Source organism: Chlorocebus sabaeus, chromosome 7 (genome assembly GCF_047675955.1).
Source record: "Chlorocebus sabaeus isolate Y175 chromosome 7, mChlSab1.0.hap1, whole genome shotgun sequence".
NCBI lineage: Eukaryota > Metazoa > Chordata > Mammalia > Primates > Cercopithecidae > Chlorocebus > Chlorocebus sabaeus.
In genome coordinates this window covers 63,743,772-63,952,207 of record NC_132910.1, presented here as the reverse complement: position 1 = coordinate 63,952,207, position 208,436 = coordinate 63,743,772, and the positions used below count along the sequence as shown (strand labels likewise).

Below are 208,436 nucleotides of genomic sequence, written 5' to 3'. Positions count from 1 at the left end.
GCAGGAGAATCACTTGAACCCTGGAGGCAGAAGTTGCAGTGAGATGAGATCCCACTACTGGACTCCAGCCTGGGCGACAGAATGAGACCCTGTTTCAAAATAAATAAATAAATAAATAAGGGCCCGGCGTGGTGGCTCAAGCCTATAATCTCAGCACTTTGGGAGGCAAGCAGATCATCTGAGGTCAGGAGTTCGAGACCAGCCTGGCCAACATGGTGAAACCCAGTCTCTACTAAAAAAGTACAAAAATTAGCCAGGCGTGGTGGCACACACCTGTAATCTCAGCTACTCGGGAGGCTGAGGCAGGAGAATCGCTTGAACCCGGGAGGCAGAGGTTGCAGTGAGCTGAAATCTTACCACTGCACTCCAGCCTGGACAACAAGAGTGAAAACTCCATCTCAAAAATAATAATAATAATAATAAATAATAAGAAAGTTAAAAAAAATCCTACCTAAGTTAATAATGTTTCCCCTAACCCTCAAAATTACCATGGCAACCGCTTGGAAGCAGACAAGAAAAAAACATAATTTTGCTGGAAAAACAGTAAAGAACTCAGAAGTTCTGAGTTCACATCCAATGTTTCTCTTGAATTAGGAGATGATTTTGGACTGTATCTCTGTGTGACATCGGGCATGTGCACGCGCAAACACATCCTGTAGAGTTTTTCATGGTATCTGCAATAGAAACTCCTTCCTATAATTTTCAGTAGATGTAGGAGACTCCATCTGACATTTTCAGTTATTATTCTGTAAGCAAACAATTTTTAAAGTGGTTCAGTTCTCCTTGAGTAGAACTGTTCTGGCATCTTAGGCTTCTCTGTTCTACATTGGGGCGAGTTTTCTAAACGTCTGAGAGTTTTCAGAACCATTTTGTTTTGAACTATAGGAGGTGAAGCTGAACTGATGAAGGCACTGACCAGTGGTACCCTCCTCACTTCCACATTACTCTGTATCTTACCTATACTTTCATAACACATGCATGGTGTGGTAATTACAATAATACCTTACAAAGCAGATTGGAGAACATATCTGTGGTGTCAATGACTGGATATAGTTTTCCAGGTAATCGGGTAATTGCTGCCTCTGCTTATTTCTTTTTTCATTTTTTTTCTTTTTTTTTGAGACAGGGTCTCACTCTATCACCCAGGTTAGAGGGTAATGGCACGATCCTGGGTCACTGTAGCCTCTGGCTCCTGGGGTTGAGCATTTCTTCCATGTTAGCCTCCTGAGTCGCGGGGACTTCAGGCATACACTACCACACCTAGCTAAATTTTTAAATTTTTCATAGAGATGAGGCCTCCCCTATGTTTCCCAGTAGGCTCAAGCGACCCTCCCACTTCAGCTTCCTAAAATGCTGGGATTATAGGCGTGGTTATTGGTCCAACCCGCTTCTTTTTTTCCTTTGAGATGGAGTCGCCAAGGCTGGAGTGCGGTGTCACGATCTTGGTTCACTGCAGTCTCCACCTCCCAGGTTCAAGGGATTCTTATGTCTCATCTTTCCAAGGATCTGGGATTACAGGCACATGCCAGCACACCTGGCTATTTTCAGTAGATGGGGTTTCACCATGTTGGCCAAGGCTGGTCTCAAACTCCCGGCCTCAAGTGATTCGCCCGCCTCAGCCTCCCAGAGTGCTGGGATTACCAGCATGAGCTGTGGTGCCTGGCCTGCTTCTTTAACTTTCTAAGGAAGAAAGTCAAAGGGTCAATTTTCTTCAATACCTTTTTTTTTTTTTTTCCTCCCTACCCCAGCAAAGTGAGTGAAACTCCCCAAGGCATTTTGATTCTAATGTTACCATATTTTTGGTAAGGGACTAGAAACACAGTATTCATAAACATTGAGCTTCTTCACCCTTTTGTATTCATGACACACTTTCAAATTCTAGAAATTTTTCTTAGCAAATTGGAAAGGATTACAAGTCTCAAGACAACATTAAACAAGGCAACAATGATTACACCATGCACTGTCTCATTGGCATCTCACAGAATCTATTAACATTCATAATCATCGGATTGTTCACTTCGTTGTCCTTTTGCACTATATTACTGTGTAAATAGGACTATTTCTTGTCCTACAGTGATCTGCTCTACATGGTAGGCAATATTTTTACAAGTTCTAGGAAACAATTTCTTTTGCACTATATTTAGACTCTTATTTAAAGCTTGAAGCGGTCTGGTGTGGTGCCTCACACCTGTAATTCCGGCATTTTGGGAGGCTGAGGTGGGAGGATTGCTTGAGGAGTTCGAGACCAACCTGGGCTATTTAGGGAGACCTTGTCTCTCTAAAAAAAATTAAAAACTAGCCAGCATGGTAGTGTATGCCTGTAGTCCCAACTCTTCAGGAGGCTGAGGTGGGAGGATTGCTTGAGCTCAGGAGGTCAAGGCTGCAGTGAACTGTAATTGCACCACTGCACTCCAGTCTGGGTGACAGAGTGAGAACATTTCTCAAAATAAAAATAAATAAATAAATAAACAAAAGAAAGCTTGCTATTTCCTTTCACTCCATGATGTTCAGTTAATTGCGTTTCACATGACAAAACACTACTGCTGGATATTGTGGAGGATGTTCCTTGTCTTTGCCATATCTGACTCTCTAATCCTTTTGGGCATGCTCAGACCATTTATAACTGAGCTTGTCTCTATCTCCCTCTTGCCTTAAGATAGTAAGGCCAAAATATCAAATCTAGTTGGGCTCCTGAGTGACCACATAAAAAGCAGTGGTCATCATGAGTCATTGACACTCACAGTGGATGTTGCATGAGAGAGAAAAACCTGTGAGTGAAGCCACTTAGATTCAGTGGTTGGTTGTTATTGCATCATAATTTAGCCTACCCTGATTAATATGGTTGTATATTTATTCACGGAGTATATAACTTATTTGTAGCAACAAAATTAAAAAAGAGTCTTATACATTGACTAAAACTTGGTAGCCCACTTTTGAAGAATTTGAAGATTCTGTTATTTTAAAAGTCATTTTTATTTTTATTTTGGGCCATGTAAGAATGTTTTAATGCCTTAGAATCTTCAGCTGTTCCAAAAGTGATTTTAAAAAACCATCTTAACCATTTTAAGTGTGCAGTTTAGTAGTGTTAAGTATATTCATATTGCTGTGCAACAAATCTTCAGAACTTTTTCATCTTGCAAAACTGAAATTCTATACTCATTAAACAATAGCTCTCATTTCTTCTTCCCTCCAGCTCCTGGAAATACTATTCATATTTATTTTCAAAGCATGTAGGACCCCTGCCCTCATTTTTCTCTATCTCATTTTAATTAACTTTAATTTGAATTGCCCACACTATTATTATAGAAGTAAGCATGTATAAAGTTCTATCATTCACAACTAGTTCTTCTGCTACCTTTCAGGAAATAAATAACAAAATGGAGCTGTACTCTCCTTTCCATAGTGTTATTGACTGATGCAAAATTGCGGTCAGTTTTGCAAGAGAGCACCCATTATCTTGGTACCTACTCCTCCTGAATGAAGAGTAGATGGCTTGACAGAGTCCTGCAGGTAATTATGTTTTTTGCCCCATTTTTTTCCAGAATGGGCCAGAGGTAGTTCAATGGGTCTAGAGGCTAGTTTGAAGAGTAGATTGATTCCTGAGCTCATGAATAAAATTCACTGTGATGTACAATTTGATCCTGTTGGTACCCAAGCTTAAAAAGACAATGTGATTAAACCACACATTAAATTGAAGTACTATAATTAGCTTACTAACTTAGAGTATGTGATGGTTTTTTTTCATTTTGGAGAAGCCAGAACATTGGACTAAGTGGTTAGGGTCCTTTCTGTTACTGAGTGGCTATATAACTGTGAGTAGGTCTCTTAGCCTGGTATAGTAGGCCTAAGGTTAGAACAACTATTTATGGTTATACCAGGTATTTCCAAACTCTATTCTAGCTTCACTTTTCAATGTCTTTTAAAAAATAAAGTCCAATAGGTTTGCTTTTAGAAACACTTTTAGACAAAATCTAACAGATTCATCTTGATATATTTTTGGAAAGATTTTACTTTTCAAAGAGTCCATATTAACTTTGAAAAATACTTGGAAAAACCACATTTTAACTTGTTTTTTTTAATAACTATGCCTTTAAAAATGAAAACTGGAAGCTTGAAGAAGGCAACTGAAAAGTCCCTCAAGCTAGGCTAATATTTAGCACTAACATCTAAGACCGGCCATGTGCTTTGGATTCGATTTTGTTTTACATTCAGCACTTGTACTGAACAGAGGTCAATCATTTTAGGTGGCGAGGAGAAGTAAATTTTTGATAAAGGTTTCTCTCTTTTAAGCTGCTTCCAAGCAGGGGATGACAATTTCTTTTGTTCAGAGAGTTGTAATCTTTCATCTGCCTCATTTCTCCCTGATCTTTAAAGGTGTCTCTTGATTTGGACATCATGGATCTATAAACACATCACACAATAATTTAAAATTGTTCCTCTTGGGGGGAAAACAGATTAAGTCTCAGCTCCCCATGAATAGCTCTGCTCTCTTTTTTAATAAAGAAGAGTTAGACTGGACCAGTGCCGCTGGCATATTTACCTTCATGAGCTAAAAAAAAAAAAAAAAGTTAATTACTGCTCGGAGCAAGAGCAAGTTAGTCTGGCTGTCCTGAGCTGTCTTTTATTAGTTGTCCCCTTCATTAATTTCCCTCACTGCATTTGCTGCTAATAGCTGCTTGGTCCCCCTTAGCTCAAAGCCGCATCTGTGCCACTGAGCAGAAAAGTAGGAGCCTGGCCAAAGGGGGGTAGTGATGGAGTGAGGGAGACGCTATTTACAAATCAGCTCTTATTAACATGATGGTCTGGTGCGCTGAAGAGGGAAGATGGTGGCCTCAGAGCAGAGAGCTGTAGAGCAGAGTTAGTGAAATCTGAAGGAACCAGCACCAAGCATGGTGGTTTGGATTTGTATTTCTCTCCTATGAACTAGTGTTCCCTTAGAGCCAACTCAGAATAACACCTTTTTTTCCCCCAAGGCCTGGATGTGTACTACTCTGTCACTGAACTTCATGAAAAGTTCCAAAAGTATCGCTCTTTAGCAAGGAGGTTTAATTTTCCCCATATGATACAAAGACTCTGAGAGATCCAAGTCAATAAATGATCTTTTTTCTTTTACAAGCCTAGAATTTATTTTTAGATATTAATTCAGTTAGAGACCATGTTGTGAATGCATATATAATTTTTAAATCCTTGTTCCATTTATGATGTACATTAATGCGATGATGCTCAGCTATCTTTATTTTTCTCACACCACAAAGCAGCATACTATCTTACTAATTTATTTTATTTACATTATCTTCCCTCATTAGAATGTAAACTCCAGGAGGACAGGTGTGTGTGTCATGTGTGCGCCTGCTCACCCTTTGCTCAGTGTTGCTATCTCCAGCATCTGTAACATGCCTCTGATCCAGGCTGAAAGGGCAGGTAACTCTCTCTTCCTTGGTAGCAACATTAAACAATAAGGTCATGTAAGTTTTCTTTCTCGAATCCCCTTTTCAGGAAAAACCCAAGTAAGTTCTGAACAAAGATTACCCAAAGGAATTTTGAAAGCATTATGTTCCATTTGTTGCTATGTTCTGATTTTTTCTTTTTCTTTCTAAGAAAGATCAACAGCAATCATTTACTTGAGATTTACTTGAGAATTGCTACAATGTATCATTTAATCTTTTTGTGAATAGAGGGAAAAGTTATTAATATATTTTGAGTATTAAGGGGACTTTAAGCTTATGAAGAGTAATTTGACTAAGATAATAAGACTAAGATAATAAGATAATAATAAGTATACATAATAAGTATAAAAATAAGTATAAGATAATAAGGTAATAACAAATGTAATAACAAGATAAGGCTAAGAGTCTCCCAGGATAATGTCACCACTTATTCAAAACATCTGGTGTGCATAGAACTCCTGACAAGATGACGGTTTCAGAGTAAAAGAGGTGCATCTGTTGGAACGAAGGGACTTTTACTGGGACAACTGATAGAGGGGAGAGCAAGAATTCCTTCCAAGTGAACAAAGTTCTGTCTCCCAAAAAAGTCAATGTCTAACCTCTTGCCTAAACGATACTGATCTAAACGATACTAAACATCTACAATAAAAGGGACAGGTTTGAGTTTTGGCTCCCTCTGTGTAATTCTGAATAAGTTCCTTAGTCTGTCTGAGCTCTTGGTTCTGCACTTGTAAACTCTATCTTCGATCACAGAATATTTACACAGTTTCTAGTTTTTCTCTAACAATAACAGCATTGTAGCTAAATTTTGCATTCACATTTATTTTCTTGCAATGAAAGAGTGCCCAGAAATAACAAATCATGTGTCTTTTTATGGACATGAAATTATGTTCCCAATACATTGTTAGGTTGAAAACAGCAGATTAGGTCAGGCGTGGTGGCTCATGCCCGTAATCTCAACGCTTTGGGAGGCCAAGGCAGGAGGATTTCTTGAGCTCAGGAATTCATGACCAGCCTGGACAACATAGTGAGACCTTGTCTTTGCAAGACTTTTTTTTTTAATTAGCCAGGTGCGGTCACATGTACCTGTATTCCCAGCTACTCCAGAAGCTGAGGCACGAGGATCACTTGAGCCCAGGAGTTTGAGGCTGCAGTGAACTGTGATCACACCACTGTACTCCAGCCTGGGTAACAGAGTGAGACTCTATCTCAAAAAAAAAAAAAAAAAAAAAAAGCAGATTATAGGAATGTGTGTAAAATTATCAAATGATTATCAAATAATAGCTGTAATAACAGCTAACATTCATTGTGCTTACATGTTAGGACCATTGCTAAGTCATTTACATAGATTATTTTGTTAAAACTTCATAATAACCCTCTGATGTAGCTACTATTATTATTTCTAATTTACAGAAGAAGACATTCAGACTTTAAATATTAATAGCAGTCATCCTGGTGGTTGAATCATGACTATTTAAAAATTTATAATTATTGTTTATTTGATACTTTCTATTTTTCAACTTTGAACACATATCGCTTGTGATAGTGTGGTGAAATATACGTAACATTTACCATTTTAGCCACCTTTAAGTACAATTCAGTGGCATTAAGTCAGTTCACAATCTTATGCAGTTATCAGCTTGCCTACTTACAGAACTTGTTCACCATCCTAAACAGAAAGTTTGTTCCCACTAAACAATTCCCCATTGTCCCCAGTCCCCAGCTCCTGGAAACTTCTCTTCTACTTTCTGTCTCTGTGAATTTGCCTTTTCTAGGTGGCTCATATCAGTGGAATCATGCAATATTTTCCTTTTGTGTCTGGCCTTTTTCACTTAGCATATTTTAGAGATTCATTCAACTTGTAGCATGTGTCAGAATTTCATTCCTTTTAAAGGCTGAATAATATTCCATTGAAAGTCTATACCACATTTTGCTCATCCATTCACCTGTTCATGTGAATATATACATATTGGTTTTCAAATAGGAAAACAATATTTTTGTTTTTATTTTTTTAAAGATGGAGTCTCGCTTTGTCGCCCAGGCTGGAGTGCAGTGACGCAAACTCGGCTCACTGCAACCTCCACCTCCCAGGTTCAAGTGATTCTCCTAACTCAGCCTCCCGAATAGCTGGGACTACAGGTGCGTGCCACCACACCTGGCTAATTTTTTTGTACTTTTAGTAGAGACAGAGTTTTACCACATTAGCCAGGATGGTCTCGATCTCCTGACCTCGTAATCCGCCCACCTCGGCCTCCCAAAGTGCTGGGATTACAGGTATGAGCCAATCGCTCCTGGCCAGGAAAACAGTATTTTTAATTAAATTCAGTAACATTTCTTTCCCCCAGGTAAGATTGCTATAAGGTTTAAATGATACAATGTATGTATCATTGGAAAAGTATAAAATGCTTTTTGAATAGTGGTAATTATTTTCAACAATGGTTTCTCTTAAACCTCTCACTCTTTCAAGTCTTGGGAAACATCAGAAAGACACATTTTCTAGTTCTTTGAGGGTGGTGGAGTTACTCTGTGGCAGATGGACCACATCGGATAATGGCTTCTTGCCTCATTGTTTCTAGGCCCTTCATTTGCATAAATAGTTCAAGTTTTCTCAACAATAATTTTTGAACTATCCTCTCATAGAACAGCTGGTTGGACTGGCAAACCGAATCCAGCAGCACATTAAAAAGTTTTTCCACCATGATCAATTTGACTTCATCCCTGGGATGCAAGGCTGGTTCAACATATGCAAATCAATAAATGTAATCCATCACATAAACAGAACCGATGACAAAAACCACATGATTATCTCAAAAGATGCAGAAAAGGCCTCTGATAAAATTCGACACACCTTCATGCTAAAAAGACTCAAGGCCAGGTGCGGTGGCTCATGCTTGTAATCCCAGCACTTTAGGAGGCCATGGGGAGTGGATCAGCCTGAGGTCAGGAGTTCAAGACCAGCCTGACCAACATGGAGAAACCCCCTCTCTACTAAAAATACAAAATTAGCTGGGCGTGGTGGCACATGCGTAATCCCAGCTACTCAGAATGCTGAAGCAGGAGAATCGCTTAAACCCAGGAGGTGGAGGTTGTGGTGAGCTGAGAACATACCATTGCACTCCAGCCTGGATATCAAGAGTGAAACTAAAAAAAACAAAAAAACAAAAAACCCACACTCAATAAACTAGGTATTCATGGAACAAATCTCAAAGTAATATGAGCTATTTATGACAAATCCACAGCCAATATCACATTGAATGGGCAAAAGCTGGAAGCATTCCATTTGAAAACTGGCACAAGACAAGAATGCTCTCTCTCACCACTCCCATTCAACATAGTATTGCAAGTTCTGGCCAGGGCAATCAGGCAACAGAAAGAAATAAAGGGTATTCAGACAGGAAGAGAGGAAGTCAAATTGTCTCTGCTTGCAGATGACATGATTGTATATTTAGAAAACCCCATCATCTCAGCCCCAAAACTCTTTAAGCTGATGAGCGACTTCAGCAAAGCCTCAGGATACAAAATCAATGTGCAAAAATCACAAGCATTCTTATACACCAATAACAGACAAACAGCCAAATCATGAGTGAACTCCCATTCACAATTGCTACAAAGAGAATAAAATACCTAGGAATACAACTTACAAGGGATGTGAAGGACCTCTTCAAGGAGAACTACAAACCACTGGGCAAGGAAATGAAAGGACACAAACAAATGGGAAACATTCCATGTTCATGGTTAGGAAGAATCAATATCATGAAAATGGCCATACTGCGCAAGGTAATTTATAGATTCAATGCCATCTTCATCAAGCTACCATTGACTTTCTTCACAGAATTAGAAAAAACTATTTTAAATTTCAAGTGCAACCAAAAAGGAGCCTGTATAGCCAAGATAATCCTAAGTAAAAAGAACAAAGCTGGAGGCATCACGCTACCTGACTTCAAACTATACTACCAGACTACAGTAACCAAAACAGCATTGGTACTGGTACCAAAACAGAGATACAGACCAATGGAACAGAACAGAGTCCTCAGAAATAATACCACACATCTACAACCATCTGATCTTTGACAAACCTAACAAAAACAAGCAATGGGGAAAGGATCCCCTATTTAATAAATGGTGTTGGGAAAACTGGCTAGCCATAGGCAGAAAACTGAAACTGGACCCCTTCCTTATACCTCATACAAAAATTAACTCAAGATAGATTAAAGACTTAAACGTAAGGCCTAAAACCATAAATACCCTAGGGGAAACCTAGGCAATACCATTCAGGACATAGGCATGGGCAAAGACTTCGTGACTAAAACACCAAAAGCAATGACAACAAAAGCCAAAATTGACAAATGGGATCTAATTAAAGAGCTTCTGCACAGCAAAAGAAACTATTATCAGAGTGAACAGGCAACCTACAGAATGAGAGAAAATTTTTGCAATCTATCCATCTGACAATAGGGTAATATCCAGAATCTATAAGCAACTTAAACAAATTTACAAGAAAAGACAAACAACCCTATCAAAAAGTGGGTGAAGGATATGAACTAACACTTCTCAAAAGAAGACATTTATGCGGCCGACAAACTTATGAAAAAGAACTCATCATCACTGGTCATTAGAGAAATGCAAATCAAAACCACGATAAGATACCACTCCATGACAGTTAGAATGGAGATCATTAAAAAGTCAGGAAACATGCGGGACACGGTGGCTTATGCTTGTAATCCGCCTGGGAGGCCCAGGAGGGCAGATTGCCTGATGTCAAGAGTTTGAGACTAGCCTGATCAACATGGTGAAACCCCATGTCTACTAAAAATACAAAAATTAGTCGGGCATGGTGGTGGGCACCTGTAATCCCAGCTACTTGGGAGGCTGAGGCGGAAGAAGTCACTTGAACCTGGGAAGTGGAGGTGGCAGTGAGCCGAGACCAGGCCATTGCACTTCAGCCTGGGCAACAAGAGAGAAACTCTGTCTCAAAAAAAAAAAAAAAAAAAAAAGGTCAGGAAAAACCAAATGCGAGAGAGGATATACAGAAATAGGCACGCTTTTACACTGTTGGTGGGAGTGTAAATTAGTTCAACCATTGTGGAAGACAGTGTGATGATTCCTTAAGGATCTAGAACCAGAAATATCATCTAACCCAGCAATCCCATTACTGGATATATACCCAAAGTATTACAAATCATTCTACTATAAAGACACATGCACATGTATGTTTATTGCAGCACTGTTCACAATAGCAAAGGCTTGGAACCAACCCAAATGCCCATCAATGATAGACTGGATAAAGAAAATGTGGCACATATACACCACGGAATACTGTGCAGCCATAAAAAAGGGTAAGTTCATGTCCTTTCCAGGGACATGGATGAAGCTGGAAACCATCGTTCTGAGCAAACTAACATAGGAACAGAAAACCGAACACTGCATGTTCTCACTCATAAGTGGGAGTTGAACAATAAAACGTATGGACACAATGAAGTAAACATTGCACGCTGGGGCCTGTTGTGGGGTGGGGAGCAAGGGGAGGGATAGCATTAGGAGAAATACCTAATGTAGATGACAGGTTGATGAGTGCAGCAAACCACCATGGCACATGTATACCTATGTAACAAACCTGCACGTTCTGCACATGTATCCCAGAACTTAAAGTATAATAATAATTTTTTTAAAAAAGGAGAGCTGCTTGGGGCATGGGGCTATGTTATTCTACACTAGTATTACAAATTTATTTTCTTTAGGGATGCCGCGGTGAAAGGATTGCTTGGAGCCAGGAGTTCGAGACCAACCTCAGCAACAAAGTGAGACCCTGCCTCTACAAAAAAGTAAAAAAATTTAGTCAGATGTGATGGCATGTGTCTGTACTCCCAGCAACTTGGGAGGCTGAGGTGGGAGGATAGGTTTAGCCCAAAAGTTCGAGGCTACAGTGAGGTGTGATTACACCACTGCACTCCAGCCTGGGCAAAAGAGCAAGACCCTGTCTCCAAACTAAGTAAATAGGCTGGGTGCAGTGGCTCATGCCTGTAATCCCAGCACTCTGAGAGGCTGAGGTGAGCAGATCACTTGAGGTGAGGAGTTTGAGACCAGCCTGGCCAACATGGCGAAACCCTGTCTCTACTGAAAAAAAAAACAAAAACAAAAAAAAACAAAAGTTAGCCAGGTGTGGTGGTGTGTGCCTGCAGTCCCAGCCACTTAGGAGGGTGATGCAGGAGAATTGCTTGAACCTGACAGGAGGTTGCAGTGAGCCGAGATCATTCCACTGCACTCCAGCCTGGGTGGTAGAGTGAGACTCTGTCCCCAAAAACAAACAAAAAAACAAACAAAAAACAGTAAATAAACATTTGAAAAAGTTTTTCTTTTGTAGAAAGAAATGTTTCCTATAGTATGTTTCTTAAGACTTAGTAACCACTGACTTTTCTCAAAATTGATAAATCAGTAGCAAACACTATATTAATAGCAATGTTATTGGAATGCTGTAGAGCTATTAGATCCCTAGGAGTTTTAGAAATCATGAAGGATGGAATTTGAATTGAGAAGCAGTTGAAACAATTGGCCAGGCCTATGGGTAGGGAGAACCCCCGCAGCTGACCTGGGTTTTGACTAGATTAAGCAGATGATCATGAGGTCATAAGATGTAAGATAGGTGAGCTGCAACAATATTTGGTTGGAACAATGAGGATATGGTAGAGAGAAGCCTGGCAATGGCACTGGACTAAAGCCAGGGAGCTTAGGGCACTAGAGTGTCCAAGATGGCTGCAGGGAAGGCAGGGGGAGGGTACTAATTGGTGAAAGACACTGAAGACAGACATTACATTTCCTCTGCTTTGCAATTTGTCCACGGACGGATGGCTCAGGTAACCTCGTGGCTTGTACGCTGCTGCAGTGAGGCATGCCGTTGAGGCAAGGAGAGGATCATATTGAATTTGGAGTCCACAGATAGAAATTTGATTCCAAATTTAATTATAGATTTGGGCAGTCATTCTAGCCCCAGTCTTATTTCAAGCTCCAGAAAGTGATTTTGGTAACCTCTGACTCATTTTCTGTCTCATCAGATTACTTGCCTTTTTTGGGAGGATACTATCTTGCGTCAGGTATTATGCAAGACAAGGGAGCTATAACAATAGTCGAACATGATTTTTGCCCTCCTATGGGAGAGACTGATCAAGCAACCTAATGATTACAGAAATGTGAAGTATTATTTTAGAAAAACAACATGCAGGAATACAGAGGAAAAGCACTTAGCACCTTCTTAACTGAGAGCAGGGTATGTTTGGTTAGAGATTATTGTCAAATGAGCAGATGCTTGAGTTTATTCTGAATGTTAGGAAGGATGTGAGTTGAGGGTCCAAGATAATTACATAAAGTTTGGATTTATCACTGAAGAGGTGGCATTTAAGCTACAGGTATGGATCATATTACCCAAGGAAAGTGTAACAACCTATAAAATGCCAATAGTTAAGAAAAAAGGAGAGTAAGAGAAGCTTGAAAAGAAGAAGCCAGAAGAGTAAAAGAAAAACCAGAAGAGAGTTGTCAGAAAGAGAAGGTAAGCCGAGCATGGTCCACAACATCGAATGCTACAAAAGTCAAGTCAAATAAGCATTGAAAATGTTAATTTTGTTTTTCAACCTGGGGCTCACTGAAGAGCCAAGCAAAGGGGGTTTCTGGGATGCTGGAGGTGAAGGCATATTGCAGTGAGTGGAGGAGTGAGTAGAAGGGGAGAGCAAAGACAAGGAGGATAAATAATTCTTACAGAGTATTAAATGAAGCAAAGAAGAGCATGGTGATGGAAATTGAGTGAAAAGCTAACTTTTTCTCTTTTTCATTTATTTCTAAGATAGTAGTAGTTGGAGTAAATTGACAGAAAAACGGAAGACAGTGGTAGAGAGGAAGGAGTTGAAGCTAGAGAAGGAAAAAGTTATACATATTTTTCTTACCAAAATGAAATGCTACTGTACCTACTGTTTTGCAATATTTTTTCAATCACCTTGCATTTTAGTACATTTTAAATTTTATCTATATTTCAAAACATCCCTGAACATTTGTGGCAGAATTTTAAAGAAAATATTTTTGTTTATCACATGTTTACACTCATTAAATAAAAAGGGAACATAGAGAAAACCTGAAAGATGACAATTATCCACAGTATCACCACTCCAAAAGATTATCTTAGCAATTTTGCATGTCATTTTTTTCTAGTTTTCACATACATAAAGACTAGGCTTGTTGCGTGTAAATGTTTTATATAGTTCAAATTATGCTCTGTACACAATTTTGTATTTGACTTTTAATAGTTAACATTATTTATAAATATTTTTCATGGTATTGCTGGTTTTTTTTTTTTTTTTTTTTTTTTTTTTTTTTTTGAGATAGTCTTCCTATGTTGGCCAGGCTGGTCTTGCACTCTTGGGCTCAGGTGATCCTCCTGCCTCAGCCTCCCAAATAGCTGGGATTACAGGCATGTACCACCATGGCCAACCATGTATATATATGTATTTATGTCAACTTGTATTTTAGAATCAGGTCTTACATGTGCAGGTTTGTTACAAAGTTACATTACATAATGCTGAGGTTTGAAGTACAAATGAATCTGCCACCCAGGTAGTGAGCATAGTACATAGTAGGTAGTTTTTCCAACCCTTAACATCCTCTCTCTTCCTAACCTCTTGTATTCCCCAGTGTCTATTGTTTCCACTTTTATGTCCATGAGTACCCAATATTTAGCTCCCACTTATAAGTGAGAACATGTGGTATTCAACTTTCTGTTCCTGCATTCATTCACTTAGGATAATTTTAGTTTCCAGCTACATCCATGTTGCTGTGAAGGAAAGGATTTCATTCTTTTTTACGGCTAGGTAGTATTCCATGGTGTATATGTTCCCCATTTTCTCTATCCAGTCCACCATTGACTGGCACCTGGGTTGATTCCATATCTTTGCTATGCTGAATAGCACTGCGATGAATATAAAGGTACTTGTATCTTTTTGGTAGAATGATTTATTTTCCTTGTGTATTAGTACATTTTCATGCTGCTATAAAGACATACCCAAGACTGGGCAATTTACAAAAGTAAGAGGTTTAATGGACTCACAGTTCTGTGTGGCTAGGGAGGCCTCACAATCATGGCAGAAGACAAAAGGCACATCTTACATGGCAGCAGACAAGAGAAGAGTGAGAGCCAAGTGGACGGGGTTTCCCCTTATAAAACCATCAGATCTCCTGAGACTTATTCACTACCATGAAAACAGTATGGGGGAAACTGCCCCCATGATTCAATTATCTTCCACTGGGTCCTTCCCATAACATGAAGGACTTATGCGAGCTGTAATTCGAGATGAGATTTGGGTGGGGACACAGCCAAACCATATCATCTTGGTTATATACCCAGCAGTGGGACTGCTGGGTTGGATGGTATTTCAACTTGCAGTTCTTTGAGAAATCTCCAAACTGCTCTCCACAGTGGCTGAACTAATGTACGTTCCCACCAACAATGTATGTGTTCCCTTTTCTCTGCAGCCTTGCCAACATCAGTTGTTTTTTGACTTTCTAACAAAAGCCATTCTGACTGGTGTGAGATGGTATCTCATTGTGGTTTTGATTTGCATTTTTCTGATGATTCATGATGATGAACATTTTTTCATATGCTTGTTGGCCACTTGTATGTTTTCTTTTGAGAAGTGTCTGTTCATGTCCTTTCCCCACTTTTTAATGGAGTTGCTTGTTTTTTGCTTATTGATTTGTTTAAGTTCCTTAAAGATTCTGGATATTAGACCTTTGTTGGATGCGTAGTTTGCAAATATCTTCTCCCATTCTGTAGGTGGTCTGTTTACTCCCTTACTGTGAAGAAGCTCTTCAGCTTAATTAGGTCCCATTTGTCAGTTTTTGTTGCTTTTGAGGTCTTAGCCGTAAATGCTTTGCCAGGGCTGATATCAAGAAGGATAGTTCCTAAGTTTTCTTATACATTTTTTATAGTTTGAGGGATCACACTTCAGTTAATCCATCTTGAGTTAATTTTTGTAGATGGTGATATGTAGGGGTCCAATAAATGGTGATCCGTAGGGATCTGATATGGTTTGGCTGTGTCCCCACCCAAATCTCATCTTGAATTCCCACATATTGTGGGAAGGACCTGATAGGAGGTAATTGAATCATGGGAGCAGGTCTTTCTCATGCTGTTCTCATAATAGTGAATAAGTCTCATGAGATCTGCTGGTTTTATAAGGGGGAGTTTCCATACGCAAGCTTTCTTCTCTTGTGTGCTGCCATGTGAGATATGCCTTTCACCTTCCACCATGATTTTGAGGCCTCCCCAGCCAGGCAGAACTGTAAGTCCATTAAACCTCTTTTTCTTCTCAGTTTTGGGTATGTCTTTATCAGCAGTGTCAAAATGGACTAATACAGTAAATTGGTGCCAGTAGAGTGAGGCACTGCTGAAAAGATACCTGAAAATGTGGAAGCAACTTTGAAACTGGGTAACAGGCAGAGATTGGAAGAGGTTGGAGGGCTCAGAAGAAGATAGGAAAATGTGGGAAAGTCTCGAACTTCCTAGAGACTTTTTGAATGGCTTTGACCAAAAGGCTGATAGTGATACGGACAATGAAATCCAGGCCGAGGTAGTCTCGGATGGAGATGAGAAACTTGTTGGGAACTGGAGTAAGCATGACTCTTGTTATGTTTTAGCAAAGAGATTGGCAGTATTTTGTCCCTGCCATAGACATTTGTGGAACTTTGACCTTGAAAGAGATGATTTAGGATATCTGACAGAAGAAACGTCTAAGCAGCAAAGCATGCAAGAGGTGACTTGGGTGCTGTTAAAGGCATTTAGTTTTATAAGGAAAACAGAGCATAAAAATTTGGAAAATTTGCATCCTGACAATGTGATAGAAAAGAAAATCCCATTTTCTGAGGAGAAATTCAAGCTGGCTGCAGAAATTTGCATAAGTAATGAGGAGATGAATGTTAATCCCCAAAACAATGGGGAAGATGTCTCCAGGGCATGTCAGAGGTCTTCATGGCAGTCCTTCCCATTACAGGCCTTGAGACGGAGGAGGAAAAAAATGGTTCTGTGGGCTGGGCCCAGGACCCCTCTGTTGTGTGCAGTCTAGGGACTTGCTGCCCTGCATCCCAGCTGCTCTAGCCGTGACTAAAAGGGGCAAAGGTGCAGCTTGGGCTGTGGCTTCAGAGGGTGCAAGCCACAAGCCTTGGCAGCTTCCACATAGTTGAACCTGTTAGTACACAGCAGTCAAGAATTGAGGTTGTGGAACCTCCACCTAGGTTTCAGAGGATGTATTGAAATGCCTAGATGTTCAGGCAGAAGTTTGCTGCAGGGGTGGGGCAGTCATGAAGAACCTCTGCTAAGGGAGTGTAGAAAGGAAATGTGGGGTGGGAACCCCCACAAAGACAGAGTCCCCACTGCGGTGCTGCCTAGAGGAGATGTGAGAAAAGGGCTACCATCCTCCAGACTCCAGAATAGTAGATCCACCAACAACTTGCATTGTGTGCCTGGAAAAGCCACAGACACTGAATACCAGCATGTGAAAGCAGTTGGGAGGGAGACTGTGCCCTGCAAAGCCTCAGGGACAGAACTTCCCTAGTCTATGGGAACTCACCTCTTGCAGTAGCATGACCTGGATGTGAGACAAGGAGTCAAAAGAGATCATTTTGGAACTTTAAGATTTGACTGCCCCATTAGATTCTGGACTTCCATGGGGCCTGTAGCACCTTTCTTTTGGCCAATTTCTCCCATTTGAAATTACTGTATTTACCCAATACCTGTACCCCTATTGTATCCAGGAAGTAACTAATTGGCTTTTGATTTTACAGGCTCACAGGCAGAAGGGACTTGCCCTGTCACAGATGAGACTTTGAACTGTGGACTTTTGAGTTAATGCTGAAATGAGTTAAGATTTTGGGAGACTGTTGGGAAGGCATGATTGGTTTTGAGATATGAGGACATGAGATTTGGGAGAGGCCAAGGGTGGAAGGATATGGTTTAGCTGTGCCCCCACTCAAATCTTATCTTGAATTTTTTTTTTTTTTTGAGACAGAATCTCACTCTGTTGCCCAGGCTGGAGTGCAGTGGTGTGATCTCGACTCACTGCAAGCTCTGCCTCCCAGGTTCACGCCATTCTCTTGCCTCAGCCTCCCAAGTAGCTGGGACTACAGGCGCCCGCCATCACGCCTGGCTAATTTTTTGTATTTTTAGTAGAGATGGGGTTTCACCATGTTAGTCAGGATGGTCTTGATATCCTGACCTTGTGATCCACCCACCTCGGCCTCCCAAAGTTCTGGGATTACAGGTGTGAGCCACCATGCCCGGCCCACATCTTGAATTTTTACATGTTGTGACAGGGATGTGGTGGGAGGTAATTGAATCATGGAGGCAGGTCTTTCCCATGCTGTTCTCATTTTAGTGAACAATCTCACTAGATCTGATGGTATTATTAAGAGGAGTTTCCCTGCGCAAGCTTTCTTCTTTTGTCTGCCACCATGTGAGACATGACTTTCAACTTCTGCCATGATTGTGAGGCCTCCCCAGCCATGCGAATCTGTAAGTCCACTAAACCTCTTTTTCTTCCCAGTCTTGGGTGTGTCTTTATCAGAAGTTTGAAAAAGGATTAATACAGGGTCCAATTTCATTCTCTGTATGTTGCTAGCCAGCTATCCCAGCACCATTTATTGAACAAAGAGTTCTTTCCCCCTGGCTTATTTTTGTCACCTTTGCTCAAGATCAGATAGCTGTGGGTATGTGGTTTTATTTCTGGGTTCTCTATTCTTTTCCATTGGTCTATGTGTCTGTTTTTGCACCAGTACCATGCTGCATTGGTTACTATAGCTTTGTTGTATAGTTTGAAGTTGGGTAATGTGATGCTTCTGGCTTTGTTTTTTTTGCTTAGGATTATTTTGCCAGCCATTATTTTAAATGGTAGACTACCAGCAAGTTGCCATACTATAGCTTTTACTTTTCTCCTGGGGTTTGACATTTAGGCTTCAAAATTTTCACTGTCCTAAATTCTGCAGGTATGTCCTTGTACTTAAAATTATTTCATTTTTAAATTTTTTTTTTTTTTTTTTTTTTGAGATAGAGTCTTGTTCTGTTGCCTAAGCTGGATTGTAGTAGCGCGATCATGGGTCACTGCAGCCTTGACCTCTTGGACTTAAGTGATCCTCTCACCTTAGCCTCCCAAGCAGATGGGACTACAGGTTCATGCACCACCATGCCTGACTAATTTTTTATTTTTTGTAGAGATGGGGTCTTGCTATGTTGCCTAGACTGACCTCTAACTCCTGTCCTCAAGTGGCCTCCCAAATTAAATATTCTTTATGTTTAGAATTATTCCACTTGACAAGATTCTGAGAAGTTAAATCAGTGGATCAGATAATGAACACTTAAGCCTTTTGATACATATTTTCAAGTTATTATCCAAAAGGATTGTATAAATTTCTATTTTCATCTTTTATAATTAGATAATTCATTACCATATTAGGAAATCATCACTAACCTGAAAAGTAGAAAATATAAAAATATTTTAACATCCTGCATTAATATTTGCAACATTATTTAAGTTAAATATTTTGCCATGTTGTTTATTAATTAATTATATTGTCTCTTACATGAATTGTTTTCTTACCTATTAATTACTAGGGTCTTATTTAGCATTTCTTTTTGACTTGAATAAATTTTTTCTACCAAAAAGGAAGGAATGTTTTGCCTGTTGTGTTCTCTAGTGTTTTACTTGCCTTTTAATTTTGTTGGATGCTTTGGTGTACATACTTGGAACTATTGATTTAATGACATTTGATCTCTACTATTGTTTTAGGCTTAGAAATTCCTCTCCCCCTACTCCATCTGGAATAGTTTTCATTTCTGTATTTTTTTCTGTTTTGTTGTTATTTCTTTAATCTGTAATGAATTAATGTAATATATACTTTAAGATCAAGTCTTAAGTAGAATTTTCCTAAATAGCTTACCAATTGGCCAATGACATCTTTACTGTATTATCAATTCAATTTTTTATTGTCTTTATCATGTGTTAAATTGTTATTCTAACTTCGGTGCTATTTGTTCTACTTATCTCTTTGTTTATTATTGAACAGCAGCAAGTTGTGTTAATAAAGCTTTTAGAGATATTTTAATTTCTGATAGGTTTTGTTTTTCTCTCTTACACTTTAAAAAACATTTAATCTACTGTTCTTGTTTACTTTTTCAGGTGGAATTTAATAATTTGTCAAGTTTCAAAAGCAAAAGTCTTGCTGTTTTAGTACGAAATATTCCATCCTATACATAAATTTGGGAAATGAATCAAATATAAAGGACTGAAAGGCTGATCTAAACTGGCTAAAGTTAAAGAGGGAACATTCTGGCTCCTTCCAGGGATAAAATTTAGTTTCATATGCAGCTTGACTGGGGCTCACATAGTTTTCTCTCCCATCTCTCAAGAACACATCTTCATGCATGGCCGCTTTCTTGTCATACTTTACCTTTGTGGCTTCAAGATAGCTGCCAGGATACATAACGCCAGGTGCTAATTCATGGAAGTGAGTATCTCCCTTTCTAATTGCTCCAGTAGAAGTCCAGAAATTGATTCTTGTGGTTCTGGCTGCCCTCAAACTGGGCATGAGCCTAATCCTGAAATGGATGCTGTGTTCAGAGAGATAGGAAACATTGATTGACTTAAACCAGTTAGGGTCACCCCTGTAGCTGGGGATGGATGTGGAATAGATACTGTGGTCCCCTTCAGGGCTGATTTACCCCTCTCCCAGATGTTGGGAATGTTAGCTGCTGATGGTTTATTGCTGGGCTGGCTCTGAGAATTCCCTGCAGCTGTAGAGAATTCTAACCCAAAGTCACACCCTTCCCAGGGGGTAGCCTGAAGCCAACAACTGGCTGAAGTGGGTACACAAAATCTTGCTTCCTTGCCTCATTATTGAGTTAACTCTGAGGGCTCATGCCATTTTCATAGTTCCCCAAAGAATCAGTCAAGACCTCAATTGCAGCGACATTGCTACTGCCTCAGCGTGTTCCTCCATGATTCTGCCCTCCTTAGGTTCTGAATGGTGTATTTGCTGAGGTCACTCTCCAATAAGCCTTCTGCATGCAACTTGTCTCAGAATCTGTCCTTAAGGAACCCAAGGTAAGAGGATGATCAATCATACCTAAAATACTTGGCCAAGAATAGAGGAGGAGATATCTCAAAGGAATTCTAGGTACTGTTGGTATAGTTAGAATGGGGAGAAATAAATTCAAAGGATGCCACCAACTAATGTTCACTACAAGAAGGATACACTTTACCACACACAATATTCTCATTTAGTACTATATTATGGCTTTTCTGTTGCTCAATTATCTTAATGCAATTCACAATATTAACAAATATTTTTATTAAGGTGTTTTCTGTCTCTCTATGTAATATATTCTGTAAATTATTAATTAATTGATTTTTTTTTGAGATGGAGTCTCACTCTGTTGTCCAGGCTGCTGGAGTGCAGCGGTGCAATCTCTGCTCACTGCAACCTCTGCCTCCTGGGTTCAAGCGAGTCTCCTGCCTCAGTCTCCCTAATGGCTGGGATTACAGGCACCCAACACCACACCTAGCTTGTTTTGTATTTTTAGTAGAGATGGGGTTTTACCATGTTGCCCAGGCTGGGCTCGAACCCCTGATCTCAAGTGATCCACCCACCTCGGCCTCCCAAAGTGCTGGGATTTAGGTGAGAGCCACTACACTCAGCCTCCAAAATATTAATTTTTCCTAAAACATTTTAGGGACACATCTATTTAATGTAGCAGCCTATGCCTTTGTGACATTTTTTTTTCAGGGGGCGGGGGGAAATTCTAAAACTCCATTTATGATTTTTCAAATGGTAATATGAGTTAAGAATGAGACTAAAATTTCTCTTAGATGGGCTCATTTGATATAGATAGATATTCTGAGTTGCCAAGAAACCAAGAAATGCCTTCAGGGATTTGTTCACTCACCGTATACTAGAAGTATTTTGATTCCCTCTCTTTAAAAAACATCCAACTAGAAAAATGCAAGCTAGCAACACAGGAGCTGATACTGTCAACAATGGAGAGAATAATTCCATGTGTCCAGGAGGCTGTGTACTGTGTGTTATTCGTTGAAAGTGTCTGGAAAAGGCTATTCCTCCCCCATGAACTTCCCAACGGGGCTCAGTTGTGTCACTAGGCACTGCAAAATTAATTCTGTTGAGGCAAAGTTTGGGCCAGAGGAGTCAATTCCACCCACTGGTGCCCCAATCCCCTCCTCTCTCATTCTGTTTAACAAATCATCAACCCGTAGTTGATTGAAACGGTCACCAGGAACTCCCATTCCTAGAATGGCAGGGGAGTTTTAATGCCAACAAATGTGAGCGTATGCTAGTGAGCCTGGCTGAGTTGCACGGGAGACTTAAAAAGCACTTTGCCAGTTTCAGGGCTTCTTAAGTTTTTTTCAAGAGCAACAGAAGTCCCACCACATTTTCACCTGTTCTTGCAGGTGATGGCAATGCATTTGGTAAAGTACAGGAGGTAAAATCATGAACAGTGCTCTGTGTGAGAGGCTTTTCCTGCATTGGTTACCTAACCTTTGGAAAAGCCTTATGACTAGGTATTCTTATTCTTATTTTCATTTTACATGGGAAGAAACTGAAGCTAAGGAAGGTTACACAAGTTATCCAAGGTTACACAGACAGGTAGTGGTGTCCCTGGGGAGTTGGGTGTATGTGGAAATTTCAAGTTGAACAGTGTGGCAGATGAACTCCGTGTTAAATTGTGTATTTCTCAAAACCTGGCATTAATTCTTTTCTGTCAATTGTTGTCACGTCTGGGTAGGAGGGACCTTACCAATTTATATCGCTAATTAGTAGGTATCTAAATGCCTAAAAGAATACCAAACTAATCCCCTCTTTCCTTTGCTACATGTAAAGAAACATATAACATGAGAACTTTAACTGCGGGGATAAGGCACATGCGGGCCTACTGACACATTGAATTTGGACTTTATATTCAGAGACAAGTAAACAGCTTTATTTATTTATTTATTTATTTATTTATTTATTTATTTTTAGAGACAGGATCTTGCTCCATCACTCAAGCTGGAGTTCAGTGGCAACCTCTGCTACCTGAGTTCAATCGATCCTCCCTCCTCAACCTCCCAAGTAGCTGGAGCTACAGGCACATGGCATCACACCCAGATAATTTTTGTGTGTTTTGTAGAGACACAGTTTCACCATGTTGCCCAGACTGATGTGGAACTCCTGAGCTCAAGCAATCCACCTGCCTCAGACTTCCAAAGTGCTGGGATTACCGGCATGAGCCAGCCAGCCTGGCCAACTTTTTCTAATAGCAAGTATGAGCTCTTCGAGTCTTACTGTGTTCCAACCATCTTGACCTAAATCAAAGTCCTGTCTAGTGATAGGAAGCAGCCGAAAACATGCTATCAGGATAGCTGTGACCATTATGCCATCTGCCTAGCATTTTACAGCACATAGTCAATAATCATAATAGCAATAATGAAATGCTATTTATTGAGCACTTACCTTGTACAAGATTTTAGACTAAGGGCTTTATCAGCATTGTTTATTTAATCCTTGGAAAAACCTTACGAGTAGGTATTATTACTTTTTTATTTCATATGGGAAGAAAATGAAACTAAGGAAGTTTAACTAATTTGGCCAATGTCACACAGACAGGTACCAGCAGAAGAGAATTTGCACCCTAGCCTGAATTACTTTGGAGCCTTAGCTGTAATCACTATGCTAAATAGAAGTATGAGTTCGAAGAGAAATATTGCAATAATAATCTTATGGTGCATGTGACTAAGTTTCATGGGACTAGCCTAGATGTTTTCTTTACAGTAAATCTTACACTGGATGGTCTAAGGCAAGTGGAAGTCATTAGTTCCATTCACAAATATCTCAGTTTTTCTCTTAAGCATATAGTAGAATTTACTTTCTTTTACCTTTACCTTTAGAATTGTTGGCCAAATGGCATACTTTGATTATAAATTGTGAGTGAAAGTGACACTTGTCACATTAATAGCGAGCTATAAGACAATATCAGTGACCCTTGTCACTTTCAGGGAGAAGCTTTTAAAAACCAGTGCATGAACATTCCACTTCTAACCATGATGGAATAATAGGTACCACATTTACCCTCTGGCCATAAGCAAATAGAAAGCTGTATAAAATATATGAAACAGTTGTTTTCAACCTTTGGAAAATAGGCAGCACAGGACAAGAATCCCTAAAAGGAAAGAAACCAATGAGAGGTACCCAATGACTGTCCTAGCTTGAAAGGACACAGCAGAGAAGGGAGGAGCATGAACAGAGCCTGGTGGTCTAGCTAAAATGAAGAGACAGAATTTGGAGCTTGGGGAAGCCTCTGCAGCTGGAATATGTGAGGCAGAGGAGGGAGCTGCTCAAGGAGAGAGGTCAGAAGACCTGCAGGGGGGTTCTCATGAGTTTTTAGCTGAGTACTAATTTGCACATGCACCTGTGGAAACTACCAAAGGAGGAGAAGATATCACGAGTAATGAGTGGGCAGAAAACCCCCCAGCACTTACACAGAGTTAGGAACAGTTTGTGTTCACATATGCCAAAGGAAAAAAAAAATCCTAAAAATAGAATGTTGAGTAAAGTTCCACAAAAGTGGGAGAAAATTAACTCTAGACTAAAAGCTGTTTTGGATTTGACCTAACAAAGCTTATAAGCAAGCCTCAAGCATATTAAACAGATTCCAAGGAACTTTTACTTCATCCACAAACCTAGTTCCCAAATATTTAAAATAATACAAAAAAAAATCCAACACCAAACAACATAAAATACTCAATATTTGGCATCTGGTAAAAAATGACCAGGAATTCAAAGAAGCAGGAAAATGTTACTCACAAAGGAGAGAAAAATCTGTCAGAAGGAACAAATGTAGGAATGGCATTTGATAATAAAATTGGTAGACAAGGCATGAAAACAACTGTTATAACAATTCAAGATGGTAGAAGAAAGGATGAACATGAGGAGAAGAAAAATGAAATGTATTAAAAATTCAAAATAAAAGTCAAAGTGGTAAAACACAAAGTATCTGGAAAAATGCCTAGGGAAGATAAAAGCAGATGATACGGCATAGAAGAAAACAGTTAATAAACTTGAAGACACTTTCCAAACTAATACAGAGAAAAGCAGCAGTAATAGTGAGCTATAAGGCAATATCAGGAAACCAAACATATGTATGATTTGGAGTCCATATAAAAGATGGAGAGAAAGAAAAAATATTATAGCACTAATGACCATAACTTTGATGAAATCTATAAAACAAACCATTCCAGTAGTTCAATAAATCTGAAGCAAAAAATATATAATTTATATATAAAAATATATAAATTATATATAAAAAATATAATTTATATATAATTTATATATAATATATATTTTATATATAATATATAATTTATATATAATATATATATTTTATATATAATATATAATTATATATAAAATATATATATTATATAATATATAATTTATATATAATATATATTTTATATATAATATATAATTTATATATAATATATATTATATAATATATAATTTATATATAATATATATTTTATATAATATATAATTTATATATAATATATAATTTATATATAAGATATAATTTATATATAATATATAATTTATATATAATATATAATTTATGTATAAAATATATATAATTTATATATAATATATAATGTATATATAAAATATATAATTTATATATAATATATAATATATAAAATATATAATTTATATATAATATATAATGTATATATAAAATATATAATTTATATATAATATATAATGTATATATAAAATATACAATTTATATGTATAAAATATATATAATTTGTATATAACATATACATACTTTTATATAAACTATATAATATATAATATATAATAGATATAAACTTTTATATATACTTTTTATATATAACTTTATATATATAAAAATATATAAATAAAAAATATAAATATATAAACAAAATATATATAAACTTTTATGTATATATAAAAAAGTATGCTGAAGTATACAAAATGATCAAATTTCTAAAAATCAGTGACAAAAGATAAGGTTTTCAAAGTAGTGAGAGAAAAAAAGTAGTCAGAGAAACAAAAGTGAGAAAGACAACAGACTTCTCATCAGAAATAATGCATCCAGACATCTTTAATATGGAATGACATATTTTAAAAAAACTCCACCTAGAATTCGATATCCTGCAAAAATATCTTTTAGAAATGAAATTCAAATAAGGACTTATATAAACACGTAAAAGCCAAGGTAATTCATTGGCAGCAGATCACTTCTTCCTTGAAAGGAAGCTCTTCAAGGCAGAATGAAAACGATACAAGATGGACGTATGAATCTACAGAAACAAATGAAGAGTGCCAGAAATGATAAACATTTGGGAAAATATAAAATATGTTTATTTAAAAAATATTTTTGAAGCATAATTGACTAAGGCAAAATAATAAGAATATATTATGAATTTATACATAGAAGTAAAATATATGGCAATGATAGCACAAAGGCCAGGTGTAGGAGGAAGAAAACAAAGTATACTCTTGTAAGGTTTTTATACAATAGGTGAAATAGTATATTACTTGAAGGTAGGCCACGTATAATATCAACCTTAAAGCAATTGCTTGAAAAAACAAAGAATAGTTAACAGGCCAACAAAGAAGATAAAGTGGAATTAATAAAAACATGATTAACAGAAAAGATGCTAGGGAAAGAAAAAAAAAGAAACAAAGAACTCTGCAACAACAACAACAACAACAACAAAACCCCAAACCCCACATAAAGCAGTGGTAGATTTAAATACAACTTTATTGACAATTCAAGTGAATGTAAATGGTCTAAATAGTTCAGTTAAAAGGCAGAAATTGTCATATTGGATAAAAAAGCAAAATCCAACTGCATGCTGCCTACTTTCAATATAAAGATAAAAGTAATAAAAGTAAAAATCTAGACAGACATGTATTCTGTGGACACAATCAAAAGAAAGTTGAAATGGCTATATTAACATAGTTATACATTGTTTTAAGGTATAGGTTTTATTATTATCCTGGTGTGCTGAGGCTAACAAGTTAGGAGATGATTGCCATTGAAAAGATAGTTTGCTATTCATAGTTCCCAAGAGGAAGGGCATGCCAAACAACAAGGGCATGTGAAGGAGCACCAAGCTGGTCAGGAGACAGAGGGAGTGAGGGGGACACATGGGCAAGAGCCTTTTTGTGGTTCTTACTGGAGAGGCAAAGCAAGGCAGTATAAGCAGGTTTAGGATTTTGGCTGGTTTGGATAGTTTCAGTGGGCTCTAGGATAAAAGGGCTGTCTCTTGTCTAGTGTCTGACCCTGGGGTGATTAGGTGAAAGAAATAGTGACTGTGCATGTGAAGACCAAAAAAGGAGATGGTTGATGTTAGGGGATCTGGATTTGTTGATTTGTATTTGAATTGTTCACACAATTCCTCTAGGAATTGGCTATCCCTGGGAGGGACAGTCTTTCCAGTGTCAGCAAGGCCCACATGTCAGAGCATCAGAAATACAGAAAATTGGCCAGGCACGGTGACTCACGCCTGTAATCCTACCACTTTGAGAGGCCAAGGTGGGCAGATTGCCTGAGATCAGGAGTTTGAAATCACCCTGGGCAACATGGTAAAACCTCGTCTTTATGAAAATACAAAAAAGTAGCCAGGCATGGTGGCGGGTGCCTATAGTCCCAGCTATTCAGGAGGCTGAGGCACGAGAATCACTTGATCCTGAGAGGTGGAGGTTGCAGTGAGCTGAGAACTTGCCACTGCACTCCAGCCTGGGCAACAGGGCAAGACTCTGTCTCCAAAAGAAAAAAAAAAAAAAAAAGAAACGAAAAAAGCAAAAAGAATGATCAATACATATTAATAAGTATATTTCAGAGCAAAGAATATTAAAGAGAGATAATGAAGGCCATTCGTATTGATAAATGGATGAATTCATCAAGAGGATATAACGTTCTAAATATATACTCTTAACCAAGTTTCAAAGCAATAACTGATAGAAGTAGACATAGCCACAATGGAGATTTCAATACCTCTATTTTAATATTTCATAGAAAAAGATTGGAAGTCACTAAGGATATAGAATACTTGGAAATCACTACCAATTAAATTTAGTTAACATTTCTAGAACACTCCAACCAACAACAGCAGAATATATATTCTTTTCCAGTGCTCAAGACACATTTACCACAATAGATCATATTTGGGTTCCTAAAACAAGTCTCAATAAATTTAAAAAATTGAAATAATTTAATGTATATTCTCTTACCACAACAAAATTTTATTAGAAATCAGTCACAGAAAGATATTTGGAAAATCCCTATTTGAGAATTAATAACAGACATAAAAAGTCAATGGTCCAAGAGGAAAATGGGTTGAGCTGAATTATAACATATCAAAATGTGTGAGATATGACTAAAAATTGATTAGAAGAAAATTCATAGCATTACAAACTACCTTAAAGAAGAAAAACATTTAAAATCAATTACCTAATCATTTTATGATTATACCCCAACTAAGCAGAAAGAAGGAAAAAAATGAGTATAATCACTTTATGATTACACCCCAACTAAGCAGAAAGAAGGAAGTAATGAGAGACAAAATCAATGAAATAGAAAACAGAAAATAAAACAGAAGTAATTAATATAACAAAAGAGCCCAAAATTACTTTTTTGAGACACTTAATTGCTAAACTTCACATCACACTGATGAGCAAAACTGAGAAGACAGAGATTGCCAATATCAAGAATGTGAGAATGGACATTCTTAAAATCCTGTAGACATGAAAAAGTAGGGGACAATTATGAGCAACTTCATACCAATAAATTTGACAAATTAGACAAAATTTACATATTCAGTAAATTATCTAAGTTAACTACAAAAGATATGGATAATCTAAGTAGTCATATATCTTCTTAAAGATATTAAATGTGTATTTAAACGCCTTCCCATGACAAATATACAAAACAATAAACAAACAAACAGCACAACAACAAAAAAGCTTCAGGCAGTTGGTTTTACTCATGAGTTCTTACAAACATTTAAGAAAATAAAATATTATTAAATCTACACAAACATACCCCCCCCAAAAAAAGAGAATAAAATTTATCTCAACTCATTTTGTGAGGCTAGGATTATTTGTTTTTCACACATTTGTTGTTGTTGTTTGTTGGTTGGTTTTTTTGAGATACAGTCTCACTCTGTTGCCCATGTTGGAGTGCAGTGGCACGATCTCGGCTCACTGCAGCTTTCACCTCCCAGGTTCAAAAGATTCTCCTGCCTCAGCTTCCTGAGTAGCTGGGATTACAGGTGCCCACCACCATACCTAGGTAATTTTTGTATTTTTAGTAGAGTCAGGGTTTCACCATGTTGGCCAGGCTGGTCTTGAACTCCTGACCTTAGGTGATCTACCCTCCTCGGCCTCCCAAAGTGCTGGGATTACAGGCATGAGCCACCGTGCCTGGTAATTTTTTTTTTTTTTTTTTTTGCTTTAATAGATTTTGGGATGCAAGCAGATTTTTGTTACATGGATAAATTATACAGTAGTAAATTCTGAGATTTTAGAGCACATCACCTGAGTAGTGTACATAGTACCTAGAGTGTAGTTTTTTATCCCTAGCTGCCCCCCTGCACCTTCTGCCTTCTGAGTCTCTGAAGTCTATTATATCACTCTGTATGCCTTTGCATACTCAAAGCGTAACTCCCACTTATAAGTGAGAAATGCTGTTTTTGGTTTTTCACTCCTGTGTTACTTCATTTAGATTAATGGCCTCCAGCACCATCTAAGTTGTAGCAAGAGACATTATTTCATTTCTTTTAATGGCTGAGTAGTATTTCATGGTGTATATATATACTACATTTTAGTTGATGGGCATTTAGGTTGGTTCCACATCTTTGCAATTGTGAATTGTGTTGCTATAAACATATGTGTGCAAGTATCTTTTTCATATAATTACTTCTTTTCCTTTGGCTAGATACCCAGTAGTGGGATTACTGGATCAAATGGTAGTTCTACTTCTTAGTTCTTTAGGGAATCTCCATACTGTTCTCTATAGAGGTTGTACTGATTTACATTCTCACCAGAACTGTATAAGCTTTCCCTTTTTCCCATATCCATGCCAACATCTATTGCTTTTTTTGCTTTTCAGTAATGGCCTTTCTTGCAGGAGTAAGGTGGTATCTCATTGTGAATTTAATTTGAATTTCCCTGATGATTAGTGATATTAAGCATTTTTCCTATGTTTGTTGGCCATTTGTATATTTTCTTTTGAGAAATGCCTAATCATGTGCTTTGTCCACTTTTTAATGGGATTATTTGTTTTTTCTTGCTGATTTGTTTGAGTTCCTTATAGATTCTGGATATAAGTCCTTTGTAAGATGCATAGTTTACAAATATTTTCTCCCATTCTGTGGATTGTCTGTTTACTCTGCTGATTATTTCTTTTGCAGTGCAGAAGCTTTTTAGTTTCATTAGGTCCCATTTATTTATTTTGATTTTTGTCACATTTGCTTTTGGGGTCTTAGTCATGAAGTCTTTCCCTAGGCTGATGTCTAGAAGAATTTTCTCAATGTTGTCTTCTAGAATTTTAAGTTTCAGGTCTTATATTTAAGTCTTTGATCCATCTTGAGTTGATTTTTAGATAAGGTGAGAGGTAGGGATCCCATTTCATTCTTCTTCGTGTGACTTGCCAGTTTTCCCAGCAACATTTGTTAAATAGCATGTCCATTCCCTAATTTATGTTTTTGTATGCTTTGTTGGAGATTAGTTGACTGTACACATTTGACTTTATTTCTGGGAAACAAATCTAACTAAATTTCAGGGATCTTCTACCTCAGTAAAAGGGGGTCCAGTGGTGTGGGGTCCAGTGGTGTCGGCTTGTCAAAATATTCTTTCTAAGAGGATAAGTTGCTGCATTTGGCCCTCGTACAACCAAGAAAGAGGCACAATGCCTAGAGGGCCCATTTGGATTTTGGAGGCAGCACATTTTTCATCTGGATGTGTTTCTCCAACCCATTTATCAAGCAACCCAAAAGGTTGCCAGTTTTGAGTGGGATCCAGAACAAGAGAAGGTTCTGCAACAGGTCCAGGCTGCTGTGCAAGCTGCTCTGCCACTTGGGCCATATGACCCAGCAGATCCAATGGTGCTTGAGGTGGCAGTGGCAGATAGGGATGCTGTTTGGAGCCTTTGGTAGGACCCCATAGGGGAATCACAGTGGAGGCCTCTAGGATTTTGGAGCAAGGCCCTGCCATCTTCTGTAGATAAATACTCTCCTTTTGAGAGACAGCTCTTGGCCTGTTACTGGGCTTTGGTGAAAACTGAACATTTGACTATGGGTCATCAAGTCACCATGTGACCTGAACTGCCTATCATGAACCGGATGCTTTCTGACCCATCTAGCCATAAAGTGGGTTGTGCCGAGCATCATTCCATCATCAAATGGAAGTGGTATATACATGATCGGGCTCGAGCAGGTCCTGAAGGCACAAGTAAGTTACATGAGGAAGTGATTCAAATGACTGTGGTCTCCACTCCCGCCTTCTCTTCCCCACCCTGGACCAATAGCCTCATGGGGAGTTCCCTATGATCAGTTGACAGAGGAAGAGAAGACTAGGGCCTGCTTCACAGATGGTTCTGCACAATATGCAGGCACCACCCGAAAGTGGATAGCTGGAGCATTACAGCCCCATTCTAGGACATCCCTGAAGGACAGCAGTGAAGGGAAATCTTCCCAGTGGGCAGAACTTTGAGCAGTGCACCAAATGGCCAGATGTGCAATAATATACTGAATCATGGGCTGTAGCCAATGGTTTGGCTGGATGGTCAGGGTTGGAAGAAGCATGATTAAAAAATTAGTGACAAAGAAATTTGGGGAAGAGGTACATGGATGGACCTTTCTGAGTGGTCAAAAACTGTGAAGATATTTGTATCCCACATGAGTGCTCACCAACAGGTGACCTCAGCAGAGGAGGATTTTAATAATCAAGTAGATAGGATGACCCGTTCTGTGGACACCACTCTGCCTCTTTCCCCAGTCACCCCTGTTGTTGCCCAATGGGCCCACGAACAAAGCGGCCATGGTGGCAGGGATGGATGGTTATGCATGGGCTCAGCAACATGGGCTTCCACTCACCAAGGCTGACCTGGCTGTTGCTATTGCTGAGTGCTCAATTTGTCAGCAGCAGAGACTAACACTGAGACCTCGATATGGCACCATTCCTCAGAGTGATCATCCATCTACCTGGTGGCAGATCAAGTATATTGGACCTCTTCCATCATGGAAAGGGCATAGGTTTGTTTATCCGTCACTGGGATAGATGCTTACCCTGGATATGGGTTTGCCTATCCTGAACACAATGCTTCTGCCAAGACTACCATCCATGGACTCACAGAATGCCTTATCCACCACCATGGTATTCCACACAGCATTGCCTCTGACCAAGACACTCACTTTACAGCTAAAGAAGTGTGGCAGTGGGGTCATGCTCATGGAATTCACTGATCTTATCACATTCCCCATCATCCTGAAGCAGCTGGATTGATAGAACGGTGGAGTGGCCTTTTGAAGTCACAACTACAGTGCCAACTAGGTGACAATACTTTACAGGGCTGGGGCAAAGTTCTCCGGAAGGCCATGTATGCTCTGAATCAGCATCCAATATATGGTACTTTTTCTACCATAGCCAGAATTCATGGGTCCAGGAATCAAGGGGTGGAAGTGAAAGTGGCACCACTTACCATAACCCCTAGTGATCCACTAGCAAAATTTTTGCTTCCTGTTCCCATGACATTACATTCCGCTAGCCTAGAGGTCTTACTTCCAGAGGGAGGAATCCTGCCACCAGGAGACACAAGGATTCCATTAAACTGGAAGTTAAGATCGCCACCTGGACACTTTGCGCTCCTCCTACCTTTAAGTCAACAGGCTAAGAAGAGAGTTACAGTGTTGGCTGGAGTAATTGATGAGGACTATCAAGATGAAATCAGTCTGCTGCCCCACAATGGAGGTAAGAAAGAGTATGCATACAATGCAGGAGATCCACTAGGGCATCTGTTACTATGCCCTGTGATTAAGGTCAATGGGAAACTACAATAGCCCAATCCAGGCAGGACTACAAATGGCCCAGACCACTCAGGAATGAAGGTTTGGGTCATTCCACCAGGAAAAAAACTACTACCTGTTGAGGTGCTTGCTGAAGGCAAAGGGAACACAGAAAGGGCAGTAGAAGAAGGTTGTCATCAATACCAGCTATGACCACATGACCAGCTGCAGAAATGGGGACTGTAATTGTCATGAGTACTCCTTCTTTTGCTAAAAACATGTTTGTGCATGTATATGTGTGTACTAGGAAAATATCCTTATTTTGTTTCTTTTTCGTTTATCATGTGACATAAGATTTATTGATTTCATATTAGCATTTAAGTATTGTTAACCTTATGTAATAGTATTTAGGTTGGAGATTGGTATGTTTCCAGTTGTACGACGGCATAATTATGACCTTATTATTGTCTTTATTTGAAGATTATATATGATCTCAGGAGATGTGTATGGGTTCAAATTGACAAGGGGTGGACTTGCGATGGTTAATACTGAGTGTCAACTTGTTTGGATTGAAGGATACAAAGTACTGATCCTGAGTGTATCTGTGAGGATGTTACCAAAAGAGATTAACATTAAAGTCAGTGGGCTGGGGAAGGCAGATCCACCCTTAATCTGGTGGGCACAATCTAATCAGCTGCCAGTGACTATAAAGCAGGCAGAAAAATGTGAAAAGGAGGGACTGGCCTAGCCTCCCTGCCTACATCTTTCTCCCATGTTGGATGCTTCCTGCCCTCAAACATTGGACCCCAAGTTCTTCAGTTTTGAGACTGGTTCCCCTTGCTCCTCAGCTTGCAGACGGCCTATTGTGGGACCTTGTAATCATGTAAGTTAATACTTAAGAAACTCTCTTTTATGTGTGTGTTTGGAGACACATATATGTAAAACCATATATATATATGTGGTTTTCCACACAGCATTGCATATATATACAATTTAGTTCTGTCCCTGTAGGGAACCCTAATACATTAAGTTAACTCTCCCTCCCTTCCATGCACCTAGTGCTTTAAATCATGCCATTGTCTCCTAATTTATAGTTGCTGACAAGAGGTCTTTTGTAGTTTTTGTCTTTTTTCCTCTGTAAGTTATATCTCCTCCACCCTACCCTGTTTCCATGTGTGGCTACGGTGAAGATTTTGTCTCAGTATTTGGTTTCAGCAGTTTGACTATGATATGTCTAGGCATGGCTTCTTTTGATATTTATATTTTGGGGAGTTTTTCTATGTTTGTTAGATCTGTGAATTTTTGTCTTTTGTTAATTTTGGAAAATCCTCAGAATTTATCTCTTTAAATATTTCCTCTGTTCCATTCTCTATCTTTTCTTCTTCTGGTAATCCAATTACATATGTTTAGTTATTTTAATATTGCTATGCAGATTTTGGAAGCTCTTATTCTTTTTTAAAACTCTTTTGGCTCTTTACATTCCAGTTTAAATAATATTTGCTGATCTATTTTTTATTTGACAAATATTTAGTGAGCACCTATCATATACCAAGAACTATAACTTTCGTCCTCTGTATAAGGATTAAAACCTTGCACAGAACAGATAAAATTTCATTTCTGTGGTAGTTACTTTTCAGTTGAGAAATGGAAAGCAATACAATAAATTAAAAAATACATAGACTGGTGAATGAAATAAAAGAAAGAAACAAAAGATTCTAATGCTAAGAAGAATTAATAAAAAATGAACAAAATAAAAATGTTCAACATGTCATTAAAATACTACCATGTTTGGACGAAATGAGTATATTCTTTTGTGCTGTAAAAGCCATCTTAAGATATGTACCCTAGAATTTAAAGTGTAATAGGAAAAGCCATTCTAAGATCATATTTATTTTAAAAAAATTTATTTTAGGTTCAGAGGTATGTGTGCAGGTTTGTTATATAAGTAAGTTGCATGTCACAGGGGTTTGGTGTATAGATTATTTCATCAGCCAGGTAATAGGCATAGTATCCAACAGGTAATCCCTCTTCCCACCTTCCACTCTCAAGTAGGCGCTATGTCTGTTGTTGCCTTCTGTGTGTCCATGTGTACTCAATGTTTAGCTCTCACTTAGAAGTGAGAATATGAGGTATTTGGTTTTCTGTTCCTGCATTAGTTTACTTGGGTTATGGCCTCCAGCTCCATCCATGTTGCTGCAAAGAACATGATCTCATTCTTTTTTATGGCTGCATAGTATTCCATGGTACATATGTATTTTCTTTATCTCATCCACCACTGATGGGCACCTAAGTTGGCTTCATGTCTTTGCTATTGTGAACAGTACTGCGATGAGCATGTATGTACATGTGAACATATATATATAGGTGAACACACATATATATGTATTGTGAACACACATGGGATGAGCATATGTGTACATGTGTCTTTATGGTAAAACAATTTATATTTTTGGGGAGTATATACCCAATAATGGAATTGCTGGTTCAAATGGTACTTCTTTTTAAGATCTTTGAGAAATTACCACACTGCTTTTCACAACTACTGAACTAACTTACGTTCCCACTAGCAGTGTATAAGCATTCCCTTTTCTCTGGAAGCTTTCCAGCATCTGTTTTTTCTTTACTTTTTTATCATAGCTATTGCGACTGGTATCTTACACCATCTTACAGTATCTCATTGTGGTTTTGATTTGCATTTCTCTAACGATTAGTGATGTTGAGCATTTTTTTTATATGTTTGTCGACCACATGTATGTCTTATTTTGAAAAGTGTCTGTTCATGTCCCTTGCCCACTTTTTAATGTGGTTGTTTGTTTTTTAATGACTGGTAAATTTGTTTAAGTTCCTTAGAGATTCTGGGTATTAGATCTTTATCAGAAGCATAGTTGGAAATACGTTCTTCCACTTTGTAGGTTGTTTACTCTGTTGATGGTTTCTTTTCCTGTACCAAAGCTCTTTAGTTTTATTTGATCCCATTTGTAATTTTTTGTTTTTGTTGCAATTACTTTTGGAGCCTTTGTCATGAAATCTTTGCCAAGGCTGATGTCCAGAATGGTATTTTCTAGGTTATCTAGCAGGGTTTTAAAAATATATATAGTTTTAGGTTTTACATTTAAGTCTTTAATCCATCTTGAGTTGAATTTTGTATGGTGTAAGAAAGGGGTCCAGCTTCAACCTTCTGCGTATGGCTAATAAGTTGTATCACCATCGTTTATCAAATTGGGAGTTGTATTAATTTTTTTCCCATGCTGCTAATAAAGACATACTTGAAACTAGGTAATTTATAAAGAAAAGAGGTTTAATTGACTCATAGTTCAGCATGGATGGGGAGGTCTCAGGAAACTTACAATCATGGCAGAAGGCACCTCTTCACAGGGCAGCCAGAGAGAGAATGAGTGCAGAACAAAGGGTGAAGCCCCTTATAAAACCATCAGATCTTGTGAGAACTCAGTCACTATCAGGAGAATAGCATGAGAGAAACCACCCCATGATTCAGTTATCTCCACCTGTCCTGCCCTTGACACGTAGGGATTATTAAAATTCAAGGTGAGATTTGGGTAGGGATACAGAGCCAAACCATATCAGGAGTTTTCTTCACTGCTTGCTTTTGTAAACTTTGTTCAAGATCAAATGGTTGTAGGGGTGCAGCTTTATTTCTAGATTTTCTTTTCTATTCCATTGGTCTATGTATCTGTTTTTATATCAGTACCATGCTGTTTTGGTTACTGTAGCCTTGTAGTATAGTTTGAAGGCAGGTAATGTGATGCCTCCAGCCTTTTTCTTTTTGTTTAGAATTGCCTTGGCTATTTGAGCTCTCTTTTGGTTCCATATGAATTTAAAAATAGTTTTTTCAAGTTATGTGAAAAATGTCACTAGTAGTTTGATAGGAATGGCATTGAATCTGTAAATTGCTTTGGGCAATGTTGCCATTTTAACAATATTGATTCTTCCTATCCATGACTATGGAATGTTTTTCCATTTGTTTGTGTCTTCTCTGACTTTTTTGAGCAGTGTTTTGTAATTCTCGTTGTAGAGAACTTTGACTGGTTAGCTGTATTCCTAGGTATTTCATTCTTTTTGTGGCTATTGTGGATGGGATTGTGTTATTGATTTGTCTATCATCTTGGACACTGGTGGTGTATAAAATGCTATGGATTTTTATACATTGACTTTGTATCCTGAAACTTTGCTGAAGTTGTTTATTAGATCTAGGAGCCTTTGGGCACAGACTATGGGATTTTCTATATATAGAAGCATATTGTCTCCAAACACAGATTTTTCGACTTCCTCTCTTTCTATTTGGATGCCTTCTTTTTCTTTCTCTTGCCAGATTACATTGGCTAGTACTTCTAGTACTATATTGAATAGGAGTGGTGAGAGTGGGCATCCTTGTCTCATTCCAGTTCTCAAGAGGAATGCTTTCAGCTTTTGCCCATTTGGTATGATATTGGCTGTGGGTTTGTCATAGATGACTTTTACTACTTTTACTATTTACTACCTTCAATGCTTAGTTTGTTGAGGGTTTTTAACTTGAAGGGATGTTGAATTTTATTGAAAGTCTTTTCTGCATCGATTGAGATAATTATGTGATTTTTGTTTTTAGTTCTGTTTATGAAAAGAATCATATTTATTGATTTACATACATTAAACCAAGCTTGCATCCCAGGTATAAAACCCCCTTGATTGTGGTGGCTTAGGTTTTGATATGGCACTGCATTCAGTTTGCTGATATTTTGTTGAAGACTTTTGCATGTATATTCATCAAGGGTAGTGGCCTGAGGTTTTCTTTTTCACTGTTGTGTCTCTGCAAGTTTTCGGTATCAGGATGATGCTGGTTTCAGAGAATGAGTTAGGAAGGAATCCCTCATCCTTAATTTTTTGAAATAGTTTCAGTAGGAATGGTATCTGCTCTTCTTTATACATCTGGAAAAATGTGGGTATGAATTCATGTGGTCCTGAGCTTTTTCTGGTTGGTAGGCCTTTTATTACTGATTCAATTTTGGAACTTATTATTGGTCTGTCCAGGGATTCAATTTTTTCCTGGTTTAATCTTGGGAGGTTGTATGTTTCCAGGAATTTATCCATTTCTTCTAGGTTTTTCTAGTTTGTGTGCATAGAGGTGTTTATAGTAGTTTCTGAACTTTTTTTTTGTTTTTTTTTTTGTATTTCTCTGGGGTCAGTGGTAATGTCCCCTTTTTCATTTCTGATTGTGTTTATTTGGATCTCGTCTCTTTTTTCTTTATTAGTCTAGCTAGTGGTCTGTGAATCTTATTTATCCTTTCAAATATGAAACCCCCAGATTTATTGGTCTTTTGTATGATTTTTCACATCTCAATTTCCTTCAGTTCAACTCTCATTTTGGTTACTTCTTGCCTTCTGCTAGTTTTGGAGTTGGTTTGCTCTTGTTTCTCTAGTTTCTCTAGGTATGACGTTAGGTTGTTAATTTCATATCTTCCTAACTTTTTGATGTGAGTGTTTAGTGCTATTAACTTCCTCTTAACACGCTTTGGCTGTGTCCCAGAGATTCTGGTATGTTGTATCTTTGTTCTAATCAGTTTCAAAGAATTTAATTATTTCTGCCTTAATTTCATTGTTCACCCAAAGGTCATTCAGTAGAAGATCAGTTAATTTCCATGAAATTGTATAGTTTTGAGTTATTTTCTTAGAATTAATTTCTATTTTTTATTGTACCATGTTCTAAGAGTGCGTTTGGCATGATTTTGGTTTGTTGTTTTAGTTTTCTGAGGGTTGTTTTATGGCGATTATGTGGTCAATTTTAGATCATGTGCCATGTGCATATGAGAAGAATGTATATTCTGTTGTTTTTAGTTGGAGAGTTCTATAGATGTCTGTTAGGCTCATTAGGACAAATGTAGAGTTCAGGCCCCGAATATCTTTGTTAGTTTTCTGCCTTGTACTGATCTATTTTCAAATTCACCAAATCTTTTCTGAGCTGTGTTCAGCCTACTGGAAAGCACATATAGTGAAATCTTCACTGTTGGTATTATGTGTGTATGTATGTTCATTTATTTCAAGCATTCCCATTTGACTCTTTTAAAAATAGTTTCTGTCTTTACTGAACTCCCTGTCTGTTCATGCATGCTGTCCACATTTTCTATTAAATTTCAAAATTAATCAGTGTGATTTTAAAATCTCTGTATAATACTCTCAACATCTGGGTCATCTCTGAGTCTGGTTCTGTCAATTGCTTTATCTCTTGACAATGGGCTGTTTTTGCATGCTCTTAAAGTCTCCTATTACTTGAGTGAATGCTGAACATCCTTTGTGGAAGAATGATAGAAGCTGAGATAAATAATATTTACACTTGGAAATGGACATGTATTTTCTTTTGCTTGGCTCTTATGTTGGGCATTGAGTTAGTCTAGGCAGACATACACTGGGTTTGGGTTTTATTGTTGCTCTCATTGTCTTCATTGCAGTGCTAGCTCTGAATTTCTTCAGTGGTGGGCTTATGCTTCTTTGTGCTTAGAGTGGGGCAGGTCTTGGATAGTGGAGGTTTTCATCTTTGTTTTGTTTTTTCTCATTGTTCCTGCTCTATCCTCAGCTTTCTGTGCTCCTTCCATATCTGTACCATGGTGGTGGTGGTTGGGGGGGGGAGTGGAATCTGTTTCCTTGTTCTTTATCCTTCTTCAGTGGTAACATACTATTGCTTGTTATTGTGGACTAGGTTTATCATGGGAAGAGGGAATTTTTATTTTCCTAACATAGTTTCAATTTTAGGCAGACTTGCATGCCTGGGTCTCAGAAATGAAGCCTCATCAGTGTTTCTTGCCTACCCTTTCTCCCAGTGCCTGTTGAACTCTGATCTGTGGGTCATTGGGCCATGGATAGAAAACAGTTTCCTGCCTGTTCCCAGAAGTAGCACACTTCTCCTTATACCAGTGCAGGATCCTGAGTCCAAGAGTTTTCCCTGCTTTTTCCCAGGGCCAGAGGACCTTTGCTTCTAGTCATCAACTAGAAGCAACAGAATTCTTGCCTTACCTCCAGTCATTTCAGGTTTTTTCTTTCTATGACAGAAGGATCCACGTAGCTGGGTGGAGTTCATATCTCTTCCGCAGGGGCAACTGAAAATTTTCTCTGTGCCTGTACCACTGATGACCTCCTGCATGTCTATTCATTTCTAGATTTTCTCATGAGCCTCCCGTGGAGGGCAGTGAAAACGAGCTAGTAAATTAGGGCAAAATCATCTTGTGTCTTGGACTCTCAGTTATTTCAAACTGATACTTTAGTCCACCACTGGCTTTTAAGAATCTACTAAACTTTCAGCTGATTTCTTCTAACTGGCTTATATGGTGGTCATCTCTTTTCTATGCTCTGCCAATGGCAAAAGAGTTTGCATGTCCTTTCTCTCATTGAAGGGGCTTGTAATTTTTTGGAATTTAATTTATTTGGTTGGCCAGTAACCTTAGCTCTTCAGCGGGCTCACGAAAAGTTTGTGGATTTCCTGTCTTTTTCCAATTGCTAGGGTAAGAGTCATTTCTCTTATGATGTTTTACATTCTAAATGAAAGCAGAACTCTAGAAATTTAAAACTTGAAATATAGAAAGAATACAATCAAGAAGACTTCATAAATTTTGTTAATGGCAAATCACCAGGGCAAGGATTCACTAGCTCCTGCTGTGAAGTTCCATTTGTTTCTGGTCTTGGATTTTCATGTGAGACCATTTCTTTTTCTTTTTTTTCCCTAGGCTCAAAGCTGAGTACACTCCCGTCATTTTAATAATATTTTAGGCAAGTCCTATGACAATTATACTAACAAGTTTCTTCAACCCCACCACCACCCCTATCATCTCTATGCTTTGCTTGCCCATACTCCCTTCACCCTTTCATCTGCTATTATTACTGTTATTTCTACTTGTGGTTGAAAGTAAAAAGCATCTCCAGATTACAGCAAGTTCAGTGGCCCTGCTCCATAACCTGGCCTCTGCTGAAGGGAGAAAATGGGGGGAAACATGAACAACCATCGTGGGTTATGATCAGGCACTACCAGAAGCCCAGCTTGTGTTTCAAAAACAGGCTCTTGGACATGTTCCCAGCAGATAACTCTTCACTGGCTTGGAGAACAGGAAGGACTATTTCACAAACACCACTGTGTTTGAATTTCTAGAGGCTACCCAGACCAAGAATACATTCCTGCAGTGCTTCGTCACACACTCATTGCTGCAGTATTCATTGTTCCAGTCCTTACTCACAATGGAAGTGTTCTCACAACCAGAACTCAAACATCAAAGCTGGGGTGAGAGTGCCACAGGAGACCCACTCACCAATTCAACATCTATCTGAGAAGGGGACTAAACCTCAGGAACTACATCTGTGATCATCTCACAGATAGTCTCAGGAGAAGTTGCCTCCACCGTATGGGCCTCAGGGCTATTGTTCATAGGCTGCTCAGGACTACTTTCCACAGTTGGTGGGACTAAAGTAGTCTGCACTTTCAAAGTGGGTAGAGACACACTCTTGATCTGCAGAGGAGATAGCTGTTGCTGTAAATTGATTCAAACTTTCTGAGGTGGAGGCTGTTTTATGGCCTGGAGTGGAGGAGGCTGCTGTGAAATAGTAACTTGCTGCTGAGTCGGACGCTGTGGCATCTGTTGTAATGGAGGGGGCTGTAGTCGGGGTGGAGGCAGTTGCATAGAAGCAGCAGCAGCTGCTGCTGCCTGCGACACTGACCAAGTGACAATCTGGGCTTGTTGACTGGGCTGGATAGTAGCTGTACTGGTTTGGCCTAGTTGGAGCCCCTGGGAGGTCACCACTGTGGCTGGGATAACAGTAACCATCCCTCCTTGAGACATAGTAATGGAAGAGGGCAACGTTTGTTTGGTAATAATCAACTTGGTGACATTGGGCTGACCCCCAACTCCTGAAGATGCCTGGTTTGCCACATAGGATGAAAGGGTGGAGTTAACAGTGGTTGGGAACAGGGCAGGGGGCTCTATTGAAGCTGGTGCTGGAGATGCTGGGTCAACAGTAGCCATAGGAGATGGAGAAGGAATTTGTGATGGTGGTCGTGGATCCAATTCCACTGCTTCCACAGTGGCCTGACACTCTTGGTTGTCTATGTAAGCAGTCAATGCCTTCAGATACTCTTTCTTGGCAGCCTCAGTTTTCCTCTTATATACCTGTTTTTGCTTCTTTCCAAGACTATCCCACATGGAGGCCACAATTTTTGAAACCTCACCAAAAGTGGCATTAGGATTCTGTCCCTTGATGGCAGCCTGTGTATCACGAAAGAATAAAGCATATGCTGAAACTGGTTTCTGAGGTTTATTAGGATCTTTCTTTTTTCTCTTCTTTGGGAGCTTCTGCTTTTTCCCTGCTTCCACCACCACTGTCTTCTGGCTGTGAAGTTGCCTCCGGAAATCCTCAACACCATCCTTGTGAAGTGAACTAGTAGGTGAAGGGGTGGTTGAAAGACGATCTTCAGGTGACTGGGCAGGTGGCAGGATGGTGCCACCCCCTGAGCTCAAACCCAGTTGGAAACTCAGTTCTGACTGATCAATGGTGGTCAACTGGCTATGCCCTATCAAGTCAGATGTCATGTCTGTCATTGGTACATCAATTGTAACAGGTGAGTTGGCACTATACTGAGTTCTTATAGAGTAGTCCAAGTCCATGATAAAGCCTTCACCGAGGATCCCCGCCCTGCTCCATCAAGCCATGGGTCATACCCACAGGTATGTTCAATGTCTGGACCCAATACTGGGCTGAAAAACTGCCATTCTGTGAAGAGGAAGGGTCTGCCAAGTCATCAAAGTGGTCAACCACATCGGAAACAGACAACGAGGGATCAGAATCCAAGGAGATAGGTGGGATTTCAAATTCCTCATCACCCAAGCTTGGTGTATGGAATATCTCAGCCCCTGACAGGAAGGGGTGTGAAGGCCCTGTGATCATCAGATAAATGTCATTTCCTCTGGGAAACTCCCATCTTCACACAACCGCTCCTACCGTCTCAGACCGTCATCGCTCCCACCGTCCCCACTGGACTCGGAACTGTGAGACCACTTCTTGTATCATGTGTGTCCTATTTAACTTTCCTTAAACAAGACTGTGTTCCTTGCATCTAAAAACCTTAAAACGTGTTTGAAATCCAGCATCTCAGAATCAGGAGCACATCGAACTCACATTATGTGGTAGGCAACACTCTAAAGATGCCCTCCTCCCAGATTCTTATCTCTTGGTTGTTCAAACAGTGGTTGTTCAAACACATTATTATTAGTTAATAAGTATTAATTAATTAAGACAGAGTGTCTCTTTGTTGCCCAGGCTGAAGTGTAGTAGTATGATCTCAGCTCACTGCAACCTCTGCGTACTGGGTTCAAGTGATTCTCATGCCTCAGCCTCTCGAGTAGCTGGGATTACAGGTGCGAGCCACCACTCCTGGCTAATTTTTGTATTTCTAGTAGAGCCAAGGTTTCACCATGTTGCCAAGGCTGGGCTTGAACTCCTGACCTCAAGTGATCTGCCTGTCTCAGTCTCCCAAAGTGCTAGGATTGCATGTGTGAGCCAACACACCTGGTCGAAAGTCAGTTAACTTTAAAATGTGGGGATTGTCTAGGTGGGCCTGACTCAATTAGTTGACCCCTTTTAAAGCAGAAAGTTTTCTATGACTGGAAGCCAGAGAAGTCAGAGAAATCTGAAGCATGAGAAGGATTTAGTGTGCTGTTGTTGGCCTTGATGCTGGACAGGTTCCGTACAAGGACCACAGAGTGGCTACAAGTAGCTGAGAGCAAACCCAGCTAATAGCCAACAAGGAAACAGCCACCTCTGTTCTACAACCACAAGGAACTGAATTTTACCAACAACAGGAATGAGATTGGAAGATGATCCCAAGCTCCAGAAGAGAACACAACCAGCTGACAGATTGGTTTTAGCCCTGTGATACCCTGAGCTGAGGTCCCAGTCATACCATCCGGGATTTCTGACCTATAGAACTGTGAGATAATGAACAGGTATTGTTTTAAGCTGCTAAATGTCTGGTAATTTGTTAAGCAGCAATAGATGACTAATGCATGTTGATTTCAAGTGAATGGGACTCTCTGGAGCTGTGTGAGGCTGCAACCCTTAATGTAAATAATTTTGTGACCATGTGTTATCAGAACAAATACTTTTGGAAAACCACATTTTCATAATCAGGATGAAAGATTAGTGATGTTGAGTGGACTTAGAGCAGAGACCAATCACAGAAAGCATGGAGGCAACACTATGAAACAAAACTTGAATACTTAAGTGTAGAGGTTAATGATACAGAAAGCAGATTCTATCAGTAAGTGAGAATTAAAGCAACTGGCATTCATCTAAGAACTAATCTTAGCTCAAGTGGAAAACACAACTAATATTGCTAACTCTAACTCTGCTTTGGTTTAAAGGATGATAGTATGGTGGATAAATAATGATAAAAAACAATAGCAACAACAACCATTGATGAAACATTTACTCTGTGCCAGGTACCATCCTAGCAATGTTACATGTGCTCTTTCTAACTCTCACAAAACTTTTGAAGTTGATACTGTTAATCATCTTTTAACCTTTGGGTAGTAGTAATGAAGAATGGTCCTGAGATTAATCAGGAAAGAAACGGGAAACAAAGGCAGCATTTTGGCACAGGAAGTTTAAATGCCTGTTTTAGTTTCATGATGTGCCTTTAATCTTGGAGTCTCAATAATCGTTAGCTGCTCTGGATAAAGGAGGAACCACACTCTTTAATTCATGAAACTTGAAGAACACCCTTCTCAATGCACTTAAAACACCTGGTTTCTGAGCCAGAATCACTAAATTAGGCCCTCTTTATCACTTGTTTTAAAAGTAATTCATGCTTTATCTGAAGCATATCATGTAATAATACATATAATATAGGTTAAAAACATTTACTGATCTTAAAAAATTGGATTATCAGTACATTTGGGTCACATGGTAGTAGAGTACTCCTGGAGATAATGATGCCCTATTCCTTCAGTCTAAGAACAGATGGCAATTAATTTCTCCAGCATTATCTGGTTTACAGATATATAATAGTGATAAAAATCAACAATAATAAAATACTGGTAACCATTATTTTTCACCAGTTTTATTCATGTACCACAAATGGTTTAATTTTCTTAATTAAATCAGCACTAAAATAAAAATCATAGAAAAGAAGACGGGCTGAATCTCCCTAAGTGATAGAGCACCCAAGCATTTTTACTTTTTCACTGAGACAAAAAACAAAAGCAAATAAACAAACAACAACAAAAAAACCCCTGTCTGCCCAGGAGCTAATCCATTTTCCACACTCATTATCATTCAGATGAGTCTTTTGTAAGACAAAGATGTCAGCATAGCTTCTTTTAGTGTCTGAGAACGCCTTTCTTATTTGGATTGTACAAATAAAGAGGACCCTCTGGATCTAATTAAGAGATTTTTCACCTGCCATCATTCATTCATTCAGTTCACAAACATTTATGGAACACGTGCTATATTCAAGGCACAATGTTAAATACTGTATTACACTAAGAGTTATGCCACAATGGGTCAATCATAAAACCACACTCTTAATTAATCTTGCGATTTTTAATGATTTAATTCTTTCATTCAGCAAGGCCTTATTAACAACCAAGTGCCAGGCTAGGCACTGGGGCTGCCAAAATGAACTCACAATCTCTGCTTTCACGTGCTCATAATCTAATGGGGGGAGGCAGAGACATAAACAAGTAATTACTGTGCAATTGAGGTCCTACTGTAAAGGTCTGCGATGGTGTAATGGAGCCTGTGTGTGTGTGTGTGTGTGTGTTAGTGTTACTAGAGGGGAGTAGTGGAAGAGTCAGAGAAGGTCTTCCTGGAGAGATGACACTTGAAGGACAAGTAATAGTTTCCCAGGGGAGGGAGGATAGAATGTTCTGGGGAATGTAGGAGTGAATATACCAGGTACAGGGAAAGGCTTTGGAAGACATTTGTGGGAAGTCACATCCTATCTGGGGAATTGCAGTCACATATGGCTGGGAGGATATGGAACTACCTGGAGATGAGATTGGAGAGATATGGAATGAGAGAATTACGTTTGAGTATTATTTAGGTCAAGCCAGATGAATTTACCAATATTAGACTATTTCGACTTACAAAAACAGCAATTTAGAGAATATTTCAGGATGATATAATAATGATGTACAAGCACCAGTAAATAACCACACAAACATAATTTATTATAATTGTTATTGTTGCTATTACTATTTGCACTTCTCACTCCCTACCCTGATCAGAAATGGCTTCTCCCTAGGTCCAAGGTTGTTCCCTCTGTCTGGGGGAGATTCTGGGTTCACATGCAGTTAACTAATCTTGGTTACCACAGTTGGTGAGAGTGGGACTGGGTAAATGAATTTATCGGACTACACTGGAAAAACAGTTGGAGTAATAATGACAATAAAACCCTATATTTATTTTGTTTTGTTTGAGGTGGAGTCTCGCTCTGTTGTCCAGGCTGGAGTGCAGTGGTGTGATCTTGGCTCACTGTAACCTCCGTCTCCCGGGTTCAAGCAATTCTCCTGCCTCAGCCCCCCAAGTAGCTGGGATTACAGGCATGTGCCACCATACCCAGCTAATTTTTGCATTTTTAGTAGAGACAAAAACCCTATAGTTGAACACCAAAGAGTGCCAGCCACTGTGCTAAGTCCCTCATAGGCATTACCTCTATTCCTCACAGCAAAACCCAGGTAGGGATTTTTATACCCGTTTTACATATGGACACTCCAAGGCTCTAAAGAGGCCAGGCAACTTGCTCAGTGCCACTCTGCTAGTGAGCAGCAGAGCTGGGACTATTCCTGTCTAATTTCACCAGACACTTCCCTTCAAGGAGGCCTGGTGAGAGTGACTACAGTGGAACTAGAGAGGACCTAATCACCAGCTGAGTTTAAAGACGATTGCCCTGAAAAGGAAAGACCTGAAAGTGAGTGAAGCCCTGTGAATTACTTCAGAGTGTCAGAAATCTTTGTTTCTAAATTTCAGTTTTTTCTCCTTAGAAAGCAAGAAAGATGAGAGTATAGAAGATAGGGATGGGGCACAAAAGAGGCATTTGGGTAATATGGGGAGAAAAGTGAGCACCCACTCTTATCCTCTATATCCGTGCTGGCAGGGGATCAGCTGGGTCTAGAATTTAACTCTCTCTTTGCTGTGGCAAGAACAAAGCTCATTCTGCTTAGCAAAGTCCTCACCAACAGCTACATAACAGGGAGGAATACTGTGTGGCCATTATAGGACAAAAATATTTCACTTGATTTATTCCCCTAAAAGATTGCATGGGAAAGAATGTGTGATCAAGAAAATAAAACGTTAAAACTGGAAACATGTTACTAAGGAAGTATTCTTAACGTTTGAAGTTAGACAACATTTTCATCACTTTGGGATGGCGGGCCGGTTGAGACTCTGAAGTTCCCGTAGTTTTGTCATCGCGAAGCCACCCAGCACACCATAATACACAGTGGGAACAAAGCCTCTGGAGGCCCCTGTGATCCACGAGCACAGTGTCTCATCTATTATCCAAGTGGCCTGTTCTAGAAACCATCTTTTGGGTGTGTCTTTTCATTTGTTTCTTCTGTCTCCCATGCTGAGAGTGATGACAAGGGTCATTTCTCGTTAATGTTGTGGACACTGCACTCAGAGTGACCTTTCTCACTGAGAAGCAGCCTTTCACAGTCTGGATTTTTAAACAGTTTTCTCAAAAAAAAAAAAAAGGGAGTGTATTTCTTTAAAGATCACACTTTGAGTTTAGAGTTAGATGCCTGTAGCTCTCTCAGTCTTTTTGTAAGAAATATAATTTTGTCAGGGTCTGAAAGAGAAAATAACTCTAGGATTATTTTGCAGGAGCAAAAGAGAAGTAATTTTCAGCAAAGTGGAATATATCATTAATCTTTCCAATGGAAAACATTATAGTAAATCAATAAATCACTTAGAAAGGTTTCTACTCCCTCCTGGCCATTCCATGGGTCAGTTGTGCCAACTTATAAAATGCTTCCTGAAAACAATATTTTATTGATAACTGGAATGATTGTTATAAAACATTAACTTTCCTAAAGTATATTTTTTAGTCATCTTTTTAGCATTTGAGCTGCACTGTTGTTGGTGGATGTTCTGCGCATGGCATTTTTAGCACAAGGAGGTAAAGCAGTTGACAAATGCCAAAGGACCAATGCGCTTAATGCATCTGGAGCTGTACCTCAATCTAATTTTTAAGTTATTGATGACAAAGTTTGGCCTTCTCTCGGCATCTGGAACAATTTGGAGCTGTCTGTTTCCCAATCATCAGCTACTACATAGCCACTAGCTAGCAACAAAAATTTGTTATTGGCCTAAGTAGGATGCATCTTAAACAATAGTCTTACTTGTGATTCTTTGCATTTCCCCGCTCCCCTCTCATAATCAAGAGTTGAGTGTAATAAAAGCTGATACTTGGCAATGCAGAGTTCTAGAGATGCCAAGTTTAATTCCCTGTTATAGGTTGTCTAAAGATGCTTAGGGATAGCTTTTTGTTGAGTGTGTGTTCCAGGTCAGCTTAGACAGTGCAGACTGTGCCACAGGGATGGAGGGAGGAAACAAGGCAGGAGGGGATGACGTCAGGTCGATTCTGTGGCAGGTTATCAAGATCATGCTGAATGGTGGAGCCCTCTCTAATATCCAGCTCCATCTCAGATCATCTTCCTTAATACTTGGCTCAACGTCCTAGGACTTAGACATTTTCAGGTGCCTCTGGCAGAACAATTTATAGTTTTGAGTCTTGGCACATGGCATATTTCAAAGACTTCTGGGGTCCATTGCTCTTAATCTTTATCTTTACCCATGGAAGGATCCTGCCAACTTGTGTATAGTGGGGCAAAGAGGCCAGCCACTCAGAGAATGCTTGTGTGCTGGCCTGGCCTGGCCTGGTCTGGCTCCTCTGCATGAGCGTGCCCCAGAGGCTGGAGAAGGATACAGCTGGCCAGAGGCTCCTGTCCCTCATCTCCTGTCCTCTCTGATGCAGGTGGCTTAGTGACTGCTGTCCTGCGCGAGGGAACATTGCCCATGATCCAGGTGCTCGGTCCAGAGAGAATGTTCCCTATTGAAATCATGTTGGGAACATAGCGCTTCAAAGCCAGTCGCTGTGGGTCCTTCTGTTATTGGGAGAGACCATGTCAAATGTTCAACAAAAGTGTTTCAGCAGTCTCTCTCCTTTTTGTGATTTGTGTAGAAAAAGAAGGTTAAATCTGGTGTCTGTCCTTAGCAGAGAAAACAGATACTCCAGTGCTGTCTCTTATTTTTACAGCATACTTGGAGAATGTACAGCTGATTAAGATATGTAATGTTTGAAAATTTAGTTAAAAGTAAAGATATAGGGCATTCTTTGATTTGAAATCCTTTTGGCTAGAAAAATGATTTGTATTTAAGAAAGAACTTGGTGTGGCAAAGTATAAGTGAAAAATAAATAGTGAAGAATTTTCTAACAACAATGTTGCCTGAAATGCATGGGAACCTAAAAAACAAACAAACAAACAACAACAAAAAAACCAACTCAAAAACAATTCTTTCTCTTTAACCTGTGCCATTTCCAGTGTAAGGTCTGAATGGCAAAACTTTATGCATTTATTTAATCTAAAATTAAATACTTTGATATTTATACTTATCTTTTTCTTTTTGAACATTACTTTTGAAAATGAATATAACACAGTTACAGATTCAATTATATAAAAAATATTTTCTGTAATATGATAAATATGTGCCTCAGCGTCGTAAATTAAAGGCTGTATCCTAGCCTTTCGTTGTGAGCTCATTTCTATATGAGATTCATTTAAAACTTTATTACTATGTAGATCACACAATGGAATAACAGTGTTAATAACTTGATACTGTAGCTGCAGGATTTGTAACCTACTCTTCTGAAGCTAATAGCCCTAGGGCCAATGGCTGCTCATTTATTTCACCATATTTAAATCAATTGTAGAGGCAGTCAGACAATAAATTGTGTGTCCATCTCTAGTAATAAAATTGGCATCTCAAACAGCAGAGACTTGTACAAAGATTTTACAGCTCCCCTTTTGGGATGGATTCTTCTTTGTACTATCTCCTGCAGGGGAAAAAAATGTGCTTAGATGTAAAATAACATTTTTTCTTTTTCTGTTCTCTTGTTAAATTCTCTGTCTTACCACTGTATAGTTGAGCCCAATGATTTTAGCTTCTGTAAAGCTCCCACTTACTGCTTGAGGGGAATTCTTTTGTCTGGGCAATGGAACAAGATAACCGACTTAATCCTCCTAGTAACACGTGAGTCGCCATGTATCATTTTAATCTGCAAAACACTAGGGCTGAGTACTGTCACATGCTGATTTTACTTTTCTATGAGAAAGTGACTCCCTGGCTCAATGATGGATTGCTTGTTCTCTTTAAACAACAGTCAAGATGGTGAATGCCCTGGGGTGATAGACAGAGTGTGCAATGGGAATGGGGGCAAATCTGATGGCCCGGTTCAAGTTCACCTGACAAAGCTGGAGCAGTTTGCAAGCAGCATTCGAGAAAGGATTATTCACACTTGCATTATATTTTTGAATGCATTTTTCTCCTTGTGCAGCTGCAAAGCTCCCTCACACTGAAGGTTTATGCACCATAATAAAGAGATTTATTTTTTTTTCTCTCACTCTCTCTTGCTTGCTTCTTGTACTTTACACCTAGTTTCTACTGAACTGTTCAGGCAGAGGATATCTGTATATTCAAACTACACAGAACAAATATCATCTTCAAAATAATAGCACTGCTAAAAGACAGTAACAAAAGCCTGACATTTCTGATATCTGAAGAAACAAAGATTGTCTCTCCTTAAGTTGAAATCAACTCCTCAAACTTTGCTTTTTAAATGTTGTTATTTCGAAACTCAACTCACTCCACAAGCAAAAGATTAAAATAAAAGTCAATTTCTTTGTTCAACTTAGAAAAATACTGAAGTTTTCCTAAGAATTACTTGAAAATTTTTCAATATCTTGTTTGCTATGAGACAAATAGTAAAGAATGGAGGGAGAAAAATCAGAAAAGTTTAAACACAAGGAAGCAAAATAAGTTTCTTGATAAGTTAGAGGAAGGACTGAGAAAATGCTATTTCTTTTTCTTTCCAACTTTTCATCCTTCCATCCATCCACTCATCTGCCCACACCCTGCATTGTTGTAGAATGGTTTTCTGAAGTCTGGAGAGCTCAGACATTCTTTTCTTATTGCCTCTCATCCTATGTAGCAGGAGTTAGTAAGCGAATCAGCACTTACTGATCATCTAAGATGCAAATAATTCTTATTGGTATTTCATATTATTATGCAAAACTATAATAAGCCAGGGCTAGGGAGTACCAAGAGGCACAAGGCCTAGTTCATTCAGGCTGGTGAGATAGAGCCACCTCCAAGGTGCCCTCGGTGATCCCCACCTGCTGGTATCCATGCCCTTTTGGTCCCCTCCCACACTGTACAAGGGTTGGTCTGTGTGACCAGTGACCAAAAGAGTACAAATGTGATGATATGTTACTTCGGAGGCAAGATTAGGTTATAAAAGACACTGCGGCTTCCGCCTCTCTCTCCCTTCAATTTTTCCCGCTGCCATGTTGTTCTATGGACAGGCCCACATGGTGAGCCTCTGACCCACAGCCAGCAAGGAAGAGGTCTCCTTGCCAAAAGCTATATGAGAGAGCTTGGGAGCAGATTTCCCAGTCCTGGGGAAGCCTTCAGAGGACTGGAGCTGCAGCTGACATTCTGATTGCCAGCTTAAGAGAGACCGAGTCAGAACTACCCAGTGAAGCCACTCCTCCCCACCCTTTCTGATCTATAGAAACTGTAAGAATTAATACATGTTGTTTTAATCCTCTATGTTTTGGGGTTAATTTGTCATGCAGCAATAGATAAATAATACACAAGATAATTATAATTGAACTACAGTAGATAATGTGGTATAATTGTGTATTAGCTTCTATAATCATTGTGAAATGAGAGTTGCAGTTATTTTAAGACATCAGAAGAGGGGTACCTTACCTGGGTTGTGGTGGGGAGGGAAAGGGAATAAAGGATGTCAGAGAAGATTTCTTGAAGGAGGTGTTGGATGAGGTGAGTCTTCAAGGATGAGAAGACGTGGGGTGTGATTGTTCTGGTAGGTATAAAAACAGCATGAAAACAGTTAATAAGTGACAAAGCATCGTATTGTGGTGTGGGAGGTGGCAGGATGAACTATAAACTGAAACCATAAGTAGTTCAGTGTTTCTAGAGTGTAAATTGCAAGACTAGGAGTATTGATGGTCTAAGGAAGAAAGCTGTACATGCTCATCTAATAATGTGGACTTCTATTGGAAAAGAGAATCATTTGAATTTCTTGTTAAGTATTATTTTTTGAGATAAATAATACAAGCTTACTGCAGAAAATTTTGGAAACAAATGATAAAGAAGAAAATGAAATCCACTGTAATAAGTTTACTAGGGAAAAACACTATCAGTATTTCAATATACTCTCTCTCTATATATTTTTTCTATTTAGATGAACTCTCCAACAACCTGATGAACTTGAAAGTTTAGTCTTCTCTTGTCAAGCCTCCAGATGAGAACATAGTTTAACCAACACCTTGATTGCAGCCTGTGAGACTCTGAGCTGAGGATCAGCTAAGCTGCGCCTGGACTCCTGATGCACAGAAACTGTGAGATAATAAAATGTATGTTGGTTGAAGCTGCTAAGTTTGAGATATGCAGCAATAGAAAACTAATACTCTTTTCTATTCAGGCTTTCAGCTGCAGCACTCAACTGTATCTGCTAATATTAAGGTCACCAGTGAACTCCACATTGCTAAATTCAAAAATTTAGTTCACAGTTTTCATCTGACTTACCTGTCAGCGGCATCTGACATAGTTGATCATTCCCTCCTTGATTCATATTCTTTGCTTGACTCAGAGGATTCCATCTTCTTTGTACTCTTTCTCCCTCTAAAACCCCCACTAGATGACGTTGGACCTTCTTTTCTCTTCATCTCTTAATCACTCATTTGTATTTTCTGTCCTTTTATCTTTCTGCTGCATTTTAGCTAATTCCTTCATCTCTCTTTCCATTTTAATAGTTCTTTCTTGAACTATGTCTAATCTGCTGTTTAACCTTTCTAGTAAGTTATATAGTCAATTACTGTATTTTTCATTTTCTAGAAAATCAATTTGACTTTTTAAAAACTAATCTGGCCTTTAAAAATGTTTATACAAAGCTTTGAACATTTTAAAAGAATACTGGATATTTATTGTTACTTTTATGCAATATATGAATGTATAACAACATTAAATAAAAGTGAATGTGCAACAATAGTAAGGGGAATGATAACTAACAATTTCTGGACAGTAATTTTCTCTTGGATAGAGGAGGAAGTAGAGATCAGAGATGGAGGCTTCAAAAACAGTATTACATTTAATTTCTTCAATCGGGTGTTGGGTATATGGGTGATGACATAAATAAAAATTTAAAGATATTTAAAAAATGTAATTTCTTGCAAATTCCTCTCAATAGTACTATTTCTGCTTTTTATAACTCAGAGATATGCATTGCTACAAAATCTTTCTCTAAAATTCCTAGTTATGCCAATGCCATCTCACTTAGCAGATATTCTAGCTTTTTGACTTAACAAAGAAAAGTGGGCTCTGAGGTGCTTTCCATCAATTTACTTCTTTATCACCTCCAATTTCCAGTTTTTTCACCCATTGTTGCTCTTCCTTTTCTTCTGTGTCAGTAGAAATAACCATATTTCTTTCTAAATGTAAATATCCTGAACTTTATTCCCAATTTCGTCTTCCACAAACAGGGATTCACAAACTTTTTCTGTAAAGGTCCATATAGTAAATATTTTTAACTTTGCAAAATCCTGTCTATGTCACAATGTTACTCAGTTCTGCTATTGTAACACAAAAGCAGCTGTAGATAGAACATAATTGAATAAGTGACTATGTTCCAATAAAATTTTATTTACAAAAACAGATGTCAGCAGCTTTGACCTCATGGATCATAGTTTGTTGACCCCCTTCTACAACATCTCAAAGGTCACTCTGTCAATTAACAGCCTCTTTTTGCTGTCAGCAATCTTTTTTCACTGTTCTGTCTTTCACCCCCAATATTGTTTTTTTTTCTTGATTTTTTTCTGCTGGATTTCACACTGCTGAATGCTCCTCCTTATATTCTTTCCTGATTAGTTTGTTTGATACCAATCTTGGTTTTCATCTTCTTTATCTATTGATTCTTCAAACTTTTCTTGGTATTTCTTCCTTTCTATGACATTACATTTAAGAATTTTTTTTTTGGAGATTTAAAAATATATAGAAAAGTAGAAAGACTGGTACAATGAATTGCTATGTAACCATCTCCCTTCAACATTAACCCCAAAGAGTCAAGCTGCTTTCATATCTTTTTCCAAATTTTTCTTTTGGTTGAATGTTCTTAAGATATCACTTCATCGTTTTGTCTAACACTCAGTCCATATTCAAAATCCCCAATTGACTCAAAAATGTCATTTTATCACTGATTTGTTATCCCACTTTTAGTGATCAGATTGATTGAAGTGTGAGTAGCATCAGCCTGATTCTTCCGTTATAAAGTTCCCCATCTAATTTTCCCCTAATAGTTTTAGCAGCCATCAATGCTTTCTGCCTAGATCCATTATTTCATTAATGGATGCAAAATCATGATTTTCTAGTTTTAGTCTTTCTATGTTTATTAGTTGGACTTCTATGATATTGAATAGAATTGGGATAGTAGGCAAATTTGTCTTGTTCCTTTTCTCAACTTAAAAGGTTTAATTGCTTCACTATTAATTATGGTATTGCTGATTTAAGTTTAAAAGAAAAAACCTTTGTCAGATTTAGAAAACTTTTCTTTATTTCTAGTTTTCAAAGAGCTTGTTTTTTTCTTTTACCATGAGTTGATTTTGAATTTTATGAAATAATTTTCTGCATCTTGTGAAATTACATGATTTTCTCCCTTTACTTTGTTAGTAGGATAGATTACATTTTTTTTCATTTCCTTAATAAACATGTGTTAACTTTGGTTTTCCAAGAAGCAGATACCAGGAAAGGATTAAACATGAAAGACCTCTATTGGGAGAAATGACTGTAAAGGATCAATTGGAGGGAACAAGAGTAGGCAGGGGACCATGCTGTGGTCCTGACACCTATAAAAGGAGAGAGCAAAGGGTTTTTTGTTTGTTTGTTTTTGTTTTTTGAGATGGAGTCTTGCTCTGTCACCCAGGCTGGAGTGTAGTGATGCGATCTCAGCTCACTGCAAACTGCCTCCTGGAAAATTAGCCATGACCAGCCTTTTTTTTTTTTTTTTTGGATTTTTAGTAGAGGTGGGGTTTCACCATGTTGGCCAAGCTGGTCTTGAACTCTTGACCTCACATGATCCACCTGCCTCGGCCTCCCAAAGTGCTGGGATTACAGGCCTGAGCCACCATGCCCGGCCTTAAGAAAGTTTTGGTTAGGCCAGTGGCAAGACTTTGTTCCACAGTCACAGTCAGCAGTTAGAAATATTCTGAGACTAGTGTCCTTGTCATGCTTAGTCACTGGTTGACAGCACATTGAGGGCAACATGGTTTCAGCATAAACACAGTAATGGCTTCAAAGGAGTGGAAGCTGGGAGTGTCAATCAACTGTGATCCCCACAGCAGGAGACTGGAATGGGTCTTCCTTGCCTCAGTTGCAACTGTGAAGAGACATGTGCAGCAACCTCAAATTGAGAAGAGTATAAACTATCAAGTGTTCAGACTTGATACATGAAGATCATGTATGCAAGTTTGAGTCTCACCAACCAGGTAAGCCGCCCAGACCTCCTGAGCTAATAGTTAAGGCTGAGGGAAACTTAGAATGAACAGTGGAGGACAGGGAGAGTGAGCATCAGTTGCAGCCCCCAAGAGTAACTGCAGAAAAGAATTGTTTTATCTCACTGGTCGCCCTTTTGTTTCTTTCAGTAAGATCACGGAGGAGCTCTTTCCTAAACCTGTGTGAAGAAGTAGATCTGTGTCGGGAAAGGGATGGACTGTGGTAGCCAGGAAAATGTATCTTTTTTTTTTTTTTTAAGAATATTCTTTTTTTAAAAAAAAGCTTTATTGAGATATAACTTACCTACCATAAAATTTACCCTTTGAGTGTCTAGTCCAATGGTTTTGGTATATTCATAAAGTTCACAACATTCAATGATATTGTTGTTTTCTTTTTTACTTTTATTTTAAGTTCAGCGGTACATGTGCAGGTTTGTGTCATGGGGGTTTGTTGTGCGAATTACTTCATCACCCAGGTATTAAGCCTAGTACGCATTAGTTATTTTTCCTGATCCTCTCCCTCCTTTCACCCTTCACCCTCTGATAAGCCCTGGTGTGTGTTGTTCCCTCTATGTGTCCACCTGCTCTCATCACTTAGCTCCCACCTGTAAGTGAGAACAAGTGATATTTAGTTTTCTGTTCTTGCATTAGTTTGCTAAAAATAATGGCCTTCAGCTCTATCCATGTCCCTGCAAGTGACATGATCTCATTCTTTTTTATGGTTACATGGTGATATGGTTTGGCTTTGTGTCCCCACCCAGATGTCATCTTGAATTGTAATCACATAATTCCCATGTGTCATGGGAGGGACCTGGTGGGAGGTAACTGAGGCAGTTTTTCCCATGCTGTTCTCATGATTGTGAATGAATTCTCACAAGATCTGATGGTTTTATAAGTATCTGGCATTTCCACTGCTGGCACTCATTCTCTATCCTGCTACCCTATGAAGAGGTGCCTTCTGCCATGATTATAAGTTTCCTGAGGTCTCCCCAGTCATGTGGAACTGTGAGTTACTTTAACCTCTTTCCTTTCTAAATTACCCAGTCTCAGGTATTTCTTCAGAGCAGTATGAGAGTGGACTAATACACATAGTGTTCCATGGTGTATATGTACCACATTTTCTTTATCCAGTCTACCTAAATGCCCATCAAGGACAGACTGGATAAGGAAAATTGTACCACTCTTCCATCTTACTTTTTACAGATTTAATTATACTAGAAGGAAATATGGGAGAATTAAAAAGAAAGAAACTCAGAGTATAAGGAAGATCTAAATATTATACATAACCAAAAAGCCATATAAAATAAAAGATTGATGAATTCAACTATATAAAAAATTATGCACAGATAAACATTTTATGCAAGTCAAATGTCAAAAGACAGAAAAACAAATTGAATTTGTATCACAAAGGCTCACATTTTTTTAATATGTGAAGAACTTCCAAATCAATAGGAAAAGCCCCAGTAGCATCAGTCTTGATAGATAGTGACAAAAAGCTCTAACATCTCAATGGCTTAAACAACACATGTCTTTCTCAGCAGTGCTTTGCATCCCTTATGGGTGAGTTGGGGCTGTTTTCCATGTTGCTTTCCTTGCAGGACTTATGCCCAGAAGCAGCGGTCTCCTGACACATTCTTGGTAATGGTGGCAGAGGGAAAGAGGCTCTGCAGGATCTCGTGCTGCTGATTAAATGCAGGACTTAAAGTGATACTGATCAATTCCTCTCACAAATCATTGGCCAGAACCTGTGTCACGGCCCTGCCCAAGCCCCAAAGGACCAGACTGTGCCATATTCTATGTGCCTGGAAGGAGAGAACCAGATATTTAAGAGCGTCACTAAGGTCTGTCACATTACCAATCCATACAGCCTATGACTTATATGGTTCCTCCATTGAAGGTCTAGTCAAAGACAGACGATGGCAGATTTCATTACATTCCACATGCTGGTTATTAAAGAAGTAAAAAATTCCTCTTTTTCCAAAATTGGTAGTGACATCTTTCTGATCAACAGAATGAATCTGGGGATCTGTGAGGTAGATGAGTCCTTTTCCATTACCGGTTACCCAACCTGAAAGAGAAATGAGCACACCTGAGTATTAAATTCCTTGTAAATGTCCATCAAATGTTTACAAAAATACACACACACACACACACACACACACACACACACTCTTAAAGAGATACTTCAAACACTTGGCCATCCTGTGGTTTATAGTTAGTAAATTCCCGGTAAAGAATTTGGATTGCATATTCCAGTTATTGGTTTAAGAATAATTAAATATTGGGTAATTATATTTGTCAAATATGACATCCCCAGATCACCAATTTTCAAGGTATTAGAAAGCAATAAAATACACTTTGAATAATTATCAATATCGTAATATGGAATATTTCTTTCATGATTCAGAAATTTCTTTAGTGACTTATTAATTCATATATTCATCTGTTCATTCAACAAATATTTATTGAGTGCAGACACTCTCTAAAACACTATTTTAGGCACTGGTGGTACCGATTGAACAAGGTAGTCAAAAATCTTTGTACTCATTGAGCTAACATTCTTGTGAAGGGGAACAGATCAAAAGTTAAATATATAACAGAGTGATAAATGCTCTGAGAGTGGAATAGGGAAGGTCCTGGGATGTCCATGGAACCATAACTATAAATAATTATAATAAATCTTACTTATAATTTACATGAAATATAGGGTATTTTCTAATAAAAATTCTAATGAATAAAATACCAGACAAACTAAAACAAAATTAAAATATTAAGGTAGAATTGAAAAGTAGTCTTATTTAAGTACATAGCTTAAGGATACAGATTTCTGTTCTATAATGACCCCCATTATGAAACCCAGCATCACACTTTTAATAAGGGTAAGGGGACTGGAGAAAAGGAAAAGTGGAAAGAAGATTTCGACATGTGAAGAAAATGCAATGATAAGAAATATACATCACTCAAATCTACTTGAGTGAAACAAAAAAAGCTGTTATAGATATGCTCTGGAACGAAGCCCAATAGAACATAAACCAGACCCTCTCACTGATTATGTGATACTGTAGACATTTGTAGAAGTTTTGGGCATTTTTTTCTTTCAGGAATTATTTGCTATATATAGTAAGATCAATTAAGTTAACTCCAAATAGTAGCCTATACAGAGAACAATCTATTAAATTAAAATTAGGGAAGCTAGTTACAAAACTTTACTTTACATATAGTATCAAAAATAAAAATAATTCCCAGTTTCACATACCTTGTAAATCGACTACAACATCTCTATGATTAGAAAACTCATAAGAAAAATGGCCATAGGCCAAGCCATATTCTGTGGCTTTGTATTCTGTTTTCACCACTTTCGTATTATTTGACAATTTTACGAATTCTCCCAGTATGTAAGGTTCCACACTGATACATCCCTTTATTGTCTTGTCCTCTAAAATCTGAAAAATAGCAATGGGAAACATTACAGCATAATGGTAAAGGCCATTGTCTTTGGACTTGGGTAAATCTTGGTTTGAACCTAGGCTCTGCCACTTTGCTCCTCTGAGCTTCAATTTCATCATGGGTAAAGTGGTATAATTATAACTACCTTTTAGGCTTGTTGAAGGGATTATGCAAGGAAACGCATGTAAAATGCTTAACATGGCATGTGGTATGTCATAGAACTTAAATTTATTATTATTCACATATTAAACTGCTCACTTAAGATTTAGGCCATGAGGTGACCTGTCCTGGAGGCTAGGTTACCAGGACATGAAGTTAGATCATGCTCTGGGACTCTAGGTTGAAATATCAGTTTAAGTGTTTCTATGCTACTTTGTGGAGTTGTTTCAAAGGTTAGAGTTAAGGTTTGTAAACTGCCTGGCACAGTGAGTGACATAAAGAAGGTATGAAATGGATGATAATTATTACGATTAGGAAAAGATGGGTCTAAAAATGTCTCTGGCCAATGAAAAAATTATTGCAAGTATGAATGCACTAAGGATCTAATATATTCAGGGTAGCAAGGCATTCTTGATCCAAAGAAGAGAAAACTCAATGGGAATATTTGCCTTTATCTATTGAAAGGGATATGTTAGTGAAGAGAGACTGGTCTTCATGGTCCCAGGAGGGAGAGCTGTAATCCATGGACGGAAGTTAGAGAAGGATAGATTTGGGCCAAGTCTAAGAACTTTCTAACAATTAGGATTATTTGAAAGTGAAAGGGGAACAATTATTTTTTCTTGCTGAAAATATGTAAGCTTTGACTTAGTAACCACTTGGTTGCAAGGGGTGAGGCCAACAGACATAAAACGGGATTTATGCATCATGTTGAGGAGATAGTTTGTACTAGATACAATCTTTAGGGTTCTTTCTCTCTTGGAAGGTACAGGGACAACACACAAGGATAGTTTGCTAAAAATGCTAGCCTGACTATGTGGAACCAGATACTCAGATTAACTCATATTCAAGTGTGATTTGGAAGATGCAAATGATGTGTTCAGGATAATCTTACCAGTAATATTGTGGATGGGATGTAGAATATCTGCGTGGGAATGTTTTGTTCATAGAGTCTCTTGTTAAATTCTGTCACATAGTGCTGTGCGGTCATCTGCCGCTCTACATCAGTGAAGTGGTGCCAGAGCCCCTTCTGCTCCTTATAGTCTTTCCCAACATACCTAGGAATGAAGAAAATCCACACAACAAAATGCGAAAGTGCTCTCTTACTTGCTATGGAGTAAGAGAGAGGAGATCAAAGACATATGCAAGAATGCTCGAAAGATCTCTTTTTCTGCCTTAGACAGTGAATATTAATTATTTTGACTTATCTCAAGATTCAAATAATTTTGTAAGAGCTACTTGAACAATGGAACTCACTCATTCTAGCTGACCCAGAAAGATATTGGTTATAAAGGGAAAGTGTCGCTTAATGTAGAAGTTCTCCAGACCTCTGGTAAGACAAGGGGGTAGCAAAGTATACTGGAATGCACATGGATTCTGGAGTCAAGATCTTCCACTCCCTGCAGTGTGGCCTTATATAGTCAGTTCATCAATCTGAAGCCTTCCTCTATCCCTTCCTTTTATGATTACTTCATATCTATAAATACTTATTATCCATCAACACCTCTTATGTGCATAACACTGTGCTAGTCTTGAGTGACTCGAAGAAAGTGTGAGACATGATTTGTATATTTCAAGAGCTAATAGACAGTTGGTGTGGGAAGATACAAGGCAGTAAATGATTACATGCGGAAAGAAGCAAAACAGTGCTGCACTTTACTGTAGTTTATACTTGCTGTAAACTGGTGTGAATTTGTGAGTAATTTCACATGTGCCCAGAGTGACCACCAAAAATCAAGGGGAATTGCTTGAGTCATAGACTTCAACCAGGGTAAACTCTCTCCAGAAATTTCTGAATCCTATATAATAATGGAACTTAAGGAGGCTGGGGTTTTGGCCATTCAGACTCCTGAAGACCAGAAAGGAAATCTGACAGGGCAGGCTGCAGTATGGCCTCAGAAGGCAGCCTGCAGAGGAGCAGTTGTTGTAATAGAGATGCTATATCAGTGCTTTAGGCAGTTCTGCTATGGAGAGAACCCAAGACCTACAGAGGGTTTGAACTAATTCAGAATTCTGTTGACTGATGCCAGAGGTGTGCACAAGAGAGTGAACCTGTGAGTACTGGCTACTGGAGCATTTCCTGAACATTCTGCCAGAAGACCTCCAGTCCTAGTTATGGGATCATCAATCTGAGAACAGAGGCCCGTATCTTCTCTCATCTGATACCATTTTTTTTCTGGGGTCATTTTTCTTCAGTAAGGATTTGTTCATGGTAAACTGCCATGGTCATTTTTTCTTTTAAGCTGCAAATGTCTTTATTTTGCCTTCCTCCATAAAAGAGAGTTGTACTAAGTATATGACTTCCATTGTCTCTGACTTCCATTGTTGCTACGAAGAAACCAGCTGTAGGTCAAATTAATATTTCTGTGTAGGTAATACGTCTTTTTTCTTTGACTGATTTTAAAATGGTTTCTTTGTCCTTAGTGCTTTTGGCTGCCCGCCTTCTTCCCTTCCTGCTTCCTTCCAGTTTCTTTCCTCCGTTCCCTTCCGTTCTTATGATTCATTGTGATTTCTGTATTTCAAGATTAGTGTATTTTGGCAATTCTGAAAAATTACCAGAAAGTATCTGTTCAAATATTGCTTTTGCTCTCTTTCTGTTATTTTCTTCTGACCAGAAATACATTGAACTCTCTCACTCCATTCTTTACGTCTCTTATCCTCAACTTATTTCTTATCTCAGGTCCTCCTATGGTGTACTCTGGTGTATCAGGGCTGCTGTCACAACATGCCACCAACTGGGTGGCTTGAATAACAGAAATTGATTTTCTCAGAGTTCTGAAGCCTATAGTGGTCTAAGATCAAAGTTCCAGCGGGGCCATCATCCTGCTGAAGGCTCTAAGGAAGAATCTGTTTCAGGCTCTCTCCCAGCTTCTGGCAGTTCTTTACTATGAGGCAACATAACTACAGTCTTCACATGGCATTCTCTCTGTGTCTGTGTCTATCTCCAAATTTCCTCTTTTTATAAGGATATCAGTCATATTGGATCAGGGGCCCACCCTACTCCAGTATCACTTCATCTTAACTTCACCAATTACATCTGCAATCCCTCTATTTCCAAATAAGATCGTAGTCTGAAGTACTCAGAACTTCAATATTGAGTTTTGGGAGACACAATTTAAGCCTCAGCACCTGCCCCTACTGCTTAGATATGTGATTTTGGGCAATTCCTTAACATCTCTGTGACTCAGTTCCCTCATCTGTAAAGTAACAATAATAACAGTATCTACCTTCAGAGGGTTTTGTAAAGATTAATTGAATTAGCATATAAATCACTTAAAACAGGGCCTGGCACATGTTTACCATAATAATGATAATAATCAATAATCTTTTCAAGAAATGTACTTCCACTGCTTACAGAGTCACTTGATTTCTCTATTTCTATTTATTTCTTACACTATTTGGATTTGAGCAAATAATAAGGCCAACTTTAAATGAAAAGTCATGGCTTTATAGGTCTTTTAAAATATACAAATGATATAAAATTATGTCTTAAACCCAGTGAAGACCACCTGTGGTTACTAATTTTTCAGGTGAGTTTTTGTTTAAAAATTTTATTAAGAACTAAGGCCAAATCAAAAACTTTCCAGGCATTTACTTCACTGGGGCAGGGTTTTTAGAGATACCATTTATCCTGGGGATGTAGCATTCCTGATTCCCTGCTGTGTATGAGTGGTATCTGAACTCATCCCCTTCTGCGTATAGCTTTTGTCACTGGCTGCACCCTCACTCCACCCCTGCCCCAAACTCCTATGCGGGATCCATAAAGGGTTCAGCAATCACTTAGATCCCTGAACAGGCTTCATCTCTGGCCTCAGGATTTTCCTGCCTTTTTTCAGGCTCACCTATTTACTTAAAAGTGTGCTTTTCATAATTTACCCTTTTTGCCAGCATTTTTAGTGAGTATTGAAGGCTCTCTGGCCTGCCATATGACCAGGAACTTTATTTTTCTTATCAGTACACTATGGCCAATAATGTTTCCCTGATGGATTTGAGGTCCTGTAGCTAAAACATCCAGCAAAACAGCTGATATAACGTGGGTCCTCAGTATATGGTAACTGTTGTTCATTAATTAATAATGAAAAGAAAGACGTGTAGAAATCTGAAAATATATTTTGGCTAAGTTTTTCAACCCCTACAAAGTCTCATGTAGGGCAAGGTTAGCTCATCTTACATTAGTATACAAATGTTTTTAAGTAATACCTCCCCAGAATTTCTTCTTGATGAAGATGATGAACCCAAAAAGCATTTCTTTGTCTGCCTTTTTTCTTCACAGTCAAGTAGTCCCCCAAATAGACAGCAGTTTCCTGGGCTGTCCACAATTCAGATTTTTTTGAATATTTTAACAAAAGAGCAGCTAGAAAAAAAAAGATGAAAATGAATCTTATTTTCAAAAGGACGTTACAATTCATGAATAAAGCTGATGCGACACAGGTCTTACACCAGCTCACCTGAAATCTTCACTGTTTTATACATTTTTCTCTAATTTTCATCTCTTCTATGACAACTACAGTATTAAAAAGTTAGTGAGAAATAATAAAAAGGTAACACTTTATAAATTACAATGATAATGGCCTTTGAGTCACAAAATCCCTTACTTGTGATGAAAAGAGATGAAGATAAGCATGAAGATTCTATATGAAAGTAGTGGAAAATAAAGGAATTTTAAAATCAGAAAGTCCCAGAGACCATTTTAGGACAAGTGACACGTGCTTGCAACTTACTATTATTACCTGGGGATCCCAAATAATAGAAGCTACTACTGATGGCAGATCACATGAATAGAAATAAACTAGATAATTTTACCTAATAGGCTCCCGGCAGCTCTGGGAATCCTAGCACTATATATTCAAGTGCACCCTAATTTTCTTTTCATTGTTTTAGGTTGAGAAGGTTTGGAAATTATTTGAGAAAATGTAGCTATTGTAAAAACATGTGAACTCAACTGAAAAAAGGAAAAGATAGAGGAAAAAGTAGGGGCAGTCTCCACCTTAAAGAAAGGAAGAACAGTGCTAAGTAAGAAAGTATCTCTTTGAGGAGAAAGACCACATGAATCCTAAGGAAGGAGTACAACACTTTGGTTGGAATTAAAATGAAGTAAACAAAAGACCTGTGTCTAGATTGTGAAAATAGATAAATGAATGGGACATGTGGGAGAGAAAAATACTTAAAGCAAGATAAACTGACAGTTCTGGGAAGGGGTTGCCTACAGACTGGGTGAGATGGTGACTAGGGTTGGGTGACTCAGTTAGAGAAGGTAGATGGAAATGGAAGGTGAGTTGTCTGTCCACACACAGGACGGGTGATGAATTGAGAGAAGAAAAGAGGAAGGGAATCATTGTTTTGTTTCTGCCATTTTGGGCCTTGCTTCCTCGAATGTATTTCATCCACAAATTAGCAAACAATAACAAATAACAAGAAAGCAGTTACCTCATTGTAAGAAATGTGATTCCAAAATTGCAGAATCTCACAGTAAGTAAGAAAACCCTATTGCTGGAAATTTTTGCTTTTTTTTTGGTGACAATGTGATGTGTGTTTTAGTTGGACTTCAAGGTGGCAGGCAAAACATTAGAATACTTTGAAGCAGAAGCTCTCAACAGTGGCTTTAAGCAGAATCACCAGAGAGCTCATAAGAAATAACGATCCTGGGTCCAACTCCAGACCCATTAGATGGAAATCTCTGGGGTGATGCATTGGAAGTTTTTAAAAGCTCCCCAGAAGATTCTCATGTGGCGCCAGGGTTGAGAACTACTATTTAGTAACCAGTGCTTAGCAATCCATGTAGTTTGTTTCTTCTACGATGTGCTTCACAATCTTTTTTTAATCATTCAAATCATTTTTCTGTATAGTAGGAGGGCATTTTGATGTGATTCCTGGGCTAAGAGAAGAATCTCCTTCTGTCTTCCTCCCGGCTTGTCTACCACTTTTAAGCTGTGTTAGACATTGACTACTAGGTGGCTCCAGCCCAGGCTTCCTGCATTGGGCAGTGACATTGGGCTGTTCCTTAAGCAAGAAGTAGCTGCTGATTGCAACAGTAGGGTACTGTAGTCTGGAAGTTTTTATTCCCCCTAAATTCACATGTTGAAGTTCTAACACACAAGGTGATGGTGTCGGGTGTTGGAGCCTTTGGGAGGTGATTAGGTCCTGTGGGGTAGATTCCTCATAGATGGGATGAGTGCCCTCATAATAGAGACCTCAGAGAAACCCTTCCCCCTTCCACTATGTGAGGACACAGAGGAAAAGCGCTGTCAATGAACCAGAAAGCAGTACCTTCATCCTGGACTTCCAGGCTCCAGAATTATGAGGAATAAATTTCTGTTGTTCATATGCTACCCAGTTGATGGCATTTTGTTATAGCATCATGAATGCGAGACAAGGACGCACTTGACCAACCAATTGGCTGGCAAGAAACCACTTAGGTAGACAGGTGTAAAAAGTCCCTGCCCAATAGAAAGATGATATTTAACTAGGTCAAACCATGTCCCCATAGAATTCTAATGGGGATAGATAGAGAAAAATAAGTTGGTTGGTAAAAAGAGTCAAAGGAGAAGATAGATGCTGAGCAGATAATATGGCATCCAGCCTGTTAAAATCACCTGATTGGTAATGAGAATCAGTGAAGAAGATAGATGCTGAGTGGATGAGACGGCCTCCAGAGCTGTTTTCAACCCTTAGTGATGGTTGTGCCGGAGTCCTCTGAGTTTCCTGTCTCCCTCACTGCCTTCTGTGTCCTTAGAGCAAACCTCCAGTATGCAAGGTAGCCTGAGCAAGCCTCTTTACAACCATTAAGGTCCATCACAGAGAGTGAGGGAGACCCCTGAAGCATACATTTCTCTGTGAACTCACAAAGCATACCAGGGGTCTATTCCTTTCATGAGCTTTAAATGATCTACATACCAAGCTCTTCAGAGCACCCAAACATAGCTGCTTCCTGAGGGGGGACCTACTGAAAAGTTTGTACTTACTATGTGCTCGGTGGAGTTGGCTGGGCTTAAAAATCCCCGTATTCTCTAGTCTCTGAAACAGCCAATCATGCCTCACTCCTGCCAAGAGCTTTTCAAAGTCATCAGGTTGCAAGGTGCGAGCCTCAAGGATCTCTTGCCTTGTCTTTCCCAGCAATGAAACCCAAGAACTCCCACTGGAATTCAGATAGGACCAAGGACTGTCCCCCTCAGAAGAACCGCTGGAAAACACAGGTGAGTTCAGCCACCACGCTGAGGATGAACTGGAGTTCTGGCTGCAATTTGGCACGTTTCCAGGCTCATTTCCTTCCTCTGTGGTAGTGCAGTCCTCGCTGAGGACAGGGAAGAGGATGTTACTGCTTACAGAGGAATTGGGGGTCTCAGCCCTCTGACCAGGCAGCTCTCTCAGAGTGCACAGTCTATGAGAGCCATGCCCATTTGTACAGGGGACATCCGTGCTGTCAAGCAGTTGCCCCTCCTCATCCACCGTGGAGGCATCAGGGTCGATGCCCTGCTCTGCAACTGAACCACCACTTTTTCTGGAGTCAGAATTTTGAACAGGCCGATTAGGGGTGAAGGAGCTATATGGCAGCGTGGAAATGTTTCCCGGAGAATTGTGCATGACCCTGTGAAAGTCTAAGGGTACATCTTCCGTGCTTTCTGCTGTTTCTCCTTCTGGGTCAACCCAGGAGGGACTAGCTTTAACTGTAGGGCCTGTGCCTCTTTTACCGATTTCTTCTCCCTGCTCTTTCTCCTGCCTGTCTTTCGCATCACAGTTGGTTTCTGGAAACTCATCAATTATTTCAAAGGCTTCTTCATCTTGGACTGAAGGATGTGTGCCCATATTCTTGGGCCTACCAGAATCAGAAGACCAAGAAGCAGAACCATATGAGGGTCTGGAGTGAGCAGAAGTATTTCTGGGTGCCATATTTCTGACTTCCTGGATACCTTCTGGAGCTCCTTCTAGAAGCCCTGCACCAGGGGCCAAGAAAGTACCTGGGATATTATGAGGAGGGAAGGGTGTCAAGGGCAACTGTTCATGTGGCTGATTTTGAGAAGGCTCTGCATTGTCATCTTTGGGTTCCTGAAGAAAGAGATCCTGAAGCTCTGAACACAACGAATGCACAGCTCTGCCTTCCCTGTCATTCTCTAGCTCCTCAGACAAGGCAGTGGAACACTGAGTGTCCACCAGATATTCTTTGCCAGGCTCTTTTCTGGCTGATCTGTCATCAACATGATAATTCACTTCCTCCCAGCTTGCAGAGGAACTAAACCCTGATAAGTTGCTCCAAGCACTGGAGCTCTGGCTGCCACTCAGAGACTTGTTGGAAACAGCTCCCCCACCATTGCTGTAGTCCGATGGCTCAGTCTCAGTCTCTACATCTTGATCCAACGAGACTCGAAATACGTCAGAATGGGTCCAGTTTCTCCTTCCTCCCCTTCTGAGTTCCCTCTGAACATTCTTAGCCATTAGAGAGGAAGATATTCCTGTGTCTCTTTGACAATGTGGCTTTTCTTGAGTAGTACTCACAGTATCTATGTTTTTTGTTTCTGTTTTTAGAGCAGTGATACAGACTCCTGTTTTTGCACCTTTCTGTTCATTTTTGTTGTTTCCACAATCACTTTCAAATACTTCACACACCGAAGTATGGTGCTGTGAATGGGTGTCAAGGAGTTTTTGGAAATCCACTTGCCCATGCAAGATAAGTTTATCCAACCTGCACTTGAAACTCTCTGGAACATAAGATCTGTCATCTAAATTTGAGAAGCTTTGAACTTGTAAATGTTCCTTCACCTGGGCAATCATAGACATAATTTCTTGAGACAGGGCTTCTCTGTCCTGACTTCTGGAGGAAGTGCTGAAATTGTACAGCTTCCCCATCGCTTCCTTACAGAGCTGAATTGCTGCATGGACTGTCCCTGTCTCCCCATGGAGCCTTCTGTGCACTGTGGTGAGACCAAAAGCAGCTTTGACAAAGCTGTGAAGCTCCTGTTTTCCAGTAACAGGCTCATCATCTCTCTTGGTGAGAAGGCCAATCTCAAAGGCCTCTTTGGCTTCACACAGATAAAAGTTTTTCATTTCTGGAGGACAGTCATTTGAACTACTATATGACAATAAGCACGTGCCACGGATATTCTGGGAAAAATACCGAATACCAAATCAGATGTTGAATTAAAAACTGGAAGTGAATCAGGACAAACTTTTCATTTCTGGAAGACAGTCATTTGAAATATTATAGAAAAATGAACACATGCCACAAACATTCTAAGGAAAACATACAGCAAACATTGAGTTAAGGACCCGAGGTCTTTTTGGTGAATCAGAAGAAGGGATGGGGATGTAAGCGATTGGCTGACATGAAGGGGTAAGAAATTAGCTTCAATTACCATCCTATTTTATTTCTGATACATTTTGATTAAAGACGATAGACTTGTGTTTGTTGCTGTTGTTAGTTTTAACAGAGTCCATCCATGGAAATGGATATAAGTTTCTCTATGCAAATAAGGATGCTATATATAAATACATCATTCATTTAATAGTTAAAACAATAGGGCATTGGTATCCAAATGCATCTGTGCATTTGAATCACCTGGGCAATATTCCAAAATTAAAGATTTTTGGATACCAACCCCAGAGATTTGCATTTAGTGGATCTAGGGTAGAGCTCAGAAATGTGTAGCCTTTCTTTGTTTCTTATTTTTTCTTTCTTTCTTTCTTTCCTTTTTTCCTTTTTTTTTTTTTTTTCTTTTTTTAAGATAGGGTCTTGCTCTGTTACCCAGGTTGGAGTGCAGTGGTGCAATCTCAGCTCACTGCAAACTCAACCTGCCAGGCTCACATGATCCTCCCACCTCAGCCTCCCTGGTACCTGGGACTATAGGCGTGAACCACCACACCTGGGCAATTTTTATTTTTTAAATTTTTGTAGACATGAAATCTCACCATGTTGCTCAGGCCAGTCTTGAAATTTTGGGCTCAAGTCATCCTCCTACCTTGGCCTCCCAAAGTGTTGGGATTACAGGTGTGAGCCACCATGCCTGGCTGGAATACATATTTTGAGAAGGTTCCTCAGGTGATTTTGATGTGCACTCAGGCTTGGGAACCACTGCTTCACAACAGACAACATTCTATCCTTGGGCTGAATTAATTTAGCTCCTAGCAGGCTGTCAAAACTCCGACAGATAAAATTTTTCCACATGTGGTGTGGAGTCTTATCACAATTGCCACTGATGAGACACAAAGACTATTTGAAGGTTAAACCTTTCCCTTCTCACTGATTACATCGGAAAGCACCCTGGGGAGAGGTCCTGTAGGGGTTTGAGGAAGGGCCACACTCTGTTTACCACAGCTGTGAGCACGAAGAGTGGCGTGTAGGCACTGAAGGCAGCTGCCAGCTTGCAGGCTTCTGCGGCGGACAGCACATGGTGGTCAAACTCCTTCAGCAGGCTCTGTGAGAAAACAGGAGGCTAAGTGGAATGGTGATAATTATCAATAAGCAAAAAACAGGCTATGAAATGGTTTTGCTTTTCTTTCATGATTTCAAGGGACTCCTCACCACAACCCATTCAGAACAGTGTCAATAAAGAGTAAGTAGGTCTAAAGACCACAAGGTGTTGACTTTGCTTTTTCCCAGCAGCCACACACCTGTGCAATAATTTGGGTGAGCTTCTTTGGAAGATGGTGGCAGTTCTTTGTTCAAAGGAACCTGCAAATTTTGCAGCCAGATTGATTGATTTCTGCACTGCTCTTGGCCAAGAGTCCTTTAATTGATGATTTCACAGCAATTAGGATTCATTTATTAATTCTATAAATATGTACAAAGTACCTCCCCATGCCAGGGCCTGTTCTAGACACAGGAGACAGCAGGCAGTGAGCCCGCAAGGAGCTTACTTTCTGTTGTGGGGGAGGGATCAGTCAATATACAAAACAAGTGAAGTGTATAGTATTTGAGATGATGACAAGTGTTCTGGAGAGAAAATAAATGGAGAAGGGGTTAGGGAGGTCCAGGATGGGAGGGAAGTTTGCAATTTTAAACAGTCATCAAGGATAACTTCAGTGAACAAGGGTCATGATCCTCCTGTTTTGGTCAAACAGAAAAAGCAACATCTTAGATTCAGATTACCATCAGCAAGCTGTATGTGTTCTTTTGCTACATTAATTAGTATTGAGCATAGTTACCATTGTGATTGGGGTCTTTAATAAAAATGGCAATATAGATGATAATAAACACTCCATTTCAGCACAGTGTGAAGAGCAGCAGAACATCCTTGCCACTTCTCTGGGCTGGTCAGAGACCTGCGCTCAGCTCCCAGTTCTCTCTCTTACTGGTTGTGTAAACTGCAGAGGTTAGTTAGTTTCTCTGCACTGCATTTTATTTTCCTCTAAAATGGAGTGACACAATTTGCTCTACCCTCCTCATAGGGTTTTATGTGGAGATATATACACTTTTTTGAGTTGTAAAGTGATATATAAAAATTAGCAGTCATTATTATCAAGGACAAGAGCCTGGAACAAGGGACTGATGCTCTCATTTAAACAGATGGTGATTATAAAATTTTAAAATTATTACCCCTTTATCATCAAGATGGCCCAAGTTTGGAAACTGAATTTTGTGATACTCGGAAAGAAGTGAGGCTCAAAATAATTTTGTTGATATTCATTCATTCATTCATTCATTCAGCAGTAACTTTCTGAGCACCCTCTGTGTGTCTGGTACAGTGCTGAGCGCTGGGATAATAAAGCCAAAAAGGACCCCCCAGGACTCCTCCCCAGTATTTCTCCCATCTGTCTAGCAGGGGCAGCACTGAGCTCCCTGCCTCCCAATCTCCTGAGAAAGACACCCACTAATCACCCACCAATGACACCATTGACAGTTTTACAGATGATGCCACTCAGTGTTATGATAATTACCAAATTAATTTGTGGATTGTTTTTAAACTTTTCATAATCATTCTTGCTCATGGAAACAAAGATGTCTGCCAGTATACCTAATGACGTGGAGAGGCCCTGTAAGAAAAACACAAACAAGACACAGATTGGGAATTCACAGTGGATTACTGCTCTCACTTCATGGCCTAAAGGCAATGGTTATCCCTCCATATGAATGATTTGCCTATTGTTATTTTATTACTATGACACTGGAGATACTATTTTTAAAAGTCAACATATAATAATTGTACATGTTTATGGGATACAGTGTGACATTTTGACATATGCATACATTGTGTAATAATACTCTGACTTGGAGATACTTTTAAATTGGCTGCCACAAAGCTTGAAAGATCAACACATCCTAGGGCACGTGGGCCTAATGTAAACACAGCTACTTCTCAGCTGGGTTTCACTGGGTGATCAATACTAACTTGTCCCTACTGCTAGACCTGAATAACTGGCCCAAGGAAGAGTTCACATCACAGTCTGTATTGTAAAAGAATCATAGACAGCAATTGCTTACACAGATCAGGGAAATGTAATAACTGGATGCTTCAGATAATCAGATTATTCCCACAGAATTCCAGAAAATGAAAATGTCAAGTAGGATTGACATATACTACTTGATGCTACATAAACAATTGAAGTCTTCGCCCACTCAACTCAAGAAAAATGATTTTACGTATAAGCAACTTGGCCATCTCAACTTTGCTATGCAATCAAGTAAAGGCTAAATATATAATAAAACAGATAAATGAATGGACCAGTAGAGATAAATATATAAATGGACAGTTAGAAATGATTATAAAAACACCATCTATGCCCCAAGAGTTTAGCTGTGAGTGAGTATGAAGTAAGATACAGAAGGAAGTTACTAACTGTACCTGGTCCTATGCTCATGAAAAATAAATAAAAATAGGAGAGATGAAATTGATACATGAGAAATGGAATTGTATCATAAAGAGATAATCATCCAAAGACAAATGCAGGACAGGAGAAAAATAAGCACTAGACAAACCACCTTTTTATCCGGCTGAGGAAGTGCCAAATATCCTACGATGGAGGCCCATATTAACTCTGCTGCTTCGTACCACATCCCTGAAAAAAAAAGAGGGGCAGGGAGAGGGACAGGGGAGGAACAGCTGGTATCTGTGCTCTTGTATGAGAGAATACCTTTGAAAACTAATACAGAAACAAGACTCATTAGATCCTGTTAGGAAAACTCAGGCTTAGATTAGATTGACACAGTAATGTTTTTCCAACTGTAATAGCGACAATTTTTCCATTTCACTGGGAAATAGAATTATTATATATTTGTATATATAATATGTATAATATATGTAGTTTTCTCAGTATTTTTACAAAAATAATAATTGCCACCTCCTGTTAAAATTTCTCAAACCCTTATTTTGCATTCTAAAGTATATTAGCATTCTATAAACTTAAAAAATTCATGAATACCTTAAGGAATGAACGAATACAGTGTCACGGTGGGTATAGTATAAGGTGTCACCATATTACACGGAGTCCTGCTGAACTGAGTCAGGTGTGAGAAATAACACTGGGAACCCTACAGTTAACATCACAATATACAACCGTGAACCTCTCTAACAAAGCTTACTAGAAAAAAAAATTATTAATATTTGGGACACTCCTAGGATCTTAAATGCCATTCTGTTTTCGATGAGGTAACTAAGGCAAGTGGAAATTAACAATTTTAGCCAGATAAAAGAAGAAAATTCCACAGTGAAACCATGCAGCCAGGCTTTGTAAATGAGCCTTGAGAAACGCAAGTGTTAGATGATGGTACCTAGCTTTTGCAGAATCTGCCCTCTGATCTGTATACAGACCGACTGCACCAGGACCTTGTCACTTTCATTTCTGTACAGCCAGGTACCTAAAAGAAAAGAGGAAAAATTCCCTTGAATTATCAGAGATACAGCCTTGTAAATTAAAACTATTTTCACAGAAGTCTTCATGAGCACATGTGACATCATTTTGAGAGACAATCTCGTCTCTACATTTAAAATCAGGTCCAAACTTCTTGCTGTAGCCTCAGGCTCTGCAGGAACTGACTCCTGTCTGGTCTCCAGTCCCCCCACTTACTCTCTGTCCACTCTAGCTTTATTTTGCCTCCTTGTAATAGGACTGGCCTCTTGCTTCATGGCAGCTGCACTTACCACTAGCCCTGCTTGGGATCCTCTTTCCTCTGGCTTCTTAAGAGGCCAGATCCTCCTTCTTCAGGTCTCAGTTTCAGTGCTTTTCCTCAAAGGCCTCCAAAGATTAATTTTTCTACACTGTTACCCCCACTGTCTTATGGTTGCTTTGCAGAGGGTGAGGTGGATCCCATCTGAGGAAAATTTGTTTGGATGTCAAAACTGATGACTCCACACGTGTACCAAGAGGGTATGAGAAGATTTATTGCTCACATAATGAGGCTTTCTAGGGTAAGTCAGGCTGGCACCCAAGCTGCTCCTTTGACTCAGGCAGGAAGTGGTGAGTGGCTTTGCTTTTCACTGTGACTGGGGTGTGGGGCCGGGTAAAGGTTCCTGTAAGCTGGGTTTGGGTGTGTGGATGAAAGGGCTTTTTGTTGTTTGTTTTAATCAGCCTGTCCAGTGTGAGACAAAAGTAAAAATGGCTGTGGCTTGAAAACTGTCAGTGGTCAAATATCAAAAATAGAGGCAGACTCTTTACTGCCCCCTCACTATTCTCTGTCACATCAGATAATATTTTTTTCTTCCTAGCTTTGAATCCGTGTGTATGTGTGCGTGTGTGTGCGCATGATGGCAAGAGTGTATATTGTAGTTTAGTGATGGTGGCCACAAGTGAGGGGTGCGTGGTTAATATTTGGATTCCAAACTATCTCCCCATTAGAAATGTCCACAAGTGTCAAGGAGTTTGAGGCCTCACATCCAAGCATGCTGAGTTTAAAAGTCCAGTGGAAACTTCTCAACTTATTGATAAACTTGCTAACTTAAATGCCCAGAAATTCAGACACGATATCCAAAGGCTTAAGTTATTTGTTACCCAATTATTAGGACTTGCTTCCTTTCATGTATAATTAAATATTGAAAGAAAATCCATTTGGAAACAAGTTTTATTAAAGTTCTTATGTACCAAAAATCAAATCCATTTTCTGAACCATTTAAATCGATAAAGCCAAAGCAGACTCTTCTGAACTTACAGGCTTTTATTTCCAATCACAATTTTGTTTAAAAGCTGCTATCGAACCTTTATAAGGCCCACAGAGTTACCTGCCTTGACAGTGACCGTCCATTAGATAACATACTCTGTAAGGAAGCAGGCCAATAGTAGATTCCTTGTCTTTGTTTTTTGTTGTTGTTGTTGTTAACTTAGAGAAAACAGACACACAGAGATGGAAGCTGCTTGATCAAAGCTTCTTCATTCATCAGTGGCAGAGCCAGTCCCAGATAGCTCTGAAAACATCTAATGTATAGTAACTATTAAGTCACTAAGTTGTTATTAAATGAGTGCTCTGTTTGGGGCTGAGGTAAAGGTCATTGTGAAGATATGAAAGTACTCACCCGTTGCTCCATTGTTGCTTATTAGACTGCTCAGAATATACTCCGCTTTTAAAAGTTTTCCTGAAAAGCAGCAACCAAATGCCACATGATTAGCTGTGAAAATGCACTTAACAATTACAAGTCGTTCATGCTCTAAGATGAATATATTGCAGCAGGAACTGTAACCTCCCCTGGAAACATTCCATTTTATAATTTAAAATCAATAACGACATCATCTATAAAACTGAGAAAAAAAGATGAAGTTTTTAGAAGTTGGTGAGGTGGGAAGTTGGACAGTATCTAAAATGGCTATTAGATTCATACGTATGTGATAATTCTTCACATAGAGCAAGGCTTGTGGAGTAGAAGCAAACTTTTGTAACAGGCTGTGCCACCTCCCTGTGAAAGCTATACTTCAAGAAGTGCAATGGAGTTACCCATGGACAGGAACTAGTTATGGAATTATCGGGAAGGAATTTGGAGGTGGGGAGTGAGGAGATTCTCAAGTGTTTACTTATTTTGTTACTACCACATAGGAAGGGCCTATTCTATGGACACCTGTTGGAAGCACAATTGTTTATCCTTTTAACCAAACATTCCTTTTTCCAGGTGCCTCTAAGCCCTACATGATCTGGCTTCCATGACTTCTTTGACCTCACCTCTAACTTCTTGTTCCTTCCTTCTCAGCCCTCTACTTCAGTCACAGTGGCTTCCTTATCATCCCTTGAGTAGACCAAGCTCATTACCACATCAGAGTTTTTGTATTTACAATTTTTTCAGTGTGTAATGCTTTCATCCCAAATATCTGCAAGGCGTCCTCTCTTCTTCTTCAGGTCCTTGCTCAAATGTCACTGTCTCTGAAGGCTTCCCCTGACCATCTTATTTTAAATTACATACATAGACATATGCTCTGGCTGTGGTAGACTGTATTTCCAAAAAGACCACACCAATATATTCCATTCTTCACGCTTATTTGCAACGATGACCTGGTCATTTTTCCATCAAGAAGTGGAATCTAGAGTTTATTTCCCCTCATCAAGAACACAACTGGCCCTGTGACCTGTTTTAACCAATGGAATGTGGCAGAAATCTGGGCGTTAAGGGATCTATAAATTTTACCTTTCCTTCTTGGAACTTAGCCCAATGCTCTGAGGAAGCTGAGGCTGCCACATGGAGAGGCCCAAGCAGAGGAGAGCTGAGGACCTCCCCTGAAGCCTCCGCTGGGCTCTTAGCTGGCAGCCAGTACCAAATGCCTACTGTGTGGGTGAGACCGTGACAGACCTTCTAGCTATCCCAGCTTCCAGCTGACAGTAGTTATAACAATCGTCCAAACTACAAATTATGAGACTGAATAAATTATTACTGTTTTAAGCCACTAAGCCATGGAGTGGCTTGTAACATAGCAATAGAGAAATCACACACTTAAAAGTGGAGTACTACTATAACAAAAATTTTGGAGACTTGAAGGGTGTTGAGACAAAAGGCAGTGAAAAAATTGTTCCTGGAAGTTTGAGAAAGGGAACAGACATTATACGTGCTGTAAAGTTTGGCAACATGGTCTCCAGGAGTAATGTGGACTGTAGCAAAATGTAACCAGTGGACTTGGTGTCTAGCTAAGGAGATACCCAGGAAGGATATTGAAAGTGGCAAAGTGTATGTCTTTTAGTTACCCAAGATAAAGTACAGGAAGAAAGCGATAACCTAAAGAAGAAACTACAGTAGTTGCCTCTGTCCCCTGTTTCCTTTTCTGCAGTTTCAGTTACCAGCAGTCAACAGCAGTCCAAAAATATTAAACAGAAAATTCCAGGAATAAACAATTCATAAGTTTTAAATTGCGTGCCGTTCTGAGTAGCATGATGAAATCTCATCCTGCCTGGGACATGAACCATCCATTTTTCCAGCAGATCCATGCTATCTACGATGACCACTCATTAGTCACTTAGCAGCCCTCTCCATTATCAGATGAACTGTCTGTTGGGTAATGCAGTGCTTGTGTCCAAGTCACCCTTATTTTACTTAACAGTGGCCCCAAAGGGCAGGAGTAGTGATGCTGGCAATTTGAATATGCCAAAGAGAAGCTGTAAAGTGCTTTCTTTAAGTAAGAAGGTGAAAATTCTCAATGTAATAAGGAAGGAAAAAATTCATATGCCAAGGTTGCTAAGGTCTATGGTAAGGATGCATCCTCTATCCAAAAATGGTGAAGAAGGAAAAAGAGATTTGTGCTAGTTTTGCTGTCACATCTCAAACTGTGAAAGTATGGCTACAGTGTGTGATAGGTGCTTAGTTAAGATGGAAAAGGCATTAAATTGGTGGGTAGAAGACATAAGCAGAAATGTGTCTTGATTAATGGCAATCGGGCTTGGGCATCTACTGGGGTCTTGGAACGTATCCCTCATGAATAAGGGGGGACTACTGTATTCCATTTTAAAGCAAGATTTAGAGAAAGTAGACACGGCCCAGGATAGTCTTTCCAGACAGCAAGAGATTCTGAAGATAAATTTAAAATATTAAAACCTGGGGAAAAGGTCAAATTCAGGGCACTGGCAGTAAAATGTGACCTTAGGGTCAAGATCAAACCAAGGGCATGGCTGTAAAACACTTTAAGACCTCAGACCCTCTGACCAAGCAAAAGAGCTTCTAAGAATCTTAAGGGTGCTGTCCTGTATCCCTTTGGTTTGCAGCCCAAAGTAGCATTCAAAGATAAACGTAGGCATTTTTTCCCCCTAATTTAATATGTTAAAAAGTTAGAAAGCATTTAAAGGAATTTTATCAGCTTGATTTAAGAAGGGCAGAGATAGTTCAAAATGAAAAGAGACACATCTGGGAGTCAAACTTTCTATAGGCATGGAGCAGGCTGAGATGTTTTCACAAAAAATATTTTATAGGCCAGGCACAGTGGTTCATGCCTATAATCCCAGCACTTCGGGAGACCGAGGTGGGTGGATCACCTGAGGTCAGGAGTTCGAGACCAGCCTGACCAATATGGTGAAACCCCATCTCTACTAAAAATACAAAAAGTAGCCAGGCATGGTGGCGTGCACCTGTAGTCTCAGCTACTGGGGAGGCTGAGACAGGAGAATTGCTTGAATCCAGGAGGTGTAGGTTGCAGTGGGCTGAGATCTCACCATTGTACTCCAGCCTACATGACAGTCTCTCTACGTATGTATGTGTATATGTGTATATGTATGTGGACAAGGAAGGATGATTCAGAGGACAAATCCAAGAGCTGAGGAGAACCATTCTCAAAGAGAAAAAGTGAGCCCTAATCCAGAAATAATTCTTGTCCCCACATCAGGAAGACTTGGGATATATGCCTGGCTAGATTTTAGATTAATATGAACTGTGACTGCTGCATGACTCATTTTCCCCGCTTTTGCACAGAAGCGCCTATTGAAATTATCTTTTCCTGAATCCCCGTTGCATGTCAGTTGTGTTGGAAGATAGATAACTCGTCTTTTAGTTCACAAGTCTCTGCATCCCCAGAAGTACCTGAGAAGCTTTGTTTGTCCCTAAACGTACTTCAGAGGATAAGATCTTAAGTTTTGAACCTGAACCCTTAATGGCACGAGGCTTTGAGGGAGGAGTGAGTGTATTTTGCACATGAGAGAGATGTGTATTGTTGTAGCCAGATCATGAACTATGATGAAATTATTTTAGGCCAGTAAATGTGGGGAGTGGCTTGTTGCAAAGCAAATGATCACAAAACACTGTCACCACTTCTCACCTTCTCTGCTTTATTTTTCTTTGTCATTTATTGCCATAAGACACACTGTATATTTTAATTATTTCCTCATTGCCTAGGTCTCCCCAGTAGAGAGTGAATTCTAAGACAGTAGGAGGTTTTGTCTGTTTTGTTCACTGTCCTGTCCCATGTACCTCTAACAATGCTTGGAACAGGGCAAATACTCAATAGATATTTGTCATTCATCCAAATACATGTTTGAATTGTGCCAGGGATTGTGCTAAGAGCTGGAGACGAAATGATGAACAAGACAGAGCCCCTGTCTTCAAGGTAATAATAGTAATAATAACAACAATAACAGCTACCATTTATTAAGTGTTTACTATGTGATGGACATTGTTCTAAATTATATATAAGCACTCTATTGTCTTCATTTCACAAATAAAGAAATGGGCCTTACAGAAGATAAGTATCATCACCAAAAGATATGAACCAAGGCAGCCTGCCATGAAAGTCCAAACTCTCCAGTGCTAAACTGCTTCCCAGAGATACCACTATTTCAGATGAGTTGTCCACCATGATATTTTTGTGGGGGACCATTTTCAGCCATGCAGGATATAATTTTCTTTCTTCACATTCTCTTTCTGTCATCAGAGGAGGGAACATACAGCATGAAATAATATCTGCAGGTTTTAGAGTTTCTCATCTTCTCTCCTTCCCTTACCAATTTTTAAAGTTACTGTCCTCCCTCCCTTTCTCTCTACTTCTTTCCTTTCATCCTTCCTTTCCTCCTTCTTTCCCTTCTGCCTTTCTTTCTCTTTTCTTCCCTCCCTCCCTTTCTAATTTCCTCTCTGTTTTAAAACGCCATTGTTTTGCTATTTTTTATTCTTTATAGTTCTATCTTCTCCCCCAACTTGAACCACTTGAAGACAATGAACCATATCTTGATCATCTTTATAACTATCCTAAAGGTCTAATGCAATTGTTGGCACATAGCAGGCTTTCCACGTATATTTGGCCAAAAAAAGAAAGACAGAGAAAGAGAGAATAAAAGAAAATTAGTGTCTGAAATCATGGTTTACAGTCGAATTAAATTTATTCACATCAATATGTTTAAAAAGAGAGATATCAAATGAAATACCTAAATGAATAAATTTTATCAAAGCAATCTCTATTTTTAAAAGATATATTTCTAATTAGGTTTTGTTGCTAACTAAGAATGGGCATTTAAAAAATACTGACTTTGTATTTACCAACCTTGCTTAATTTCTTAATTCTAACAATTAATCTGTGGATTTCTTGGAGTATTCTGTGTGCAGCCATATTGTCTACAGATAATACCGTTTTTGTTTTTTCATTTCTAGCCTTTATACTTTTTATTTCCTTTCATTTTCTTATTGCCTTGAGAGAACTTCCAGGAAGGTGTCAAATAGAGGCAGTAATGAGGTACTTTTTTTTCTCAACCTGACTTTAAAAGGAATTCTTATAATTTTTCATCATTGGTTTTGCTGGAGGCTTTCAGTTACTTCCTTTGATCAGTTTAAGAAAACTCCCGGCCATTACTGCAGGAAAAGGTCCCGCAGAGCTGAGCAGTCAAGATGTGTGACTTCACTGAAGACCAGACCGCAGAGGTCAAGGAGGTCTTCCAGCTGTTTGACCGAACAGGTGATGGCAAGATCCTGTACAGCCAGTGTGGGGACATGATGAGGGCCCTGGGCCAGAACCCTACCAACCCCGAGGTGCTCAAGGTCCTGGGGAACCCCAAGAGTGATGAGATGAACGTGAAGGTGCTGGACTTTGAGCACTTTCTGCCCATGCTGCAGACAGTGGCCAAGAACAAGGACCAGGGCACCTATGAGGATTATGTCAAAGGACTTCGGGTGTTTGACAAGGAAGGAAATGGCACCGTCATGGGTGCTGAAATCCGGCATGTTCTTGTCACACTGGGTGAGAAGATGACAGAGGAAGAAGTAGAGATGCTGGTGGCAGGGCACGAGGACAGCAATGGTTGTATCAACTATGAAGCGTTTGTGAGGCATATCCTGTCGGGGTGACAGGCCCATGGGGCGGAGCTCGTCCGCATGGTGCTGAATGGCTGAGGACCCTCCCAGTCTCCCGACTCCATGCCTTTCCCTGTGTGAATTTTGTATCTAGCCTGAAGTTTCCCTAGGCTCTCTTGTCTCAGCACCTTTCCCATCTTGTCTCTTGGATGATGTTTGCCGTCAGCATTCACCAAATAAACTTGCTCTCTGGGCAAAAAAAAAAAAAAAAAAAAAAAAAAAAAAAAAAAAAAAAAAATTCCCTCCTATGCAGGGAGGAACTTACCATTTTTCAGCTCCAACTTATCATCTTTCAGTTCCAATTCACCCTTCAATACCTGCTTTGTGATCATGCGGATGGATCTGGTAAGCATTTCTCCTTTGCCAGCTAGCAAGATGGTGAGGATGGTAAGCCTTGTCATCGTGGGTGTGGAAGGATGCTGCATGGCAAGGGTGCTTCTCATCCTGACTTGATGTGCTCCTCTGGCCAGGCCACTGTGGGTACCACTTCCTCAATGCCCGACTCCTACAGCACAGGCTTTCATAGATTTCCCTGTGCCTGACTCCTGCAACACTGGTGACTTCTGTAGCATGTCTCCTCAGTGTGCAGCGGTCAGTCGAACCCAGCACTCAGTCCTCTCAGCTGACTTTACAGTGAAGTGCTGTCAGTTAGGCTCCTGTGGTGACCAGTTTCCCCTGGCACTCTGTAAAGGCAGCTTTGTGGTGAGTTCTAAGGCACAGCGCCTCCCCGTGGACGGTTTCCCCCAACACTCAGAAGGTGGGTTTCCAGTGAGTTCTGCCAGCATGGAACCTTGGTGACTTCTCTGCCATGCAGCGAGCCATGTCTGTACCTTCTCCAGCAAGGTCTTGATCTCAGCCATGGTGTGTGTATGAGGGCCAGGGGCTCTTTTTTAGGTGTTCTATCTGAGTCCAAGGAATAGTGGCTATACCTTATAACTGCTATCTTGCACTGAGTTCTTTAGAGTTCTCTTTACTTTTCACTAGCCAAACTCTCATTACTCTAATCCCCTGAAATAGTAATTCTTTGTATCAAATTTTCCTTGTTCAAATTACTGTGTGGTTTCTGTTACCTGATTACATTTCTATCCCTAGTTTGCATTTTTAACCTAAGTTGGTTGAAAATTTTATTAACTTTAAAAAATCTATTTAGGTGAATGCATACTTTTTCTTCTTTATTCTGTGCATGTGGTGCACTAAATGAATAGATTAAAAATATTTAACTATCAGCCAGGCACGGAGACTCGTGCCTATAATCCCAGGACTTTGGGAAGCTGAGGCAGGAAGATAGCTTGAGCCCAGGAATTCAAGACCAACCTGGGCAACATAGAGAGACCTCATCTCTACAGAAAATAAAAAAGTTAGCTGGGCATGGTGGCACGTGCCTGTAGTCCCAGCTGCTTGGGAGGCTAAAGTGGGAGGACTGCTTGGGCTTGGAAGGTTGAGGCTGCAGTGACCCATGATTGCACCACTGCACTCTGGCCTGGGTAACAGAGTGAGATCGTGTCCCCTACCCCTCCAAAAAAAAAAAAAACACAACAAAATAAAACCCACTATCCTTATATATCTGGAATAAACCTTCCTTGATTGTAATGCATTATTAATTTAATATAATGTTGGTCAATTTGGTAATATTTTAAGATTTTTTGCACCTTATTAATTATATAAGTGATATTGCCATATAATTTCCTTTTATTTTAGGGGGGCGGAGCAAGATGGCCGAATAGGAACAGCTCCAGTCTCCAACTCCCAGCGCGAGCGACACAGAAGACCGGAGATTTCTGCATTTTCAACTGAGGTACTGGGTTCATCTCACTGGGGAGTGCCAGACGATCGGTGCTGGTCAGCTGCTGCAGCCCGACCAGCGAGAGCTGAAGCAGGGCGAGGCATTGCCTCACCTGGAAAGCGCAAGGGGGAAGGGAATCCCTTTTCCTAGCCAGGGGAACTGAGACACACAACACCTGGAAAATCGGGTAACTCCCACCCCAATACTGCGCTTTAAGCAGACAGGCACACCAGGAGATCATATCCCACACCTGGCCGGGAGGGTCCCACACCCACGGAGCCTCCCTCATTGCTAGCACAGCAGTCTGTGATCTACCAGCAAGGCAGCAGCGAGGCTGGGGGAGGGGCGCCTGCCATTGCTGAGGCTTAAGTAGGTAAACAAAGCTGCTGGGAAGCTCGAACTGGGTGGAGCTCACAGCAGCTCAAGGAAACCTGCCTGTCTCTGTAGACTCCACCTCTGGGGACAGGGCACAGTAAATAATAACAAACGCAGCAGCTCTGCAGACGCAAACGACTCTGTCTGACAGCTTTGAAGAGAGCAGTGGATCTCCCAACACGGAGGTTGAGATCTGAGAAGGGACAGACTCCCTGCTCAAGTGGGTCCCTGACCCCTGAGTAGCCTAACTGGGAGACATCCCCCACTAGGGGCAGTCTGACACCCCACACCTCACAGGGTGGAGTACACCCCTGAGAGGAAGATTCCAAAGCAAGAATCAGACAGGTACACTCGCTGTTCAGAAATATTCTATCTTCTGCAGCCTCTGCTGCTGATACCCAGGCAAACAGGGTCTGGAGTGGACCTCAAGCAATCTCCTACAGCTACAACCTACAGCTGAGGGTCCTGACTGTTAGAAGGAAAGCTATCAAACAGGAAGGACACCTACACCAAAACCCCATCAGTACATCACCATCATCAAAGACCAGAGGCAGATAAAACCACAAAGATGGGGAAAAAGCAGGGCAGAAAAGCTGGAAATTCAAAAAATAAGAGCGCATCTCCCCCGGCAAAGGAGCGCAGCTCATCGCCAGCAACGGATCAAAGCTGGACGGAGAATGACTTCGACGAGATGAGAGAAGAAGGCTTCAGTCCATCAAATTTCTCAGAGCTAAAGGAGGAATTACGTACCCAGCGCAAAGAAACTAAAAATCTTGAAAAAAAAGTGGAAGAATTGATGGCTAGAGTAATTAATGCAGAGAAGCTCACAAACGAAATGAAAGAGACGAAAACCATGGCACGAGAAATACGTGACAAATGCACAAGCTTCAGTAACCGTCTCGATCAACTGGAAGAAAGAATGTCAGCGATGGAGGATCAAATGAATGAAATGAAGCGAGAAGAGAAACCAAAAGAAAAAAGAAGAAAAAGAAATGAACAAAGCCTGCAAGAAGTATGGGATTATGTAAAAAGACCAAATCTACGTCTGATTGGGGTGCCTGAAAGTGAGGGGGAAAATGGAACCAAGTTGGAAAACACTCTTCAGGATATCATCCAGGAGAACTTCCCCAACCTAGTAGGGCAGGCCAACATTCAAATCCAGGAAATACAGAGAACGCCACAAAGATACTCCTCGAGAAGAGCAACTCCAAGACACATAATTGCCAGATTCACCAAAGTTGAAATGAAGGAAAAAATCTTAAGGGCAGCCAGAGAGAAAGGTCAGGTTACCCACAAAGGGAAGCCCATCAGACTAAGAGCAGATCTCTCGGCAGAAACTCTTCAAGCCAGAAGAGAGTGGGGGCCAATATTCAACATTCTTAAAGAAAAGAATTTTAAACCCAGAATTTTATATCCAGCCAAACTAAGTTTCATAAGTGAAGGAGAAATAAAATCCTTTACAGATAAGCAAATGCTTAGAGATTTTGTCACCACTAGGCCTGCCTTACAAGAGACCCTGAAGGAAGCACTAAACATGGAAAGGAACAACCGGTACCAGCCATTGCAAAAACATGCCAAAATGTAAAGACCATCAAGGCTTGGAAGAAACTGCATCAACTAACGAGCAAAATAACCAGTTAATATCATAATGGCAGGATCAAGTTCACACATAACAATCTTAACCTTAAATGTAAATGGACTAAATGCTCCAATTAAAAGACACAGACTGGCAAACTGGATAAAGAGTCAAGACCCATCAGTCTGCTGTATTCAGGAGACCCATCTCACACGCAGAGACATACATAGGCTCAAAATAAAGGGATGGAGGAAGATTTACCAAGCAAATGGAGAACACAAAAAAGCGGGGGTTGCAATACTAGTCTCTGATAAAACAGACTTTAAACCATCAAAGATCAAAAGAGACAAAGAAGGCCATTACATAATGGTAAAGGGATCAATTCAACAGGAAGAGCTAACTATCCTAAATATATATGCACCCAATACAGGAGCACCCAGATTCATAAAGCAAGTCCTTAGAGACTTACAAAGAGACTTAGACTCCCATACAATAATAATGGGAGACCTCAACACTCCACTGTCAACATTAGACAGATCAACGAGACAGAAAGTTAACAAGGATATCCAGGAATTGAACTCATCTCTGCAGCAAGCAGACCTAATAGACATCTATAGAACTCTCCACCCCAAATCAACAGAATATACATTCTTCTCAGCACCACATCGTACTTACTCCAAAATTGACCACGTAATTGGAAGTAAAGCACTCCTCAGCAAATGTACAAGAACAGAAATTATAACAAACTGTCTCTCAGACCACAGTGCAATCAAATTAGAACTCAGGACTAAGAAACTCAATCAAAACTGCTCAACTACATGGAAACTGAACAACCTGCTCCTGAATGACTACTGGGTACATAACGAAATGAAGGCAGAAATAAAGATGTTCTTTGAAACCAATGAGAACAAAGATACAACATACCAGAATCTCTGGGACACATTTAAAGCAGTGTGTAGAGGGAAATTTATAGCACTAAATGCCCACAAGAGAAAGCAGGAAAGATCTAAAATTGACACTCTAACATCGCAATTAAAAGAACTAGAGAAGCAAGAGCAAACACATTCGAAAGCTAGCAGAAGGCAAGAAATAACTAAGATCAGAGCAGAACTGAAGGAGATAGAGACACAAAAAACCCTCCAAAAAATCAATGAATCCAGGAGTTGGTTTTTTGAAAAGATCAACAAAATTGACAGACCACTAGCAAGACTAATAAAGAAGAAAAGAGAGAAGAATCAAATTGACGCAATTAAAAATGATAAAGGGGATATCACCACCGACCCCACAGAAATACAAACTACCATCAGAGAATACTATAAACACCTCTACGCAAATAAACTGGAAAATCTAGAAGAAATGGATAATTTCCTGGACACTTACACTCTTCCAAGACTAAACCAGGAAGAAGTTGAATCCCTGAATAGACCAATAACAGGCTCTGAAATTGAGGCAATAATTAATAGCCTACCAACCAAAAAAAGTCCAGGACCAGATGGATTCACAGCTGAATTCTACCAGAGGTACAAGGAGGAGCTGGTACCATTCCTTCTGAAACTATTCCAATCAATAGAAAAAGAGGGAATCCTCCCTAACTCATTTTATGAGGCCAACATCATCCTGATACCAAAGCCTGGCAGAGACACAACAAAAAAAAGAGAATTTTAGACCAATATCCCTGATGAACATCGATGCAAAAATCCTCAATAAAATACTGGCAAACCAGATTCAGCAGCACATCAAAAAGCTTATCCACCATGATCAAGTGGGCTTCATCCCTGGGATGCAAGGCTGGTTCAACATTCGCAAATCAATAAACATAATCCAGCATATAAACAGAACCAAAGACAAGAACCACATCATTATCTCAATAGATGCAGAAAAGGCTTTTGACAAAATTCAACAGCCCTTCATGCTAAAAACGCTCAATAAATTCGGTATTGATGGAACGTACCTCAAAATCATAAGAGCTATTTATGACAAACCCACAGCCAATATCATACTGAATGGGCAAAAACTGGAAAAATTCCCTTTGAAAACTGGCACAAGACAGGGATGCCCTCTCTCACCACGCCTATTCAACATAGTGTTGGAAGTTCTGGCTAGGGCAATCAGGCAAGAGAAAGAAATCAAGGGGATTCAGTTAGGAAAAGAAGAAGTCAAATTGTCCCTGTTTGCAGACGACATGATTGTATATTTAGAAAACCCCATTGTCTCAGCCCAAAATCTCCTTAAGCTGATCAGCAACTTCAGCAAAGTCTCAGGATACAAAATTAATGTGCAAAAATCACAAGCATTCTTATACACCAGTGACAGTCAAACAGAGAGCCAAATCAGGAATGAACTTCCATTCACAATTGCTTCAAAGAGAATAAAATACCTAGGAATCCAACTTACAAGGGATGTAAAGGACCTCTTCAAGGAGAACTACAAACCACTGCTCAGTGAAATCAAAGAGGACACAAACAAATGGAAGAACATACCATGCTCATGGATAGGAAGAATCAATATCGTGAAAATGGCCATACTGCCCAAGGTAATTTATAGATTCAATGCCATCCCCATCAAGCTACCAATGAGCTTCTTCACAGAATTGGAAAAAACTGCTTTAAAGTTCATATGGAACCAAAAAAGAGCCCGCATCTCCAAGACAATCCTAAGTCAAAAGAACAAAGCTGGAGGCATCACGCTACCTGACTTCAAACTATACTACAAGGCTACAGTAACCAAAACAGCATGGTACTGGTACCAAAACAGAGATATAGACCAATGGAACAGAACAGAGTCCTCAGAAATAATACCACACATCTACAGCCATCTGATCTTTGACAAACCTGAGAGAAACAAGAAATGGGGAAAGGATTCCCTATTTAATAAATGGTGCTGGGAAAACTGGCTAGCCATAAGTAGAAAGCTGAAACTGGATCCTTTCCTTACTCCTTATACGAAAATTAATTCAAGATGGATTAGAGACTTAAATGTTAGACCTAATACCATAAAAATCCTAGAGGAAAACCTAGGTAGTACCATTCAGGACATAGGCATGGGCAAAGACTTCATGTCTAAAACACCAAAAGCAACGGCAACAAAAGCCAAAATTGACAAATGGGATCTCATCAAACTAAAGAGCTTCTGCACAGCAAAAGAAACTACCATCAGAGTGAGCAGGCAACCTACAGAATGGGAGAAAATTTTTGCAATCTACTCATCTGACAAAGGGCTAATATCCAGAACCTACAAAGAACTCAAACAAATTTACAAGAAAAAAACAAACAACCCCATCCAAAAGTGGGCAAAGGATATGAACAGACATTTCTCAAAAGAAGACATTCATACAGCCAACAGACACATGAAAAAATGCTCATCATCACTGGCCATCAGAGAAATGCAAATCAAAACCACAATGAGATACCATCTCACACCAGTTAGAATGGCGATCATTAAAAAGTCAGGAAACAAGAGGTGCTGGAGAGGATGTGGAGAAATAGGAACACTTTTACACTGTTGGTGGGATTGTAAACTAGTTCAACCATTATGGAAAACAGTATGGCGATTCCTCAAGGATCTAGAACTAGATGTACCATATGACCCAGCCATCCCATTACTGGGTATATACCCAAAGGATTATAAATTATGCTGCTATAAGGACACATGCACACGTATGTTTATTGCAGCACTATTCACAATAGCAAAGACTTGGAATCAACCCAAATGTCCATCAGTGACAGATTGGATTAAGAAAATGTGGCACATATACACCATGGAATACTATGCAGCCATAAAAAAGGATGAGTTTGTGTCCTTTGTAGGGACATGGATGCAGCTGGAAACCATCATTCTTAGCAAACTATCACAAGAACAGAAAACCAAACACCGCATGTTCTCACTCGTAGGTGGGAACTGAACAATGAGATCACTTGGACTCGGGAAGGGGAACATCACACACCGGGGCCTATCATGGGGAGGGGGGAGGGGGGAGGGATTGCATTGGGAGTTATACCTGATGTAAATGACGAGTTGATGGGTGCAGCACACCAACATGGCACAAGTATACATATGTAGCAAACCTGCACGTTGTGCACATGTACCCTACAACTTGAAGTTTAATAATAATAAATAAATTAAAAAAAAAAAAAAAGAAAAAAAATTTCCTTTTATTTTAATCTTACATGGCTAATGTAGTTACCACATTCTTTTTTTTTTTTTTTTTTTTTTTTTTTTTACTTTATAAAAAAAAGAGATTTAATGGACTCACAGTTCCACATGGCTGGGAAAGCCTCACAATCATGGCAGAAGGAGAAGGAGGAGCAATGGCATGTTTTACATGGTGGGAGGCAAGAGAGCATGTGCAGGGGAACTGCCCTTTATAAAACCATCAAATCTCATGAAAACTCATTCACTATCATGAGAACAGCATGGGAAAATCCTGCCCCCATAATTCAATCACCTTCCACTGGGTTCTTCCTGTGACACACTGGGATTATGGGAACTATAATTCAAGATGACATTTGACTGGGGACACAGCCAAACCCTATCAACCTAGGTGTAGAATTACTGTCATGTAATAACACAACGTTTCACTTTTTGAAGAACTGCCAAATTGTTTTCCAAAGTGGCTGCACCATTTTACATTCCACTAGCAGTGTATGAGGGTTCTAATTTCCCTACATCCTCACTGATACTTATTGTCTTTTTGATTATAGTGAGTGTAAGGTGATATCTCATTGTGGTTTTGATTTACATTTTTTGAATGACTAATAGTGTCATTTATTCTTTTTTTTATTATTATACTTTAAGTTGTAGGGTACATGTGCACAACGTGCAGGTTTGTTACATATGTATACTTGTGCCATGTTGGTGTGCTGCATCCATCAACTCGTCAGCACCCATCAACTTGTCCTTTACATCAGGTATAACTCCCAATGCCATCCCTCCCCCCTTCCCCCTCCCCATAATAGGCCCCAGTACCACATTCTTTAGTCATCATCTTTTTTTACTCTCCACTTCTTCATTCTAAGTTCAATTTTCTCCTTAGAAAAATGCATCCTTTAGTGTGTATGTGAGTGTGTGTGTGAATGAGAAAGAGCTGTCTTGAGAAAAATTCATTTTTAGTCAATCAGGTCTGAAAATGTTTATTTCATCCTCACTTTTGAATGACAATTTTGCTAGGTATAAAATCCTAGGTTGAAACCTATGTCCTCTCAATTTTTTGGGAATTCTCTTGCTTTCTGGACTCTTATTATTGATGATACTTTTTGTTAGTCTAAATATACTTCCTATATTAATCTGTCTTTTTTCTCTCTCATTGACTTTCTTATTGTTTGATTTTCTATAGTTTACCACACTAGGTATGGTCTAGATGTGAATTTATTTTAAAAGTTTTTTTCTTTTTTGAGACAGGGTCTTGCTCTGTCACTCAGGCTGGAGTGCAGTGGTGCAATCATGGCTTACTGCAGCCTCAGTCTCCTGGGTTCAAGAGATCCTCCCACTGTAGCCACTGGAGTAGCTGAGGCTACAGCTACATGTCACCACACCTGACTGATTTTGTTTATTTTTTTGATGAGACGAGATCGCCCTATGTTGCCCAGGCTGGTCTTGAACTCCTGGGCTCATGCAATCCCTCCTGCCTTGGCCTCCTGAAGTCCTGGGATTACAGGTATGAGTCACCATGCCAGGCCTAAAACTTTTTTGCCCAAGGCTAGATATACTTCTTCAGTGTAAAGACATAATTTTCTCCAATTCTGAGTCTAGTTAGTCCTGCTAGAAGTCTTCTATGCTTCTGTGTTTTTTTCAATCTCTTTGAGTTTTTTAAACTTCTCTTTTATATTTTCATCTACTTAGCTCTCTGTGCTTCATTTTCAACATTTTCTTTAAATACAGTTTCCAGTTCCACAATTTTTTCCTCCACTGTTACTGGTATTGCAGGAGTACATTTCTGGTAGGTCAGTTATGGGGTTGGAATATCTAAGAAACTGGCTGTAGAAAATGTACCTTGATTTTAAGGTTGTTAGTGGTCATTTGTCCCAGGTGGGCAGCCAAGCACATGGTTAGAATCTTTAGATCATCCCTTGCTAGTCAAGCAAGGTTCATAGAACAGCAGCATCTCAGGCCGTACCAGAGATCTACTAAATCGGAATCTGCATTTTAATAAGATCTTTAGGGGATTCAGAGCACACGGAAGTTTGGGGAGCACTACTCTGGAGCACTACTATTTGTGTCTTTTTGTTGCTGGCCTGAATCGAGGAGATTAAGTGAAACACTGAGAGTGAGCATTTAGAAATTTTTATTATCATTTACCAAAATAATTGTATAACTCTTGAAGCTGATAATAATAAATACATTAAGCTTGCATTTTTGTATCTTTGTTTTTTACTTCATTTTTCTAAGGATTTATTTTATCTCATTCACCCCATTGAAGCAGTCTGGTTGGCAGTTGGACACCCTTATTAGCAGATGAAATGCCAAAAACTTATCTCACCAACTGGGAGGGTGTTCTGTGCTCTTCAGTCACGGTTTTGTGGTTGAATTCTTGTATCTTGTCTATATAAAAATGAACTTGTATGCTCTGCCTGTTTTGTGGGGAATTCCCCATCAACTCATCAATTACTATTACTTTCTCATTTTTTCTTTTTTCTTTTCTTTTTTTTTTTTGAGACACAGTCTCACTGTTACCCAGGCTGGAGTACAATGGCATGATCTGGGTTAACTGCAACCTCTGCCTCCTGGGTTCAAGCAATTCTCCTGCCTCAGTCTCCCAAGTAGCTAGGATTACAGGCACCTGCCACCACACCAGGCTAATATTTTGTGTTTTTAATAGAGACGGGGTTTCACCATGTTAGCCAGGCTGGTCTCGAACTCCTGCCTTCAGGTAATCCACTCGCCTTGACCTCCCAAAATGCTGGGATTGCAGGCATGAGCCACCACCCAGCCTGTTGCTTATAAATTTTAAGGTAAGGTCATCTTTAGCCAAGAATATTTTCCTGTGAGATTCCCAAGGTCCTGGGGTGTGGATACTTCTCTAGAGCATAGTTTTGCATTTGATCTCCTGGGGTCCAGAAATTTCAGTCTTGAACAATTTTTTTTCTTAATTATTTGATGGCAGGTTTCCTGCTTTGTGGGCAGAGTAAATTCAGACTCCACACTCGAATTTGGCACAGAGTTGAGATTTTTATTTTAGAGGGGAGTTTTTTTCCCCTCCATCCCAGAGCTTGGGCAGACAGCAAGCGTCCTTGTAACTTCTCTGCGCAGGCTGGTGGGATTGTTCAGTCTCCTTTTATAGCCTGTGCAAACCTTTAAGAATTCCAGCTTGATGCAAATATTTTACTTCTCACATGGGCACAAGGCAACTGTCTCTCATTTCTGCCCAGGGATTAAAATGACAGCCCCTTCCCTTGAGGTCTTTGCTCAAATGTAAGTTCCTTTGGCTATGTGTCGTAAGCAGTAGTCTACTGCTGTGATTTTAAATACCTTTTATGTTTCAGGTACCTACAAATCTTTAATTCACTATATTTATGTATTTGTAATGGGAGAAGACTGCACTTGCTCTGTCCTCCATGTTGATGGAATTGGAAATCTGAGTCTTTATCTGTAACTATGGTTTGAAAGGTTTTGTCTCCTAATTTCAGGCAAGAGTGAGGTGAGCAGGCCTTGTGAGTCTTCTCTTTTTTTTTGAGACGAAGTCTCGATCTTGTCCCCCAGGCTAGAGTGCAATGGCGCGATCTCACTCACTGCAACCTCCACCTCCCAGGTTCAAGTGATTCTACTGCCTCAGCCTCCTAAGTAGCTGGGATTACAGGTGCCTGCCACCACGCCTGGCTAATTTTTGTATTTTTTAGTAGAGACGGGGTTTCACCATGTTGGCCAGGCTGATATCGAACTCGTGACCTCAGGTAATCCGCCCACTTCGGCCTCCCAAAGTGCTGGGATTACAGACCTGAGCTACCGTGCCCGGCCTTGTGAGTCTTCTCTTGCTTCTGACATCCCACTACATTGAGTGTTTGGCTGGATGGAACCCTGTGGTGGATACCAGGAAGCGCTGGATCAGAAGGATAATAGCAAGACTGCTGTCCTCTCATATTACCTTTGTTTTTCTTCCTTACCCCTTACAATATTATATAATCTCTTTCACTTCTCCACCCCATGATTCCTAAGTGCTTGGCCTGAGAGCCTCCTTTCAGCAAATCTTCTGTTACCCATAAACCATCCCTGCTTGCAGTCCCAGTCCTCTCTCTTTGAGACAGCCAGTGTAGGTGGAGGCTCCAGATGTTTTGGGGCAGACATTTACACAAGAAGACTTAACTCTGAGGCTATATTTGTCTTTCTGTGGCACTTCTAATAGGGTCTTTGAGGAAAAGACAATCCCAACTATTGGGGAAAGAGATCCAGGACCTTTATGTTAGACACAGGATAATGTGAGTACAGGAGCATCACCATGATCATTGTGATCATACCAAGGCTTTCTTGTCATCAGGAGAAAACTGCTATACCACCTGATTAGAACCTTGAGAGAAATAATTTTAAAAACCCTCCCAAAACCAATTTTAAAAAAGGAAACCTGGTCAGGCATGGTAGTTGACACCTGTAATCCCAGCATTTTGGGAGGCTGAGGTGGGTGGATCACCTGAGGTCAGGAGTTTGAGACCAGCCTGGGCAACATGGCAAAACCCAGTCTTTACAAAAAATACAAAAATTAGCTGGGTGTGGTGGCGCATGCCTATAGTCTCAGTTACTTAGGAGGCTGAGGTGGGAACATCACCTGAGCCTCAGAAGTCGAGGCTGCAGTGGGTTGTGATCAGGCCACTGCACTCCAGCTTGGGCAACAGAGCCAGACTGTCTCAAAAACAAAACAAAAACAAAAACGGGAACCTGAAAGATGAGTTTGGACATGTAAAAGCAAAGCTATCAACGTCCCTGTTTACCATTTGACCTCAGTTTCCATGTCACACTATAGCAATGCTGTATGGCAGAAAATAAGCTACATTTCTCTGTTCCAAGCTCTTCTTGATGAGAACCAGTATTAGAACCCTGCCTGCACCCTCCAGCCTTTGCCACTCTGTTCCCCTCAGAGAATGCCCTGCTCATAAATCATTACCATCTGACACCATCAGAAGGAACAGCAGTTGTCAGGTTTCTTTCATGTCCCAGACATTATAAATTACATCAGGAACATTTGAAAGAAGAAATTTTTCCTAAGTTCAACTCTGTCCCTGAGTTACTTGAGATAAGTAAATAACAAGACATGCACAATTTATGCACAGTTGCAAGAACTTGAGCGTAAATGAACTTGGGCTTTTGAAAAGGTAACCTCCACTAGCCCATTTCTCCCATGTCCTTTTGTCTCTGTCCCTCTCTGCATTCAGCAATTGTCCTATTTAGCATAGTTAGTACAGTTCCTTTTCAAAGGAAATCAAGTAAAGAGATTTTAACCTCTTAAAGACCAGAGTTATTAAAATAATAGCAATAGCTAAAACCAATCAGAAAATGAACCAGTCCCATTTCTGGTAGGGGTAACTTGCCTTCTCTTTTCATCCTTTACTTTTTCAGTCTTGGAAACAGGAATAACAGGCTACACGTTTCTAAATCTAATGGCTACCAGCAGTTTAAATAATTCAAGAATTCTATGGAAGTGGACTTTGCAGTAATGCATAGCAGGCCCCCCTCCCCTCCAGCCCTCCTCCACACCACATCTTAAGTTAGAATGTCAGCCTCCTTTTTCATTTCATTCAAAGTGACAGGAAAAAAAAAAAGATACTTAAGACCTAATCAGGTACTGTACCGGTGTTCTGAATGATGAAAAAAACCCTCAAATTACTTCAGTGGGTTTGTCAGTTCTATTGTTAGCTTAGTCAAGTGGCCCTACAGAAAGGAGACAGGAGAGCGAAGAGAAAATAGTAGAATTCTAATCTGCTTTTTAAAGACTCTTGGTCAGAAGTATAGCAATTCAGATACCCCTGTTTGAAAGCAGCAGGACAGATTTGTTAGAAGACAAAAGCTCCAATTAGTATTTTCCACACCCTTTCACAATTTTCTCTACTGCTTTTGGCTCTGAAACCCTTTATGCCAGGGCCTTTGTGCTGGCAAAGAGGCGGGTGGAAGGGCACAGGGGCGGGGGAGGGGAGCCCCGGGCTCGGAAAGATGGCACGCAGGGCCCGGGTGCTCCGGGTGTCCCACAGAGGTCAAGTAGCTCGGGAGGGAAGGGGAGCTGCAGACACCGAGGACGCGGGGGCGGCCAGCAGGAGGGAGCCTACCTGAGTTCATGGAGATTCGGGCTTGGCGAATAACCACCTGCGGGGCAATTGGCGTGGTTGGCTGCAACTTGTGGAGACCTTTGGCGACCTGCAGAAGTTTTCCAGAGACGTCGAGCCCATACAGGAACCGGTCCACCAAGAACACAATAGCTGCCGCAGCCGCACAGTCCCGAGCGAGGATGGAGGCCCTCAGGGACGCCTGGAGGAACAGCGTGGAACATCTTGAGCCAGGCGGAAACGCCGGCAGGCTGAGGGCCAGGCTTAGGGTGGGAGGCATTTTCATTAATACAACAAAACCCACAGCTAGGAAGAGAAAAATACTTTATTAGGCAGCTGAACCAAAAGAAAGAAAATAGAAAAATCCAGTTCAATTGTGCAATAAAATAGTATTTTCTTCATTCAATGTCCCCCATTACATTTATAAAATTATAGAAGCGATAAATGCATACTTCCTGTTGTTAAAAACTCAAACAATACTAAAGTGCATAGGGTAAAAAGTAGGGCCGGGCATGGTGGCTCATGCCTGTAATCGCAGCACTCTGGGAGGCCGACGCAGGCGGATCTCTTGAGGCCAGGAGTTCGAGACCAGCCTGGCCAGCATGGTGAAACCCTGTCTCTACTAAAAATACAAAAATTAGCTAGACGTGGTAATGGGCGCCTGTAGTCCCAGCTACTCGGGAGGCTGATGCGGGAGAATCACTTGAACCCAGGAGGCAGAGGTTGCAGTGAGCGGAGATCCAGCCACTGCACTCCAGCCTGGGTGACAGAGTGAGACTCCATCTCAACAACAGCAACAACAACAAAAACTATGTAGGGTAAAAAGTAAAAGCGCCCCATAGTTTCCCCACCCCTCATTTTATTTCTTCTCCTACTGTTCCAACTCTCCTTGACAATGGTTTGGGAGAGAAGATCCTTCCAGAACCTCTATCCTTTTATTTATATTTAGACATTAATTGATCGTTGTCTTGCTTTGCCTTCTCCTACCTTTCCTATCTCTTTCTCTCTCTTTCATACATAAATGACATCACACTAAACATACTGTTCTGCCGTTTTCTTCTTTCAATCACCATCATCTAGGAGAACTTCCACATTAGTTCATGACACTCTGCTTCATTTATTGCCTACATTTTAATTAGGAAGAAATATGGAATTTTAGATAACAGTCCATATTTGATTTATATCATCATGTTTCATTAATGAATAAAATAAGAAAAAGAAGAAACCCGGCATGAAATGAAAGTGTAACATCAAGAGTGAGAAGTAGAAATAAATAATCAAGTTTTTATGAGAAAACATCATCATCATTTGCTCTGCTAGGGTGTTGTACGAAAGACCTTTGATTTAGTGGTTACATAGCTAGTAGCGTAAATGAGTTTATCACCCAAATGCTATTATCTTCATATGCTAAACTAAATCATGCTGAGTGCTTTCTGGGCGTGTTTGTTCACACATGAAGCCTAGAAAGCATTGTAAGCATTGCCCATTTTCCTACTACAATGTTACTACACAAAGCACTGCTTTCATCACCACATAATCCTAAGTACTAACACTTACTGGGCAAAACCAGGTGCCAGGCACAGTGCTAGGTGATTTATATGCACTAATTCAATATCCTCCTAGCAATCCTAAGAGGCAGGTTCTATTATTATTCTCATCTGTAAGATGGGAAACCTGAGATGCAGAGAGGTGAAGTGATATGCTGAGGTCACATGACCTGTGACTAAGCGCTGAGGTTTGAACACAGGAGGTGCTAATTCAGATCCTACATGCTCCCTTGTTGCCCTGACTCCATGTTAGGAAGCTGGATGGAGCTGCTGGGAGTCTGGAAAGGCCCAGGTAGTGGGTTAACAGGGCAGAGTACCAGAAGGAGAGAGCTGCACAAAGCAAGTTCAGAGATCTGCAGAGGGTCCTCTTTGAGTCAATTATCTGATATTTACTACTATGTTAATAAATGCCATATACATAATTGGTTACAGAATATTTGTATTCACAGGCTTTCATCAGTCAGGTAATGCCTGCCAAATACCAGCACAATAATCTTTCCGTTTTAAAACTGATGCTTACTTAACCTGTTAAGATATTTAAACTATCAATGTGTTTATTAAGTATATAATTTTTTACTCGACTTATCTTTTTGGTCTGAATCAATCATTGCTCTCACTGGGACAGAGTTGCCAACTGTTGGGGAGAATATCTCTTCTCTCCTCTCCATGTTTCCTTCTATGTGACGGGAGCTCTATGACCCTAGCATCCCCGGCCTCTTTCTATCACTTTCCTCACTCTGCTCCATGGGGGGTGCAGTGACTAATCTGACTGGTAAATTGTAGAAGAAGAAAGTGGGCGTGTATGACTTCTTTTCTCCTGGGAACAAGCTGTCCAAAGGAAACAGCAATTTGTTGTTACTTTTCTATATCATAAGTCTTGTCTAGTAAGCTGCCCTACATGGAGTATTCTGCTTGGCCCTGTTCCTGTGACTAAATGGGGAAGTCTTCATAATTTTGGGGTTCCACTAGCAGATTCCCTATGTCCAATACAAAGCTATATCTTCTAATTTGCCCTTTATCAGAATTAAGGGTACTATTTCATCTCTTGTTTGCCTCTTTTCTTTTATTTCTCCATTTGCTCAGAATCCAGGAGAGGAAGAGAGGTACTATTGATTGGATCTTCCCAAAGACCCTGACATGAATAACTGCCTTTCTAAGGCACACCATAACCCTTTCTAGGGAAACTGCTGTGCCCACAGCCCCTGTCTTTGAGGTAGCCATGTATTTTGCTACTTGGCCTTGACACCCTTTTTTCTCCACCCCACAACCAGATCAAGGCCACCTGATCAAGAGTAGCTACTTGATAACCTGACCCCTCATGACTCTGTGACCAGGCTTTAAAAAACCAATGTATCAATCTGAACTAAAAAATATAGAAAGAATTTGCCTGTTGCTGAAGGATAGAAAGAAAGTAGAGTATGGCCAAGCCATGTTTACGGGCAACACGAGGGAGGATCCAAGAATGGCTCTGAATGCCAGTCCACGTTTTCATGAGTGGCATTCTAGGAATTACATGTCTCGTTTAGTATGCCACATGTATTTTCAAAATATTGCACACCCCCTTTTATGTATTTACTTGATTGAGCTTCTGTTCCTTCCAACCAGAAAAAGCCTAACAAAAATTGCAATGCTCAAAACTTCTACTGAGTTTGTCAAATAAACCATCAATCTGAAAAATACAAGTTTCAAAAATGAGAAAAAGTCTGTTGGCCGGGCACAGTGGCTGAAGCCTTTAATCCCAGCACTTTGGGAGGCTGAGGTGCGTGGATCACTTGAGATCAGAAGTTCGAGACCAGCCTGGTCAACATGGTGAAACCCCACCTCTACTAAAAATACAAAAATTAGTGGGGCATGGTGGCACATGCCTGTAGTTTCAGCTACTCAGGAGGCTGAGGCAGGAGAATCACTTAAACCCAGGAGGTGGAGGTTGCAGCGAGCCAAGATTGTGCCACTGCACCCTAGCCTGGGCAACAGAGCAAGACTCGGTCTCAAAAAAAAAAAAAAAAAGTCTGTCATTGGCATTCATAAAATGTAAATCAAAGATGGAAAAACAAATTGATGGTTTTATATGTGGCCAGCTGTGTCTACTAAGGCCAGTCTCTCAGCAAGGGTCCTTCCTGTGCTAAAGACACGTAGATATAGTCCTTTGTTTTGTATCTTCAGCTACTATCTTCAGTACTTGCAGTTTCTGCCACTTCCAGCCTTCCTTCTACTTTTGCTTAGAAGGAACAACACTATTCCTGCCACCCTGCTCGTGGCTGTGGACCTTGGGGGGTACTCAGATAGCCTGTGAATGCCCTCTTTTTGATGTTACACTTCAGTGCATGCTTGATTTCTAGTTCTGCTCTCCATCTTTTTTTTTTCTTTTTTCTTTTTTTTTTGTCTCTGTCACTCAAGCTGGAGTGCAGTGGTGCGATCTCGGCTCACTGCAACCTCTGTCTTTCAGATTCAAGTGATTCTCCAGCCTCAGCCTCCTGAGTAAGAGGGAGTAGGTGCTCACCACCACGCCCCGCTAATTTTTGTATTTTTAAGTAGATATGGGGTTTCACTATGTTGGCCAGGCTAGTCTCGAACTCCTGACCTCGTGATCTGCCCGCCTCAGCCTCCCAAAGTGCTGGGATTACAGGCATAAGCCACTGTGCCCAGCCTTGTTCTCCATTCTTATTGGTGTCTCACTTTAGTTTTAGGGAAGCTGCAGTAACTATTCGGGCGGCAATGTTCAGAGGCAGGCTATTCTCCAGAGGTGATTCCCACCCTTTCCTCACTGAGAATAATGGTTTCCACTTGTGTAGGACCATCTAGTCTGTGAAAAATGTTCACATACCCCTCTATGACATTTAAATTTTATAGTAACTCTAAAGTCTAAACAAGAAAAGGAAACTGAAGCTGTGAGATTAAGTGACTTTCCAAAGTTATAAAATCAAAACAGTCAGAGCTAGGCAAAAATTCAAGTCTCTCTCTCTTTTATTTTTATTTACTTGTTTTTAATTAATTTTTAGAGACAGGGTCTCACTCTGTCACCCAGGCTGGAGTGCAGTGGCTGATCATATAGCTCACTGCAGCCTCAACCTCCTGGGCCCAAGTGATCCTCCCACCTCAGTTTCTGAGTAGCTAGCTGGCATTACGGGCATGAGCCACTGGTCCTGCTTTCTCTCTTTCACAGTGGTAAAAAATGCATAACATAAAATTTACCATCTTGACATTTTTAAGTGTACATTTCAGTAGTGTTAAGTATGTTCACGTTGTTGCAAAACAGATCTTCAGACATTTTTCACTTTGCAAATCCAAAACTTTATACCCATTGAACAACAACTCCCCTTTTTCCACTCTCCCCAGTTCCTGGCAACCACCATTCTACTGTAGGGGTTAAGAGGTGTGACACCTTTCCTCTTCCATCATAAGTGTCACAGCTGACACTCCTATAATACAAGACAGGTTAGCAAGAGAAAACCATAACAAATTTATTTAATCAAAGTTTGATGTTACATGGGAGCCTTCAGAAATGAAGACCCAAAGACCCAGAAAAAACTGCCTATTTTTAAGGCTTAAATTTGACAAAGAATAGACAGCCATGTAGAAATGTGATTGGACAGAAGGAGTATGACTAATCATAATAGACTAGGTGTGATGGGACTCAGCAAGACCTATCTGGTGAGATTTTTCTCAGCCTGTCTGTGTCGTATCCTTCCTTCCAGGTACAGGTCTTATAATCTACTATCAGACAAGATAGGACAGAGAATTTTTTTATGGCCAGCCTCTACACAGAAAGGCAGGGAAAGGTTAGAGTAATATTTCTAGGTTTTATGACTTGCTTTGGTGGAGAGGAGTTCTAACTTCTATGACTTGCCTTGAAGAAGAGGAATTCTGTGGTTTCTATGACTTGGTTTAGTGGTGAAAGAGGAGTGAGAGAGAGGAGGGCAGGAGAAGGTCAGAGAGAACTTGCTTCTGAGGCTGCTTCTGGGGTCTTTCAATCTCCTTTACTTCAAAGTACTCAGCATGCCCAAATGTCTTACTTTGGGGTATCCTTTTCTGAGCTCCAACATTACTTTCTGCTTCTATGAAGTTGACCACTTTAGATACCTCATATTAGTGAACTCGTACAGCATTAGTCTTTTTACTTCATTTAGCATGATATCTTCAAGGTCCATCCATATTGTGGCATGTGGCAGGCTTTCCTTCTCTTTTAAGGTTGAATAATAATCCATTGTATGTATATACCACATTTTGTTTGCTCATTCATCCATCAATGAACATTTGGATGACTTCACCTCTTTTTGTTGTGAATAGTGCTGCCATGGACATAGGTATGCAAATATCTCTTCAACACCCTGCTTTACTTCTTTTGGATATATACCCAGAAGTGGGATTGTTTGATCACATGAGAGTTTTATGTTTAATTTTTTGAGGAACATCCATGCTGTTTTCCACAGAGTTTGGACCATTTTACAAGCCCACCAAGAGTGCACAGGTTCCATTTTCTCCACATCTTTGCAATACTTGAGGAACACAAGTCTCTTGAGCATCAGTTCATCTTCTGCTTTTCCCCTGTGGCCTGAGCAGGGTTCTGTGGAGCAGTGCCTAATCTGAGAATAAGAAGTTGGGTCTTGGCCAAGCGTGGTGGCTCATGCCTATAATCTCAGCACATTAGGAGGCCGAGGTGGGTGGATCATGAGGCCAGGAGTTCAAGGCCAGGCTGGCCAACATAGTGAAACCCCATCTCTACTAAAAATACAAAAAATTAGACAGGTGTGGTGGGGCGCACCTGTAATCCCAGCTACTTGGGAGGCTAAGGCAGGAGAATTGCTTGAATCTGGGAGGTGGAGGTTTCAGTGAGCCGAGATTGTGCCATTGCACTCCAGCCTGGGTGACAGAGCAAGACTCTGTCTCAAGAAACAAACAAACAAAAAAGTTGGGTCTTTAAAGCTGGGGCTGAACTCACTGTTGACTCCAAACAGTGGTTTTAGGGACCCCACTTCCTTCATTATAATGAGAAAATTCTATGAAAAGGAAAACAAGGACAAATAAAAACAAATTCCAAATGAAAAGAGTATTCTTGTTACATATTTAAAAACGAGAGACAGGAAAGAAAACTTCCCGGGAGATGGCTTTTAATTTTTGTGCTTTGATATTCTCTAGCAAAAGTTGGTATTATGAGAGCAAATGATGATTTGGTGGTAGCTGGGGATCACTACAGTTGGGCACTCCTCACAGTGAGCTACAAGGATACTTAGTAAGTGCAGTGGCATCTTTTATGAAATGGTCTCCCTGAGTTATGAGACAGAGCTTCTTGGAGTCTGGGGAGGCCAAGGTAGCCAGAGTTCACAGGGCAGAGTATCAGAAGAAAATAGCTGCACAAAGCAAGTTCAGAGGTCTGCAGAGGGTCCCCTTTGAGTCTTCAGCAGAATACTGATCAGCTTCTGCATGGAAAGGAACCACCCAAAGCTGGGGGAAAAAGCCACCTGAAATGAACATAGGAAACAATTCTTAGGCCTCAAGCAGCTTATGCTTCTTAGGAAACGATTCTTAGGCCTCAAGCAGCTTGTGTTTCTATCAGCCAGTGTAGAAGAGTCTTGTCATTTACAGGGCATGGGGTAGAGTATTCAGAAAGGTATTGCTTTGGTAGGGAGACTAAATTAGCCTTTGACTATGACTGTTCTTGGCCAACTCTGATACCTTAGAAGAAAGCTTCAAAAGGATCAAATTATTTCCTAGCTTGACTGAGTCCCAGAACAAAGCTCAAGAATATTTATAGGCACACAAAATGTTCACGATCCAAGAAGGTAAAATTTATAATCTGGCATTCAGTCGAAAATTGCCAGGTATGAAAGAAGCCCAGATTGCACAGAAAAAGAAATCAATAGAAAGTGACCCCCAGATTACAGTTCAAGAAGGTAGAGTAAAAATTAGGTATATACAGTAGAGACACGGAAGATATAAAAATTGAACCAAGTCAAACGTTTATAGATTAAAGCGATATAAAGTCTGAGATGAAACCACGGGTATCTCGGTTTGTTTCCTAGCTCTAGCACTTATTTGCCATGGCAAGTTACTTAACCACTCTGTTCTCAATGACCTCATCTGTGAAATGTGGATAATATTCGTGTGTGGTGCTGTTTCAGGATTAGAGGAAGTGTGGGTCAAATGCTCAGCACAGAGCTTGGTAGATTGTGGGTGCTTAATAAATGACATGGAACACTATGAAAAAAATGGAAAGAAGTCAGCTACTCACTTCCACTCTCTTGTATGACGAGACATAAACAGGCACAGACAGACACCCAAAGTGAGTTTCAGTGGAAGTTTCAATAGAGCAAAACAGAAATAATGGGTCATGCATGTAACATCTACAAGGCTTATCTCAGAGAATGGCTCAACCTCTCATTGTTTTCAATCTCTTTCTTCTCTTCACCAGCTCTGAGGATTGATGTTACTGGAAACTGAGAAAGGAAAAGGAAAATGAGCGGGCTCCGTGGCACTTGGTGAGGGAAAGCTGGGCCTTGAAAGGGGGCCTTCTCAGCACACACGTGCGAATTGCTTTTGGCTGTCGCCAATGGAGGAATCCCTCCCCAAGCACCTGTAAACTGATGCTGCAAACACCCCATTCTGCATCCCTCAAGAACACGCCATATATTTGAGCAGAGAACATTGCCTAATCTATTTTTCCCCCTTCTACTCTTAATAGATTGGAGCACAAAAGCCTGAGAGAGGGTGACCTGCCAGACAAAAGGGCCTTTGAGTTCCCTGGAAAAGTAGACTTGGAGGAGGATGGAAGGAATCCAAGTGGCCCTATTATTTCCACTTGCACTAATTAGACATTTTTCTGTCAGCTATTGAGCACTGCTGAGAGGCCAAACTCACTGAATTCATTTCTAAAGTGTTTACAGAAGTTTGCATCTGTTTGTGTCTCTTCAGGAGGAAAATAAGCACTTCAATAGCATTGTGGAAAATCTAAACGAAGCATCCTATTCTGGAGGACCTGGCATCCCCGAAGCTGCATAATTTAACTCCGTTCAGGGCCCAAACCTCTCGCATCTCTCTCCAAGACCTAACGATGCAAAATGCAGAGAAGTCAACTCAGGAGAATCTTTTCTTTTCATTTTCTTTTCTCTTTCCCTTTTGAAACGGCAGCATGCTGTGCACTACATACAGATTTAGGTGGGTATCATTCTTGCAGCCCCTCTGTCGTGTTTCTACCAGCACTCTGAGAAATTAATACCCACTTTCATTTGCTGCCAAGTAAGGGGATAGTAAATTCCTCAGCAGCAAAGCAGAATACATCATCATCCTGGGAATCTTCCCAAAATGTATGCCGGGGAGGGGGCGGGGGGCACTCTGACATCAGAAGGAGAAAAATGAAAGAGGGCCAAAGTGTGTGGTAGGGAAGGGACGCTAAAGAGTTTCCCTACATGGTAAAATGTGCCTGGGTTATGCACAATTAGATTAACATGAAAGAGAGCCCCTCTCCCTCCCCCACCCCCTAAAAAAGAAAGAAAAAGAAAACAACACAAAAACCCTAACCCACTGACTACATGGGCAATGCCTTTGAAATGCATATTGGTCTACATGGAATTTGATTCAGGATTCTTTTTGTTTGGGTTTTTAGGCCCACAACTGACCTGCCATCACAGAGGACTCAAAAATATGATCTTTTTAGGTAGTGTCACAGTAACAGAGTTTTAGTGTTGGGATGAACATAGTATGGCTCCAGATCAAAAACAAACAGGGATTCTAATCCTTTATTTTTCCTCGAAGGCTGACTTAGGGGAAGATTGTTCAAACAGCAACCAAATTGTATTTTTCCTGTTATGTGATCATGTTTAAATAAAAATACGTGGATGTGGATGAGACAATGTGCTGGATTTCTGAAGAGAGAGAGGCTCACAAATGCATGTACACAGACACACGCGTAGACACACACACAATTGTTTTTTCACATCTGTTTTCAGGATGGGAAATAACAGGGTTCTAATTGCGTTTAAGGCTCAAAGGGAACTTCATGGCCAGGAAGCTGAGTCAGGTGGTAAAGAAATTAAACTCTACAATGAGATTTTGATACACAGATGATTGAAAAAATGCTAAAGAGCCTTTTCTAAGGGCTCTTGCTGAACAGCAGCAAGGAAAAGTATGTGCTGTTTTCATGGTTCCTTGCATTAGTGCCAGCCCCTCCCGATGCTGAGCATCAAGTTTAGGTCCCAGCTATGGGTTCAAAGCTGTGATGTGTTCACAGCAGTGACAATGGCAGCTGTTCTCAAGGAGGGGCTGGGTGAGGGGGCTCAGAACTGAAGCCATCTGGCACTGCAATTGGCAGGAGCAGTGTAAGGGGAAATTATTGCTGCATAACAAATTGGGAGATTGGCAAAAGGTAGGGAAAGATGGAAGGGAGGTGGGGAAGTCCTGAGATGAGGAATTAGCAAAATGAACACATGAAAAGTGATTGATGTCTGCATAGTTATCCATCAATAGTAAAAGCAGAGTGCAAGTGGTACAGATCGGACTGGTGGACTCAAGTCAATGGATGACCAAACAGGGCATGCTCCATATTTGTCCACCCCCTAAATGTGACAAGGAGGTGAGAAGAAAAAACTGACCTTTCTCAAGGTTTATGCCCAGGGCCTATAAACATTTCACTGGCCTTTCTTTCACTTTTACCAATAGAAAATGCAGATTCAACCCCTTCTGAAAAATAGTTGTAAGCTTTTTCTCTATCTTAATATCTAAAGATAATATTTTGGATCATCTCGCCCTTTCTCAGATCTACTGTATATGGAGTTGGCCATCTGTTAAAGGGAAAAGAAACCAGTATCAAAATAGGCAACCATCTCACCAGGATCCCTGTGAACCTCATGGCTGGAAGCTAGGGACCTGCATGCCTTATCTCTCTTCTGGTGCCCAGGTTGCTATGGCTAGCATGAGTCCAGTCATCATTCTTTGTGATTTCAGCATCCACATTGATGATTCCTGCAGCGCACTGATGTGTCTTGCCCATGACCTTCTTCTCTCCAGCTATCTTCTGCTACACCCCACCTTAGTCACCTACTCTCATGGTTGGCTATACCCTAGAATGTACGATTTTGGCAGCATTTAAGAATCTCAATTTAAGCATTGCGTTCTCTGGTCTTTATCTCATGTTCTTTCAGCTTCCTTCTTCTATAGCACAAATCCAACAATTCTGCAACCTTTCTGGGACACCCATACAATTCACTGACCCTACTGTTTTGTACTATCCCATCAGTCATCTCATGCCCTCACTTGCCTCTTTAAATTCGATAGTGCGTAAATGTAATAACTTTTAAAAAGCATTCTTGTCTCCTCTCCCTTTTTCTGCCTCTGTTATATTTTTCTGGAAAATGTCATCCATGCTTATTGTTAGAGAAAAACCTTGGACTCACATTAGAGTCACCTGGTAGGACTTTCAAAAGTCCAGATGCCCAGATGGCAGCCCAGACCAGTTAAATAAGAATCTCTGGAGTGCACCTGGGAGTTGGTTTCGTTTAACAATCCCAGGTGATTCCAATGAGCAGCCAGAGTTGAGCACTCTGGCTGAGTGAGGCTGATCTTCCAGGCTCTTTCCCCAGTCCTCACTCTCACCTCACTTCTGTGGATGAAACAAATTATCTGATGGGGGTGACATACCTGGCTCAGACCTTCCTCTCTCCTCTTTTCACATCCTCCTGCCAGGGGAGAGGGTACATTCTGGCCTGTTTTGCATGAAGGAAGGGGCTTGCCAGGAGCAGGATGTATCTGGAGTGAAGAATTTTCCAGCCCACACCTGAATTTTGAAAACTACATTCTCCTATCTGTTTTATAGTCATAGAAGTTACTCTTTTGTATCTACCTTTCAGCTGGTTCTGAATGCAGGAGGGTAAGATCAATTTTATTTATTGGCACCCCAAATTCCAAAATTATATAAAATTCTTTGCCTAACCTGAGCTTCTACCTAAGCAAGTGAAAATGGCTGGAAAAAAACACAACCATGATACTTTAAATTTATGATTGTAACCTGAAGATGGCCCCATTACTGCCTGGCAATTGGAACTACATTTCTACCTCCTTCTCTCTTCCCAACCCCAATTCCTCTAATCAGAGTCTCAGCTGTTTACCTTGATTGTTATTTCACTGAGAAAAGATAGTCAATGAGAAGAGACGGTCTTTATTCTTTTACCTAAATTTGCCAACCCTCTTGAGTTGGAACCTATGTGTTCCATCTAGCCTCTTACTGGGAAGTGTGATACCAATACCTTACTTATAGGTTCAATTCTAATCCTTTACATTATATCTCCCTTCTCTTCTGCATCATTAATTTCCTTCCAGATCATTCTCATCAGCATCCAAACATGTTGTAATAGCATCTACCTTAAGAACAGTCCTTTCATTTAGAACCAGAAATATCATTTGACCCAGCAATCCCGTTACTGGGTATATACCCAAAGGATTATAAATCACTCTACTATAAAGACACCTGCACACATATGTGTATTGCAGCACTATTCACAATAGCAAAGACTTGGAACCAACCCAAATACCCATCAATGATAGACTGGATAAAGAAAATGTAGTACATATACACCATGGAATACTATGCAACCACAAAAAAGAATGAGTCCATGTCCTTTGCAGGGACGTGGATGAAGCTAGAAGCCATCATTCTCAGCAAACTAACACAGAAACAGAAAACCAAACACTGCATGTTCTCACTCATAAGTGGGAGCTGAACAATAAGAACACATGGACGCAGGGAGGGGAACATCACACACCAGGGCCTGTCGGTGGGTGGAGGACAAGGGGAGGGACAGCATTAGGACAAATACCTGATGCATGTGGGGCTTAAAACCTAAATGACGGGTTGATAGGTGCAGCAAATCACCATGGCACATGTTTACCTGTGTAACAAAACTGCACGTACTGTACATATATCCCAGAACTTAAAGTAAAAATAAAAGAAAGAGAGAGAAAAACAATCCTTTCTCAGTCATACATCTGTCTCCAGCTCCTATCCCATTTCTCTGCTGCCCTTTCCAGCCAATCCCAAAAGAGTTGTCTAAACTCACTGTCCTCACGTCCTTACCTGCCACTCTTTCTTAAATCTATAATTTTCATCCCTAACACTTCATTGTACCTATTCTTTTCAAGGTTGCTAACAAATCCAGTGACCATTTATTTATTCTCATGTTATTCAAACTCCTAGAAGATTTAGCTGAGCAAATCAATCCCTCCTTAAAAAAGAAAAAAATTCAGGTGGCTTCTGGCATTGCACATTCTCCTGGTTCCCTTCCTTGCTCTGATTTGCTGAATCAAGCTTCTTTCCCAGCTTCTGAACAAGTAAGGCCCTAACGATCAGTTCTGTGACTGCTTCTCTCCTTCAGCTACACTCAGCCTGTTCTATGGCCTCAAATAGCAACTCTGATGATGAATCCCATGTTTAAATACCATCCTGTTTCTCTTTGCTCGAATGCAGACTCTTATATGGAATTGCCCACCATAGCCCAAGTTGGATGTCAGGATCTCAAACTCATCATGTTTAAAACAGAACTCTATTTTTCCTCCATTCTTGCTTCTTCTCCAGTGTTCTCTGTCTCTGTAGTGATGCCTCATTCACTCATTTGCTTAGGACAAAACTTTGGAGTTTTGACTCCACATTTGTGACTCTTTTTTTTCCCTTGTCCTCTACACCCAATCCATTAGTAAATCATGTTGGCTCTACCTCTAAAATACGTGTAAGATCTGACCATTTGTCATCTCCTCCAGGGCACCCACTTCAGTCAAAGCCACTGTTACAGTCTTGCTTGGATAGGGTCCCTGCTCTTGCCTCTGGTCTTTCTCCCTTACACAGCAGAGTGATCCCCTAAAATGTAAGCCTAATATGTCAGTTCCCTGCTCTTGACTTTAACATGGCTTCCCATCACATTTAAAATAAAATTTAGGCCAGACACCATGGCTCAGGCCTATAATTCCAGCACTTTGGGAAGCCAAGGCAGAAGGATCACTTGAGCCCAGGAGCTTGAGAGCAGCCTGGGCAACATAGGGAGACCCTGTCTTTATAAAAATATATATTTTTAAAATTAGCCAGGCTTGGTGGTGCTTGCCTGTAGTCCCAGCTATTCTGGAGGCTGAGGTGGGAGGATCACTTGAACACAGAAATTTGAGGTTACAGTGAGCTATGATCACACCACTGTGCTCTAGCCTGGGCAACAGAGCAAGAGGCTTTCTCTTAAAAAAAATTCAAAAATTAAAATCTGTTATCATGGCCAATAAGATCCTATATGATATTGCCTCTTAATACTTCATTGACCTATTTACTCTTATTTTCATCACTTCTCACCATTCTCCAGCCTCTTTGCTCATCCTCCAACAAGTCTTTGTATTTGTTGCTCCTTCCCTCTGCAATGCTGTGCCCTCAGCTATCTGCATGGCTCCCTCATTCAGATCTGATCTCCAGTCACCTATTCAAAAAAGCCTTCCCTCACCATTCCTCTACAATCATATTAGAGTATCTATAGTCACTCACTATCACTTGACTCTGCTTTGTCATCATAGACTTTATTACTCTCCAATATTAAATTATATATATACCATCTGACTGTGCTCAATCTCATCAACAGTGATGCTTTATCAATACAGATTCGTGGATCTAAATAAAGATCCACTAAATCAGAATCTTGAGTAGTAAGACCTAGGAATATATATATTTTAAGAAGCTGCTCCCCACTCCACCCCAGCTAATGCATACGTGTCCTGCATAATTCTAAGTCATTCATCCTGTTGACCAGTATTTGGAATCTCTAGCATAAGTCATTTAAGTCATAAACAGATACAAATTATGTGCATTTTAAGCATATTAGGCAAAGGTATGGCCTTAGACAAAGAATGAAGGGAAGCTGTTATAATTCTGTGATCAAAGCAATATAATAGGAGAGCTACTGAGACAGGTTAGGGGTCTGGCCTCTAAGCCCTTTTAAAGCTCTACTTGATAGTGGCTCCAGAAGACACAGAGGTCTCAATTTCACATACAATGCCCATGGAAATATTGGTTGGTGCAAAAGTAACTGCAGTTTTTTGCCATTTAAAAGCAATAGCAAAAACTGCAATTACTTTTGCACCAACCTAATAATTCATGCCTAGTGTGATAGGAGGTTTTCAACAGCCATGAAAGGAATATATTTCGCCTGTGGTCTTCACATAGAGAATATACACAAAAAGCTCCAGAATTGAGCTGAGGATATTTTCAAAATGTGACCGATTACACACATATGTGGAAAAGACGCCAGTATTGAGACTACTTTTACGAAGAAGCTAGTGAAAACTGTTACTAGAGGGAGATGCTGTGGGAAAAGGCAAAGAAAACGGGTTTCAGCTGCGCCGAGGCACTACGTGATTTTGCATGTTACTTAACCTTTAGATGTTAACATTTACATCTATAAAGTAAAGATAACAATGCCACAGGGCCTGGCACTGTGGCTTACGCCTATAATCCTAGCAATTTGAGAAACCAAGGAAGGATTGTCTGAGCTGAGGAGTTCGAGACCAGCCTGGGCAACATGGTGATGACCTACCTCTCTTAAAATACAAAAAAATAGCGGGGTGTGGTGGCACACGCATGTGGTTCCAGCTACTTGGGAGGCTGAGGTACAATAATTGTTGAACACAGGAGATGGAGGTTGCAGTGATCTGAGATCATGCCACTGAACTCCGGCCTGGACAACAGAGTGAGACTCTGTCTCCAAAAAAAGAAAAAAAATTAAAAAATAACAGCACCACATAGATGACTGAGAAGATTACAGAGTCCCACATGTAATATTACAGAGTACATGTAAGGTGCCTAGCACTTAGTAGATGCTCAATAAATAATAACGTATTGTTTTGACAGTGGATTGAGGGTGAGATTGTGAAATCAGTTTCTGAGAACTCAAAATACAAAGAAAATTCTAAAAATTTCCATTTAAATTTATCAATAAGAAAGAAATTAAGCTTCACTAACATTTTAAAAAGTAAATTGACATAAGCACCTTCCTCTGTTATGTGCGATAGTTACTCAGCACAGATGGCACATGATCGTGCTTCATCCTGGAGGAGCTGATGACCGGAACTCTCTTGTTGGACGGTTTCACTGTACAAACTGTACTGCTGTTTATATAGTTGGTAAGTAGGTTTATAGTTTCTAGTTTCACAAATCATAGATACTTTGGAATAATTCATAATGAGAGGGGGAAATACTACAAAAACTCCAGGCAAAGTTCCTTAGAGAACGGCCAAATATGGAGCTTAGACATTTTTCTTTTATGAAAGACTTCTGTGTCAGCCTGTTCTGTGATGACAAGTGGCTGACAACAGTACGCTATGCAATAGGTATTCTGAAAAATATCTTTCAAATAATGACGGCCGGAAGTATTTTCTTCATTGTGATTTAGGTACTAAAAATATCACATATTTTAAAACACACAAATGGGAATTTTTTTTCTTTCTTTCCTAAGGAAACATGACAACTAAGAAAATTTTAACCTGTTTAAAAAAACATTCCAAATGAAGAGTTTGAATGGATTTTTGGCATCCTTTGTTAAAAAAAGTATCCTCTGATTAACTTGCAGAAACATGCAATTGACATTAGGGAATGCAGAAATTTGCTAGCTGCATTTCAACAAATGATGTCTCATAATTGGTAGATGGATTGAAATGTGAGTGATGTGAATTTGTAATCATAGCTGACCATTTCTATTTGGATCTACACATCTTTGACACATAAATTTTCAACTGTGACAGTCATTAAAACCAAGTATTAAAATAAACTGTACTAGCTACATCTTCAACGCAGAGGACTAATTCAAGATTTTAAAAACTGAACACAGTATGTTACAATCTTAACATGAACAAAAAAGTTATCATGCCAATATTGCACTTTAAAATTTATTTTAAAGTATTCATTTAATCTTTGTCTCATTCTTCTTAAATTTCTATTCTACTGAAATCTATATACATAGTAATGCACAGTACATGCATATCATTGAATAAATAAATGTATAATGTGGTGCTTATGTAAAAGTTTTTACTGATGAGATGAGCAATAAAAATGTTTTAAAGACAATTGATTCAAATGAATAGATTCATGGGATAATAGTAAACTTCTTTTGTGCTGTACAAATATGTCCAATAAAAGAAAGTACTGATTCAAAATCTATGAATTTGTTGAGCTTAAAAAGGCTTGGGTTTTGCCCTTGTGAGTGAGATAATCTTGTTTCATGAAGCAGGCAGGTGATTACACATGATGAAAGGGTGGGAGACGAAATCCAGGGCATATCCCTGCTGAAGTATACTTGGTGACATGGCTTGGAAATATCTCTCAAGCTCTCTGAGCCAATCATCTTATCTGTAAGATGAGTATAATAAATTTCACTTTGCAGGGCTGTCATCAAGATTATATGCTGTGAAGAATATATCACATTGAAAAGTATGAAATTGCTGGTGTTTGGCGTTTGTTGCATACAAAGGTGACACTTTCATATGGTACAACCTCATATAAACACTGTCAGATATATGGAGATAATATTATTTCAGCTCCTCATTTACTTAACATACAAGATTTAGGAGGTGATGTTTTTCTTATTTGCTGCCAGAAAGAATGAACACATCCCTAGGATTTATTTTCTGAAGGTCATCACTTTCTTTTGTCTGCCCAACACTTGAACCTGTTCATTTTCTGCTAGCATTTTGAGCTGGGTTGCTCAGCCCACTTGTCTTAGTCAAATCAACTACTCCAGGACTTGGCTCAGTCTTCAGGCCTCATTATGGGGAGACATGAAATTCATGCCATAGATTTAGCCTCATCAAAGGGATAACTTGCATGCCTGATTCTGTGGCAACCAAAGTTTCTTGGTAGAATTTTAAGGACAAGCCACCATTTTAATTTCTCTTCCATTGAAACTTGAAAGTACTATATTAAAAGGGCAGTTTTTGGCAGAGTTTTAGAGCAGGGTTTAAATCCTTGGTGATTTTAATCAGACTCTACCTTAAAGTCTGAAAATACATAGGCCTTGGGGCTCATATTTTCCTCCAAAGCTCCATTCTCTTGGCAACTAATTTTCACTTATTAAATAAAATATATTTTTGAAGCATCTAAACCTTTTATCTGGCTTCTTTTCAAAACAAGAACTATAATGTTCAGCAAAAGAAATTCAAGTTTTAAATGTTGATTATTGAAAATTATACAATTTCGGTTTTAATTAATTCTGCTCAGAATAAAATAGTCAAATCACATGAACAGAAAGAGGCAGAGGGGCAGGCTATGGGGCAGCAGAGAGAAAAGAAGTACAACAAGGACAAGGCTGCCCCAGCCCTACAACAGCCTGCCTAGCCTGGCAGTCATGTAGATTCAGGGAGAAAACACCACATTTAGGAGTAGGAAACCCGGCTCTGGTGATCCCATCATTTCCACGAACTGGCTGTGTGACTTGGTGAGCCTCTTCTCATTCTCTCCAGATTTCAGTTTCCCCACCTACCCAACAATGGGCTTGAAATAGAGGACCTCTGAATTTCTCTCCAGCTTTGATGTTCTATCATTTGATGGAGAAATAACTTGTACTCAATACCAATTATATACACAGTATATATATTTCACACATGTATGTGTGTATGCACACCAGGCTAAAATGATCTAAAAAATATAACGGAAGGATAATGATACTCAGCTTATAGCAGGCCACCAAATGGGAAGAGAAAAGGTTTGGAAAGAATAACATTGCATTTTAAATTCTTACTTTACTCAGTGAAAAGATACAGTACTTGAGTCACTTAATTAATGACTTTAGCCTCCCCATTGTTAAGATGTGTGCACTTCAGTATTTGTACTTGCTCTTAGAAAAGTGGTGAGAAGTTTTTGAACATTTGACCTTGTCTAGATTTAAGGACAACTGTTTAACAATCCTTCTTCTTTCTCTCTCTCTCTTCCCTTCCTTTATTATAATGGTAAGCAATGTTTGTTGTAAAGAATCAAAGAAGTATAAAGAACAAAAGTAACTAGTATTCTCACCACCTTGATGAAAATGTTCACCCAAATTTATTTAGAAGATTTTCTTGTTGAGGATTAGTATTAGGTACTTCTGTAAGATCTATATGGTTGTCTTGTTTTTGTTTTATTTTCTTTTAATTAGTTGAGATTTTTCCCAACTCCCCCCCACCCCACCTGCCCACGCCCTGCACCAAATTTAAGTATGAAGGAATGTCAGCCTGCTATTTTGGAAAGATGCTTCGGTTGCATTGTGGAGAGAAGCTAGCAGGCCATGGCAGACTCTCTGCCAATATATTTCTGGGTCTTCTCCTTCTGGGCACATGGTGGGATTTATTTCTCTGACTTCTTAAAAAGAAGTGTGACCACATGGCTTCTCTTGACCAATGGTCACATCTGTTGGATTAATTGCATTTAAAACCCAGTGTGCAATTCCTGATTTCTGCTTCCCCCTGCAATGGCAACCAGCCATATCCTAGATGTTAGGTGTCTCATCAATCTGGGCTCCTGAGGAGACTGACATAAAGCAGAGCCTCCCACTGACCTCAGATGGACATGTAGCAAGAGGACAGAATAAACCTTTGCTTTCAGCCCCTGAGTGTTTGTTTCTTTGTTTGTTTTTAAATCTGTCTGCAGCATGACCTTCCTGTTCTTACAGATACAGGGAATGTGACTAGAGTTAGGGAGAGGAGTTGGATATAATTTAGGAAAGAGGGCCAGGTGTAGTGGTTCACGCCTGCAATCCCAGTACTTTGGGAAGCCTAGGCAGGTGGATCACTTGAGCTCAGGAGTTTGAGACCAGCCCGGGAAACATGGTTCTGGGAAACCCATCTCTACAAAAAAATAAAAAAATTAGCCAGGCATGGTGACATGCACTTGTAGTCCCAGCTACTTGGGAGGCTGAAGTGGGAGGTTGGCTTGAGCCTGGGAAACAGAGGTTGCAGTGAGCCAAAATTGTACCACTGCACTGCGCTGCAACCTGGGCAACAGAGACATACCCTGTCTCAAATAAATGAAATTACTTTTAATTGCAAGAACCACAATTACATTTTCACTAACCTAATAATAATCATATTCCAAGAAAGAGATGATATGCTCTGAACCAGAATAGTTACAGTAGGATTAGGGAAAGGAAGATGTATTTGAGAGACATCTCAGAGAAGAATTATTAGGATTTGGTAACAAATGAGATATGAGGGTTGGGGGAAGATAAAGCCAAGGTCTTGATTTGGGGAACTGGGGGTTTATAGTGCCATTTACCGATATGGTGATCACTGGGGGTGGATAAAGTTTGGTTGGTGGAGGGAGAAGTTGAGAGATGATGAGTTCAGTTTTGGACCTACTGAACTTGAGATATCTAGGACATCCAAATGGAATAATTGAGTGGGCTCTTGACTGTACTATGTACCACAAACTGATGAAGTGGGAAGAGTGATATGTTTTTCCCAATCTTTTTTCTCTAGTTATGTTTTAGAATAAAATAGCTTAGTAGATCCTAAAGCCTATTCTTTTCCTTTTAGAAACGTTTTTGTTGAAATATTCCATTGAACAAATTCTGCTTTTTCCTGTGGACTGGGGTTTATTTTGCCTTCTGTTCTATAGAGGCACAGGCTTACATACTTACATTCATTGAAGGTATGCATTTTAAGTGTCAGGGATATAATGGTGAACACAGATAAGGCCTGGTCCTCATGGAGCTTATAGCTAGCAGAAGAGAGAGACAGGAATAAAAGAAACCCCACAAACAAATGTAAACTGCAGCTTTGAAAAGGTGGTACCTCACAGCCAAGCCTATATTGGGGAATTCTGATTTAGTCCCAGAGATCAGGGCAGGCTTCCCTGAAGAACTGAGACATGAGCTGAGAAGGAAGAGACAAACAGAAATTAATCAGGCAAAGGAGGGAGGGAAGAATGTCTTGGGAATGGAGAGCAGCTATGTGCATGGAAGAATCCCGGTAAGAGCGTGGACTGAAAGGAGGACATGAGATGGAGATGGTGCAGCAGGGGAAGCCGAGGGAAGGACTGTCCCTGGCTGGGCCTGTGGGCTTCATTTCAGAGTTTTGCATTCCTAGGCATATTGGGGTGACAGGTGTAGTTTGCACAAACACCTCTGTGCATGGAGAAGAGATGTGGAGGAGTGAAGGGGGATGGATGTGGGAGGCTTTTCAGGAAGCAATGGCAGGAGCCCAGGTGAGATATAGCTGCAGCTGCAACAGGAGTAGTGATGGGGTGGAGGGGAATTGAGGAGAGATTTAGAAAAAAAGACCTACTAAGCTTGGTGATGGAGTGGATATGTCAGTCAAGGGAGAGGAAGGTGACAAGAATGACCTTGAAGTTCCCAGCTTATGCTACTGGACCCTGAAAGGGGACCTTATTCGAAAGCAGGGAAGAGAAGGACCATGAGTTTCAGATGTCTGTAAGACATCCAAGAAGCACATGCCAGCTTCCCCTCCCGTGCTGTCTCAGGCAAAGACATCACTGCCCTGCATGTCGCGAGACTGAAATCTTATACTTAGTGCCCACTCACCCCGTCTGTCCAACAGGTCACCACATGCTCTTCTGTCTTTGACAAGTAGCTCAGCTCCCTTCCTCATACTCCATTCTTCTGATCCGCTATCTTATCTAGGGGACCTAAACAAAATACAATTGTTGCAGCCTCAGAGACACCAGACATTTGGCTGGAGCAAGGTTCTTTCCGAGACAAACTTTCATTTTCAGATCATGGCAAGATCCAGAGGTTCCTGAATTAGTCAGGGCAAGAGTAGGAGCAATCAGGCTCCTGGCCACGGCTGTGACCAACCACTGGTATCTCAACATCTTAAAAGCCAGCACAGGCTGGGCGTGGTGACTCACGCCTGTAATCCCAGCACTTTGGGAGGCTGAGGTGGGCGGATCATGAGGTCAGGAGATCGAGACCATCTTGGCCAACATGGTGAAACCTTGTCTCTACTAAAAATACAAAAAATGGTCGGGCGTGGAGGTGCGTGCATGTAGTCCCAGCTACTCCAGAGGCTGAGGCAGGAGAATTGCTTGAATCCAGGAGGTGGAGGCTGCAGTGAGCCGAGATCGCGCCACTGCACTCCAGCCTGGGCAAGAGAGCGAGACTCTGTCTTAAAAAAACAAAACAAAACAAAAAAAGCCTGCATGGCCCTCCTCGTGTGCCCTTAAATGGAAAGAACAGAGCTGTCCGTAGAGAGATGGGGAGTTCAAATTGGGACTTTGAAAAACCACTTCTCCGAGCATTAATTTTCTTAACTGTGAAAAGGTTAATAACACTTCTCTTTAAGGGTTGTCGACATAGCTGAAAGAACGTAGATTAAGCAACTGCCGCATATTAGGAGGTCAATACATGGGAAGAACCATTCCAATAAGCTGGACTTTGACAAGGGTTGCCCTCTCTCTCCGTTCTTGTAGTGTTCCAGGACATTAACTGGGTCTTCTCTTTCTTCTGCACTTCTCTCAGTGTTCTATCAAATGTCTGGCACATGCTGACACCCACTAAAGTTTGTTGAATGAATGAATACAGAGTTTATCTTCACTTTGTGGTGTTTTTTTTTTTTTTTCCTTTTTGCATCCTGATGAAAAGGGTTTCTGCTATGAAAGCCCCAAAGCAAGTAAGATGAAAAATGCTGAAAGAATCATAATCCAAACAGCACCTGTTACTGCTTTTGAATCCTCTATTACTAATATAAAAACCAGCACCTGGAATAAATGTTTTAAAATTAGTTTTAAGGAAATCTTTTAACCAAGAGCTTATTCATGGAGGGAATTTTATTACTTCCATAACTTTCTTTAACTTGATATTTCATTTCGTAATCAATTCATACTTTGGTTTCTTTTGCTAAAGTTTCTCCTCCACCCCCTGAGCTCACAAGTTAGTCACACTAGGCATTTTTAAAGCATTTTCTGCAATCTTGCAATGACCAACTCTTATATTTATTCATGTTTATTTATGTTTTAAATCTCATCCCTCTAACATCTTAAGTAGTTCACAAATAAAAATATCAACAAGTCAAAGGCACCAAGGTAATACAAAAAGACATATTAGAAAAAATATTCTGACCATGCAGCCATAAAAAAGAATGAGAGCATGTCTTTTGCAGGAACACAGTTGGAGCTGGAGGCCATTATCCTTAGCAAAGTAACACAGGAACAGAAAACAAAATACCAAGTGTTCTCACTCTAAATGGGAGCTAAATGATGAGAACTCATGGACACTTAGAAGGGAACAACACACACTGGGGTCTGTCGGAAGGTGGATGATGGGAGGAGAGAGAGGATCAGGAAAAATAACTAATGGGTACTAGGCTTAGTACCTGGGTGATAAAATACTCTGTACAACAAAGCCCTGTAACACAAGTTTACCTATGTAACAAACCTGCACATGTAGCCCTGAATTTAAAATAAAAGTTAAAAAAATTCTTGGGACTAAACTGATCAAACTTTATTCATCCACAGGGGTTTTCTACAAAATAGCATAAGGAAACAACTAAACATTTATTATTATTATTATTATTATTATGGTGTCTCTTCAAATCTCTCCAAGGCACCACAGATACTTTCCAAAAATATTTACAACATCAGGGCTGTCAGATTACCCATTTTTCATGGTTGTAGAGTTGAAAAGAACATGGAAAAAAGGATATCCTCCTTCTGAGCCTGCTTCATGTCCTCAGACTGTGCTTTTAGTGCCAACCTACAAAAATCATCTCGTATCTCCGTGAGTGGGCACCACAGTAAATCCAGGGCTGACTGACAGCAGGCCCCTCCCTCCACAGAAATAGGCCAGTCTTCCTTCACCATCAGGACCCCCAAACCTGTGCAGGGAATGTCCAAACTCAGGGCTATCACACAGCTCTTGGCCTTGCAGCCCAATCTGTTCCCACTTGCAAATCCAAACACACCCTTTATTCTACGTTTTGAAGCTTTACTTTCATAGTTTCTTTTAATTCACTAGACATTTTTTGTTGTTGTTTAGAAGAGTGAAAACTACAGAAAGAAAAATTCCCAAGGTGTCATCCACGTTGAGTCCTTCCCGGGCACCTCAGCAGCAAGTTAGCATTCTATGGGTTTTCCTAGCTAGCACTCCACCGCCATGGCCCAAAGCTGAACTAAACAGAAGCTAACGCTAAATGCCTTCAATACTTTTTGAAAAATCCATCAAAGGTTTTGCTGAATGATATTTATAAGGGCCTTACTGTTCTCTTTCACAGACTGAAATGCCCTTCTCCGACACTTGAAAAAAGTTGCTCATGCTTTTCATCTTTCCCTCTCAGAGTGTAAACATTGTTTTGAGTGAAAAGAGCTGAAGGAGTGCTTACTTTCCCTTGAAATTTTATTTTTAAATAAGAGAGGGAGAAAATCCTTTTTCTGACTAATACTAATAATACAGGTCAAAGTGTCAGGCGATATACAATTAAATGGAAAACAAAAAAGGTTCCCCCTCTCTTTCCCACAGTACAATGGCCCTGGAATATAAATTACCGATGAAGATGAAATAATACTTCAAAGACTATAGGGCAGGGCAGCTCGGTGTTTACAAAGTATTTTCTATGGCACGATGAGACATTAAAGATGATGGTAACCCACGGACTTGAGGGTGTTGCTGAATAGACCAAAACTAGCATGAGGTAGGATTTTAGGTCCCCGTAGCCTGTGACCCCGTGATATGCTTTGTTTTACAAGGGCAGCTGCAGTTATCAACAGATGTTTCAGCAATAAATAATTGGTATCATCTCGGAAAAGACCCATCTACCTAGGGAGAGGGCATAATACCAAAACACTGCCCAGCTATTACAGCCACATTAATCTCCCATCTCTTCAGGTTTCTCGGGGAGCCTACTGCAGGTGTTTTTTCTGGGAGAGCGCGGACAAACTCTCTCAAGTCAGCAAGCTTTGTGTGGAGTGTAAAGGAGGTTGGCCCCTGCCATAAATTTCTGTCTGTGGCCACACACCAAAGGAAAAGGGATTGGAGAGTCAGGGAGGAGGGGAGGAGAGCAGTGGGGAGGGAGGAAATGGGAACACAGTGGAGACCAGAAAGCAAAACACAAAACATGTATCATTTTTCTTGGTTAAATTCAGCCCAAGAGAATAACACTATAAATGACTCTTCATTTTACCAACTCATGAACTGTGGAAAACAGTTGTTTGTGACTTGCCTTTTTCTTAAGCATTCTGTGCTCAACTTCGATCCGTTATTTGTGGAATTAAAGACACAGTGTTTATGCTCTGAGTACAATGTTAATTTGAAAAACAGGGGGGAAGCATTTTATGGGAAGGATTCATTTCAAGGTAAAAAAAAATCACAGAAAGTTTATATTTATGAATAAACTATAATAAGAGAGAAAACATGAAAAGACAAACTCAGTAATCTTTAACTATTTTTTATGTGAGAATGGAATTTCACAATTAATCAGTTATTAAAATATGACCAGCCAGCTCTGATAAACTCTAATATTGAAATCGACCTGATTGGGATACAGTGAAACAAAAACAAATCATGGAATTTATTCAAGCTATTTTTAATAATCTAAGATATTAAAAATAGATTTTAGGAGCACCTGACTCACAGGGTGCTATGGTTCTCCGTATTTACAAAACAGAGTGGTTTAGCAATTGTGCACTTGGGGTCTGGCACAATAGGAGAACATCCTAAAAGTCATTAGGAGGTGTGGTTGCTTAATTTATAGCTTGCTGGGCAAGCTGAAGAAAATGATGCTCAGAGTTCAAAAAGCTGTCAGATTAAATACATTAGAGACTAAAGAAGGCCTAATAGACAGTGCCCCTTAGAGCTGCCACTGAGTGACCTTGTGAGCTGGGCTCAAACTTCTTAAATTCTCTATGCTTCTATTTCTCCAGTGGTGAAATTTGTGTAGTGTAGAGAGGCATAGCGGGAGGTATCATAAGTGGGCTCTTAAAACAGTCTACCAACTATGAGCAGCTTCTCTCCCAACTCACATTAAACTCCCAATGCAGCAGGACTGACGTTTTTAAATGATGTTTAAAAACATCATTTTCAGTTTGTAAGCTAATATCACTACCAGCTTTGAAGGCAGGGCTCAGGGATCTGGTGATTGCAGGATGAAATGAGGGGAGTAAAACCCCAGTTATAGGGATGTACCACATCTCCAGCACTCAGCCTGTGTTCAAAGTCAGAGAAACCTGCTAAGCCCAAAGGTCAAAGCAGGACTCACTCCCTCTTGCGAGGCCATTTTGCTCTCGCCTTCCTTGGAAGGTTTGTAAAGTTCTTTTATGCCACTAAGCTAATTCCACAAGCGATCTCCAAGCAAGTAAAGTGACCATCAGCTTTTGCAGGAGGGAGTCTAAACAACAGTTCCCAGAATTGATGAAAAAGAGATTTTTTTATTGGGTTGGTCTCCTACAGCCTTCTCACTGGATTCTCCTTACTCCTTACCTTGCCCCTCTCCACTATATCCTCGTTCACACTCTCTGCCTTTCCCCCTTGCTCGCCACTCTACTCTTCCCTGCCAGCAGTGGCTCTCAAACTTTAGCATCAGAATCATCTGGAGGGCTTGTCTAATGCTGATTGCTGGACTCTCACTCCCAGGGTGTTTGATTCAGTAAGGGTTTTTGATTTGAGCCCAAGAATTTGAATTTCTGACCAGTTTTCAGGTGATGCTAATCCATTGTCAGGAGGTCTCACATTCATAGCCACTGCTTTAGAGCTGCACTGTCCAATAAAATGGCAGCCCTGACCACATGTGACTATTTACATAGAAATGAATAAAAGATAGCTAAAATAAAAATTCAGTTCTTTGGTCCCGTTCACCACAAATTTAAGTGCTTGAGAGTCATCAGTGGCTAGTGGCTACCATATTGAACAGCACAGTTGTAGAACATTTCCATCATCAATGCAGAAAGTGTTACTGAACGGCCTACAGCTTACTTCAGATACAATAAGCAAACCTCATGGCTTCTACCTATGGTTTCAAGCTCTTCACTTGGTGCTTCCTGATGGAGAATTGGAGTTGGATGAAGGAGAAGGCTGTAAGTCACAATTTCACCACTTACTGGTCTGTTCCCCTGGGCAAATTAATCTCTCTGCACCTTAATTTCCTTGTTCGTAAAAGAGGGATGATAATGGTAATACAGGAGATCCCCAACTTATAATGGTTCAACTTGTGATTTTGTTACTTTACGATGGTGTGAAAGCAATATACATTTAGTAGAATACAACCATTCTGTTTTTCACTTGCAGCACAGTATTCACTAAATTACACAAAATATTCAATACCTTATTATAAAATAGGCTTTATATTAGACGATTTTTCCCAACTGTGCAGTAATGTAAGTGTTCTGAGCTTGCTTAAGGTAAGCTAAGCTAAGCTATGATGTTTAGTAGGTTAGGCTTAATAAATGCATTTTTAATGTGTAATATGTTTGACTTATTATATTTCCAACTTACGATAGATTTATTGGGGGCAACTCCATCGTAAGTCAAAGAGCATCTGAATCACTCTCAGGCTATCGAGAATTAAATGAGACGATGCATATGCAAACACTTTGTAAACTTTATAATGATAGTTAAGTTATAGTTATTATTTTATTCTACTTTTCCACTAATACTGACCACATTTATTTAAAACCCTTGGCTCACCATTGTGTTCTCCTTAAGTATTGACTTTCCTTTGCTTGCAATTCCCAGTCTTCTTAACCTGTTTTGTTTGTTTTTTCGGAGGATGAGAGATGGGGTTTTACTGTTTCTATTAAGTCTCTAAAGATGCTCTTGTGTGTCTAGTGTGTCTACAAATCAGGGGATCTTTCTTAGATTTTTGCTTGAATGCGCAAAGACAATGTCTATATATTTATTTTGGGATGACTCAAAAATACAATCTTATGTAAACCGATAAAGTAAAAATTTTAGGATATTGTCATGCTTCTAATGCCTGATCTCCAGACAAATATATTTTTTATTTGAGAAAATGTAAACTAGCAAATTTTCTTCCTTGAAAATCATCTGAGAGAATGTGGGTAAAAAGCAATGCTATCAAAGAGGAAAATGGTTCTCCCTGTGTCATCCCCAGAACCACAGCCTGAATACCAAGCTGCAATCTGAGTTCCTGTGCTACTCCTCAGGCTTTCTCCTATCTGACATAGAGGTACCAGTTCAATTAATTTCCAATAAATGAGTTCAAAAATAAGCATGTCAATGACTTTGACTTGATACTTCCTGAACAGCCTTAACCTTGAGGGTATAAGAAAGTCAACGGGACCCTAGGTGGGGCTCAGGGAAGGAAGATGCCAGACTTCAATAGCTTAGACAGCAAGTCACACTGATGAAACAAGGGCGCATTTATTTTCTTAAGCTACCCAACTTTTAGAAAGTAGCATTTCAAAATTAAAATGCTGTGAGGAATGGTGAAATCAAATCTGCTTCTTTGGCCCACCAAGGATATGTAAATATTTCAAGATGACAGGGTTCACGTTAGACCCACTGACTACTCTTCACTTTTACTGGATTTGGCTTTACAACACAAGATCTTATGGGCAAGCAATGCTTTTCAAACAGCTATTTCCCCCACATTAGTCAATCTGGCAGAGCTAACCATAAGGGTAGGGGGCTGTCTTGTGCTTCAAAGAAATTTAATCTATTAGACCACTTAGAGTCTAAATGCCTCACTTGGGGATATCAGAGGAACAGGTGGTGTGGCTCTTCCTACCAGTAACTGCTGCAACCTGGCGCCAATCACATCCTTCAGGTTTGTTTTGTCCTCTGGGCCCACGGCTTGTTTGTACTGCCACTTTTCAGGCACGAAGGGCCACTTCATTTCCTTTGCCTCCTGGATCAGGGTCCTTAACTCGCCGGGGAGTGAAGCTGAAAAGGTCAGAGTTCAGGTAAGGAAATTGCAGTCAAAGAAAAGGCTGTTGAGCTACCGATGTTATGATGAAGCACCTCAGTGGCAAAAAAAAAAAAAAAAAGAGAGAGAGAGAAACCTTTTCCCTGCCTCTTGCTGGCTGGTCTAAGCTGTTGGTTCAGACTCAAAGAACAACAGTGGGGAGCTATCTGTCAGGGGTGGCCCTGGCCTACTTTGCCCTACAGGTAAATTGGGGTAGTCAGGCATTAAGAAAGGTTTTTAGCAGGAAGTAAAGCACTTTAGTGACTATCTCTGCATGAAGAGTCAGAGAAAGGAATGAAGGAAATATTATTTTCCCTGTAAAATGAGAAAGGGACTGAAATGGAATGGCATTTTGGGCTTGTGGCAGGTGGGTGATGCAGTGTTAATTTGCACAACCTCTTTTTGCTTCTCTAAGACTTCACTTTCTCATCCCTTCGATATGGATACATTTAAATACAGACAATAACTACGAAAAACACAAATGAGATTTAAAATGGTAAAAATTAATTGTGAAATGGCCCTGTTTCACATTAAATATCTTAATGGGCACCAAATCTACTTATAGCGGTCCATAGTCTCTGATACAAACTTCAGAAACCCAAGCAGCTTTGGCAACTGGAAATTTTTCTTAAGTTTGGCACCCGAAACAGACTTGAATTGACTAGAGGTTATTTATAGTCCTGGTTAAGGACTCAGTGAGATTGCTCAAAAGTTTTGCTGTAAAATTTTTTGTGTTCGACTGCACTCCACCTGCTACTGAAGTATGAATGTAATATATGGTACATGCACCGGAAGACCCTTCTAACACTAGAAGAATTCTGAAGTACACATGTGATGCCAGGGTTCTGAAAAAAGGATTATGTATATATGACTTGTATATATGACTGCTATATAAATAAAGGACCTGTATATATGACTGCCAGCTATAAATCTCTAGGTACTTGTCTTGCAAGCCTCTCATGCTCAACATCCAAAACTGAACTCATCACCTTTTTCTAAATCTATTTTCCCTTATAAATCTCTATTTTAATGACTGGTACCACCATTTATTAAGTTCCCAAATCCGAAACCCAGAAGTCGGTCTAGACTTTGTGTTCTCTCTTCTTCCCCAAACCTAATTAGTTGTCAAATGCTGTGGCTCCTAAAATCCATTTCCTCCTCTTCCTTGGCAGTAATTCTCGCCTGAATCTTGCTCCATCCAGTTCCTATTGCACATTGTTGATCCTCATTTTTCTAAAAACAAGATGGACCAGTCCATTGCCCTGAATAAAAATCTTCAGCGGTTTGGCAAATCCTGTTCTGGCTGTTTGGACTGCCTTCCCTCGGTGCCTTGTGACCAAATTCAGGCCCATTGGCTTCAGCACTCAATGCAAACATTGCCACTTCTCCTCAATCCACCATGACCTTACAGTGGAATTGAGTGCCCGCTCTGAGCACTTCCAAACCCAAGGGAGCAGGCCCTTTCCAGCCGTCATCCCACTACTCTGTAACTGCTTCTGTCTCTCACTGGACTGCTATCTCCCTGAAGACAAGCATCATGTCTCATCATTTTTATAAGTCACACCATGATGGGTGAAAGAGCAGTATGATTAAAAGACAAGGTTCATCTTCTAGCTGGCCCTTTGAAAATATTTTTATATTATCTGTAAAAAAAGACATGGTTCATCTAATATCTATGTGAAACATTTTAAATAGAGCAAAACAGATATGACAGAAAGAACAATAGAAAAAAGAAGAGAAAAAATCTAACTTGGTCTGTGATCCCTTTTTATGAACCATTTAACCACCAACTGGGCACATGTAAGGAAGCTTTCTGGTGGGGAAGGACTGTTTGGCATTGAGGGGATATCACATGGGCCATACCAATGAATGATTCACACTGATTACCAAGGATGGCTTACAGGAATCACACTGAAATTATCAGCCCTTATCTCCATTGAGCAGTGCAGGACTACTGAGCATCTACTGTGTGATGCTCCCCCTTGAAAGCAGACCTACAGGATTAGGGACTTATGTGGCCACATTCTGACCCTCTTACAGCCACTGACATAATTTCAACTTCTGAAACTGTTTTCCATATAGTTGTAGAGAACATTTATTCAAGAGCATTTCTAAACAGTCACAGACAGGAGGACCCCTTAGTCCTGTTTACTTAGGACCGTCCTGTGTGGTCCTAGGGTCCTTATTAACAGTGCTCCTTTTCACTCTCAGAAGTGTCCCAGTTTAGCTAATAAATTATTTAAATTATTTGAACACTGAGTCAATACGAGCAGTCATATGACAACGGAATGTGATTTCTGGGTTCGTAGAATTTTATCATACTTTGGACTGAATAGTGTTAATATTTTCAAATTTCTTCATGGTAATGGAAAAGTCTGTTCTTTACAACGAACTCATTTTTGCCTCCTCCACATCACCCTTTCCCCACACCTCACGTCAGAATGTCCTGTGGGGCACCCTGAGATAAAATATGCCTCTAAATTATGTTTTTAAAATGTATCTCTGGATTTCAGTTCCTTCTGCATCTCTGGGGAAGTTGCTGGGGTAGTCACCCACGCTGACAAGGACGATTTCTGAGGGAAAATGATGGGGTCGAGAGGAGGAGGGAGAAGAAGAAAAACCTAGTGTTTGTGTTGCAGGGTCTGCTGGCTCGCCCCGCTGTCATAAGTGACCCTGTACTAATGCCTTTCTCTGGGAGCACATGCGGTGACGACATCGGTGGCGGGTATGACCCGCCTGCTCGAGCCGCTCCGCAGCCACCTGCCGAGGGAAGGGATCCGGTGCAGACTGCACTCCATCCGCACGGTGGGCTCGGGTGGGACGCGCAGCGCCGCCCTTGGACTGGGCTGATGCTACAGCTGCCAGTGGCTCCGCTTAGGAGGCGTCCTTCCCGGTCGGTTTATTGGATTCAACCAGCGCCAGGCAGTCAGCCCCAGACCCAGCAGTGGCTTCCTCTGCCTCTCTGATCACTTACTTCCCCAAGCAGCTTACCTGAAGGGCCATGTCTAATTTAGTGATTTTACAGCCGTGATTTGCCTTATCTGGAACTAAACTGATTACTTCTCCTATTCTGTGGCACTCGGGAAGAAAAAGAAAAGAAAATGCTACTCAATTGGGAGCTCAGAGTCTTCACCAGAGAGAACACAAAGCTTAAAGGAATTTGCGCGGAGGAGACAAAGGATGTGGTGTAGTAAAAGGGAGAGAAAAACTAGTGGAAACAACAGCACACAACACACCGCCCCTGGGGAGAACTAGGGCCAGCCATAGAGCATATTATATAGGTGCCAAGTACCTGCCATTCCCTGACAAAGGCTGACATCTGTGAGAGTGATCTCAGGCTGACAGGCACAAGAAGCTAGGAAGCAAAGTCACACATTGGTGTATCATAGAAACTGAGGCTGTGAAACGACTGGGTGTAGGGGATTTTTATCTTGAAAGGAGGACAAATGACAGGTTACAAATAATTAAGACTTCCATAGTCCCCTCGTAAAAATGTATGTGCCTAGGTACAAGAACTCAGGAGAAAAGACTCTCCCAGGACCTTTTCCCATTACGTAATGAGCAACAGCAAAAAACGAGGAGTGTGCGTTTTATTTAGGAATCTTGTTTCTGTGAGGAATAGCAAAGTGCTAAAAATACTGAGAAAAATATTAACAGCATGTAAAAAGGACAGTACTTATGGAAGTGGAGGGAAATTTATTCAAATGCTAAACAGAAATCTAAAAAAAAAAAAAAAGAAGAAGAAGGTTGCCCCTCAAAAATTGGTTAAAGAAGAAATAAGAATTGCTTTAACTTTCTAGACTTTGTGATGGAAACTTCCCAAACAATGACTTATCTAATACTCTGAATGGCACAAACACTAAAATGAGCAAAAAGCCAAATTCTTAAACCCTGATAATGATGCAATCAGTTTTATCGAGATGAGAGAATTTATTTTACAAATGGCATGGGAATATATCATGAGGGATGTATTGGTGATCAAAAAAGTGAGGTTGGACTGGTGAGATGACATATTTATGGAAACCCTAGAAGTCTATGGAAACTGATGAGGCAAAAAATCCTAGTTTGAAAAAAAGTATGTGCCACCATTCAGAAATTGCTTCAATTTTTTAATAATTGAAATTTACGTGCACCAGCCAACTTGGATCCTTTGTTCTTCTTGAACTAAACTGTTTCTTGTAGCCTCATGTTTACTGAAGCCTAAAATTAGAACTGACAGCAATTCACTGCAACAAAGTGGGCTTCCTCCCCTGCCCGTCCGCCCGCAGCCCATGTCCCATTCATGCCCTAGAAATCCACTCATCTCTCAGTGGTCATCTGCCAAGAGAAGAAAAATAGGGCAGAGATGAGAATGTGTCGTTCAGGCAGGGGAGAGGAGAGTGAACCTGCTGGCTCACCCCTGGTGCCTCCCATCAGAACCTCACCTCTGCAGCGCTGGTCCTCGCTCTTGTCCTCTTCCGACACATCTGGCGCTTCCAACAAGAGCTGGTCCAGCACTTGCTTGCACTCTTGCAGTAGCGCGGCTACCGCTTTTTGATTATTCATGATGATTACGATGAATTGGGTGTCCCTGGGTCTAGGGTGATCAATTACCTAGGAGAAGACATTGATTCTCAATAAAGGAGCCCCTTGAAGGCCGAAGTACCTGGTGAACAAAAGAGAGGGAAAGATGATTAACTGAAGTATCATCAATTATCTGTAAGACTCAAGCAGGGAGGGATAATAGGGCAAATGCAGGAAAATACATGACAGCCCCCAAGGACTTCATTAGAGGAGTGTGTGAAATTACTTCAGGGCCTGGCTAGATGGGCAGCACCTCGAAGGCCTCAGAGTGCAGAAGCGAGAGGGGCCTGGTACAGACCCCGGTTATCTATCCACAGTGATGTCAGTGGAATCACATGGGCCAAATGAAATGAATATACTGCATGATTAATTTATCTTCTGCATACTTCACATCAGTGCCTCTGGAGCTCAGTGGCACCACACTCTCTGCTCTCTAAAAGTCCACAGGAAGCATCTGGCTAACAGTTTTAATATCAGGCACTAGTACACAGTAATAACCCACTGCTGATTTCCCCTGTGCAGTATTCTTCATAATATTTAGCATGATATAATTTGGACCAAGATAGGCAATGACAAATGCCAAATTTAAAGCTCTTCACTGCCAAGAACATTACCAAGTAAAATAGAGGACTGATATCCCAGAAAACCCAATTTCCTAAATCTATCAAATGGATGGATCTGTCATATGGATCTACTTATATTGTCATTTAACCTATATACAGTTGAGAGATTTCTTATGTAAATATTAGTGTGATTAATGAGCTACTGCTGTCAAGGTAATTTCAAGAATGAAGTAACTTACTAACAGACAAAAACAATGCCTGAAAAATACATAGAAACACATTATTCAATTAACAAATCTTTTTGTCTATCTTTCTTTTGTTAAAGTATTATATTGTAAACAAAAGACAGGAAGTTATTCTCTCTTAGACATTGCCAGAATAGATATTGGAGCTGCTGTCAGGTTTAGACACTTCTGGAGGGCATGTAGAATTTTATTACCAAAAGTAAGAGAGTCTGAAAGGGAAGAAAGTAACAGACATACGGATGGCTCTAGTTATTCTGTCTCTGAGCTTATGCATGTGATGAAGTAATCACTGAAAATATTAAAGCAGTGAATTATTGTGTTGGTGTTGGGATTAAATGTGCTCTACTAGCCAATGGTTTCTTAACTAACTTTCAGAAGTTGGCTTTGAATTTGAAATCGCAAGAAAGCCTTTTTCTCTCTCTGATTTTCTATTCTATGACTTAACAGGAGCAGAAAATGAAAGCTGAGCTAACTGTGTAATCTAAATTTTGTGTTTTTCATACTGACTTGGCAGGTATACTTCGTTGTCTTGATATACTTTGTGTTTAAACACACACACACACACACACACACACACTACACACATACGTTACAGAGCTAGAACTGCCGAAACAAAACTTGAGGTTATTACAGCCTTGTTTCTTTTAAAATCCTAATGTATTTGTCGATGAAGAACACAAGCAGAGTGCTCAAATACAAAATTTGTGTTACTTGAAAGGGCATTCACTTCAAGTGAGATACTGAAGAATTAGTCACTAAGAGCAAGTCTAACCATTGGTGTCTCTGTGTCACTTTTTGGTAATTCTTGGAATGTTTCAAACTTTTTCATTATTATTATATCTGTTATGGTGATCTGTGATCAATGATCTTTGATGTTACTATTGTAATTATTTTGGGTCACTACAAACTGTCTGGGAGCCAGCAAAGTTAATCCGTGAATGTTGTATGTCTTCTGACTGCTCCACTGACCACTCATTGCTCCATCTCTTTCCCTCTCCTCAGGCCTCCCTATTCCCTGAGACACAGAAATATTTAAATTAGATCACTTAATAACCCTACAGCAGCCTCTATGTGTTCAAGTGAAAGGAAGAGTCACACATCTCACACTTAAAATCAAAAGCTAGTAATGTTAAACTGAGAGAGAAAGGCGCATTGAAAGTCAAGATAGGCCAAAAGATAGGCCTCTTGTGACAAATAGCCAAGTTGTGAATGCAAAAAAAAAAAAATTTCATGAAGAAAAGGAAAAGTGCTGCTCCAGAGAACACATTAACAGGAATTCAGGAGAAACTGAGTCCAACCCTCATAGATAACTTTGGGGTGTTCAAGACTTCAGTGATGGAAATAGCTGCAGATGTGGTGGAACTAGCAAGAGAACTAGAATTAGCAAAGCCTAAGATATGACTAAATTGCTGAAATCTCATGATAAAACTTGAATGAATGGGACGTTGCTTCTTATATATGGGCAAAGAAGGTGGTTTCTTAAGATGAAATCTACTCCTGGCAAAGATGCTGTGAACATTGTTGAAATGGCAACAAGGCATGTAGAATATTACATAAACTTAGTTGGTAAAGCAGCAGCAGGATTTGAGAGGATCGACTGCAATTTTGAAAGGTGTTCTACCATGGTTGAATGCTATCAGACAGCATCACATGCTACAGAAAAATCTTTAGGAAAAGGATGACTCAATCCATGTAGCAAACTTCATTGTTGTCTTAATTTAAGAAATGGCCACAGTCACTCTAGCCTTCAGCAACCGTCACACTGATCAGTCAGCAGCCATCAGCATCGAGGCAAAACCCTCTACCAGCAGAATGATTAGGACTTGCTAAAGACTCAGATGATCATTAGCATTTTTTAGCAATAAAGTATTTCTTAATTAAGTTGGGTACTTTTTTAGACATAATTTGATTGTACACTTACTAGACTATAGTACAGTATAAATATAACTTTCATTAATATTATGCACTGAGAAACAAAAACATTCATGTAACTCATTTTTTTTTTAAATTTAAAGATTTTTTTTTGGAATGGGTCTCACTATGTTGTCCAAGTCAGACTCAAACTCCTAGGCTCAAGTGATACTCCCGCCTCAGCCTCCCAAGTAGGATTACAGGTACGCACCACTGCACCTGGCTTTGTGTGACTCACTTTATTGTGGTACTTGCTTCTGTGTAGAGGGTTGGAACTAAATCCACAATATCTTCGAGGTATACTTGTACAAATTTAATCTCTTTTCTGTTTAGGATACTTCAAAAAAGTATTTCTGCATGGATTGGTTGCTGAACTGAAAGGTTTCCAATGTCTCTTTTAACTCAAATGTCTATAAGTCACAATGTTTTATGCCACAAGCTGGCGATTGGCCTGCCTACTTAGGAAAAGAACTAAGCAGGAAAGGCTGCTCAGAATTTTATCCTCATACTGCTATTGCGAAGAGTACATGAGCATATGTTCATTCCTTCTGAGTACTGCAGTGAGCTAATTAAAGAGCTAATTAGTGGACTACAGTGAACAAGAGGCCCTGAAGCAATGATATCCCATTCCCATCATTCCTTGAGAGAGGGAGATATTGGCTAAAATGGGAGGTTAGCACTGAGATTAAAATATACATTTGGTGGTTTAGAAGGCTAAGAACAAATTTTGCTTGGAGTGAGCGGCAGGTAAGTCAGAGACTCATTTTTCTTCAAGTCCAAAATTAAAGCAAGAAGGGCGTTCTCTTTCCCAGCATTCTTTTGTAGAACTTCATCTAGAAAGAGAGGTGTAACAAAGAAATAGGAAGAGCTCATACACAAAGAAATAAAACTGTATTATAACATAATTTTAGTAGCACATCATGCTTTTGTCTAAAGGCTTATGTTTTCTTAGTGCTGTATCATTCTCTTAAGGTAGAAAGTAGTCTTTTGTTGAACTCATAGAAGCAGAGAGTAGGGTGGTGGTTACCAGAGACTGTGGGATGGGGAAATTAGGGAGATGTTGGTCAAAGGATACAAAATTTCAGTTAGACAGGAGGAAAAAGTTCAAGAGATCTATGGGATGTCATGGTGATGATAGTTAAAAACAATATATTATATAAGAGAGTAGATTTTAAGTGTTCTCACCACAAATAATGGTATATGAGATAATGTTAATTAGTTTGATTTAACCATTCTACAACGTATGACCATAAATGTATATAAGTTAATCTGTCAATTAAAATAAAATTAAAAAAGAAAGTAGGCCAGGCGCGGTGGCTCATGCCTGTAATGACAGCACTTTGGGAGGCCAGGGCGGGCAGATCACGAGGTCAGGAGCTAGATACCATCCTGGCTACAGTGAAACCCAGTCTCTACTAAAAATACAAAAAATTAGCCAGCTGTGGTGGCTTGCACCTGTAGTCCCAGCTACTTGGGAGGCTGAGGCAGGAGAATGACGTGAACCTGGGAGATGCAGCTTGCAGTGAGCCAAGATCGTGCCACTGCACTCCAGCCTGGGCGACAGAGCAAGACTCTGTCCCCCCAAAAAAAAAACAACAAAAAAACAGAAAGTAGTCTTCTTTACACTGACAAATTAAAGTAAATTTTAATTCCTCTGTTTCTGTAAATGACTTAAGTGAAAACAGCATATAGTAATGAAAAGAGGACCTAGAAATAGGAAACTAATGCTTACAAGAGTGTTCAACAGATATTTGTTGATTAATTCCACTTTATACTCTGTCATTAACTATTTGTAAGACTTCTGGATCCACTTTTGAGATTGACTTTTCTCATCTGTATTTTTGAGGGAGTTGGTTGGAACAATTGCTAAGCTGCTTCTAGCTCATAAATTACATACTCAGCAGCAGTCTAAATAGACTATGTTGTTTATTGCCAAAGAATATTTGATATTTGTTTATTAAGAAATTCGCTAGCTCTTTTGAGAACCCTTACATATCGTTTTTATGTATGTATATTTTTGTGTGGTTAGAAATATTGGCTTGAATTTTAGAAGCTGATTACTAAATTACTTATTTGATTTGGTTTCTTCACTTGCAACACCAATTCCTGATGTACAAGATCATAAATCTCTTCCTTTTGTCTAAGTGATGTGAAAGAGAGATAGGGCATGCAGTTATATGAAGGCAAACAACAGGACTTGACCTAGTCACTTGAGTAAAGCTAGGGCAGATCAAGGGAGGCTTCTTTGAGAATGTGATGCCTGAATTAAGCTTTGAAAGAGTGATAGGGCTTAATGAAGTTAAAATGATGGGGAACGTAGAAGGAACTAGAGAGGGAATGAAAGATGGACAGGTTGGCTGAACTAGAGATAAAAGGAGAAAGTTGATATGAGGTGAGACTGGAGAGGTAAATAGGGGCTGTGCGGGCCTATGTGTGCCTGGTAAAAAATTGTACCTTTACCCTAAGAGTGCTAGGAAACTCTTAGGGTAGCAGGAGGACCCTGGCCAGATTTGCGTTTGGAAAAAATCCCTTTGTTTTAGCTGTAGTGTGTAGTTTGGGGTGGGGGTTTGCAGGCAGGTAACTGCAGGCAGATTAGTTAGGTATTATTGCAAAAATTCATGTGAAAAGTATCAGGACTTTAGACTACAGCGATAGTATTACAGATGTAGAAAACTGGACAGAATTGAGAGCTGTTTGGGGAATAAATGCAATATTGGCATGGGATGGATATGAATGTTATTAAGAATAAGTACCAGTTTCTCCTTCACCATAGCCCAAAACTGAATGGACAGTGTTACCATGTTTTGAGACAAGGAGCGTAGAAGAGATCTTCTAGGAAAAGACATACATACATCTCCTATTCTGTATTTCTACCTATAAAGATAAGTTAGATAAATCATATCATCCACATAAAAAAATCATATTTTAGCCAAGACAACATTTCTAAAAAGGAAGAAGAGATCTCCAAGGTAATTCATGTTTAGTACTTGCAATTCCCCAGAAATGTACTGAAGATATTCTTTACACTTTTTGAAAGTCGCAGCATTTTCCCTTTTCTCTGTAGAATTCAGAGGAGACAATAGGAAGAAAATACTGTAACATGAGAAACGCTTTGGAATCCAACCATCTGTCCAGACTTGTATGGTTCATTGTTAGGCATAACAGAGGCTGGAGCCTAGGAACTTTCCTTCAGGCAACAGTCCTGCTGGAAATTTTGGTCAACTTCATTTATAAAGGAATCATTTTCAATCTCAACACATACCAGTTTTTCCTCCCCTGAACTGTGGCATTCTGTGAGCTGTATATTGTTTTAACATTTAAATAATGAGAGTTTCCCAATATGTTTGGTAATCAATGAATTACTTTTTCTCTCTTAAAATCCCTCCCCTGTACTTTTTTTTCTTAAAAATCAAATAGAAAGGGTCCAGGAAACACAATCAGACATACAAACAGATACTTTTGGAATAAATATCCAACAAAGTTAGAATGATACACCTTAAGGCACATGTGCACACTCACAGCTAAGTGGTCATGTGTTTATACATTCTGTGTGTGATATTGATATATAAATTCTTCAGTTCTATTGGTAACTTAGAATTTAGTTGAGTGGCTGAGTTATGGGATAATTGACAAATGAGCTATTATAAAAAGTAACCAAACCAGTGGATTATTCAAAGCCCCATCTCTTTTAGCATCTGTGTTTGAATCTTTTTCACCGGACAATTAGTACGCCATTAGGGAATATGTTGAGGAAAATGACTTAAAAGATATTCCATTGTCTACTTGTTGCCACTGGTATTATAACCCACTAGCCAACTAGTCAGAATCCCCAAGCTAGAAGATGTGGAGAAGAGTAAAGAAATATTAGCGATGATTTTTACTGTCAAGGAATTTACAATATAATTAGAAGGATAAGATGCAAATATATTAAAAAGTAAACTAGATAAATATACAGGGTATATAATACACAATTGTACTCTGCAAGCTCAATTTAATTAACTGTGTTGGAATTTAATTAATCCTTGGTTAGATTCATAAGCAAGCCCACAGAGCTTATTTAATTCATATGTACATGAATAATTATTCTAAAACAACTTTTGTTTTCTTTTCTTTTTGAGATCGAGCCTCGCTCTGTCACCCAGGCTGGAGTGGAGTGGTGTGATCTGGGCTCACTGCAACCCTCTGCCTCCTGGGTTCAAGCGGTTCTTGTGCCTCAGCCTCTGAGTAGCTGGGATTAGAGGCATGTACCACCACACCCAGCTAATCTAAAATGACTTTTTAGTTTACAATCATTTCTCATATTGCTTCTATGAGAAAAGGTATTCTGGTCTCTAATGTACACAAGAATACATTTCTCTAATCAGGGACCAAGCAATGACAATCCAGGCATTCCCACCATTTTACTCTTCTCTGAGCACGGACAGACATAAACTCTCACCATATTGCCTCTTGCACTGATTGGCAGTAGAAGTGGGGAAACAAATGGAGAAAGAGACAGCCGACTGGAGAGTAAGGCAAATGTGGGAATCAGAGAGACATTATTGGGTAATAGGCATTTGTCAGTATTTTAAAACTGCATTAAAAGGGAGAAGAAGGCAACTTCTAAGTCACCAAAAACATAAAAAGTAGACTTCTATTTCTAGCAGTGAGCAAGACTAACACTCCCACTGAAAACAATTAAAAATGCTGCAAAAACATTTTAAATCTCGAAAATATGTCAATAAAATGGCAAGAGAGGAAGCAGTACTAAGAAAACAAAAAACGAGTAAAAGTTGGAACCTAAAAAGTTAACTACAATACAGAAACTAGCCATTGCCTTGATTGTATTTGCCAAACTGTGAACTTAAAACTGGTTTTCTCTGTCTTGTAAGGTAAGAGGGGAGAAAATGAAACCAAAGGCCTTAACTGAGGTAGGAATTTAAGTGAAGACTGCACACCTCCTGCATAAAACTGAGATTCTAAAAGGTTGCACCTTCAGTGTAAGAGTGAACTAAAAAATAAATCCTCATCCTCTCCCCTCACCTCCCAGGAAAATTGTCTGCGGCAAAACATGCTGCTTCATGAAGGGGAATAAAAATGTTTCCCTTGAGAATTTGAAGCCACAAAGTCCATAAAACCTCTAGCTAATGATTAATTTAAAATAAATTATTTAAAATGATTAGGTTAGTAGTGTTCCCAGTCAACTGGTGTGACTAAATATAATCCTTTCTTAAAAAAATTAACCTCAATCCAAGCTTCAAAGAATTCCCACCTATAAAATACTAAGACGCATGAGCTCCTGATCAAATCTCACAAAATACACTCACAAAATACATAAGGCAAAAAGAAATCATGAATTAAAGTAGAAACAACAGATACTAAAATCAGACCCACAAAGACTTTACACAATGGAATTAACAGATATAGACTATAAAATATATATTTAATATGTTTAAGGAACTGAATTAATGTATTGAAAATATTAATAAACAGCACAAGCTATGGAGAAAGCATAAGCAGATTGACTAAGAATAATAATTTCTAGAAATAAAAATATAATAATAAAAATTTCAAATTCAATGAATGCATAGATTCAATAAAAATATTTGCTCTAGGTTGGGATCAGTGGCTCATGGCTGTAATCCCAGTACTTTGGGAGGTAGAGGTGGGTGGATCACTTGAGGTCAGGAGTTCAAGAGCAGCCTGGCCAACATGGCAAGACCCTGTCTCTACTACAAATACAAAAATTAACCAGGCGTGGTGGTGCACGTGGTGGTGCAATGAATTATAGGTGGCCAACTACTCGGGAGGCTGAGACAGGAGAATCACTTGAACCCAGGAGCTGGAGGTTGGAGTGAGCCAAGATCATGCCATTGCACTCCAGCCTGGGCAACAGAGCGAGACTGTGTCTCCAAGAGAAAAAAAATAATTAGCTCTAGCTGAAGATATAATTTTTGAACTGGAAAATAAATCAGAATATGTCACTTAGAATTCAACAGAAAAAAGGCAGAGAAATAGAACATATGAAGAGAGGCTAAAAAACAGGAAATAATTGGTAGAAAAGTTTTAACATAAGTCCAATCAGAGTCTTAGATGGGAAGAAGAGGGAGTAGCAGTAGAACCAATTGGAGAGATAATTGTGATTGCAAATTTTTCGAACAGGAGACCATTCTCCACAGGAGAATAGTTCTGGGACCCTCCTCAGGTACCACTTTCAAAGAATGTTCAAGTCTCTTATATAAAATGGTGTAGTAGTTACACATTCTCCCCTATATTTTAAATCACCTCTGGATTACTTAAAATACCTAATGTAAATAGTTGTTATGCTGTATTTTAAATTTGTATTATTTTTTGATTTTAAAAAATTTTTTTAACATTAAAAAAACCTTTTATTATAATTATGTGTAAGACAGAAACTAGTAAAAAATACAGATGAAAAGGAAAACTGAAATTCTCCTTGATCCCAACACTAGAAATAACCAGTTAATATTCTGATGTATAGTCTACTGTTCTTTTTTATATGCATAAACATGTTTTTCAAATTACAGTTAGGATCAATGGTATATACACTGTTTCATAATCTACTTTTTATTTACTTATTTATTTTATTTGAATAGGTTTTTGGGGAATAGGATTGTGTTTGGCTACATGAATAAGTTCTTTAGTGGTGATTTCTGAGATTTAGGTGTATCCCATCACCAGAGCAGTGTACACTGTACCCAATGTGTAGTCTTTCATTCCTCACCCACCTCCCACCCTTTCCCCTGAGTCCTCAAAGTCCATTGTATCATTCTTATGCCTTTGTGTCTCCATAACTTAGCATCCACTTATTAGTGAGAATATACGATGTTTGGTTTTTCATTCCTGAGTTACTTCACTTAGAATAATGGTCTTCAATTACATCCGGATTGCTGCAAATGCCATTATTTCATTTCTTTTTATGGCTGAATATTAGTCCATGGTGTATATATATCACAATTTCTTTATCCACTCATTGATTGATGGGCATTTGGACTGGTGCCATATTTTTGCATTTGTGAATTGTGCTGCTATAAACATGCATGTGCAAGTATCTTTTTCATATAATGACTTCTTTTTCTCTGGGTAGATACCCAGGAGTGGGATTGCTGGATCAAATGGTAGTTCTACTTTTAGTTCTTTAAGGGATCTACACACAATTTTCCATAGTAGTTGTACTAGTTTACATTCCACCAACAGTGTAAAAGTATTCCCTTTCCACTACATCCACGCCAACATTTTTTGATTATGTCCATTCTTGCAGGAGTAAGGCAGTATCACATAATGACTAAGATTTGCATTTTCCTGATCATTAATGATGTTAAGCATTTTTTTTTCATATGTTTGTTGGCCATTTGTATATCTTTTTTTGAAAACTGTCTATTCATGTCCTTAGTCCACTTTTTGATGGAATTGCTTGCTTTTTTGAGAAGATTTTCAAGAAAGTTCCATGCAATGATGAATAGAATGTATATTCTGGGGTTGTTGGGTAGAACAATAACAATGTTCTGTAAATATCTGTGAAGTCCATTTATTGTATAGTTTAAATCCATTGTTGTCTTGTTGACTTTTTGTCTTGATGACCTGTCTAGTGCTGTCAGTGGAGTACTGAGGTCCCCCACTATTATTGTGTTGCTGTCTATCTCATTTCTTAGGTCTAGTAGTAATTGTTTGATAAATGTGGGAGCTCTAGTGTGAGATGCATATATATTTAGGATTGTGATATTTTCCTGTTGGACTAGTCCTTTTATCATTATACAATATTCCTCTTTTTCTTTTTTAACTGCTGTTGTTTTAAAGTTTGTTTTGTCTAATACAAGAATAGCTATTCCTGCTCACTTTTGGTGTCCATTTGCATGGAATATCTTTTTCTGCCCCTTTACCTTAAGTTTATGTGAGTCCTTATGTGGTTGGCGAGTTATTATCCATTCTGCTATTCTGTGTCTTTTAAGTGGAGCATTTAGGCTATTTATATTCATCATTAGTATTGAGATGTAAGGTACTATTCTATACATCATGCTATTTGTTATCTGAATACCTTACTGTTTTTCCATTATGTTATGGTTTTATACGTCCTGTGAGATTTATTATTTAAGGAGATCCTATTTTGGTGTATTTCAATCATTTCTTTCAAGATTTAGAGCTCCTTTTAGCAGTTCTTACAGTGCTGGCTTGGTAGTGGCAAATTCTCTCAGCATTTGTTTGTCTGAAAAAGACTGTATCTTTCCTTCATTTATGAAGCTTAATTTTGCTGGATACAAAATTTTGTCTGCAATTGTTTTGTTTAAGGAGGCTAAAGATAGGACTCTAATCCCTTCTAGCTTGTAGGGTTTCTGCTGAGAAATCTGCTGTCAATCTGATAAGTTTTCCTTAAAAGATTACCTGATGCTTTTGTTTCATAGCTCTTAAGATTCTTTCCTTCATCTTGGCTTTAGATAACCTGATGACTGTGTGCCTAGGTGATGATCTTTTTGCAATAAATTTGCCAGGTGTTCCAGGTGTTTGAGCTTCTTGTATTTGAATATCTAGATCTCTAGCAAGACCAGGGAATTTTCCTTGATTATTCCCTTAAATATGTTTTCCAAACTTTTAGATTTCTCTTCTTCCTTGGGAACACCAATTATTTGTAGGTTTAGTCCTTTAACATAATCCCAGACTTCTTGGAGGCTCTGTTCATTTTTTTTTTTAAATTCTTCTTTCTTTGTCTGTCAGATTGGTTTAATTTGAAAGCCTTGTCTTTAAGCTCTGAAGTTCTTTCTTCTACTAGTTTGATTCTGTTGCTGAGACTTTCCAGTGCATTTTACATTGTTCTAAGTGTGTCCTTGATTTCCAGAAATTGTGGTTGTTTTTTATTTATGCTATTTCACTGGAGATTTTTCCATTAATATCTTGTATCTTTTTTTTTATTTCCTTACTTCACCTTTCTCTGGTGTCTCCTTGATTGGCTTACTAATCAACCTTCTGAATTCTTTTTCTGGCAATTCAGAGATTTTGTCTTGGTTTGGATTCATTGCTGGTGAGCTAGTGTGATCTTTTGGGGGCGGTAAAAAACCTCGTTTTGTCATATTACCAGAATTGCTTGTCTGGTTCCTTCTCATTTGGTTAGACTATCCCAGAGGGAAGATCTAGGACTCAGATCTGCTGTTCAGGTTCTTTTGTCTAATGGGTGCTCCCTTGATGTGAGGCTCTCCCCCTTCCCCTAGGAATGCGGCTTCCTGAGAGCCAGGCTGCAGTGATTGTTATTGCTCTTCTTGATTTAGCCACCCAGCAGAGCTACTGGGCTCCAGGTTGGTACTGGGGAGTGTCCGCAAGGAGTCCTGTGATGTGATCCATCTTCAGGCTTCTCAGCCATGGATACCAGCACCTACTCCAGAAGTAGCAGCGGAATGAAGAAGACTAGTGAGGGTCCTTGCTTGTGTTTTTGTTTAGTACACTGGTTTTGTGTACGTTGGCCTCCAGCCAGGAGGTAGCACTTTCAAGAGTGCATCAGCTGTGGTTGTATAGGGAGGTTATAAGCTTGCCCTAGAGTCAGGCAGTGGGTGGAGTCATAGAGCTCCCAAGGGAGTATGTCCTTTGTCTTCCCTACCAGGGAAAGTAGTAAAAGGCCATCAGATGGGGACAGGGTTAGGCGTGTCTAAGCTCAGACTCTTCTTGGCCAGGGCTTGCTGCAGCTGCTGTGGGGGATGGGGGTCTGGTTCCCAGGCCAATGGAGTTATGCTCCCAGGGGGATTAATTCTGTCTCTGATGCATTATGCACACAGGTTGCCAGAGAAGTTGGGGAATGCCAGCAGCCACAGGCCTCACCCAGCTTCCAGGCAGCCTACAGCCATAAAGGCCAGTCTCATTCCCACTGTGCCCCTCCCCCAACAGCACCAGGTTTATTTCCAGGCAGCCAGTGAGCAGGGCTGAGAACTTGTCACAGGTAACAAGCCTCCCAGCTAAGAAAGCAAGCTGACTCACAGTTCCTCGGCTGTCCCACAGAGCCTGCAGCGGCAATCCACCTCCTTCAAAGGGTCTGTGGATTCTCTGGGCTTTCTTGGTATGTTCCTGTGGTGGTTCTTGGAGTAAAAGTTCACAGTGTGGGTCTCTGCATGCTGTTCTGTCCATCTGAGTAGGAGCTGCAAGTTAGTCCGGCCTCCTATCCACCATTTTCTGCTTATCTCTTTATTCAAATATTTTCAATCCATGGTTGGTTGAGTCCGAGGATGTGCAATCTGAGAACAGGAAGGGCCAAGACTAACCAAAATACTCAGGATCCCCAAGCAGGATAAATAATAAATAAATATCCATATATAAAAATACCATAATGAAGCCATGGAACACAAAAGACATAGAAGATCTTTAAAGCAACTAGAGAGAAAAGACAAATTACCTCCAAAGAAAAAACAATGGACTTACATACAGTTGGTTACCTAAAAGCAACAATGTAAACGAGAAGACAGCAAAAGGATATCTTTCATATGCTGGGGGAGTAAACTTGCAAAATAAAGGTATTTTAAAAGAAACATCAATAGATCCTCACTAAACAAATTTCTAAAGTATGTACTTTAGAGAGAAGAAAGATCACTGATCAAGGGCTTGAGAGTCAAGCAGAACTAATAAGCAAAAGAACTTGTAGATTATTGGCAAAATCTAAGCAAACATTGATCGTATTTAACATAAAGCTACACAATAACAATGTATCGAAGAGATTTCTGCACTCCCATATTCATTGCAGCATTATTCACAATAGCCAAGATATGGAACCAACCTAAACTTTCATACAAAAAAATTGTACTTAATATAAAGCTACAACAATAACAATGTATTGAAGAGATTTCTGCACTCTCATATTCATGGCAGCATTATTCACAATAGCCAAGATATGGAACCAGCCTAAATTTCCATCAAGGATAAACGAATAAAGAAAATGTCATATATATATACACAATGGAATATTATTTAGCCTTAAAATAGAAGGAAATCCTGTCATCTGCAACAACATGGATGATCCTGGAGGATGTTATGTTAAATGAAATAAGACAGATACAGAAAAACAAATAATATATGATCTCACATATTTGTGAAATCTAAAAATGTTGAATTCATAGAAATATAGAGCAGCATGGGGGTTACTAGGAGATGTAGGGATGGGGCAGGGCCTGGGGAGAAGCTGGTCAAAGGATGCAAAATTTCAGTTAGAGAGGAGAAGTGAACTCAAGAGGTCTGTTGTATCTGGTGACTATAGTTAATAACTATAGTTATTGAAATAATTCTATTGTATGCTTGCAAATTGCTAAGAGTAGACTTTAAGTGTTCTCTGGCCTATTCTGTTGGGTGGGTTCTTGGCCCACAAGAGCCGGACAGGCAGGTGATCAAGCCACATTGGGCATGCTGAGGGCCTCCATGGGCACTCACTAGGGCTCTGGCCAGAAGACCTGAGTGATGCTCTGCTTCCTGCAGGCAGTGTTGCAGGCTGGGCACGTCCTAGAGGCCCCATTCAGACGCTGTATGCGCGTGGGGAGGTCCGGGGGACTGCTTTGGCCGCTGCTGGCCTCTGTCTAAGGAAGGATGAGATCTTGCTCTGGGTCTTCCCAGGCTTCTCACACCATGAGGGGTCTGATTGGGAAACCCCGTGGGTGAGCACCAGAGTGTGGCAAGACTCTTCTCTTGGGGTACTGTCGGCTCCATGCCTGGGTAGGAGTGCCGGCTGGCCAGGTCTGTGCATGTCTGCAAGCAGTGCTGCTAGTGGTGTGGATGCACAAACATGCTGAACCTCTGCAGCAGGGGGAAGTCCTCAGGCTTTGCAATGGTCAGTGCAGCCAGTGCGGCCAGCATCTTGTCCAGGTCGTCATCCTGCTTGTAGGCTGTCAGTGCTGCCAAGAGCTGGCTATAGCCTATGGACCCCAGGGCCCTGCGGGCATCTGCCAGGTAAGCACTCACGGTGTGCTGGCCCTGCTTCCCTGCTCTGGGCGCTCTGGACCCCCACTGTGGGTACCTGCCAGGGTCTCCTGTGGGGGGTGACCTGGGGGACAGGTGGGATCTGCCCTGGTTCAGGTGCTCTCTGGGGTCCAGCTGCTGGGTCACAGCCTTGGACAGGGTCAGCTTGGGATCCGGTACTGTCCTTCCAGCAGGGTTCAGGGCTGGCTGTGCCTGCTGCCTTCGGGGCATGCTGTGCTCAGGTTGATAGCTGCAGCCTTGTCCTGTTAGCTGTATACAGACCTCCTCAAACTGCTGCTTGTGGTGGGGCCACACAAACTGGTAGAAGCCTTGGAGCAGGCTGTGCTTCTTGGGGTCGTCAGCAAAGAGGAGGCCAAGACAGGCCGCCACGGCAGCTAAGTCATCAGAACTCTTGTAGTCCTGTAGGACCTGGGTGAAGGTGGTGAAGTTGGCTTGGCTCAGCTCCTGCTTCACGGTCACCATGAAGAGCTTGGCCCTGTCTGCCTGTGCACCAGCCATGGGCTCCTCTGACTGGCTGACCAGCCGGATCTTCTTCCTCCTTCCTTGCGGCTCCTCTGCCAGCCTCTTAGATGGGAGGGACAGGGTGGAGCACCTGTGGGTTTGCTCCTCGCCAGGGCCCCCCAGCCCACCACCAGCAGCTGGTGACCCTGACGGCCTCTGCTTCAGGTTGAGGACGTGCAGGTCCAGACTCTTAGCTTTCCTGGTGGAAAGGAGAGGGCCAGGTGACTCAGCCACCCTGACAGCATCTTCTCCCTCACACAAACTGGGTGCTGCAGCCCGGGGTGCTGGTGCTGGCATAGTTCACTTAGCAACACAGAACTGGGCCATGACTTGGATGACATGGCCAAAGTTGTTGTATACCCTGACGTGGCGACACACCCAGGAGGGCAGCTGGGCTCTGGGGTCGGCAAAGGCGAACCTGTGGTCACAGAGGAAGACAGCCCCGTAGTTCTGGCAGTGTGGGATCACTCGCCCAATGGCCTGGTTCACAGCCCTGGATGCCTGCTGCTGGTACCACTCCTGCCCAGACAGGAACTGGCCCCCAGCCCCAACCTGGCCCTTCATCTCGTCCAGGAACTGCATCTTGAGGACAACCAGGGGTCCATGTGTGGGGGCTATGGGAGGCCCGTGACGATCACACCACAGCCATTATTGTCTGAGAAGTCCAGCCCCTCCCTGGCCTTTCCCTGGCATACCGCCAGTAAGATGGCGCTGGTAGACCCGGGGGAGGCAGTCCTCACTTAGTAAGCACTCATGGTCTCAGAGAAGCTGCCTTTGCTCCTGGGCTCCACAAACAGAGGCTTCAGTGCCTCCTAGCCAAGACACAGGCCCGCCAGAACTCCAGGCTCTTTTCTATGATGGGATATGAAGGGAAGAAGATCAGGAGCCCATATGGCACCATGCGGGTGATGTTGCCCAGAGCCATCCCCAAGGAGGACAAGCACTCCTCGGAAAACCGTCTGTCAAATGCTGAGCTCAACTGGGCTCCGTCAGGGCCTCTGAGGACGATCCCCACCCAGATCTGGCGCTTGTCGATGATGTGTGGGTTCTCCAGGAAGACTGGAAAAGGGATCTACATCTCCAGGGCAAAGGAGGATCCTGGGGCCAGCGTGCCACCAGTGAGGATGAGAAAGCAGACGCCCTGACGGACCAGCTTGCACATGGTGTGGCCAGGACTGAAGCACCAGTAGCTCAGCACCTTCCCTCGCTTTCTGGCTGCAGTGGTGCTCCAGGTATCAGATGGCTGAGCCACCCTCCGGTGATGGGCATCAGGATGGATGTGCACTTTATAGGTCCCCAGCCTTGCCAGGGGACCAGGGCCACCCTCAGAGGGGTCTACACTGAACATGATCTGGATGATATCCGCCAGCTTCTGCAGTCCGGTCTTGTTGGCGAACCCTCCAGCATGTCCTGCCAGGTGCTGGATGATCTGGTCCAGCGAGTCCAGGATGCAGCCATTGGTCTGTAACATGATCTGGGCTTCAGCAAACAGCTCAAAGATGTAGCTCCCAGGCTTGGTGACACCGCTGTCATCTCCAGCGAGCTCAACGGCATTGATGGCCTACTCCAGGCAGAGCAGGATCATCTTCAGCTTTGCAATGTCTTGCAGCTCCATGTTCAGCCCTGAGCTGGTGGGGTCCCACTGAGGCTGAGTGGGGCTCAGCCTGCTGTGCCGCCTTGATCTGCTCCTCTAGCACCTGGTCTATGATGTCCAGTCCCAAAGCTAGTTCATGGGGTGTCAGGTCAAAGGATGCCAATTCTTCACAGAGCTCCACGTTGTGAGTTTCATCAAAGATCAGTACTGTCCCCTTCAGGTCAATGTTGTGTGCTCTGTGCCTCTTGGCATCCAACAAGTAACTGTAGGGCATGAAGATGATGTCGGCTTGCTGCTTCAGGTTCCGGGACAGGTAATAACGGCATATTATTATACGCTTGTTTCCCCTCTTGACCAAGTCCTCGATGTCCAGGATGGGGCTGACCAGCTCCTGCTCCAGGCTTTTCTCTTCTACATTGTTGTAGAAATTACAGAGTGACTTGCCACCTTCTTGCGGCACAAGTGGATCTTCATGTGGTTACTCTTCTGCTTCTTCACCTCAGAGTGGATGCACAGCTGCTCCTGGGAGCCCAGCACACACACCTTAGGCCGGTAGGAGATGTTCCGAAGTTCGTTGATGACCTGTGTGAGTTGTAAGAGGGTCCTAAAGGCGTAAATGATCTTTGGGATGTCCATGTTACAAGCTATGGGATCTCCAACAGCAGCAGCAGCACTGTCCCAGGATGACAAAGGCCCGATCTGCCAGAAGCTCCCCTTGCACCCTCTTGGCAATATTGCAGGTAAAGATGGTGTCTTGGGTGTTCTCACCAGGCTAGCGTGGTGCACAGGGGGCAGTGTCTTCCCTGTGTCGGTGGGGCTCTCCAGGATGCCATTCACCTTCTCCTGCAGACATTCCAGGACCTTGGTCATGTACTCCTGTTGGCATTTGTAGGGCTGGAAAGGGAAGTCTATGGTCACACCATTCAGGACTATCTTGGGCATATCAGCCTGTTCTCAGGAGGGCACAGAGTGTGGCTGACGGGCAGGCTATTCGGGTCGGTGCGAAAAAACTACTCCAAACAAGTCCGGGTCTCAACCACGCTGGATAATTGATGCGAGCATGCGCACTGGGACACAACGCTGTTCTCTTCTAGAATGCCTATGGAACAGGTTCCTCTCTTGTCTCTGCAGCGAGCCTTCCAGAACCGGAGGCCCTCAGAAACTCAACCGACTCCAGTCGAGCGCTGCCACCGCGTCCCCCGCTGTCAGGCAATTCAGACTTCGCGGGCTAAGGCGCTCAGTCGCCCCTGAACGCGCTGCACTTTCGCCCCCACTTCCGGTCAGCTGCTTTGTGTCCCATCGGAAACATCCCCCCCGCGGAGGGGGTCCGCCTGCTCTTCGGCCACCAGCTGTCTACTCTGCCCTTTGCGCGTTCTGTGTCCAGCTTCCCTGCTCAGTGAACCTCACTTCCATCGCCCACAGGGAGAAATCTGGGGTCCCGCCCGTCTCCTCCCTTGATGTCATCCCCCACCAGGGTCTCCGTTCCACTGCCACCTCCCTAGGCCCAGCCACCACCATTGCCCGGAGAGCTGCGTGGGCCTCCTCCCCAGAGGCATCTTTTTACTGCCCGAGTGTGAGCCGACCGCTTTCCTGAAAATTTGAAAACGGCTGCCCCTTGCCCAGGACCCGGCTCCTGAGAGCCCTGACTCTCTCCTCTCCTTCCTCTCCCGCTCGGTCCAGCTTCTGCTCGGGTCGCTGTCTCCCGCACTGGTCCGGGTGGGCCTCCCTGAGTCCTCAGCATCCAGCACTGGCTGACAGCAAGGCGGACTTGAAACATAATTTTACCAACAAAATTTTAGAATCGTTCAACAACCCGATAAATCTAACCTTAGGCAAAATATCTTAAATTTGCAACAAATGCTTAGAAAATGAAATTTAATAAAAATACATCATTTACAATGGTACAAAATATATAAGGTATAAAAGTAATATATATGAAGTATCTGAGATTAATTCTAATATGTGCACAAGACTTTCAGAGAAAAAATTATAACATTTACCTCATGGGAAGACATGAGGAGATATTCCATGTTTGTGGTCTGGAAAACTCAACATTCAAATTAATCTATAACTTTAATGCAACTGCAGTCAAAATCTCAACAGTTCTGTTTGTGTCTATGTGTCTTTGTGTGTAACCTAAAAAGGTGATTTTAAAATTTCTATGGAAAAACAGTTCAAGAATAATAAAGACATTCCTGATAAAGAATAATGAGGAGAGCACAGTGTTATACCAAATGTCGATAATAAATATATAATTAAATGATGCAAAAATTATTGGCACTTAGAAAAATTGACCTTACAGTCCAGGCATGGTGGCTCATGCTTGTAATTCCAGCACTTTGGGAGGCCGAGGTGGGAGGATCACTTGAGGCCAGGAGTTTGAGACCAGCCTGGACAACATGGTGAAACCCCATATGTACTAAAAACACAAAAATTAGCTGGGTGTGGTGGCTCATGCTTGTAATCCGAGCTACCTGGGAGGCTGAGGCTCGAGACTCACTTGAACCTGGGAGATGGAGGCTGCAGTGAGCCAAGATCATGCCATTACACTTCAGCCCCTGGCTGATAGAGTTAAGACTCTGTCTGAAAACAAAAAGCAAAATCAAAAGCAAAACAAAACAAAACAAAAAATGGTAAAAGAAAAATTGACCTTACAAATAAAATAGGGAGTCCAGCAAGAGACCTACATATATACGAGAACTTGATTTATTACAGAGCTCGATATATGGCATTGAGCTAACTGGTTATTTATTTATTTCAAATCAATATTAGTTAAAAACTTAAAGGTGAAAGACGAAACTACACAATGTGTAAAAGAGAATATCTAATAGAGAATACCTTTCATTAGGAAGAAAATTTTTTGATTGCTTGCAAAAAGCAACCAAATCATAAGGGAAAAGATTGTAATTAAGGATAAACTTCTGATTAGTAAAATGACACCATAAAAAAATGGAAAGAAAAATCACAAACTGGGAGACAGTATTTGTAGCTTTGGTAGCTGACAAAAGATTTCTACCCTGAATACATAAAGAATTTCTGTAAATCAATGAGAAAAAGACCAACCACATAGTAGGAAAAGAATAGACAAAAGACTTGAACAGGCACTTCACAGGAGAAGAAATGTGACTGGCTAATAAACACGTGAAAAGTGTCTGACCTCATTAGTAATCAGGAAATATAAGCTCAAACCACATTGGAAAACCCTTCACAACTTATTTATTTATTTATTTTGAGACAGAGTCTCACTCTGTAGCTCAGGTTGGAGTGCAATGGTGCAATCTTGGCTCACTGAAACCTCTGCCTCTCAGGTTCAAGCAATTATCCTGCTTCAGCTTTCTGAGTAGCTGGGATTACAGGCCTGCGCCACCACACCTGGCTAATTTTTTGTATTTTTAGTAGAGACAGGGTTTTGCCATGTTGGCCAGGCTGGTCTTGAACTCCTGACCTCAAGTGATCCACCCGCCTCAGCTTCCCAAAATGTTGAGATTACAGGCGTGAGCCCCCACGCTTGGCCCCTTTGCAACTTCTTGATTGGAAAAAAAAAGCAACTGGATAGTAACAATCGTCAAGAACAGTCAGTGTTAGTTACTCCAAGTCACCATTATTGGAACATACAGTTTGGCATTATCCAGTAAAATCAAAGATGCACACTCACTGACCCAGTGTCCACTCTCAAGTATATACTCTAATTTAGAGAAATTCTTGTATCTGTATCTAGGGGCTATGTATAAGAATCTTCATAGTGACACAGTTTGTAATTAGCAAACAAGCAAAAGGAAACAAACCATATGTCCCTCATGGGGAGAGTGGATTAGAAAAGTGAATTACGGCCAGGTGTGATGCTCATACCTGTAATCCCAGCATTTTGGGAGGCTGAGGCAGGCGGATCGCTTGAGCCCAGTAGTTCAAGACCAGCCTGAATAACATGGAAAAATTCCATCTTTACAAAAAATACAAAAATTAACCAGGTGTGGTGGCATGCACCTGTGGTCCCAGCTACTCAGAAGGCTGAGGTAGGAGGATGTCTTGAGCCTGGTAGGCAGAGGTTGCAATGAGCTGAGATTGCACCAGTGCAGTCCAGTTCAGCCTGGGTGACAGAATGAGACCCTATCTCAAAAAAAAAAAAAAAAGAAAAAAGAGAAAAAAGGAAAGGAAAGGAAGAAGAAAAAGAAAGAGAAAGAAATAAAGGAAGGGAGAGAGAGAGAAAGAAAGGAGAGAGAGAAAGAAAGAAAGAAAGAAAGAGAGAAAGGAAGGAAGGAAGGAAACTGAAGTACATTCATACATTGGGAAAAAATAAACAAATGAATAACTTGTAGTTACATATAACAACATGGGTAAATCTTAGAAATATAAAAAGCAGTCACAGAGGAATGCATGCATAAAATTTACAAACATAACCAAACAACATATTGTTACAGGATACAAATATACAGTTGTCCTTTTGTTTCTGTAGGTTCCACATTTATGAATTCAACCACCTGTGGATCAAAATATTTTAAAAAGGCCAGGCGCGGTGGCTCACGCCTGTAATCCTAGAGCTTTGGGAGGCCGAGGCAGGCGGATCACAAGGTCAGGAGATTGAGACCATCCTGGCTAACACTGTGAAACCCTGTCTCTACTAAAAATACAAAAGATTAGCCGGACGTGGTGGCGGGCGCCTGTAGTCCCAGCTACTTGGGAGGCTGAGGCAGGAGAATGGCATGAACCTGGGAGGCGGAGCTTGCAGTGAGCCAAGATTGCGCCACTGCACTCCAGCCTGGGCAACAGAGCAAGACTCCGTCTCAAAAAAAAAACAAACAAAAAAAAGCAAAATATTTTTTAAAAGCACAATAAAAATGATACAAATAAAAAAATACAATATAACAACTATTTACATAGCACTTACATGTATTAGGTATTACAAGTAACCTAGAGATTATTTAAAGTATATGGGTAAGAATATGTGTAGGTTATATACAAATATTTTGCCATTTTCTATAATATCAGAGACTTAAGCATCCAAGAATTTTGGTATCCTAGGGATCCTGGAAGCAATCTCCCATGGATACCAAGGGATGATTGTATATAGTAAAATTACAAAGAAAAGTAGTGATTAAGTAAAACTCAGAATTCTGGATTTCTTGAGGGGAGTAGGAAGAAGATGTAAAGGAAGTATGGAGGAGACTTCAAAGCAAGTGGTATGTTTTTCTATTTAAATCGATGGCTTAGCCTATGGGGATTCATCATGTTCCATGTATATCACATCTATTTTATAAATTATTGATATCTATTCCACATTTGAAGAAAATATTAAAAAGAATAAAATGAAAACCCAAGCCTGGAAGTATTGGATAGGTAACGAATATCATTTACTGCTTTTAGGGTTGGAACCAAGGGCTGCATTGAGAGGTGGTAAAAGATATATCCTTTCAGAGTAGAGAGAGGCACTTGCACAGGAAATTCTAGAGGGAATAGGATTTGGAATTGCTGGATGGAGAAGTGAGTAAAAGAATACCAGTTGGAGAATGACATGAACAAAGACTGTGAGGAGGAGATCCTCATCTTATGTTGGGGATCCCTGGTAAGCATAGTCTATTGAGATAATTGATGACATAAAAGCAGTTTGAACTATTAGTTCGAGAAACACTAGATTGCCAAGAAATTCAACTTATCTTTTCATTCTATTTACATAGAAAATGAAATAAGAGACTGGGCACAGCGGCTCACATCTGTAATCCCAACAGTTTGGGAGGTTGAGGCAGGCAGGTCACCTGAGGTCAGAAGTTCAAGATCAGCCTGGCCAACATGGCAAATCCCCATCTCTACTAAAAATACAAAAATTAGCCAGGCATGGTGGTCCGTGCCTGTAATCTCAGTTACTTGGGAGGCTGAAGCAGGAGAATTGCTTGAACCTAGGAGGCAGAGGCTGCAGTGAGCCAAGATCATGCCACTGCACTCCAGCCTGGTGACAGAACAAGACTCTGTAAAAAAACAAATGAAGAAAAAAAAAAAAAAGAATTGTCTGATTTTTTTTTTAAAGCAAAGTATATTTTAGGAAATTCTGTAAGTGAAAATGAAGGTCTTTGCTATGTCACTTTCATATCAACACTTACAGTCTGAGGATAATTTATTAAAATGGGAAATTGGATGCCAAAGCTGTCCCTTCCCTCTGTCTCTCTTGCCTTTGTGTCCCACCCTCCTCTCTCCAGTTCACTGCAGCTGAACGTGTTTACCAAACTTGACTTCTCAAGAAAGTGCAATGAGAGTGTTCCGGGTCATGAATGGGTTACCTCCTGGCCTGAAGAAGAAAAAATAGGAAAAAGAAAAGGCCATCACTGCAGAGGCTGCTGCTCATATTCTCCAGCTACAGTTACCCACTCTATCAGCCATGGTGACATCTGACGAACTGTTAGCCTGGCCCACATAGCTGGAAGAGCAACATCTCAGGTCAAGGTGAGTCAAGCCTGCCATCTGGTCCTGGCTCTAGGCTCCTGCACTGATGACTTCAAAATGGTACTTCCAGGAAAGTTTTCTCGGCATTTCTGCACCCCAAATGAGAGAACACTCACATAAACTCACTTCATATGTCCCCAAATCCAGAACTATCATGATAGTAGGAGGCAGTTATAAAGTACGAAAAAAGATTTCCTAAACTTTAAAGAGCCTTCAACTTGAGGTGTATTCTCCGAGAGGCAGATAGTGTCCACCTATATTCTAGGTAAAGAACTTGAGTTATGGAGGTGAAGAGGAGTAAGCTGAGTGATTTCCAAAATCTATGACACAGAGAAGATCAAGATAAGAGTGCAGAGTCCTGACTCCTTCTGAAAATGCATGGTCACTTTGCTTTCCACTAAATGGTACCAGAGGTCTGGAGAGAAACTCAGCAAGAGTAATTTTAGTGGAAGAGAAATAGTTTATCTTCAGAAGAAGAAATGGAGTAGCCTTGACCATTTAGTCTGTGCTACAGTGGGTGAGGCAACGGAAATGTGCTGTTTATACCAACAAAGTCAGAATGTCCAAACTGCTGCATCTCTCCAGGGATGGAGTGGGAGGAGGGAGGGTCCAGATGTTGGTGTGGTATGTACATGAAAACAGCATGAAGCATATTGTAATATAAAATTGTTGGAACTGTGAAACATTGCATTATTTTGATGAGGCCAGGAAATGTGTGGATTAAGGATCATTTGGCAACAGAGTATTTTAAAATCTGTATTTATAATTTTCACAGCCAGGAAAGTTAATTTATTTTGCATAGAACTATGTAGCTTTTGAAGTTAGAGATAGCCCACAAAGGAGCATCTGTCTTGGAGAAATGGGATGCGGGGGCCCTGAAATAACAGGAGCAGAAAAATGAAGATGTTGAAATGAAGAATTGTGGTTTCACTGTTTTGATTATCAATAAACAACCAAGTTAAGCACACGCACTTTGCAGTGAGGCTTCCTAGGTTTAAATTTCTGCTACTTACTAGCTGAGTAGCTTTAGGCAAATCATGTCTCAGTTTTCTCATCTATAAAAAGGGGTAATAATAGGCCGGACACAGTGGCTCATGCCTGTAATCCCAGCGCTTTGGGAGGCCGAGGCAGGTGGATCACAAGGTCAGGAGATCGAGACCATCCTGGCTAACACGGTGAAATCCTGTCTCTACTAAAAATACAAAATATTAGCCAGGTGTGGTGGTACACGCCTGTAGTCCCAGCTACTCGGGAGGCTGAGGCAGGAGAATTGCTTGAACCTGGGAGACGGAAGTTGCAGTGAGCTGAGATCATGCCACTGCACTCTAGCCTGGGTGACAGAACAAGACTCTGTCTCAAAAAAAATAAAGTTGGGGGGGGGGCTGGTAATAATAGGATCAATCTCACAGTTTAATAAGCATCAACTGAATTAACATATGTAAAACACAAAAAAATTGCCTAGCATGTAGTAAGTGCTTCATAGGTATCAGTTATTGCTATCAAGAAAGTTTTCAAGCAATAAAATTTTATTTTTTCAGAGGTCATCCAGTTTCTCCTAGTTTACTCTGGATTTGGTTTCCTTGTTGGCTTCATTACCGTTTAGGTTTTTGAGAAAGAAAATTGCTTGACTATGCAAAGTCTTCAGGTTCCTGATATTTTTCCAATATAAAGCCATGTAATATTAGGTTGATGCAAAAGTAATTGCGGTTTTTGCCATTGGGATTATCCCCTAGATAATTATCTGGATCCATATTCAATTAATGAATAGAAATTCTGTTCAATAATTGAAATGTTATGACCACTTATTAGACTTTTTCAGGGAAAAAGATGTGAATTTCATTTGCTTAAAACAAGACAAAAACAAAAACAAAAACCACATCCAGCCAACTTGGTTTAATCAGCTATTTGCCTCTCAGCACTCAGCCTGCCTGTGTCTGAGGCATCAGAGAAGTGCGCCCTGAAGTGGCTGAGAGGAAAGAAGAGCCTCCATCGGATTACAGATCAGACAGAAACACCCACAGCCCCTCATCTTCTCCTTCGCTCAGAGACACACACAAAGCTCTTTATTTATTTTATACTTAAAATGTCAAAGGCGCCTGGGGGTGGGCCTCTGGCCTGGGGATTGGCAGACCACACTCCTGGGCTGACATAATGAAAGTCCACCATGTGGCTGTGTGATTCACACAGCGTGTGCATGTCACCAGCAGCCGATGGGTCTTGGCAGGGAGCCTCCTACTGGCTTGGGAACAAATAGGACTCGCATGTCCTCAAGTAGCCAGGAGACAGTAATGGAGAACCGCCTGGATGTCCGCACACTTTGCGGGCGCAAAGGCAGCAAACACCCACACGCCAAGCTATTCACAGAGTGACAACTAAGTACAGCCCAGCAGCAAGGGACTCTGTAGGACAAGCAGTCGACAGCAGAAGTCTACTAGTCCTGCCTGATCTTAAGGAGAACAAACCCAAAACGTGCCTGCAAAGAAAAGATAGCACATTTCATTTTTTGTTAACTTACCTCTTGACACGGCGCCTAAGCACCTCATGGTGTGTGCAAAGCACAGAGACCTTGGCATAGCTAGCCTTCAGAGACCAACAGACTTGATTAGAAAACCAGGCCTTCTTCTATTCACTCTATAACTTGCAGTTTTAAGGCCCTTAAACTTAAAATTGAAATTCTGAATTTGAGAATCAAGAACGAGATTTCACCAGGCTGATTTGGAAAACGAGCACAGTTTTAGACTTTCAGGATTCTATACTTTCTATAAGAGTTATGTGACTGAGTGAAACGCGGCTCAGTTGCAAAGCAAATGTGCTCAGAGCGCCAATCACCTGGCTTAGGGGATGATTATTGTTTTTGAACCACTCTACTTACTTTCTTTGGTAGCTCTTCAAGCGGAAGAACTCTCATTTTCTCCTTTCTCTAATAAGGAGGATGGCGATCTGAGACTTAGTGTTAATTCCATTCTTTGCTTTTAGCTAATGAAGGAATATTTGCCAGTATAGAGCTAACAGTGTGATACAGGAAATTTTTAAAAAATGAGTAAATCAAAATAGGCAAGTGAAACACATTAGCTTCTACACAATCTATTACTGGCAAAAAAATAATTGTTTCCTGCTCTTTCCTTAATGCTTGGCTTTCATAGCTAACTTAGCAGTTTAATGCATCGAATAAGATGCACTGTATCTATAAACTTCTCAATGGTATTTAAGCATTTACTGAGTATCCATTGTATACATATTTGGTATTTGGAAGGTTACCAGACAAACAGAAGAGATATTTTCAACCCACAGAAACAACTTCATTCGAGAAGTAAACATAATTTTATAATTCAACTTGTAAAAAATTCCAAAGCAACATTCTGACCCACAGGATGAGTTTACTTAAATTTAGGAAAGTTGGAGAATTCATTCCATCCTTCCTACTATTATAGTATTTAGAAGAAAAGGTATTTATTATTAGATCTTGACAAAGAAAATGGAACGAGGTTGATGATATCACTTGTATAGGATTACAGTGAGGAAGGTAGCAAGGAATATGGCTCCTGTTTGAAGATTAAGTCAAAAGTTCAGTGATTTGTCAGAGTTCAAATAGCAACTCACTAGGATTATGTGCCAGAAGTTAGACACAAGCTTTCAAGGCCACTGTGGTTTTACCTGAGACCACTCTGTGTCCTGCTTTTTGCAGAGAAGAAACTGATCATCATACTGACAAGCAGAAATCATTATTTTAACAGAATGTTGATTCTATGACAGAAATGTACATTGTAGTTTATTTAAGGACATGACTCTTAGGCTTGATTCTCAAATTTTAAAACACTGAAATAGCCACTGCTGTACTTTTCTGGGGAAAAAGTATCCTAATTTGACCTTATTCGAGCTACAATATAAGTCCAGAGGGACCAATGAAGGGGAAGAAAAGAACTGATGAGGTCTAAGTGGTGATTGCATTTATAGATTAGCCCTAACAGGAAGCAAATACATCTCCTCCCAGGAGGCCCCAGTGTAGTCAACTGAGAAGTGGGGTCGTTATTTATAAGCACAGTGGACTTTTCCCATTACAATAAACATTTTAATTACTTTAAGTGAAAGATTATTTTTGCTGGTAGGAAGCTTAAAAAGTGAATATTGCACTTTTGTTTGTTTTTCCATGTCGGCTATGTGTGTAATCTTCCATTCTTAACACTGTTTCACACAGCAATTTGTCCTACCCTGAAATCATAATGGGAAAATAGCATACACTTAAGAAAGCATTTCAGGTATCAAAACCTGCAATGTCCCACGTGAGGAAAGAGTAGGCCAAATGACTGGTTGGCAGCATGGCCCCAGAGCAACTTCATTTCCATCTGTTTTATATGATGGCCATCCACATAAAATTTCAATGACCAATAAGTTTGGAAAACACTTATCCAAATGAATCAATGAAGATGGAGTAGGAGTGTAATGATGGTGTGATTTTTATTTTTCAACAAGGTGACACATTCTCATTCTAAAGGTTACTACCACATATCGCAAAACGTGTCAACCATGTAAATCCATGATGAAAGTCGTTAAGAGTCCTCATGAAACTGTTGTGTTATGGAAGCAAAAACAACTAATTTGTAATATGAGACTCAAATAATCAACTTCCTTTTTTAAAAGTCAAAGTCCCATGATTTCTGACTGATACTATATGATATAATAACTGATATTAAGGAATTAGAGTTAATTTTTAAGGTGAGATAAAAGTAGTGTGGTTATATTTAAAAAGAGTTCATATCGGCTGGGTGTGGTGGCTCACGCCTGTAATCCCAGCACTTTGGGAAGCCCAGGCAGGCAGATCACCTGAGGTCTGGAGTTCGAGACCAGCTTGACCAACATGGAGAAACCCCGTCTCCATTAAAAATACAAAATTAGCCAGGCATGGCGGCGCATGCGTGTAATGCCACGTACTCATGAGGCTGGGACAGGAGAATTGCTTGAACCTGGGAGACAAAGGTTGCAGTGAGCCAAGATTGCACCATTGCACTCCAGCCTGGGCAACAAGAGTGAAACTCCAAGAATTCATATTGTTTAGGGATACATTCTGAAATATTTAGAAATGAAATTATATGAAGTCTGAGATTTGTTTCAAAATAATTTGAGGCATGGAGGTGGGGTGAAATTAAAGATGTAAATTAGTCAAGATTGGCTATGGACTGCTAAATGTTGAAGCTACACAAGAGTACATGAAGTTTCTACATTGCCTCCTCTACTTTTGTAACAACATATTTGAAATTTTTAATAATAAAAAATTTTAAGAATTCTGTTTTGAGGACCCCAACAAAAAGGAATGGTCTTGATGAATTTTGAGAGGCAGCAAGAGCCCGTTCTGAAATTATTTGAAATCTCCTCTTCCCTGGTTAAGATAACCAACAAAATTGGGCTTTAGCCTCCCTAATATGACCACTACTCTGCAAAATGAAGCTACTGCTTTATCCGATTCTGTAATTAAGTCCAGATTATGCATATTTGGAGTACCTGCTTAATGTGTTGCCAACAACACATTGTATCTTTAAACAGGGCCCCATTCCACCTACATCCACATCATGTAATACTTCTAGGTTACTGTGCCTCATTGTCCTGTTAGCGTGTACTAGAAATCGCAGCCGAACTTAAATGTTATCTTAATCAAAATACAAACAAAAAATTAAATGTGGTGCAAAAATAATCATACCATGTATTTCAAAGCCATTAGTATGGGTAAATGAGCACTGTCTAGAAAAACACGAGAAGCACGCCCCCTATTAACACCGTCTTGGGAAATCAGAGGCGACAACTGTGAATGAGCATGGCAGCCATGTCTGCTTTTACGGAAACCAACACATTTCTATTATTCTACTTTCTACAGAATTAAAAAATTAAACAACTGACAACAAAAATTCCAAACTGTGGGAAAGAAAATCTCCAATTTCATTGATCTTTAAACATTTTTTAAATATGAAAAAGTAGTCTGGTGGGTTGAATGCTTAGAGGTTTTTAACTAAATTAACTAATATTTTAAATCCGTAATTTGCTGTCACAGGTACCACCAAAAGATAAGCTGGAGAGGGAAAATTGCTATTGGTTAAATACTTTCTGTACTTTAGGTGCTATGCTGTGCACTTCAGACACAAAACCTTATGATATTGGCTTTATGATCCCCACTTTAGAGATGAGAAAGTTGAGGGTCATGGAGGTTAAGTAACTTTCCCAAGGTCACATACTAAATAAGGTGTGTATTCAGAATTTCCAGAAGACTTTGACCCCATGAGTGCTTTTAAAACCATTTGCCTTCCAGCCTGCTGACACAGTCCTGAATATTTCAAAATGTATCAATACATTGAAAGATGTAACCCAAGTCCTTTTTAATGCTCTTAGACTGCCAATAAGATAATTCTATGAATTATTTTCTATGTATATATCACATATGTCTTCTTCCAATTTACTGATGAATCCATTTCTACCTAGCCTGGTCCAAATCAAGTTAATCAAACTCCATACTTTTCTCTAACTATACTAGAAAGAGACAGCCAAAGAGTCAGAAGTCTAATTCAACTGGTCAGGCGCACTATTTTCACATTGGAAAGATAATTGCTTACAACTGAGCTCTCCCTAGACTTCCACTCGCAGCAGTTCAGGCTGGAACGTGCTCTCCTGTCACACTCTGTCTTCTCCAAGTGCGAGGGAGTTTTGTCTAGTAACAGATAATTAAAGACATGGCAGTGCCACTTGCTAGGATTTCACTCTTTCTCTTTTACGTCTTATAAAAGAAGAAACTTCAGTTTAAAGATTAGATTTTTTTCCCCCTTTTCTAAAGCTGGGTATACCAACTGGCATCGGCTGTATTAAAATCAGGAGAAACCTCAATCAAAAAGCCTCTCTCGGAAGGCAGGCTTTCTTGTTAATATGCACCAACATGAAAGGCTTTCTTTTCATCCTATACAACTACAGTGTGTGTAAATTGCAGGGGGCTCATTGGCATAAATCTCGCCTGCGACCTCTGAGGTAAACTGGATTTACATTACTTTCTGACAAGAATTAAATGAAGGCCTTGTGGATATATGAACAGCCTTCTAGGCTGCAACAGATGGGCATGAATGTGCTCCCTAGGAAAACTATCAGTGACATCTGTGTCCTCCAAATTCTGGTGGTCTCAGCCAATTAACGGAGGTGGGGGGAGAAGCGGGGGAAGCGGTGGGGGTTGGGAGGCCACAGCACAGCCCCCAGCCAAAACCCAGGCAGAAGTGTTTGTGTTTGGAGATGGGATCAGGCTGGCCTGCAGCAGCGAGGTTAGCACTTTATTGTTATCATTCAAATGGAGAATGTGGCTTACAAGCTATTTGTATACCACAGTGAGGATAATATGATTTTTCTCATTTGACCGGAGGAGATGGCCCTCTCTTGCAGCTGATATCATATTTCAGTGCAATCTCTTTGAGACGGGTATTTACTTTTGTCTCTTCCGAGGCAGGCTGAGGGTGTTGCTGTCTGCCAGTTTCTGTAGTGCATTCATGAGTCACAAAGCAGGTGAACTCTAAGATGACACAGAGATCTGTCTCCAAAACATTCTCCTTCAAAGTCTACTTCTTTCTTTCTTCAAAATTGCATGTACTGATTTCACCAAAAATTAAAAATTAATCAAAATCAGGGTTTTCTAGTTAAAATAAAGTCAAGAGAAATCACATCAGATATCTTGAATGAAGTGGTGGAGGAATCCTTCAAAGGATACAATGAACCATGAACCCCACTGCCTGAATTTACCAGGTCTCAGGATGTCAGTCCCCCTGTGTTCAATGTGCAGGCAGGAGGAAAGCTGGAGAAATGAGGACAGAAGATAAGATTCCTCTCTGGCACCTCTCCTTTGCTGCAATCTCTTGGCCCACTTGCTTGGACTGTGTAGGGCAGGAGACCAGGACTGGGGAGCTGAAAGGATGGAAGTGGAGAGGAGAACTAACATTTACTTGTTCTGTAACAGGAGGAATCAGGAGAGGCGTATGTACGTATTCCAGGTCCCATGTATTCTGGGCCCCAGCAATAAGAGCAGAGATTTGGATCTAAAGTACCCAAGTCTGAATTCTAGCTCTAACATTTACTGCAATATGAGAGAATGGGCAAGTTACTTAACGCCTTTGTGTCTCATTTTGTCATCTGTAAAAATGAGCTAACAATTGTATTTACCTCTTAGTAAGGAAAAAAGAATATGACATACAGAAAATGCTCTGATATTGCTGTGAGGGCTGTTTTTATCTACAGTTTACTGTGGATTGAAGGCCCACGGTTAGAGTCCCAGACCTCTAAACTAGTTTGGCAAAATGAAAGGCATTGTGTTATACTAGCTGCTGAAAATTCAGAAAAGTGCTTTTTCAAAAGAAGCAATTGTCATTACTTTTAGGAGCCTGAGGTCATGCTTTAAAATTACATATTTTCTTCAATGTGTAAGATTTTGAAATTCTTTGCCAAAATGAACTTAGTAAACATCAAAAGCATCTAGATCATTTTAAATTATAAAGTAGACTATCAAGAGGCAAGTAACATAACATTTAGACCAAAACAATGAAATTAAGGTGTTTATTTTTACCTCCTTTTCCTAATTGCAGGAGTGGAAATGAGTAGCTTGTTCTGTCCTAAATTGGTTATTATATGTGAAGTTTTAGGAGACAATGGCTAATCATGATAGTTTGGATGTAAACTGTACACCCCTTTTTCCTAGGTGTTGTTTAAAACATAGTAATTCCACACAACCATTGTGTACAACAGTAACAACAGCAAAAGGAGGACAAGTGGACCTTCTAAACAAGTGGCCTACTGTCTAAGCCATAAATGCTCATAGTGCTGTTTTTAAAGTACATTTTCACATAGGAATTCTTATTCTCTTCTTCTCTGTATGATTTTTTAAATGATCCAATTCTAAGAACTTTGGCAGGCTGAGTTTCAGCACAATTTAAGCTTGCTTCTAGAGGAAGTCAAATTGTTGGTCAACAAAGAAGTCTCTTGCTCTTTCTCCACAGAACTCCCATGCTGGCTGGAGAAACCTGTGGCCTCAAAGGTGAGGGTGAAAGCAACTGTAGGCACAATTTTTGCACGAGCTGTGACTTCATTACGCTGTAATACCAAACATAATTTTGTCTTATTCTCTTGGCACCAATATCATTATGTTGAGCAATAAATAGAAGCGAAGCCTTTGTCCACACAGGGATTCAGAAAAGACTCGACACTAAACAAAAGCACCTGTTGTTTCGTTCTTGTACTGACCTCAGAAGTGACCAGTTGGCTGCATTCAGCCCACACTTCTCCCTAGGCTTTGCCCAACACTACCATCTCACACATCATTATTGGACGTAAAAGGAGAATAATTGAGGAGAAGATCAATAAATTTAAAAGCTCTTTAAAAAAAGACATAATGAATTTGGTACAGCACATATTTTTAGATCAAAGATGCCTTTGAAGTGACAAAACCCTAATCTATATACTACTGAAGCACTTCCTTTCTCTCCCAAACTGCTTGTTGTCAAATAAAATGGAAGTTAAGGAAATTATCTTTATCCGAAAATGGCCAAAAGAAGCCATCACCTAATGACAGCCTTGTCACAAGCGACAATTGGGGAAATTGTCAGGAAGGCAAGGCCTAACAAGCGGCAGAGTGGGCTTGCTGTTTGCACTAATCTGGCCGTGCAGCCCCCACACACAATCCCAGTCAGCTTGCTGTGTGAAACAGCTAAGGCTTTGTCAGCGTTAACAGGGACTGGAAAGAACACGCTTTCATGAATATGTATTACCATCCCTCTATGTCTACAGAGACAAACCCTTCAAAACTGAGATATAAAACACACACACACACAGACACACACACCACCGACCAACAAAAACCAAGAGAACCTAAGCTACTTGGTTGAGAGTAGTGAAATGCTAGTAACTAAGCACCCAGTTCCATGTGTTTGCTGGGATCTTTATTTCCCAGCAATTGAGATAAAATCTTTAGGGGGCTTTCAATCTTTGGGAACCACGTGCGTGAATTCAAAGATGCCATACATCGTTACATGGATTGCAAATCACACATTTTATAGTGAATTCACTTTCCTAATACCAAATGTGTTCTGAAATTCTAATACTAAAATGAAAACAACTTTGATATCTTAACTAAGTGCATGTGCAGTTTTAAGAAACTGATCAAATCTCATACCAACTTCCTATGAAGTAGTAAAAGCACTATGTGGAAAATTATGAAGATGTAGCATTTCCCAACATTGAGTAGAAGGACATTGCGCAGGCACAAAGTGGAAATCACAAATAAGAAATTTTAAGGTGATAAGGGTTGGGGGGAATCTACTCTGTAAGCCCTTTGTAATCTTAATAATAGTGTTTGTTTAAGAAAATCCATATTATGTGTATTTTTTTTCTTCAAAGATAAATTATTTTACATCCACCCCAGGGCATAGATCTAGTAAGATATTTTTGAATGACTGAATTAGTTTTTCTACTAACATTGAAATTTAATTTAAGTATAAATATGTATGTGTGTGCATTTAACTTCACTTTTTTTAAGAAGCAGATAGATACGTAGGACAGAAAAGTATGAAGTTATTTCTTTTTTACTTTTTTCTGATATGATAAAGTTTGGTTTCCCACCATGCAAGAGACAAAGCTCAGTTTTGAAGGTTTTCTATATTACGCAATGTTTGCCGTAGACATTTACATTTCATTAGCATATTCTGCTCTACATGAAATCCAGCGTTGAATGCTCCCAGCGCGCTAAAGCTAATCCTCTTTAAAGAGCTACAGGCTATATTACATGTGGCCACAGCAGCAGTCTTGCCATCGCTGCATCACTTTGAAGACGATGAACAGAGTTCTCTTGTGTGTCTGTCCATATCCAGACTCATAAACCTCTGCTTTCTGTGCTGTGAAATCCTTCTGTTTTCATCAAGGAGAGTTACAAGGAGGCTGAAATCCAAGTTACCATTCTGAAAGCTGTACTGCACTTGAAGAGACGATATTATGCTGATTTCACTTTTTCCTAAGTATCTATCCACAATCTTTTCAACTAAGATTAAAATGAACTATATCCAAGTATTTTTGGTTCTTTGATTAGGATCAAGTGCTAACCACACCTTCTGTCTAGGGAATCTGATCCTGGATAATCAAGAGAAAGAGACTCAGCGATGTCACAGCTTTGCAGGGCAACATTAAACATTTAGATGCATAATTTCTAGGTAGCTCACTTTTCCATAGACAAAGACGACTCAGCTGGCTATATCCAACTGAGCCGCCAATAGATGATGCAGTGATCCAATTTCAACAAAGTATGGCAAACTAAAAATTATACAACATTGCAGAAAAAGTATTTTTTTAGTGAAAACAAAGGAAAATTAGTGAAGTCCGTATTCTAGTGATGACATTCCCTTAATAATGCTTAAATTATTTTTTAAAAGAAAAGTGCTATATTATAAAGAAGACTGATTTTGTTTTACTTCTCTTGTAGTTAACTAATTTATAAACAAATAATTGGTTTATAAGCTATCTGTAATTTTAAAATAATTATTGTGTAAAAATTGCTATTGAAGATGTCTGTTATACTATCTAATGTTATTTTACTTAAAGCCCCAATTAGTAAATTGTCCTATGATTTCAAAGCAAGAGACACTTTGATTTTCATGCCAAAGAAATATATTTCTTCTTATTTGATTATGGACATCTGAACCTCAACATATTATCCTTTTTTGCTTTTACGCCCAGGAAACTCAGAGCCAGGATTTGTGCTCAGATCCAGGGTTGTCCCTCATTTGGATAACCTTGTACAAACTAACCCATACCCTTCATTATTTGGTCCATCTTCTTTACCCTTGACTTAAGAGCTCTGGACACACCTGTGTCTCTCATTGTGGGTAATTTCAAATATTTTTGAAGATACATGCAGAGTAAAGAACATTTCTCAGTAGTGCTTCTTATTTAAAGTAGCCATTTTCTTCACAAGCATATGCTAAAGGAGCTTTACAGCACGGTGGAAGGAACTCTGAGTTTGGGGTTAAGTAGGTTTGCCCACTACATAGCAGGTAGTTTTTGCCTGCTCTCCTGAGGTGACCATGAGGTAGATGACCAGTTATAATTGTATCTCTGTTCCTGTGAACCACTTTGGCACTTTCAGAAATTAAATGAAAACTTTGCTACGAGTTGTCATGCCATCTTCCTTTAATTCTGGCAATATCTATATTCAGGCTGATATTTATTTATAGTTAATGTAACTCTCTGCTTGTTCTTACATTCCACTCACTTCCAAGGTAAAACATACTCTGAAAGACCTTATGATTTTATTTGCAGCCATCCAGACACTAGCAAATACCTTTCCCAAGAGGTATACATTTTTCTATGACTGCACCACTTTGAAATTTATTAAGCATCTTTTCTGTAGGCTTTTCCTCTTATTCCTTATATATTTTTTTTCTGGTTGTCTGTTTAGCATCACTTTCTAATTTAAACAAGGTAGAAAAAAGGTATGGAGTTGGGTAGATTTGCAATTATTCAAAATATTGTACTCAAAAACAGTTTTCCTCGGGGAAAAAACATTTGAGTATGAACATACTTAAAAATTAAAATGACAGCCGGACGCGGTGGCTCACGCCTGAATCCTAGCACTTGGGGAGGCCAAAGTGGATGGATCACCTGAGGTCAGGAGTTCAAGACTGGCCTGGCCAACATGGTGAAACCCTATCTCTACTAAAAATACAAAAATTAGCTGGGCATGGTGGCGTGTGTCTGTAATCCCAGCTACTCAGGAAGCTGAGGCAGGAGAATCGCTTGAACCTGGGAGGCAGAGGTTTCAGTGGGCCGAGATCACGCCATTGCACTCCAGCCTGGGTGACAGAGTGAGACTCCCTCTCAAAAGAAAAATTACATAAAGTCGTTTATTAATCAAAATCATTTTAAAAATTATTAGCAAACCATTCAGCTTTTATCCAAAATAAATATATATTTAAACTTATTACTGAACATTTCTGAAAATTCACAGTATAGCAGACTTAAGAGATACTTCACAAATCCTCAAAAGGAAAAAATTATTTGACCACAACTCATAAAAGCTCTACATTATTAATTCAAAATTAAATTTTTTTATTGAGCCACTTGGAAATTAATTTCTTTTCCTTTCCTTTCCTTTTTTTCTTTCTAAAAACACAGTCTTACTCTGTTGCCTAGGCTGGAATGGAGTGGCATGATTGTAACTCACTGTGGCCTATAACTCCTGGCTCAAATGTTCCTCCCACTTCAGCCTCCCAAGTAGCTAGGACTGCAGGCACATGTCACCATCCCTGGCTCATTTTTACTTTTTAAAATTTTTTGTAGAGATGGAGTCTCACTACTATTGCCCAGTCTGTCTCAAACTTCTGACCTCAAGCAGTTCTCTTGCGTCAGCCTCCCAAAGTGCTGAGCTTACAAGTTTGAGCCACTGCACCCAGTCCAACACTTGGAAGTTTCAATAGCACTCAAAAACCATCTTATTGTCATTTTCCAATACATTTCCAGACTTAATGCAACCAAAACTATGTTTAGATGAAAATTTATAGCTTTATAATCTTTAATAATAAAAGCAAAGAAGTATAAAATGTGATTTTTATTTCAAATAAGTAAAAAGAGAGACAAACTAAAACTTAGGAAGTTGGGGGAATGCATACACATAATTTTTTTTAAAAAATAATAATTTATAAAAAGTAGATAAATAGAAAAACCTAGTTGTTTAAAAGGTCAGTACAGTGGCTTTCAGGAAAATCTAATGAAAAAAAGGACTCTTTTCAGAATGGAAAAAGGAATAAAAACACTGTTATGATTAAGACTTCAGAAGTATAATAAACTATGATGTACAAATCCAATTTTAAAACATGAAAACTTATATTAACTACATTTTCTAGAATAATTTTTAATAGATGGTTAAAATTGGTTGAAGAAAAAAGCAATTTCTAGTTAAGAATAAGTGGAAAAATTTGTCTATTATTTCCAAGAAAGGTACCAGATTCAGATGTGGTTGTAGTCTATTTCCACCAAATTCTTTGGAAATATGTAATTTCTGGGATATTTAGATTATATAACTAATAGAAAAAATAAAAGACATTCCTAGTTCATTTTATAAGGTCAGCATAACTCTGTTATTAATACCTGACCAAGACCATGAACAAAAAAGATAACTATAGAAGATGCTGTTGTTGCCCATCCATAGCTCCAAAATATTCACTGCCAACTACATATTTAATAAGAAATGGATTCAAGCTATTTAAGCGGGAGGAAAACTTTAATTATACACTTAAAATGGCTAAATTTTATGATTTGTGAATTATACTTCCATAAAGATGTTGAAAATTATATTCAGCTAAATTTCATTCATTAATTTTTGGTCATCTCAATTTACGAAAGAGGCAAATGACCCAAAGAGATTGAGCAACTTGCTTAGAGTTAAAGCTTTTTTTCGACATGAAAATTAATATTTCCAAATGTAGTTTATGTGTGTCTGTCTTCCCTGGATTCAACACTAAGTGACACCTGTCTGAATCTCATTTTACCCACTCTTTTAATGAGTCTACTTTCCATTGCCTAGGGTACTTCCTTATCTATCTCCACTGAGTGTGGCTGCTCATTTGATTACTTTTCTGCTGGGATCACTAGGTCTAAAAAGAGCAAGTGAAAACCTACACTTTGATTCATTCCTCTGTTCACTCATTCATTCAGACAGTCAACAAATATTTATTGAGTGCCTACTATGTGCCAGACACTATTCTAGGCACTAGGGAAACAGCAGTAAACAAAAGTAGATTTAATCGTTTTGAGAGGTAGATTCCAGCCAAGGGTATGGATTGGTTGGTTGGTTGGTTTTACATTCGTTTATTTTTTCAGAATGCAAAGCCCCATGAAAAATTCATGACAGAGGACTTACATGCTATAAAAAAATAAGCACTTCCCACATCCATTCAGATTGGATAAAGATCCCAAGAACGCAAGGGATGAATCAGAGCTGTTGAAACATGATCCTTCTGTGGAAGCCCTGCACCTGTCCTCCTCAGGAGAAGTCCAAGAAAGCCAAGAATTAATGAGGAAGACCCTTTATTACTGGAATCTGCTTAGATTTAACTAGGTCAAGCTTTCCCTCATTCAGATGAAACGGCATTTTGAGAGAGAGATTAAACTGTCATCGAAAAATATAAAGAGTTATATTTTGGCCTCCAGAATTTGTGGCTTGAATATTATATCCATTATGCAGGTCTCTCAAAGCTGGTACTCAGAAACTCCCCTCACACAGATATTGGTCCCTGTCCTGCCACATTTTGTCAAACAGGATTCCAGTGAGTTTGTTCATTTCTATCCCAAGATGGCTCCAGCTTCTACTTCCTGCTAAGAACATCCAATACTACAGGAGGACAGGAATCCAACCAACCTCCCGCAAAGGCATTCATATCTACCTTTTGCAAAATGAAAAGAACCTTTATCATCTGGCTTATCTTGTTCTTTAGAAAAGACTACAGTTCAATGATTAGAATCACAATAAGTGCCCAAAATCAAATGATTGCATTTCCCTGACTCAAAAAGGATCTTAACGTAGGCACTGTGAACCCCTGGAATGTGATAGGTTGGCAAAAGCTAATCCAAGACCCTTGTTATCCAATCTTTCTTTCTGGCTCTAGCAGTAACTGTAAATGAGGAACAATGATCATACAAAACAAAGTAGCCTAGGATTTTTTTTCTCATCCAGCTTCCAGAAGAATAATTAGATCCAAAAGAATCCTATGGCATAAGGATTTGGGTCCAACATTGGAAAAGCTTTTGAGTTACCTAGTTTAAAATAATAGGTAAAATTCCTCCTTATCGCAACTTTCCCTTAGATCCCCTCGGATATATATGCCCTATTAATATGCCAAGATTCCTATATAAGAACTAAGCTTTAAAACCACCTTAAAACTTTAAAACCACCTTAAAATTTGATATCCTCATAGTATACACTATCCTAATCAATATTATTTAGATACTTGCTGTGTTAACATGGCCCTGAACAAAGCTTCATTTATTGGCAGTATGGATAGGGAAAACCACTTTTCTTTTCTTTTCTTTTTTTTTTTTGAGACAGAGTCTCGCTCTGTCACCCAGGCTGGAGTGTAGTGGTGAAATCTTGGCTCACTGCAATCTCCACCTCCCAGGTTCAAGCGATTCTTATGGCTCAGCCTCCCAAGTAGCTAGGACTACAGGCGCATGCCACCACACCTGTTTAATTTTTGTATTTTTAGTAGAAATGGGGTTTCACCATGTTGGCCAGGTTGGTCTCGAACTCTTGACCTCAAGTGATCCACCTGCATTGGCTTCCCAAAGTGCTGGGATTAAAGGCGTGAGCCACTGAGCCCGGCCTGGAAAACTTTTTCTTCAGGAAATTTGTGATATGCATCTAAGGCAGTGCTTAGAGGGAAATTTGTTCTGTATCCTGATCAGGGTGTTTATTACACAGTTCTATACATTTGTTAAAATTATAAAATAAAGAACAAACAAAATATCAGTGTTGCTGTATGTTAAGTTAAGAAATAAATAAAAATAAAGCCTATTTATGCTGTTTACCCAAAAAAAAAAAAAAAAAAAGCGCACACATACGAAAAATCCAAAAACAAACAAACAAAAACAAAAGGAAAAGAAAAAGCATTAAGAAGCTTCGTGCTTCTGTTAGGCTGTGTGGCAGAAGTGTCTAAATATCAGAAGGAGAGTCTGACCAAGTTATACCCACACGAGAATGGGCTTACACACCAATAGAATTGTAGAATTCTTTTTTCTAACTTATGTCAACAGAAACTAATGGAATATGTGTGCAAATGGATTCTTAAGTGCTAAATGAAGGAAGAAGAAAGGAATATAGCTCCTTTGGGTCAAACATTAATGTGGGTTCTTCTACCAGAGACTCTGGTAATTGTGCTAGTTCTGGTAGGTGGGATTGGTTATGACCATTTGTTCAGTTGGTTGGCTGGTACCTGAACTCAGTGTTGGCCTACACTAAAGGAAGTCAAGCTGTTAGAAATTAGTATACTGTGGATGAAGATATACAGATACCTAGAGAGAGAAATATTAGAATAGATTTGTGAGGGTGATCTGCTCACTCAACCCCGTAGCGTATCACTCCTAATTACATTCCAGGGATAGTCCTAGTACCAAGGCATTACAAAACATATTAGTGAGAAAGTACACATCACTAAAGAGCAAGATGGCAACTATACTTTGTAATCTGGGGATGAAAGTAGAAATGTGCTCCATGATATACTCTCTTTAGAATTGAGAGGATATTGGAGAGGCATAAACCAAGAGGCAAGGTGGGCATAATTATGCGGGGCCAGATCAGTAATCAGAATGGTTTGACCTGCAAGGACCTTTAGCTTCAGCTTTAATACATAGGCAGTACACTAAGGTTTTACTCCATCTATGTATTATAATTGAAAATCCTAAGCCTGGCAAATAGAATTGTGGCTTGAGGGACCACAGTCTCATAGTCTCTTACTTCCCAGAACTGAGTTGGTTCATAGACCCAAAGCCCCTTGCATGAAATGGAGGCTGGGAACCCTTGAAGCCAAGTTCTTTGAAACTGCATCTCAAGGTTTCCTTTTAGTATTCACCAAAGTGATCTGTAGTAATTCACTAGGGTAAATGTACAATGGAGAAACTAAAATAGTTAGACGTTTTCGAGATTATTGGAATTGTTTCTGAGCTACAGCCTAGGGACATATACCACCACTACAATCCAACCATCAGAAGGAAAGCTTAAGAGGGTTGGGTGATAAATGGAATATTGGATGAAATGTATCTCAGTGTGTTCATTCTAGGTCCAAGCGTTCATCCTGTATTTATTTTCCAAGTTCCTATATGTAGAATTAGAGAAGACCTTACTCAGCAAGTGGCAGAATTCCTACATTGGCTCCCTGACTGTACTGTGTCATAACCTAATATTCAGGGACCTTGATCATTTCACCATTTCATAGGACATCGACCACGGCCATGTAATTGATGGCAACCAGTCAATGAATCTGCTGAGCATAAATTAGCGAATACACAAGATGCCTTGGTAAGGCTTACATGTGACTAAGGATAAGAGAAAAATTCCATAAAAGTTCAGAGATCTACTAACTCACTGATGTTTCTGGGGGTCTAGAGATCTGGAGTATATTGAGATATCCCCTTCAAATTGTGAAAGTCACTTTAATGTACCTTCTTGCATCCAGTTCTAGGAAGAAAGAGGCACAAATATTTGGTGGACTTTCAGTATTACACAGGCAAATTAACTGGTATTCTTCCTTCCTCCTTATTGATAAACCATAGGCTTTATATTTAAGGAAGGTCCGAAATAAAAGAACATTCTTTTGCCAGTTCAGTTTAAAGAATAAACCTCTCTTGCCACTTAGCCCTTGGGACTGTAGAGTGAGTGACTGTGGCAAATCAGGATGCCATATTGATCCTATGGAACTCCTGAATAAGATTATCATAGCACAGACCCCAGACTTGAGGGTAAAGTCATATCTCTTTGGCAAATATCTGTTTTCCTTGAGAAACCTCACCTAGTGGTGGTTATTTGGTACTGTTAGAGATTGAGTGTCTAGACATAAGAAATCAACTGATTATGTATGAGACCTGAGCTGCCCATCCGAATCAGATGCGACTTGATTGACCTGTTTGAAAATTTGGATGTGCACAGCAGCTCTCCATAATCAAGTTGAAGAGGCATATACAAGATCAGACTTAAGCAACTGCTAAAGGCATATGAAAGTTTCCTGAGCAAGTGGCTCAAACTCTCCTACTAGTCTTGCTCTGATGCCACATCTCCTTAGACCCACATATACAGTGTCATGGGGATTTCTCTATGGACAGGACAGAAAATGTCCAAGGCTGATTTACTGATGTTTATGCATAATATACTGTCATATTATGCAACTGATACAGCATTGGAGCTCTCCTCACTGTCAGTCATGAGAAACAAGTGAGAAGATAAATCCTCCCAATAAATAGACTTTAAGTGTTAACTCAAATTGTATACTTTGCCTACAAGGAAAGAAAATCACAGTGCAATTCAAAGACAGAGCTGAAAGGTTGGGTTAGATGATGAGGAAATTGAAAGGAACAAGATTGAAGGATAATGACAAGGAGGTTTAGGGTAGAGATACACGTATGGATATGGATGGACCTCACAGAATGGGTTTACGATATCAGGATACTTGTGCACCATGTAAATGTCCACCAAAGGGCTCCCACTACAGAAGACACCCTCTCAATAATCAGCTGGCAAAAGACCAGTACTGCACATGTCAGTTTTCCTGTCTCCCTACTCTCACTATTGTTCCTCAATGAGTTCAAGAAAAAAGTAGCCATGGTGACAAAGATGGAGGTTATTATGCATGGACTCAATCACATGAAGTTCCCCTCACCACAGCAGATCTGACTACCACCACTATCAAATGCTTGAAACGCCAGCATAGTGAGCCCTCCATTTAGCTCTAATCCCGAGGGATGAGGGTGGAACAGCTAACCTCCTGTTGGCTGTACATAGTGAACCTCTTTCATCATGGATTTGTAGCAGTTTTTCTCCCTGGAATGGACATTCGTTCTGGATGTAGGTTTGGCTCCCTTGCTATGCTTCTCTTAACAATACTGTCTGTGGACTTACTGAAAGCTTAATTCACCCACATTAGTCCATACAACACTGCCTCTGGCCAAGGATGCTACAGGACAGGGCGTTTCCCACAGGATTCATTGGTCATACCATAACCCTGGAGCAGCTGGCCTTATAGAGCAAAGCAATAATCTATTACATACTCCATTTTAGAGCCAGCTGGAAGACATGAGGCACGAATACTGGTGTAGAGAAAATGGTATATTCTCTGAATCAATAACCAATATATGGTGGTGTTTCACCCAAGGACAGGTCACATGGGTCCAGGAATCAAAGGGAAAAAGTGAAAGTAGAACCTCTCACATCACGGGGAGTGCTAGATTTAGTAGATTATAACTCTAGCCTTTTAACCAGTTGCAAAAACAAGGACCGTTGCCAGTATTCATATTTCCCTGTTTGTGTGGTAGTGCATATGTTCATACCTTAACCCATTTCTTTTTTCCCCTCTCCCTGTTGCCTATTAATTTATACAGGCTACAATGGTGGTGATTACCTTTATAGCTTAGTCTGTGAATGACATGTAGGTACTTTTATAAAACTGTTGCCAAATGTCTCCTTTGTCTTATTTAAGTGTTCATGCAATGAATTCTTCCTGGAATTAAGTTTCAAAAATAAGTCTGCATTTACGGATGAACTTACACACACTCCTTTACTGACTGATGAAACCAGCTTGTTCCTCTTCTGACTTGGTTGCCTGGAGGCTGAGAACTTTCTGTAAGCTCTATTGTATGATTCATTCAACACAGGTTTCCAGGACCCAAGTTTCTTTCTTTGTTTATTCCAAATGGTTTCTGATCAGCGTTTTTCAATTTAACTTTTCCTTACACTGGATTTTTGTACATTTTAGTAGTGCATGTCACTTCAATTCCTTTTCACATGTACTTACGTAAATACGTAAGTAAATAAATAAACTGAGCTTTTAGTGAAGTAGTTTGTGGCTTCCCCTTAGCAGGTTGGTCACACAGTAGCCTGTTCATTCAACCAGTATTTATTAAGTGCTTACCATGTACAGACATGACAGGCCTATACCCCCCATCCTTGTGCGTGTCTTCATGTCCTTGACCATTGCTGTGATTTCAGAGGCCCCATTGTCAACCTCATGAGCAATGCCATGGGGTGATATATTGCTGCTCTTATTTGGACTGTCTTCCAGAGACTATTCCTGATTGTTCCTCACTCCCATCCCCTGAAGTCTGCCTTCTACTAATGGGTGCCTTTAAATCCAAATCCGCTCTTAGATAACATCTTATAATTTCTGAATTCTCCGATAACTTTTATACTTTCATATTTTAGGTTAACTGCAACCTTATGGCTTTTAGAAGTTACTCCAAAACCAAAATGGCCTCATCCTGAGAGCCAAGGGTTTTCTTTGTTTTGAAATAAAAAAGTGAAATACGTGGGTCTGGGCAGGTGTTATGTTCTCAGTGAACACAAACATTGTAGTTTCTGGAAAGATGTGTTCTTTACTGGCAATAGTGAACTAGCATTTCAGTTATAAGTCAGTCTCTTCAGAGTTTGATTGGTAAAAATAAATGGATTGGACTGGGCAGAGTCTACTCAGCTTTTCTCTTTTTCTATTGTTTAGGAATACTGTTTGTCTAATATGGGTACAATTCTCCATAAGTGCTTGGATTATTTTCCTCTTTTTCTCCCTAAACTGATTTTTCCTCCTTCCTGCCGCCTTGTTCTTCCCAAGCACGTATATTTATTCTTTCATTCATTCAACATTTTCGTAAGTACCTACTATATGCCGGCGCTCCACGATGTGAAAGGTAAAGGGATGAAAACGGCACAGTCTCTGGACTCTAGAAGCACACATCTGTGTGGAGGCCAATGTGTAGAAAATGATTACAGCCTTGTGATAAACGACAGAGCAGAGGCACCGTGGAAGCCTAGTGATGTCCCTTCACCTGACGCACAAGCTGCGAGGCTCTCTGGGGATAATGACCCTGCTTTCTAATGCAGCACAAGCTCATCAATCTATCATGTTGGGTGAGATGCCGGGCTCTTTCACAGCTGAAAGAACCAACAAAACATCCCAGGCCACCGCATGAGCAGGCACAGTTTTGGAAGTCACACTAATTTCCCCACAAATCCACATATATGCAATGTGACCTGGGATGGTAAAACGAGTACTCTGAAGTAGAATTTTAAGGAAAAAAATTCATATTTCTCACGTAAGGCACAGAGATTACACAAAAGTATTAAAGAGCTTTCTTAGGAGTCCTGAATGCCCGGTGTGGCACTCCAAAAGTCTCTGTCAGCCAGTGAAATGATGTCAATAAAGGATGGTAATTGGTCCCTAAAGGATTGCCTTGGGGAGTGTGAAGAACAAATACTCAACAGTGGCAACAAGCGAGCAAGGGAGGGTATAATTATTTATCTAGATCAAAAGATGTGGATACTTTGGACATGTAGGATGTAGTCAGATAATTAAGTAGTGTTACGTATGCATTTCTGCACTCCCCAAGAGACTTCCAGGAAAGCTATTTACCTTCCCCGTTTGATACTTCTTGCTCTTATATCAATGACTAGCAGCCAGTGTGAACAGAGCCAAAACCTTTCTACCAGCAGCTAATGCAGTCTAGTCCGGCAACAGTGGGCATGACTGCGAGTGGGCTCTTGTCCACAGACAGAAGGAACCTGGTGTGTCAGCAAAGAATCTTTGGGCCTGTGGTCATAAACAGAACTTATTAATGTATTGACTTTACTTAGTCCTCTCGTCAACAAAACAAAAACCACTGCTTTCTTTTTTAGATAGTTATTGCTTAGCATTCCCCCTATCCAAGTTCGCCATCTACAGGTCATATCATTTACAAATTGCTTTTAAGGTCTTCAGAAGATTGCATATGAGAATTCACGTGTGCCTCCTATTCAGGGAGGTGATACTACTAATTCTTGATTGATGCCACAACTGATGGCTATTACTGTATAACTACTCTCCTGTTAGATATTGACTGCACTCTTCTTTTACGTTATCACTCAGGGATTTAGGGTAAAAAGGTAATAGTGAAAAAAGTGTATGTTTTAGTGCCATATTTCTTAACTTGTTAGAAAAATTCACTCTTCTTTGGTTAACATAAAAGTATCAGTTTATTACAGATCACAGAGCTTGTTAGTAAGTTGCAGAGTTGGTGTTGGAATGCAGATCTGTCTCACTTCAAACCTGCACTGTGAACAAATTCATCATACTGTCTCTGAATATTTTGTTTTTCTATATTTCAAACGTAGAATGACTGCCTATGGCTTTTCAACTACCCTCTCCCCCTCACTTTGAAATATACTCTCCTGGGCAGGGGGCATCTCCCTACTGCTTCAGTGAGCAGGAAAGAGTGACCCTTCTTGATGTACTGCACAGTGACTGAGAATACAGGCAGAAATGCAGAGAAGCCTCCTGCACCACCACGTTAGTCCAACAGCGTTCCAGAAGTCCAAGGTGAAACCGTAACCCGCTCCTCCTCTTCCTGGAGCTTAACTTGGCAAGTGCCTCCTGATCAGACCTCTATTCATTTGGAGTCCTCCCTGTGGGCTCTAAATGAACCCCTGTTCAATCAGCAATGCCTAGATTTATGTACACAGAGGGGCTGCGGCCTGCTCTGCAAAAGCATCCTTAAGTTGGAGTTTCTGTCATATTTTTCTTCGGAGGTTGCCTTTTAAGAAGACCATCAAGAAATTAAAGACACCCAAACTAGTTTTGGCATAAAGGGGAATGTATTGGTGGACATGAGGACAGGAAATGCAGACAGTCCTCATGTGGAATTAGAACAAGGAAACGGAAAGCTGTTAGTGCAAGGCTGCCTCTCTTTCTCTCTCTCTCTCCACAGTCTGATTTATTCATTCCATAAAGACTTGAATGCCTACTATGTGTCAGGCACCTTGCTAGGTAGGTGGGGCAAGAGTACCTAAAGAGGTAAACGAAACAGACAAGGTCCACTTCATCTCTCCCTGTAGACCATCTTCATCTGATCCATTTACGATGGCTTTGCATGACCTCTCGACTCAAGCATTTAACAGAAACTAACTCAGTTGCAGCGTCCTTAGTTTAAGGATAAAATCTTAGCACAATGTATGGCTTGTTCCTTCCAGCGTTTAATCAGGTGTACAACAAAGGGGCTGGTAGCAGGGAGGTTTGCATGGACAATCTCAATAGTCAGGGAAAAATAAATTATGTAAAAATGGGATGTTGGGAAGGAGAAACTGACTGGTGAAAGAAACGATGATCATCTCTACTGCGAAGACTTTCAAAGATAAAGGGATGATGAAGGTTTCCATAAACTTGAGGAAAGAAGGGGAAAGAGCCCTAGGAAGGCCAGGCACTCATGCTGAGGTAGGAAAGGCTTTGATGGCTCATCCAGAGGCACCAGTTTGAGTGTGAGGGGAGACTCTGAGTAAGGCACTGCTCGTTCACACAGCCTCTCACCCAGGGCCTTAGGGAAGCCTGGGTGAAATCCCTTGGGAGGGTAGAAGGGAGCGGAGAGAAGAGGGGAATTACAAATCTTAAAAACAAGGCCTTCCCTGGAGTGCCTGAAAAACTCATAGTTGCTTAAAAGCTCAAATTATTTAAGGTTGCTGAAACATTTGTGAACCCTGGAGGCAATCAATCTCCAATTATGAGAGCAGCAGATGGAGAGCAGCGATACTACAGCAGTGGCTCATGAAGACTGGAAGGCATCCAGGAAAAAGGGGGCAGGGAGGCTAAAAGTTGAGATGTGCGATAACAAAACTCTGTATGATTGCCCCCTTAAGTTTTATAGACACGACTACTGTGGTCCGGAGAAAGAGTATTTACAATCATCAGTGTAAATGTGAACTCTACTCACGAGTCTGGACTTTGAACTTGAATGTCCTAAATATGCCTCAAGTCCCTCATTTCTAATACCATCACAAAATGTTTCAGCTTAACTCCTGCCCTTCAAGGGAATCTTCAGAGGATACAATATTTCATTTGCTTAAACTATACATTTCTAAGGAAGTGTTTAAGTCTGACCGAATTTATTCATATGATCTACTTTGATTTGTAGTTCAATTTACAATTTTGGGGGAAAAGTCATGGCTGGTAAATGTGAATAGTGTCTAAAGTTTTCAAAGAAATTTGGTCCATGCCAAAAGGCTGCATATATAAAGAGCTGTGATTACTGTAATGCTGATTTAGGGAGATAGGTGCATTACCTTAGGTAATTTGAACTTCATCAGTGATTACTTTGTATAGTGAGTCCTAGATTCATTTTCCATGAAGTAATGTGCTTAGGTATTTTATTACAAAGCCAAGTAGTCTACAATGTCTTAGCTTTTGTTATGCTTCTGATTTTTCCTCCTTATCAGGTCTGAAATTTGAAACTATTCCCTCAAGGGATTCACTCTATTTGCCTTTTTTTTTTTTTTTTTGGTTACTCAGTGTCTCTCCTTCTTCTCATTAATTAATTAATTTGCTTCAACAAATATTTATTGAACCCCTCTGATGTTCCAGGGTAACCAAAATTCTTACTTTCACAGAATAGTTTTGGGACAGACAATCTACCACGAGCTCTGGGCATCTCTGCAAGTTCTTGCAGTGTATGTCAAGAATGAGAGATCAGGCCTGGTGCAGTAGCTAACACCTATAATTCCAACATTTTGGGAGGCTGAGGCAGGATGATCATTTGAAGTCATGAGTTTGAAACCAGCCTGGGCACACAGTGAGACTCTCATTGCTATAAAATAAAAATAAAAATATTAGCCTGTAGTAGTGGTGCATACCTGTAGTCTTAGCTCCTCAGGATGCTGAGAGGGAGGATTTCTTGGGTCCAAGAGTTTGAAGTTGCAATGAATTATGATTGTGCCACTGCACTCCATCCAGGGCAATAGAGTTAGACCCTGTTTGAAAACAACAACAACAACAACAACAAAAAAACAAAAACCCACCAGGCCAACCTCTCCTTACCTGGGACTTTATTAGAATTTGCAGCATCTTTGAGGAATGAGGTCATGTCTCTCACTGGGACAAAGAGCAGGCTTTTCGTAAAAGCAGTGGCTCCCTAAGCCCAGCGTTCCTTGGCTGCAATAGAGACAAACCCACTGACTGCATGCACGGCATCCATTGGCCCACTCACTACTACTCCAGTGGGACTTGGAGGACATGAGGAGCAGATGTCAGCATGATGTTCATGCTGCTTGATATACTATGGGTACTAAAACCCTTTGTCTCTGACCCAGGAGTTTCATGTCTTCTGCCAACATCCATGAAATAACAGGCTATATAAGGAGAGTAAAAACTTGTTAGGAGAGTAAAAGCAAATTACAGACCTTGACAAACTTAATATTTTCCAAGAATTGCATCACTCCTAGATGAGCCTCTCACAGAGTAAAATTTTATGTAATTTCCTAAATATTCATCTTCACTGAAATAGGATAAAGGAAAAAATGGCAACTTTATTTGACATACATTTATTTTTTGTGTGTTCTATGTTGTCCAAAATGTATATCCTGTGTATTACCAATTCCATGCTCTTCAAAAAAACCAAATTCTTAAAGATTAAGATTTGTGGCAATTTTCTTCCAATAATGCAAATTAACCAAAATTTTCTGGATACCTGCTATGTACCAGGATCTGTAAGGTGATATGAGGATGAATTAGACAGTTCTAGAACTTTAGGGCTCAGCGTTTACTAGAGATGACAGACACAAACATGTCTGAAATAAAAGACTGAATCTGCTCAGATACAGTTAGATTCCAAGCAAAGAATGGGCAAAGAATGATTGTGATTTGTAGTTTGATTTACCACTTTGAGGGAAAAAATAATGTTTTTTTTTTTTTTCAGGGAAAGGAGGTTCAATTAAGTTACGCTTTGTTTAGAAGACTGACTAGGACATTGAAAGATGTGTAGGACTCCAGCCAGTGGAAGTGAAAGGGGATAGGGTCTGAGGAGCAGGGGTGGATGGCGGTGTGAAGAGATGCACATCAGGCAGATGTGGTGAGATGTGGGCCACAGCAAGAGCAAAGACATAGAGGGACCTTGCAGAGAGTGACTGGGGTCAGCAAGAAGTCCAGGTTCTCAGGGGTGGCTGTGGCTGGGTTGATGACTGACACAGACTTTAATCAAGTTAGGTGCTCAGGGAGCCGTGGGGCATCTTAACAACACTTGAAGTTGACAAAGTACTTTATTGCTGTACAGCAACTACTCAAATACTCTTTAGTAATGTTATTTCCATGTATTTGTTAATTTTACCTTATCTATTTTATTTATTTTTAAAGGAAAAAAATGGCATAAGTGGGTATTAAGAATTTAAGTTGTTCTTCAGTCCTATTTCAATTTCACTTAATTTCCCCTTTTTGATTTGAGGCCAAACTCATTGATCGGGGGCCCTGTAGTAGATTGATTTCTATTTTTTTGTTTTTCTCCACTGTAACAAATGAATTAATTATGCAGCTTTGTTTAATATCTGTCTTCCTCACTATAATTTAAACTCCAAGAGGGTAGGAAATGAGTTTGTTTTGTTCCCTTCTATAACCTCAGTACCTTGAATTACTCCTAGCACATAGTAGTTGCTCAAAAAATTGCTGTTGTTGTTAAATGTTTATAAAAGCAGACAGATGCAAGCTAAATTCGGGTAACCTACCTTGTTGATTAAGCCTATGCATTGCTTACTGTTGATGAGTTGCAAATATCCCTTTTTATTTCAGGGATATCTGTAGTGTTCAAAGAGGGTAAGATGCCTTTTGTTATCTCTAAAGTATTAAATTCTCTGCCTACACTCTTGAAGTGACAAGAACAACATGCTTAATTTTAACTGATACTCTTGTCTCTTTGAAATAATGTAAAATTTTTAGAATATCTCTTAATGTTGATTCTCATCAGTTTTACCAGAAATTTTCACAAAATTTGCTTTATAAGTACATTATCAGATTATCTGAAAATTCTGTGACAATGTTTATGTCAAAGCTTCTGGCCCATAAAATAAGCCAATTTGGGTGTTAATGAGGATACCAGCACCAACAAATGTTTGCCGTCATTCACATCAACCCCATCTTGGCGGTTTTCTGAAATTTCTGACAGTAAGTTGGTTCTTCTTGCTAGTGCCTCACTGCCGCCCTCTACTGGTGGCACTTATCAGTACAGGTATAAGCAATTTCACTTTTAACTAGTATGTTTATACTTGTTAATGAAAACAAATGTGACACTCTACAGAACAGAACAGGTCTAAATAAATTAGAAGACTTAGTAATGGCCTGGAAAAATGGAAAATTTTGTGGAACATTAAAATAGCAGTGCAGATTATTCAACTGACAAATACTCATATTTGAATTTCATTTCAGTAAAGATCCATTAATCTTTCTGAATTTGTCTTACGAGAAAACTCACTAATCCACTGTCCCAAAATCTATGATGTTTCGATATAGCAGTGATTAAAATTATAGTTATATGCAAATACATGGAAATTAAATAACCTGCTCCTGAATGATTGTTGGGTCAACAATAAAATCAAGGTGGAAATTTAAAAATTATTTGAACAGAATGATAACAGTGACATAACCTACAAAATCTCTGGGATACAGCAAAGGCAGTGCTAAGAGGAAAGTTCATAGCATTAAATGCCTACATTAAAACGTCTAAAAGAACACAAATAGACAATCTAAGGTCATACTTCAAGGAGCTAGAGAAACAAGAACAAACCAAATGCAAACCCAGCAGAAGAAAAGAAATAACCAAGATCAGAGCAGAACTAAATAAAATTGAAACAAAAAATACAAAAGGTAAATGAAATGAAAAGCTAGTTCTTTGAAAAGTTAAATAAAATTGATAGACCATTAGTGAGATTCACCAAGAAAAGAAAAGAGAAGATTCAAGTAAGTTCAATTAGAAAAGAAAGGGTGATATTGGCCAGGCGTGGTGGCTCACACCTGTAATCCCAGCACTTTGGGAGGCCAAGGCGGGTGGATCACAAGGTCAGGAGATGGAGACCATCCTGGCTAGCACAGTGAAACTCCGTCTGCTAAAAATACAAAAAAATTAGCCAGGCCTGGTGGCGGGCGCCTGTAGTCCCAGCTACTTGGGAGGCTGAGGCAGGAGAATGGCGTGAACCCGGGAGGCAGAGCTTGCCGTGAGCTGAGATCGCACCACTGCACTCCAGCCTGGGTGAAAGCAAGACTCTGCCTCAAAAAAAAAAAAAAAAAGAAAGAAAGAAAAAAAAAGAAATGAGTGATATTACAACCAGTATCACAGAAATACAAAAGATCATTCAAGGCTACTGAACACCTTTACACACATGAACTAGAAAATCTAGAGGAAATTAATAACTTTCTGGAAACATACAACCCTCCTAGATTAAACCAGGAAGAAATAGAAACTCTGAATAGACCAATAACAGTAAGTGAGATTGAAATGGTAACTAAAAAGTTAGCAACAAAAAAGTTCAGGACCAGATGAATTCACGGCTGAATTATACCAGACATTTAAAGACGACTGGTACCAATCCTATTGAAACTGTTCCAAAAGATAAAGAGAGAATTCCTCCTAAATCATTCTATGAAGTCAGTATCGCCCTAATATCAAAACCAGGAAAGGACATAACAAAAAAAGAAAACTACAAGCCAATATTCCTGATGAACACAGATGCAAAAATCCTGAACAAAATACTAGCTAACAGAATCCAACAGCATATAAAAAAGATAATTGACCATGATCAGGTGGGTTTCATACTGGGATGCAGGGATGGTTTAACATCTGCGAGGCAATAAATGTGATACACCACATAAACAGAATTAAAAATAAAAATCACATGATCACCTCGATAGATGCAGAAAAAGCATTTGACAAAATCCAGCATCTCTTTATAATTAAAACTCTCAACAAAATTGGCATAGAAGGGGCATACCATAAGGTAATAAACGCCATTTGTGACAAACCCATAGTCAACATTATACCCAATGGGGAAAAGATGAAAGCATTCCCCTTGAGAAATGGAACAAGACAAGGATGCCCACTTTCACAGCTTCTATTCAACATAGCACTGAAGTCCTAGCCAGAGCAATTGGATAAGAGAAAGAAATAAAGGGCATCCAAATTGGTAATGAGGAAGTCAAACTGTCACTGTTAGCTGATGACATGATTGTATACCTAGAAAACCCTAAGGACTCATCCAAAAAGCTCCTAGAACTGTAAAGTAAAGTTTCAGGATACAAAATTAATGTACACAAATCAGTAGTAAAGTTTTAATTAAGTAAAGTTTCAGGATACAAAATTAATGCACACAAATCAGTAGCTCTGCTACACACTAACAGTGACCAAGCTGAGATTCAAATCAAGAACTCAACCCCTTTTAAAATAGCTGCAAAAAAAATAAAATACTTAGGAATATACTTAACCAAGGAGGTGAGAAACCTCTACAAGGAAAACTACAAAACACTGCTGAAAGAAATGATAGATGACACAAACAAATGGAAACACATCCCATGCTCATGGATGGATAGAATCAGTATTGTGAAAATAAGCATACTGCCAAAAGCAATCTACAAATTCAATGCAATTCCCATCAAAGTACCACCATCATTTTTCACAGAATTAGAAAAAAATAATTCTAAAGTTCATATGGAACCAGAAAAGAGCCAGCACAGCCAAAGCAAGACTAAGCAAAAAGAACAAATCTGGAGACATCACACTTCCTGATTTCAAACTATACTATAAGGCCATGGTCACAAAACAGCATGGTATTGGTATAAAAATAGTCATGTAGTCATTTTAGCATGACTAAATATATAAGAGAAATACTGATAATGCAAAAGAGCCTTATCTATTAAATGCACCATGGGTCCATAACTTGCAAACAATGCTGGTTCTGAACATGTACATGACTCCAAAGTCTTTGGTCATGTTCTCTTGTCTCCTTCCTTACTCTCAGCACACCCTACAGGCAACAAAGCTGCCAACCTCACCTCATAAATATGGTCTTTGCTTCTCAGTCTGTCTTCTTGCTGCCTCTTTCAGACTTTCTCCCTCTTTAGTTTGAACCACTAGCCTCCAGGCTGGTCTTCCTGCCACTTGTCTCTTTCCCAGTTCCCATTCTTTATGCTTCATGTGCTGCCCAGATAGGTTCTTAGAAAGCAGAACTGACTGTGTTACTTTCCTACTTAGAAACTCCTGGTACATTGTTGCCTATAGGATGAAACCCAAACTCCTGAACTTGGCGTGGAGGGTCCAAGCTGCCATATTCAGTACTACCTGCCATCAGTGTAGCTTCTGCCACTGTGAACTTGCCCTTAGTACCCTAGAATAGTGACCCCAGGACTCTGTTTTCAACTCTATGGCAGATTCTGACATCATGCTTTGTCATAATTCAGTTACTTAACTGTCTCCCAGTAGACTGTGACTCCTGTGGATGACCACAGTGTCTCACTCATTTTTTTCATCTCAGCGTCTCATGCTGTGACTAGCACACCATAGAAGTTGTTAATGGACGCATAAATGAATGAATGAATGAAAGTTCCTCTCCCCATTTTTATCTAATAAACTCATCAGTTTTCAAGTCTTAGGTTATAAAGGTGCTTCTCTAAAGACTTTCTTGACTCTAATACGGCAGAATTAATTGCTGTCATGGTAGTTGCATATACTCCAGTCTTCCATGTTAGGTCATAAGCGACAAAAGCAACCTGGAGGAGTGAAAAGGATATGAGCTTTGGAGGTAAATGACCCTGGGCTAATCACTTAGCCTTGACACTCACTGTCTGTGTCAACTTCAATAAGTAGCTCAGCTTTTCTGAAATGAATATTCGTTTCCTCATCTTTAAACGGAGTTAACGCCACTTCCTCATAGGACTGAGGCAAAGATTAAATAAGCAAGTAAAAGTTCATGACACATGAAAATTTCATTAAATTTCAGCATTTATTTCCTCCCCCTGGGGTGAAGACCCTATTTAATTTATACCTAGGTTCCCAGAACTTCAGAAACTATGGAAATTCAGTAAATGTTTGGTAAGTAAATAAATGATTCCCAGAGTTGTAGTTAGTCAAAAGTAGTGTAAGTATATACTTTAAAAAGGTCTTTTAAACTAATACAATTGTTTATTAATTCCTTTCTACTCCCTTAGTATAAATATCACTTCCTAATGCTCTGAAATGTCTTGAATCAAATTCTTCTCATTTTAATGATTATAGTATCTAAAGTATACACACGTCTTGTGGTTTGAGGCATATTTTCAGACCTTTCAATTACACTCCGATTTGTACATTTCCTTTATGTCACTGTAAAGTATGTTTGTGAAGTGTTTGAATAATAAGTAACAATAATTTTAAGTAAGACAAAGCAAAATATAAAATTGTTCATACAGTGTAATAGCAGCTCTGTAAAAAATCATCAAAAACCATGGACATTTTCTTCCAGAAGTAGAAAAATCCATCCTAACATTTATATAGAATCTCAAGGAACTTTGAATAGCTAAAACAATTTTGAAAAAAGGAAAAATTGAAAGACTCACACTTCCTGATTTCAAAACTTACAGTGAAGCTATAGTAATCCAAACAGTAGTATAGACCATCGATGTATAAGAAGCCCAGAAATAAATCATCATATATAGGGTCACATGATTTCCAACAGGAGTGCCAAGACCATCCAATGAGGAAAGAATAGTTTTTTTTCAACAAATGGTATTGGGAAAATTATATCCACATACAGAAGAATGAAGTGGGGCCTTTACTTTACAACACCACCTACAAAAATTAACTCAAAATGGATCAAAGACCCAAATGTAAGAGTTAAAACTAGAAAACTCTGAGAAGAACACATAGGAGGAAGGCTTCATGAAATAGGGTTTGGTAGTGATTTTTTTTATATGACATGGAAAGCACAGGCAACAAAAGAAAAAATAGATAAATTAGACTACGTCAAAATTGAAAACTTTGGGCGTCAAAGGCACAATCAGCAGAGTGAAAAGGAAACCTAGAAATGAGAACAAATATTTGCAAATCATGTAGCTGAAAATGTTAATATCCAGACTATATAAAGAACAACTGTAACTCAACAACAAAAAAACAACCCAATTAAAAAATGGGCAGAGCATTAGCATTTGAAAGAACAATTTTGGAAACTTAAAGCTCAGTTAATTTGGATCTGTTATTTGATTCATCCATTAAAGTTTTTTTTTGTTGTTTAAAGTGCTTATCAGCATAATGATAAATATCACGCACATTTGTGAAGAAACATCCTTTTTGGTCCCTTTTGGGAATGGCAGGCACTCCTTGATCTTTATGAACGACAGGTTACTGTTTTGCCTTACTTTATGTAGTAGAATAAAGCAGACAAAGCTTGAAAAAAATGGGCAAAGTTTGAATAGACATTTCTCCAAAGAAGATACACAAATGGCAATAAGTACAGAAAAAGTCTCCAACATCACTAATCATTACAGAAATGCAGATCAAAAGCACAATAAGATACTACCTCACACCCATTAAGATGGCTACCATGAAAAAAAAGCAGAAAATAACATGTTGGAAAGGTTCTGGAGAAATCAGAACTCTTGTGCACTATTGACAGGATGTCACTGTATGGCAGTTCCTCAGAATGTTAAAAATAGAATTACCATATGATCTAGGCATTTCACTCCAAATACACCTAAAAGAATTGAAAGCAGGAACTCAAGGAGATATTTGTATACGCATGTCCATTACATGATCAGCAATAGCCAAAATATGGAAGCAGTCCACTGAATGGATGAATGGAGAAACCAAATTGGTATGTACATGCAATAAAATATTATTCCACCTTAAAAAGGAAGGCAATTCTGACATATGGATGAACATTGAGGGCATTATGCTGAGTGAAGGAAGCCAGGCACAAGAGGACAAATACAGCATGATATCACTTATATGAAGTACCTAGAGTAGTCACATTGATAGATACAAAAAGGAGAATGGTGTTTGCCAGGGGCTGGGGAAGACAGAAATGGGAGTGACTGTTTACTGGGTGCAGAGTTTCAAATTTGTGAGATAAAAAAGAGTTCTGTGGATGGAGGGTAGTTATTGCAGTGCAACAATATGAATGTACTTAATACCATTGAAATGTGCACTTAAAATTGTTAAGATGGTACATTTTACATTATGTGTATTTTACCACAATTTTAAAAAATTATTGAAGAATAATCAGAAGGAAATACAATAAAATGTGGAATGTTTGTCTCTAAGTGGTACTTTTCTACTATTTTCCTCTTCTTTTCCTATTTTCTACAATGACTATGTATTGCTATGTAGTTAGGAAAAAATAACTTAATTCAAAAGTTTCATAGAAAACTTACCCAAAGTTTGAGTTCATTGGATTTCAATCCATTCCTGATTTAGAAGAACTTCCTAGTTAAGAAAAAGACATAAAAACAGAGGACTTTGTTATAATTAGAGAATAAACAGAAGAAGGAATAATCTCTACTCTATTTCCTGCTTTATGTCATGAGCATTGTTGCATGTTTGCTATTTGAAACATCGGATAAGGGAACAGGAAGATCAAGTTCCTGAGTTGCAAATGAGTGCGGAGAAGTTACAATTGTATCATCACTGTCCATCACTTTAGATATAAAAGGAAAAAGAATGTCACATCAAGGGAGACAAGATCCTGCCCAGAGTGCTTGACTGGGGACAAACCTCTTTTGGTTTCCTGCCTCCCTTAAATAGGGGAAAGGGCTTCAAATTTCTCCTTAAACTTTTGAAGAAGTTCAACCGTAAACAAGAGAAAACTCACCATCAGAGGATCAAACTATCAGTGGTGGTCATATCTGATAATTTCATTATGTGTGAAATAAAAGGAGTTTGCTGAAAAACCTTTGGGGTTGATACCTTATCTCCTGGAGTTCTGAAACTTTCATCCACTGACTTTAAAAAAGTTTATTTACTACTTTTGGGGCCTGCCAGAAAAATGGGAATCCCCCAGTTATTTATACAAAAATGTTGCTAACGAAGTTCGCAATAATAATTACTACTTTATTGTATATTAAAATGACAACGTGGCCGGGCACATTGTCTTGCACCTGTAATCCCAGCACTTCAGGAGGCTGAGGCAGGCAGATCACGTGAGGTCAAGAGTTCAAGACCAGTCTGGCCAAAACATGATGAAACCTCATCTCTACTAAAAATACAAAATTAGCCAGCTGTGGTGGGGTGTGCCTGTAATCTCAGCTACTCAGGAGGCTGAGGCAGGAGAATCGTTTGAATCCAGGAAGCAGAAGTTGCAGTGAGCCAAGATCAGGTCACTGCACTCTAGCCTGGGCAACAGAGCAAGGCGGTCTCAAAAAAAAAAAAAAAAGGCAATGGATTACTCTTCCCAGTAATTTATATTTTTCACCTCTCCTATAACCCTCTCAAAGGCCAGCTTATTCTCCTACAGCCCCTAAACCACCATCCTAGATAGAGGTCTCCTGTTCTTAACTGCCACTTACGAACCTTGCTTTCACACACTCCTCTCCCCAACTTTGGAATTCATGTCACCAGATTCTATTCTCCCACTGCCCTTCATTGTTGCTATCAGCTGCCAGTTCTCAGGGCATTTTGGCTCCTGGATCACTTGGTCTCCACAAACCACTCTTATTCTTGGATATTTCAATAATCATGTGATGATCCAGGACTCTCCGTTCCTTGAAATCGTTTCTTCCAAAGTTGTTCTTGACACAACCTCAGTCATTCACTTCCATGGTCATACAGCCTACACTTTGTTATCATCAATCACAGCAACTCTTCCAGATTTTCGAATTCATGAATCTCTCTCTCTATTCACTAGTACCCATCTTGTCCTCTTTTAGTCTCCAAAATCCAACAATCCTAAAATCCCACTGGGACCTCGAATCTATGGATCCTATTCCTGAACTCTTACTGTTCTTTTATGATCTGTTTACCTTTTGCTCACTTAGGTGACGATTTCATTCTGTCTCTTCCTCCTCCACCCTCATCCTTATCAGACAAGGACTTCCACAGGCTACCACTCCATACTCTGTCAACTGCACCCCATACTCTGTCAACCCTTTGGCTACCAGAGAGGGACCACCCATGCTCTTATCTAAAACCAAGAACTCCATTTGGGCACTAAGTCCACCTGTGTTTCTATTCAAGGGCAGCAGAATTTCTCTCTTCTTCCTCTCTCAATCTTTTACATCGTCAAGGTTTTGCTGTCCTTTGGCTCATTCCTATCTGTTTACAAGCATGCCATTATTTCTTTCATCTTAGAAGAAAAATCTCTTCATCTCACTTTCATCAGTAGTTATTGTCTTTTTTAGCAAAATTCCTTGAAAGAATTGTCTCTACTTGAGCTTCCAACCTCTCCCTTCCCATTCTCTTTTAAACGCATTCTAATTAGACTTTTATCCCATTATGCCACGGAAACTAATTTTGTCAAAGTCACTGATCAACTCCATGTTGCTAAATCCAGCCCTCAATTATTATTATTATTACTTTTTTTGAGATGGAGTCACCGTCTGTCACCCAGACTGGAGAACAATGGGGCAATCTTGACTCACTACAACCTCCCTCCCAGGTTCAAGTGATTCTTGTGCCTCAGCCTCCCGAGTAGCTGGGATTACAGGCATTTGCTGCCACACCTGACTAATTTTTGTATTTTTAGTAGAGATGGGTTTTCACCATGTTGGCCAGTCTGGTCTCGAACTCCTGACATCAAGTGATTTGCCTGCCCGGGGTGTTGGGATTACAGGCGTGAGCCACCATGCCTGGCCTCTAGCAGTCAATTCTTACTCCTTATTTTAGTTGACCTGCCAAAAATGTGTGACATAGAACCTCCCTCCTCTGCTGTGTTCCAGGAAACCATACTCTCTTGGTTTTCCTCCTGTATTACTGATCACTCCTTAGTCTTTTTGGCTGGTTCCTGCTCTTCTTCTAGATCCCTTGATGTTGGAAATATGCAAAGGCTCAGTCTCAAACTATCTTCCTTTCTCCATCTAAACCTATTCCTTGCTGATTTCATTCAGTTCATGGTTGCAAATACTACATATGTATTAGTAATCATCAAATTCCTATCTCCAGCCCAAACTTCACCTTAAACTTCAGATGCATATTTTCAAATGTTAACTTGGTATCTGCACTTGAGTTCACATTGAACCCCTGGTTGGCCTCTGTTAATGACTGAACCTTGTCAGCAGAGTGAAATGAAAGGCCAACTGTTGATGAGCTGGGCATTCAAAAGAGGCTGAATAGGAGCAGGTGGGGTGACCGGAAGGGCCATGCCTTGTGGAAGGAACTTGGCTGGAAGGAACTGCTTGGCTTCCTCTTGTTCACTTTCAATTTGTGCATGGGCAGCTGTAGTCTTAACAAGGTTTTCTCCTGACAACTATGACTTGGGGGGATAACTGTGTTGAGACACTGTGGGACTTCTGAAACCTGTTTGCTGCATAATAACTAAGGCTTTTCTGTTCTTTCACTGTGACTTCCTTTTTCACACACAATAACTACTGGCTTGCAAATGAGAGGTATTACCAGCCTACTCAATGTTTCCAGATTTCTGACAAGGGCTAGATAAAGAAGTATTTAAATCATTAAAATCTTAAAGAGTCTCTGTGCTGTAGTTGTCTTTAATATATTTTTAAGAATCTAGGCCACGTGCAGTGGCTCACACCTGTAATCCCAGCACTTTGGGAGGCCGAGGTGGGCGGATCATGAGGTCAGGAGATCGAGACCATCCTGGCTAACACGGTGAAACCCCGTCTCTACCAAAAATACGAAAAAATTAGCCAGGCGTGGTGCTGGGAGCCTGTAGTCCCAGTGACATGTGAGGCTGAGGCAGGAGAATGGCGTGAATCCGGGAGGCGGAGCTTACAGTGAGCCAAGATCACGCCACTGCACTCCAGCCTGGGCTACAGAGCAAGACTCCATCTCAAAAAAAAAAAAAAAAAAAAAAAAAAAAATCTAGATTTTTAAAACATAGTATCATTAGAAAGCAAAACAGTGTTACTGTAAAAAAATCTGGAGAAAAATAACATATAAAAGAACATAAGAATTATCTATGATCCCACTAAGAAATAAGCACTATGAATATTTTATTAGTTTTTCTTTGTATAGCTATAGTATTTATAATGAAATTTTAAAAAGTATAAGTTTTCAAAATTTAACTAAGTATTCTTTATCTGACTACAATTGACCAGTCTTTGTGCCTCTAGATTGAGATGCCCAGGTGTACTCAGAAATGATTTCGCAAAACACTGTGTCCCCCTGTGTGTGTTTTGGTGTGTATGCTTCCTCTCACTCATGTTACAGTTAACGTGGTAATGTTTCCACATGTGCTATCTTCTGTTTTTCTTTCAGCCTTGCTTTAAAGCTGGACATCCTCACCACTCTGCCTGTCCCGACCTACTTAACACAAATGACTAACCCCGATAGCCAAGCATCATCGGTGAGTGCCAACCTTTATCAAAACCCTTTCCTAGAAAAGATCTCTGATATCTTGGTATTGGGCAGGCATGGCGCAGTTGATAGCTGGAAGGAGGGAGTGGGGTAAGGCTAGAACCTCCCCTGGAGCTGGCTGTGAAAGTCAGGAAGGCACCTTGAAGGACAGACAGGGCTTCAGGTTCTTGGGAGAGTGTGCTCTGGCAAGTGTGTCATCTCAGGCAAAGCAGATCTAAACAGACAATTGGCAGTTCTGGTAACCAGCAGGGTTAGAATGGATTAAGCATGCAGCCTGAGGTAGAGAGATGGAGTCATGCTAACAGCCTAGCATAGCAAGGAGGTGGAAATAGTAATCATTACCATTTATTGAGTAAATACTGCTACCAATAATGGTCAACTCATAAAACTATAGTGAGTATTAAGATAATGTATATAAGCATTGTAACAGAAAGGCTGACACACGGAACATGCTTAACAAATACTTATTGAAGAATAATGCATGCCACTTATTGTTATTAACTATCATTATTCAGCACTGGTGAACAGATGAGAGTGTCATTTAGGGTGGGGGAAGCAGACTGCTTCCTAACATCTTTAAACACTGCCTGCTCATGGATTTCCTCCACCCCATGATCTATCCAGTTCATGGTGGATCCCAACCACACCGTAAATCTCCTGCTTCCAAATGAGTGCTTTTCCCCATTTATTGCACACTAGGTAACCTGGGTTCTAATCCCGACTCCATCACAAACCAGCTATGTGTGAACTTGTGAAGTCAACTTTCCCTGCTAGACCTCAGTTTCCTCCTTTCTAAAGTTGGGGATTTTTGCTAAAGTCTTTAGAGTCCCTTTCGATTCTGTGATTCTCTAGTGCTACTTCTACCCTCCCAAAGTTCAGCAGCAAGTGACCAGGCATCAGTGCCAGCCTGGTCTGCTACAGCCGGATATACGTAGACTCAATTTGTTTCTATCAAGCATTGCTATAAAGGTCTTAATATATTAACTAATTTAATTAAAAAAAAAAAAACTTAAGGAAAAGGGACGTTGTTATCCTCATGTTGTGGATGAGAAAATTAAGGCCCTTTGTGATTAACGTGGTCATGGCCAAAAAGCAAGGAAGAGACAAAGCTGATACTAACACAGGCAGTCAATGCATCATATGAAAAGCATCCTGTCCTACAGGTTCCCATTTACACTTGATAAAGGTATCCTAGATTAGGTGTTATTTTGAATAGATAGTAAAGTCTTGTTTTTAAATAACCTGATAGAACAAGAGCAAAAACTTGGCCATGCTATGGATAAGCTGCTTTAAAACACACACCTGCTGATACAGAATCTATGGTATTCATTAATATATTTAAATGGAGCAAATATTCAGGGTGTGTTGTTTTGTTATGCAACACCAAATCAAAGGAGGCATCTAGAAGGATCTGGAGCCTTTCAAATGTTACAACCTTCTACCATTTCTAGTTGAGCAGGTGTTATTATATACTTATGAGAAAATAGATGCAGTTCTTCAAGCGTTATGTTGATGAATTTATGAATTAATTTTTCAATTTAACCCGTGGGGAAAATTTCCTTTGTGAGCTACAGAGTTTTAACAGTGTTAAGTCTCATTGACTTATATGACTGCTTTCTACCAAAGTCAGTGGCCACTTTGTCCTGTTAGGTTAGCCATTTCTTAGGACCCAGAGCTTTTCTCTACTCAAGAACTTATTGAAATAAATTGTGATGATTTCTTCTTCATCTCTGTACACAACTAGCTCTTTTTGAAGATCAAGACTGTATATTTTTTTATCTCTGAATTCCTAGTGCCTAGCCCAATGCATGACACATTGTAGGTGGACAATACAGAAAAAAAATTGAGCAGAACAGTAGAGATCCATGAAATTTTATTTATTTAGCAAATCTGTATTGTCCACCTACAATGTGTCATGCATTGGGTTAGGTACTAGGAATTCAGAGATTTTAAAAAATAGAGTCTTGATCTTCAAAAAAGAGCTAGTTGTGTACAGAGATGAAGAAGAAATCCTTACAACTTATTTCAATAAGTTCTTGAGTAGAGAAAAGCTCTGGGTCCTAAGAAATGGCTAACCTAACAGGACAAAGTGGCCACTGACTTTGGTAGAAAGCAGTCATATAAGTCAAGTCTTCCCAGGGGTAGTGATGTTTGAGCTGGGTCCTAGAAATAAAATAGGCCACAAAGGAAGGAAATGGTCTTGCAAGCAGGAAAAGTAATAGTGGTGACAAGAGTATGGCATAGTTGGGAAAGAACAAATAGCTTGACACTACTGAAGTTTAGCTTCATCTGGGGTGTTGGAGAGGAATAAAAGATGTGGCTGGAGAAGCATGTAGCTGGGAAATCAAGAGGGCTATAAAGATAGTGCTCAGAAAAGGAGGCCTCTGAACAGCATGATCTGATACAAATTGTTCAAAAACAGCCCTGCACCCAGACTAGAGATGGAGGAGATCAGGGTATGGTGCAGGATGCTGAGGGCCTGAACCAAGTGAGAATGGATCGATATGGTAGATTCAAAAGATATTTAGAGAATGGAATCAATGTGACTTCAAAATTGATTAGCTATTATTGATTTTTTTAAAAATAAGACATCTAGGGTGACTTCAAAGTTTTTGGCTTGGCTGAATCTAGGGTGAATTTTAGTGCCAGACAGTAATATAAAAAGTACTGGTGGAGGCAGTAAATGATGAGTTCAATTTTGACAATGTTAGATGTCAGATGCCTGTGGAATGTAGAGTAGAAATGGTAAGTAGGCATTTGGATAGGAGTCGAGACTCAGGGAGAGGAACGGCAGGGCCTTTAATATGTTAGTGTTAAGTACATCCAAGGTGAACATACAGCAAGAGAGAAAGAGGGTAGAGAGTAGAATCTAACATGTATAATGGGGCAGAGAAATAAAATAGAGAAGTAAGAGCAGCCAGAGATGTGGGAGAAAGATCAGAAGATCAGATGTGGCAGGAAGATCACTCAAGGTGATATGGAAACCAAAGGAGGGAATTTAGAGAAAAAGAGTTAGTATCATAATAGTGTCATAATTGCAGAGAGAGAGAGAGAGAGAGAAAATAGAGTCTAAAAAGCAGCCTTTGGGTTTGTCTCCTGGGAAGCCTCTGATACATGAATGTAAGTAAGTTCAGGGCAAATGCCAGATTGCAGGGAGGTAGAAGTAAAAGGTGAAGAAATGGAGCTGAGGAGTAGAGGTTTGTCTATGGAGAAGTGTGGCTGAAAGGCACAGGAGAGAAAGGGACGTAGCCCAAGAGGGATGCAGCCACGAAAAGGGGTTTGTTTGTTTGTTTGCTTTTTTCAGGATACTCACACTTAAGCATGCTTACTAACGCAGCAGAGGGCTGAGAAGGCAGTGTCCTCCTGAAAGAGAAAAAAGGAAGGGAACAGACTCCAGTTGGAAGGATTGGTTTGCTTTGCCTTGGGGAGGCAGGACGCCCTTTTTACTGAAACAGACAAGAAAGAGGCAGAGGTGCCCTGGTTGTGTGAGGTTTTTAAGTAGAGGGCAGGGGAAGGGGAGGAAGGAAGTTGGTGGAGTTACCTGCTTTTAGGCTGAGAGTAAGAAGTGAGGTGGCAGAACTGGGGCTTGAGGAGAATGAAAAACTTTCAGAAAAGTCCCTGAGAGGAGTGGCCCGGGAAGCTGCCCATCCAGGTAGCACCAAGGGTCCAGCTGAGAGTGTGACCAAGAATTTTAGTGGCATTAATTGTGTGGCGTTTTCTCCAGAAGCCTTTAGGAGTCCAGATAGGGGAGCAGATAAGGCAGTAGGTGGATTAATTAAGAGCTGGGGTTTTGTTGAATAGGCTGAGCAGAAAACCAAGGGAAAAATAGTAGCCATGGTGGTAGTCATTGTGATATTAACTACCCTTTACTAAGCACTTACCATTGTGCTTAATAATTATGCTTAAGGACTGAGGGGCCTCTGGGAACAGGTAAGTGATGGCTCAGAGGAATGGTGACTGGGAGAAATGAGGGTGGGGACCAGCACCTAGAGGTCTTGACAGATGGGCTAACGAAAGCAGAGATGAAGAACGAAGGCGGTTTTTTAGGGAGTTGGATACTGAAGTATAAAATTTGAGAGCTAGACCCTGTCTCAGGGACTGTAAGCTCCAGGATGTGAATCTGAGAGTCAGCGGTGAAGGAGAAGGGTTTTCAAGTCACTTTTTGACTCACTCGAGTGAAAGAGGTCATCGAGTGAAGGTTCAGTTGTCCTCAAAGACACTGGAATTGGATGATGGGAGGATATGGGGTGAAAATGCATCTATAAATCGATAGCTTACTCAGGCTCTAAAATGTGAGCCTAGTCTCGAGGTAGAACTTGCAGTGAGCCATGATCACAATCACATCACTGCACTCCAGCCAGGGCAGCAGAGCGAGACCCTGTCTAATAAATAAATAAATATGTAAATAAATAAATAAAATGTGAGACTGCTGTTGCAGAATATATGGTATCTTCTGTATCCCATGTATCAAATGCCCCAGAGCATTTCTCTTCCTACAAGTCTCTATCACAAGTGCTTGATGAACATTCTTGTGAGAACATGTGCTTGGGAATAAGGTGATCAGAGGTCTCTTTACTGAGTGAAAATATATTCAAGGGATGTGCCCCAAGAAGGCCCCACAGAGAGCTAGAAAGAGCAGAAGGCTAGAAGGAGAACCTAACCTTATCTACATAATGGTGCAGGAGTCTGTATAGCATGGAATTAACACAGTAAGGGTGCTTCTAACAGCTGCTGAGCTGCCCTGGCAATCTGTGCCTTCAGAAGCCTAAACCAAGTTTCTCATGTACCAAGGAAGAGGGTAGGTTTAGAGTAACAGGAAATCTAGGCTCAAAGGGCTTCAAATGTTGCTTATTGAGTAACCTGCAGTCTTTAGAAGTGTATGTCAAACCCAATACATTAATATCTCAAAAGAGATGTTACCACTTACAGTTTATTATCTTTCACAATAATTATTTGGGGCATGACCTCAGGGAAGAAAAAATTTCTTGGTAATGATATAGTTATCTTGGAAAATGACGACTGGCTGACAAGCAGTGTCCAAACTTTAATTAGAGCTGAAGCTATTGTGAAGAAATGCCAACTAAAAGGACACATGATGAGGTTCTAAAATTTTTTGTAGGAAAAAAAGGTAATTATGAATGGACAAGACTTTTGTTGGCAATTCTGCAGATATTTTTGGTGCATATTATGCACTGATGGAGAAAGCACCACAGTAACCAGATGTGCTGGGGTTAAGGTCAAAGTAGTGCTGGGTGAGCCAGTGACACAATGCACTTTGAAGTGCAGTAGGAACATATACAAAGACATGACAAAACTGAATATAAGTACATTATGTGCAGATATAAAGTACTAAATCCAAAATATGGAAATCCATAAGAACAAGAAATGGGTTAAGAAGTTACTTGCACACAGGTCAGGCCAAGTTTCCATTCCCCCTTCCCTGCCTTTTTTTTTTTTTTTTATCTTTAAGCCAAAAGAATTATTAGACTGAAGTAAAAGCTACAGTTGACAGAGAAGCAATCAACACAAGAAAAATGAACCAATAGTAAGTGTTTCGATTGGTATTTCCTTCTCTGTTCACTGACTTTGCTGCACCCGCTTGTTCCTAGCACTAAGACTCAGTCCTCTCTTCTTTCACGTAGCTGGTTATTTGTATGCCAAATAAAAAGAATGAAAAACTTTTATCTTCCAAAGCTGCATTGTTTTATTTACTATATAATAATAGCAATATAGTTCTATTTACATTTAAATTACATTTGTTTTCTCAAAAAATGATGTAAGTATATTATATAATAATTTTAAAATCTTATGTAAGAATATCATGTTATGTAGAAAGAAATAGAAAGAAGGGAAAAAGACAATCTATCACTATAAGACAACAATCACTTTTAGACTATTTCTGAATTTATATCTATACCATTTTATGTAAATAGTTGTGTACATACAAGTTATTCAATCCTGAATCTGTTTTTCAATTAGTATTTTCTGTGCTGGTACTATCTTTTTATCCTATCATGTTTTTGGGTACTGTATCGTTTGCTTAACCTCCCCCTTTTATGAGAATGATTGCAATTATTTGTTATTATAACTTTATGGTGAACATGTTTGCCAATTATTCCCTTATCTAGAATTATTTCCTCCTTAGGATGGACTCCCAGAAATGAAATTATTGCATATAGCCATTGGCACATACTATGGTCCATTAATAGCCCTTGATCTAGATAATGTTTAAAGTCCCCCCCACCCCTGAGTTCAGAAGTTCAGTGAAACAAGCAGAATGAACCTGTAGTATTCACGCTGAGACATTTCACCCTTTCTATCACTCTTATTTGAAAAAATATTGGCTATCTTCTGCATCCCTTCAATTATATAATAATTTATGAGGAAACATAATGGTTTCTTAGACTATAGGTCTGATAAAGATTTGATAAAATATTTCTCTGTCAAATATTTTGTACATCTACACTTAGGAAATTGAACAGATTGCACTATCAACTGAGCTCTGTAACTAAGGCCCAGTAAAGTTCAAAGATACTGCACTGGCTAAGAAAATACCCACTTCTCAAATGCATTAGTGTAGCATGTCTGAAACTTTAGCCATTTGCATACCATCTTCATAACTTTTGCCAAATCTGCAGATTACCTGTAATATTATGTATTTAATCATTTCCTTAAAATCAATAGTAAATTAACTTAACTTCTTAACACTTTCCTAAACAATAGTTTTCGTTAAATTCTAGGTTTTATAAGCAAATTATGTTTTTAATTTACATTAAGCTAGCAAATAACTCAAAATTTTTAAGTTTAGACATGTACTGCCTAAAATCAGTAGCATGTATCCCATACTTAGGAAAAGTTGTATTTATATTTATCTGATATTTAAGTTATAATCATCTCTTCTTTTCTTCAGACATAGAAGAATGATAGCACCAGATAATATTCTTACTTGTAAGTTTTTAAAATTTGTTTATCCCACAGTTCTTTATAAATAAAGCATATTACAACATTCTGTAAAAATAGTTGTCACCATCAATAACAAGAAACAAATACTCCCCCATATAGAGAGGCGACAAATACAGTACGAAATACAAAAAAAAACCCACAAAAATATGGAATGTATTTTCACCAAAAGTTTAAATGCTCATTCCTTTAAGAGTTCTTCAATCCATAGGCATTTAAAATTTCAGGAAAGAGAATCATTTACAATGAACAGTTTATGCCAAAAAGCCATCATTCTCTGCAATAGAGTAGAGAACAATAAAAGCAGTTCATGCCTCGTGTTCGTGGTAAAGGGATCAGTAAAATTGTTTGGGATAGGAGGAGCCATGGGACTTCAGAAATATCTTAAAATGCACAGGAAAACTGCAGGCTCTAAATCCAAACCTAGATCACATGGCACTTGCTGGGAGGAATTGTTACAGCTTAACACATCAACCAAGCTCATCACAGTATTATTTTATGTGATAATGCCTAATATCCATCATAATTTACACATGCCTTTTCTTTACAGCTTAAAATAGATTTTGAAAAGTTTAAAGTAATTATTGGCTTCCTACTCATGCAGATAGAGATGCTCTACAATTTTGGTGTCTTCTTGGGGGAAGAATTTGAGGGATTCATCTCAGATTTAAAAGATCTTTGATATGGGGAATAAGTTATTTCTAAAATAATTTTAAGTATTTTGTTTCTCTTGAGGCTTGAGGTTGATAGGGTGGGAAGGAGGTGGGAAGAGAGAAGTAAATTATTTTGGTCACCAGACAAAGACTGGACTTGACATTGGTCTGGAGTCTAGAGTGTATCCCAAGTGCATAAATTATACCCCAATTCAAATGGATATTGTTTCTTATAAGAGAATTAGTAGCACAAAGTGAAAAGAAAGTAAAAGGGAGAGAGAGAGAGAGACAGAAAGAGAGAGAGAGAGAGAGAGAGAGAGAGAAGTATATATTGCAAACAGAGATGCCATTATATTGCGGCATAAAGTCCTCTGCTTCCTGATCCTGCCTCTGTTTGCACCCTCACCCACCCTCAAATCCCAAACCATCTTAAAGGTTTTAATTTGTGGCTTTCCAAAGTACTCTAAAGCACTAATTTCAAACACTAGAACTTTTAATGAAAGGACTCTTCTAAATAGACATGCAAAGGAATTTAATTTTTCTAACTGCTTTATCTCTAAACAATGCTTCCACACACTCAGAATTCCCGTCAATTCTCTCCCCATATCTGATGAGTAAGTCGCATGCCCTATCTACCTGTTTCCTAGCAAAATTACTGATGCCGTCATAAAAGTGGTAGTTTCTATCATTACCTATGTATTCCAGGCAAAAGTCATAGAGTTATTTTTTTTCAAATAAATAATCCTAACAATCCTTTAATTAAACATCTCAATTAAGTGAAAGTAAGACCAGAAGCTTAGTGATTTAAGAACCTTGTTATTAAAACCTTATGAAAAACTGGTTTGCTTTCTCCCCTTCATAATGACTACAGTTTACTATTGTAGGTAACTCTTCCCTTCTCTCCCTCCTCTTCCCTGCTCCACCCCCTTCGCCCCACCAACTCACCCTCCCCTTTCTGGAAAGTTTCTATTACAGAAGTGCCAAGGTTCTTAGAGCTCTAAAGTTATTTAAATGTAGACAAGGTCAGCAGATGGAAACCGAGTCAACACTTAAGAAAAATACTTCCTCATATATTATGCCATCTACTATGTTTTGTCATTTAAAAGATGATACTCACTTTTATCTTGAAGAGGAAAAATACTTTAAGACCAGCAAATCTAACTTGGAGCAGAGTGAATTCTGGTGCAGCCTCTCTGAAATACACTGTTTCTCATAAATGGCATCAGTTTCAGGAAGTAGGAATTAAAAAAAAAAAAAAAAATCCTGTGACTGTCTCAGAATATGGTTGTGTAATTCAATTCCGGGACTTTCGGCAATCTTGCACCATAAGACACACCCCTTTAGGAATTGCTTCAGCGAAAGGTATTCTGGGAACAGAAAAGTTCCTTCTCCTAATGAAAGTGAAAGAAAAACTTATTATTTAGACTAAGAATGGAGTCCTCTTAGAGCCAAGAAAAGAGAATGTCAGTAAGAAACAATGAACGTGACATTGTTGAAATCTATTATCATAAGACAGACGCACACTAAGGCTTCTTTCTGTGCTCTGTCTTCGAAGTGAGCTTGCTATCACAGAGACACATGTATTACTAGGTTTATTTGAATTGGTAAATAAAGTTAGGACTTTTTGGATAGAATATCTGATTAGGCCGACTAGTTTGACAGTGAAGAGTGTCTTATTGAGTTACACAGTGGACATTGTCCTTCAGTGGAACAACTGAAATCTGCAGCTCGAAATTTTGACCAAAAAAACAAAAGTGCATAAGATTTCTAAACGTCAAAATATATGTTATTGGAAAAGCTATTGACATGAACAATATTTTAATTTTCTCAATCTGTTTCGAGCCTGCTGGGTTAAAGAAGTTTCCTCTAGAGTGAAGAAGTATCAGTTTTATTAATAGTAATTTGATAAATTTTGGTAAGGCCTTTGGTATACTTCCTAGAAACTGACAGAGTGTAGGACTCCAAATGCTGGGTCATAAATGCTTTGGCAAGTCAATGGTTTACAACAAAATAGGAGGAAATAATTGAATAGTCAGCTGCTAGATCACTTAAAACACTTTTTTTTTTTGTGATAGATCGCTATGTAATGTTTAATATATGACCTTAGAAATTTAAATAACCAAATGGCATTGCTATAACAAAATTCTATCTCTATTTATTTATGTAAACACAGTTCCTCTCCTCTTCCATGTGTATATTTTTGTGGAATGTTGTTTTGTTCTAACTACAAGTAATATTCATCCATGAACTAATTTTTTGAAACTCCACAAATCTTATTGAGAAATGCCTTTTGAATAAATTTTATCATTTAATATTCATCAAAACATCATTTTATTTTTGTCTTTTTCATCAATTATGAATCAATACTTGTACAATTCAACCTTTAAGAAAGTTTAATACTTAGAGTCTATGGTCACAGAAAACAGAAATGTTTAATTTCTTTTTTCTTTTTTTTTTGAGATTGAGTTTTGCTCTTGTTGCCCAGGCTGGAGTGCAGTGGCACGATCTCACTCACTGCAGCCTCTGCCTCCTGGGTTCCAGCGATTCTCCTGCCTCAGCCTCCCAAGTAGCTGGTATTACAGGTGCCTGCCAGCATGCCCAGCCAATTTTTTGTAGCTTTAGTAGAAGCGGGGTTTCACCATGTTGGTCAGGCTGGTCTCGAACCTCAGGTTATCTGTCTGCCTTGGCCTCCCAAAGTGCTGGGATTACAGGCATGAGCCACCGCACCCGGCCAGAAAGGTTTAATTTCAATATATACTTTTTTTTGAGAGACAGAGTGTTGCTGTGTTGCCCAGGCTGGAGTACAGTGGCATGATCTCCACTCATTGCAACCTCCTGCCTCCTGGGTTCAAGCGATTCTCCTGCCTCAGCTTCCCAAGTAGCTGGCACTACAGGCACCCACCACCACACCCAGCTAATTTTTGTATTTTAGTGGAAACAGGGTTTCACCATATTGGCCAGGCTGGTCTTGAACTTCTGACCCTGGGTGATCTGCCTGCCTTAGCATCCCAAAGTGCTGGGATTACAGGTTTAAGCCACTGCACCTGGCCTACATATTTTACTGTAAAGAAATAGGACAAGCCGGGCGCGGTGGCTCACGCTTGTAATCCTGGCACTTTGGGAGGCCAAGGTGGGCGGATCACGAGGTCAGGAGATTGAGACCACCCTGGCTAACACGGTGAAACCCCGTCTCTACTAAAAATACAAAAAATTAACCGCGCGTGGTGGCGGGCGCCTGTAGTCCCAGCTATTCGGAAGGCTGAGGCAGGAGAAAGGCGTGAACCCGGGAGGTGGAGCTTGCAGTGAGCTGAGATCCGGCCACTGCACTCCAGCCTGGGCGACAGAGCTAGACTCCGCCTCAAAAAAAACAAAAAACAAAAAACAAAAACAGACATAGGACAAAAACTTTCAAGTATATAAACTCTTTTATACTGGGATAAACTTCTATGGATGAAGTGAAATGAAACAGAAGCTTAAGGAAATATAGGAATGGTATAAAATTTCCAGTTGTTAAAAAAGATATTGTACATGTGTCTTTATTTTTAAATTTTTTTTAATTTTAAACTTTTTTGAGATAAGGCTGTCACCCAGGCTGGAATGCAGTGACACAATCACAGCTCACCGCAGCCTTGACCTCCTGGGCTCAAGTGATCCTCCTGCTTCAGCCTCCCAAGTAGCTGGGACCACAGGTGTACACCATCACACCTGGCTAATTTTCGTTTTTGTTTTTGTTTTTTGTTTTTTGTAAAGACAGTGTTTCTCCATGTTGCTCAGACTAGTCTAAAACTCCTGGGCTCAAGTGATCTACCCGCCTGAGCCTCCCAAAGTGCTGGGACTATGGAAGTGAGCAAAACTGCACCCAGCCTGTACATGTGTTTTTAAGTGGGTGATGGGGAACATCAAATCACTAGGATATAAAATTTGTGTTGGATACATTTAAAAGAGTAACGCATGAGTTATGTTTATTCAACATCAGATTTAGACCCTTTGTATCTAAAGTTATACTGAAAGATGAATATCTACTTTATGTGAAGGAGTTAACTGTCTTTGCAAAATTCTATTTGGGGGTAGGAGAGCAAAAATGTTGGAAATACAGTGTTGAGGACGAAGGGCTGTACATTTCAGAGCCTAAAAAAGGGCACTGCACACTTGAGTATGGAGAGAGAGGCAACGGCACGGATAGAAGAGGAGGGATCTCATATGAGACATTTAGCTTCCTTACAGTTTGGACAACAGTCAAGATTGTCTTCAACAGGGATTCCTGGTAAGAGCCTTAGAGTCACGTAAAACACAAAGACAAAATGTCTCATTTATAATCCAGTGGTGAGTTTTAGTAAGATTTCAAAGATGGAAGTTTCATTATACAAATTTCAACTATTTTAAGTGATTGAGATGTACACCTATATAAGGCATACATTATGACACACGGGAAAACTGGCTGCAGCATCATATTCATTTTGATTTTCTAGGTTTTATCATCTTGAATATAAAGTATAAAATGCTGATACAAGCTGATATCATTCGTTCATCTCAATAACATGTTTAGAGAATCTTTTGTGTCAAGTGCTACACTGGTGCTACAGATTCAGACTGTGCACACAAGCAATGCCCTTAAGGCAATCACAGTGATCGATGGGTTAGTAGCGATGTGGCCAGAAATTAGTTGGAAAAAATTGGCAAGAGTTGGCTCATAATAGGAGGTCTTTGTGTTTCATTTTAAGGAATTTGGATATTTATATTGAAAACATAGAAAATTTGGGCTGGGCATGGTGGCTCAGGCCTGTAATCCCATCACTTTGAGAGGCTGAGGCGGGCGGATCACGAGGTCAGGAGTTCAAGACCAGCCTGGTCAAGATGGTGAAACCCCGTCTCTACTAAAAATACAAAAATTAGCCGGGCGTGGTGGCAGATGCCTGTAGTTACAGCAACTCGGAAGGCTGAGGCAAAGAATTGCTTGAACCCAGGAGGTGGAGGTTGCAGTGAGACGAGATTGCGCCACTGCACTCCAGCCTGGGTGACAGAGCAAGATTCCATCTAAAAAAAAAAAAAAGAAAAGAAAACAGAAAATTTCAAATCATGTAAAATCATAAAATTGTTTTAGAAAGAATAGTTACTGGTGTGGGAAGGTTGGCTTATGGAGCAAGGTTTATGCAAGGGAGGGATCCTGGTGGTGGGTGGGTAAGGAGGCAACACTGGAATTAGGAAAATGAGAAGAGTACTGCAGTATTCTAGAGAGAAGTGATGAGTGAGCTTAATTAATGACAGTCACAATAGAATAAAAAGGTAGGGAAATAAATATTTAGGAAATAGATTCACAGGCCTGGGTGAGAGACACAGAAATATGGGTAAATGACTTAGAGGCAGTCAAAAAACTGTAATTGTAGTTAGATGTTACCAAAGGGGAATGTACAGGATAGAAAGAAGGCCACAGAGATGAAAGTTGGTAATACCGGCATTCATGCAGAAAAAGAGAGATCCGTAGAGGAGACGGGAAAAGAACGCCTAGAACAGTAATAGAAAAACCAAAACAAAGTATATCCTAAAAACAGGACTGACAAGAGAATTTGCAGGGCCTCTTGTTAAAAAATACTAAGCATTTCAGGTTGGTGATCGCCGATACAAGCATGGAACTCTTAAGTGCAGGGCCCTGTGGATTGCACAGGTAACACACTCATGAAAGCCTGCTTAAAAGCCCAGTAGGTGGAAGTGACAGTGTCAATGAAGTGAAATTGGTCAACAAGAATAAATGATGCAGAGAAGTGAAGTAGGATGAGAAAAGTGTCCTATGGCTTGGCAAGTAGGTCAAGGATGGATATAAAAAGAACAAATCAGTAAAGCAGTGGCAGAAAGCAGATGATGGAATATTTTAAAAATCCTAGGCCTGGTACAGTGACTCATGCCTGTAATCCCAGCACTTTGGGAGGCCGAGGTGGATGGATCACCTGAGGTCGGGAGTTCAAGAACAGCCTGACCAACGTGGTGAAACCCTGTCTCTACTAAAAATACAAAATTAGCTGGGGGTGGTGGTGGGCGCCTGTAGTCCCAACTACTCAGGAGGCTGAGGCAGAAGAATTGCTTGAACCCAGGAGATGGAGATTGCAGTGAGCCAAGATCACACCACTGCACTCCAGCCTGGGCAACAAGAGTGAGACTCCATCTCAAAAAAAAAAAACAAAAAAAACCAAAACAACAACAACAACAACAACAAAACAAAACCTAGTAAGATGAATAAGTAGAGTCGGATGAGAATCTTCCAACTGAAGCCTAGATTAAGTAAAATATACAGGTGGTACGTACTTTGAGAAGGGGCTATATCCTTCCAAGGGTCCTTCAGTGTTGGAAGAAGGTGAGTTCAAGGTCACCTTAACCATTTTAATACGTAATAAACTTGAAGGCCCCAGATATCAGAGAATAGTGACATTTCTATGGGGATAGGAACTAGAATGCCATTCTGGAACTTTCTTTTCAGATTTACATACCTAGTTGACAGCACAATGAGGATAAACACAAAGAGAGAATCACAGAGATGGATGAAAAAAGAACTTAGTCCAGATATGGCACTTCTCTGAGCCAACTTTTCCTGTTTTACTTTATGAGGAAATAAAATCATTGTGTTAAAAATGTTATCTTATGATCCCTCATTAGTGGTTTAAAATGTTGTTCCTTGTTGGGAAGCTAGTAACTCATAGCGTGGTGGTTCACACCTGCAACCCTAGCACTTTGGGAGGCTGAGGCTGGTGGATCCCTTGAGTCCAGGAGTTTGAGAACAGCCTGGGCAACGTGGCAAAACCCCATCTCTACAAAAAATACAAAAATTAGCCAGGCAGGTGTAGTCTTAGCTACTTAGGAGGCTGAGGTGGGAGGAGTCGAGGTGGCTGAGGCTGCGGCAAGCCATGATTGTGCCACTGCACTCTAGCCTGAGTGACAGAGAGACTCTGTTTCAAAAAATAAACTAAACTAAAATAAAAGTTAAGGGAAAAGTACTAACACTTGAAGTGTAAAAATATAAATACTTAAATGTAACATGAAGAAGGGGAGAGTTTTTTTTGTTTGTTGATTTTTACTAAAAATTACACTGACAAGGAGTACTATTTGACGAAGTTTAGATTCAACAAGGAAAAAATCAAGTTACTCGGTTTGAGGGGAGTTTACAACAGGTAGAAATAATGTACTCCCCCAAATCAACTCCTCCCATGCATGCCTACATGGCTTCAAGCCCTCATAATGAGTGACTGGGGGGGTTAGGCCAGAATAAGTTGAGGACCCGCATAATTGACCGGGACCCTCTAACAAAAGCAACTATGTTAGCTTTTTAAATTGCTGCATAACAGGTTGCTACAAAGTTAGCAGCTTAAAACAGCACTTATTAAACTATCTGTAAAATATTTATAAATGAAGGTGCATTTTACACATTATAAATGGTATCATAACTAAAGCATGGATGTTATATAAGTTTTTAAACAATTTAGAGGAAAAATAAAGGTTCTATGATATACAAAAAACCAAACAGCACTCATTTATCATTTCAAGGTTTCTGTCAGTCAGAAGTCGGCCCACTTATAACTGAGAGTGCTGCAGTTCTTATCTGAGGCTTGGAGTCTTTCAAGGTTTATTTGGGTTTTTGGCAGAACTGCAGTTATAGCACTGAGGCCCCCATTCTTGCTAGCTATTGATTGGGCCACTCTCAGCTCCTAAATGCCACTGGAATTTCCTTGCCATGTGGCCTTCATAGGCAGCTCCTGCATGGATATTTGCTCCTTCCAGGCCAGCAGGAACATGTGTTTTTGACTTCATGAAGGGTGCAGTCCTTTTACCTTTAATAACTCACCTGATTAGGCCAGGTGCGGTGGCTCACGCCTGTAATCCCAGTACTTTGGGACACCAAGAGAGGAGGATCCCCTGAGATCAGGAGTTCAAGACCAGCCTGGCCAACACAGTGAAACCCCATCTTTACCAAAAAAATAAAAAAATTAGCCAGGCATGGTAGTATGCTCCTGTAGTTCCAGCTGAGGTGGGAGAATCGCTTGAACCCAGGAGGTGAAGGTTGTAGTGAACCGAGATAGCACCACTGCACTCCAGCCTGGATGACAGAATGAGACCTGGGCTCAAAAAAAGAAAAAAAACAAAAACAAAACCACTCACCTGATGAGGCCCAGCCCAGCTGGATCATCTCCCATTTTGTTAACTCAAAGATAACTGATTATAAACCTAATCATGATAGTGATATTACAACATATTTATAGGTTCTGCCTCTTTTCAAGAGGAGATTATACAGACTATGCGTACCAGGGGGTGAAGACCTAGGGAACCATTTTGGAATTCTGCCTCCCACAGCACCTTTCCCACAACTGCCTCCAGGGTGGGACAGAAATGATGGCCCAAACAGGCTAACTCATTCCTCTCCCTGCATCCTCCAGGGGCCTTGTCTTTAGGGGATCCACTTTTCTCCTCACCATCTGGCTGTTTTCTTGAGAGCCTGAATTTTGTGGTAAACCTTCATCATATGAAAAATATTGAGGCTTTAAAGCCTTGAGACTTGTCTCTTGGGGAATTTCTCTTACTTGACTCTTCTTTAAAAAGCTGTGTGTGTGTGTAACTGTAGCACACGAAGATAATTACAAAAAGTCAAACTGTTGGAAAAAGGACACAGTGAGAACTCTCTGCCTGACTCCAGCCTTCTGTCCTCTGTCAGCCATGTTCTCCTCGGAATTAACCAATATTATCCATTCTATCTCCTTGAATAGTTCACATATTTATGTTTTTCCACAAATGCTAGCATTTTTGTTCTGCACTCTATGTTTTCTTTAGTAGTGCATCCTTCACACAAAGATTTAAATTATTCGTTTTGTTTATTTATTCTTTTTTTTTTTTTTTTTCCAGACAGAGCCTCGCTCTGTCGCATGATCTCTGCTCACTGCAACCTCCACCTCCCATGTTCAAGCAATTCTCATGTCTCAGCTTTCCGAGTAGCTGGGACTACAGACACATGCCACCACTTATGGCTGATTTTTGCATATTAGTAGAGACAGGGTTTCACGAGGTTGGCCCGACTGGCCTGAAACTCCTGGCCTCAAGTGGTCTGCCTGCCTCGGCCTCCCAAAGTGCTGGGATTACAGGCGTGAGCTACCAGGCTCGGCTTTAACTTGTTCATTTTAATTGTGGTTACTTGATTTCAAGAACAGGGAAGAGGAAGAGATTTGGGCTGCTGCCTGTCCCTCATTTAGGAACTAGTGGAAAACGATTTAGGTCAGCTATCTCAGGTGATTCTAAACGTTTTCACATGTTAGCAGAGAGCATCCACCATGAGCCGGTGAGACACACTTGAGCTGAACTGCACAGAATTTGAACGTCAGGGCTGGACAGGAGAGTGAGACAAGCGTGGGTCTCAGGTGCTTAGAACACCTTGGACAGAAAGCAAGGTCATATAATTCATTCAGCAGCAAGTAACACAAACATGCACCCCCCCTTTTTTTTTTTTACATGGTGTGATTGTATTACCACAAATTAGCTGCTTTTATTTTTTATTTTAAATAACATACAGTAGGCGTTTATGTACATCCATCTTAATTATGGGCTAGCAAAAATATCTAAATCTCTTAAGATTCTTGCCACGGAAAAACTTTGTATTTCCAAACAACCAAGTAACTTAATTAGAAATTATATTGACCCATGTCATGGGGATGAGGGACGATGATAAGAGGAAGTGATGGCATGCCATCAGTTGAATAGGAGAGCCAATATACATCTTTACTTTTTTTTTTAAAACATTAATACAATTTAGAAATTTCAAATTGTTCAAAGCTGGATAGAAATATAATGGATTATGGGCATTTTATGTTATTTTCAAATTAAACGATGGGTCATTGGTAATTAAAACAGTAAATCCCTCCTTTCTGTATCAATAACACATGCCTACTGTTTTCTTCTATTTTGAATACAACCCTAGCCCAACTTTTAGGATAGTCATTTTCCTGAAGGGTTTCTTGTAATTTTTTCCTGAAAGCATTTATGTTACTTCCTAATACCCCAACACCACTCAGGGCATTTGGTTGTAGCAAGTGAGGTTAACCAAGTTTAAAATCCTGTTGAATTCACAGGAGAGTTTAACTGCATCTGTCTAATTTAAAAGATGTTGGCAGCCCATGAGCAGTTCTGTGTGCAAGAGAAAGTTTCACACTTCAAGGCTATGTCAGGATCAGATAATGAATTTATCAAAATGACACAATCACATTGAAACAAAAATATTTTTGTTTTTTGGTTTTTCTTCTCAAAAAGAAAAACCGCAACAAGAGGGCCTCAAAGGTGATTTCCAGCTGCTATGTTCTCATCAGCATATTTGTAATGGTGGCACACACTGGAAGCCTTACATTTCCTCAGTCTGATGCAACTTTGGCCGAAGTACTTTCAGACTTTAGTAATTTGCTTGTTTTAAGATAAGTAATAGCCTGAGATGAGGATATTTGTATAAACCCCTTCCTGAAACGTCTAGTACCTTTCATTGCATAATTAAAATTCCTACTGTGTTTAACAGTAAAGACATTTTCATTATCAAAGAATGATGTTCATGTTTTTCTAGAAGAGCTATCATTGCTCTATTTGTTTAAACTTCGATCTTGAATAAAAATAAAACAAGTAAAACCTGTAGTAAAACTGTAAAATAATCTCTTCATTAAAAAATAATCATTTTTAATGGTTTTATACAAACAGAAGCAATAATAAAGCCCATATTACAAATTACTTTGCCTAATTTAGATATGAGTGACTTAAAATTGCTTCTTTTGCAAATGTCCCCTGGTGATTTTCAGAAAACTTAATAAATTGAAAGTACAGCAAAAATAGTCACATTTCTTTTGGGCTCTGGCTTTATTCAAGCTTTTAGAAATTTTCTGGGCCTTTTGTCAGTTTTCAAATTAGAGATTGGAAACTCCAATTCTGATAATACTGTTCTACTGTATGAGTTCACTGACATAATCAGATAGTATGTCTTATCTTCCACCTGCTCTCATGTTCACCAGCTGAGAGAAGGTACCCTGACTGTCTCTTTCAGAGAAGAAATAATAAATGTTGATGATTCACAAAATTGCAGCCCTTACGGGACTCTGCCTCACTTGTAAATGCACCTTTCTTTCCCCACAGTCACTGTACTTGATTATACCTAGCTCCTGACACAGTTCAAAACTTAACCGCACCCATAGAACCTCTCCATCAGGCAGACATCAACGTCATTTTATTGCCAGTGAAACAGATCCACAAACAAGCAACCCTCCTGAACTCAAGGACAGAACACAGACAAGGGGCTTCCACTCATTTCCATCATCAGAATTTGGTTTCCCATGCGAAGAAGTAGGCCACTATGATCTCAGCCAGGTCAAGTTTTGTCCTTCTTCCTCTATCCATCCTCAGTCTTCTTTCTCCTTCTACAGCAAGGGCCCCCAACCTCTGTGCCATGGACCAGCAGTGGTCCATGGACTGTTAGGAACCCAGTGGCAAAGCAGGAGGTGAGCTCTGGGCCAGCAAGCGAAGCTTCATCTGTATTTACAGCTGTTAACCATCATCTGTGTTACTGCCTGAGCTCTGTTTCTTGTCAGATCACTGGGGCATTAGATTCTTACAGGAGCAGGAACCCTGCACATGGGAGGGATCTAGGTTGCAGGCTTCTTATGAGAATCTAATGCCTGATGATCTGCCACTGTCTCCCATCACCCCCAAATGTGTATGCCTAGTTGCATGAAAACAAGCTCAGGACTTCCACTGATTCTACATTACGGTGAGTTGTATAATTATCTCATTATATATTACAATGCAATAATAATAGAAATAAAGTGCACAATAAATGAAATGGGCTTGAATCATCCTGAAACAATCTCCCATGGTCCCCACCCCAGTCTGTGGAAAAAGTCTTCCGTGACACCAGTTCCCAAAAAGGACCGCTGGTCTCTACAGTGTCCTCTCTCTCTCTCTCTCTTTTTTAAACAGAGTCTCGCTCTGTTGCCCAGACTGGGGTGCAGTGGCGCCATCTTGGGCTCACTGCAACAGCACCATCTCAGGCTCACTGCAACCTCTGCCTCCCCAATTCAAGCCATTCTCCTGCCTCAGCCTCCCAAGTAGTTGGGATTACAGGCACCCACAACCAAGCCTGGCTAATTTTTGTATTTTTAGTAGAGATGGAGTTTCGTCATGTTGGCCAGACTGGTCTCGAACTCCTGACCTTGTGCTGGGATTACAGGTGTGAGCCACCGCGCCCGGGTCTATCCTCTCTTGACACCTACTTAGGTTCTTCACAGTTAGGTCATTCCAAACCTTTTCACTGAGGCAGAAAACTTTATTCTAAGCTACAAAGGACTCCTGAGAGGTGTTTCCCATTTCATCATGTACCAGCTTTTACTTGTGGACTCTGGATGTCCGTTCCGGTGGAAGTGGCAGGACAGAAAGCGACTGGACTGCTCTGCTGGGTGTAAGGCAAGGGCAACCTGGAGCAAGTTCAAATCCCGCCTCTGCGAGAGGCAGAGGTTGCAGTGAGCCAAGATCACGCCCCTGCACTCCAGCATGGGCGACGG

The 208,436-nt window shown here is 40.0% G+C and overlaps 3 protein-coding genes and 1 pseudogene across 17 annotated transcripts; 1 reads left to right on the top strand and 3 right to left on the bottom strand.

Annotated features, from left to right (window-relative positions):
- Positions 1–40,559: 40,559 nt before the first annotated feature.
- LOC103236134 (TOX high mobility group box family member 4-like) lies at positions 40,560–52,440 on the bottom strand. Its single transcript, XM_073017851.1, is given in 6 exon segments — positions 40,560–42,217; positions 42,219–42,506; positions 45,190–45,238; positions 48,516–48,693; positions 51,581–51,692; positions 52,421–52,440. Coding segments are annotated over 6 exon segments (2,214 nt in total). The 3' UTR covers positions 40,560–40,650.
- Positions 52,441–56,713: 4,273 nt separating this feature from the next.
- ALPK1 (alpha kinase 1) lies at positions 56,714–197,187 on the bottom strand. Of its 15 annotated transcripts, XM_037990999.2 has the most exons (18): positions 196,997–197,187; positions 184,171–184,222; positions 175,831–175,944; positions 175,647–175,731; positions 139,744–139,997; positions 126,929–127,097; positions 122,328–122,482; positions 94,114–94,312; positions 74,415–74,474; positions 72,680–72,766; positions 71,891–71,967; positions 70,849–70,944; positions 69,282–69,386; positions 65,943–68,076; positions 63,181–63,334; positions 59,876–60,038; positions 58,634–58,820; positions 56,714–57,445 (listed from the first exon to the last, which is right to left on the bottom strand). In XM_037990999.2, exons 5-18 carry the CDS (start codon positions 139,888–139,890, stop codon positions 57,246–57,248), a joined length of 3,933 nt encoding a protein of 1,310 aa, XP_037846927.2. In that variant the 5' UTR covers positions 139,891–139,997; positions 175,647–175,731; positions 175,831–175,944; positions 184,171–184,222; positions 196,997–197,187; the 3' UTR covers positions 56,714–57,245. The 15 variants fall into 15 exon arrangements, with proteins under 15 accessions (XP_037846927.2, XP_037846935.2, XP_037846914.2 ...); XM_037991007.2 differs by lacking the exon at positions 175,647–175,731; XM_037990986.2 differs by lacking the exon at positions 139,744–139,997 and having other exon boundaries at positions 175,647–175,944.
- Positions 79,631–80,321, top strand: LOC103236132 (myosin light polypeptide 6). Its single transcript, XM_007999570.3, has one exon. The coding sequence runs from the start codon at positions 79,674–79,676 to the stop codon at positions 80,127–80,129; it is 456 nt and encodes a 151-aa protein (XP_007997761.3). The 5' UTR covers positions 79,631–79,673; the 3' UTR covers positions 80,130–80,321.
- LOC140712014 (regulator of telomere elongation helicase 1 pseudogene) lies at positions 140,006–175,636 on the bottom strand (annotated as a pseudogene).
- Positions 197,188–208,436: the final 11,249 nt, after the last annotated feature.

Excerpts from the sequence above, each read along its gene's own strand:
- LOC103236132 (XM_007999570.3), top strand. The coding sequence starts at position 79,674 with ATGTGTGACTTCACTGAAGACCAGACCGCAGAGGTCAAGGAGGTCTTC.
- ALPK1 (XM_037990999.2), bottom strand. The coding sequence starts at position 139,890 with ATGGACAGAACAGCATGCAGAGACCCACACTGTGAACTTTTACTCCAA. Across the intron at positions 71,968-72,679 it reads GCAGATTCTGCAAAAGCTAG|GGATGTGGTACGAAGCAGCA; the intron begins GTACCATCATCT and ends TTTTTTTTTCAG. Across the intron at positions 69,387-70,848 it reads ACAATCCACAAATTAATTTG|AGCCTGCTGAAGGAGTTTGA; the intron begins GTAATTATCATA and ends GTTTTCTCACAG.